Source organism: Rhinolophus hipposideros (genome assembly GCF_964194185.1).
Source record: "Rhinolophus hipposideros genome assembly, chromosome: 6".
Lineage (NCBI taxonomy): Eukaryota > Metazoa > Chordata > Mammalia > Chiroptera > Rhinolophidae > Rhinolophus > Rhinolophus hipposideros.
This window is the reverse complement of record NC_138052.1, coordinates 93,503,081-93,750,287: the sequence shown is the minus strand read 5'-3', so window position 1 is coordinate 93,750,287 and position 247,207 is coordinate 93,503,081. Positions and strand designations below refer to the sequence as shown.

The 247,207-nt window shown below is 41.5% G+C and overlaps 4 protein-coding genes across 7 annotated transcripts; 1 reads left to right on the top strand and 3 right to left on the bottom strand.

Moving 5' to 3' along the window:
- Window positions 1-22,835: 22,835 nt before the first annotated feature.
- LOC308499174 (nuclear body protein SP140-like protein) lies at window positions 22,836-70,116 on the bottom strand. Of its 3 annotated transcripts, none has more exons than XM_081052136.1 (16): window positions 69,983-70,116; window positions 50,250-50,412; window positions 48,969-49,137; window positions 46,810-46,893; window positions 45,440-45,493; window positions 42,711-42,860; window positions 40,820-40,909; window positions 39,027-39,080; window positions 32,541-32,645; window positions 30,276-30,418; window positions 29,098-29,145; window positions 25,668-25,783; window positions 24,873-24,978; window positions 24,501-24,578; window positions 24,138-24,281; window positions 22,836-23,348 (listed from the first exon to the last, which is right to left on the bottom strand). In XM_081052136.1, exons 1-16 carry the CDS (start codon window positions 70,012-70,014, stop codon window positions 23,241-23,243), a joined length of 1,644 nt encoding a protein of 547 aa, XP_080908262.1. In that variant the 5' UTR covers window positions 70,015-70,116; the 3' UTR covers window positions 22,836-23,240. The 3 variants fall into 3 exon arrangements, with proteins under 3 accessions (XP_080908262.1, XP_080908264.1, XP_080908263.1); XM_081052138.1 differs by having other exon boundaries at window positions 24,873-24,954; window positions 69,983-70,099; XM_081052137.1 differs by having other exon boundaries at window positions 25,668-25,780; window positions 69,983-70,099.
- An 8,901-nt stretch (window positions 70,117-79,017) lies between these two features.
- On the bottom strand, window positions 79,018-94,481 carry LOC308498582 (nuclear autoantigen Sp-100-like; the record flags this gene model as incomplete). Its single annotated transcript, XM_081050794.1, has 7 exons — window positions 79,018-79,581; window positions 80,263-80,313; window positions 82,928-83,008; window positions 85,132-85,215; window positions 86,307-86,456; window positions 93,030-93,198; window positions 94,320-94,481. The coding sequence occupies 7 exons, from the start codon at window positions 94,479-94,481 to the stop codon at window positions 79,517-79,519; spliced, it is 762 nt and encodes a 253-aa protein (XP_080906920.1). The 3' UTR covers window positions 79,018-79,516.
- Window positions 94,482-114,493: 20,012 nt separating this feature from the next.
- Window positions 114,494-207,787, bottom strand: SP140 (SP140 nuclear body protein). The gene is made up of 33 exons (XM_081052126.1): window positions 207,677-207,787; window positions 205,486-205,617; window positions 202,634-202,807; window positions 187,940-188,117; window positions 186,670-186,838; window positions 184,204-184,287; window positions 181,902-182,051; window positions 180,084-180,167; window positions 177,857-177,967; window positions 176,349-176,414; window positions 173,265-173,345; window positions 171,227-171,307; window positions 169,996-170,073; window positions 167,682-167,768; window positions 167,335-167,391; window positions 166,279-166,332; window positions 162,314-162,379; window positions 151,526-151,612; window positions 151,179-151,235; window positions 150,121-150,174; window positions 146,158-146,223; window positions 144,227-144,298; window positions 141,883-141,936; window positions 135,677-135,742; window positions 129,673-129,777; window positions 127,501-127,643; window positions 126,623-126,670; window positions 124,129-124,158; window positions 118,197-118,312; window positions 117,383-117,491; window positions 117,007-117,084; window positions 116,645-116,788; window positions 114,494-115,691 (listed from the first exon to the last, which is right to left on the bottom strand). The coding sequence occupies exons 3-33, from the start codon at window positions 202,663-202,665 to the stop codon at window positions 115,584-115,586; spliced, it is 2,715 nt and encodes a 904-aa protein (XP_080908252.1). The 5' UTR covers window positions 202,666-202,807; window positions 205,486-205,617; window positions 207,677-207,787; the 3' UTR covers window positions 114,494-115,583.
- A 3-nt stretch (window positions 207,788-207,790) lies between these two features.
- Window positions 207,791-246,279, top strand: SP110 (SP110 nuclear body protein). 2 transcript variants are annotated; one of them, XM_081052134.1, is made up of 22 exons: window positions 207,791-207,915; window positions 210,641-210,788; window positions 212,399-212,567; window positions 214,547-214,813; window positions 215,181-215,225; window positions 216,112-216,195; window positions 217,477-217,554; window positions 219,430-219,498; window positions 225,729-225,878; window positions 227,718-227,798; window positions 228,887-228,940; window positions 231,160-231,225; window positions 231,720-231,869; window positions 233,951-234,019; window positions 238,299-238,397; window positions 238,856-238,998; window positions 239,789-239,833; window positions 242,888-243,003; window positions 243,656-243,764; window positions 244,055-244,126; window positions 244,677-244,817; window positions 245,837-246,279. In XM_081052134.1, the coding sequence occupies exons 2-22, from the start codon at window positions 210,642-210,644 to the stop codon at window positions 245,948-245,950; spliced, it is 2,268 nt and encodes a 755-aa protein (XP_080908260.1). In that variant the 5' UTR covers window positions 207,791-207,915; window position 210,641; the 3' UTR covers window positions 245,951-246,279. The 2 variants fall into 2 exon arrangements, with proteins under 2 accessions (XP_080908260.1, XP_080908261.1); XM_081052135.1 differs by lacking the exon at window positions 215,181-215,225.
- Window positions 246,280-247,207: the final 928 nt, after the last annotated feature.

The window sequence follows — 247,207 nt, the reverse complement described above, 5'->3', positions numbered from 1 at the left end:
GGGGGTACAATGGGAGGGTGAGTCTACTCCTTGTGGGCCTCCTGGGCTCATCCTGCCTGCAGAGGCCAGGGCTCTGTGCTCCTCCAAGCTCAAGTGCACAGGGATAGCGGCCTGTGGGTTGTGGGAAGGTGTGGTGTGCTGTGGGTGAAACAGCCTGAGGCCTTGTGGCGAAGCCCAATTCTGGGGTTCAGATTTAGGGATCCTTTCTGACCATACATGTAAGCTTTATCCCCGATGAAGCTTTAGCAGGAAGAAAGCTGGTATTTTGATCCCCATCTGTCTCACCTTTGGCCTGTTAGTTTGGAACTCAAGTGGGACAAAGGGATGCACTTTTGGAGGGCCCGCTGACACCTCAAAAGGGGCCATGCACATGAGAATATGTCTCTTTCTTTGAGTTCTCATCCACTGTGCCCTGGATGGGTAAAGGGATCATCCCCCCCCCTGCAATAGCATGATGCAATTATTCCATGTGTAGCCTCGATGACACTTGGTGGCAATATTTCAGCTTTTAGGGACCAGGGTGAAGCAGAACCCCCTTCTCCCACTTAGTAGAACCTCAGTGACTGGGCTCAGGAGTGGTAGAGCTGTGGACTCCTGAGGCTTTTTACCTAGTTTGTAAGAAGCTAGAGGGATTGTTGGAGGTGAAACGTGATTATTTTTACAGGGCACGGAGTGAATCCTTGGAAAAGGGATGGGAAGAGGCATCTGGGCAGAGGAGGAAGAGGTTCGAGTGTGAGGGTTGTGAGGAGTGAGGAAGAGAAGGGGATCATTGGGAAGTCCGTCTGGGCCACTTTCAGGAGGTCTAGGGTCATCCCCGAGAAATACTGCTGAGGATGCTCACAGCCCTTGTGCTCCCCAAGGAGGAAGGAGGCTGGCCCGCGGCCCCACGGACGATCCCACCCACAGTCGCCACCATCCCCCAGAGCCCTTCAGTTGGAGTCCTGGACTTCACTTCTGGGAGGTTGGTGACCGACATCCACAACCGAACAAGCACTGGTTTCCCCGGTACCTTGGTTACTGCTGGACAGCACCACACTCCCTGCGACCCACTGAAACCACTTCATGCCTCTCTCCCATGGACACCCAGCCCCAGACACAGTGTGGATGCAAAGCAAGGAAGGAATCTGTTACTACCGTCACATTTCTCTTTTTAGCGCCCGCGTGTCCCCATTACCTCAGGCTCTGGGTAGCCCTTTCCTCCCCAGCTTGGCTCCAGCCACGCCTGCACTCCCCTCTAGTGGTCATTCGTGGTATTGCAGCCTCCTCAGAAGTGGGTATTGTTGCCTTGTGGAGAGAAACCGAAACTACAAACCCTCTCCTCTCTAGATGGCAGCAATCTTAACCCCCTTGAAAAGCAGTAATGGAAGCGCCATCATTTCCTTCTAAATAAAGGCGAACCGACTTAAGGATTGAGTTCTGAGATAATTTTGATATTTAGCAGTTCAAAATGAGCTTATGACCAGGACAGAGAAATCCGGGTTTAACATCCTTAGAGAGGTCCTGAGATGGGGGCCCCCGCCCATCTCCTCGCAGCCCCTCTGTTTCCCAGAGGGCTCGGTTTTGTCCCGGAGCCCCAAGACGACCCTGCCTCCTCCACCCTCCTGGAGACTGGACTGCTCACACCTGCCCCTCCTGGGCCGAGGGCCTGCGTTCCTGGAGCGCACAGCAGACAATCATCCTGAAGCCCCCAAGGCATGATGGTTTTACTCAATAGGGGGTAATTTAAAGCAATTAAAATTATTAAACAAGTTTCAAAAATGGATGGCATAGAATGAATTTTTAAGAGAAAATATGAGACTTCAAAGAAGTTGTGGGGTTTCATGCAGACAACTTCAGGCAAGTCCCCCCACCCCCATCTCCCTGAGGGTGGTGTTGCGCAGGGGACCCTGCTCGCTGCCCCATGTGTCCTGCGGGGCGTCCCGCGAGGTCTCTGCTCCCGCTCCCCACACAAGAACGCAGGACACGGTGAGGCCAAACAGGAACACCCACGGAGCCATAAGTATGGGAGTCATATCACTATATTCTCACCGGCAGCATCCTCCTCTCTGCAGTCCGCTCTTGCTAGTTCAGCCACCATCTTCTTGCTAGCTCCCATTTTCTGCTAGCGTAGGCACAGCCATTATATTAGTGGCCAATGGCTTACGGGTTACAGCTGACGGCCAACTAGCCACAGCTGCTGGCTATCTGATCACAGTTGATGGCCGTTTACTACCTGAGCCAGCATCTTTCTATTGTGAGGCCGAGAGCCTGGAAACTGCTTTTTGGTGCTTTGTCTCCACAGTGGGGTGGTCTTCACCTTTCTCCACCATGAGGGTTTCCAGCCTTTTGGAGATTGGAACCCGAGTGTCTTAGCTTTGCCTAGCTGTTACTGACTTACATGCTCAACTGCTTGACTGAAAAAGGTTGGCCTTTTACAGGGTTCACAATGTTTAATATTCTGGGGATCCTGGTGGAATCTCCCTGTTTTTCGTGAGTCCCCGTTATCCCCGTGAGTCCACCTCACTGGCAGATATGCCACCAATCAGTATCACATCAGACTTGTTCCATAAGGAATAAAATAAGGCTGCAGGGGTCAGCCCTGCCCCCAGGAAGGGGGTGGGATGTTTCTTGGGAGTTATCTCAACCTAGTGTCTACCCATAAGCCAAGAGGGTCAGCTGGGCACCACAAAGAGAGGGGATGAAGGAGGGAAGCAGGCAGCTGAATGAACAATGAAGCCTTTGTAGACTTCGCACTCCTAATATTTCTACAGTCCCTCCATGCATCCATTACTAACCGTGGTGACCTGGAATGGTCCCTGGATAGTCCTGGACCTCAGGACAGCCAGCTGATGCATGTTGGCAAGAAAAGGCGTGTCTCTGGAGGCTCATCCAGATCCCCTGCACTCTCCACACAGAAGCAGCCCATTAGAAAGCAGCCTTCACTTCTTTTTGCTTGTAAGTGGGTGCTTCCGTCTAGCGGAGGGCCCATGGCAGGGACCTCTGAGTTGCTGAACAGAACAGAAGCAGTGGGGATGGAAAATGCACCTTTGTGAAGACTCAATGGTTGTGAGACAGGAGGTGGGAGGTCGTAAGGAGGTTCCACCATGGGAAGAAGTTGGTTAAGTTGTCCCTGCGCAGAAGGACTCCGAGGGTTACACACACGGAAGAATGCACAGAGGACTTGGCATCCCGAGTGTATTTCTGGAGTAAACAATAATATCAATGGAGCCACTTTAAAATGGAGCTGGGGCCACCATGCCAGAGGAACTGTCTTGCGTGTCTTATGCCTCAAATCTTAGGAATGTTAAAACAGGGCAAAATACCATTTGGACTGGGACTAAGCAGTCTTGTGTTCAAAAGAACTGTTTGCAAAGACAACAAGAAAGCAGTTATTATGACTACTGGACTGAAAATTAAAAACATTAAAATTGTTTAGAATTGTCACTAGGATACATTATCTGCACCAATAGAAATGCCTATCTTCTATTGGTATACTTATTCCCCTGCACTTTCTCATATGTACCCATTGCCTTTGTCTTCTAATTGGAACATTATTTGGGCTTCTGCCTGAATGATTCCCGAGTAGCTATTCTTATTGATTTCAATACATGTTTGTTGCTTGTCATTTTTATTTTTAAGTTAACACTAGCAAGGCCAATGCACACCTGCTGACCATTGTCCAGAGGTGATGTATAGGGAGGGGTGGAGCCTGTTTTACTCACAAGTGTTCTTGCTAGGAACTGTTGTGGTTGGGGAGACAGCTAGGCTAGGGCATTCCCAGGGCACCTGTGCCCAGGGCAGAGACAGTCCCGCATAAAGGATGAGGTGGGCCTTCTTAGACCATCAGCTGTAATAGCTCTGGCCCAGGGAAAACCCAAATACCTCTAATGAGCTTACCCTCAGGGCCAAGTCCTGTGCTTTTCCTCTGCCGGGTGCACGTGTTTCTCATGTGTACAAATGCTGTGCCCATGAAACAAGCTGGCATCCTAGAGGGTCCCAGCACACTAGCACAGGAGAACCACATGGGTCTGGCCAAATCATAACGTGGCCCTGGGAACACACAGGTGTGGCACTGGAGCTTTACCAGGTTCTGCTGGATATCCTATGTCTCACCTTGGAATGAGGCTTGTCAGGAGCAGGTGGCCTCTAGGGTCTCCAGATACAATGGCTTTATACATAGGACTACAGCCATGACATTGAAGTTGAAAATTCACCCATCTTATTTGACTTTGATCCATTATCTTGGAGCATAAAGTGAATAGAGAGGAAGTTCCCTGGAAGTCAGATGACATTCCTGCAGCTACTAACCATTTGAGAATGGCCAATGGGCTGTCTAGTAGGTGACACCATCTCCACTATAGAGAAGGAAGACCTCCCTGCCCTCGCCATGCATGCCGTCTATGGAGTATGGCACTCCTTCCCATGAATAATTCTAGGGGGGATTTCAGCCTGCTGAAGGTGGAACCATATTTAGTGAGGGGCTCACATATGTCCAAGAGCCTGGGCTGTAATAACAGTGATTTCCTTGAGCTGTGTTTGCAAGAACTAGATATTGGAAATTGTGTCCTCACCCACTGGGGTACTTGGGCAAGTTGGGCCTAGGTTTACCACTTACCAACCATCAGACAATGGTACAGTGTAGGAACCAGGGGCTATCATGTATTTCCTGAATAAGCAAAAGTAAAGACAACCAGCCAGCTGCTGTACAATGCTCCAGGCTATGTGCAGTGACACAGATTTTGTGAAAACTTCCAAGAGTGGACATGTCCACAGAATGCAGATTGCATGTGCCATGGGCTCAATGACTGTTCTCAGAGACCCCGCAGGAGTGGTCATAGACACCAGACAAGTCAGAAGCTGGAGCCACGTCATTATACAACTAAGACTATGTCTCGGGTCCCGAATTTTCTTCCCCATCCAGACACAGGCACCTGTGGATGAACCCTTGGAGGTGGTCCTACCACAGATCGTGGTCCTACCTACATCCAAACAGCTCCAGCAGAATGGAGTTGAAGACCAGTGTTTCAGCACAGGAGCCACCCCCTTCCCTGCACACTCCACACCCTTGTTCCCAGCTAAGATATAGGCAAGGTTACCCCGAGAGTAATCTAGAATGCACTGTTTTGTATGACCAGTGTAGACTTATTGTCCCACACACTGTGGATTCAGGGGCAAATTTGAATGAAGATTTCAAGGAGAGAAAAATCTTAGTTTTGATGGAATGTACGAACAAGTGATTCCATGTATGATGAAAAATTTCAGACCAGCAGATCTGAGCAAAAGTGAGAGCTGAAGGTCTGACAAGTCTCTGATTAATTACATTGTTCTGCAGAACCCGTTTTTATTTGTTTTGTTTTGGGAAGGCAGAAGTTATACTCAGACTGAGTCTGTCTTTGCCAGCAATTTATTTAGCAAGGTTCACTGTGGGAATTTCACAAGCCAATAATATACAGGATAATATATCTTACTAGGCAAAATAAGGAAATAACATACACCAAACAAATGACAGATTAGTCACACTGTTGTCCCAGGGAAGGGGAAATGAAGGAATAAAGTTCAAATTTAATATGACATGTACCTTTTTATACCAGGAGGCATTCAGGAGAGTTGGCAACTAACCAAATAGCTGATTTCCAGCTGCCAGGGCAAATGTAAAAGCCCCCTGTTGCTAAGAGCACGTTGCTAATGAACAAAGACGCCAGTGTTGGTAGGCGGCCTGATCTCTTTCATGGGGCCTCTATAACATTTATCATCACTGTCTACAAGGAGTACATAGACACTAGGAGGGCAAGACAGGCGCCAATGCCCCAAGGGTCTTCGGAGAGTTTGTAGGTTAGTGAATGGTTGCCTCTCCCAAACCCAAACTGTCAAATAGTCCTCACAAACTCTCAGTATTTAAAGTCTAAGTGTCCCCTTGTCATAGCTGCTTTTCCTCAGGTTCTTATTGCTACGTCCCCAGAAGGGACTCAGCTGCTGGGCTGTTGACTGCTTATCAATGACAACAGATGTACAATGGTGACATCTTGGCATGAGTTACTTCATACTTACATCAAAGCAACTTTTTTTTTGTCTTTGTCATAAACAAGCAGATTAAAACAACCTCACTTAAGTAATAAACAAATGGATATGAAATCATATTAAACCGATACACAACATCCTCATCGTCCAGGCTGGATCTAAATCTACTAAATATGCTCCTCACTAGAATCAGAACAGAATCAGCTCATCTCTGGAGGTCATTTACATGGCTCATGGCAAATTTCACACTCTCTCTGCAGCTTGTACTTGAGTTCAGACTGATTTCAGTAAGGCCAGGCATCTGCCAGAGACTTGGGGAGTGTTTATAACAAGCTTTGGGGCTTCTCTCTGTGATTTTATGCTTTGTGGAATATCCCCCTTCTTTCCCCACAAAGCCCGGGTGCTCTGGGCTTCTTCCCCGGCGCTGCCAACCAGGAAGAAAGCAGATTTTCTACCAAAGATTGGGCCACCCCATGTAAGCCTGTGGCTGCTCTCACAGCCAGGCGATAGTAAACAGGAAACATTGCCCTCTGGCTGCCTCTGAGTTTCGATTTCCCTCCAGAGTCACCGCGCCTTGTCACTTTCCAAAAGTCTCAGGAAGCTGTTCTCTGAATATTGTCCAGAGTTTCTAGACGTTTTCTGCAGGAGGCCAGTTTGTTAGGAGCTCACTCCTGTAGATCAGAAACAGAATTCTGCATCCTCACTCGTAAGCAGCAGACTAGCTCTGGCCACTTCCAGGCCCAGCCCTGCTTCCGGAGACCCCGGTGGTTCCAGGGCCCCCAAGCCCGCTGCCCAGCTAAGGGGGAGTGATGCTATGTGCAGGGCATCAGAGTTTGCATTGTTAGGAAACATGCAAACAGAACTAAGCACACTTTGTTCTTCTGTGCTCACGGGAACACAAGCACACACCTGCTTAGAGTGGGCCTGTTTCATAAACAAAATAACAGAGCACATAGTATGTGCAGTGAAAAGACATGGGTTACTATAAAATTTCAGTTGGAGTTAATACTTAAAAACCATCTATGATGATGAGATGTATAAGTTGTTGCCGAGGAACCTAAGAATATTTGTTCTTTGTTAAAGGGGGAGATTGAGTGATGATTATCAACTTTGATTTTTGTTTCAAGGACTTATTTACACAGCCATCTCTTTGCAGGGGATTTGGGTCACAGCTTCCCCTATGCCTCCATCCTGCTGTGTCTCCCTGTGCATGTAACTAAGGAAAGAAGAGAGCCCAACTGTGTGGTGTATGCATGAGAGAGTTTGGCCTAACAGGAAACACAGGCACACAGTTTACTCCTTGGGCTCTGACTGGGGGCCTTGTGAAGACTCACAGGGAAGTCTCCCCACCCAGTGTTCTCAGAGCTGGAGAACCCCTTGTTCCCTCTTCCCAGACAGAAGGCGCTTCTCTCCAGCACAGCGGAGCAGGGTCTGTGCTGACGTCCAGAAGAGCCGCACTGGGAGGTTCAGGCTGAGGGGTCATTACCAGGAGTCCCAGGACTCAGGAGCTCCAGGCTCTCCCGCAGCTCCCAGGGACACAGGCTCACCCCGCCAGGTAAGACCAGAGCTGGGCTCTCCAGCATCACAGCAAACAGCCAGCATCTGTGTCCAGGTAAATGGGACTAGCAGAGTGACAGGCTTAGTGGCCTTCCTTGCCCTGGGCTGTCTAGCGAGGTGGGGTGGACATCCTCCCTTCTAGCATGATGACCAACTCAGCCTTTATCTCCACAGAACAGGGCAGAGGGAACACAATCAACCTGCTCCATTACGGGACCCCCAGTGGTTTCTGATTGGCCTGGGACCGCCCTATTCCCTCCATTGGACATCAGGGACCATGTCTGGGGGTCCCCTGGGTGGGTGTCATCAGTCTGTCATGTTTTGTTTCATCAGGAAAAGGCCTTCATGAGTCAGCCCCGGTTGGAATACAGGACAAGAGAGCTGCTGGCATCCATGAGCAGGTAGGGCATGTGATCGGGGTCTCAGTTGGGCAAGGACACTGTTTGTGCTCCGAGGTTGGTGACTGTGCGCTGGCTGAGCTCTGTGATTGGGTCACCTCCTGGTTGGTCTCCCGGATCAGGCAGGGCTGCTGTCTGTGCACTGGGGCCTCATGGATCCACCTGCTGGGCTCTGCAATCACCTCTGGTCGGATGAGATTTCAGGCTGTGTTCTGAGGTAAGGTGATGCCACTGGTTGAACTCTAAGACTGTCAGTTACAGGCTGGGCTCTGCAATAGCTCCTGGTTCGGTGGGATTTCAAATTATGCTCCCCAGCCTGATGATGTCTCTGCCTGGAATCCATGCTTAGGAGGGGCTACAGGGAGGGCTTCACAGTTGGACTCGGCCTCAGGCTGTGATCTGAGATCTGGTGGGGCCAGTGGTTGTTTCTTGAAGTTGGTAGGGCCACAGGCTTGGCTTCACAATCAGTTAAGTTGCTTGCTGTGCGCTGGGGTTGGACATGATTGCTGGCCAGGCTTTCTGGTTGGGAGGGGCTTCCAGTTGTATCCTGCAGTTGGGTGGGGCTAGAGACTGCTCTGAAGCTGGGCAGGGTCCTTGTCCAGGCTCCTTCACTGGGTGGGGCTACAAGCCATGTTCTATGATTGTGTGGGCTCACTGCCTAGGCTCCCTGAATGGGTGAGGCCACAGGCTATGTTAGCCAACTGGACAGGGCCGTAGGCTGGGCTCTGCTGCGTCACAGGGATATGGATCTGGCTCTGTGGATCAGCTGTACCATAGCTTGGTGCCATGCTGCCTGGGGTCTTTGGCCAAGCCTTCTAAATGGTCAGGGCTAGAGCTACACTCCGCAGTTGGGAAGGCCTGCAAATTTGCTTCTCTGCTTAGGCAGCGTAGGAGAGTGGGCTCTACGGTTGGAATGTCCTGACTGGGGAACCAAATCAGGCAAACCTGCCAACTGAGCTTTCTGGCCAGATGGCACCCTGGCTCAGTTCTGCAGAAGGGTAGAGCCACTAGCTGAGATCTCTTTGTAGGGAACACTATAAGCAAGAATGCAGTCCACCGAGCTCTGAGTGCTGGGAGGAGGGTGATGTCAGAGTGACTAGTGAGCTCTCTTTTCCCCATCTGAACTTCTGGGAGCACAAGAAGCCCCACCCACCAGGCCCCATTGTGGGGAACTGGGCTTTAATCCCTGGGGGCCTCAGCCCTCCATTAGTCTGTTGAGAACAAGGCAAAATGAGGGAACCAGGCCAAGTTTCTCTCTTTTCTGAATAAGCACAGAACACAAACCAGTGGCATTGCCACCCCTGTGAACAGGAGTCCTTGCTGGAAAAGTTCTAGGAAAGGACAATAGCAGCATGTAGGCAAGGGACCCCACCACTGGCCTCAGCGTCCCAGAGGAAAGAGAATGGTACCCTCCTGCTGCCAGTGTCTGTAAACAGCTCCCCGGATCACGCTGCTGCTGGAGCCCATGCCTATGGCCCTGCTCTTCCCCATCAGGACACAAGTAGGGACTCTGCAGGGGGAGGGTGCCTGGCAGGAAGAAGGATTCCTAATAAGGGAGGAGGGGACTGCATCTCACAAACCTCTCAGTTTCTACAGGTAGGCGGTGTCCCTGCTGATGAAATGATTTCAAACAAGTACCATAGCAGAACAGCTTTCCTTCCTCCTGGCAGATCTCACATACTTCTGAGCTTTCCTGCTAGAAGGTAAAATAATGTATCGCTGGTGAGACCCCACAGATCTGCACGATGGGCATCTAGAACTCACAGCCATTTGGAACCTGCAGAGACACATATGTGCTTCTCGCTGAGCTATCAATGAGATAGAAAAATTACAGGCAGTCAGGAAAATGGCCACGGTAGATTAAAGAATAAAGTTTAACAAAGTCAGAGGACATAACTTTATTCAAGCTGCAGGACCATCAGAGCAAAGCCTAGGTGTAGAGGGGGAGGGCCATCCGGCTTGTAACAAAGCCAAGCTAAAATGCCTGTGAAAGCCCAGGTACAGGGCAAGGGCCAATCAGTTTGTAGTCAACAATTTCAAACTGCAGAGAACATGCACAGTTGAAGAGATAAGGTAATAACCCCTTGTCAATCATAGGTGTCAATCAAGTGGTCCCACCTGGAGAGGAACAGTCCATCCCAGATGAAACCCACAGGCTCCGGCAATCTATGCCTTTATTTATTTATGTATGTATGTATTTATTTATTTATTAAATTTATTGGGGGTGACAATTGTTGGTGAAATTACAGATTTCAGGTATACAATTCTGTATTACATCATCTATAAATTCCATTGTGTGTTCACCACCCAGAGTCAGTTCTCCTTCCATCACCATATATTTGATCCCCCTTACCCTCATCTCCCACCCCCCACCCCCCACCCAATCTATGCCTTTTTGAGCCTTGCCTTTGCTCCAGGCCACTCCAAACTCTTCGGAATGTGCTTTCTCTTCTAATAATGGCCTTGAGCCACTGCTTTCTGCTCAGGCCCACTTTTTTAAAGTGTACTTTTTCTTCTAATAAACTGTTCTTTCACTACTTTACCTTGGTATCTTGTTCAATTCTTTGCTCGAGATGCCCAGAACCTGGATGACACGTCAAGGTGGGCCCACTACTCTCCGGTAACATTTCAGCCAGGAGCAGCCACCACTTCTCTGCCGCCTGGCTCCGCCCTCCCCTCCCCCCAGCTTGGTATTACTACAACCGCCAAGGAGAGGGGCCACAAGAGTTAGCTCACACTTCCACAAGCCTTTCTCTTCTGCCTGTTCTCTTACGCTTTTACAATAAACTGGTTCTACTTAAACCTGGCATCCCTGGATCCCCGTTTCCATTCTTTGGTAATGGTGGGATCACGTTCCCGGAAAAATACATCAGGATCCTAATTCATTTTGGTGAGCCAGCCAGGAGAGTAGCTGCCCAGACAGCAGGATCCTAATTCAGTAAGGGACAGCATGGAGTGGAGATTTCAGAAGAAGAAAGCTTTGCCTGCAGTGAAGTTCAGGAGGAGGGATCTGTGTGTCAGACAAGAAAAATTGTCTCTATAAACCCAGAGATTCTAACACAGAAAGACTAGCAACAAAACAAGATCATGATTTTATAGGAATCTGAAACATTTTGTTACCTTGCAGATAAAACAAGATCCTGAAATAAAATGTTAAATCCATTTGCCTACACACAGTGACTAAAATGACTCATGGAAAGATGGTATATAGAGAATTTAATAAGATGGAATCAACTTCTAAGAAAGGACTGTATCCTGTTTTCGTGGCTGTCAGCTCCTCATGAGTGGAAGGGCCTAGGAGGGCTTTCTGGACTGTGGATTCTGTGCCTGAGGGCCCCTGGGGCTGTGACAGTGCCTTTGGGTTGGAAAGACCATGGGCACAGGTGACCAAGAGGGTGCTGGTGAAGATGGAGCTCTTTGGCTGTGGAAGCCTGGGGAAGATGCCCCATGATTCAGCTTGGCATGTAAGGTATGGAGGTGCCATCTCTGAATGGCCAGGGAGTGTACTAATTGCTTTGTTTTATTAACATAACAGAGAGGACCCCCCCTAATCGACTGGATTATTCCCAGTCTCAATATGTGAGGCCTTTAACCAGATTTAGTTTCACTTAGGGAAGATAAAATTTGACAGTATTTGCACCTAATTCGTGTGGTATTTGCACCTAACTCATTAACCCCAACAAAATAATAAATATGAAGATACACTGTGTTATTTACAAATACATGTGTATTCATGACAAACAACTGTGACTGAGCCCTTCGTCAACCAAGAAAAGGCCGTATAAGGACTAAAATTAAAGCTCAATACTGTGTGCTTTTGTGAAACTGAGAGGGCCTCCAAGGGCCTATCTGCCCGTGGCCCTCCCCACTCTGCTCCCCTGGAAAAGGTCCCACAGCCAAACAATGCTCCTTGTCAAAGGACCACGTGTAAATCTGCCCATCTCAGAATATCAGGTTTCAGTTCCCTGTCAGCCTGAGAATTATTCAAAGAAGCCGGTCACAACTTCCCGCAGAAACCAGGAGGCCAGCTCACCCTCCACAGCTCCTGGTAGTTCACTCTGATCCTGAGGGCAGCCTTTGCGAGCCCCTTCATGGCTGGCACTGTCCTCCTTCCATGGGTTGGGAGTATATGTGACTAATAAATTGTTGTCAATCATCTATTCAGTGACAGATGCCATTATTTGCCATCCCCCTAACTGTCAGGTAGATCTCTGGCTCTCATCAAAGAGGTGAAGAGGAAGTGATAGAAACAGGAAACTACATTTTAAAAAAAGATCAGCATTAACATATGAATCAGAAACTGAGTGACGTGCCTGTGGGTGTATTTAACCCAAGTTGCTTTCCTGGTTCGCTTTCTGAGAGAATAGACAGAGTCTGAGAGCAATCTGGGGGGAGTTCTATCCCACACAAAAATATCCTGTCCATACCATGGGCTTAGGGGGAATTCCTACCCTCTTGTGACCATCTGAGGTGACACAAATAAGTTTGGCTTGGGGATTGGCCCACCCATTGATGAGCGCTGGGTGAAAGGATTGTGGGCAATCCAAGAGCAGGAGGTGGCAGGGATGACAGCCATGACCATTTCTACTTCTCAAAACACTGTGGTCTGTGCCGCCACTCTCCTGGGTTTCCTCTCTCAGTCTCACCGACGTAGCTCTTTCTTGACCTGTCCTTCTCCTCCTCCAACATTTGGACAGAATTCCTCAGGTTTCCATCTTTGGCTATACGGTTTGCCCCAGATGACCAAATCACTCTCAAAGCTGTAGTTACATCTCTGTGTGTCTACACCTCAATGTCCACCCTCTCTCTGCATTTGTGCACGTCCCTATTCTCACCCAGCATCTCCTCCCGGGCCCTTTAAACACACCTCAAACTCATGTCCCAATTTAACGTATCCACCTGCCTCCCACCCTCACTACATGTTCTCTCATTAGTACTTCCATTTTATAAAACATAATCTTCCTACCTCAAACCTGAGAATCCATCCTGGGTCTACCCTCTTATATCCCAAATCAAATCTATCCCCAATCCTGCTGACAGTAATTTTTAAGTTTCTTTTATTAGTTCTGTTGTCCCTGTAGGATCCACTGCAAACAGGGATACTGAGACCCTAACAAATGTTTCCACCTTAATGCATAAAGAAAAAATGGCCTGTTTCTAAAAGACTGCATTATATCTCCATTAACAACATGCAAAGATCAGAAATGTCCTTTTGAAGCCAATAGTCAGAAGTAATTTGGAACATAGTTATGTTATTTCTATTATTACAGAAAGTAATAAAAGACGAAACATCACTAATTAACAATTATTTTGAATCTTGTTCTGGGCTTTTGGGCAAAAATTCTTGAGTTGGGCAAATTGAGATACTGGCCATTTCCTTTACTATTAAAAATATCCATTGATGAGACAGTGCAAGCCCCAAGGAACATCTTGCCAAGGCTCCCACTCAATGTTCTGGGGGCTCCTGAAGCACATCCCCTGTGCGGACAGAGTGCTCTAGCATAGAGGCATGGGGCCATTTTCCTTCTCCACAGTGCAGACACAGATTACCATCATCATTCTAGAAAGTGGTGACTCTCTCCCCAGGAGACGAAGGAATTAACAAATGTAACCAGTGCATAAGAGTCTTGCACCCCTAATCTTTTAACACATGCTGTGCTCTTATCTCTTTGGCTCTTTGTTTCTTAGCCCAGCTACACATTTGAATTGTCTGAGGAGAGTATATAAAATACTAATATCCTGGTCCCAACTTCAGAGATTCTGAACCTATTGGTCTGGGTTGAAACACAGGCATTGTATTTTTCTTAAGTTATAAAGAGTAATTTGTGTAACAGTATCATCTATGGACTATTACACAATTCTATGTCCAAGTGATAGGTCAGGCTGATTAAATCAGAATTTCACTGAGGGTGGGATCCAGGCAGCGCTATTTTACAAAGGCCTTCAGGAGATTCCAGGGTGCAGGCTGAGTAGGGATTTAGCCTGAGCAAGTGTGGTTATTAAGGCAGGGGTATTACAAGTCAATGTTGAATTGGCCTGTAATCTCTCTCCCAGGATAGATTATTAACAGGGGTGAGGGTACCCTTTCCGAAACAGTTGCCCTCTCCTCCCACTGACTCTTGGCCATGGGTAGTGTGACATGACCTTCTGCGTCTCCATCCACCCCAAAGGACCATAGCACACAGGATCCTGGATCCATGCAAGTGTCCCAGAGAAGAACTCCACAACATTCTGCAGCTCTACTAGGACACAGCCTCAAAGATAAAATAAATCAAAGGTCCCTGGTACTGCAATTCTTCTTCCCGAAGGTCACCTTCCATCCAAATCCCAAGATGTCAGCTGACTGATTTTCCAGAGGTAACTGACTACCACCCACTAGACTTACATTGCTTTTGCATGTTCAGTGGAATGACTGGGCTCCTTCCCTTCAGGCAGCCTCAGCTTTTAGCTCCAGCCCAGGCAAAAGGGTCATAGGCAAGTGTGATCGACTGGGCAATGACCTGAGAGGTAGCATGTCACTGCCCATGTCTTTGTATGGCCTAGAATACCTCTCACCTCCCCGTTAGTTATTCTCCCATGTCAGACAATAACATTGAAAGAATTCTTTATTTTTAAATTAAATTTATTGGGGTGAAAATTGTTAGTAAATTTACATAGATTTCAGGTGTACAATTCTGTATGACATCATCTATAAATCCCATTGTGTGTTCACCACCCAGAGTCAGTTCTCTTTCCATCACCATATATTTGATCCCCCTTACCCTCATCACCCACCCCCCACCCCCTTACCCTCTGGTAACCACTAAATTATTGTCTGTGTCTATGAGTTTTTCTTTCTCATTTGTTTGTCTTGTTCTTTTGTTGTTTTTGGTTTATACACGACATATCAGTGAAATCATAGAGTTCTCTGCTTTTTCTGTCTGACTTATTTCACTTAGTATTATACTCTCAAGATCCATCCATGTTGTCACAAATGCTCCTATATCATCTTTCCTTAACGCCGAATAGTATTCCATTGTGTATATATACCATAACTTCTTTATCCATTCATCTATCGAAGGACATTTTGGTTGTTTCCATGTCATGGCCACCGTCAACAAAGCTGCAATGAACATTGGAGTACACAAGTCTCTATAGAGAAATGCTTTCAGATTTTTTGGGTAGATACCCAGGAGAGCGATTGCTGGGTCATATGGTAATTCTATTTGTAATTTCTTAAGGAACCTCCACACTGCCTTCCATAGCAGCAGTCTGCATTCCCACCAACAGTGTATGAGGGTTCCTTTTTCTCCACAGCCTCTCCAACACTTGTTACTATTTGTCTTGTTGATGAAAGCCATTCTGACTGGGGTGAGATGATATCTCATTGTGGTTTTCATTTGCATTTCTCTGATGATTAGCGATGTTGAGCATTTTTTCATATGTCTATTTGCCATTTGTATATCCTCTTTGGAGAAATGTCTCTTCAGGTCCTCTGTCCATTTTTCAATTGGGTTGTTTGTTTTTTTGTTGTTGAGTTTCATGAGTTCCTTGTATATTTTGGATATTAGCCCCTTTCAGAGGCACTGTTTGCAAAAATCTTCTCCCATTCAGTTGGTTGCCTCGTTATTTTGTCAATAGTTTCTTTTGCTGTGCAGAAGCTTTTCAGTTTCATATAATCCCATTTGTTTATTTTAGTTTTTACTTCCATTGCCTTTGGAGTCAAATTCATAAAATGCTCTTTGAACCCAAGGTCCATAAGTTTAGTACCTATGTTTTCTTCTATGCAGTTTATTGTGTCAGGTCTTATGCTTAAGTCTTTGATCCATTTTGAATTAATTTTGGTACATGGTGACAGATAGCAGTCCAGTTTCATTCTTTTGCATGTAGCCATCCAATTCTTCCAGCACCATTTATTGAAGAGGCTGTCTTTCCTCCATTGTATGTTTTTAGCTTCTTTGTCAAAAATTATCTGTCCATATTTATGTGGTTTTATTTCTGGGTTCTCAATTCTATTCCAGTGGTCTATGTGTCTGTTTTTCCGCCAATACCAAGCTGTTTTGATTATTGTAGTCCTGTAGTACAAGCGAAAATCAGGGAGTGTGATACCTCCAGTATTGTTCTTTTTTTTAAATATTGCTTTGGCTATTCGGGGTCTTTTGTGGTTCCAAACAAATCTGATGATTTTTTTGTTCTATTTCTTTAAAAAATGCCATTGGGATTTTGATGGGGATTGCATTAAATCTGTATATGGCTTTGAGTAATATGGCCATTTTAACTATGTTGATTCTTCCAATCCATGAGCACGGAATGTCTTTCCATTTCTTTGTGTCTTCTTCAATTTCTTTCAAAAATGTTTTATAGTTTTCAGCATATAAATCCTTCACATCCTTGGTTAAGTTTATTCCTAGGTATTTTATTCTTTTGCTGCAATTGCAAAAGGAATTGTTTTTTCTATTTCTTTTTCTGAGATTTCATTGTTGGTATATAGGAAAGCAATGGACTTTTGTACGTTGATTTTGTAGCCAGCAACTTTGCTGTATTAATTGATTGTTTCTAATAGCTTTTTGGTGGAGTCTTTAGGGTTTTCTATGTATAGCATCATGTCATCTGCAAAGAGTGACAATTTAAGTTCTTCATTCCGAATTTGGATGCCTTGTATTTCTTTCTCTTGCCTGATTGCTCTGGCAAGGATTTCCAACACTATGTTGAAAAGCAGAGGTGATAGGGGACAACCTTGTCGTGTTCCTGAACGTAGAGCAAAGGGCTTCAGCTTTTCACCATTAATTATGAGATTAGCTGAGGGCTTGTCTTATATGGCCTTTATTATGTTGAGGTATTTTCCTTCTATACCAACTTTAGTAAGTGTTTTAATCATAAATGGATGTTGTATCTTATCAAATGCTTTTTCTGCATCAATTGATAGAATCATATGATTTTTGTCCTTTATTTTGTTTATGTGATGTATCACATTGATGGATTTGCTAATGTTGAATCATCCTTGTGCCCCGGGGATGAACCCCACTTGGTCGTGATGAATAATCTTTTTAATGCATTGTTGTATTCGATTTGCTAGAATTTTATTTAGGATTTTAGCATCTGTATTCATCAGAGATATTGGTCTGTAGTTTTCTTTTTTTGTATTGTCCTTACCAGGTTTTGGTATCAGGGTAATGTTGGCCTCATAAAATGAGTTAGGGAGTACTGACTCTTCTTCAATTTTTTGGAAAAGTTTGAGCAGGATTGGTATTAGATCCTCTTTGAAGGTTTGGTAGAATTCACTAGTGAAGCCATCTGGTCCAGGACTTTTGATTTTGGGAAGGTTTTTGATGACTGATTCAATTTCGTTACTGGTGATCGGCCTGTTTAGAATTTCCAGTTCTTCATGATTCAGCCTTGAAAGGCTATATGTTTCTAAGAACTTGTCCATTTCTTCTAAGTTATTGAATTTGGTGGCATATAGTCCTTCATAGTATTCTTGGATAATCCTTTGTATTTCTGTGGTGTCCGTGATAACTTCCCCTTTTTCATTTCTGATTTTGTTAAATAGTGTCTTCTCTCTTTTTATCTTAGTGAGTCTAGGCAAGGGTTTGTCAATTTTGTTTTTCTTTTCAAAGAACCAGCTCTTTGTCACATTAATTTTTTCTATTGTCTTTTTCTCTATTTCATTTAGTTCTGCTCTGATTTTTGTTATCTCCTTTCTTCTGCTGACCTTGGGTTTCGCTTGTTCTTGTTTTTCTAGTTCTTTAAGGTGTAACATGAGGTTATTTATTTGGGATTTTTCTTGTTTCTTGAGATAGGCCTCTAATGATATAAATTTCCCTCTTAAAACTGCTTTCGCGGCATCCCAAAAATTTTGGTAGGATGTATTTTCATTGTCATTTGTTTCTATGTATCTTTTGATCTCTCCTCTAATTTCTTCTTTGACCCAGTCGTTCTTTAAAAGTATGTTGTTTAATCTCCATGTATTTGTGTTTTTTCCTGCTTTCTTTTTGCAGTTGATATCCAATTTCAAAGCCTTGTGATCAGAGAATATGCTTGGTATGATTTCAATCTTCTTAAATTTGCTGAGGCTGATTTTATGTCCCAATATATGGTCTATCCTTGAGAATGTTCCATGTACACTAGAAAAGAATGTATAGTCTGATGTTTTAGGATGAAGTGCTCTATATATGTCAATTATGTCCAATTCATCTAATGTGTCATTTAGGGTTGCTATTTCGTTATTTATCTTCCGTTTGGATGATCTATCCATAGCTGTCAATGATGTATTTAAGTCCCCTAGTATAATTGTGTTTTGGTCAATTTCTCCCTTTAGTTCTGTTAGTAGTTGCTTGGTATATTTTGGTGCTCCCTGATTGGGGGCATAAATATTGATGACTGTTATGTCTTCTTGTTGTATAGTCCCCTTTACCACTATGAAATGTCCATCTTTGTCTCTTGTTATCTTTTTCACCCTGAAGTCTGTTTCATCGGAAATCATTATGGCTACACCTGATTTTCTCTGAGTACCATTTGCTTGGAGTGTCAATTTCCACCCTTTCACTTTGAGTCTATGCTTGTCCTTGTAGCTGAGATGTGTCTCTTGTAGACAGCATATGGTTGGGTTTAGTTTTTTGATCCAATCTGCTACTCTGTGTCTCTTTATTGGTGAGTTCAGTCCATTTACATTTAGGGTGATTATTGATATGTGAGGATTTCCTGTCATTCTATCTTTAGTTTTCTGGTAAGGCTATGATTCCATTGTTTCTTTGCCTTTTTGTTGTTGTCTATTATTTCTGTGTGGTGGTATTCTATGATGTTTCCCTCTGTTTCTTCTTTTATTACAGTATATATTTCAGTTCTGGATGTTTTTTGAATGGTTACCCTTAAGTTTATGTAAAAGAAAGTTTGATATTTAGAGTATTCCAGTTTCTTCAGTACGCTTCCTTTCTCTATTCCCATATTCCAGTTCAGGCCTTTACTCTCCCCCTTTTTATGTTTTGGTTGCCACAAATTGTCCCTGTTGATGGTGGTCTAATAGCCTCCTTTAGTATTTCTTGTAGTGCAGGTCGTGTATTAGAAAATTCCCTCAGCTTCTGGATGTCTGGAAAGGTCTTTATTCCTCCTTCATATCTAAAGGAGATCTTTGCTGGATATATTATTCTTGGCTCATAATTTCTCTCTTTCAATAGTTTGAATATTTGGTTCCATTCCCTCCTAGCTTGTAGAGTTTCTGCTGAAAAATCTGATGATAATCTAATGGGCTTTCCTTTGTAAGTTACCGTCTTCTTTTCCCTGGCTGCCTTGAGGATCCTTTCTTTGTCATTGATTTTAATCAGCTTCAATACAATGTGCCTTGGTGAAGGCCTGTTGGGATTGAGGTAATTAGGTGTTCTATTTGCTTCTTGAATTCGAGGATCCAGTTCTTTCCACAAGTTTGGGAAGTTCTCTTTGATGATTTGTTTGAACATATTCTCTGTTCCCTTCTCTCTTTCTTCTCCTTCTGGTATGCCCATTATTCTTATATTGCTCTTTCTGATGGAGTCAGAAAATTCTTGTAGAGTTCTTTCATTTCTTTTAAGTCTCAAGTCTTTCTTCTTCCATCTGTGTAAATTCCAGGTTCCTGTCTTCGATGTCACTGATTCTTTCCTCCATCTGGTCAACTCTCCTACCTAAGCTGGATATTTTATTGTTAATTTCTTCTATTGAGTTCTTAATCTCCAGAAATTCTATTTGGTTCTTTTTCAAAATTTCAATCTCTTTTGTAAAATTCTCATGGTGTTCTTGATTGTGTTTCTGAGTTCATTAAACTGCCTTTCTGTGTTTTCTTGCATCTCGTTCAGTTTTTTCAGAATTGCAATCTTGAATTCTCTGTCATTTAAATCACATATTTCCATATCTCTAAGTTCCTTTTCTGGAGACTTTTCACTTTCTTTCTGAGCTATCTTGTTGCCTTGGTTATTCATGGCAATCACTGATTTACTATTTCTCTTCCTAGACATCTACAGGAGTGGCTTCTGCAACAGGTTGATAGGTATGCGAAGAGCTTTTAAAGTTCCAAAGCTCTTTCTGCACCAGATTCAGAGCCTTTTGTTTCAGCAGTTCTGTTTACTCCTGCAGGGATCCACCCAGATAGGTGGGGCCAGGGGCGGGGTGAGTTGTGAGTGGTGGCCCAGAGCAATGGCGGCGACCACCACCACAGCCAGTCCTGCTTCCACAGCTCCCTCCCCTTTGCCGGAACTAGTTGAGCTGCGAATCTGTGTCTGCGGTCCACAGTTCTCAGAATGGCCAGGACTAAGAGCTACAGTCAGCAGTTGGGAGGGGCTGCAAAGTTGCTTTGCCACCTGCATAGAGTACTATTGTGGGCTCCACGATTGGTATGGCCTGCCTGAGGACCCAAATCAGGCAGATGTCCTGCCAACTGAGCTCTCAGGACAGAAGGAACCATCAGTTTGGCTCTGGAAAACGGCACAGCCACTACTTGTGATCTCTGCTTCAGAACCATTGCAAACAGGAATGTGGCCCACCAAGGTATGAGTTTCTGGTCAGGCTTTCAGAATGGCCAGGACTAGGACCTATAGTGCTGGTTGCTGTAAGCCCCACCCTTGTTTATAGTTCTAGTAGTTATCTAGTAGCCATGAATCACTTAGCTTTTCCAGAAGACGGACTGCTGAATCAAATGGATATGTAATGGGGATTACGACCCAAGCATCCTTAAATCTTTGCAGGTGGCACTAATTTCTGTTATTCTATCCTTCCCCAGGAATATGAGGTTGCTTTCAACTTACAGTTCTCACAATGAGAAATTTCAGGTTCAGGGCCTTCTGCTTGGCCTTTCCTAAGACAGTCATTGCTATTTCATAGTTTAAGGAACAACAGGTTGAAGAATCAGTTTGGCCAACTGCTATGTGTATCCTGAGTATACATTTGGGAACTTGGGAAATGACTGCTCTTTGTCTCTGTGGATAGAGTGGACTCACTGTTAGACAGACATTACCTTCCCTCCATACACTCTACTCTAACAGGGGCCATGATGGTGCTTTGGATCCTCAGATAGTAGCATATCAGATGCTGTATCAACCACACTTAAACAATTTGTCTCTTCCTTTGTCCGGCACATGGTTACTTGAATAAATGGTCATCTGTCCGTTTGGTGAAGAGCTCAGCAGTCCTACTATGTACATGGTGCTATGTAATTAGATAGGGCTGAATTCTGTTCCCTAAAGTTGGCAGGGCCACAGGTTAGGCTTCACAATCAGTTAGGCAGCCTGCTCTTCTCTGCTTTGGGGCCTGATTGTTGGCCTAACTCTCTGGTTTGGAGGGGCCTCAGCTGTATGCTTCAGTTGGGGGGAGTTAGAGATTTTCTCTTGACACCCGCTCTCATTTCTATCAGCAGGTTCAGGGTCCAAGAATTGGCTCAGGTCTGGAAACTGGGCATTGGGGAAGCTGAAATCAGACTTCTGATCACATATTTTTAATCTCTTCTGATGATACTATGCAGCAATGTCCTTGTTGGCTACCCATCTCGCTTCCTATAAGAAAACCATGTCCTCTCAGCTCTCTGCATACACCTCTATGGGCCAGGCCCCTGGCTGTCATTCTAACCTCGCTGTCCATTGCAGAAATGACTTTGTCTTGCTCTGACAGTTAAGGCTGCACCTGCTTTGGTTATTCTGGAATCCTCTCATCTCGTTTGCTACTAGGATCCAGTTCTATAAAACATTCCTACATTATTCCAAACCACAGAGCACAGCTCCTATGGAGAACCTCAAGGATGCCCGTGCCCCCTCAGCAGTGTGTTTCTTCTCACCTTGTTTAGTTAGTGTCTGTGAGGCTTCCTGAGGACACAGTCATCTGAGGATAAGTTTTCCAGCTGAAGAGAGTAGAGCCATGCCATCTTCCTGAGGCCTTTGGATCCCCTTTGTCCATAGTTTGCCCTGGCAGGTCTCTACTTCCACTTCAGCTAGTGTGTACCATGGCTTATAGCAAACATCGAAGAGCCACCCAGGAGCATATTAGAATCATCACCTTGGCCCTTGCCAGGCTAATTAAACTCTGTGGCACAGAACAGTGCTCTTGCATTGATAATTCTCCCTATCCAGTTTCATATTCCGCCTTTCACAGTCCAGGATCTACTCCCAGACACAATCTCCTGGCACCAGCTGGTACATGGTGGCCAGACCTGCAGCTCCCCTGGACGAGAAACCCTCTCTTCACCCAGCAGCTCCACCCAGGACTTGCCCATTGGGTCATGCTGAGAGAACTCTGCATAGTCTTCATTCAAGAAAGATGGAGGGGAGGGAAAGGGCTCTGCTTTCTAATAAGGGGCGGGGATACTTCTTGCAGGCCCAGGAGGTCAGGGGGACTTGGAGTCCAGAGTTCTCATGTGCATCTACCCAGAAAGCCTCATTCTGAGTTTCAAGGCTTCATTCCTCTATCAGGGCCTTGACCTTGGAATAAGAGGCCCCCTGAGCTTAGAATTCAGTCTTCTCTGAACTTCTACCTTTCTTAAAATTAGGGCCTGTGACAGGCCTACCTTATTGTCTGCCTTCCAGCTGCAGGTATGAGAGGCCCTTTGCTTTAGGTGGTCACTAATAGATTTAAGTCTGTCATTTACTACTTCCAACATATCAGTGACACTAAGAATAGCCACCCAAATCCATAGTTCTCACAGTTATTTTCGCCTTTTGTAAATGCCCATACATTTTACCAGCTAGCGCACCTCTTTCCCTCTGTCTCATCCAGTTTCCTACAGGTAGGAGTTTGGGCAATGGCACTGTTATAGCACCCTTGGGACATTAATATTCCACCTGTCACCCTTTGGCTGGACATTGATCCAACTCCAGAACACCATTCTTTGGGCTGGCTTGCTAGGACAATTACCTTAATTTGGGTTCCCAAGAAGCAGAGCCTGAGATGAAGTCTCTTAAGTAGGTGATTTATTATAATTATCACAGCAAGTGAGCGGTGAAGGAAGCAGGATAGCATGGTGGGAAAGCTAAGCAAGGATGTGATCCAGGTGGAGACTAGCTCCAGTCTGATTTCAGTGGAGAGAGAGCCCAGGAGTATGAATCACATCACTCATTGGTTCCACCCTGGGGCCTGGGGCTGTACCCCAGGTCAAGAAGTGTACCCTCCAGCTGAAGGAGGCTCATTTTGGTGCAGTGCAATACTCTGGGGATGGGTGGCACTGGCAGCCAATCCTCATAGCGGCTGCAGTGACTCCCTGGTGGTCTAGTGGTTAGGATTTGGCGCTCTCTCTCATAGCGGCTGAGGGAGGAGGAGTCCACCCCAAAAGGGGACTTTCCGTGGTACCAACAGCATCCATTACACCTTCGAACTTTTCCCATTTGTATCCTGAATAGCAAACACTTCAATGAAATTCTTCTCAAATTCTTTCTCCAGTCTAATTCCCATTAGGCCAAAGTCATTGCACTGGAAGAAAAAAAAGACAAAAATAATGACAGTCACTATTAGTATCTTAGGATGCCTTGAAATTGACAATGATCAAAATCTTGCTTTGAGCACCTAAATTACATTAACCGGGTTAAGATTAAATACTCGTGTGGCTAAGAGTAACCTTACTAAGAGCACTTAGTAAGTGTCCTAAGTGCATGATTATTTATTATTAACTACACAGAAATGGAAAAATCATTACAGTGCTTGCGGACTCTTACTCACTGGTTTGTATTGTTTACTTTAGTGATAGTTAGAAAAGTAATTTAAGGTCTTTGTAACAATCAAATAGTACAGATGTGTAAGTGCAATTGATGATCTTCCTTTCACATTGTCACTTCTATTCCCCTCTGGTGACCCCTGTTAACTAAATGGTTCATTCACACACAAAGGAATCTGGAGTTTGGGATTTCTGAGAAGTTTGAGTGAGTATAATTGGGGAGAGAGAAGAAGCACAGTATGACTTTAGGACCCAATTCTCTTCTCTCTTTGTTTGGAGCAGGGAGGATGCTATTGTTCTCCGTGGGAACCCCTAGTCTTTGAGGAGAGGAATGAGCTCTCAGCGTCCTGGGGTTCTGGTGGCAGGGACACTTTATTATTCACTGTTACTCTCCATTCTGAATTTAAAAAGCCACTCACTTCCAGAACCTTTGCTTATACAGGCTTGTGATCAGATGAGATCAACTATAAAATTTCCCAGCACCAGGACTCAATGAAAACAAAACAAAATAAAACAAAAAATGAGATGGGCGCAGGAGAGCCACTTACCTTGGTACATGCCCTGTGGTTCTCAAAGATGCGATACATGTCCATCATGAACAACCCCACTTCGTGGTATCTCCGCTCATTTAGTTTCTTCTTGATTTTGTTAAACATCTTAAGTTCCTTTATGCATTGAGGAATCTCCTTTTTCTGGTGAAAACAAATATCATTGAGAAAATTTCTCACATACTTCAATGTCTGCCTTGTATGAATTCCCCGTAAAATCCAGCAGAAATACAACAAGGTAAAGACAACAGCAGCTCATGCTCTCACTCCCATGGGCTTCAGATCACAAATCCCACAAGTGCTCATGTCAAGGTCAGATAACATCATGGCGGCCTGTAATCATGGAGTGTTATTGTTACTCACATAAATATCATGTGGAATCTTCTTAAACATGGGGCCCCCTAAACGGCAATAGATTTTCAAGAGGAGGAACTCACATCTCTGAAAAACAAGGAGGCTGTGAATGAAAAGCAGCTTGGAGAGAACAACCCACATGCATGCCCAGGCAGAGGCATGACCATAACAGACTTCTGGAAGTTTCCCCAAACAGGTATGGCTCTAGGAACCAGTCGTGTAACAGATGAGTCACTTTTTTCTGCAAACAAGTTCTAGTTTCAGTGTGGTTGAAACATGGCTCAGAAGAACAGGCTCCCCTTGGGCCCTCCGCCTCCCCCTGTGACTGACTTCTCATGTGTGAGCGGAAAAGACAAGGCCTGGGGTTTGAATATGACTCACCAACTGCTCCTCTGGTCCCATCTTTCTTGCCAGGACCTCAGATCCCATGTGACACTCCTTACTTCCCGAAGACATCTTCATCCTGCACAAAGTACAACTCCACGGGCTGTGAGAAGTGGAGTATAAGTGAACAAGGACAAGGCCCCTGGAAACAGCCACCATTCCTACTGCTGCCACTGTTGATGAGCACAGCCGAGGGACAAAGGAGACACTTCCATCGTCTCCAGGACCCCCACGTGGGATCTAAGCTGATGACTTCCCTTCCCTCATTGAGGGAAGCAGCTGGCGGGTCAGTGGGTGGAGGGTGATTTTGGAGTGAGTGATGACCTCTCCTTTCTCCATCTGAGCTGCTGGGAACACAAGAAGCCCCACCCACCAGGCCCCATTGTGGGGAACTGGGCCTTAATCCCTGGGGGCCTCAGCCCTCCATTAGCCTGTTGAGAACAAGGCAAAATGAGGGAACCAGGCCAAGTTTCTCTCTTTTCTGAATAAGCACAGAACACAAACCAGTGGCATTGCCACCCCTGTGAACAGGAGTCCTTGCTGGAAAAGTTCTAGGAAAGGACAATAGCAGCATGTAGGCAAGGGACCTACAGGCCTCAGCGTCCCAAAGGAAAGAGAATGGTACCCTCCTGCTGCCAGTGTCTGTAAACAGCTCCCCAGAACATGCTGATGGAGCCCATGCCTATGGCCCTGCTCTTCCCCATCAGGACACAGTAGGAATTCTTCACGGGGAGGGTGCCTGGCAGGAAGGACTCCTAATAAGGGAGGAGGAGGGGACTGCATCTCACAAACCTCTCAGTTGCCATAGGTGGGAGGTGACAGTTCTCATGAAAGAATCTTGCACAAGTACCGCAGCAGAACAGCTTTCCTCTTTTCTGGCAGATCTCACATACAGCTAAGTTTTTCTGCTAGAAAGTAAAACAATGTATCACCAGTGAGACCCCACAGACCAACACGATGGGCATCTAGAACTCACAGCCATTTGTGAACCTGCAGGGACACATGTGCTTCTCCCTGAGCTATGAAGGGACAGCATGGAGTGGAGATTTCAGAAGAAGAAATAGTGGTCTGCAGTGACATTCAGGAGTAGGAATCTGTGTGCCACCGCAGAAAATTGGTTCTATAAACCCAGAGGTTATAACACAGAAAGACCAGAAACAAGACAATGATTTTATATGAATCTGAATCATTTTGTTACCTTGCAGATAAAACAAGGTCCTGAACTGGAGTCAATGGAATTGTAACAGCTATATGTCAGATGGGTAGTAGATTGGGGGAGGGGGGTATCACTTTGTAAGGGGTGTATATGTCTAACTATTATATTGTTTGGTATACCTGAAACATTAAAAAATTAAAAATAAAAAAGAAAGGAACAAGAGAAACAAACAAACAAACAAAAACTCATAGACACAGAAAAAAAAATGAAAAACAAGGTCCTGAAATAAAACGTTAAACCATTTGCCTACACCATAGTGACTAAAATAACTCGTTGAAAGATGGTATATTGAGAATTTAATAAGACAAAATAAACTTCTAGGAAAGGACTGTATCCTGTTTTCATGGCTGTCGGCTCCCCATGAGCTGAAGGGCCTGGGAGGGCTTCCTGGATTGTGGATTCTGTGCCTAGAGGGGCCCTGGGGCTGTGACAGTGCCTTTGGGTTGATAAGACCATGGGCACAGATGAACACGAGGGTGCTGGTGAGGATGGAGCTCTTTGGTTCCTTCCCCATGGGAGCCTGGGGAAGATTTTGAATCAATTGGTCTGGGTTGAAGCACAGGCATTGTATTATTTTAAGTCATAAAGAGTAATTTGTGTAACAATATCATCTCTGGACTATTACACAATTCTATGTCCAAGTGATAGATCAGGCTGATTAAATCAGAATTTCACTGAGGGTGGGATCCAGGCAGCGCTATTTTACAAAGGCCTTCAGGTGATTCCAGGGTGCAGGCTGAGTAGGGATTTAGCCTGAGCAAGTGTGGTTATTAAGGCAGGGGTATTACAAGTCAATGTTGAATTGGCCTGTAATCTCTCTCCCAGAATAGATTATTAACAGGGGTGAGGGTACCCTTTCCGAAACAGTTGCCCTCTCCTCCCCACTGACTCTTGGCCATGGGTAGTGTGACATGACCTTCTGCGTCTCCATCCACCCCAAAGGACCATAGCACACAGGATCCTGGATCCATGCAAGTGTCCCAGAGAAGAACTCCACAACATTCTGCAGCTCTACTAGGACACAGCCTCAAAGATAAAATAAATCAAAGGTCCCTGGTACTGCAATTCTTCTTCCCGAAGGTCACCTTCCTCTCCCCTCCATCCAAATCCCAAGATGTCAGCTGATTGATTTTCCAGAGGTAACCGACTACCACCCATTAGACTTACATTGCTTTTGCATGTTCAGTGGAATGACTGGGCTCCTTCCCTTCAGGCAGCCTCAGCTTTTAGCTCCAGCCCAGGGCAAAAGGGTCATAGGCAAGTGTGATCGACTGGGCAATGACGTGAGAGGTAGCATGTCACTGCCCATGTCTTTGTATGGCCTAGAATACCCCTCCCCTCCCCGTTAGTTATTCTCCCATGTCAGACAATAAAATTGAAAGAATTCTTGATGTCAAGGATATTGTTTTAATTTTCTGTAATGGCCAATAGGTATTCAGTATGCACGTGACAATTATACATTGAATCAATGAACGGATGAGTACTGTTCATTTAGGTAAAGAGATTATTTGCTATCTCATAAGCAAATAATAGCATAAAATAAGTGATTGTTCTGGATGAGTTTATCAGATTATTTCACAACACAGCAGCTGTCACCAGATAGTATACATGGCCATTGTCCAGAGACTCCTGGAAACTGACATCTGGTGCTGAGAGTGAAACTGATGTTTCCAGAAGGAAGGGGGCTCCATTAGCAAGAGGGATTCTGAGAGGCACAGAGGACCCAGAGAGGTAGTACTGGGTCCTGAGATCTGTCACTTTGGGGAGCTTCTGTTCTTAATGAAGGAGACAAAATATGGAGGGATCTGCAGCTTGTTACTGACAAGTGTTGCAGCTATGGACGAGGAAGTTGCTGGCTCTTTTAGGTCATCTAGACTAACTCTTGACACCTGAGGAGAGGTAGACACACTGCTCTTTAAAGTAGTCAGTGAACAGGTCAATCAATAATTTCCCTTCAGCAAACCCAGTGGGTGAAATGTCCCAAGGACTGTAGTTCAAACCATCCAGAACATCCGACAATGTAAAGGCCTGGACCTCACATTCCCAGTGGATGATGAAATGCCCGTGGCCAGCTACGCGTGACCTATCTTAGGGACCTGTGAATGTCATGGAAGGCCACTGCTATCTGAGCTGTGAGAATGCCAGTTCTCACCTTCCTCTCCTTCTCGAGTTCTCACTCATATCCTTCATGGAAAATCCATTACCATGTCATGAATATTCACTGTGCTTAACATATTGGTTTGTTGCCTCCATAACCTTTTTTCACAAAGGGAGAAGTCACTTTCACAGATAGAAAGGAGGTCTGCACAGCCCCTGAGGTGGAGTCAAAGGGGTGACACCAAAGTAAACAATTTTCCAGGTCAGACCCTTAAATAAAATATAGCAATCTACAATCCTCACGAAGAGCAAATAATTTCCACTTGACAAATAATTCTGTGTATCTGCGTGTATGTTTTATTGAAAAAATGGAAGGGATGTAAAGACTGGAAAGAGAATTATGCTTTTAGTTGCCTGTCTTATAAAATGGTATATGGTTTCGTATGTGTCCCAAGGTAGACCGTCTACTAGACCTGGTTTATCTGATTGATGGTGAGCAAACTTTTGCTTCATCAGATTTCATTAAAGGCAGAAAACTGTGACAAAAAATATCTGACTTTGAATTGAAGATGACCCTGTGACCTAATTAAGCAATGTTTTATGTATTTTATAATTATTTTGCCTTTACAACTTTGACACCCTTACAATGTTTACATCGACAGCTAAAACTTGTCTGAGATCTATTTTGATGGCTCCTTATCGCCTCCATCTCAAATGGTTTACCTTTCAAAGAAGACCTGGCATATAACATAGTGTTCAAAGTAGCAACTCTGAAGACATATGTGGAATAAAAGGCAGGTAGAGAAGAGGAGGGTGCTTAATTATAATAACACAATTGAGAAATCATAAAAAAGATGCTGAACATATAAAACCAGTTATGTATAAGAACTTGTACAAAGTAACAATCACCTTCTTTTTCCTGCTGTGTGTTCTTGAAAGGTCAGGTAGAAATCCTTTCTGAAAGAGAAGATTCAAGTAGCTGGTTAGCCTATATTTCTGTCTAGTAAGTATGGCATTTTCAACCTCCTCGTAAATATTTCAACCTGAAAGTCCCTCTGTCAGCTCAAATCCAGGGTGTCTAAATGAGAAATTCTCTCCCTCTCCTCACCTGTACTTCTTCTACAATTCAATCAGTGATAGCTGGAGCATCATCTCTCCCTGTCTTTTGTTTTTCTTTTTTTCCCTTAAGTTGTGAGAGGTTTTCCTTTACAATATTATGACACCTCTCATCTCTTTTCCATTCACACCAGTGCCACTCAAACTTGAGTCCTTTACCAGACTTATTCAATCAACACACACTGTCTGGGTGTCAGACACTCTGGACAATCTTGACCACACAAAGATGGACAAACCCTAGAAGGGTCTAAGGAGAAAAGGGAATACATGGAAGGATAAGTATACAACAGTGTAAGAAGGACATTAATAGTGGGTTCAGGGGCCCAGGGAAGGGATGTCCAAGGCCAGGTCAGTCAGGGAATATTCAGAGAGGAGTGACATCCGAGCTGAGCATGGTACACTGAGTATAGTTTTGTTGGGGCTGAAAGACAGGGAGGTCATTCGAGGCCCCATGGCTGAGATACTGTTTTAAATACATCACACCTCGGGAGTCTTCATTGGTTCTGCATTGTCTATGTGATGAGTTTAAACTCCTTAGCTGGCATTAAATCCCTTCACAAACCACTCAGTTGGTGGATTACCCTGCATCACACACAATCTGTCTACCTCAACCGACGGAGCTACGATAGTCATGGTTTTAGTTTTCATGCCATTCTTTCTCTGGAGTGTCTTCTTCCTTTCAGTGTGTAAAGTTGTCTGCAAGCCCTTCCTCCGGCTCCCCCACCCCCCAGTCAGAATGACCTTTCCCTCCTCCAAGCTCCCACATCTATCCTGATAGAGCCCTCTTGACAACACTGAAACGTTGCCTTGTAGTGAGGTGTGAGTGTGGGGTCCCAGTCCCCAGTGATAGGGTAAACTCATGGGCCTCAGGGGGTTAGCTAGAATTCAACAAGTATTTGGTGAGCAAATAGTGACCTTATCTTAGGTGCAACAAAGAAAGTCACATCTCCCGCCCCCTGCCACTGGAATACCTCTATCAGCAATTTTAGGGGCCTCCCACCACAGCGCACATTCAGCTTCCAGTGACTTGATTTTTCGTATCCTCCTTCAACTTCAAATTCCCTGGGGGTGAACCACTTTCCATCCTCTCTCTTTATGGACTTCACCATAGTTCCTGTAGATGAATGAGGGTAAGTTAGTGCTGAAATCTTTGTCCCCAGAGCTCTCACCATACTGGATCTGGAGCCATGCAATGTGGGCTCAAGATCAATAGCCAGAGAGTTGGGCCTCCCCTTTCAGATTTAGAATCCCGAAAACCCAGAGTATAAGTCCCCTCCAAGGAGATTTCTGCTTTGTGTGCACATTTCTTTGAACTTTGGGCAACTAAAAATTGATCATTACCATCAAAATCAACCGTATAAAATTACTTCAAAATCACCTAGAAAGAAAAGTAAGTCGTTCTGAAGTAAGTCATTCTGAACAATGAGAGGATTTCAATTTGCTATTGAATTCTGCGACAGAGAGCAGGCGAGACTCTCTCGTGGCCCTGAGGCAATGTGGCGGCAGAAACTAGGGTTGAGCTGAAATCCCAGGTGGGGCCCTGCAGCTCAGAATGGCACCACGGCAACATCTGTGTCATCTATTACAACATTTTCCATGCAAGTTTAATGGCATTATTGACCAGAGATTTTTCCATCCCTGAAATCATGAGTAGCTGACCTTAAAATAATTGTGAATTATTGTTCAGTGGAAAATTTAACTTATATACCAAAGATAGTCATACACTTAATAACATTAATCATTAGGGAAATGCAAATCAAAACCACAATGAGAGACTACATCACACCCACTAGTATGGCCATAATAAAAAAGACAGACAATAATATGTGTTCATGAGGACTTGGGGGAGTTCTTAGACATTGCTGGTGGTAATATAAACTGCTGCGTTACTGTGGAAAATAGTTTGTTTTTTCCTTAATAAGTTAAACATAGAATTACCATATAATCCAGCAATTCAACCCCAGAGTATATACCCAAAAGAATTGGGGAAAAAAATAGTGCTTACAGCTCTTTTTGAATTTGTCTAGTAGGTCTTCTGGTGTGTACCAGAAGCCCCCTGCCCCCATCCCTTTAAAAAAAAATAATTGAAAAAACATATCCACACAAAAACTTTACACGAATATTCAAAACAGTATTATTCATAACAGCTGAAGAGTAAAACAACCCAAACTGATAATAAACAAACCATTGTATATCCATGTCATGGAATATTATATTATTTGACAATAAAAGGAATGAAGTACATGAATGAAACTTGAAAACATGCTGAGTGACAGAGGCACGTATTATATGAGTCAATTGATATGAAATGCCTAGAATAGGCCAATTATAGAGCAGAAAATACATTAGTGGTTGCTTACAGCTGGGTTGTGGTGTGAGGTGGGAAAGGGCATTGACTACTGTGAGACATGGTGTTTCATTTAGTGGGGGACAAAAATGTTGTAAAATTAGATTGTGATGATGGTCGTATAATCTTATGAAGATACAAAACAAACAAACAACCCAACAAAAAATTCTACACTCTAAATGGTGACTTGTAATGTATGAGTTATATCTTAATAAAGCTGTTTAAAAATAGTTATGATGCAAACATTTGTAATAATTGGTGTTTACACAACCATAATAAGAGAAATCTGATATGATCCATCATAACAGGCAATGATTGCAAAGCTTTGTAATTTAAAAATCACAAAATATTTTACATTTATTATGTAAATTAACTCTCAAAGTCACACCATGTGGGCAGGTTTTAAATTATTGTTCCTTTTTCAGACTCAGAAAGATCACCTTCTTTACTTGGTCACTCTTGGCATAGTTGAGGCTGGGACTCAGGATTTCTGATTCTAAATTCTGCGATCTTGTCACTACACCAAGCACCCTGCCCTGGTGATCGTCCTCCAGAGGGGACATAGGACATGGATGTGGAGGCTGAGGGCCTCTTCCCTTTTTATTTCTGATTCAAGTAAAATATACAATATTTTCACCCATAGACTGAAGTTCTTGCACTTCTCTGTTTTCTTGGGCTTCCTCATAGACACCTCCATGTGGGGGTGAGCACTTGACATGTACCGTTTCTTAAAGTATGAAAATATCATCTTAGGAATCCCTTCCTCCTTCTCTCAAGCCAAACTTGGGCCCCACTTCCTTGAACGATGTGTAATTCACATGGGGAATTCCATTATTTTTTGGGAGCCTACATATAGGAATTGTAAATTAAAGTAGACTATGAAACCTACCTTGTTTGAATTTGTTTTTGTGCAACATCCCCTTCATTTCACCACAGGTCACAGGAAGTATTTCCCAGTGAAAATTCACACTTCCATCTGTGTGCTTTTTGAACCCTGAAAGAGAAGATTTCTTCATTCTGTCTCATTTTGCAATTGCCCATTACCCCTTCTCCCATGTTGAAGCCGTTCCTATAAAGACGTAGGTGTACTTAGGAAACTTTATTCCACAAATCTCTAGAGTTTCCAAGTCTTTCTTTTGGTGGCATTTTTGGTACATAACTATAGAATGTCCACTTTGATTTTTGTTTCAAATCTCACACGAAACAGAACGCTTTAGCAGAAACACCAGGCGTTGATAAAACTCTCTTAACTCCCAATGTAGTCAGCCCACTGGTTCTTGTATGACAATGAAACATACAGCTGCTGTCAGTTCTGCAGGGGGCTCTCCAGCTACACTATTTCACTGCAGTTAGGTAACAGGAGACAAAGTCAGAGACTGGAGATGCCTCTTCCTATGTGAGTTGACTGAGTGAGCAGAGAAAGGGTAATGATGGTATCCTGATGGAGATGGCGTCTGCCTGCGGTTTGTGTCCTCTGTGTTGCCTCATTTCTCCCTCACATCAGTTTTCTCCATAGCTGCAAGAGGAGCACAGGGAGTGCTAGAACAACCTGCGAATTGCATGGCTGGCTGGGCCATGGCAATGTGACCATGGTGGGCCCTTCTTCAGAAGCTACACCCAAGACACTGACTGTCTAACTCTGTGTCTTCATCTCCTCCTGTCCAATACTCCTCTATTATGGCTCTGTGGTCACTGAAGACAACCGTCCCCAGAAAGGGATGAGCTCCTTCCTGCATCCTCATCAGGACAAAAGCAGCGGATGATAAATGGTGTTATATAGACCGATTCTGAAAGTTCTGGGTTCTGTTCTGACCATCGTTGGTAATGATGTCTCGTTCTTCCCCAACCAGTGTGGAGGGCACAGCCTTGGAGTGCTGAGGGGATTCAGATTTAATTTAGGTTATACTTTATGGAAATTCCTTTGCCTGCTTGCACCTGACCCTTCTGGATGAAAATTCTGAGTGAGAATAGGAGATAACTGGGAAAGAAAGATGAAGTTACAGTCTGTGGAATGGTACACACAGATTTTGTGGGAAGAGCAAAAATCCAGGTAACTGAGGAGGAAGCACCTAGAAGGTATGGGAGATGGAGGAGCATTAATGATATCTGTCTTTCAGAAGTGCCCTGAATTCTTCTTTCTGAAGAAAAACACCCTGGTACAACTCTTCTACCACAAAGCTGCTACGTCTGCCATTTTGTATCAGATACAAGGAAGTGGGGGCTGGTGCCCGCATCTGCACATCCCATGCAGAATACATCAGGACACTGACCCCACATTGATTCTCAGTTATTTGGTGAAGGCTTGTGGGAGGACAAATGCCATCTGGTTGGTTGGTGTCACGGACAGAGAGGACAGATTGGATGGACTGCCCTCAGGCAGTGTGTCTGCCTGCTTCATCAAGGACTAGACACAGTGAACAGAATGGAAAACTCTAAGGCTTATAACTGGCCAGGAGCCCACATTGAAGGCACTGTCCATCTTCCCCCAGCTGATGTATGTCTCCTTAGAGACCTTAACAATTGTAAATGCTTCCCTTTTATGGGCACCACATTCATTTGCCTCTGATGCCAACATGGTGACTTACATTTAGATCGTGATCACTGGAGACCTAAAAGAATTATGGTTTATGAAATTTGTTAAATGTGGCAGGAAACAAATTAAATGGATTTGGTCCCAGCCCCCACTGGTCAGATTAATCAGAGTGGCTGGTGAATTGGTGTTCTAATGGGAAATTGCCAGAGTCTGCTATATAAGGTGAATGTGTTGGGAGGTGATTTTATGTGGCATTTCCACATGCCTCACACTATCTTTTCAAAGATGTTAGGACAACAAAGTGCCTTGGAAACAGCTAGAAGGGTTAATGCTGTTTCCTGTCCAGTATAGAGAACATTTCCCTCCTGAAATATTCCATGATATTAAAGTCTCCCTCTTCTCCCCAGAGGAGATTTCTTAAGTTCCAGAGGGATGGTCATTTCTATGTCTTGATAAAGATTTGGATTGTACAAGGAGAATACTTTAATCACAACTATTAATATTTGTGCATCTCATTACAAATTTTATCTCAAAAGACAAAGAAAATTACGGTAAAAAATGTTGAAGTCTAGTTAACAACATGTATGCTGACATGTTTGGGGGGACGTCCACTGACGTCGGCAACTATGAAATGTTTCAAATTTGAAGATGGTTAGCATATGGAAAGAGAAATGGATAAATGGATAGAAATGTGATAAAGCTAGAACAGTACATGTTAATTGTGAATCAATGTTTATTTACTGTAAAATTTCCCATTTTCTGTACCTTTAAAATATTCATAATTCAATAATGCGGAGAAGAAATTTTGGTGACAAAGAAAAGCTTATTAACAAAAATGTCAGTTACAATAAAAAGAAAATATTCATCAGTCACACAATAGATTCTAGAAGACAATGAAGTGATCACATTATTATACTGAGAAGAAATAAACATTCACCTAGAATTTTTCATTTAAAAATTCTATCAAAATAAAGGCAAATTTGCACATATAACACTTGGTAGGTTTGCCACTTAGATACCCTCACTAAAAGAACCAGGTGTGAGTTCAGGTAGACAATAAGTGAAACCAAAGGAAAAAAGTGATCAGATCATAAAATGATGCAAAACTCATTTCAGTAAACATTGACTGCAAAATGATAATAGCTTCAAAATTTATAATTACACGAAAATAAATAAAATGTTAAACAGCAATGGCTTAATGATAGAGATGGGATGTTCAATTTGAAGGAATTCATACTAAAATCCTTGTCATTTTTTGAAATTAAGGCATGGTTAAAGAGATTACAGAAATTTTATCTCCAATTTCCAAACCAGCAGAGAAAAAAGGTAGAATATAGAATTCTATCTCAATTGATCAGAAAGCAGGAAAGAGATACAAAAACCCACAAGAGATACAAGAACGGTTAGCAATAAAATGGAATATAAAGGTCCACATATATTGGGAATCGTGATAAAAGTAACCACTAAAATTTAACTATTAAAAGATTAGGATTATCAGAGAAGATTACAAAAAGCTAAGTGTCATTACAAGAGACATAAGACAAAGCTGCACAGGAAGGCTTAATGAAAAAGGAGTAAAAAACATAAAACAGAAAAGATAGTGTAACAATATTAGCAACACGCAAAAGAGATTTGAAAGCAAAAAGGATTAATAAGGATAAAGAGGAACACTCTGTAACTATAAAAGAAGAAATACTCTAAGTTATAACAGTCATGAACAGCCTCCAACTATTTAAAATAAAACAACAGTAAAAGGAGGGATTGGCAAATACAAAATCATGTGGCAGAATTTAACACATCTCTATACAAACCTGATGAAACAAATACAACCTAATTTGCTATGGACCAGTAGATTTAAACAAGGTTGTGCTTGAAAAAGAGGGTGTATATGGAAGAAGCCAGAGTCCAACAAATAGTTGAAATGTACATTATTTTAAAGTGACATAAAACATTTACAAATACTGATCATAGATTAGGTTCCAAAGGGACTTTCATCAAATTTTAAAGTATTAATGAAGTCAAGGCTTTATATTGTGTTCCAAACATAATTTTTCATTCTTAATTTACTAACAGAATATCTGGATTCAGGGAAATGTCACAGTGCAGACAAAATATTATAGTTCATAATTTCCCTTAGAGCTGGCAAGACCACCAGTTTAAGATTTGAAGAGTGAGATGAAAGCAGAATATTATGGGAAGAAGGTCACTCTAGGAAAGCATCACACAAAAGGGATAGACCTCTGGAGGAAGATATCTTTTGCTTTTCACCATTTCTCCTTTGGGTGGCGTAGAACATGGACACGTGACTGAAGCTCAGTAGGCACCTTGGACAACGACATGATCTTGAAAATGGCTAAACTGAAAGATAGAAGAAGCTTCAAAATGCACAGGGCCTAACATAGCCAAAACTATTTGGAAAAGGAGAAACAAAATTGTAGGTCTTACTACCTGAGTTCCAGACTTATTGTAAAGCTAGAGTAATCAAGATGACATACTATTGACATAAGATGGACATATAGATAAGTAGAACAACAAAAGAAGTCCAGAAATACACCCAAACTCACATGGCCAACTGACATTCAAAAAAAAAAAAAATGTCAAAGCAATTAATTCAGTATAGAAACGACAGTCTTCAATACATGATGCGGGAACAATTAGATATCCATACGCCAAAAGAAACAAACCTTACCTAATGTCATATGCAAAAATTAAACTGGATTATGGATCTACATGTAAGAGCTAAACCATAAAACTTCATGAAGAAAACATAGGATCTTGAATCAGTCTAAGATTTCTTAAACAGAAACCCAAAATCACAGATTATAAAAGAAAAAAACGGTTAGACTTCATTAACATTGAAAAATTTTGCTCACCAACAAATTGAACCAAGAAAATGAAAAGGTAAGCCACAGACTATAAGACAACCAACAAAGGACTTGAATCCAGAGTATATAAATAACTCTTTTACCTAAAGAAATGAAGAGATAATCCAAACAGATAAGGGCAAAAGATGATAATACACTTCACCGAATGAGATCTGTTGATGGCAAGTAAATACATGAAAAGATGCTCAGCACTGTTAGTCATAGGGAAATGCAATTAAAACTACAAGAAAAAAACATTACACATCCACTAAGAATGACTAAAATAAAAAAATAAACTAACGATACCAAGTACTGGTGAGTATGTGAAGCAACGGAAATTTCATATGTTGCTAGTGGGCATGTCAAATGGTGTAACCACTTTGAAAAACACGTTGGAAGATTCACAAAGTGTTGAATGTGCACTTATGTTCATATCGCCCAGTAGTACGACTTGTAGTATTTATCCGAGAAAAACTAAAACATATGTCCACCCAAACATTTGTATGAACATGCTCCTAGTAGCTTTTTTTGTAATAACGCCAAACTGGAAATAGCTCAATGTCTATCAATAGAGCTATTGCTAATAGATAAGCAATTTCCTGTATATTCAGACAAGGTAATACGTCTCAGTAATAAAAATGGAGTAACTACTGATACACACAACGATATGGATGTGTCTCAAAAGCATTATGCTAAGTGAAAGGGAACAGACATAAATTAACTACATATTGTATGAACTCATTCATATGAAATTCCAGAAAGAAAAACTATAGTGACAAAAACAGATCAGCTGTTGTCAAGAGCCAGAGAATGCAAAGAGCGACACAAGTGGACTTTTGGGGATGACGTTCTATGTCATGATCATGATGGTATTTACATGACTATAAACATTTGATCAAACATATCCAATTAAAATTTTAAGGTGATGAATTATATTGTATATAAATTGTATCTCAGCAAAGCTGACAAGAAAAGTAAAAGCATGCATGATCTATATAATGAAAACCATAGAACTTTGTTTGAACACTTTTTGTTTGAACACCTTTGAACACCTTTTTGAAGAACAAAAAAGGTGACTCGAACGAATGCACTTTCCAAAAACATGTTCCTTATTTCCTTCTGAGTCCTCCTCACCCATCAGGCTTTTAGGCTCCATAATTATACGGACATCCGTTCAGGATGATTTACGGATTCTCTGAGACAATACAGGTTTTCTCCCCCAGGCTCTTCACCTCCTTCTGAGTCCTCCTAACAATCTTTAGCATCCACATTTCTACAAACAAACTGCTCAAGGCAATGTAGGCTTTTTCTATCATTCTACTTACAATTCTTCAAGGCTCTATGCACTGCCCAAAGCCACTGCCACATGTTTAGGAATGTGTTAGAGCCATAACCCACTTTCAAGAACCAAAGTCTGTAGTAGTCCTATATTGCTGCCATAACAATTTACTACAAATAGTGGCTTAAAATAACACAAATTTGTTATCTTACAATGAATGTCAGTTAGAATTCTGACATAGCCCTCGTTGGCTAAAATCAAGTTTTTAGTAGACTTTCATTCCTTTCTGGAGGGTATGAGACAATCTGTTTCCTTGATTTTCTTATTTCTTAAGGTCACCCACATTCCCTAGTCCCTTCTTACTTCTTCAAAGCCAGCAGTATTGCATCTCTGACCATTCTTCCATAGTCACTTCTCCCTCTCTCTACAGAAGGTTCTCCACATTAAGGTCTATAGGAGTATATTGGGCCCATCCAGGTAATCCAGGACAATCTCCCCCATCTCAAGGTCCCCTGTTTAATTATATCAGTAAAGTCTTTTTCCCACATAAGAGAACAGATTATAGATTCCAGGGATTAGGACATGGACATCATTGGGGGGGCATCATTCTATGTACCACAACATTATAAATAATAATGATGAAACTCCGGCATGAGAAAACTCATTTCTAACATCAAAAGCAGGTAAAATCATTCTTACTTCTTTTCCTCTTGGCTTTTCCCAAAGTAGAATTGTTTCCAAGATTCATAGTATCTAGAAAATAATAGGTGGTGGTGACAAAACAGAAATGAATAAATAAAAGTTACAAATCTTGGGATGGCTTGAGTTTAATAAAGATGTTTGATTTATTGCTTCTGAAAACCTACTAAATTGAGAAGTAGGAGCTCAGGATGGGCCCTGAGTCTTCTTTATTTCTCAATAGCACTTTGAAAAATACTCTTAAATACCTCTGTACTTCAGTTCAGTCAGGGATAGGAATAGGTATTGTATCCTGTTTAGGTCTTAAGATTTTTGTGAGACGTCAGAGACCCCTCTGCTGTGTCCTCAATGATTGTGTGGAGCAGCGGAACTAATTTATCCTTTTATTTGTGTAAAAAATAAACTTGTACTGCACTTGAACCATTGAACTTTCATACCAATTAGCCCAGCCCACCTACTTCAAAATGTTTAATGTATATCATCTAAAATTCCAATAAATTAATTTTCTTATCTTCAGGAAAAAACAACAATATTTGAATCAAACTTTTGTAACAAAGAAAGATATTTGTTACATCAAAAGTTTAAACTGCTTTTAACTCTTTTCTAATTGCCTGTCCCCTAAATAGATTTGTTTTCAGTGTCCACAGCATATGGAAGTAAAGGAAAACACAACCAGTAACCTATAACTAAAAGAGTTAAATTTTATGACTCCTCACATTGTAGAAGAATTTGGAACATAAAGACAAGATGATGATTATTTCTGTCTCTTCCCATCTAAAGGAAAGAGATCACTACCAAATGGAGCAAAGACCCACAATCCTTTAGCCCATACACAAAAATCAAAGAAGTTTTGAAAACCAACACATTTTCTTGGTTTGCAGCTAACTAATTTGGCAGTGAACCTGCACTTGAGCTTCCATGAGTCCCTGTAAAATCTTTATTTATCACACTTGTGAATTTCCACAATTTGCCGCAGAAACATTAATACTGTATATTTAAGATTGGGATTCTTCCCCAGACCCTGTTGGGTGTTTGTAACATATAGGATGTAAACCACAGTGTCTTTCTAAAACAATAAAACATTATTATTTTACATCTGGCTTCAGAGGTTTTGAATAAAGGATTATGGATGTTTGCTAAGGGTCCAGGCTGTTCATTCTGCCTCTTCTGGTAATTTTCCATGTGTAATGTGTAAAAGATTACATGTTTTCAAAAGATTACAAAAGTTTTCATGAAGGAATTTCTCCTATGTGGAATGGGGGTAACTACGGCATCTGGCCTACCTTTTAGATTGTTGTAAATGTAAAAGGATATTTTTCTTTTTTCAAAGATATTTTCAAATATCATGATATAGGCCAATATGTTGGAGGTCACGTGTCAAAAGTTATAAATTAAATTTGATGGTAATAACTAGAAGTTTTTCCTTCTTTCAATAGATTGCAGGACAAGAGTTTTTGAGTTTTGAACAAGTTTGTGACAAAACTAACAATTGGTGACTATCTCACTTTCTCTGCTCTCTACAAACTAGGTGGTGAGTAGGGATGGACATTAGTCTATAATCCAATACTTCCAGCGATAAAATGGCTGAGAACATGTAGTAAGACGGCACTGCCATTCAACCAGGGCCATCTTGTAAAGCCTGAATTCATAATGATTTCTTTCTTTGCAGTTTTCAAAATGGCCACATGAGATCAATGCCGACAATAGGCTCCCAGGTGTGGTGCGTGCTCAGAGAAACAGGAGCTCTGAACTCAGACTCCTGATGTCCTGGACCCAGTGATGGCTGTCCTTACCCTTCTCATCAGGACCACTTCTCAGGTTAGAGCTCCCAGCTCCTGGGTTCTCCGTCACACCAGACTGTAAAGAGTCTTCATGTCTTCTCTCTGCAGAAGAAGCAAATGTCCCTTGAAGGTCACAATGTATGACAAAGGAATCAACAGAGAAAATACTAGGGAAGCTGTGAAAACCAAGGGCAAGGCTGTCATTTCCTCAGACCTCCATGATCTGCCTTTTGTATTCATGTGTCTTCTAGGTCAATAATTTATTCTTCACTGTCCCCAGAGTCTGGGGCTGAGATATTTTACCCATGGTAAAGGGAGAAAACAATTATTTGTTCTCAATAGTCTGACATATTCTATGACAACTAACATGTCAGATGAGCTTGTGATGATAACAATGTTTGAGGACCATTTCCCTCTTTTTTTCTACTGAAACCAGTTCTGGTGCCCAAGGTCATAATGCTGGACTCCCTTCTGGCTCTCCATTTTAATCTCCACGTAAATTAAACTCACTGCATGAGGCGCTGGCCCCCTCCCCTTCCTATCTCTAACCAAGGCCACCTGGGCTGCCTCCATGGGCCCTGATGACATGTCCCACACATTTGCCTGGTACCATGATTCCCATTATACGTTCTTTCTGTCAACCTTCCCTATTATGTAAGACGCCTTGTTATAGTCAGTCTTTGCTTGGGCTTGCCATTCAATTTTTGGGTTAAAAAACATGTCTTTTCCTTCTTTATACCTACCAGATATACAGAACAAAAATTGACTTGCTTTCTGTGGTTTGGTAGCTCTGTTCCTGGACTAAATTGTAATGAATGAAGATTTTTTATTTGCCTTCTTAAAAATGAGTGGGCACCTCTCACTGCCATTAACAAACCCTTTTCCCTGTAATCCCTCTGCAAGAGATAGCTTACCCCCACCCCATCCTTTCCAGCTGCTCAGCTCTGCCCTTCCCTTTATGCCTCTCTTAACTCTGGGGTTTTTGCTTTTATTTGTGTGAGGAGAGGTCTATTTTTATCTGAGAGGGTTCCAGGGCCATTTTAATCATTGTGGACACCTTACCTTTTCAGTGGCATTAGGTACAGCCCTTTGTGCCTTTTTCCAGGCTGCCGTCTCCTCAAATCGGACAATGATTTGTATGCTCTCTCTTTACCTGGTCCATTCTTTCCAATTTTTTGTTCATTGCTCTTTATTCATTTTCTATATAGCTTTCATTGTGCCTCCACCCATTTTTGTTTGTTTGTTTATTGGTATTCATTTCCCTCTGTATCTCATTCTCTCTTCATACTCACTTTCTCTACACTTTTTATTACTGTTTCCAGGGCCCAGCAGGGTCTAGAGAGCAGCAAAGGAGGTGTCTAAGACACAAAAGGTGCTGAGAGTGAGGGTCTCCTTAACTGTGCTCTAGGGTCTCCCTTGCCTCACCCTAGACCTGGCCCTGCTGTCCTCTATGTAATATTTCAGTTTATCTATTCTGTTATGTTTCCCACTCTCTCCTATTCTATCCCTGTTTCTTAATTATTATTGTGATCTGGAAATGCCTCTTCTATATAATTTTTTCCCTTTATACAGAGGGTGCCAAAAAAGTGTATACACATTTTAAGAAAGAAAAAAACTGTATTAATATATGCCTATAACAAAAGATGAATACAAGTCACGTTTGACTTCTGCAATTACAAAAGGTGCTCAAAGTGGTTACCATTAGCATCCAGACACTTCTGATTACGGCGAACTATTGCTTGAGCAACGTTGACCAAAGTGTCCACATGTATACATTTTATTGGCACCCTCGGTATTTTCTTCATGTCACCAATGATCTTCCCCTGTAATTTTGTTCACCACTTCGAGTCCCTGTAATTGCCAGTTCCCCTGCACACTATAAAACCCAGTCACTCAGCCTTACCTGCTGGCTCAGACTCTTGGACACGTTGTTCACCCGCTTGTTGGCTTTCTAGTGCATTATTGTTGTCACTGGTTGTATCTTTTCTCGTTGCATTGAACTGCTCTGTTTCATAGAGGTGCTCTGAGAGTGTGTTTTCAGGTGGGGTTGTATCTAAAACACATTTTGATTTATAAATATTTAATTTGACCCCTGTATCACTCAGGATCCAACAGTAAAATATAAACCTCTCCAAGCTATTACAGTAGAGGGAATTGAATCGAAGGGGTTGGTTACACAGATGTGAAGAACTGAGAAGTCAAAATAGAAGAATAGTCAACAGAAAGCCATGGGAGGGATAATGCGTAAGCCCAAAAAGGCCAGGGTCGCTGGATGGGTAGAAGCTGGACCATGTCTGACCTGCTTTGTGAAAAGTAGAGTCATGGAGGAGATGCAGCTGCTGCCAGAATTGCTGTCTGAGGAAACGGTGGGAAAAAACCCAGGTTCTCCCTTGCTCCCACTCCTTATTCTCTTGCTAGTGTTGCCCATGTTTGGAACCCAGCAGGAAGCCAGCAAGCAAGAGAACTGGCAAGCAAGTCTGAAGGGGCCAGTGGTCAGAGAGAGAAGGCAAAGCAGAGCAGAAAACGATAAGGAATGAATCCCTATGAAAACCACCCAGGACCAGCATAGCCTCTCTCCCATGCTGAAACCCTCTGCTCATTATGATTCCACCGACCCATCCCACTCATTCCCACCAACCTCAATAGTGTATGAATGGATAAATATTTTTTCAGTGCATTTTGATTTTTTCATTTAGTGCTATTTTTTTAAACTATAGCAGTTTATGGAAAGTATGATTTAAAAATAATTCTCACAGTATTACTATAGAACATGGGCCCTGGTGCATGCCTTGTGCCACATTCACAGTTCCTTGGGGCCTCCTCTTGGGGCGGTGGGCATGAGACACAGCCCTTCTCTCGTCTGTGCATGTCGCTGGGTCAGACTCTTGGACACACTTACCAGTGGGTTGGTGTGCAGCATTTGGGTTATAATGTCCTTGCTTCCTCCTTCCCTCATGTCACACACACACACACACACACACACACACACACACACACACACACACGAAATTCTTCTCTTACGCTCATTACTAGTCACAATTCCTTCCACTAACACTTTCCTGTTCCCACAAGCTGCCCTGGTACGTGCACAGCTAAAAATTTGGATTGATTCATGTTGTATATTTTACATTCTGAAATTTTAACTTTCTGAATAAATGTGATTTATAAAAGTATAACTATGCTTTCAAAAATCACTCTGAAAGTTATTTCTTTTGTAAAAATGTATTACTAATTTAGAACATCCCTTCTAAATAACACATGAATCTACATAATGGGGACCTTCCATAGTGTGGGAAGTTCCCTGAGACTCTTCCGTGACACTCATTTCCAAACGAGAGTCATGGAATAAAGACATGAAGTTTATTGTAGTGTGCTCTAAGGATGGGGATCCGGGGTCCTCACTATCTTCCTGGGATTGAGGCTCGTATCGCTTTTCTCACTGCTCCATGGCTGGGGAATAATTGAATCCACAAAGGACATATGTGAGCAGAGAATATCCCCAGTTTACTGCAGTGGTTAACGGCTTAGACTGTGGCACCAGATACAAATAATAATGATTATTAAATACATCAATATTAATAAATGCATGAAACACTGAGGAAGTACCAGGCATGAGAGTGAAGCTTGACGCGACACAACTTGTTTAAAATCCATCCCCCTCTGAGCTGGGTACTATTATCACATCCATTTTACAGATGATGAAACTGAGGGTCAAAGAGGGGCAGTCACGTCCCCAAGGTCACAGGGCAGAATCTGAAGCCAGGCGGTTGGTCACCAGTCCTCCTGCTCTGACATCGCAGAACAGTAGAGTCCAATTCCTAGTCTCAGTGTGTAAATTTACACAAATATCCAACTCTCTAAGCTGATTCTTTGTCATCAGAATAATGTGGATGATGTACCATCATTTTAAGGCATTTGAGAAGATTAAATATTATATTGCCTGTGTGACTATAAGCGATATTGTGACTGATAAGAAAATTAAATCATTATATCTAATGCCTTAAATTTGTAATATTTTAATTAATTTAATAACATTATTGAGGGTTATAGATTAAGGGAAAATCAAGGGTATAAGCAGTGGCTATTGGTTGTTAAAGTGCCAGTGCTTTTTCAGAGGCCTGTCTGGTGTTTGGCAGGCAGCTCCTGGCCTGCTGCCCCAGGGTTGATGGGAGAGGGTTTGCTCGGGAGACACACGGTGTGCAAGGTCCTCTGTGAGGGACCCACCAGGTGAGGGACCCTGGCCCCGGAGGAACACAAGCCACTCCCGCCCCCACCACTCTCACTGCAGCGCTGCCCACCCACTGCTGGATGTGACCTCAAAGCACAGAGGCCTTGGCTGGATTCCAGCAGGATGGAGATAGAAAACTGTGAAGGCTGGAGCACGGACAAAATCATCCTGGCCCAGAGCCATGAGGAACTGGCTGCAAGTGTGTTTAAAGACTATGGGCAGAGCGGACCTCCCAGGCAACCAAGAGAATGAAGACCTAAATCCTTGGAGAAATCGAGGATGCGAGGATGGACAATCCTGGGCAATCAGTACTATAAAGAAGCAACACCTTCCCATCCCCACTCTCACGCCCCAAAATGGGACAAGAACAGCAAAGGATCAAAGAACAGTCAGCAGGAACAGACCATTTTCATGCCAGGTGTTTGTGTACATCCAGGAGAGGGAGTTTTCAACAGTTCCTAGGGAACAGAAATTAGAAGTTTTTTTCAGAAATTGAAGTATGTGCCGTGCCATTCTCCCCTCATCCCTTTTTAATTTTTATAAAGTAGAACTTAAAACCCCCTCCAGGTATCAATGTAGAGCTCATCTGGACCTGGAAGAACCCACACGACTCTTGCCATCACCTGCACCCTGAGAGGACATCAGCCAGGCCATCTCACTGTGTGTCCTCCAAAAGCTACCCAGATAACTGGCAATGGCTTTTCTTGTCGCCCACGGCCATAGCAAACTTGCCTTTGTCCCCAGAGCTGCCGCTGATAAGGTAAGTGGCCTTACCTTACTTCCTAGGAAGTCCTGGTGCCCCTCTCCCCACCGCTTCACACCACACCCTCCCTCTGCATCTCTTCACTCTCTCTCGCTGGCCTTTCCCTGAGGTTCAGTGTCTGATTCTCCTCCACTTCTTCCAGCTCCTGGTATTCCTTTTGTATTTCTCTTTCTCTGCATATGTTTCCCTAATTTGGTCTCATGTTTCTGTCTTTTGCATGAGATTACCTGGGTGTGTCCAGGGTTAAGAACTCAGGCTCTGGGTTCAGAATGCCTGGGTCTATCCCTGCTCATTTGCTCCACACACCTGGTCTTACTGATTTCAGTTTCCTTATCTGCAAAATGGGCTCATAAGTAATACTAACCTCTAATGGCAGCTGTGAGCACTAAAACCACAACTGCCAGAGTAAATGTTCAATAAGTGAGCACTTCATAACACTTGTTTTTATTGTGTTTTTTTCCACCCCTTTTCCTTGTCTTTCATTTCCCTTTCTTCCTTTTCGCAAAGTACCCACATACTCTTCTCCACATCTCTACAACTTCCTGTCATCTTTCTCTAGATGACTGCCTTTCTCCTTAAATATTCCTGCTCTTGCACATCATCCCCCACATTTAAATCAGTTTCTTCTTCTATGATCATCAAGGGTTCCTCTTTGAGTTGACCTTGGGTCCATAGTTCTTAGCCCTTCACAGTTTCGTGCTGATCTTCTCCTAAGGGCCCTTGTAAATCACAATTGCTTCCAGGTCATTATTCTCTTTAAATCTGGTTTCCTGACTGACACCCTGGGTTTCTGTTTTGTTGAATTGGTCATTGGGTCAACAGTGGCTTGTCATAGCCACTCCTGCAGGATCAGCCTCTGGTCACAGGCTCATACAAACACCCCTCCCTGCCTTCTACATGCTCCTCAGTGTTTCTTCCCTGATCTCCAATCTCCACTCAGGACACCACCCCAATTCCCTTTCTCCTTTCCTCTCATCAGATGAGAATCGGTTTTTATCTGGTCGCCATCACCTTGTTCAAGCTTTAGCTGGATATTATGGCTGTCCACACTCTCAACTCTGTCACTTGCTTGGTGAAAAATTTTCTCTTTGATCACTGAATAGAGGGAGAGAGAAAACAATTAAAGGTCTTCATTAGAGACCACAGACATCTTAAATTTACACATTTAGGAATTTTCAGCCCTTGGGTCGCTCGGGGCTTTTGGGTCCCAATCCTCATGGTAAAGATCCCTCCTCATCCCTGGGACAGAAAGGAGAACTCCCAACAAGGGAGCATTTACGTTTCCCACACAGAGGGGAGTGTCTCAAGTGTCAGGATGAAGGAGTCATGGACATATCGTGAGCCTGTTACTCGTGTAAATTCATGTAAAATTCAGATGTCTGGAAAAGCACAAAATAAATACTGCAAGTGAAATGTGTTTCCTCACCTGTTCAAACTGTAAGGAAGAAACAGAGGGGTTTCCTTGGTAGAAGGATTAGGATCCTAGAGAGAGTTCGCGTGTATAAAAGAGGAAGCCCAACAGCTTTACAGATGGGGCTGGACAAGAGGGGGGGTGGACTTAGTTGGCTCACGGAGGGTGAGCGCTTCCCAAAGGGACATCAGAGGACAAACCAGAGGAACTAGACAGGCCTCCCGGAGGCCCAGATCCCAGGAACAAAGGAAGGACACTCTCTGAAGCTGAAAGCAGGAGAGCACATTGCGGTGTTGAGGGACGTCCAGAGATGCCTGGACCAGGGACCCAGGAGGCTGCCAGAGAGGGCAGGCAGGGCACCAGCCCAGGGCCCCTGCATAATGGTGACCCAGCAAATGTAGAGAGAAAGGAAGTAAACCAAGGAGCCTGGGGATGGGTATCTTTGGAGAGTCCAGGGAGATGGAGACTTGACTGGCTGTGGGTTCACGTTGCTCAGAGCTGATGGCAGATGCATCTTCTGGGGCAGTAAACCTGCAGGATCTCTTTAATGTCCAGTAAATGAACTTGGAAAGCCTTAGCTTTAGATGCCAGACCTTCCAAAATCCACTTCAAATTTATCCCTTTTGAATCAACTCCCAAGGTCTGCTTCTCAGTCTCTGATTGATAAAAAGCTAATTGTCCTTGTTTTGCAGACACACTGGACCCTTTCACATTCTATGCCTTTCCCCTTAGCATCAGCCCTTCTCAGTTCACATAACCATTTGTGTGTGTGTGTAAAATGTCCATCTTTTTTGGAGATCCTGGTTGATATTAAATTGCTGAAATAAAAAGTATTCTAAACAAGTAAAAACAAATTATTGAGAGACATATTCTTTACCAAGTACCAATTAAAAAGTACAAAACCATGCCTTCTCAGGACAAAGGTGGAGAATTAAACCGATAGTTTTGTACAGTATCATCAATCATCTCTGGCAGAGCAACTGGTTTTGTAATATTGGATTATTTATCATCCAGTTGTAGAGAGTGATTTAATAAAGTCATTTCTCCTTCTTTAAGAGCAAATTTGACCTGGGGTTAACTTTCTTGCCCATTACTCTGGAAACCAGATAAAGGAGGCCTCTCTGTGGTGTTTCTAGGGCAACACTGGCTTTAGGGTGAAAAGTGACCTGCGACTGTAGGTAGACAACTTGCGTGTGGCCTGGGAGGGACTGTGTGTGAACTATCAGCCACTTTCGGTCTTCCTTCAGTGTGGGGACGCTTGTAACTTGGCTGTCCCTCGTGAGGCTCCTGGAACTTATGACTACAGAGTTGTTACATGAGACTTTGACTCCCATGGGCATGGTGCTGCTGAGCCAGGGTGGATCCTGCACCCACAGCTAAGCTGTCACTCAAGGACGGTGGCAGTCAACTTGGTGGGCTGCTGTGTGGATCACTGCAAGGGGGCCCACGGAGGAGGAGCAACTGATGCTGCCTTACTGGGAGGCTGCATGTCCTGTCATTTGTCCTTCTAAGTAAATGTGATGCCACTGTGGGTCTGGTTGTCCTGTGAGTCTAAATGCCTAGTTAAGCAGACCTCTGGGTGGGTGTTGTGCCAATAGCCATCGTATCATAAGCTTCAAGAGGTCTCAGGATATGTGTGTTCTCTTAACTGCTGTATCCCCACTGCTATCCCCATGTGAGGTATATGGTAGGAGCTCAATATGTACCTGTTGAAAAAGTTGACCCTAGACATTAAAAGGTAGATAATAAACCTAATTACCATTTCTGAAGCTTTCATAGACATTGTTTAAACCAGGATAGGTCCTCCTGATGACATTGCTGAACAATACTTCCAGAACTGGCAGGTCAAATGTCTTCTCCAGTTCACAGAGAACATTGTATACCACTCTCTGTGCGGGGACCTGGTTTCTAGAAGAATCTTCACAATCCTTAAAAAACATTGAAAGAAGAAAATATAAACACAGATTTCCAAATTACAGAAGAGCTCTAGAAAGGGATTTTACTGATAACGTATTAAAATTTTCCTACATTGGTATCTTGTCAAGTAATGTTTAAAATGTCTATGGATTTGTATGGCTACTAAGTGAAATAAGTAAATCTTTCCTCCTTAAAAATGCTCATTTGTGAATCTGATCTCCTCACCCTCGTTTACATTAGATGGAAGAGAGAACAATTCTGAAAAGTAATAATGGGTTCAATTTAAGTAATGTGTAGCCCTTTCAGAGCCTGGCAAAATATGTTAGAAATAAGCTTAGCAGGTAGGTGATGAGCAGCGATTCTACTGACTGGACAAACCTTGCCCTTCCTCAGGACTAACTTGGTCTGGAAGAGCTCAGGGAAACCAGATGATGACTTTCTTCTTACTGTGAGCTTTGCCACAGAGAAAGCATCTTCCTATGGAAAGAGAAGTCTTGCATCTCTATTTCTGCACCTGTTTTTTGCTAAAATTAACCTAAATCCCAAGATTCTAGAAATACCAAAAGTTAAGGAAAAAAAGAAAAGGAAACTGAAAATTGTTGGAGAAGAAGAGCAAGCATCTACTTCCAAATTTGTCTTAACAAAACATTAATTCTCTGTGGGTTTTAATGTTCGCAGATCTAAGTATTTAAATAGCTGTCCATTCAAATGAAGTGCTGTGTCAATTATTATTTCTCTAAATCAATTCAATTTATTCATCCATTCATTAAAATAACTTTTAATTCTTAGTTTATGCTACATTAGATGCATTTCTACAAGGCATTATACATTTATGGAGCACACCCACTTAAGATCCATCCTATCTCCAGTGCGATTTGCCCCAACTCCAGTGCGCACCATGGAGCACCGTTCCTTCAATTAGGAACAGGACTGTCTCCAGTGATGCCTGCTCCTTCTCTCCCTTTTTACCTTATAGAAACACTTATAACAATACCTGAGAAGGTCCCCAACATAGGAGACAACTCAGTCGGCTAGATGTAACCCTACTTTGATTGCAGAATATGTAAGCATAACTAAATTCGGGGCTGGTTTATCAGATTGTGACATATTAAACCTCACTTACTTCATATGTTTTATTGGAGATAAATCCATAGTCACGGAGAAGTTCAAGGAAAGGAAATGTTGTTTTTATTGCATCTGAAATCTCCACCTTACATTTTTTGAAGTGCTCAAGTACAGTCTTACAGATAAACCTCTCTTCTATATTCTGGTCTTCTTCAAATATCCTAGGGAGAAAAGGTACCATGATAAAATAGTCATCAAGATTTTGAGATGCATATGGCGGCTGTAACACTGTAGATGTGATAGACTTGAAGAACCAACATATATAAAATAAGTGGTCCTGAGCAAATAGAATGAATGGAATTGAAGCAATAAAGAAAAAATAATAGAAGGAAGCATGGAGCATAAGAAAGACAGACATAAGATTGAAAATGTCTTATGAGATGTGATATATATACTATATCATATACGATATATGTATGATACACACACACAATGGAATATTATTTAGCAATAAAAAAGAATGAAATCTTGCTATTGAGAAAACATGGATGGACCTAGAGGTTCGTGAAATCAGTCAGACAGAGAAAGACAAATACCATACGATCTTACTTAATGTGGAATAAAAAATAAATAAATAAATGAATGAACAAAACAGAAACAGACCTGTAGATACAGAAAACAAGCCAATGGTTGTTAAAGAAGAAGGGATGTTGAAGTAGAAGAAGGGAGGTGAGAATTTAAAAAAAAGAAAATTTGTGTTTAAATTTGGAAAAAAGTGAGCTGGAGTAAACAGGTCATCCACAGAGGAATAAGATACAATGGAATAACAATAGAATCTAACCTTAAAAATTCATCTTCATTAAAAACTAAGAGAAAATAAATCTCAGAAGGAAAAATACAAGGTGTCCTCTGACCTACAGCAGTTGAGAAAAATACCATTCTGAATTATAAAACTAGTTCATAAATGATAAGATGTGGTTTAATAATGATGTGGTAGGTATAAATTGAAATTTCACAAGAATATCAGTCATTGCTCCTGGGACTTCTGCTTTATGTCAATATAAATCTGTCTGTGGTATTGTATTATGTAGTGAATCTTTTTAGGCATCTGAATTTCAGAAATGGCTTCTGTTTCCTGTCATAGTAATTGTTAACTAGAGTCTATAACGATGGTTCTTAGTTGATCATTCTGTTTCTCTGACAATGTTTTAATACACATCATATATTTCTAAATGTTATGAAAATGTATAAGCTTTCTTATTTCAAACCAGAAGAGAATCATTGGCACTTCCCAGTACCCAGTATGCATCAGGGAATAAGAATGTCACATTATTGTGTCAAATTCTGTAAAAAACAACAACAACAAAAAACCAAATTTCTGATTAAAGATAAGAGGCTGAAGATAGGCATTTGTTTTCTCTCTTATTAAAGACTCCATTAAAATGATAATCTAGAAATTAAGTTCACAACGACCAAGAGAATGGTAGAGAGGCAATGAGTAAATGAGAGATTTCAACTAAAATCTATAGGACAAAAAAATTGGTCAGAGGAGTTTACAATGGCAATTAATTGCCATTGTAGGTGAAGGTTGCTCCCAGCCGTTAGGTCAGGAAAGCAATCAGTGTGCCCTGGGGAATCTTGAAGACGCAGTGAAGATTGAGGGACACATGGTGCTGAAAACTGACTTGTTATTTGAAAAATAAAGAACAGGACCTCGGACCCTCCATCTCTTGTCTTGCATCCTGACTACCTGCCGCCAGGCAGCCTTTCAGTGGCAAATATTGCTGTCCTTTTGTCACCAGGTGTTAATGTTGCCTGTTACTGGATTTCATAAAAGGGAAATACATCATCTGTGCTTCTGTATCTGACTTCTCTTGCTCATCATCCATGTTGTCAGAGATTGAAAAATCTTCACGTCCAGTTTTTGACTCTTTGCATATGCAAAAATGATAAAAATATACAGGCTCTGTATTTAGCAAGAAAGATATGTCTAATGTTGTGTCCAAAAAATAGAGAACACAATTTTTTTTAATATCCTTGAAATGCATATGAATATGGATCATCATAATCTTGGTCACAATACAAGTATCAAAATGTTATAAACAATAGAAGCTTAACAGGCTACATGTAAAAAGAAAACACTCAGATTTTTATTAAATGAAACAGAAAGCACTCTGTTGGGTAAAAGATGAAATGGAACTTGCAGTTAGAGGCTAGTTTGAAAAAGAAGAAGAAAAAGGGAAATAATAGAATGAGATTGAGTAAAGATGGTTGAATATTAGAAAACCTGTTTATATAATTTATTACAGCAATAAACAAAAGCAGAAAAAAGTATACAATTATATTGGTGAAGAATTTTAAAAGGAAATTTGAAAACACCTAGCAGCTATTTTTAGAAAAAAATACATGAAATGGAAGCTATCACAATATAAAATTTCAAAAAAAATAGCAAATACTATAGTAATCATTGAAATGATGAGGTCATTAAAAAAACAAACAGTGATGCCTACCATATACATTTTAGCTAATGCAATAGGATAAGAAAATGAAGTCATTGGTATAAATATAAAATAAGATACAGCATTATGTGGTCGATGATTATGTACAGAGAAACCCTACAGACATAACTAAAATCCCTAAGAACTAGAAAAAGTATTTGCTAAGAAGCATGAGTAAAAAAAAAAAAAAAAAAAAAAAAAAACAAGTACATAAAACACATTTTATTTGCAGCAACATATATTGAAAAGAAATAAAATAATACTTCAAATACAATAGTAAATACACATATACATATTTATAAACAACTGAAAGGTATAAACCTATATGAAGGAAACTATAATGTCTTATTGAAGACAATTAAACAAAATCTAAATAAATGGAGATGTAGAAGGTGCCCCCAATTAGGAAAACATAGCAGTTTAAAAATGTCAATCCTTCTGAAATTATTGTCAAAGTATGGTGCACTTTCAATTAGTAATCCCATTGAAACTGGATAAAGTAATTTAAATATTTGTATGCCAGAACAAACATCTGAGTCAAGCAAAGTATAAAAAGAAAGTACATAGAGGAAGATTTAATAGATTTAAATGTTTAAAATGCACTTAAAATATTAAAAGACATTGTAGAAAAATATCGTCAGCACATATGACTAAGGGTAAATATATCTGATATACAAAGACTCCAGCCTACTGATATAATCCCAAAGAAAACAGATCTGAACAGGCACTTAGAGAAAGGAAAATTAAAATGTCCAATAACCATGTGAATACATCCAAAGTAAAACATCAATGAGAAACCGTTGCTCACCCATTAGATTGGCAAACACAACTTCATAAGGAACACTGCAGCACAGCAGAAGATTCAGAGAAACAGACATTCATTGCTGGTTTGAGTGTGAATTGCGGTAGCCTTTACAGAAAAGATCTGGCCGTGTCTACTAAATTTTAAGATGCACTATATATTGGCCTAGCAGCCAGCCCCACTTTTGGAACCTATCCTATGGAAATAAAAACATTGATAAGCATCTTACAGAAACTAGAGCTCCGGAAGTTTCACAGCGTCCCTATTTCCCCCAGGGGAAAACTAAGTCTTTACAGTGTTAAAGGGTCCGAAAAAAATCCAATCCTACTCTTGTCTTCCCTAGCTCACTTCTCATTGGTCAAACCGCCTCTTTGCTGTTTCTTGACCGCACCAGGCACACTTCAGCCCTAGAAACTTGGTGCTGGCTGTCTCTTCTGTGTAGTGTGTTCTTTGTCCAGATATCCATGTGGTGAACTAACACCCTCATCGCCTTAAGGTCCTTCTTCCATGTCACCTTCTCAATGAGACCTACTTTGACCAACCTATGAAAGCTACAGCCCCCCACTCTGTTCATGTACTCCCTACCTCCTAATCTAGTACTATGACTTTTTACCATGTCCTTATTACTCCCTAACATACTAAATTAATTACTTATATATTTTATTTAGTATTTATTATCTTATAATTGTCACTGTCCTTCCCCAGATATATATGCAATTAGGACAGAGATTTTGTCTATTAATTTTTCTTGAGTACCTGATATACACAAGGTGCCAATAAATACTTGTTGATTAGATACTCATCAGTACAAAAGCATTTATTGAAGCATTGTCTTAAGTAGTGAAAAAAAAACCAATAATAATAACTTAATATGACCCCCAAACTTAAAAGCAACCTGATTTTCCATTTGGATGAATAGTTGAATAAATTATGATAAATCCACATTATTGGAACACTACATATCGTGTTTCCCAGAAAATAAGACCTTGCCGGACAATCAGCTCTAATGCATCTTTTGGAGCAAAAATTAGTATAAGACCCGGTATTATATTATATTATATTATATTATACTAAATACCTGGTCTTATATTATATTAAAATAAGACCCGGTATTACATTATATTATATTATATTATATAATATTGTATTGTCTTATCTTTTATCTTATCTTGTCTTATATTATATTATATTATATTATATTATATTATATTACCCGGTCTTACATTATATTAAAATAAGACCAGGTCTTATATTAATTTTTGCTCCAAAATATGCATTAGAGCTGATTGTACGGCTAGGTCTTATTTTTGGGGAAACACAGTAGCTATTTATTTTTAGTAACTTGGTGAAAGATTATAGTTTTATAGATGAATAAAAACATTAAGTTTAGATTAACATATTATGACTCTATTTTTATATAAGTCAAAGTAATAAAAATCTTATGTGTAATATTTGGAAGAAATGTTGGGAAAGGCATGTAATGCTACATCCAATGCTGTTAACATTGCCTTAGTGAAGAGTGTAAGATTCTACCCTGGTCCCATCAGATCCTTCTTTCACCATTTTTTGATGAGATCAGAGGAAATAGAAATAATAGTGCCAACAGAACAAGACTTTAGAGTAAGTATATTTAATACCACATAGCTTATGAATTAATATTGTTTTCATAAAACAATAAACTAGGAAACTTAGAAATTTAAAAGTTAGCTTCTCAAATTTAAAAATAAAGATAGGCAAAGATTAAAATTTTTAGAAATAAATTAAACCAATGGAATGGAAGACTTATGCTGAAAACTATAAAAATATTGCACATAAAAATTAAAGATCTAAATTAATAGACATTCTTTTTTTTTTAGATTGGAAGACTCAATAATTTTAAGATAATTCTCCCTAAATGGATCAATACATTTAATGCAATTCCTATCATTTCCCCAGTGTCCATTTTGCAGAAATTGAGAAACTAATACTAACGTTTATGTGCAAATGCAAAGGACCCAGAAAAGCCAAAACAATCAGGGAAAAGAAAAACAAAGTTGGAGGACTTATACTTCCTGATTTCAACACTTATGAAGTTACAGTAATCTGAAACTAATATTATATTGTATGTTAGCTATATTTTAATAAAAAAGAAAAAATAACACATAGTACTGGCATAAAAATACATATATGGATGAATGGAAAAGAATTGAGAGTGCAGAAATAAACCCTTATATTTTTGGTTAATTAAAATTCAACAAAAGTGCCAAGGCAATTCAATGAGGAAAATTAATTTTTTCAATAAATGGTGCTAGGACAATTGGATATCCACATGTACAAAAATTAATTTATACCTTTATCTCATACCACACAAAATATCAACTCAAAAATGTATTGTAGACTTAAATGTGAGGCTAGGCCAGCTTCATGGGCATGCACTCTATGTGGTCACACAAGGCCCTGTGCTTGGTTTAATGCTCTGCTTTCACAGTTTTGAAATTCTTCATGATTTATTTTTTTTTTTTTTTTTTTTTTTTTATTTTTTTTTTTTTTATTATTATTATTTTTTTTATTTTTTTTTTATTAATTAATTTATTTATTAGTTTCAGGTGTACAAAACAAGGTAATACTTAGACGTTCATCATTTATATCCCTCATACTGTGAACCCCCCTCCCCCCATCCACTATCCCTCCGACCTCACACTGAACCATCACATTATATATATAAAATTATAGTTGGCATTCATTAATGTTTAGCTTCTGATGTACAATGCCATGATCAGGTATCCACAGTATCCCTGAGGTGGTCTCCCAAATAGGACGCATGTCCATCGGATACCCAACAAAATCTTTACAACATTATAGAATACCTTCCCCAAATTAATTTTCAAAAGAAAAACCCTGAGGCCATCTTGTGGTTACCAGCTGCTTCCAAATCCCTTCACCTTTCCCCTTATCCCCAACCCCCTCCCACACACCCATCTAACCACTCTCGGTTTTTTCTCTGCGTCCCCAAAACTGACTCTGATTAGTTCATTCACATAGTCTTTTCTTTAGATTCCATATATAAGTGAGATCATATGGTACTTGTCTTTCTCTTTCTGACTTATTTCACTTAACATAATGTTCTCTAGATCCATCCATGTTGCTGCAAATGATAAGATTTCTTTCTTCTTTATGGCTGCGTAATACTCCATTGTATAAATGTACCACAGCTTCTTAATCCAGTCATCTACCGATGGACATTTTGGTTGTTTCCATATCTTGGCTATTGTGTAAAGTGCTGCAATAAACATAGGAGTGCATACAGATTTTTGAATTGGAGTTTTGGATTTCTCCGGGTAGATGCCTAGGAGTGGAATTACTGGATCATAGGGTAGTTCCATTTTCAGATTCCTGAGATACCTCCATACTGTTTTCCATAGTGGCTGCACTAATCTGCAGTCCCACCAACAGTGCACTAGCGTTCCCTTTTCTCCACATCCGCGCCAGCATTTGTTGTTTGTTGATTTATTGATAATAGCCATTTTGACTGGAGTGAGGTGGTATCTCATTGTGGTTTTTATTTGCATTTCTCTGATGGTTAGTGAGGTTGAGCATTTCTTCATATGTCTTCTTGCCTTCTGTATGTCCTTCTTAGAGAAATGTCTCCCCAAGTCCTCTGCCCATTTTTTAATTGGGTTGTTTGTTTTTTTGGAGTTGAGTTGAGTAAGTTTTTTATAGATTTGTGATATTAATCCCTTATCAGATATATCATTGGCAAATATCTTTTCCCATACAGTAGGATCCCTTTTTGTTTTATTGATGGTTTCCTTTGCTGTGAAAAAACTTTTTAGTTTGATGTAATCCCACATGTTTATTTTTTCTCTTACTTCGCTCGCGCGAGGGGATATATCAGTGAAAATCTTACTCCGGGTAATGTCCATGAAGTTTCTTCCTATATTTTCTTCTAGATATTTTATGGTTTCAGATCTTACATTTAAGTCTTTAAGCCATTTTGAATTTGTTTTTGTATATGGTGTAAGGAGGTGGTCCAGCTTCATTTTCTTGCATGTGTCTGTCCAGGTTTCCCAGCACCACTTATTGAACAGACTATCTTTACCCCATCGTACATTCTTGCTTCCATTGTCGTAGATTAGATGGGCATATAGGCATGGATTTATGTCTGGACTCTCTATTCTGTTCCATTGATCTATGTATCTATTTTTATGCCAGTACCATGTTGTTTTGATTACTGTAGCCTTGTAGTATAGTTTGAAATCAGGTATCGTTATACCTCCCACTTTGTTCTTATTTCTCAAGATTGCTGAGGCTATCCGGGGTCTTTTATGGTCCCATATAAATTTTAGGATTATATGTTCTATTTCTGTGAAAAACGTCGTTGGTAGTTTGATAGGAATTGCGTTGAATATGTATATTGCCTTAGGCAGTATGGACATTTTAATTATATTAATTCTTCCTATCCATGAACATGGAATGTGTTTCCATCTATTTATGTCTTCTTTCATTTCTTTCTTCAGTGTTGTATAATTTTCTGAGTACAGATCCTTTACATCTTTGGTTAGATTTATTCCCAGATATTTTATAGTCTTTGGAGCAATTGTAAATGGAATTGTTTTTTTAATTTCTCCTTCTGCTATTTTATCATTGGTATATACAAATGCAACTGATTTCCGAATATTAATTTTATATCCTGCTACTTTACTAAATTCATCTATCAGTTCTAATAGTTTCTTGGTGGAGTCTTTAGGGTTCTCTATATATAGTATCATATCATCTGCATATAATGATAATTTTACTTCCTCCTTACCAATTTGGATGCCTTTTATTTCTTTCTCTTGTCTGATTGCTGTGGCTAGAACTTCCAGCACTATGTTGAATAGAAGTGGAGAAAGTGGGCAACCTTGTCTTGTTCCTGATCTTAGGGGGAATGGTTTTAGCTTTTCCCCATTGAGTATGATGTTAGCTGTGGGTTTGTCATATATGGCCTTTATTATGTTAAGATATGATCCCTCTATTCCCACTTTCTTAAGGGTTTTTATCATAAAAGGTTGCTGTATTTTATCAAATGCTTTTTCTGCATCTATTGATATGATCATGTGATTTTTATTTTTCATTTTGTTAATGTGGTGTATCACATTAATTGATTTGCGGATGTTGAACCACCCCTGCATACCAGGGATGAATCCCACTTGATCATGGTGTATGATCTTTTTAATGTATTGCTGAATTCTGTTTGCTAATAATTTGTTGAGAATTTTTGCATCTATGTTCATTAGAGATATCGGCCTGTAGTTTTCTTTCTTTGTGGTGTCTTTGTCTGCTTTTGGGATCAGGGTGATAGTGGCTTCGTAAAAAGTGTTTGGGAGTCTTCCTTCCTTCTGGATTTTTTGGAAGAGCTTGAGGAGAATAGGTGATAATTCTTTTTTGAACGTTTTGAAAAATTCACCTGTAAAGCCATCTGGTCCAGGGCTTTTGTTTGTTGGGAGATTATTGATTACTGATTCAATTTCCCTGGTGGTAATCAGACTGTTCAGGCTTTCTGTTTCTTCTTGAGTTAGCTTTGGAAGGTTGTGCGCCTCTAGAAAATTGTCCATTTCTTCAAGGTTGTCAAATTTGTTGGCATATAGTTGCTCATAGTAATTTCTTACAATTTTTTGTATTTCTGTGGTGTCTGTTGTCACTTCTCCTCTTTCATTTCTGATTTTATTAATTTGGGTCCTCTCTCTCCTTTTTTTAATGAGTCTGGCTAAAGGTTTGTCAATTTTGTTTATCTTCTCTAAGAACCAACTCTTGGATTCATTGATCTTTTGTATTGTTTTTCTGGTTTCTATTTCATTTATTTCTGCTCTGATCCTTATTATCTCCTTCCTTGTGCTCCCTTTGGGTTTATTTTGCTGTTCTTTTTCCAGATCCCTTAAGTGTGAAGATAAACTGTCAATTAGTGATGTTTCTTGTTTCTTTAGGTAGGCCTGCAGTGCTATGAACTTCCCTCTTAGGACTGCTTTCGCAGCATCCCATAGATTTTGGGTCGTCGTGTTCTCATTCTCATTTGTCTCAAGATATCTTTTGATTTCTTCTTTGATCTGCTGCTTGACCCATTCATTATTTAGCAACATGTTATTCAGCCTCCATGAATTGGTGTATCTTCCTGGTTTTTTTCCCCTGTAGTTCATTTCTAATTTCATAGCACTGTGGTCAGAGAAGACAATTGGTATGATTTCAATTTTCTTAAATTTATCGAGGCTTGTCTTGTGTCCTAACATATGATCTATTTTAGAAAATGTTCCATGAGCACTTGAGAAGAACGTGTATTCTGCAGCATTGGGGTGAAATGCTCTGAAAATATCAATTAAGTCCAACTGCTCCAAAGTATCATTTAAGGCTGTTGTTTCCATATTGATTTTCTGTCTGGAGGACCTGTCCCTTGTTGTCAGAGGTGTGTTGAAGTCCCCTACTATGATAGTGTTGCTGTTGATCTCTGTCTTTATGTCCATCAGTACCTGTTTTATATATTTAGGTGCTCCTATGTTAGGTGCATAGATGTTTACTAGGGTTATGTCCTCTTGTCGGATTGATCCCTTTATTATTATATAGTGCCCATCTTTGTCTTTTAATATTTTTTTCATTTTAAAGTCTATTTTGTCAGATATAAGTATTGCAACTCCAGCTTTTTTTTTGCTTCCATTTGCATGAAATATGTTACTCCAACCCTTCACTTTCAGCCTGTGTGTGTCTTTTGATCTGAAATGAGTCTCTTGTATACAGCATATACAAGGGTCTTGTTTCCTTATCCACTCAGCCACCCTATGTCTCTTGATTGGAGCATTTAATCCATTTACATTTAAAGTGATTACTGATAGGTACATAGTTATTGCCATTTTTAGATTTGTAGTAAATTGTTTTCATCTTTCTTCTATTTACAGAAGTCCTTTTAGTATTTCTTGCAATGCTGGCTTGGTTGTCATAAATTCTTTCAGTTTGTTCTTTTCTGGGAAGCTCTTTATCTCTCCATCAACTTTAAATGATAGCCTTGCTGGATAAAGCAATCTAGGTTGTAGGCCTTTGTGTTCCATCACTTTGAGTATCTCCTGCCACTCCCTCCTTGCCTTCAATGTTTCTGTAGAAAAGTCATTTGATAGTCTTATGGGAGTTCCCTTGTATGTAACCTTCTGCCTTTCTCTTGCTGCTTTCAAGATTCTCTCTTTGTCTTTAAGCTTTGCCATTTTAACTATAATGTGTCTTGGTGTGGGCCTGTTTGGGTTTATCCTGGTTGGAACTCTCTGCACTTCCTGGGCTTGTATGTTGGTTTCCTTCATCAGGTTAGGGAAGTTTTCTGACATTATTACCTCAAATATGTTCTCAATCCCTTGCTTCTTCTCTTCGCCTTCTGGTATTCCTATGATGCGCATGTTGTTGCGCTTGATGTTATCCCAGAGGTCTCTTAACCCATCTTCATTGTTTTTTATTCTTTTTTCTTTCTGTTGTTCAGTTTGAGTGATCTCTGCTAACTTGTCTTCTAAGTCGCTGATTCGATCCTCTGCTTCATCTAACCTGCTGGTCATTCCTTCAAGTGAGTTCTTAATTTCGGTAATTGTGTTTTTTAGTTCTAGCTGGTTGTTCGTTAAGATTTCTACATCCTTTTTTAGCTCTAACTGGTTGTTCTTTATGATTTCTATATCCTTCTTTATGTCTTCTCTAAGCTCCTTAAACATTCTTATCACCAGTGTTCTGAACTCTGTCTCTGACATGTTGGTTACCTCTGCTTCATTTGGTTCCAGTTGTGGAGGTTTCTTCTGTTCTTTTATTTGGGACATGTTTCTTTGTCTCCCCATTCTGACTGACTCTCTGTGTTTGCTTTGATGTATTAGGAAGATCCCCTAGAGCTCTTAGTTCTTGCTGGGTTATCTTATGTAGTATGTGTCTTTTATATTTGACTTGGACTACTTCGTTCTTCTCTGCATGTGCTCCACAGGAGGCTCGTGTGTTTAGTATATCGTCCTGTTCAAGAAGAACTTTGATTGCTTTTTGCTTGTGAGTAGGTGGGCTTAACTCCTAGGCCGTCTAGTTGTGAAACTTGGCTCTGCTCACCACAGGGTGTTCTGCTGGGTGAGGGTTGGCCACTTAAATGAGGTTTGGCCTCTATGGGCTCTTGTGCCTTCAGAGAATTCCCTCTGGGTGTGTGACTTGTAGGTCAAACTCGGTAGTACTCTGGTTTGGTCCAGAGTTGGCTTCTGGAAAATGTTGAATCTTGTGCCTCTTAAGCTGGGCCCTGGTAGGGCAGTTTCAGCACAAATCAAGTTACCAAGTACAACAACAACAACAACAAAGAAAACAAATCAAGTACATTCACAAATAAAATACAACCGACAATCCCCCCTCAACATAGGCAAAGATATCAAAGCAATAATGACAGAACAAAGCAAATCACTACAAGCAGAAAAAAAAAAAAAAAAAAAAAAAAAAAAAAAAAAAGGAAGTACCAAGCAAAGCAAAACAGAAAGCAGAACCAGTCTTAGCTTAAGCCCACCAGGTAATCTCCAGGTTGTCCTCCGCTGTGCCAAAGAGTTCCCTGCCTATTGCGCAGGCAGCGCTGGTCACCTGGTGCCCAGAGTGAATTTGGGAGGGTAGATTTAAATGCGAGGGGCTGAGGGGTCTGGATGACAGTTTTCAGAGAGACCATGCAGTTTCTGTCCTTTCCTGCACAAATGCACGCTGAGAGTAGCTCCACCAGCCCTGTGGTCAGTATTCCTGAGTCTTAGGGCCCTCCTTCCATGGGTGACTTGTAGGTCAAACCCGGTAGTACTCTGGTTTGGTCCAGAGTTGGCTTCTGGATATGTTGAATCTTGTGCCTCTTAATCTGGGCCCTGGTAGGGCAGTTTCAGCACAAATAAAGTTACCAAGTACAACAACAACAACAACAACAAGGAAAACAAATCAAGTACATTCGCATGTAAAATACAACCGACAATCCCCACTCAACATAGGCAAAGATATCAAAGAAATAAAGACAGAACAAAGCAAATCACAACAAGCAAGGAAAAGAAAAAAAAAGAAGAGAAAGAAAGAAAAAAAAGAAAAAGAAAAGAAAGGAAAAAAGAGAAGAACAAAGCAAAACAACACAAAACAAAACAAAAACAAAAGCAAAAAAACAAAAAAGCAAAACAAAACAAACAAACAAACAAACAAAAAAAAAATCACCAAGCAAAGCAAAACAGAAAGCAGCACCAGTCTTGGCTTAAGCCCACCAGGTAATCTCCGGGTTGTCCTCCGCTGTGCCAAAGAGTTCCCTGCCTAGTGCACAGGCAGCGCTAGTCACCTGGTGCCCAGAGTGAATTTGGGAGTGTAGATTTAAATGCGAGGGGCTGAGGGATCTGGATGACAGTTTTCAGAGAGACCATGCAGTTTCTGTTCTTTCCTGCACAAATGCACACTGAGAGTAGCTCCACCAGCCCTGTGCCCAGTACTCCTGAGTCTTAGGGCCCTCCTTCCGTGGGTGACTTGTAGGTCAAACCCGGTAGTACTCTGGTTTGGTCCAGAGTTGGCTTCTGGATATGTTGAATCTTGTGCCTCTTAAGCTGGGCCCTGGTAGGGCAGTTTCAGCACAAATAAAGTTAGCAAGTACAACAACAACAACAACAACAAAGAAAACAAATCAAGTACATTCACAAATAAAATACAACCGACAATCCCCACTCTACATAGGCAAAGATATCAAAGAAATAAAGACAGAACAAAGCAAATCACAACAAGCAGAAAAAAGAAAAAAAAAAGAAGAGAAAGAAAGAAAAAAAAATAAAATAAAATAAAAAAATAAAAAATAAAAAATAAAAAAAAATAAAAAAATAAATAAAAATAAAGACCACCAAGCAAAGCAAAACAGAAAGCAGCACCAGTCTTGGCTTAAGCCCACCAGGTGATCTCCAGGTTGTCCTCCGCTGTGCCAAAGAGTTCCCTGCCTAGTGCGCAGGCATCGCTAGTCACCTGGTGCCCAGAGTGAATTTGGGAGTGTAGATTTAAATGCGAGGGGCTGAGGGGTCTGGATGACAGTTTTCAGAGAGACCATGCAGTTTCTGTCCTTTCCTGCACAAATGCACGCTGAGAGTAGCTCCAACAGCCCTGTGCCCAGTACTCCTGAGTCTTAGGGCCCTCCTTCCAAGGATGAGTGGGAGGGGGCGGGCGGGAGATCTCTAAGCTGCTGAAAGCCGGGAGCTGCGACTGCCGCTTACTGCTGAACTCAGGGATTGCTTCCGCGGTTGCCCTTGCCCCGCCGCAGGCCAGCCAGAAAGGGTGGGGCCTGGGGATGGAGGGGTCTCCTCCCTCCCAGGCCAGCCACTCACACTCCTCCCGCAGGCCTGAAAAGGTGGTGGCTGGGGGTGTGGGAGTCTCCTCTCTCCTCGTCCAGCGAAAATCCCCTCCTCCCAGCCTCTTCCGATGGTCAGAGCCGGCTGCCAATCTTCCCAGCGCCTGAGCGCAGACGCCCCTCTGTAATCTGACACTGTTTCTCAGTTAGGGGTAGTTTGAGTCTCTGGAAGGGCGGGGGGAGGATTCGAAAAGCGCGGTGAGGGGCCCAGGTGTGGCGTCTCAGTTCTTTGTCTGCCCTAGGGCCCAGGAGCTGCCCGCCCCGGCGGGAGCGATCAACTGTGGGACGCAGGGAAAGAGCTCACCTCCTGGACCCTACGCTCTCCGCCACACCCTGGGCTCCCGTGGGACTCTAGAGCCCCGGGTGCTGCCCTCCACTTTTTCTGTGAGCACGCTCCTCCCCCCCCCGCTCGCCCACCTAGTGCACCTCAAAGCAAACCTTCCACGAGCCTCCGTCCGACCTGGGAGCCGCGAAGCAACGCTGCACGGCCTGTGCTCCGCTTCCAGGAGTCTGCGTTCCGTAGTCCCGGCGCCGCCGGCCTCGGCTCCGCGTGGGTGGGGGTGGGGGGGCGCGCTTCCACTTCGCTGTCCCGCCTCCTCCCCTGCTTGTAATCCGCGCACACCTTCAGGCAAATTCCTCCACGAGTCTCCCCGCTGTTCTGCGTGTTCTATATCTCCCTGTGTCTTTAGAGCTGCAGTTTACCGCCAGCCGCCGCCGCCGGCTTGATTCCACCGCGCGACCGCGCGTTTCCTCTCCGCTCCCTTCTTTCTTCCCCTGCTCGCCCAATTTGCGCAGCTTCAAGTAATCCTTACACGAGTCTCTTAGGAGTCTCTTAGCTGTTCTGCGTGATGAGCGAAGAGTTGTTTGATGGGTTATATGTCCCGTTTGTAATAAAATCCGGAGGAGAACTCAGAAAATGTGCCCCGCTGCCGCCATTCCTATGACCTCTTCATGATTTATGAACAAGGTTTCCCAACACTTTCATTTTTTACTGAATCCCACAAATTATGTAGCTGTTCCCGTGTAAAGTGAAAATGATAACAATTTTTGAAGACTATGTAGGAAAAAGTCTTTGTGACTTTGGGTTAGACAAAAAGGAGCTATAACACCAAAAGCATAATCTAAATTTTAAATTAAAAAATTTTAATTAAAAAAAAATCGGTAACTTAGAATTTAAAATATTTAATCATTTGTGCTTCAAAAGACTCCTTAAGAAAATGAAAAGACTAGTCACAGAGCAGAGAATGAGAATCTGGACTTGGTCAAGGTCAAATCTGGGCTGGGATCAAGGAAGACAGAAGAGTTTGTGATGGTCATGCAGGGCTGCAGGAAAGGGGACCCAACATACAGTCACTTTCCCCATCAAGATACTTGGTAAAGTTTTCCAGGCCAAGAAGCTAGAGAAAGCATGTCAAAATCTTTGGAAAGCTCAGAATTATCTGCAGGCTTACCATTCAGAAATGGCAATGATAACTATGATGAGGTCTATAGAACATAAAGGGAGAGAGTTGAAAACACTGAAGAGGGTCATAATCTAACTACAAAATGTAATCACTTTGTCCCCTGGGAACACATGTCAATTCTGGACATAGCTAAAGGCTGATAATCTGGGCTTGGTCCAGGCAGAGAGTTATGGCTGAAGGACAAAGAAACTTAACAGAAGTTTTGATGCATCTGAAGTTGGACTATAAAATTAGAGACTTCAAAGAATTAAAATTTCAGTTGGTTTTTCTCCTCAAGAACTTTTCTCAGTTCTAACACTGCATGAAGCAAATGGGTGAAAATATGACAAAAATGTGAAAAGTAGAGAATACTACTTGAATGCAGTCTCTCAGTTGAAGCCCTAGATGTCCTCATCTGGGATCAGGACAAACCACAGGTATATTACATCTTATCAGAAAACACAAACTCAAAAATCCAAGATGGTGGAGTAGATAAATTCTGTGCCTGTCTCCTTCCATGAATACATTAACATTGCAACTAAATTATAAAACAATCTACCTGGAGAACCATCTGAAGTCTAGTTGAACAGAAGTTTTATAACTAAGGATAGAAAGAAAAAGCCCTATCGAGATTGGTAAAAGTGGCAGAGATGCGGCATGGGCCAGCCCCAAACCTCCATGTGGCTGTTGAGAACTGGGTGGGTTATCTCAGTAGGTTTTCCCCATAAAAGCAAGGGACTCCAGCCCCACACCAAGCTCCCTAGCCTTGAGTACTGGTGCCAGGAAGAGGAGTCCTCACAACATTTGGCTATGAAAACATGGGGATTCCTCCTGTTCCAGTGGTATAGAAGACTCTTGGAAACCAGATGTCGTCTTAAAGGACCTAAACACAGCCTCGCTCGCTCATAGACACGCACCCTGGGCTACAGTGGAGGGACAGTAACTTGGGGTGTATCGAAGACATACAAGGAGAAACTGAGTTGTGTGGGTGCAGGGTGAGGATTGGCAGGAAAGGTGCAATTTTCCCTGTGTGGGGTCCTCTACCTGTGCAGCCAGCAGGCAGGCACCATCTTTCCTGTGTTCAGCCCTCTCCCACATGGACAAATCTGAACCTGAATTCCTCTGGTGAGCTTCCTAGGGACCCAACCCTACCCAACTTCCCCAGTGCCAGAAGCACTTTCTCGGCAAGCAGCCAGCTCCACCCGCATTGCACACTTTCTTGGAAAACTATTGGGGTCTGCGGCCTCAGGCAGGTGGCAACTGGCCTTGATGTGCTCTGAGACTTTTGCTGAGTAGCTCTAGGCTGAGCACTGGAAGCAAACCAGAATCTACATTAACCTGGTGACTACAATGCTTCCCACTCTAGTGACTCCCTGAGACCCCGCCTCAGCCAATGTGCATACTACATGAGGCTTTATTAGCAACTGAACTTTAAAGGAGCTGGCAGGTGGCAGCAGGCCTCAGGATATCCTGAATTTTTGCAGAGCTACCCCAGGCCCGGTACTGGTGGCAGATATCCTCAGTTTGCAGTGTGACCTCTCCCACGTGCCTCCAAGTTTAACACAGACAGTGAACAATCACGGATCACTTTGTAGCTCCTACCAAGTAGCCCCCAGCCAGTCACAGGCAGTGGGTGACCTGCACCTGCACTGGAGCCCCTCCCAAGAGGCCCCAGAACCAACATACTTGGAGTTTGGCTTCATACCATAGCAGAGCACCACGCATTAACCCCACAAGTGGCGCACAAAGGGTGGTCTTAACAGGCACCAGAGTTCATTGGGGTAAATTCCACTCAGTGAGGCAAGACCCCTGCATAGCAGCCTCTAAGCTGTGGGTGTGGTCAAACCCAACAGCCAGTCAGCCTGGGGGTCAATCCCACACACTGATGTGACAATAGCAATCAAGGCTCAACTATAAGGAGGACACACACAACCCACACAAGGACACTCTTGGAGCACCCAGCTCAGGTGACTAGGGAGAGTGTGCCAGGGTCCCACAGGGTACCTACTACATAAGGCACCCAGCCAAGACTGGGAGATGTAGTAGATCTACCTAATGCATAGAAACAAACACAGAGAGACAGCCAAAATAAGAACACAAAGAAATGCATCCCAAGTGAAACCAGAGAAAATTCCAGAAAAAGGACTAAATGAAATGGAGGCAAGCAACGTACCAGATACAGAATTCAAAACAATGCTTGTAAGGATGCTCAAGACACTTAGTGAGAGCTTCAACAAAGAGATAGAAAACATAAAAAGGAATGTAGAAATCATAAAAAAGAACAAGTCAGAAGTGAAGACTACAATAACTGAAATGAAGAATGCACTAGACGGAATCACCAGCAGAGTAGATGAAGCAGAGGACCGAATCACCGACTGGGAAGACAAGTAGCAGAAAACACCCAGTTAAAACAGCAAAAAGCAAAAAGAATTTTCAAAGGTGAGGATACTTTAAGAGACCTCTGGGACAATATCAAGCATAACAACATTTTCATGATAGGTGTATCAAGGAGGAGAGAGCAAGGGATTGAGAGCCTATTTGAAGAAATAATGACTGAAAACTTTTGTAATCTGGCAAAAGAAATAGACATACAAACCAGGAAGTGCAGAGAGTACCAAACAAGATAAACCCAAAGAGGCCCACACCACGACGTATTATAATTAAAATGGCAAAGGTTAAAGACAAAGAGAGACTCCTAAAAGCAGCAAGAGAAAGGCAACAAGTAACTTATAGGGGAGCTCCCATTAGATTGTCATGCTGATTTCTCAACAGAAACTTTGCAGGCCAGAAGGGATTGGCACAAAATATTCAAAGCAATGAAAAGACCTATAATCAAGAAGAGTGCTCTATCCAGCAAGGCTATTTTTTAAAATCGAAGACAGATAAAGAGCTGCCCAGACAAGAAAAAGCTAAAGGAGTTCATCACCTCCAAATCAGTATTACAAGGAATGTTAGAGGGACTTCTTTCAGATGAAAAAAATATACATATAAAAATTAAGAATAATAAAATGCAATGACTACATATCTATCAACAATTACTTTCAATGTAAATGAATTAAATACTTCAATCAAAAGACATAAGAGGGATAAATGGATAAGGAACAAAATCCTTACATATATTGCCTACAAGACACTCATTCAGATTGAAAAACACACACATATTGAAAGTAAAGGGATGGAAAGTAAAGACATTTTATGAAAATGGAAACAAGCAAACAAACAAAATAAGGGGTAGCAATACTTATACCAGACAAAATAGACTTTAAAACAAAGGCTACAACAAGAGACAAAAAAGACCCAGTAATCCCACTTCTGGATATTTATCCAAAGAAACCCAAAATGCTACTTTGAGGGGATGTGTACATCCACATGTTCATTGCAGCATTGTTACAATACAATGACCAAGATGTGGAGGCAGCCTGGGTGTCTGTCGATGGAAGAATGGATAAAGAGGAGGTGGTACATATATACAATGGAATATTGCTTGCCAATGGAAGAGAATGGATTCTTTCCATCTGTGGCAGCATGGATGGACCTGGAAGGTATTGTGCTGAGTGGAGTATATTAAACAGAGAAAGACAGATGCAATGTGATTTTGCTTATATATGGAATCTAAAGAACAAATTAAACAAACAAAACAGAAACAAACTCAAAGATACAGAGAACACTTTGATGGTTGCCAGATGGGAGGGGGATAGGGACAGGATTAGCCTTTTCCTTGTCAGAGGTATAACCCAGAGAAGAAAATCAAAATAAAAATGAAAATACTCAGCCTGCACTAGTCTTTAGTGTCCTTTCTATTCTTTTTACTCCTTTGATCAAGATTATACTAAGTGAAATAAGTCAGACAGAGAAAGACAAATACCATATGACCTCACTTACATGTGGAGTCTAAAAAACAAAATAAACAAACAAACAAAACAGAAACAGACCCATAGATACAGGGAGCAGCCTGGTGGTTGCTAAATGGGAGGTGATTGCGGGGCTGGGTGGGAAGGGTGGAGGGATTGGGAAGTGCAGTTTTGGGTTGTAGAAGACTTACTGGGATGTGAGGTACATATGGGAAGTATAGTCAATAATATTCTAATGGCTATGTACAGTGTCTGATAGGTAATAGGCATATTGGGGTTATCACTTTGTGAGCTGTGTAAATGTCTAACTACTATGTTCTTTCGTACACCTGAAACTAATAATTTAAAAAAAATGTTTAAAAAAGAGATAGGTCGAGGAAGAACCCCGAACCAAACCCAGAAATGGGACTTGGCCCGGAGTTGACACATCCCCAGGTCACGTACGAGACCACAGCTCTCAGTGTGTGCAAACAAGTCATATGTTTATCCTGAATTTTATATTTTCTAAAGCACCTTCTTTGAAACAGCCTGAGTGAAGGTGCAGGAGGCCAGAAGGAAATCAGACGGTTCAGAGATCACGAGAAAATAACAATCACTGCCTCAAAGCGTCAGAAAGGACAGCTGAGACCAGATGGGCCTGCCAGCTGAGCAGCCGTTGTGAAACAAGAGTCCTGTGAGTGTAGAAAGCTAAATTCATGCCAGTAGCTGTCCTGCAGCAGTTTAAAAACCCGGTTACTCATTACAGATTCCTGCATTTCATTACATTGTGTGTGACGGTTCTTATCTAGGTTAAGGTATCTAATAACAGCCTCTAAAGCAGCAACATGGCCAGAGGGAAACTTAAAGGAGGTAGACTGACCTGGTGCTGAGTTCGCTGCCCCCACTGGCCATGGTTCTGTCCCAGGAACTGACTGGATTCTGACCCCTCCTCTCCCTCTTGATTGCAGGGAGGCTGGAGTCCTGAGCAGGAAGCTTGTGAACTGACTCTCCCTGAGAAGGCTCCACCCAATCAAGGAAAAGAGAAGTGAAAGTAACATTCCCTGAGCTGTCAGACATGTCTCCTTCCTCCTGCAGCCCCTGGTGGTTCTCAGCCATCATGAGATGTGGCAGCAGGAATGGAGGACAAGGAGTGACAGTCAGAGCCTGGAGGCCAGAGGAGGAGCAGGGCCAGCTCCCAGGAGCCCCCTTGTTTGTGCAAAGACTCTAATATCATCTGTGTGAATCCTGCTGTCCTCAGCTGCTCCCACCTTCTAAGAGGTACAGCATTTACAGAGTTTGCTCCCCATGTTCCGACCCAGGGCTGGAGAAGCGGACATACTCTAGAGCCATGGTTTCCACATTTGTTCCCCTGAATCCGACTTCCTCTGGCTGTGAATAAGGTTCTTGCCCAATTACGTTTAAGATGCAGGGGAAGGTTCTACCCTCTCTCTACTTCTTTCTTTTCCCAAAAGGAGCAAACATCATTCTGGTTGGAAGAGATACCAGGACACAGATGAGGACACCTTGACCAGTGGGCAGGATGTCGGTGTGTACAAGGTGTAGCACACGTGGGGATCTCTCTGTCGCTGCACCCTCCTTCCCTTAATTGGGAAGGAGAAGGACTAGTAAGCTGAGTATCTGAAGGGCACACCTGTCCTCTGCTCCGATCCTCCATCATGCAAGGGGCCCAGTCAGGGTCTGACACATATGACAGCAGCCATTTCTAATGTCACCTCTCTCTCTCCTCTGTCCCTGAGCAGCAGGCAGACCAGGCCACCACCATGCTGGGTGTTGGTATTAATGGGACACTTTTCCCTGGGTCTGCTTACAGTCACCAAGTACACTACCTGAATTAGAGGCTGATAGCAGCTGCTGGGTGGCAAACCCACAGGGGCCAGCTCTCTGGGTGGGCACTCCCACACTGGGGCTGCCCTGTCTAAGGAAGATGGTCCTGTGGGGTCAGAGAAAGCTGGGCAGGCACCCCACTCTGCGAGAGCAGCCATGCTCTCCGTGGAATCAGGAGGCCTCTGCAGAGAAAGCGAAGTTTCCTTAATACAGAAATGCATGCCAGACACATACGGGTAGGAACCAGACAGGACCATCTTCAGAAGCAGGTTGAATCCTAACAACCCTGCTGCATGATTTGAAGGAAATAAGGGAGCCCCTTGGGCATTTTCATGACTGCAAGGAGCACTGACACCAGGGACCACGTCTGCTGTCTGGGAGGCAGCCCAGGCTACTGGGCCTGGAAACCTGGGAAGCAGGAGAGGCAGCGAGTGAGGAGGGACATGTGGTGGAGGACACACCAAGGAGACCAGCATCCTAAGCTTCACCAGGAGCAGCCTGGTTCAGACCTCAGTAGTGGGGCAGAGTCTCCAACCTGGAAGACCCTGCGGGGACAGAGGTTTGTCCCTGAGATGAGGCAGTAGAGTCCCAGACCTGAGCATTTAATGACAGCAGCAACACTGGCCACTGGGCCAGAGGATGGAAACCCTCAGCACCTCTGTGGATGCAGAAATGTAAAGGGAGAGGGCACCTGGGACCTCAGTGGGAAACTCAAGGTCCTCACCAATGTCCCTTTCTAGGAGCTAGCCCATTAATCACCACTTGGTCCCCCTGCTTCCTCCCTTCTTTCTGGGAAGGCTGTCAGATTGGGGGTACAATGGGAGGGTGAGTCTGCTCCTTGTGGGCCTCCTGGGCTCAGCCTGCCTGCAGCCTCTGTGCTCCTCCAAGCTCAAGTGCACAGGGACAGCGGCCTGTGGGTTGTGGGAAGGTGAGGTGTGCAGTGGGTGGAACAGCCTGGGCCTTGTGGTGAAGCCCAATTCTGGGGTTCAGATTTAGGGATCCTTTCTGACCATACATGTAAGCTTTATCCCCGATGAAGCTTTAGCAGGAAGAAAGCTGGTATTTTGATCCCCATCTGTCTCACCTTTTTACTTGTCAGTTTAGAAGTCAGGTCAGAAGACTTGGGGAGGGTTTATACTCAGAGTTTGGGCTTCCTGGTTGTGACTTTCTCCTTCCTGGGATTTCCCTTCCTGCTTTCCAGAATACCTGGCTGCCCTGGCTTCTTGCCTGTCTCTGCTGACCAGGAAGAAAGCAGATTTTCTACCAAAGATTGTGCAATCCCATGCAAGTCTATGGCTGCTGTCACAGCCAGACTATAGTAAACAGGAAATATTTCACTCTGGCTCCCTCTGAGTTTCGATTTCCCTCGAGCTTCGCCCTGCCTTTGTTCACTTTCCAGAAGTCTCAGGCAGCTGTTCTCTGAATATTGTCCAGTTTCTAGATGTTTTCTGCAGGAGGCCAGTTTGTTAGGAGCTCATTCCTGTAGATCAGAAGCAGAATTCTTCATCCTCACTCGTAAGCAGCAGACTAGCTCTGGCCACTTCCGGGCCCAGCCCTGATTCTGGAGACCCCAGTGGTTCCAGGGCCCCAAAACCCCCTGCCCAGCTAAGGGGGAGTGATGCTATGTGCAGGGCATCAGAGGCACACCTTTGTTAGGAGACGCATACAGAACTATGTACACTTTTTGCTTCTGTGCTCACGGGAGCACAAACACACACCTGCTTAGAGTGTGCCTGTTTCATAAACAAAATAACAGAGCACATAGTATGTGTAGTGAAAAGACATGGGTTACTATAAAATTTCAGTTGAAATTAATGCTTAACAACTATCTATAATGATTAGACATATAAGTTGTTGCCAAAAAAAAAAAAAAATCTAAGAATTTCTTTTTTCTTTGCTAAAGGAGGTGATTGAGTTATGGTTGTGGAATTTTTTTTTGTTTGTTTCAGGAACTTATTCACACACCCGTCTCTTGTCAAGGAATTTGGGCCACAACCTTCCCTCTGCCTCCTTTCTGCTCTAAATCGCTGTGCATGTAACTAAGAAGAAAGTGCACCTAAATGTGTACAACCGAGAATTCAGGTCATGTTTCAACGTATTGAGTCCTCTGGGCTTCAGGAATATGAATGTTCGTTTCTCTCCCAAAATTTAGGTTTTCATTCATTTTTGCTTTAAGTAGACTTTCTGTCCCTTTCCTTTTCTTTCTCCTTCTAGTATTCCCATAATGTGTGTATGTATTCCTTGATGGTGTCACCTAAGTTCTTTAGGTATTCCTCATTCTTTTAAAATTGTCCTTTGCCACTCTGAGGAATGATTTCAAATAACCTATTTTCTAGTTCACTTTTTTTTTCCTGCTTGATTCAGTCTGTTGTTGAAGCTCTCCATTGAATTCTTCAGTTCATTCATTCTATTCTTCAGCTCTAGGATTTCTGTTTGTCTGTCTTTTTGACAGTTTTCTTGTTTTCTTTTTTGAACTTCTGATTTTGTTTATAAGAGGGACCCACTTGCTTGGCTCTGCAATCGCCTTTGTTCTGGTTATGCCACCAGGCTGACGCCACCAGTTGGGCTCTGTGATTGATTCGTCAATATTATAGGGTGGTCCTGCAATAGCTCCTGTGTGGGTAGTTTCAGGCTATACTCCCCAGTCTGATGTTGCCATTGGTTAGACTCCATGTTTAGGAGGGGCCACAGGTTGGATTTTGCTGTCACATGGAGCCCTATACTGTGTTGTTATAAGGTGAGGCAGAAAACTGTGCCCTGAATTTGGCAGGGTCACAGGTTGGCTTCATAATCAGTTCGACCACTGTCTGTGTTCTGCTGTTCAGCAGTTTTTGCCCACACTCTGGTTTGAAGGGGTCTCCAGCTGTATCTTGTGTTTGGGGGTGAGCAGAGACTGCTCTGTTGTTTAGCAGGGTTGTTCTCCAGGTTCCCCGATTGCATGGAGTTCAATGATCTCCGATTGGGTGAGCTCACTGGCTAGGCTCCTAAGTAGGTGAGGGCACATCTATTTTGGCAATTGGACAGGGCCATAGGTAGGGCTCTGCTGTTGTGCAGGGCTGGAGATGAGGCTCTGTTGCTCATCAGTACCATAGGCTTGTCCCTGCAGCTGCCCAGTTCCCTGGCCAGACTTTCTGGATGGCAAAGGAAGGCCAGGAGCTACACTCACCAGTTGGCTGGGGCTGCAAAGTTGCTTTACCACCTGGGTGGGGTGGCACAATGGGCTCCATGCTGGTTTGGCCTGACAGGGGACCCAAATCAGGCTAAACTGCCAACCAAACTCTCTAGCCACATGGGACTTCTGGCTCTGCTCTGATTATACATTTGGGGACTTGGGAACTGATTGCTGGGAGGCTCCATGGATGGAATGGACTCAGTGTTAGATGGATATACCTTCCCTCCATATACTCTACTCTAACAGGAGCCACAAAGGTGCTTTGGGTCCCCAGGCATTAGCAGTAACTCAGATGCTATATCAAAAACCCTTAAAAGATCGGTGTATTTTCTATTGTCTGGCATACAGTTATTTGGATAAGGGGCCATAGGTCCTTTTGGTTAAAAACTCAGAGACTCACCACTACGTACATTTGGAAGATTTCTTGTGAGACCTATGCTCATTTCCATCATCAGGTTCTAGGTTCAAAAATTTGCTCAAGTCTGGAAACTAGGCACAGGATCTTGACTTTTTATTGGGATAGCTGACCTTAGCCATCTGATCATAGAGTTTTTTTGATTTTTTTAAATCTTTTTTAAAAAAAATTATTGGGGTGACAATTGTTAGTAAAATTACATAGATTTCAGGTGTACAATTCTGTATGACATCATCTATAAATCCCATTGTGTGTTCACCACCCAGAGTCAGTTCTCCTTCCATCACCATATATTTGATCCCCCTTACCCTCATCTCCCACCCCCCAACCCCCTGTGGTATATAAACCAAAAACAACAAAAGAACAAGACAAACAAATGAGAAACAAAGACTCATAGAGACAGACAATAGTTTAGTGATCATAGAGTTTTAATTTCTTTTCATGATATATATGAAGTAATATTCTTGTTGGCCGCTCAAGTATCTTGCCTTAAAAAAAAAAAAAAAAAAAAGCACATCCTATTAGCTATATCTATAGATACCTATGGCCCAGCTCTTCACTCTACCCCAGGTGTCATTCTCACCTTGCTGCTTACAACAGAAATTATTTCATTCAGCTCCGAAAGTTAAATTCTTCTACATGTTTCTATTATTCTGAAATCTAAACATTTTATTTGCTACTGAGGAATCCAATTCCGTAAAACATTCCCACATTACTACAGTCCCTAAAGAGAATCTCAAGGATGCTGGTGCCCCCTCAGCAGTGTGTCCCTTGTCACCTTGATCCATTAGTGTCTCTGAGGCCTCCTGGGGACACAGACACTAGATGGGTGTGTTTGCGAGTTGTAGAGAGTAGAGCCATGCCGTCTTCCCTAGGCTTTCAGAGGTACTTTTTTATAGTCTTCCCTAGCAAGTCTAGTATCTCTACTTTTATCTCGTGTGTACCATGCCTTATAGCAAGCCTCGAAGGCCCACCCAGGAGCATAATAGAATCATCACCTTGGTCCTTGACAGGCTAATTAAACTCCGTGGCACAGGAGAGTGTGCCTATATCAACATTTTTTTCTTTTCAGTGTCGTATTCCCCTTTATTCATCCAGGATCCACTCCCAAATACAATCTTGCGTCACTTTCTGGGACATGGTGGCCAGCCCTACAGTTCCACAGGAATAGCAACCTTCTCCCCCAGCAGCCCCACCCAGGACTTGCCCCTTGAGTCATGCGGAGAAGACTGCATAGTCTTCATTCAAGCAAGATGCGGAGGAGGGCAGCGGTCTGTCTTCTAATTAGGGCAAAGGCACTCTTTTGCAGGCCAGTGGGTTCAGGGGGACCTGGAGTTCAGAGTTCTCGGCTGCATCTTCCTAGAAAGCCCCATTCGGAGTTTCAGGGCTTCATGCTTTCTTTATCAGGGCCTTGAATTTGGTGCAAGAGGCCTCCTGAGCTTAGAATTCAGTCTTCTCTGAAGTTCTGCCATTCTTGAAATTAGGGTCTGTGCCAGGCCTTTCTTACTATCTGCCTTCCAGCTGCAGGTATGAGAGTCCCTTTGCTTTAGGTCATGACTGATAGATTTAAACCTCTCATTTACTTTTCTCAGCACATTAGTGGAGCTCAGAAATAGCTACCAAAATCCACAGTTCTTACAGTTACTACCTCTCCCTTTGTAAATGGCAGAGAATTTTACCAGCTGGTACACTTCTTCCTTTATATCTCATCCAGTTTCCTACAGGTGAAATTTTATCAATGGCACTGCCACGGCACCACAGGTACTATCCATATTCCACCAGTCACCATCTGGCTGGACAGTGATCCAATTCCAGAACCCCATCCTTAGAGCTGGTTTACTAGGACCATTATGTTAAGTTGGATTTCCTAGAAGCAGAGCTTGAGATGAAGTCTCTTTAGTAAGTGATTTATTGTAAAAGTTCAATTAGGAGAAGTGGGGTGAAGGAAGCAGGGTAGCAGCACAGTGGGAAAGCTAAGCAAGAATATGATGGTCACATCTAGAGACTAGCTCCAGCCTGATGCTAGTGGGAAGCCTGGGAACTTGAGTCACTCCATACATTGGTTCCACTGAAGGGGAGGCGGCCAGCCCCCAGGCCAATGAGGTGTAAGATCCAGGGGAAGCTGGCTTCATTTGGCTGAAGTCAAAACTTTGGGGAGGAGTGGCCTCAGCAGCCAACCCTCACGGCGCCTGGGGGAGGAGAAGTTTGCCTTAAAAGGGGCGTTTTCAGGATACCAACAGCATCCACTACACCAATGACCTGTTCTTTTTTGTTTCCTGAAGAACAAACACTTTCTTCAAATTCTCCAGTTCAGCCTGTGTTAAGCCAAAGTCATTCATTGTATTGGGGGAAAAAAAGACGAAAATAATGACATCCATTATCAGTGTTTAAACACATTGCAATTGTGTCTAAAACCCCTAATTACAGTAACCAGGTTAAGCTTAAAACTCATGCATCTAAGACTAACTTCTGCTTTTTAAGTGCACAATTATTTCTTCAAAACTAGACAGAAATGGGAAATCATTACTACTCATGAGGACTCTTACTGATTTGGGTTGTTTGTTTTAGGGAGAGTTAGAAAAGTAATCTATGTTCTTGGTAACAGTTCAAATAGTACAGATGTGTAAGTACAATCGGTGATCTTGCTTTCACGTTGTCACTTCTATTCCCTTCTGGTGACCCCTGTTAACTATATGGTTCATTCACACACAAAGGAATCTGGAGTTTGGGTTGGGGATTTCTGAGTAGTTTGAGTGAGTGCATTTGGGGAGGGATGAGAAGGATAATCTGACTTTAGGACACAAGTCTCTTTTCCTTAGGTTTGGAACAGGCAGGACATGACTGTTTTCAATAGGCATCTGTCACCTTTTCTGAGGAGATGACCTCTCAGGGACCTGGGGTTCTGGTTCCAGAGACACCATCTGACTCACTGTTACTCTCCATGAAGAGCTTAAATCCTGAGTTTAGAAAGTCATTCACTTCGACAACCCTGGCTTGTACAGACTGGTCATAGGATGAGGAAAACTCTAAAACTTCCCAGCACCAGGGAATGAAGGCAGAGGGACTCAAAGGAAAGAAACAGAAACGGAAGCAGGCAGAGCCACTTGCCTTGTAAGATGCCCTGTAGTACTGAAAGATGAGGCACATGTCTGGCACAAACCCCACCACCTGGGAGTAACTCCACTCATTTAGCCTCGTCTTGATTTTGTCCAACCACATGGGTTCCCTGCCTTACACATTTCTGTCTCCAATGCTATGATTCCATGATTTCTCTTGTTTCCTGTGTTGCTTTCTCTCCTTTCATCATTGATGCTCTTAATAACTGTTTCTCTTTATTTCTCTGTTGATCCCTTTTGGCTCTATCCTTCTAGGTATTTCCTATGTGATAAAGTTGGCTCCATTCTTATCCTTTTTTTCTTTGTGACTTTTAATTTTCCTTCTTCATTGGTGTATATACAGCAATGCATAGACATATACTAGAGTGTGTATATACACATATGTAGATGTAATTAAATAAGTTTTCTTCCATTTAGAATGGATACATTCCTTGTGAAGATGCCAGGTTCTGTGTCCCTGCTCTTTTGACATTGATCATTGACACAGCTCTTATGTTTCTCCCTTTTATATATGACAGTTATCATTAGTGAGACTCCTGGGTAACTAGTCCCTGTTGTTCCTTCAGTATTTTGGACCCTTATAATTTGTTCATCTATTTTCTCATCCCAGAATGGGAACAGCAAGAGTTTACTTCTTAAGTCTTAAGGATATATATATTTTTTAATTTTTTTTATTTTTTTTTATTTTATTTTTACATCCCTCACACCGTGAACCCCCCACCCCCCATCCACCACCACCCCGACCTCACACCGAGCCATCACATTATACACATAAAATTATAGTTGGCTTTCGTTAATGTCCAGCCTCTGGTGTACAATGCCATGACCAGGCATTAAGGATATTTTTAATGACAAAATAAGATCTTATTTGCAAAAGCACTTTGAAATAAAACACTGTAATCCAATTGCATTGTAGAGAACATCTATCAAAATCTACAAGTATATGAAGATTTAAGAGGGGTTGACCAGAAACTTTATATCTATCTATAATTACATACCAGGACCGTCACTCTCTTTTTAAGCTTTTACTGTTAAAGATGACATTAATGTGAACAATATAAATCTAAGATCATACTGTTAATGAATATTTAAAAAGATACTATCATTTTGCTACTATCATTCTACAATAGTGTCTTTTTAAAACAATAAAACATTACTGGGGACATCACTTCATATGTTATATAAATGTCTAACCACTATGCTGTACATCTGAAACTAATATAATGTTGAATGTCAACCGTAATTAAAAATTTTTTTAAAACTGTTCTGTTTGGGCCTTTCCCCATATGTAGAATGGAGGGAACAACAGCATCTGGTCTACCTTTTAGGTTGTTGTAAATGTAAAAGAATTTCTTTTTTTTTTTTTTCGCAGAGATATTTTCAAATATCATTATACAGTCCAATATCGTGTTGGGGATCATCTGTCAAAAGTTATAAATTAAATTTGATAGTAGCAACCAGATGTTTTTCATTCTGTCAATAATTAGAGAGTATGACCAGAGTTACTGAGTTTTGAACAAGTTTGTGACAAAACTGAACAATAACTGACTATCACACTTTCTCTTCTCTCTACAAAATAGGTGGTGAGTAGGGATGGACATTACTCTATAATCCAATACTTTCAGTGATAAAATGGTTGAGAACATGTAGCAAGATGGCACTGCCATTCAACTAGGGCCATCTTGTTAAGACTGAATTCATAATGATTTCTTTGTTTGCAGTTTTCAAAATGGCCACATAAGATCAATGTCGACAGTAGACTCCCAGGTGTGGTGTGTGCTCAGAGAAACAGGAGCTCTGAACTGAGACTCCTGATGTCCTGGACCCAGTGATGGCCGTCCTTACCCTTCTCATCAGGACCACTTCTCAGCTCTGGGCTGGGTGGGGCACCTCGTCTGTACTGGACCCTGAAGAGTCTTCACGTCTTCTCTCTGCAGAAGAAGCGAATATCCCTTGAAGGTCTCATTGTCTGACACAGGAACCAACATAGGAAAAACTTGGGATGCTATGAAAATCCAGGGCAAGACTGTCCCTCCCACAGACCTCCATGGTCTGCCTTTTTTAGTCACATGACCTGTAGGTCAGTATTTTATATCTCATTGTCCCCTGAGCCTGAGGTTAAGACATTTCACCCCTCGTGGGCATCTCTGCTTTGTTTTGGCTCTCCCATTTTCTTACACTGCCTTAAGGCTCTTTCCTCTTTTACTTGTGTGTTTTTGGATTTGTTGTTGTTTATATAACTGTATTTGTATTTATTTGTAGCTCTGCTGCTTTCCTAGTACAGTCTTGCAAGTCTGGTGTTGAAAAAGGCAGATCTCCCACCTGACTGTTTCCCAGAATGACCACTTAAAACAGAGTCAGACCCTTCACCCCCCATCTAAAACTTCTTGGAATGTTTACTTGAGAAAAAGAAAAATTCTATTGTGTTTGAGTTCTTGACTTCTTTGGGTTTATCTGTTACAGTTGTTAGCCTAACTAATAAAAAGTTAAAATATAAACCATATTAATTAAAGCAAATTTATATTTTACTTTAAAAATATAGCAAAGAATTAGAATGAACCTTTTGTAGCACTGTTCATTCATAACCATGAAGAGTTTTTATTTGCTCTTACCTCTTTTCTGTGATCTTTTTCTGGGTGAAGATTTTCTGAAATCCATGGGTTCTGTAAAGTAAGAGGGAGAAAACAGTTATTTGTTTGCATAAGTTTTACAATTTCTTCTTTTTTAAACTACGACATGCTTTTTATTTCCTTTGAGACACTAATACAAATGTGTAACCCTTTGATTCATATACTTATATTCTTGTGAATTTTTTCTTTTTCTTTTTTTCAGTTATAGTTGACATTAAATATTATAGTAGCTTCAGGTGTATCGCATAGTGGTTAGACATTTATATAACTTAGGAAGTGATCCTCCCGGTAAGTCTAGTACACAGCTGAACTGAACCTATTTCTGGTGCCCAGGATCACAATGTTGGGCTCCTTTCTGGCTCTCCCTTGTACTCTCCATATGATTTTGTAAATGACTCTTAAACTTTACTTGTTCCAGTTTTCTCATCTATAAAGCTGAAATCATCTGGTTAATCTGTCTCCCTGTTCAGCTTTTTAATGAAAACAAAATAAAGTTTTATTCACAAAAGCCCTGCAAAAAAAATCACAATGTAAGATAGTGCTTTAACTATAATTTGGGTTTAAGAGTAGCTGAGCTAAAGCCATGTTTTTCCCATCAGTAATTAAATAGCAGCACAAATTATTCTATGATGACTTTCTAAGTTGGGAATTAGTGACAATATTATCAGGAGTGGAATACTGTGCTTACTATGCTCTATAGACAGTAAAGCATGTTTGTGGAACTAAGTACATTATTTCATCTTTTTAGCATTAATAGATATGATAGTGTATGTAGTAAAAAAGACTGTTACTTTACTAGCTGTTATTGCTACATTTTTTATATATCAATTGATTGGACTTATCCAGTTAAACAATTTATAATGCCTTCTTGCCTCTTTCTATTTTCCAGTAGGTTTAAAGAAGTTAAATGTTAGAAATGGTGTCCTGAAAGTAATCAAATCAAGGCATGTGGAAAATGTCAGGATAAGATTCATCGGGAACACAGAGCTCTGGATTTAGACTCTGGATATTTGTGGTCCAGGAACGCAATCTTAATATTCTTACCTGGTTCAGTCTGGGGTCCTGAGTGGGTGACTTCATGGGTGTCTCCTCTCTCACTTGATCCTAACGAGTCAAGGTCATTGACCTCTGCACAAGGAATAGGATGCTCTAGGTGTCTCAGTGTGTGACCCAGGAACCGATTCAGCAGGAAATTCCCAAATAAAACATGGGAGAATCCTGAAACGCCATGCAAAGCATGGCCTGCACCCAGGCCACCTGGTCTGCCCTTCTCAGTCACCAGCCTTGCAGGTTAGTGATGCTCCATTTCCTGTCCCCAGAGGAGACACAATTCACTGGCAGGGGCACCTCTGCTGTATTTGAACCTGACCTTCCTACACTTGTCTCTCTTCTGCCTCTTACCCCTTCTGTTGTCATTTCACACTTCCTTCGTCTGCTGTTTCTCATGCCAAGAGGCCTTGGAAATCTTGTGTTGAAGCCTTCTTAACCCCCAGGTGTACCTTGAACTGTTTGCAAGGCTGAGAAACAATCTTCTCTTCTGTCTGTTCTATAGACCTATTTTGGAACTACATTTAGAGTAGTTTGCCTACACTAAGGCACAAGTTAGAGTGCACACTCTCTAAAAACTGAAGCATTTTACATTTTACTTTCAGAGATCTAGTGGAGCATTTAGAATGAATGTATTATTTAAAATATTGGTCTTTTGTAACATCAAGGTCAGGTAAAAATCTTATTTGTTCTTAAGTCTTTTCCTAGTGTGCTTCCCTAAATAGTTTGTTTTTAAATCCTCTGAGAAAGTAGGAAGGGAAAACAAATTACCAATTTGTGCACTAAAGAGCGACAGATCTTATGGCAACTCACGCAGCACATCGGATTGAGAAAACAACAGTTTGATGACCTTTTCGAGCTCTAATTTTACAAAGGAAATAATGCAGAACCCAGGACGCTAGTCTTCTCTTTCCCTCTGTCTCCATGAGACTTTGTAGAGACCTTGAAACATTTATGTGATTGTGTTTTCTCATTGAGAAACAAGGGTAACAATGTCCATCCTGTTTGCCCCCCAGTGTTGTTGTAAAGGAAAAAATAAGATACTGTTTATAGAGGTCTTTTGAAAAACAACCATGTATGTCATGACTTCCTGAAGGACTCTGTCAAAAACAATACTTTGGGTTTCAGAATATTTTATCTGAAGTCTTTATTTCTGCTAAGATCTGATAACTGAATGAGTTGTCTCTTGATATGATTCAAGATTGTGATCAGATGACAATAGGACCTTCCAATAAAGAAATATTTAGCTTTTTGTTTTATAGAAATAACTGTAAAAATCCAACATTTTATAGGTATAGCAAGGAGCTACTTTTAAAACAAACTAAACACTTTGCAGCCTATTTCTACTATATAATCAATACAGGGTACATATACTGATTAACAGGACTCACTGATTGAAAGGCTTCATCTCCTATATTGTATAATGAGTTCTTATCTCCCTGCATTTCCCAAAAAGATCCAGGGACAGAAATTCAGAGAATGTGATTCCAGGATAAACTGTATCCATGGTACAGAAGGGGCTCAGAACAAGATGTTTCAGGAAACAGTAGCTCATAATTCAGGTTCCTGTATCCCAAGCCTTTTCCTCCCATCTCCTTACCAGGCCTCCTTAGTTCCCAGGGGAAAGCTCCTGGGGATGTGTCTCCATCACTGAATTCAACGAAGTCATCAATGGTGATCTCTGCACAGAAACACAAAACTATTAGGTTCTCAGGGTGGCAACCAAGAGCCCACAGACAGGAAATTCCATAACAAAAGTATCAGGAAGACCTAGAAGCTGTTAACTAGGTCACCCAGGTCTGTGCCTGAATGTGTGTGACCTGCGGTTGCTCCAGATCCTACACAAAACGTGAGGAAATTCATGCACAGAGGGCAGCTTTGCACTCCTCGCCCTCCTTCAGCTTCTCTGTCATTCGGTTACGGGAATTTGATTTATTTTCTCAACATTATGTGTCTGACATTCATCTTGTTAATTTTGTATATTTATTTTCACTGCTGTATAGTATTCCATTATAGAAACTATCCATTAAAAATAAAACCATTGGAAGATTATATCAAACTATTTTCCAAAAAATACATGTAATCTCAGTGATTTAGTTGAGAGCTTGGCAAATTCAAGTAACTAACTGGAGTTTGGTTGGTGGGAATGTGGCATGAGGGAATGAAAGGAAAAGAAAGGGGAAATATGCAGCTGTGTGGTAGGCATCTTTTAATACTCCATGCCATGCAGTATTGAGTAATTGCTGAGGGCCACAAAAAGGTATTGGCTTTTAAACAGGAAAGCAATATGACCTGCTTGGAATTTTTGAAAGATTCATTGAGCTGAAGTGTAGAGAATGGATCTGAGCGTAGCAAGATAAAAGGAAGGAGACCGTTCCTCTATTGAAGTGAGAAGTGATAGGGATCTTGATTAGAGTGAGTATGCTTAGTATGGAGAAAAATGGACAGGTTAGAGATATTTTAATGTTGGAACTGAGAGAGGGGCTCCTAAAATCATGATTGTTTCCATTTGCTAAGTTTTGGGACTGTTTGTTACTCAGCAGTAGATAACAGATATAGCCTCCAAATACAGATGTCCATCAGATCTTCCAACAAAGATCTTCAGACACTTGAAGGAATGAGCCTATATGACAGGTCTGGGCTGGAGATGTCTGTTCAGAAATCACTAGATTATAGACGGTAACTGAAATTATGGAGAGAATGAGAGCCTGGAAAGAGGCCTATTTTTATCTGAGAGGGTTCTGGGGCCATTTTGATCACCGTGAATACCTTATCCTTCTCTATGTATTATGAACAGCCCCTTGTGTCTTCTTTACTGAGACTGTCTCCTCAAATGAGACAGTGTCTTGATTTGTCTGCTCTCTACCAATTCTTCATCGTCCTTTGCTCATTATCTACATAGTTCTCTTTGTGTCTCCCCCCATTTTTGTATTCATTGGTATTCATTTTCCTCTGTGTCTTTCTCTATTCACACTATTTTCCTCTAAATTTTTTAAATCACTGTCCCTCAGGCCCCAGCAGGTCTAGGGTGAGGCAAAGGAGGTCTCTAGACACAAGAAGGTGCCAAGAGGGAGAGCCTCCTTATTTGTGCCCTAGGGTCTCCCATGCCTCACTCTAGACCTGGCCCTGTTGTCTCCTACTGGATTTTTCAGTTTATCCTATCTCTGTTACATTTCCTACGTTCTTCCATTCTATCCCTGTTTCTTAATCATCAGTGTGACCTCTGTATGCCTCTTCCGTATTAATTTTGTCTTTCCATAAATTTCCCTCATCTCAAGCATTCAGATCATCCCCAAAGCTCTTCCCCTGTGCCTTTGTTCACCACGCCAAGTCCCTCCACCTGCCCCTTCGTTTCTGAAGGTCCTTCTCCGGGGCTTGCTTACTTCCAAAGCTGACCAGCAGCATCATGCATGACTTCCATGTTTCTGACTTCTAAACCCCAGTGGCAACTTACTTCTTTTTGCCAACAGCACGATATGGCACTGTTCAAATTCCATGACAATTTATCTGAAATCTATCTCACTCTTATACTTTATTTGGTGTTCCCCAATCTACCTATTCCATGATCTTTCTCTTTGCATTCTCTCCCCAGGGACATCCCTCCATGAAAAGATGAGCTCTCTTTCACTCCATTCCATCTCATACCTGTTGAAAGCAGTCAGAGGTTGTGCACAAGGTTATGTGTTTTGGGTGGTGTTAAGGTGGGTGGGGGAGATGGTTAGTATGGGAGAACAAAGGAAAGCTTTTGCTCCCATAGAAAAGCAAAGATATAGTTAGAAAATTGGCAAAACAGGTAATAATTACTTTCTTCATCACAAGGCAATTGGCTGGGTGTCTCTGATCTTGCACCTCGATTATTCACTTGGATGGACACTTGTTCGCAGGAGTCTGAAGATAAAAAAGACAAAAGCTGAGATTCAACAGAGCCTCGCTCTGCCCTGTTACCATTTTGTTCACCTCACCCAGCTACTCTTTTCCTCTCATGCTCCTGCTTATAGCCTGTCTGCATATAGGGTGTGATTATTATATTTTTGAATGCTGCTGCCAAGTGCCATCCGACCGAAAAGCAGGGATCTTCAATATAGGAAGCAGCAACTCGAACCTTAGAAACAGTTTGTGACAAGTTTCAACTTGTTTGGTGCAGTCAGTTGGGTATGAGCTATGGTTGAGAGGTATGTTTTAAAGTATTCCATCAATCATGGATCACGAACAATGCATTAACAAGAAATGGGCAGATGGTTTCATCCTGTATCATGACAACACTCCATGTTACGCATTGCTTCTGTCAAATTAAACATTATGGTGTGTCCTCATCCACCTTATTCACTGGATTTGGCACCATGAGACTTCTGGCTCTTCCCCAAAGTCAAAATGACCACGAAAGATAAATGTTTTGAATCAATTCAGGACATCGAGGCAGCCACACGGCACAACTAAAGACACTCACGAAAGAGGACTTCCAGAACTGCTTCAGAAAGTGGCAAGAACGATGGGATAAGTGTGTTCAAAGTGAAGGGGAGTATTTTGTGGAGGATTAATGGCAATGTGTCTTCTACTGTAATAAATTTTTTATTTAAACATTCACCGTATTGTTTGATCACACCTTGTATATTGCCACCTCCAGCCAGTGAAAGTGTTCTTCATTGATTCCACAACAATCTGTTGCTCACTTCTTTTGACTTTTGCTTCTGTCTTTCTTCCTTGTGAGGCTCTGTGGCTCTTCACCCTTCATCTTTTAATTCTTTTTTTCTTTCTTCTCTCTCTCTCTCTCTCTCTCTCTCTCTCTGTCTCTCTCTCTCTCTCTGTCTTCAGGTCTCTCCTATCAATATATCAGGCTCCACTCCTGCAAGCTGTGTATCTGTGTGAGTTCCCCTTCTTTGTTAATAGGTAGCCTCTTAATTAATTTTCACTTCATTCTCTACCACCAGCAAGTACCCCTTGGTCCCTGCACACTATAAAACCCAGTCACTCAGCCTTACCTGCTGGCTCAGACTCTTGGGCACGTTGTTCACCTGCTTGTTGGCTTTCTAGTGCATGACTGTTGTCACTGGTTGTATCTTTTCTCCTTGCATTTATCTGCTCTGTTTCATAGAGGTGCTCTGAGAGTCTGTTTTCAGGTGGGGTTGTGCCTAAACCATGTTTTGATTCATAGATATTTCATTTGACCTGTGAATCAATTAGGGTCCAACAATAAAACATAAACCTCCCATAGCTTTTAAAGCAGAGGGAATTTAATCCATGGCATTGGTTACACAGTTGATCGACGTGCTGAGAAGCCCAAGTAGAAGAATGTGGCAACTTGAAGAATAGTCAACAGGAAGCTATGGGAGGGACACAGGTAGGTAGGAGCTGGACAAGGGCTGCCCTGTTTGGTGGGAGGTGGTGTCATGGGTGAGACGCAGCTGCTGCCAGAATTGCAGGCTGAGGCAGTGGTGGGGAAATGCCCAGCTTCTCCCTTGCTCCTAATGTCTTGCTAGCAATGCCTCCCATGTTTGGAATCCAGCAGGAAGCCAGCAAGCAAGAGAGCTGGCAAACAAGTTTGCAGGGGCCAGTGGTCAGAGAGAGAAGGCAAAGCAGAGCAGGAAATGATAGGGAATGAATCCCTGTGCAAACCACCCAGGACCAGCATACCCCCTTCCCTATGGCAACCCCCTCTGCTCATTATGATTCCAACAACCCATCCCACTCATTCCCACCAACCTCGATAGTGTATGAATGGATAAATGTTTTTTTCAGTACATTTAGATTTTTTTATTTAGTGATATTTTTCTAAGCATAGCAATTTATGTAAAGTATGATTTAAAAATTAATTCCCCCAATTTTAATATAGAATGTGGGCCCTGGTGCATGTTTTGTGTCACATTCAGTTTCCTGCAGCCTCCTCTTGGGGCGGTGGACAGCAGACACAGCCCTGTCCTCCCTGTGCATGTCAGTCAGCTGTCCCTGCTGGGTCAGACTCTTGGACACAGTTTGGTGGATTGCTGTACATCATTTGGATTATAATGCAATTTATAATCCTCCTTTCATGCTCCACACATATACACATGCACACGCACACACACACGCACACACACTCACACAAACACACACTGAATCCTTCTCCTCTGCTCGTGACCAGTCATAATTCCTTCCACTCACCCTCCCCTTCCTGTTCCCACCAGCTGCACTGGTACATGAAGCACTAAGAATTTGGGTTGATGCATGTTGGAATTTTTGTATTTGTAAATGTTATTTTTTTAATAAATATGACTTGTTAAAAGAATAGCAATATGACAGAATTGTACACCTGAAACCTATGTAACTTTACTAACAACTTTACTAACTTTACTAACTTTACTAACAACTGTCACTCCAATTAAGTTTAATTAATAAAAAAAGACACACTCACACACACACACACACACACACACAAAAGAATAACAGTTCTCTCTAGATGGTGAACACACAATGTGATTTATAGATGAGGCACCTGAACTCTATGTAACTTTACTAAAAATTGTCACCCCAATAAACTTTAATTTGAAAAAAAGAATAACAGTTGTTTCAAAAACTACTCTGTAAGTTTTTCTTTATAAAAATAGGTTAGTAATTTAGAACATCTTTTCTTAAATAACACATCCTACTGAAGCTAGATAATGAGGGCTCTCCATGGTTTGGCAAATTCCCTGAGATTCTTCCATGTTACTCATTTCAAAAGAATGTCATGTAATAAAGACATGACATTTATTATAGACTATAATTTATTATTATAGAAATAAGGGTGGGGAATCTATGGCCTTCAATTTACTTTCCTGGGCCTGAGATTTGTATTGCTTTTATCACTGTTTTTCCAGAAAAATACCAAAGTGTACCGTGATGGTTGAGGTCAGATTCTGGTTCAAGATACAAATAAGGATGATAACTAAATAGAGCAATAATAACAAATGCACGGAACACTGATGAAGTGCCAGGCATGATTCTGAGTACTCTGCATGACACAACTTGTTTAAAATCCATCCCCCTCTGAGCTGGGTACTATTATCACATCCATTTTATAGATGATGAAAAGGAGGGACAAAGAGGGGCGGTCACGTCCCCAAGGTCACAGGGCAGAATCTGACGTCAGGCAGTTGGTCACCTGTCCTCCTGCTCTGACACCAGCTCACAGCACAGTTCAGTCCCTCGTCTCAGTGGGTGAACTTACACAAATAGCCAAGTCTCTGAAGTGATTCTTTGTCCTCTGAAAAACGTAGATGATAGACCATCATTTTAAGGTATTTGAGAAGATTAAATGAAATGATATTGTGACTGATCAGAAAATTAAATCGTTATAACTAATGCTTAAATTTATAATATAATTTAATAACATTATTAAGGGTGTAATGGATTAAGGGAGAACAAGAGTCATAAACAGTTTTTCTGTTGTTTAACTACCAACATGTTTTTCTAGAGGCCAGCCTGGTGTTTGGTAGGCAGCTCCTGGCCTGTTGCCCCGGGATTGATGGGAGAGGGTTTGCTCGAGAGGCACCTGGAGTCCAAGGTCCTCGGGGAGTGTACATTGACCCTTAGGAACATGCTCATCGCCCCCTCCCCCCACTCTCTCCACAATGCTGGCCACCCTGGGTGTGACTTCAAAGCACCAAGGTCCAGGACAAATTCAAGCAAGACAGAGGCAGAAAACTGTGAAGCCATGTGCATGGACAAAGGGACAGAGTCATCAGAAATTGACAGCAAGTTTAAGAGTATGGAAGGAGCAACCCTCTCGGGAAGCCCAGAGTACAGACTGTTATCTAGGAAAAGTTAGAGATACAAAGACTGACAATTTGGGGCAATCATTACTGAGAAAAAGCAACTCTCACTCCACGGCACATTCTAGAATGGGACAAGAACTGCAAAGATCACAGAAGAGTCAACAGGAACAGCCTATGTAAGATGAGCGGCCAGCTCCTGATGAAGTCAGGTTTTCACCAGTTCCTAGGTTTTCTCATTATAATGAAGAATTTGAAGACCCTCTTCAGGTATCAATAACGCATTAATCTGAACCTAAAGGATCCCGCACAACTCTTGCCATCAGCTGCACCCTTAACCTCAGCCAGGCCACCTCACTGTGTGTCCTCCAAGAGCCACCCAGATAACTGGCAATGGCTTTTCTTGTCCCCCACGGCCATAGCAAACCTGCCTTTATCCCCAGAGCTGCCAATGATAAGGTAAGTGGCCTTACCTTACTTTACTTCCTACAGAGTCCTGGTGCCTCGCTCCCCACCCCTTCACACCACACCCTCCCTCTGCATCTGTTCACTCTCTCTCGCTGGCCTTTCCCTGAGCGTGAGTGGCTGATTCTCCTCCACTTCTTCCAGCTCCTGGTGTTCTCCTTTCTGTATCTCTCTCTCTCTCTGCATGTTTCCCTCTTTTGGTCTCATGTTTCTGTCTTTTTCATGAGATTATCTGGGTGTGTCCAGGGTTAAAAACACAGGCTCTGGGTTCAGAATGCCTGGGTCCATCCCTGCTCATTTGCCCCACACACCTGGTATCTCTGATTTCAGTTTCCTTATCTGCAGAATGGGCTCATGAGTAATACTAACCTCTAATGGCAGCAGTGAGCTCTAAAACCACAACCGCCACAGTAAACGTTCAATAAGCGAGTGCAAATAATATGGTTGTTCTCATTTGTTTTTTGGGGTTTTTTTTGTTTTGTTTTTTACCCCTTTCCCTTCTTTCACTTCCCCTCTTTCTTTCTCTCTCTCAAAGTACCCACATCCTCTTCTCCACATCTCTACAACTTCCTGTCTTCTTTCTTTAGATGACTGCCTGTCTCCTTAAATATTCCTGCTCTTGAACATCATCTCCCACATTTTAATCAGTTCTTTCTTCTGCTGTCATTAAGGTTCTCCTCTTTCACATTGACCTTGAACCCATAGCTCTTAGCCTGTCACAGTTTCATACTGATCTTCTAGTGGCATCTTGCTAAATCACAATTACTTCCAGGTCATCGTTCTCTTTAAATCTAGTTTCCTGACACCCTGGGTTTCTGTTTTGTTGAATTGGTCATTGGGTCAACAGTGGCTTGTCATAGCCACTCCTGCAGGATCGGCCTCTGGTCACAGGCTCATACAAACACCGCTCCCTGCCTTCTCTATGCTCCTCAATCTCCACTCAGGACAGGACCCCACCTCCCTTTTTCCTTTCCTCTTACCAGAAGATTCGGTTTTTATCTGGTCGCAGTCACCCTGTTGAAAGCTTAGTGGCTTATTAGAGCTGTCCTCCCTTTGTTCTCCATTACTTGCTTGGTGACAAATTCTCTCTAGGAAAACTGAAGAGAGTGAGAGAGAAGAAGACAATTAGAAATCTCCATCAGAGATGAGGGACAACATCTCAAATCTTACACATTTAGGGATTTTCAGCCCTTGGGTCACTCAGGGTTCAGTGAGTTCCAATCCTCATAATAAAGATCTCCCCTCATCCCTGGGACAGAAAGGAGAACCCCCACAAGGGAGCCTTTATGTCTCCCACACAGAAGGAAGCCACTCAAATGTCAGGATAAAGGAGTCGTGGAAATATCGTGAGCTTGTTACTCATGTAAAAAAAATTCAGATGGCTGGGAAAGTACATATCAAAATAAATACTGGAAGTGAAATGGGTTTTCTGATCTGTTCAAACTGTAAGGAAGAAACAGAGGGATTTCCTTGGTAAAAGGACAACCGTGTTTTCCCGAAAATAATACCTAAGCCGGACGATGAGCTCTACTGTGTCCTTTGGAGCAAAAATTAATATAAAACCCGGTCTCGTTTTACTATAACATAAGACAGGGTCTATAATATAATATACAATAACATAACATAATATAATATAATTAATATAATTAATATAATATATAATTAATATAATATATAATAAATATAATATAATATAATACTGGGTCTTATATTAATTTTTGCTCCAAAAGACGCATTAGAACTGATTGTCCAGCTAGGTCTTATTTTTGGGGAAACAGGGTAGGATCCTAGGGAGTCCGCATGTATAAAAGATCAAGTCCAACAGCTTTATAGATGGGGCTGGACAAGAGGAGGGTTGACCTAATTGGTAATGGAGGGTGAGCGCTTCCCAAAGGGACATCAGAGGACAAACCAGAGGAACTAGACAGACCTTTCAGGGGTCCAGATCCCAGGAACAAAGGAAGGACACTGTCTGATGCCTCGAAAGCAAGAGAGCACATTATGGCACTGGGAGACATCCAGAGACGTCTGGACCAGGGACCCAGGGAGGCTGCCAGAGAGGGCAGGCAGGCCATTAGCCCAGGGCCCCTGCATAATGGTGACCCAGAAAATGTAAGGAGAAAGGAAATAATCCAAAAAGCAGATACCAAGGGGTTGGAATCTGGGGGTGAGCCCAGGGTGGAGGAGTCAAGGAATGTGGTGGGCCCACATTGCCCAGGGCTGATAACAGTGGTACCTCCTGAGGCAATAAACCTGTACTTATAAACTTATAAACCTGTAGGATCTCTTTAATGTCCAGTAAATGAACTTGGAAAGCCTTATCTTTGGACGCCAGACCTTCCAAAATCTACTTGAAATGTATCCCTTTTGAATCAACTCCCAAGGTCTGCTTCTCAGTCTCTGATTGAGAAAAAGCTAATTGTCCTTGTTTTGCAGACACACTGGACCCTTTCACACTCTATGCCTTTCCCCTTAGCATCAGCCCTTCTCAGTTCACATAATCATTTTTCTTGAGAGTTCTCCATATTTATTTGGAGGACTTAGTTGACATTAAACTGTGCTGGAATAAAAAGCATCCTAAACAAGTCAAAACAAAAATGATTATTGGAGGGACATCTTCTTTATTGAGTACCAATTAAAAAGTATAAAATCATGAGTCTCAGGAAAAAGTGGTGAACCAAACCTGTAGCTTTGTACAATATCAAAAATAATCTCGGGCAGAGCAATTGGTTTTTCTGATTATTTGAATATTTGTTATCACCCCTTGTGGGTAAAGAGCTAATGCAACCACTTCACCTTTTTTAAGGGCAAATTTGACCTGGGGTTAACTTTCTTGCCCATTACTCTGGAAACCAGATGAAGGCGGCCTCTCCATGGTGTTTCTAGGCCAACACTGGCTTTAGGGTGAAAAATGACCTGTGACTGTAGGTAGATAACTTGCGTGTGGCCTGGGAGGGACTGTGTGTTCACTATCAGCCACTTTTGGTCTTCCTTCAGTGTGGGGACGCTTGTAACTTGGTTGTCCCTCGTGGGGCTCCTGGAACTTATGACTACAGAGTTGTTACATGAGACTTTGCCTCCCAAGGGCATGGTGCTGCTGAGCCAGGGTGGATCCTGCACCCACAGCTAAGCTGTCCCTCAAGGACGGTGGCAGTCAACTTGGTGGGCTGCTGTGTGGATCGCTGCAAGGGGGCCCACGGAGGAGGAGCAACTGATGCTGCCTTACTGGGAGGCTGTGTGTCCTGTCATTTGTCCTTCTAAGTAAATGTGATGCCACTGTGGGTCTGGTTGTCCTGTGAGTCTAAAGCCTAGTTATGCAGACCTCTGGGTGGGTGTTGTGCCAATTGCGATCGTATCATAAGCTTCGAGAGGGCTCAGGATATGTGTGTTTTCTTAACTGTTGTATCCCCACTGCTATCCCCATGTGAGGTATATGGTAGGAGCTCAATATGTATTTGTTGAAAATCTTGTCTCTGGATATATCAAAAGGTAGGTAACAAACTTAATTACCATTTTGGAAGCCTTTAAAAACGTGACTTAAGTTAGGGTATTCCTGCATGTTGACCTCACTGAACAATACTTCCAGAAGTGGCAGGTCAAATGTCTTCTCCAGTTCACAGAGAATATTGTAAACCACTCTCTGTACGGGGACCAGGTTTCTATAAGACTCTTGACAATCCTTAAAAAACACTGAATGAAGAAAATGTAAACACAGACTTTCAAGATACACAAGAGACCTAGAAAGTGATTCTCTTAATGTATTACAATTTTCCTACATTGGTAACTTTTTATGTAATGTTTAGAATTTTTATGTATTTGTGTGGCTACTAAGTGAAATAAGTAAATTTTTCATCTATAAAAGTACCAATTTGTGAACCTGATATCTTCATCCTCATTTACATTAGACGCAAGAAGGAGCAATTTTGAAGAATAAAGGTGAGTTAAAAGTTAAATGATGTTGTGGCCCTTGAAGAACCTGGCCAAATATTTTACGAATAAACTTAGCAAGTGAAGAGCTGCTATTCTATTGACTAGACAACGCTTGTCCCTTCCTCAAGGATGCTTTGGCCTGGAAGAGCTCAAGGAAACCAGGTGACAATTCTCCCTTTTTGTGAATGTGGCCATTGAGAAAGCATATTCATAAGGGAAAAAAACAAAGAATGACATCTCTGTATCTCCATCTAAGTCTTTTGATAAAATTAATCTAAATTCCAAGACACCAGAGATATTAAAAGAAAAGAAAAAGAAAAGGAAACTGAAAACTGTTGGAGAAATAATAACAAACATCTACTTACAAATTTGTCCTAACAAGACATTAATTCTCTGTGGGTTTTAATGTTCTCAGACCTAAGTGTTTAAATTGCTGTTCATTGAAATGAAATGTGTCAATTATTATTTCATTAAATCAATTCATTACATTTATTCATCCATTCATTAAAAACTACTTTTAATTCCTAGTTTATACTATATTGTACGCATTCCTATAAGGCATTATACATCTATGGAGCACACCCACTTCAGATCCAGCCTATCTCCAGTGCAATTCACCTCAACTCCACGGGGCGCCATTGAAGGAGCACCACTCCTTCAATTAGGAGCAGGACTGTCTCCAGTGATGCCTGCTTCTACTCTCCCTTTTTACCTTATAGGAACACTTACAACAATACCTGAGAAGGTCCCCACTCATAGGTCCCCACTCTTCAGTCGGCTAGTTGTGCCATGACTTTTGATTCCAGGATATCAAAGTGTAACTTTGTTTGGGGCCCGTTTACCAAATTATGACACAATAACTTCACTTACTTCATACATTTTATTGGTGATGAGTTCATGGTCATGAAGAATATCAAGGAAAGGAAATGTCTTTTTTATTGCACTTGAAATCTCAATCTTATGTCTTTTGAAGTACCTGAATACAGTCTCATAGAAAAGCCTGTCGTCTATATTCTGGTCTTCTGTAGACATCCCTAGGGAGGAAAGATATTATGTGAAAATGGTCATCAAGATTCTGAGTTGCTTGTGGAGACTGTAAGATTCTACAGATAAAAGATAGGCTGTGAAGAACCAACATACACAAAATAAGTGGTCCTGAGTAGACTACAATAAATGAGGCTGAAGCAATAAACCAAGAAAATGTAATTGAAGAAAGCATGGAGGATCAGAAAGACTTAAACACAGGACTGAAGAGTTCATTCCAGTCTGTCCTTATCAAAGCTATTATAAAGGTATCTTACCATATTTGAAACATTTTTTGAATAAAAAAATTTAAATTCATACAAAATCAAAATAAACAGAGGAATGAAAACCAATGGAATAAAAAAAAATGTAACCTTGAAAATACTTCTTAATTAACAACTAAGAGAAAATAAATCTCAGAAAGATAGAAAACGAGGTGCCTCCTCTCTGACAAAGCTATTAAGGGAGATACCATATTATATTGTAAAATTACTTCATAAATGATAAGATGTGGTTTTAATAACAGTGTAATAAGGTATAAACTGAGATTTTCACAATACCAATTATTTCTCTTGGAACTTCTTTGTGTTACTATAAATGTCTGTGGTATTGTTGTATATAATCTTTTTAGCATCTGAATTTCAGAAATGGGTGCTGTTTCCTGTGAAAGTAATTGTAAACTTGAGTCTGTAATTCTAGTTCTTAGTTCGTCATTTTATTATTCTGATAATAATGTTTTGATCAACATTTTGTATTCCTAAAAGTTACGAAGATGTGTAAGCTTTCTTTTGTGTCCTACCAGAGAAGAATTTCCAGTACTCAACATGTACCAATATTCTTAGAGAGATTTGAGGATACATATTGTGCCAGGATGAAAATAATAAAAGGCAACAAGAGAAAAAGATAGCAGTTAGATATTTTTAAAATTAAGTTTTGGAAATTAATTAAAATGGTTGTTAAATAAAGTTGAGGAAATTTCCCAGAAAATTAAGTAAACATATCAAATGGGAAAACAAAAAGTAAATTTGAGAAAGAAAAAGCATTCACTTAGGTGGTATAATAGCCACCAAACTGGACTCAAGAAATCTGTGTAAGGAAAAGGCACAGGAGAATATGCCAAGAGAATTATTTAAGGTGATACCACAAGTAGAAGAACATGAACTTTTTGAAAGGGCACAATTAGGTACTTAGAAAAATGAATTTTAAATGGATCAAGGCAAGGCAAATCATTTTGAAATGACAACATCTAAAAAACAAAGAGAAGATTTTAAAAGCTTCCAGAAAGAATTAAAAAATTGGTAACTGAAGATGGCAGAGTAGGTAAATGCTATGCTCACCTCCTCTCACGACCACATCAATTACAATTAAACTACAAAACAACCATCATTGAGAATCGCCTGAAGTCTAGCTGAACAGAAGCCCTACAACAACAGACATACAGAAAAAGCCATCTCTAGACTAGTAGGAGAGGCAAAGATGCAGAATGGGCTGGTCCCACATCCACATGTGACCATTAAAAATTAGGAGGGATATCTTGGCTGTGGAGATCCTCCCTGGAGGAGCAAGGGGTCCCAGCCCCACACCAGACTCCCCAGCACAGGGTTTTAGTGCTGGGGGGAAAATTCTCCATAACTTCTGGCTGTGAAAAACAGTGGAGATTGTGGCTAAGTGAGCGACATATACTTACTCTTTGATATACTCACTTGCTCTGAGCTCCAGTGCTTGGCAGCAGCTTGAAAGTTGCCAGGGACTTATGGGGAGGAACTGAGTTGTCTAGCTTCAGGGTAAAGGATCAAGAGGTAGCTTTCTCCCAGAAGGAAGAGCTGGTAGAAACCATTGTTTCTTTGTTGAGGTCCCCCACCTCCATGCATGTAGACAAAAGCAGATGCCACGTCTGAGTCTCCATCAACCTGGCTATCACCTTTTGTCTGCCCTGCCCTAGTAATTCCTTGAGACCCCACCCTACCCAATTTGGGGGCATACTCAAGCGGGTTCCAGTGTCTTTTCCCTACGACCTGTCTTAGCTTATGCTACATACTTTCATAAAATCTCTCAATGGTTCACAAAACCCAAAGAAGCAGCATCTGACTTTGGCATGTCCCATACCTCTGCATGAGCAGCCCTAAGTCCAGCACTAGCGACATCTGTCCTTGGTTCACAGATTGGCCTCTTGAAGCACCTCCACGCTCAGTGTGGGCAGCAGCCCTCTGTAGATTGCTTATGGCTCATACTAGATAGTCCTGGGCAGGGCACAGGCTGCAGCTATCTTGGCCTGCAGCATGTTCCCTCCCAGGAGGCCCCAGGGCTGGCACACCTGGTGACCAGCTTTGGACCAAGCTGGAGCATCACCTGGCTACCTCCAAAAATGACACATCCAAAAGGCAGAATGGAAAGACACCAGAGCCATGCTAAAGTGAGCTCTGCTCTGTAGGGTCATCCAGTGAACCAGAGTTCCTCCACTATAGTCAACGCCGGTCCTCCCAACCAATCAGCCTGAGGATTAACCCCTCCCATTGATGAGCAAACAGCAACCAAATTTCAACTGCAATAGTAGGGCACACAAAACCTACACAAAGGGCATACCTGGAGCACCCAGCTCTGATGACAGGGAGACTGCACCACTGGGTCCCACAGGATACCTGCTACCTAAGGCCACTCTACTAAGACCAGGAGGCATAATAGCCCTACCTTATACATAGAAACAAACCAAAATGAGGAGACAAAGAAACGTGTCTCAAATGAAAGAACAAAACAAATTTCCAGAAAAAGAACTAAACAAAATGGAGACAAGCAACCTACCAAATGCAGAGTTCAAAACACTGGTTATAAGGATGCTCAATGATCTCAGGAAGAACTTAAACAAAGAAGTAGAAAATATTAAAAAAGAGATAGAAAACATAAAAAAGAACCATTAAGAAATAAAGAAAACAATAACTGAAATAAAGAATATATTAGAGGGAATCAACAGTTGATTAGATGAAGCAGAGGATTGAATCAGCAATTTAGGAGATAAGGTAGCAGAAAACACCCAATCAGAACAGAAAAAAAAAAAAAGAATGCAAAAAATGAGGATAGTTTAAGGGGCCTCCGAGATAACATCAAGCTTACCAAATTCATATCATAGGAGTACCAGAAGGAGAAGACAGGGAACAAGAGATTGAGAATATATCTGAAGAAATAATGACAGAAAACTTCCATAACCTAGTGAAGAAAATAGACATAGAAACCTAGGAAATGCAGATAGTCCTAAACAAAATGAATCCAAACAGGCCCACCCCAAGATACATCATAATTAAAATGGCAACGGTTAAAGACAAAAAGAGAATCCTAAAAACTGCAAGAGAAAAGCAGTTACCTACAGGGAGCTCTCATAACTCTATCAACTGATTTCTTAACAGAAACACTGCAGGCCAAAAGGAAGGGACAGGAAATATTCAAAGTGATGAAAAACAAGGGCCTACAACCAAGACTACTCTACCCAGCAAGCCTATCATTTAAAATTGAAGGAGAGATAAAGAGTTTCCCAGACAAGAAAAATCTAAAGGAATTCATTACCATCAAACCAGTATTACAAGAAATGTTAAAAGGACTTCTTTAAGCAGAAGAAAGGAGAAAACAAACAAACAAAGACCAAAAACATGTATAATAAAATGGCAATAACTATGTACCTATCAATAATCACTTTAAATGTAAATGGATTAAGTGCTCCAGTAAAAGACATAGGGTAGCTGAGTGGATAAGAAAAAAAGACCCATGCATATGCTGTCTACAAGAGACCCACCTCAGGTTGAGAGACACACACAGACTGAAAGCAAAGGGATGGAAAAAGACATTTCATCCAAATGCAAATGAGAAAAAGGCTGGGGTAGCAATACTTAGACAAAATAGACTGTAAAATGAAGACTATAATAAGAGACAAAGAAGGACATTACATAATAAAGGGATCAATCCAACAAAAGGACATAACCCTAGTAAACATCTATGCACCCAACATAGGAGCACCTAAATATATAAAACAAATATTGACAGACATACAGGCAGAGATCAACAGTACCACAATCACAGTAGGGGACTTCAACATTCCATTGACACCAATGGACAGATCCTCAAGACAGAAAATCAGTACAGAAACAGTGGCCTTAAATAACACATTAGACCACATGGATTTAATTGATATTTTTAGACCATTTCACCCCAAAGCAGTAGAATATACATTCTTTTCAAGTGCACATGGAACATTTTCCAAGATAGACCACATGTTAGGCCACAAAACAAGTCTCAATAAATTTAAGAAAATTGAAATCATATTAAGCGTCTTCTCTGACTACAGTGGTATGAAACTAGAAATCAATTACAAGAAAAAAATTTAAAAAACACACAAACACATGGAAACTAAATGACATGCTACTAAATAATGAAAGGGTCAGCAATGAAATCAGGAAGATATCAAAAGATGCCTTGAGACAAACAAAAATGAAAACTCAATGACCCAAAATCTATGGGACACAGCAAAAGCAATCCTAAGAGGGAAATAAATCTATAGCAATGTAGTCCTACCTAAAGAAACAAGAAATATCTCAAATCAACAGTCTGTTTTTTATACCTAAGGATCTGGAAAAAAGAACAGCAAACAGAGCCCAAAGTGAGTACAAGGAAGGAAATATTAAAGATCAGTGCAGAAATAACAAAATAGAGACTTTAAAAAACAATACAAAAAAAAAATCAGTGAAACCAAGAGCAGGGTTTTTGAACAGACAAAAAAAAATTGACAAACTTTTAATCAGATTCATCAAGAAAAAAAGAGGGCCGGACTGGTGGCTCAGGTGGTAGGAGCGCCAAGCTCCTAACCCTGAGGTCACTGGTTTGATTCCCTCATGGGTCAGTGAGTGTGCCCTCTACAGCTAAGACTGTGAACAACAGCTCTCCCTGGAGCTGGGCTGCCGTGAGCAGCCGGAGGTTGGCGTGTCCTGCTGCGGGCTGCTGTGTGCTGCTGTGTGCCGCTGTTAGCTGCCCGGCAACCATTGTGAGCTGCCCGGCAACCATTGTGAGCTGCCCAGCATCCATTATGAGCTGCCGTGAGCTGCCATGAGCTGCTGTGGGCTACCGTGTGCTGCCATGAGTGGTCGGCAGCCAGCATGAGTGACCAGCAGCCATTGTGAGTGGCCTGCAGCCGGGGAGAGCTGCCATGAATTGCTGTGAGCAGCTGACCAATGACTGGTGACCAACTGTCTCAGCACCCACCCCCCACCCCCACAAGGCTCATAAAACCAGCATAGGCCAGGGAGCTATGACCTATACAACTAGACTGAGAAACAATAGAGTGGGGGAGGGAGGCAGAAGAAAAGGGAGGGGAGAAGAAAAAAAGAGAGGACCCAAATAAATAAAATCAGAAATGAAAGAGAAGAAGTGACAACCAACACTACAGAAAAAAAAAAGTTAAGAAAATACTATGAGCAACTATACACCAACAAATTGGACAATCTGGAAAAAATTGATACATTTCTAGAAGCATACAATCTTCCAAGGATTAATCCAGAAGAAACAGAAAATCCAAACAGACTGATTACTACCAACGAAATTAAATGAGTAATCAACAAGCTCCCAACAAACAGAAGTCCTGGACCAGATGGCTTCACAGGTGAATTTTACCAAACATTCAAATAAGAATTAACACCTATTCTCCTCAAACTATTCCAAAAACTCCATGAGGAGGGAAGGCTCCCAAGCTCATGTCATAAGGCTACCATTACCCTGATTTCCAAACCAAACAAAGACATTCCAAAAAAAACCAAAAACCAAAAAACAAAAACTATAGGCCAATATCCCTAATGAACATAGATGCAAAAATCCTCAACAAAATATTAGCCAACAGAATTCAGCAATAAATTTTTAAAAATCATACATTATGATCAAGTGGAATTCATTTCTGGTATGCAGGGTTGGTTCAATATCCGCAAATCAATTAACCTGATACACCACGTAAACAAAATGAAAAATGAAAATCATATGGTCATATCAATAGATGCAGAAAAAGCATTTGACAGAATCCAGCATCCATTTATGATTAAAAAAAAAACAACTCTCAGCAAAGTTGGAATAGAGGGAACACATCTCAACATAATAAAGGCCATGTATGATAAACCCACAGCTAATATCATACTCAATGAGGAAAAGCTAAAAGCATTCCCTTTAAGATCAGTAAGAAGACAAGGATACCCACTTTCACCACTTTTATTCAACATGGTACTGAAAGTTTTAGCCACAGCAATCAGACAAGAAAAAGAAATAAAAAGCTTCCAAATTGGTAAGGAGGAAGTAAAATTGTCATTATTTGCAGATAACATGATACTATATATAGAAAGCCCCATAGATTCCACCAAAAAACTATTAGAACTGATAAATGAATTTAATTAGGTAGCAGGATACAAAATTAATATTCAAAAATTGGTTGCATGTTTATACACCAATAACAAACTATCAGAAAGAGAACTTAAGAAAACAATCCCATTTACAATTGCATCAAAAAAATAAAATACTTAGGAATAAATTTAACCAAAGAAGTACAAGACCTATACTCATAAATTTGTAAGATACTGAAGAGAGAAATTAAAGAAGATACAAATAAATGGAAACATATACCACGCTTATAGTTAGAATTAATATAGTTAAAATATTAATTCATACTAACTAAAGCAATCTATAGATTCAACCCAATCCCTATCAAAATACCAATGGCATTTTTCACAGAACTAGAGTAAATTATCCTAAAAATTATATGGAACCATAAAAGACCACAAACAGCCACGACAATCCTGAGAAATAAGAATAAAACTGGAGGTATCCTGCTATCTGATATCAAATTATACTTCAAGGCTATAGTAATTAAAACAGCATGATATTGTCATAAAAACAGACATATACATCAATGGAAAAAAACAGAGCCCAGAAAAAAATCCATGCCTATATGGTCATTTGATCTATGACAAAAGAAGCAAGAATTTACATTGGGGTAAAGACAGTCTGTTTAATAAATGGTGCTGGGAAAACTGGACAGATACATTCTGTAATGATGAGTGGGGAAGAGAAAGGGGAGGGACACAAGAGAGTGGGGTTAATCAATTTATTTATTTAGCAATATCTAATCAATTTATTTAGCAATATGTAATAGCAAAAGACAAAGGCAATAAATAGAATGTGCTAATGACAGAAAGCACGGGTGGTTAAGACTAAACTATATACATTGAAAACAATGTCATGTCAAAGGAGTATACATACATATAAGTTTAAGAGACCTCAACATATGTTTACTATTGATCAAAAATCGCTTGGTTAAATACACAAACAACATTATAAGGCATATTCAAAAGCAGTAATAAGCTTTATAGGATAGTAACTGTTACAGTGGATGCCAAAAGCTCACCAAACTAGGGGAGAACAGCACTGAAAAAGTCATAAATCAAAACCTTGCCAGGTCTGTAGCTGAGAGAAACTCAGGCGTCTCCCTCACTGGCTGCTTGTTAGTTCCCAGAAATGCTGCTGCTGTGGGCGTTGTTGTTGCCGTTGTTGTTGTTGCTGAGGCTAGAAGTCAAGGCGTCTTCTGATGGTAGAAGCTGCAAGCTGCATATAAGTTTTTAAAGATGCTAACAATCTGAAGAATGTTGCTGCTGTTGCCGTTGTTGTTGCAGTTGTTGTTGCTGGAACTTAGGGCACCTTCTGATGCTGGAAGCTGCAAGTTTCATACAAGCTTCTTAAATGTTAACAGTTTTCAAGAAAGCTATCTGTGGGGAACAACACTGAAAAGGTCGGGAACCAGCCAGACCTCACCAGGTCTGCAGGTGGAAGTGAGGACATCTCCGGGTGTGGTAAGCTGCATATTGCTGGAAGTTTCCAGAATGTCAAAATGATGAAGAATCACCAATGACAAATAACCAAATGACAAAAATTACACTGCCAACTGAGGTGTGTCTCATATATCCTTTCAAAAATATACCTTGGAGCCAAGTTCTTTGTTCTTGTCTCCCACTCTGGGAATGGCCAGTTTGGGGAGGGTCCAGCAGTTACTGTGATAAAAATATTGTTTATCTGGCTGAAGGGCTAGTTCATCCGGACAAGTAACATCTACTGTTCCTGCTTGGGACCATCAGCCCAAGGTCTTCCAGAGCCTGGCAACGTGCCTGTCGTGTCATCCTGATGTAACTTAGCTATTTTTTCACTTCATCTGTTGATGCAGGCAAAACAGATAGAACAAAGAGGGAATTCTCTCAACCCCTGGTCAAGAATTTCTTTAACCCTAAGCTAACCATCACCTCACAGCACAGACAGAAAAGCAACCTCATCTCATGTCTCCTCTGCTTGGAAGAATGAGACCAAAGGGGGTCAGAAAAGCAGCCTCATCCATATGTCCCCTGCTCGGGAGAATGAGACCCAGAAAGCAACATCATCTCATATCTCCCCTGCTCAGGAGAATGAGACCAAAGAGGGAATTTACTCAACCCCTAATCACAGCAAAGAAATCACCTCACATGAAGGAACAGATAAAAGCTAATAGACAAAAGCTCACATCAACCAATGAAGGTAAATTTTCCTCAGCATCTACAATACACATGCAAAAATGAAACTGGACGAACTTCTCATGCCATGTACAAGAATAAACTCAAAATGAATTAAAGACTTAAATGAAAGACCATAAATCTCCTATAAGAAAATATAACAAGTAAACTCACAGACATTACCCTTAATATTTTTATTGATATATCTCCTTGGACATGAGAAACAAAAGAAAAAAATTAATAAACGGGACTACATCAAACTAAAACGTTTTTTCACAGCAAAGGAAACCATCGACAAAACAAAAGACATCCTACTGAATGGGAGAAGAAATTTGCCAATGATACATCTGATAAAAGGATAATATCCAAAATTTATTAAAGAAAAAACACAAAAAAAACAAAAAAAGTCATACAACTCAACACCAGAAATAAACAATCCAATTAAAAAATGGGCAGAGGACATGAATAGACATTTCTCCAAAGAGGACATACAAATGGCCAACAGACATATGAAAAGATGCTCAACGTCACTAATAGTTAGAGAAATGCAAGTAAAAACCACAACGAGATACCACCTCACTACTGTCAGAATGGCTATCATCAATAAATTAACAAACAAGTAATGGCGCGGATGTGGAGAAAAGGGAACCCTCGTGCACTATTGGTGGGATTGCAAATTAGTACAGCCACTATGGAAAACAGTATGGAGTTTCCTCAGAAAAAAAATAATAAATAAAATAAAAGTACCTTATGACCCAGGAATTCCACTTCTGGATATTTATCCAAAGAAATCCAAACCATTAATTAAAAAATATCTATGTACCCATATGTTTACTGCAGCATTATTCACAATAGCCAAGATATGGAAACAACCAAAATGTCCCTCAATAGATGGTTGGATAAAGAAATTGTGGTACATTTACACAATGGAGTATTACTCTGCCATAAAAAAGAATGAAATCTTACCATTTGCAACAACATGGATGGACCTAGAGGATATTCTGCTAAGTGAAATAAGTCAGACTGAGAAAGACAAATACCATATGATCTCACTTATAGGTGGAAGTGAAGAAGAGAATAAACAAGCAAACAAAACAGAAATAGACTCACAGATAAAGAAAAAATACTGATGGTTGCTAGATGGGAGGATGGCTGGGGCATGCGTGAGACGTGAAAGGTTTAGGAAGTACAAATTGGTCATCATAAAATAGTCATGGGGATGTGAAATATATTGTGGGGAATATAATCGATAATGTTGTAAAAACTATGTAAGGTGTCTGATGGATACTGGACTTATGGGAGACCACTTCATAGATTATATAAATGCCTAACCACTGTGCTGTACACCTGAAACTGATATGAAATAATATTGAATGTCAACTATAAATATACATGTATATATATGTGTGTGTGTGTGTGTATATATGTATATATTCACAGATCTAAAGTACAGCATAGGGAAATAGTCAGTTGTATTGAAATAGCTATGTACGATATCAGACGGGTAGTAGACTTGGTGGGGTTATCACTTTGTCTAATCATTATGCTTTGTAGACCTGAAACAAATAAAATAAAATTAAATAATAATTGAAAAAAACACCAAGAAGACAAATTATGTATTTAGGAAAATAAGTTATATGTGGAAATACACAGAAAAAGATATTGAGTGTATGCCCATAACACTCAACAGGACCAGGATTGGAAGCCGCAGAGGGGTGGGTGATGAATGGGACTTTTGTCTTCCATGTCATTTGAAATTTTATGACCAAGAGTGTATAATATATTTCTTACATATTAAAAAATCAAAAAGTTAAATACATTAAGTAATGTTATTTCAGAACCCATTACTAGAGAAAAAGATAAGATTTCTAGCCTTTTCCTTGTAGAAGCCTGTCCATAAGTCAGGTTTGAGACCACACCAACCAGTGTTTGAAAATGACTCACGTGGTTTCCCTCAATTTTATATTTTTTAAACCACTTTCTTTGAAATGACCTAGAGAAGGCCTGAAGGAAATGCAAGGGTTCAAAGGTTATGAGAAAATCACAAATCACTCTGCTTTCTCCGTCTGACTTATTTCGCTTAGCATTATAACCTCAAGATCCATCCATGTTGTTACAAATGTTCCTATATCATCTTTTCTTACCGCCGAATAGTATTCCATTGTGTATATATACCACAACTTTTTTATCCATTCATGTATTGAAGGACATTTTGGTTGTTTCCATGTCCTGGCCACTGTAAACAAAGCTGCAATGAACATTGGAGCACACGTGTCTTTATGTATAAATGATTTCAAATTTTTTGGGTAGATACCCAGGAGAGGGATTGCTGGGTCATATGGTAATTCTATTTGTAATTTTTTGAGGAACCTGCACACTGCCTTCCATAGCGGTTGAGGGTAAGGGGGGTAGGAGGTGGGAGATGAGGGTAAAGGGGATCAAATATATGGTGATAGAAGGAGAACTGACTCTGGGTGGTGAACACACAATGTGATTTATAAATGATGTCATACAGAATTGTACACCCGAAATCTATGTAACTTTACTAACAATTGTCACCCCAAAACACTTTAATTGGAAAAAAAATGAAAATAACAAATCACTCCCTCAAAGCATCAGAAAGGACCTGACAGCTCGGCAGCAGCGGTTGCAAAACAAGAGCCATGTCGGGGTGGCTGCGGAAAGCTTCTCTTACACGAGCAGCTGTCCTGCTACAGTTTCAAAATCCAATTTTCTCATTACATTTTCCTAAATTTCATTACACTGCATGTGATTATTCTTGTAAAGCAGGCCTAAGGTTAAGGTTTACACGAGTGTCTAATGACAGCCCCTAAAACAGACACATGGTCAGAGAGAAAGGAAGGGACAGAGAAACTGACCTGGTGCTGAGGTCCCTGTCCCCACTGGCCAGCTTCCTGCCCTGGGTCCTGCCTGCGTTTCCTCTGCCTGGTTGCCCAGCCCTGAGCCTGAAGTCTGTGAACCCACTCCCCCAGAGAGGGCTCCACCCAAATGGGGAAAAGAAAAGTGAAAGTAACTTTCTGTGGGCTGTCAGACATGTCTCCCTCCTCCCGCAGCCCCTGGTGGTTCTCAGCCATCATGAGATGTGGCAGCAGGAATGGAGGACAAGGAGTGACAGTCAGAGCCTGGAGGCCAGGGGAGGAGGACCCCAGAGGAGGAGCAGGGCCAGCTCCCAGGAGCCCCCTTGTTTGTGCAAAGACTCTAATATCATCTGTGTGAATCCTGCTGTCCTCAGCTGCTCCCACCTTCTAAGAGGTACAGCGTTTACAGAGTTTGCTCCCCATGTTCCGACCCAGGGCTGGAGAAGCGGACATACTCTAGAGCCATGGTTTCCACATTTGTTCCCCTGAATCCGATTTCCTCTGGCTGTGAATAAGGTTCTTGCCCGATTACATTTAAGATGCAGGGGAAGGTTCTACCCTCTCTCTACTTCTTTCTTTCCCCAAAAGGAGCAAACGTCATTCTGGTTGGAAGAGATACCAGGACACAGATGAGGACACCTTGACCAGTGGGCAGGGTGTTGGTGTGTACCAGGTGTTGGATCTCTCCCCACGCCACCCCCCAACTCACACTTCACCCCCACCCCCACACACTCTTTCTTCCTAACTTGAGAGGTAGTAAAACTAGAAAGCTGAGCTCTACTGGGCAGGGCTGTCCTCTGTTCCCGGCCTCTGTGAAACATGTTGCCCAGACAAAGCCTGGCAGAGCCCATCCCTGTCTTTTCTAATGTCACCTCTCTCTCTCCTCTGTCCCTGAGCAGCAGGCAGACCAGGCCACCACCATGCTGGGTGTTAGTATTAATGTGACACTTTTCCCTGGGTCTGCTTACAGTCACTAAGTACACTACCTGAATTAGGGGCTGATAGCAGCTGCTGGGTGGCAAACCCACAGGGGCCAGCTCTCTGGGTGGGCACTCCCACACTGGGGCTGCCCTGTCCAAGGAAGGAGATGTTCCTGTGGGGTCAGAGAAAGCTGGGCAGGCACCCCACTCTGCGAGAGCAGCCATGCTCTCCGTGGAATCAGGAGGCCTCTGCAGAGAAAGCAAAGTTTCCTTGATTCAGAAATGAATGTCAGACACACGCGGCTAGGAACCAGACAGGACCATTTTCAGAAGCAGGTTGAATCCTCACAACCCTGCTGCATGATTTGAAGGAAATAAGGGAGCCCCTTGGGCATTTCCATGACTGCAAGGAGCACTGACACCAGAGACCACGTCTGCTGTCCGGGAGGCGGCCCGGGCTACTGGGCCTGGAAACCTGGGAAGCATGAGAGGCAGCGAGTGAGGAGGGACATGTGGTGGAGGACACACCAAGGGGACCGGTGTCCTAAGCTTCACCAGGAGCAGCCTGGTTCAGACCTCAGTAGTGGGGCAGAGTCTCCAACCTGAGAGACCCTGCGGGGACAGAGGTTTGTCCCTGAGATGAGGCAGTAGAGTCCCAGACCTGAGCATTTAATGACAGTAGCAACACTGGCCACTGGGCCAGAGGATGGAAACCCTCAGCACCTCTGTGGATGCAGAAATGGAGAGGGAGCGGGCACCTGGGACCTCAGTGGGAAACTCAAGGTCCTCACCAATGTCCCTTTCTAGGAAGAGGGCCATCCATCAGCAGGACTCCTGCCCTCCGTTCTCTCTGGGGAGACTCTAGGATTGGCAGTTATGCGAAAGGTGAGTCTGCTCCTTATGGGCCTCCTGGGCTCAGCCTGCCTGCAGAGGCCAGGGCTCTGTGCTCCCCCAAGCTCAAGTGCACAGGGACAGAGGCCTGTGGGGTGTGGGGAGGTGTGGTGGGTAAACAGCCTGAGGCCTTGTGGCGAAGCCCAATTCTGGGGTTCAGATTTAGGGATCCTTTCTGACCATACATGTAAGCCTTATCCCTGATCACAGCTTTATCAGGAAATAAAGCTGGTATTTTGAACCCCATCTGTCTTACATCTGCCTGTCTGTCAGTTTGGAACTCAGGTTGGAAGACTAGGAGAGGGTTTCTATACATAATTTGGGGGCCTGCTCTATGACTTTCTTTTTTCTGGGATTTCTCCCTTGCTCTCCAGAAAAGTCTAGTTGCCCTGGCTTCTCGTCTGTCTCTGCTGACCAGAAAGAAAATGGACTTTCTACCAAAGTTTGGGCCACCCCAAAGCCTGTGTCTGCTCTCATAGCCAGGTGATAACAAGAAACATCATGCTTGCTGCTTCTGAGTTTCAATTTCCCTCCAAAGTCCCCTGCCTTTGTTTCCTTTCCAGAAGTCAGGCAGCTGATCTCTGAATATTGTCCTCACAGGGATGGCTCCCCACCCAGTGCACTCAGAGCTGGAGAACCCCTTGTCCCCTCTTCCCAGACAGAAGGCGCTTCTCTCCAGCACAGCAGAGCAGGGTGTGTGCTGACGTCCAGAAGAGCCGCACTGGGAGGTTCAGGCTGAGGGGTCATTACCGGGAGTCCCAGGACTCAGGAGCTCCAGGCTCTCCCGCAGCTCCCAGGGACACAGGTGCACTCCCGCCAGGTAAGACCAGAACTGGGCTCTCCAGCATCACAGCAAACAGCCAGCATCTGTGTCCAGGTAAATGGGACTAGCAGAGTGACAGGCTTAGTGGCCTTCCTTGCCCTGGGCTGTCTAGCGAGGTGGGGTAGACATCCTCCCTTCTAGCATGATGACCAACTCAGCCTTTATCTCCACAGAACAGGGCAGAGGGAACACAATCAACCTGCTCCATTAAGGAAACCCCAAGACTCTGAAGCCCCTCTGACTGGCCTGAGACAGCCCTATTCCCCTTACTAGACAGCAGGGCCCACCTCTGGGGGTCCCCTGGGTGGGTTCATCTGCCAGTCATGTTTTCCCTGGCCATCTAGCCGCCTTCCCCCTTCCCTAATAGCACCCCGTTCTTTCAGTGGATGACTTCTCGCCTTTCTGTGCAGGAGTGGAGGGAGTGTTGATCAATACGCTGGCCCTTGAGCAAGCCAGGCCCACAGGACTTCTTTGGGGAGTGGGACTGTGAGTGACCTTCATTAAGAAGTTAAATACCATAGTTGGAAAACATTCGTTTGCAGCAGTCCTTAACAAGAAGGCTGGGTTCCTCCTGGCTCTCAATTCCTGCTGATTCTGGGCTGCTGCCGGCTCAGTGCCCAGCCTTCCTGCCCTTTCTGTGAGCCACGGTGCATCTCCTCCATGAAGTCCCTTGTTGTCTAACCTAGACAAAGGTGGTGTCGCTGGCAAAGAGCCCTAACTGATACAAGGATGTTTGCGTGTACATTTTCTCAGTACTTTCAGGGTCGAGCACTTTCTAAGTGCATAAAAAATATTAACTCATTAATCCTCACAATGATCCATTTTACAGAGGACACTAGTGCATGGGGAGGGTAAGTAACTTCCCCAAGGACACACAGCAGGCACATGAAGGAGCTGGATCTCCACCCACACCGGCCAACTGCAGAGCCTGTGCTCCTATACATTAGGTTTTGCTGCCTCGTAGTACAAATTAGTATCGTTTACAACATCAAGAAAAATCAATAAAGCCAACTGCAGTCACGTTTGATGAAAAATAAAAGCTATGCTACAAATGATATAGCACTATCTTTATATTGACAGGTAACAGTGCCCATCACGTACTATTAAGTGGATAACATTGATGAGGGACACATTTCATTAATAACATGGTAAACAACAACCCCCGCCCCCAGCCCTCAACACACACGTTACAAAACCTAGAATAACTGTCATCAAATTGTCAACCATGGTTATTCTTTTTACCGGTGAGGCAGGCCAAGCAGTGTGCTTCTTAGTGGTAGGATGTGCAAAATACAATAATTTGCAGCTCGGAGGGGATATCCTGATATGCTCCAGAACATTGAAGCCCTAATAACTTACCTACATGGCATGTCTCGGAATCTTTGTAGGGTTTACCTCTCACCATTAGCAGTGCTTATGACATGACAATCAGGACACTCAACACTTGCTGCTCATCAAGTCCAACTAATCATTGTGACAGTTAATTTCACTGGTAACTGTAACTCTACCATCACCGTGACAGTTAATTTCATGTGTTATCTTAACCGGGCCATGGGGTGCACAGACTAAACATTATTTTGGGGTGTGTCTTTGAGGATGTTTCTGGATGAGATTAGTATTTGAATTGGTGGACTCAGCAAAGCAGATGGCACTCCTCAAAGTGGTTAGGCACCATCCAATTCGTAAGAGTCTGAATAGAACAAAAAGTGGAGGAAGGGAAATGCATTATCTTCCTGCCAGCCTAATTGAGCTGGGACATAGGTGTCCTCCAGCTCTTGGGCTGCTCTTGGGCCTTCAGACGTGGACTAGAGTCATACCTCAACTTTACTGTGTCTCCTGCTTGCAGAGGGCATATTTGGGATTTCTCAGCCTCCATAATCACACAAGCTAATGACACATAATAAATTCATATATATATTTGTATATGAATATGAACTGCTTCTCATCCTATTTTCCACTTCCTACTGGATATTTTCAAAGTACATTTTCCATGTTAATAGTTACATAGCACACACCGTAGGTGTCATGCAGGGGACCCTGCTCGCTGCGCCATTTGTCATGTGGGGCATCCGGCGGGGTCTCAGCTCCCGCTCCCCTCATAAGAACACAGTACATGGTGAGGCCAAAAAGGAACACCCACGGAGCCATAGGTAGGGGAGTCATACTACTATATTCTCGCTGGCGGCTGGGCTGGAGACACAGGAAGCAGGATCTACATAATCTGCCTAACAGCAGTCTGCACTTGCCAGCCACCATTTCTTGCTAGCCCCCCATCCTTTCTGCTAGCGTAGCCACAGCCATTATATTAGTGGCCAATGGCTTACGGGTTACAGCTGACGGCCAACTAGCCACAGCTGCTGGCTATCTGATCACAGTTGATGGCCATTTACTACCCAAGCCAGCACCTTTCTATGTGAGGCCGAGAGCCTGGAAACTGTTTTTTAGGGCTTTGTCCTCACATTCCACCCCTACAGGGTCTTGCCTCACATCTACTCGACAAGTGTCTTCCGCGAGGGTCCCTGTGTGAGGAGGCTGGAGGTAAATGCAATATCCTGGACACAGCCAGGCTCTCTGAGCACAGCCAGGGTTTCTCAGGGCACCACCAGTACTTCTGGGCACAGCCAGACTTTCTGGGCTTCTTAGGGTACCACCAGTCTCCCTGGGCACAGCCAGGTTTTCTCAGGGCACCACCCCAGTACTCCTTGTCACAGCCAGACTTCCTGGGCTTCTTAGGGTACCACCTGTCTCCCCGGGCACAGCCAGGGCCTCTCAGGACACTGCCACTCTCTCTGGACACAGCCAGACTTCCTGGACTCAGCCAGGGCTCTCAGGGCACTGCCACTCTCTCTCTGGGCCTCTCGGGGTACTGTGCTAGAACAACAGCAGCTCACATCAAGGTACTTACATATTATCAATGGCGGCCAGTCAAGACACAAAAGCAAACATCCGCCAGTCCCACTACATGGTGGTATGTTCCCAAACAGTCAAGCGTCCATTACATCAGGGATAGAAGGCAATTCCTCATAGTCCATAGTCATTCGCCAGGGCTGTCCTGGGGGTGAGGGATGACCTTGACCTCACCCTCATCTCCCACGGAGGACTCAGCTAGCGTTTGTTTCCTCCTGGGACTAAAAGTCCTGCATCCGGGCTGCCTCAGCAAGCAGTTCCCAGCCTACAGGGCAGCAACAACCTCCGCTTTCTCCGGACTCTGCTGGTTGGGGAACCTTCCACGTCTTTCCACCCCTCCATGGGAATCGAGCTCTCCGGCAGCTGCTCCTCCTGGTCTTCCTCAGACTGAGTGTTCATATGCACAAACTGCTCCACTGCCCTTCGGAAAGCTTTAGCCAGCTCCGTATCCTGCCGACTACGCCATGTGTCACGCAGGGGACCCTGCTTGCTGCGCCGTTTGTCATGAGGGGCGGCCGGCGGGGTCTCAGCTCCCGCTCCCCTCATAAGAACACAGGACATGGTGAGGCCAAAAAGGAACACCCACGGAGCCATAGATAGGGAAGTCATACTACTATATTCTCGCTGGTGGCTGGGCTGGAGACACAGGAAGCAGGATCTACATAATTTGCAACCTGCCGTCCTAACAGCAGTCCGCGCTTGCCAGCCACCATCTTCTTGCTAGCCCCCCATCCTTTCTGCTAGCATAGCCACAGCCGTTATATTAGTGGCCAATGGCTTACAGGTTACAGCTGACGGCCAACTAGCCACAGCTGCTGGCTATCTGATCACAGTTGATGGCCATTTACTACCCAAGCCAGCACCTTTCTATGTGAGGCCGAGAGCCTGGAAACTGTTTTTTGGGGCTTTGTCCCCACAGTTGGCCATGCTAATCTGCTCTAATAAAGGTACCATGCCTAGCACCACAGCTTCCATTGGGATCACTATTGGTTAAGGTTCTGAAAGGCATCGGGTAATCATGAACCACCCAGCTTTTGCAGAGGCTAGCCTGCTGAATCAAATAGAGATGTAATGGGGAAAACAACTGCTGCATCTTGAAAGTCTTTGCAGGTGGCACTTATCTGCCATTCTTTGGGAATATGATATTGCTTTTGATTTCCTATTTTCACCATGGGAAACTTTAGTTTCAGGGCTTTCCACTGGGCTTTCCTTAAGACAGTCATAGTTAATCCATAGAGTACTCGTGTATCATAGGTTAAAGAACCAGCTCAGCCCACTGCTGTGAGTGTCCTGTTTATATCTTCAGGACCTGGGGAAATGACTATTGGTTGGCTCTGTGGATTGAATGTACCCACTGAGAGGTGGACATTACCAGACCTTCGTATACTCTGCTCTACCAGGGACCAGGATGGTGCTTTGGATTCTCGGAGTAGCATCAAATCAGATGCTGTCTTCAACCACCTTTAAAAGATCTGTGTTTTTCTTTCTTTGAAATATGATTACTTAAATTAATGGCCACTGGTCCTTTTGGTGAAGAGCTCAGGAAATCTCTACATGTATACTTGCAGAGTCCTGTCTTACGAGAACTGCCCTCACTTCCATCAGCAGGTTCAGAGTCCAAGAATTGGCTCAGGTCTGGAAACTGCGCATTGGGGAAGCTGAAATCAGACCTCTGATCACGTATTTCTAATCTCTTCTGATGATATTATGCAGCAATATCTTTGTTGGCTGCCCGTCTCGCTTCCTAAAAGAAAACCATGTCCTCTCAGCTCTCTGCATACACCTTTATAGGCCAGGCCCCTGGCTGTCATTCTAACCTCGCTGTCCATTGCAGAAATGACTTCATCTTGCTCTGACAGTTAAGGCTGCACCTGCTTTGGTTATTCTGGAATCCTTTCATCTCCTTTGCTACTAGGATCCAGTTCTATAAAACATTCCTACATTATTCCAAACCACAGAGCACAGCTCCTATGGAGAACCTCAAGGATGCCCGTGCCCCCTCAGCAGTGTGTTTCTTCTCACCTTGTTTAGTTAGTGTCTGTGAGGCTTCCTGAGGACACAGTCATCTGAGGATGGGTTTTCCAGCTGAAGAGAGTAGAGCCATGCCATCTTCCTGAGGCCTTTGGATCCCCTTTGTCCATAGTTTGCCCTGGCAGGTCTCTACTTCCACTTCAGCTAGTGTGTACCATGGCTTATAGCAAATATCGAAGAGCCACCCAGGAGCACATTAAAATCATCACCTTGGCCCTTGCCAGGCTAATTAAACTCTGTGGCACAGAACAGTGCTCTTGCATTGATAATTCTCCCTATCCAGTTTCATATTCCACCTTTCACAGTCCAGGATCTACTCCCAGACACAATCTCCTGGCACCAGCTGGTACATGGTGGCCAGTCCTGCAGCTCCCCTGGACGAGAAACCCTCTCTTCACCCAGCAGTGCCACCCAGGACTTGGCCATTGGGTCATGCTGAGAGGGCTCTGCGTAGTCTTCATTTAAGAAAGATGGAGGGGAGGGAAAGGGCTCTGCTTTCTAATAAGGGGCGGGGATACTTCTTGCAAGCCCAGGAGGTCAGGGGGACCTGGAGTTCAGAATTCTCATGTGCATCTACCCAGAAAGCCCCATTCTGAGTTTCAAGGCTTCATTCCTCCTTTATCAGGGCCTTGACTTTGGAATAAGAGGCCCCCTGAGCTTAGAATTCAGTCTTCTCTTTGCTTTAGGTGGTGAATAATAGATTTAAGCCTGTCATTTACTACTTCCAACATATCAGTGACACTAAGAATAGCCACCCAAATCCATAGTTCTCACAGTTATTTTCACCTTTTGTAAATGCCCATACATTTTACCAGCTAGCCCACCTCTTTCCCTCTGTCTCATCCAGTTTCCTACAGGTAGGAGTTTGGGCAATGGCACTGTTATAGCACCCTTGGGACATTAAATATTCCACCTGTCACCCTTTGGCTAGACATTGATCCAACTCCAGAACACCATTCTTTGGGCTGGCTTGCTAGGACAATTATCTTAATTTGGGTTCCCAAGAAGCAGAGCCTGAGATGAAGTCTCTTAAGTAGGTGATTTATTATAATTATCACAGCAAGTGAGCGGTGAAGGAAGCAGGATAGCATGGTGGGAAAGCTAAGCAAGGATGTGGTCCAGGTGGAGACTAGCTCCAGTCTGATCCCAGTGGAGAGAGAGCCCAGGAGTGTCACGTCCAAAGCAACATGAGCAGTGAGAGAACGAGAAGGGGATGCGAAGAGTGAAGAAAGAAACAGAAATCAAGAAAGTTTTGAAACAGGGGCCAAGGGCCTCACAGTCTTAAAGGACTGGGATCCCCGAATCGGGCCACCTTGTGGCTTTTATTGATACACATACAAGGAAGTAGCATTGTTTTTTCTAGGGTCTGTGAGTCCCATACACCGTACCAGAAAACTGGTTCAAATCGATCACTCTTGCCTGTCAAAAGTCCCATTATGTATAAATAATTATTGTTTGTACCTCCCCAGGGGACAAAACCTTTATGTTAAAAACTAATGAGATGGAAAACTGATGTTATCACATCTAGAAGCACTTCCCAAGCAGGTTGTGGGAAGGAATACAGCCACAGAGGCAGAAGTTCTCCTTAGACGGGGGAAGGTGAGGGTCTATGCCCACCTCTATCAACCCCATGAATTCTCCTAGTGGTCCACATGTGCCTGTCTTAGGTCGTTCCTTTCTTAAGGAATCTTACCCGTCATTGGCTAGCCAACCATCCTTTGGGGCCAAACAAGGATGGCATAAAGGTGAAGCAATGTCCCTGAAAGGAATAGTCTCACAGACTCTTCTTTCTTCTTAGGGGTAGGCTCAAGGGGACAGACGGGCAGGCAGCTGCATGACAACAAGGAGTATGAATCACATCATGCATTGGTTCCATGCTGGGGCCTGGGGCTGTACCCCAGGTCAAGAAGTGTACCCTCCAGGTGAAGGAGGTTCATTTTGGTGCAGTGCAATACTCTGGGGATGGGTGGCACTGGCAGCCAATCCTCATAGCGGCTGCAGTGACTCCCTGGTGGTCTAGTGGTTAGGATTTGGCGCTCTCTCTCTCATAGCGGCTGAGGGAGGAGAAGTCCACCCCAAAAGGGGATTTTCCATGGTACCAACAGCATCCATTACACCTGCGAACTTTTCCCATTTGTATCCTGAATAGCAAACACTTCGATGAAATTCTTCTCAAATTCTTTCTCCAGTCTAATTCCCATTAGGCCAAAGTCATTGTACTGAAAAAAAAAATGACGAAAGTAATGACATTCATTATCATTTAGATACATTGAAATCATGAATGATTACCTTAAACACCTGAGTTACATTAACCAGCTTAACATTAAAAACTCATGCAGCTAAGAGTAACTGCAGTTTTCTAGGTGCACAGTTACTTCTTAACTAGACAGAAATGGGAAATCATTACTACACGTGGGGATTCTTACTCACTGGTTTGAGGTTGTTTATTTTAGGGAGAGTTAGAAAAGTAATCTATGTTCTTGGTAACAGTTTAAATAGTACAGATGTGTAAGTATAATCGGTGATCTTCCTTTCACGTTGTCACTTCTATTCCCCTCTGGTGACCCCTGTTAACTAAATGGTTCATTCACACGCAAAGGAATCTGGAGTTTGGGATTTCTGAGAAGTTTGAGTGAGTATAATTGGGGATAGAGAAGAAGCACAGTATGACTTTAGGACCCAATACTCTTCTCCTTAGGTTTGGAGCAGACGGGATACAACTGTTCTCAGTGGGTGTCTGTTGCCTTTTCTGAGGGGATGACCTCTCAGGGACCTGGGGGGGGGTCTGGTTGCAGAGACACCCTTTTGCCTCATTCTTACTCTTCACGTTGAGCTTAAATCTTGAGTTTAAAGAGTCACTCACTTCATTAAAATGTCTGAGAAAACAGAATAATATTTATTTTACTCTCAAAAGTAACTTAGCATAAATTATGCTAAAACAGATGCATTGGGAATGATTCTTACTATATGATTGACAAAATAGGTGTGATGCCTTTGATTCCAAATAAACATTAAGTTGATTAAAATGAAATAAAAAGTCACTCACTTCTATAAACTTTGCTTGTACAGACTCATATAGGATGAGGGAAACTAAAATTTCCCAGCATCAGGAAATGAGGGCGGAGGGACTCAGTGACAAGAAAGTGAAATGGAAGCAGGGAGAGCCACTTGCCTTGTAAGATGCCTTGTGGTTCTGAAAGATGAGGCGCATGTCCTGCACAAACCCTTCCACCTGGGAGTAACTCCGCTCCTTTAGCCTCCTGGCGATTTTGTCCAACCACATGGGTTCCTTTATGTTTTTAGAAGACTCTTTATCCTGGTGAGAACAAAAAAATGTATCAATGGGAGAATTACTGGCATAATTCAATGTCTGCCTCCTGTGGATTCCCATAAAATCTAGCAGAAATACAAGGGAAAGATAAAAGCTGCTCATCCACTTTCCCGTAGGTTTCAGATCACAAATCCTACAGTGCCCATCTCAAGATCATGTAACATCATGGCGGTCTGTCATCATGGTGTGTTGTCATTACTTACATAATAATAATATGGAATCTTCGCAAAAAATGAGCTTTCTGAATGGCTATAGATTTTCAAGAGGAGGAATTCACATTTCTGCAAAACAAGGAGAGCGTGAATAAAAAGCAGCTTAGAGAGAACAGCCATATGCATGCCCAGGCAGAGGCATGAGCACACCAGTCGTCCAGAAGTTTCCCCAAAGAGGTTTGGCTCTAGGAAACAGTCATGTAATAACTGAGTCATTTTTTTCTGCAAACAAGTTCTGGTGAGACTTCAGAGTGGTTGAAACATGGCTCAGAAGAGCAGGCTCCCTTTGGGGCCTCTGCCTCCCCTTTTGACTGACTTCTCACGTGTGAGCAGAAAGGACAAGGCCTGGGGTTTGAATCTGACTCACCAATTGCTCTTCAGGTCCCATCTGTCTCTCCAGGACCTCAGATTCCCTGTGACACTCCTGATTTCCTGAAGACGCCTCCATCCTGCAGAAGGTGCAACTCCACGGGCTCCTGGAAGGTTGGATATAAGTGAGCAAGTGCAAGGCCCCTGGAAACAGCCACTATTCCTCTGGCTGCCACTGTCCTCCTTTCAGAAATGGCCAATAGGTATAGCCAGGAGAAGAAGAGGACACTTCCCAGAGTCTCCAAGACCCCCACGTGGGATCGAGCTGATGACCCATCCCCCACTGAGGGTAGCAGCTGAGAGTAGGTGGTTGGAGAGTGGTGTCAGGTGAGTAGAGGGTTCTTCTTTCCCCATCTGAGTTTCTGGGAGCACAAAGAGCCCTGTCCAGCCAGGCCTGAGTGTTTGAAACTAGGCCTTAACTCCTGGGGCTCTGGGGCCTTAGTCACCAGTTGAGATTTGGCAAAATGAGGGAACCAGGTCATGTTTCTGTCTTTTTTGAATAAGAACAGAACACAAACCAGTGGCATTGCCACCCCTGTGAACAGGAGTCCTTGCTGGAAAAGTTCTGGGAAAGGACAGTAGCAGCATGTAGGCAAAGGATGCAGCCACCGGCCTCAGACTCCCAGAGGAGAGAAAATGGTACCCTCCTGCTGCCAATGTCTGCAAACAGCTCCCCGGATCACGCTGCTGGAGCCCATACCTATGGTCCTGCTCTTTCCGCATCAGGATACAAGTAGGAATTCTGCAGGGGGAGGGTGCCTGGCAGGAAGAAGCATTCCTAATAAGGGAGGAGGGGACTGCATCTCACAAACCTCTCAGTTTCCACAAGTGGGAGGTGACAGTGCTCATGAAAAGATCTCGAACATGTGTCACAGCAGAAGAGCGTTCCTCCATCCAGGCAGATCTCACATACGTCTGAATTTCCAGCCTAGAAGGTAAAACAATGTCCATATCCCCAGTGAGAACCTGAAGACCAGCACTATGGGAATCTAGAACTCACAGCCTTTTGCAAACCTGCCTGGACACTTACATGCTTCTCCCTGAGCTATTAAGGGACAGCATGGAATAGAAATTTCCGAAAAAGAAATTGTGGTCTGCAGTAAAGTTCAGGAGGAGGGAATCTGTGTGTCAGACCAGAAAAGTTTTCCCTATAAAACCAGAGATTCTAACATGAAAAACTAGCAACAAAACAAGAGGATGACTTCATAGGAATCTGAATAAATTTATTGTCTTACAGATAAAACAAAGTCCTGAAATAGTGTGAAATGCATTGGCCTACACCACAGTGACTAAAATGACTCATGGGAAGTGTGGTATATTGAGAATTAAATAAGAATGAATAAACTTGTTAATATGAGAAGTAATAAAAGATGAGAAAACACTAATTAACAATTATTTTAAATATTTTTCTGGGCTTTTGGGTGAAAATACTCGTGTTGGATGAATTGGGATTCTGGTCATTTCTTCAGTTTTTAAAAATTGCCATATATGAGGAAGTGCTAGCCCCAAACAATGTCTTGCCAAGAGCTCTTATTCAGTGTTCTGGGGGCTCCTGAAACATACTCCCTGTGGGGACAGAGTGCTCTATCGTGGAGGCATGGGGCCATTTTCCTTCTCCTCACTGCAGGGACTCATAGATTATCATCATCATTCTTCAAAAGTGATGACTCCTCTTCCAGAGCAAGGAAATATCAAATGTAACCAATGTTTAAGAATCTCACATATATAATCTTTTTAACAGACTTCTCTCTCTGGTTATTTGCCCAGATGCACATTGGAATCATCCAAGGAAAGTGTATAAAACACTAATGCCCTGGTCTCAACACCAGGATTCAGAATCAATTGGTCTAGGTGGGGCACAAGCACTGGTATTCTTCTCTAAGTCATAAAATGGGTAATTGTGTGTATCAGAATCATCTGGGGACTTTTAAACAATGCTAATGTCCAGGTCATAGCACATATTGATGAAATCAGAATTTCCTCAATATAAACAAAATAGAATCTAAAAAACAATTAAAAAGACTGAAAACAAGAGGTGGTTCTTTCAGAAGATAAAAAAAAATTGATAAATTTTTAACCAGACTTATCAAGATAAAAAGAGAGAGGCCCTAAATAAATAAAATCAGAATGAAAGAGAAGTGACAACTTACACCGCAGGAATACAAAGGATTATAAGAAAGCATTACAATTATATGTCAACAAATTAGACAATCGGGAAGAAATGGACAAATTCTTAGAATCATATAATCTTCTAAGACTGTATAAATAAGAAATAAAAAATCTAAACAGACCAATTGCTACTAATGAAATTGAATCAATAATCAAAAAACTCCCAACAAACAAAAGTCCAGAAACTGATGGCTTCACAGGTGAATTTTACCAAATGTTCAAATAAGAATTAATACCTATCCATCTCAAACTATTCCAAAAAATTCAAGAGAAGGGAAGGTTCCCAAGCTCATTTCACAAGGCCACCATTACTCTGAATCAAAAACCAGACAAAGACATTACCAAACAGGAAAATTATAGGCCAATATCCCTAATGAACATAGGTGTAAAAATCCACAACAAAATATTAGCAAACCAAATTTGTCAATGCATTAAAAAGATCATATATCATGATCAAGTGGGATTTATTCTTGGGATGCAAGATTGGTTCAATATCCACAAATCAATTGACATGATACACCATGTAAATAAAATGAAGGATAAAAAACATATGATTATATCAATAGAAGCAAAAAAAAGAATTTGAGAAAATCTAGCATCCATTTATGATAAAAACTCTCAGCAAAGAGGGAATAGAGGGAACATACCTCAACACAATAAAGGTCACATATAACAAACCCACAGCTAACATCATACTCAATGGAGGAAAGTTGAAAGCATTTTTCTTAACATCAGGAACAAGACAAGGATGTCCACTTTCACCAGTTTTATTCAACATAATACTGGAAGTCCTAGCCAAAGCAATTAGACAAGAAAAAGAAATAAAGGCATCCAAATTGGAAAGGAGAAAGTAAAATTGTCATTATTTGCAGATGACATGATACTATAGATAAAGAACCTCAAAGACTCCACACACACAAAAAAAAAAACTATTAGAACTGATAAATGAATTTGGTAAAGTAGCAGGATACAAAATTAATATTTAGAAATCAGGAGCACTTTTATACACCAATAACAAACTATCAGAAGGAGAAATTAAGAAAACAATCTCATTTACAATTGCATCAAAAACAAAAACAAACAAATAAAAACTAGGAATAAATTTAACCAAGGTGGAAGGACCTGTACTCCGAAAGTTATAATACATTGAAGAAAGAAATTGAAGAAGACACAAATAAATGGAAGCGTATACTGTGCTCATGGACAGGAAGAATTAACATTGTTAAAATGTCCATACTGCCCAAAGCAATCTATAGATTCAATGCAATCCCTATCAAAATACCAATGGCAACTAGAACAAATAATCCTAAAATGTATATGGAACCACAAAAGACCCCAAATAGCCACAGCAATCTTGAGAAAAAAGAACAAAGTTGGAGGAACCATGCTGCCTAATAGCAAACCATACTACAAGACTATAGTAATCAAAACCACATGGTACTGGCATAAAAACAGACACATAGATCAATGGAACAGAATAGAGAGCCCAGAAACAAACCCACACCTATTTGGTCAATAAATTAATGACAAAGGAGGCCAGAATATACAATGGGGTAAAGATAGTTTATTCAACAAATGTTGGGAAAAGTGGACAGATACATACAAAAATAAATAAATAAACAAACAAACAAATAAATAAATGAAACCAAACCACCTTCTTACACCATATACAAGAATAAAATCAAAACAGATTAAAGATTTAAATGTAAGATCCAAAATCATGAAACTCCTTACATAGACAGTAAACTCTGATATTGCTCTTAGAAACACTTTTTCTAATATATCTCCTTGGGCAAGGGAAACAAAAGAAAAATAAATGAGGCTATATCAAACTAAAAATTAAAAAAAAATCAACTAAAAATTTTTGCACAGCAAAGGAAACCATCAACAAAACAAAAAGACAACCTAATAAATGGGAGAAGATATTCACCAATGATACATCCAATAAGGAGTTAATACCCAAAATTTGTTTTTAAAAAACTCATACAACTCAAAACCCAAAAAACTAACAATCCAATTACAAAATGGGCAGAGGACCTGAATAGACATTTCTTCAAAGAGGACATACAGATGGCCAACAGACTAATGAAAAGATGCTCAATATCAGTAATCATAAGAGTAATGCAAATTAAAACCACAACAAAATATCACTTCACACCTGTCAGAATGGCCATCATCAAGAAATCAACAAACAACAAATGTTGGTGAGATTACGGAGAAAAGGGAACTCTTATGCACTGTTGGTGGGATTGCAAATTGGTGCAGTCACTATGAAAAACAGTGTGGAGGGTCCTCAAAAAATGAAAAATAGAACTACCATATGACCTAGCAATTCCACTTCTGGATATACCCACTTCTGTGTATATCCACAAAAAATCCAAAACAGTAACTTGAAAAGATATATGCACCCCTATGTTCATTGCAGCATTATTTACAATAGCCAAGATATGGAAGCAACCTAAATGTCCATCGACAGATGATTGGATAAAGAAGTGGTACATATATATACAATGGAATAGTACTCAACCATAAAAACGAATGAAATCTTACCATTTGTAACCACCTATATGAACCTGGAAAGGATTATACTCAATGAAATAAGTCAGACAGAGAAAGATAAATACCATGCGATCTCACTTATATGTGGAATCTAAGCAACAAACGAAACAGACTAACAGATAAGGAGAACATTTTGATGGTTAATGAATAGGAGGGGATTGGGGGGGTGAAAAAGATGAAGAGATTAATAAGTACAAAGTGGTAGTTATGAAATAGTCAAGGGGATGTAAAGTACAGCATAGGGAATACAGTCAATAATATTGTAGTAACTATGCATAGTGCCACGTGGGTACTAGACTAATCGAGGGCAAATCACTTTGTAAATTATATAAATGTCTAACCACCATGCTGTACACCTGAAACTAACATAAAATAATATTGAACGTTAAGAAGGAAAAGAATTTTCTCTGGGGTGGGATCCAGGCAGTGCTATTTTTCAAACGTCTTCAGATGATTCCAGGGTGCAGCCAAAGTTGAGATTTAACCTGAGCAGAGTCTGCTTATTAAGGCAGAAGTATTATAAGTCAACGTTGAATTGGCCTGTAATATCTATCCCAGGAAAAATATTAATCGGGGTAAGGGTACTCGTGCTGGAACAGCTGCCCTCTCCTCCTTTGGCTGTGAGCTGTGAGACCTGGCCTTCTGTGTTTACATCCATCCCAAACAAGCCACACAAACAATGGACTCCAGGCTCTTTAGATGATTGAAGACTCCCTTAGTTGGCCGAGGGTCAGAATCAGTGTGGATAAGATCTAAATCTTGTTAGATTGCTTTGGAGGTACAGTGGATGTAAAAACTATTTGACTATCCCTCCTCTGCTGGATGTCATGTATGAATATGATATACTGCATGATAGTCTATGAGTGCTGCCCCCTGGAGTTGTGCAAAGGTGACTGCTTAAAATGTCTATCTTGTTGCTAGATCCAGCCTTCAAACAATATTTTCATTTTTTTCTCTAGTATTTATTTGGTCTTGTGAGTGGTGTTGGGAGAGGAGGTCAGTGTGTATGAAGTGTGTTTGGACATTATGCCAAATATAAGAAAATGTGAAGGAATAATTCAGAATACAAAAGCTTTATGGGATTGTAAATATGAATTATAAAACTGTCTAGTATGCAATTACGTGTAAATAAACGTCGTGCCTTAATTACAGTTTCTCTGTGGTCTCTGGCTTCTCAGATACCATTTTTATATATTTTACAGTAGAGTATTTTAGAAAGTATTTTACATAATTCATATCAAATTAAAATGTTAAATTTTTTTTTAAAAAAGTCTATCTTGTTGCAATGAATGGAATCAAAGTATGATTTAGCTTACAGAGTGCAGTCATCTATAATTTTGGCAGTCCTTAAAGCAGGCAGCCATTTGGTATCAGTCTGAGTAAAAATGCCTGTGATTTGCTAAGTGATGATGATTTCAGTCCTAACCAGCTCAGCGCCCTAATGGCCCCTTTGAGATTGGATGCAGGGCCTCTGTAAAGGACCCACTTACCCTGAGTACATTTCTCTGTAGGAGTGATGGCAGCCGACATCTTGAACTCACCAGCTTAGCATGACCTGTTCCTTCCAGCTGATGAATGAAACCATCTTAGCTTTGTCTGCACCTTGGAGTGGATGTTTGGACTTTCCTTTTCCTTCTCTGCTGCCTCATTTAAAATGAGACTATCCTCTCAGGTTTGCTCCTTACTCCTAATCCACAGGGCAGCCCTGCCCATTACCACCTCAAGTCCTAGCTCTAGAGACCTCAGGGGTCTAGAGCTCTGGTTCCCACACTAATGAGGAAATGGGAAGGGTTCCACTGAACCAATGGAAAGAATGCTTTCATGCCAAAACCCAACCCCAGAACCATCTACCTGGTATGGGTGATGCGTGTGCCATTCCCTGTTCATCACACGCAGCGACATGCTCCAACTGAGTGTGAGCGTGCTTCAGGGAAATGAGATGACACAGATACAGATCATGTACCAAGGGGAAAGGCCAGCATTATTTTGGGGTGTCAGGTGCAAGTTAATACTTACACAAGGGTCAGAAGACTCCAGTATTCGCCGCTGAGAAGAGAAAAAGACTGAGTAACAATATTGAATGTGATGTTTGCATCTATCATTCATTTAAACAGCCATCTTTTGAGGAAGTCAAACCACAGTATACCCCCTATTTCATGGACCTATATACCTAGGAGAAAAGTGCCAAAGTACCACTGTTTGGCCCAATGTAGTTACATTCCCTGGCTCTCAGACCCAAGGTGGGCTTTTGTGAAGCTATGGAAGGAGTCTGGCCCTGGTTACCACAGATGGAGTTGGAGAAACAATGCTGGTTCTCCTATCAAGGGGCCCTCGGGCATTATTCTTTATATTAGGAAGTGTCATCCCACCGGAGGAGCTGCAATGAGAGTATCAAGCTGAGGATTCATCACCACCAGCCCCCATCGAGCCCAGAATCCAGGAATCCATACAAGTGTCCCAGAGAAGAACTCCACCACCTTCTGCAGCTCTTCTAAGGCATAGCCTTAAAGACAAAATGTGCTCAAGGATCCCATCACTGCAGCAATTCTTCCAGAAGTTCACTCTTCTCTCCATTTGAATCCCAAGAGGTCAGCTAGATGACTTCTCAGAGGTAACTGACTACCACCCACTGGATTTACATTGCTTATGCATATTCAGTAGAATGACTTGGTGACTTTTCCTTCTGGAAATAAACAGCCTCAGCTTTTATCTCCAGCCCAGGCTGAGAGGGCATAGATAAGTGTGATCCATTGGACAATGACCTGAGAGGTGGCCACGTCACTGCCTACCTCTTTGTATAGCTGAGAATTCCCCGAGCCATAAACATTAGTTATTCTTCTATATTAGACAATGAAGTTGAAACAATTCTTGAGGTGAAGGATATTGTTTCAATCTTCTTTAGTGGCCATTGGGCATTTAGAATGCACTTGATAATTATATATTGAACAAGTGAGTAAATGAGTATTCTTTCACTTAGGAAAAGACATTACTTGTTATCTCTTAGACAAATGTTAGCACACAATAAATGATTGTTCTGAAGGAGTATATTATTTTATAACACAGCAGCTGTCACCAGAAGATATTTTAGTGCCCCTTATCAGGAGCCAGGAATCTGTCATGTGGTGCTGAGAGTCAAATTGAAGTTTCCAGAAGTCAAGGGGCGCCATCAGCAAGAAAGGTTCTGAGACACAGAAGACCCCCAGAGGTAGTAATGGGTCTTGGGTTCTGACACTTTGGGCAGATTCTGTTCTTGATCAAGGAGACCCAAAATACAGAGGCAACTGTAGCTTAGAAAAATGTTGGATTCACAAATGAGGTTCGATCCTGGTGATCGAACTTTTGCCAGATCACTTGGGTAGTCTAACTGAGTAACTCTTGAACCTGGGGAATGGTACCAATGCTGATGTTTAACATATTCACTAAATAGGTCTAATGAAAGTTTCTCTTTAGAAAATTCAGTGGATGAAATGTTCCAAGTACTAATAGTTCAAACCAGCCAGAACATCAGACAACGTAAATGCCTGGATCTCACATTCCTAATGGAAGATAAAGTCCCCGTGGCCAGCTATGTGTGAACTATCTAAAGAGTCTGGGAATGTCTTGAATGACCACTGCTACCTGAACTACGTAAGAATAGCATTTCTCACCTTCCTCTCCTTCTCAAGTTCTCACACATACCTAATCTTGGGAAAGCCATCACCTTGTCCTGAATCTACACTGCATTTTATGTATTTGTTTGTTGGCTCCATAGCTTTCTTCCATAGAGGGAGAAATCACTTTCACTGATAGAAATGAGAACTAAACAGCCCCTCTGCTGGAGCTGAAAGGATGGCATCAAAGTAAATGATTTTCCAGGTCAGGCCCTCCTATATATCAATGTTCCAAAAGCTTTCTCCCCAACAGCACCACCCTCATGAAGGGCAAAAGAATTCTGTGTGTCTCTGTGTATGTTTTATTGGGAAGTAGAAGAAGATGTAAAGGATTAAAAAGGAAATATGCTTTTTGTTGCATATCTCATAAAATAGTATATGGTTTCATATGTGTCCCAATATAGACTGTCTACTAGAACAGGGTCATCTGGATAATGGTGAGCAAACATTTGGACCATCAGATTTCAATACAATTAGAAAATAATAACCTTGATGAAAAAATTCTGGGTTTGCGTTGAAGATGATCCTGTGACCCTATTGTGGAATGTCTATGTATTCCATAATCATGTTTGCCTTTATAACTTTGACATCTTTACAACATCTGCATCACAATAGCTAAACTTCATCTGTGAGATGTATTATGGTGGCTCCTTATTATCTCCATCTCAAATGGTTTACTAGTCAAAGACGGCTTTGCATACAACATAATGTTCAAAGTAGCAACTCTGAAGGCACACGCCAAAAAAGAAAAAGGAGGATGCTTAATTGCAATTATTCAATTGAGAAACCATAAAATAACACCCTGTATATGGAAAATCAGTTATGTGATGAGAATTTGCAGAAAGTTATATAACAATTACCTTTTTTCTCTTATCGTATATTCTTCGAGGATTACGTAGAAATCCTTTCTGAAAAATAAAAAGACCCAAATACATGTTTAGCCTGTTTCTGTTTTGTAAGGGTGTCAGACGCTCTGGACAGTCTTGGGCACACAAAGGTGGACAAATCCTGGAGGAAGAGGGGTCTAGAGAGAAAAAGAGAAAGCATGGAAGAAGTATAAAACAATGTGCAAACAGCCTTAATAGTGGGTTCAGGGGGCCCAAGTAAGGGATGTCCAAGGCCAGGTCAGTCAGGAAATATACAGAGAGGGGTGACATCTGAGCTGAGCGTTGTACATTGAGTATAAGTTTGTTGGGCTGAAAGACATGTCACTTCACACACACCTCAGGAGACCTCACTGGTTCTGCATTATCGATGTTACGAGTTTAAATTTCTTAGCCTTGCATTAAATCCCTCTACAAATCACCCCAATTAATAGATTATGCCATATCACACACAATTTGTCTACCTCAACCCACGGAGCTACGTTAGTCTGGTTTTGCTTTTCATGCCAGTCTTTCTCTGGAGTGTCTTCTTCCCACTTGTTAGACTGTAGACTGTCTTCTTTCTTTCAGTGCGTAAAGTTGTCTGCAAGCCCTCCCTCGCTCTCCTCCACCCCCCAGTCAATGACCTTTCCCTCCTCCAAGCTCCCACATCTATCCTGACAGAGCCCCTTGACAACACTGAAACGCTGCCTTGTAGTGAGGTGTGAGTGTGGGGTCCCAGTCCCCATTGAGAGGTAAACTCAGGGGCTTCAGGGCTTTAGCTAGAATTCAACAAGTATTTGGTGAGCAAATAGTGACCTTATCTTAGGTGCAACAAAGAAAGTCACATCTCCCGCCCCCTGCCACTGGAATACCTCTATCAGCCATTTTAGGGGCCTCCCACCACAGCGCACACTCAGCTTCCAGTACTTTGCTCTTGCACGGCCTCCTTCGACTTCAAATTCCCTGGGGGTGAACCAATTTCCATCCTCACTCTGTATACACTTCTTGTGGACACCTGTAAGATGGGGTAAGTTGATCCTGATACCTCTTTCCTCAGAACTCGGACAGCGGCCTCCCACCATACTGGACCTGGAGCACACTGGATCTCCCAGAACACTGGATGTGGGATCAAGAGGAATAGCAGCAGAGTCCAGCCTCCCCTTTCAGACTTAGAATCCCCAAACCCAACCTGTAAGTCCCCTCCAAGGAGATTTCTGCTTTGTGTGCACACTTTTTCTATCTTTGTGCAACAAAAAAGTGATTATTACCATCAAATTCAACCTTATAAGCATATTGCAGAATCATCTTCAAAGGATAAGCAAATGATTCTGAAGGATGAGAGAATTTCAGTTTGCTGAGAAAAGAGAACAGTCCAGACTCTTTGATGGCCCTGGGGCAATGTGGAGGCAGAGCTTCAGTCGAACTGAGATCCCAGGTGGGGGCCCTGCAGCTCAGAATGGCACCATGGCAACATCTGTGCCATCTATTACAACATTAATCTAGTTTAATGACATTATTTGTCTTCTTTCTTTTCATGTTGGACAGGTAATGTGCCAATGTCATAAGGAGGTGGGAGGGAATCACATCTCACACAAGAGCGTGAACACCCAATCATCATATTTCTGAACTACAAAAGGATCATTAATGACATTATTGAGCAGAGATTTTCGCATTCTTGAATTCATGAAAAGCCAATATTAAAAATAATCGTGAAACGTTATTCAGTGGAAAGTTTAAGTTATGTATAAAAGATAATCACATGCTAGATATTATTATTAGTCATTAGAAATGCAACTCAAAACCACAATGAGATTATCACTTCATACCCATTAGAATGGCCACAATTAAAAACATCAGACAATAAATGTTGGCAAGGAGAGAGAAACTGGAGCCCTCATACATTGCTGGTGGGAATATAAAATAGTGCAGCCACTGTGGAAAATATTTTGATGTTTCTTAATAAGCTAAACATAAAATTACCACATATACGAACAATTTCACTCCTGGGTATATACCCAAAAGAACTGAAAACACGTGTTCACACAAAAACTTGTACACAAATGTCCAAAACAGCATTACTCATAATCCCAAAGAGTAGAAATAACCCAAACTGATGAATGGATAAATAAATATGGTATATCCATACCATGGAGTATTATATTATTTGACAATAAAAAGAAATGAGGTACTAATACATGCTCTTACAAGGCTGAACCTTGAAAACCTCATACTAAGTGAAAGAACCAATCACAAAAGGGCGCATATGATTTCATTTATATATAATACCTAGAATAGGCCAATTTTCAGAGCAGAAAATAGATTAGTGATTGCTTAGGGATGGGTGGTGGAGTGAGGTGTGAATGGGCATTGGCTGCTAATAGGCATGGGGTTTCCTTTATTGGGGAACAAAAATGTTCTAAAATTAGACTGTGGATTCTAAAATTCACAATCCTGTGAATATAAAAACTCAACATTTAATTGTAGACTCTAAGTGGTGAATTGTATGATATGTGAATTATATCACAGTAAAGGAATTTAAATTTTATGCATCAATTAAGTAAATTAATTCCTTACAGCTACACCATGAAGAAAATTTTTATTATCTCTTTTTCAGATGGTAAATCTCAGGCTCAAAAAGGTTCCCTTCTCACACAGATGAATTAGTCATTCTTGGCATAGCTGAGGCTGGGACTGAGGTTTTCTGATTCTAAATTCTGTGATCTTGTCACTGCACCAAGTACCCTGCCTGGTGATTACCCAGAAAAGAGAAAGGATATGAAGATGGAAGCTAAGGGCCTCTCCCCTTTTATTTTTGATTCACTTCTCTTTGGTTCTTTGGGCATTTCCACGGACACTTCCATATGGTAGTGAGCATCTAATGTATATGATTTCTTAATGTGTGAAAATATCATCTTAGGGATTCCTTCCTCCTTTTCTCAAGCCAAAATACAGCCCCAATTCCTTGAATTATGTGTAATTCACATGGGTAATTCCACTTCTTCTTGTAATTCCTGAAGCATTGCCAATTAGACCATGAAACTCACCTTGTTTCAATTTCTTCTTATATAACATCCCCTTGACCTCACCACAGGTCACAGGAAGTATTTGAGAGCGAAAATTCACATTCACTTCTCCGTGCTTTCTTGACCCTGAAAGAGAAGATTTCTTCATTCTGTCTTATTTTGCAATTGCACATGTACCCCACTTCTTATGTTGAGGTTGTTCCTTATAAGGATATGGGGTACTTAAGAAACTTTATTCTACAAATCTCTAGAGTCAAATTCTTCCAAGTGGTAGTTTTTACACATACCTACAGTGTCTACCTCTACCCTCAAATTTCACACAAAACAGAATGCTTTGGCAGAAAAGTCAGTCTTCAATAAAACTTTCTTAACTCCCAATCCAGTCAGCCCCACTGATTCTTACAAGACAATGAAATATACAGCTGCCATCATGTTCTGAAGGGAGCTCGCCACCTATCCTATTTTGCTGCAGTTGCGTGGCTGCAGCAAAGTTGGCTGGAGACAAAGTTAGAGACTAAACTTGTATCTCCCTATTTGAGCTCTGACTGAGTGAGCAGAGAGAGGGTAATGATGGGGTAACCTAACAGAGATGGTATCTGCCTGCTCTCTGTGTTCTCTGCTTTGCTTTATTTCTCCCTCACATCAGCTTTCTCCATCAAATCAGCTGTAAAAGGATCTCAGAAAGCTAGAAAGTCTGCAAATTGCATGGAGGAAGGGCAGCTGGAGATCTTATTCCACAGACGGAGAAGTGAAGGATCTTCAAATGAACTAACTCTACGAGGATGTGTAGCTGAGGCTGTCCTTCCAGTAGGCATTTTAGAGCCCTGATGGGAAGAGTGGAGCTGTCCGTCGGGCTGTCAGTTTGGGATAGGTAGGTAGCCTTTTAGAACTGGTGTGGAGTGAGAAGCATGTTTGGCCTAACTCACTCTCTTGCATTACAGATGAGAAAACTGAGGCAAAAGTGGTCAAGTAATTGACCCAAGCCCACACATTCTAAAGAGAGAAAGTACAGACTTCTGACCACCACGCTGGACCACTTGTGGTATGCAAACTGTGACTCTACGTGTAGTAAGAGAAGAGTCAACTAGATAATTTTTGGCTTATATATACGTTTTATATGGCATCAGACTATGTCCAGTTTGAAAGATACCAGTTCAGTGGTGACTGCATCACTGCAATGGCCCCTGGATCCCTGGGGTCTGCTTTAGATCTGTCACCACGTTACTGGTTTGTGGAATTATCTTCTTTCTATCCCTGACACATTTTGAAAATAGACCAAATTGTATATATTTCTGAATAGGTAGTAAAGCTACACAAAACAATTAGGTATATGGGTCTATTACTAAAAACACAGACTAGGGCACGGGAAATTAGTTGTTTAATTATTGAAAGTATATCCCCCACCCCTTTTTTTTCATTGCCTCTGACTGGACTGTCTTTTTTGGGGCTCTGTCACTATGAGTTAAGTGGATTCTAGATCTACCTCTCTTTTTCCCTGAAAAAATAGAAAAATATAATTACAGTCACAGACATGCAATTACATTGCACATATTAGTGCTTTTCAAAATTTCCATTTACATGTAACTTCCCCAAAGCCTGTCTAATGCATAAAGAAAAACATATAATCCCTATTCTTTAAACTACCAAGAATTAAATGGCTAATCTTGGGCTCATCTTCTATTTTATTTTTCATAACCCCCCATTAGTAAAACAAACAAATAATTGGAATCAGCTTTTCACTTATACCTAAAGCAGCCATATATTAAGTGCTCAATAGATGCCAATTGTATAATACATCTATTAATTTCCTTAGTCTTTCCAATAAATATATGAGATTAAGATGATGATTACTCTCGTTACAGAAACCAAAATATTCAGAAAAAAAATTGAGACAAAAACTACAAAATTAAGTGAAGCTATTTCAGGGAGTATTTTTGGTGGAGAGAGAGAAAAATAGAAGTTCTATACATTAAGGGAAACCCTCTATTGGGCTTATAGGTGAGGCGCAAATGATGCACGTCACCTTGAATAAACTTATTTGTAAATTTGTGCAGAAAGTGATGTAAAAGTGAAGTAAATGTGACCAAGGGCTTTGTCCACCTTGGTTCGGAAAAAATATTATAATCTAAGGCAGAGTAATGGGTAGAATTGAGTCCTCCAAAACCTTAGTTTCAAATAGTAACTAAGGATTGACTTGGTAGATATGGCAATAGAAAATGTGCCTCTATTTGTAAGTTAATTGGCTGTGAATGTGCACCTCAATGTCTGCTGTCATTCAGATGTGTTTTGTGTAACAAATTCACTTCCTTCTTTCTGTGTTCAATGCCCACTGTCCAATGACCACCATCAGGTGATGCTGGGTGAGGTGATGGAGAGTGCAAGAAGAAATATTTTCTGGACTATTCAGTCCTAAGTGCAGTAAACGCTAAGCATATTATGAACCTATTAGACCAGCAAAGTAAAAAGGACAGTTCCTTCAATCAAACCTCAAATGGACCTATTACTTGGTTAAAAAAAAAAAAATCCCACTTTCTGGTGTTTGTTGTTGTTGTTTCCACTTTCTGGTCTTCAGGCTAACACTTACTGAGGGGATTTTTTGTCTCTTCAAGATCAAAATAGCCTCATGGGAAAAATATTAATAATTAGACCTGGTAACAAGATCAAACACGTTACAGCCTTGAAAGTTGTCGCATTATTATTATTTAACCAAGATAATAATAGCAGCTCAAACAAGAGGTCTACAGAGATTGATAAACTTGAGTAAGAAAGTAGAAGACTTGGATATTAACAGCCATGGGCGAAGAACGAGTATTAAATAGGTGGAAATGTAGTTCTCGGAGAGGCAGATTAATGTGTTTGCTGCCTTTCACTTCCTCTCTCTGAAAGGTGGAGTCACAAGGCAATGGAAGGTCATCCACCCAGAGGCTTTCCTCGCCTCGTCTTTCACCCAAGGTATCCAAGTGATGAGGGACCCTGGAATGCCAGGACATGTCTGGCTTTCTCTCATTTCTCCCTCTGCCTCTGAAAGTCCATGCTCACAGCCCAAGAAGAAGAGACCCAGACAGCTTGTTCTAGCCTCTCTTATATCCTGGTCAGGCTTGACACTAAATTTTAATCACAACTTTGGACAATCCAGCAAATAGAGTTCTTTCTTGCTCTCTGTCTCTCTCTGGTTACACCTTTCCTGAGACTAGTGGATACGTTGAATTAACTTTCACCAAACCTGTTAGACCTAATATTTTTAGGGAGAAAAAGAAAATACATTAAAGTCCACTCTAGCCTATGAAGCTTTTGGGATAAGAACACTTGGAGTTTAAAACCAGTTCATTCATAATATAGCATTATTGTGTTTTACTCTCAAAATATATTGATGAAGCAAGGCAGGATTTAATTATTTTTGTGTGCCCAGTTGTAATACCCATTTAATAACACTGAAACCCTTTCACAAGCCTAATAAATACTGTGGCAGTCAATAACACTGAAGGCTATTTTTAAAATCTTGTTACACTTGGTATTCATTAACCTCTAGAAGTATTACAGAATTTTAAATTCCTTCCTGTTTTTTCAAAATTTTAACAGAAGTCTCAACAGTTGGGAACCAGTCATTAAGTCCCATAAAAGAGTGACCCAGTCTGTTCAGGACTAAGGGGCACAGGATTTTCAGTGGCAAAACTGGAAAAATCCCAGGGAAATCAGGTTCAACTGGTCAGCCAACATCCTAAGAAAATGCACCAAATCACCTATGAGGCGACCATACAAAGTATTGGTGGCACTGGTGATGTTGGCTCTACGTCTTCAGTGGCATCCAGAGTAGAAGAAAGATTTCTTGATTTCTTTCAAAAGAAATCAAGCTGTGGTTCCTGAGCCTGCCTCCCGCCTCACTGCGGAGCTGATGAAAGTATCTCATGAAGGAAAGAGCTAGTGATTGTGCATCATCCATCTCCAATGTCACCTCACAGCTGTGCCCATCAGGTAAGATACTTCTGTACTCTTATCTCTCCTCTCCCTTCCACCCCCGCCCCCCCCCACCCCATCCTGGATGGGCCCAAACCAGCAGCCCTTGAGTCGGGCTGTGACTCAAGGAGAATGGGAAAGAAACCTGACCTTTCCACCTTCTAACTGAAGGTGGCCCAGATCAAGCCTTGCTGAGGCTAAAAGAGGGGAGGTGCTTTGAATCAAAGAAAATATTGAAGTTTTAATAATAGTAGTTAAAAGGACTCTCACCTACTGGACAAGGGAATAGAAAAGCTACCATACTTACCCAGGAAGGAAAAACTCATCTAGAGGGTAGATTTAAAAGGGCAGTGAAAGAATAAACTTGCTCTCTCCTTAAAATTACCAAGTCCAGCCGTTTTAATGAACCAATGATGGAAGGCAAAGGAATTTCCATGAAAAGTGGATAAAACTCAGAGGAGAAAATTTTAGGTCTTGGGCACATATCAACTATAATCTGAATAAAAACAATTGACAATCCTGGCTCCACACAGGTTGGCTTTCTCGATTTCACAGCTCTCAAAATGACAGGTAAATGACTAGTAAAAAAAATTAAGTAGTCTTGTGTTTCTCAAAACCTTAGCAAAATTTGTATTGACCCACAGGGCAAAGTAGAAATAATACACACTTTACGTATCCCTAATCTTGGTTTTTCAGATGCATTTTCAACTTCCTTTCAGTCAAGACCAAATACCAGCAGCTTGACAGCTGTCTAGGGATAGGCAGGGAAAATAGAGTTGGGAAAACAGCAACTGATGTGTGAGACCAAAACCAAGTGAGAGAACACTGGATTCAATTCTGAACACCTTCACTATACACTCAGACAAGAAAGTAAGGTAATGATAAGGGACCCCAAGCAGGTATCCGGAGCATTCTCTACTTTCAGGAGGGACAACTTTTAAGTTACATGCAATATTTCACTGGACTTTGGAGAGAATTTATCTACTGACACACAGGCCTAAACGAAATTGTTATAAATGATTAAATCTAAATATTGGATATTTTGAAAATAACCATTCTTAAAATCGATGCAACCACTTTTTTCCTTAAAAAATATTGTACAAATTCACTCACAGGGCAGCCACATAAATTGACATTCTTGTCAATTCTTATAAGATATGCAGATTGGTGAAAATTAGTAATTTTTAATTGGACTCAAAATCTTATGTATATCTACTGATTCAAAATTGTCAGTGATATGGAAAATGAGGTCTTACCCTCATTGTCTCAGAGAAAAGATTTCTTTAAACTTCTACAAAATCAACAAAATCTCAGGGGTCTGATTAGAAGTGATTCAAATACATTACTGGAAATTTAGAAAATAAAATTGTATGAAACATCAACATCTAGAAATAGCCACAATTAACTTGTTGAAAAATATCCTCCTAGGAGTTTCCCTTTGCATATGTTACTATTTCAATAACACAAAAGTTGAAAATGTTTACTATTTTGAATATACACAATACAATTTAAAAAAACAAATAAAAATATAAACATCACCAGTGACTAAATATAACTGTTACATATATTTTTAAAGATGAGCTGCCATTGAAGTTTCTATACATCTATATCCATGTCTCTATATGTAGAAAGATTAATATGCATAAATAAGGACTTATAGATACATAGAACATATTTCCACAAATATATGTTTATACATGTTTTATTACCACATGTGGGCATGCACACACACACGTACAGTCTGCTTTCTTCATTTAGCCTTCTTTGGAACATCTTTCCAAATGAATAAACATTTCTCGGCCCAGGAAAGAAGCCACATACTGAGGCTGGCAGCGCTTCTCTATTAGTCCTGCGTCACTAAGTTCTGCACAATTACATGTATGAGAAACAAACCATTTTGTTGAAGCCACTGCATTTTCCAGCTCCTTTGTTACGGGGCCTTAGCCTCTATCCTAGCTGGCCTAGTAGCTGGGAAACTATCAATCCCCTCAGGAGACTATAGGCCCCAGGGACACAAAAGCGGTGCTATGACAAACTCAACAGGTGTCACTACCTCACTTTCCCTGCTTACCTCTTCGATGCATGTTTCGCGGCCACTTCCTTTTATTTCTTGACCAGGAATGCCATTTCTTTATTTCTTCAAAAAAAGGAAAAAGAGTAAAGTTAATCATTCAGACCTGTGAATATATACTCAAAACTCGTAGGTCAGTGGTATTCGAGTATTTTTTGAAAACTTCGGTAAAAATAATGGGGTAAATTTTGTAACTACCAGTGAGGTTAATTATAGAGTTATTTTTTACTGTGCGTAGACTTAGGAGAAAATAAGAGATGACCTGCATTTGAAATCTTTTTTTAAAAAATTAGAAAATAAACTCCACCTGGTGCTTCAGGCTGAATGATAACTGTGGTTATATATCAATATGTTGCCTTTTCAACCGTTTTCTGTATTTTCAAATGTGCACTGAGGAGACCTACTCCTGGCTGAGTAACGTCATGGATAACATACTGTGCTAGAACTGGGAGACACTCATTTTCATGGGGACAGTTTTCATGAAACAATCTCTGTACTCCTGTAGTTGTAACACAAATCCTCTCAGTTGTGTTGAATCTAGTGCCTGGCATTCCAGGAGTACTTAAAGAACCACAGTGGGTTTCTGTGCTGTGCTACTGCTTCTGAGGAAATGATATGAAACCATGTGAATGTGAGAGGACACCTGGCATTGAGTAAACAGAGCTCATATCTTGTTATCATTATTGTGAGATCATAACAGTCAGCTATTCGATTATTACCGCTGGGAGCGAAGCCCCAATTCATGGGCCAAGGCCTGGAACTCTCCCACCTGAGATTCCCATTTTCTCTGGTGGGTCAACCCAGCTCTGGGACTTAGAGCAAGAAGATGGCAGAAAGCCTGGTTCTACCAATGGAAATGGGACAGTCAACATGCGGGGACTTTGGCCAATGGCACCAAACCATTGATCATCCAAGAGAGGAGAAGGACTAAACAGTGTTAGGTGGACCAATTACCCTTCACAGTGTGAAGCAAACCTCAGCCTCCAGGGTCCTCAATTCAACAAGATTGTCCTGGTGACCTGGGCCAGGTGCCCTGACACCTGGCTAAGCTAACAGCCGATGTCCACTGGACTGCTGTGCCTGCTTGGCACTAGGGCCACCTTTGCAGAACCAAAAGCAGATGTGGTCAGTCTCCTGCTTAGCAGGAGCCAGAGACTAGTGTCCAGAACATGGCCTACATGCTTCATCTGCCACGTAGAAAACTACAGACTGGCAGAGTAAAGGCACCTGTCTCTCAGGACACAATTGTGGAAATAAACTGTGCTGCTCATTCACTGGTCCGGGCCCCTCCTGAGAATGCCCAGCGCCTGGTCTCTGCTGATAGAGGCTGACACCATCATTCTCCTGCAGGGGCTCTGGCTGAGCTCCAGGCTCGTGACTCCTGCTAGAAGCAGAAGCATTACTCCCATGGCCAGGGAGCCCCATCACAAGGGGCTTTGCCTGACTGCTCCTGCCACACTGATCAGCCTCAAGCCTCTCTTGGTCCACACTTCAGTTTAGACCAACTGACTCCGCCCACACCATTGTGACTTGAGACACTCACTGGTGTCATAAGCACGGGTGGCAAAACCATGTGCACTCTGAGCATGTTGTGCCCTTTATCAAAAGCCACTCCCAATGCACTGGTTGTCTGACTCAGGGACCCTCACCTCCTGCTGTCCACACACCTCTGTGAGGCTCTTTGCTAACTGAGGCAGCTGTGCCCAGAAAGGGATCAGGTCCCTCCTGCATCCTGAACAGGACAAACGAGGCGAGGGAATAAACAGTGTTATGCAGACCAGCTCAGAAAATTCAGGATTCTGTCCTGCCCATCCCTGGAAATGATGCCTCCCTCTTCCTGAGCCAGTGTGGAGGGCACAAGCTCAGAATGCCAAGGGGATTCAGATTTAAGTCTGGTTACATTTTATGACATTGCCTTTGCCTGCTTATAGCTGGTCCTCCTGGATGAAAGGTCTCAGTGACAATAAAAGATGATTGGTAAGAAAGATGAAGTTACAGCCACTGGAATGGCACACACAGAATTTGGGGCAGTAAAGGAAGAGCAAACATCCAGGCATCTGAGGAAGGGACACCGTACACCCTATGACATACAATGGATGGAGGAGCATTAACAATATCCGTCTTTCAGAAGTGTCCTGAATTCTTCTTCCAGAAGGAAAAGGCCCTGGAACAGCTCTCCCACCATGGGAGTCTGCCATTCCTCAGCACACACGAGAAAATGGGCTGACCCCAGCTTCTGTCCATCCCAGGCAAACCCCTCTGGACATCAAGGACTGGACACAATGAATGGATCTAGGAACTATGACGCTTACAGCTGGCAAAGACCCATATTGGAGGCACTGTCCACCTTTACCCTGGCCGATGGATGTCCTGTTAGGGGACTCTAATAACTATAAACGCTTCTCTCCCAGAGTCACCACATGTGCCCTTCGGATTGTACTCCTGAGGTAAAAGCCAGGCTTTCACTTGTGTCTTCATGCAAACATAGTACACACACGTTAGGAGTGTCATAGAAATCTAATGCATATGGTTTGTGAAGTTTGTTAAATGCTGCAGGAAATAAGTCAAATGGATGTGGTCCCAGCCCCCACTGGTCAGAATAATTGGAATAGCTGACGGAGTGGCGTCCTCATGGCTAAATTGCCATAATGTGCTGTGTGAGGTGAATTTGTTGGGAGGCAATTCTCCATGGCATTGCACATGTCTCAGAATATCATTTTAAGGATGTTTGATTAGTGAATCGTCTTGGAAACCAGAGATAATAAAGCCCTCTAGGTCAGAGGAAAATAAACTGTTTCCTGATTTCCCTCTTTAGAAATATTCCAAAAAAGAAAGTCTCCTTCCTTCCCTCAGAGGAGATTTGCTCAAGTTCCAGGTAGTAAGATAAAGTTTCCCCCAGGGGTAAGGTTTGAGCTTGCTAACAGCCCCCTTCTAAGCCTGGGGGTTTCTGACAGATTAGAAACAGTTTCTGAAGCATTGTAGTCCTCAGCTTGGCATGGCCTGTGTGTGCCCATCAGCCCTACATGGGTTTGGGGGACAAAAGGACTGAAGCACCCATCCCATATCCCAGCCATTTCATTTCTAGGATTTATACAACAGATATGAAGGCATGGAGCCACAGAAAGACTTCTGAAAGAATGTTCATTGCAGCTTTTAAGGCCAATATGAAACCAACAACTGGAAATACTGGTGTTGTCCGTCAATAGGAGAATATATACACAGAGTTTGGTATATTCATATAATATGCACAACTTTGCAATAACTAAACAAACTTCTGATACATGCAACAATGTGGATAAAACTGCAAAACATTATGCTGACTGAAAGAAACTTTACACTAAAATCATTTTAAAATAAGCCAAATTAAGTTATAAAGAGGAAAATGTAGCTAGTAATTGCCTTTGATGAGTGAGGGGTGAGGATATCCCAGAAAGGTCATAAAGGTACTTTCCAGGGTGATGATCATGTTCTGTATCTTGATAGTATTTGGATTATACAGGACAATGTATTCATTAGAAGTCATCAAATGATACACTTAATATTTGTATATTTCATTCACTATATAGTCACAGGAGGTGGAGTACAGCATAGGAGATAGAGTCAATGGAATTGTAACAGCTCTATACCATGTCAGAGGGGTAGTAGATGGGAGAGGGCAGTTATCCCTGTGTGAGGGGTGCAAATGTCTTAACTATTACATTGTTTTGTACCCCTGAAACTAATAAAATAAATAAATAAAAGTAAAAACTAGATTTGTTTGGGTAAAAAAAGAAATTGTATATTTCATTGTAAGTTTTCTTTCAAAAGAAAACATTTCACAGTTTAGTTAGCAAATGTTAAAAATTTATAATGTCTTATGCATGATATACTGATTTAAAGTAAGGGAAAAGTAACAGTATGAATAGATTTATTTGGATATATAATTAATTCTATTTTTTTTGTCCCTCAAAACCTCAGGATGTGATATAATTAATTCTAAATGTGTTAATACATGCCTAGAAAATATCTGGAAAACTATGCATCAAAATTTACAAAGATCATATATATCATAATAAAAAGCAACATAAAGATGTAAGAATTTTTTTAAAATATAAATTGCTATTTTAGAAGATGTAATCTAAACATAAATGTGAATAATTTGGGGGACGTAATCAATAATGTTGTAAAGATTTTGTAGGATATCTGATGGACACAGGTCCCATTTGGGAGACCACCTCAGGGAAGATGTAGATGCCTGATCACTGTACTGTACACCTGACGCTGAACAATAATGAATGCCAAAAAAAAATAAATAAATAAACATAAATGTAAAATTTTCCTTTTTTTTTTGGTTTCATGAAAGCTACTCATTGTTTATTGGTGTTGTACTCAGAAATACGACACCAGTCTCACTGGGATAAATCAACTTGTCCACAGGCTTTGTTTTTTTTCTGGAGGCTGTAGGGGATGATTTATTTCTTTACCTTTTGCAGTTTCTGAAGGCTGGCCACATTTTTGGCTCATTGTCTCTTGCTGCATTTCCAAAGCCAGCCTCATTGCACCTCTCTGATCATGATTTCATGGGTACATATCCCTCTCTCCACAGCAAGAAAGGTTTTCTGATATTAAGGATGCATATAATTTGATAGGGGCCACCCAGATAATCCAGTATAATTTCCTCATCTCAAGATCCTTAATCACATTCTCAAAGTCTCTTTCACCACGTAAAGAAACAGATTACACATTTCAGGGATTAGACATGGACATTTCTGTTTCTGTTGGTATAACCTTCCCAAGCGTGTAGATCTCCTATGTATGTCATGGAGAATTGCTTTATTAAAATTAAAATTTATTAAAATTCTCCACAGGTCTTTCCTATGTAAGTATATATCTACGTTTAACTTCGACTGAGATGGCTAGGGAATCTATGAGCCCCACACTTAATCACTTCAAAGCAACCTTTATGTGAACATGCTGATCTTTCACGACTTCTTAGGCAGCAGCAATAAGTCATTAGGCCAGATTCTCGGTCAGTCTACAGAGTACACTGTAAATCTCCTAATTTTATCATCCTTTGTAACCTGGATAGGATGAGAATTTTCCAAATCATCAAGTCTTGATTTCTTTTGTTTAGCAATTCTTCCCTCAATTTATGTTGCCTCACATTTTACTACGGGCTATAAATAATACCATCTTTACCTTCATCACTTTGTTTAGAAATCTTAGCTGTATGCCCAGAAAATTCTGCTTTCCACATATCTACAGGATAGAATTTTCCTAAACTTTCTCCCACTATTTAAGAAGGACACCCTTTCCTCTAGTTTCCAAAAACATGTTCCTTATTTCCTTCTCGAACCTAACCAGTCACACTTTTACCTCCCTATTTGTACTGACAGCTGGTCAGGATGATTTACATATTCTCTGAGTCATTATAGGTTTTCTCTCCCATGCTTTTCACCTCCTTCTGCGTGCTCACTAGCAGACTTTAACATCCACATTTCTACTAACAAACTTGCTCAAAGCCATGAAGACATTTGCTATCGTTCTACTTAAAATTCTTCCCATTGCCCAATTTCCCTTGGCCCATTGCCCAGTTCCTAAGCCACTTCCACATTTTTAAGAATGTTATAGCCAAACCCCACTTCCAATATCCAAAAGCTATATTACTCTTCTATTGATGCCAGAACAGAACACAAATTTAGTTGCTTAAAACAATGCAAACTTATTATCTTGTGGTTATGTCAGTTAGAAGTCTGACAAGGGTCTCTCTGGGCTAAAAGGAAGGTTTCAGTAGGCCTTCATTCCTTTTTGGAGGCTGTGAAGAAGAATCTACTTCCTAAACTTTTTCAGCTTCTACAAGTCACCCGTATTCTTTGTTCCTTTCTTCTATCTTCAAAGCCAGACATATTACAACTCTCTGTGAGTATAGTCACTCTTGCCTCTCCCTACAGCATGAACAGCTCTCCAATTTCTAAGGCCCATTTGATTATATTGGTTGCACCCAGATATCGAGGATAATCTCTCCTTTCAAGGTCCCCACCTTAATTATGCCAGTAAAATCCCTTTTGCTAAGGAAGATAACACCTTACAGGTTCCAGAGTTTAGGATACGGATATCTTTGAGGGATAATAATATTATTCTCACTTATTATTATAAATAATAACAAAACTGGCATTTAAAAACTCATTTTTAACATCAAAAGCAAGGAAAATCTTATGCACTCTTACGTCTTTTCCTTTTGAGCTTTCCCAAAGTAGAGCTGTTTCCAAGAGCCACGGTATCTAGAAAATAACAGGGGTGGTGAGAAAACAGAAATTAATAAATAAAAGTTACAAATTCTAGGATGCGTCATACAACAGAAGGCTTGAGTTAATAAAGATGTTTGAATTATCTTCTTTCTTCTTTCTAAAGAAACTAAAAATCCACTGAATTGAGAATTAGAGGAGAACAGAATAGACCCTGGGTCTACCTTTTTTCACTCAATGGGACTTTAAAAAACACTCTTAAGTACTTTCCTACTTCAGTTTACTCATGGATAGGAACAGGTATCCGATCCTGTTGAGGTCTTAAGATTTTTGTGAGGACTGAATGAGATCATATGCGCAAAAGTTTGTAGGAAATCACCACATAACTTAGTGACACGCTGGAGGACATCCATAAAAACATATGGGTTAGGTTAAGAATGGTTGATCTGCAATGAACATTGGAGCATATATATCTTTACGGATAAATGTTTTCAGATTTTTGGGGTAGATACCCTGGAGAGGGACTGCTGGGTCTTATGGTAATTCTATTCGTAATTTTTTGAGGAACCTCCACACTGCCTTCCATAGCAGCAGTCTGCATTCCCACCAACAGTATATGAGGGTTCCTTTTTCTCCACAGCCTCTCCAACACTTGTTACTATTTGTCTTGTTGATGACAGCCATTCTGACTAGAGTGAGGTGATATTTCATTGTGATTTTTATTTGCATTTCTCTGATGATTAGTGATGTTGAGCATTTTTTCATATGTCTATTTGCCATGTGTATGTCCTCTTTGGAGAAACGTCTTTTCAGGTCCTCTGCCCATTTTTCAATTAGGTTATTTGTTTTTTTGTTGTTGAGTTTCATGAGTTCCTTGTATATTTTGGATATTAGCCCCTTATCGGAGGCGTTGTTTGCAAAAATCTTCTCCCATTCAGATGGTTGTCTCTTTATTTTGTTGATGGTTTCTTTTGCTGTGCAGAAGCTTTTTAGTTTGATATAATCAATAGACATACGAAAAACACTCAACATCACTAATCATCAGAGAAGTGCAAATAAAAATCACAATGAGATATCACCTCACCCCAGTCAGAATAGCTATCATCAACCAGACCAATAATAGCAAGTGTTGGAAATGCTGTGGAGAAAAAGGAACCCTCATATACTGTTGGTGGGAATGCAGACTGGTGCAGCCGCTATGGAAGGCAGTGTGGAGGTTCCTCAAAAAATTACAAATAGAATTACCATATGACCCAGCAGTCCCTCTCCTGGGTATCTACCCAAAAAATCTGGAAACATTTATCCATAAAGATATATATGCTCCAATGTTCATTGCAGTTTTATTTACGGTGGCCAAGACATGGAAACACCCAAAGTGTCCTTTGATAGATGCTTGGATAAAGAAGTTGTGGTATATACACACAATGGAATACTATTCTGTCATAAGAAAAGATGAAATAGTACCATTTGTGACAACATGGATGGATCTTGAGATTATTATGCTGAGCAAAATAAGTCAGACAGTAAAAGTTGAGAAGTATGTGATTTCACTGATATGTAGTATATAAAACTGAAAACAAAAAAAAGAAGGCAAACAAATGAAGAAACAAAAACTCATAGACACAGACGATAGTTTAGTGGTTACCAGAGGGTAAGGGGGTGGGGAGTGGTAGATGAGAGTAAAGGGGATCAAATATATGGTGATGGAAAGAGAATTGACTCTGGGTGGTGAACAAACAATGTGATATATAGATGATCTAATACAGAATTGTACACCTGAAATCTATGTAACTTTACTAACAATGTCACCCTAATACACTTTTAAAAAAAAGAATAGCTGATCTGATGTCTTCTTTACTCCTGAAAATTAAGTGACAGGATCAGTTGTCTTTGAGGTCTTTCTAAGGTTGTGACAAAATGACACTTATCTATTAGCAGAAGTATACCTCGTTTCCATGGGTTCCATAGAATATTTGAGAGCATTGGAAACAAATATATAAGTACAAGGCTTTATTATCAATATACTAATGTGGCCAACTAGATATTGCCATCTTTTAAGAGTGTGTTTCTCCTACATCATCTATATGTAATCGACAGGGTCGATCCTATTAACATGAATTTATAATGATCTCTTGCCCCCATGCTGCTCCCAAAAGGGTCAGGTGGAGTAAATGCAGAGAACAGGATAGTGAGATGGACTGGATCACCTGCCACCACTGTACCAGGCGTCTGTGGTACCTGTAGAAACCACCCCCATCCCCTGACTCTCGCACAGTTTTACCGATTGTGTCACATGCTCGGCTAATTTTAGCCCTTGTTTCCATACCTCCTACTACATCTTGGGAAAGGCACACAATACAGGAACACTTCTCATTTCCACATGTTGATAGCTCTGTATCTGTATGAAAAATGGATGTGAAATAAATTATTTGATGTATCTTTACAACCCAAAGATCCTCAGAACATGCAGACACTGCACAAAGTAGACTGCTTCCCCTCGAGATCATCAGAGTAAGACTTTCCCTGGATGCCTGGGTTGTAACATACATCGTCACACTCTCCTTTGTGCTTTCATTCTTTATTCTTCTAATTAGGCTTTTTTATTTACCTTATCGTATGCCTAATCTCAGCAGGATCCTGCAGATTCATTTCATCTTCTTTCTATTTGAAACTCATTGGTCAGCAGCTTTCCCGTTCTCTAGGGAGAAGCTCGGAAAATATAGAGCTGGGCAAAAAGCAGCTGACATGAGAGGTCAAAAGCAAATGAAAAAACACTACATTCAATCTTAACACCTTCATGCTACACTCAGACAAGAAAGCAAGTTAATGGCAAGGAATCTCAGGTTTCTAGAATGCTCTGGACAACTTTAAAATTACAGGCAATATTTCATTGTATTTTGGAAAGAGGTGGTTTAGAATTGATCTACTGACCCATCAACCTAAATGAAAATGTTACAATGACTAGACCCCAATAGTCGGTATTTGGTATTTTGAAAATAACTGTTCTTAAAATAGATGCAACCCATTTTTTTTCTTTAACAAAATTATAAATACTTACCAACAGGCCAGCCATGTGAATTGGTAAGAATATAAGATATGTAAGTTGGTGAAAATTAATAATTTTTCATTGGACACTTTAAAATCTCTCTTTTTTTAAATTTATTGGGGTGACAATTGTTAGTAAAATTACATAGATTTCAGGTGTACAATTCTGTATTACATCATCTATAAAGCCCATTGTGTGTTCACCACCCAGAGTCAGTTCTCCTTCTACCACCATATATTTGATCCCCCTTACCCTCATCTCCCACCCCCGACCTCTCTTACCCTCTGGTAACCACTAAACCATTGTCTGTGGACACTAAAATCTTATTACATAGATCTTCTGATTCAGAATTGGAAATCATGTGAGAAATCAGGTCTTGCCCTCATTTTCTAGAAGAAAAGAGTTCCTTAAACCTCCTAAACAAGATTTCAGGGATCTGATTAGAAGTAATACATATACATTACTGAAAAATCAGAAAAAAAAATTGTATAATGACATCACCATCTGGAAATTAATCTGTTCAAAAATAAACTCTTGAACTTTTTCTTGGCATATGCTACTATTTAAATAATACTTTTTCATTACAACAGTAGACCATGTTTACTATTTTAAATATAGATATACATTTAAAAAACACAGAAATTTAAACACCATCTATGTTTCAGTGAGAAATATAACAACTGCATATCTTTTTATGGATGAACTACCATTGATTTTTCTATATATCTACATCTACGTGTCTCTCTATATACAGATTGATAAATTTGTATAAATAAGCAATTAAACATGTGTAAAATCATATTTGCACAAATACATGTAAATAGATTATTTTACTGCATGTGCACTCACACACAAAACACACACACACAGACACACATAGTCTGCTTTCTTCATTTAGCCTTCTTTGGAACATCTTTCCAAATGAATAAACATTTCTCAACACAGGAAAGAAGCCACATACTGAGGCTGACAGCGCTTCTCGATTAGTCCTGGGTCACTTAGCTCTGGACAATTACATGTATGAGAAATAAACCATTTTGTTGAAGCCACTGCATTTCCCAGCTCCTTTGTTACGGGGCCTTAGCCTCTATCCTAGCTGACCTAGTAGCTGGGAAACTATCAATGCCCTCAGGCGACTAGAGGACACAAGGACACAAAAGCGGTGCTATGACAAACTCAACAGGTGTGACTACTTCACTTTGCCTGCTTACCACTTTGATGTACGTTTCTCAGCCACTTCCTTTTATATCTTGTCCAAGAATGCCCTCTTTTTCTTTCTTAAAAAAAAAAAAAAAAGCCAAAAAAAAATTAAATTAATCATTCAGATCTGTGACTATATTCTCAAAGCTTATAGGTCAGTCATGTTCAAGTATTTTTTTCAAACTTTGGTCCACAAGAATAGGGGAAAATCTCTAATTACCAGTGTAGCAGTATAAGGTTAATTATAGAGTTATTTTTTACTGTGTGTAAACTTAGGAGAAAATAAGAGATGAGCTGCATTTGAAATCTTTTTTTAAAAAATGATAAAATAAACTCCAGCTGGTGCTCCACGCTGAATGATAACGGTGGTTATATATCAATATGTTGCCTTTTCAAGCATTTTCTGTATTTTCAAATGTGCACCAAGGAGACGCACTCCTGGCTGAGTAACGTCATGGATAACATACTGTGCTAAAACCGGGAGACACTCATTTTCATGGGGACAGTTTTCATGAAACAATCTCTGTACTCCTGCAGTTGTAACACAAATCCTCTCAGTTGTGTTGAATCTAGTGCCTGACATTCCAGGAGTACTTAAAGAACCACAGTGGGTTTCTGTGCTGTGCTACTGCTTCTGTAGAAATTATCTGAAAACGTGAACGTGAGAGGACCATTGGCACTGAGTAAACAGAGATCATATCTTGTTATCATTATTGTGAGATCATAACAGCTAGCTATTCGATTATTACCGCTGGGAGCGAAGCCCCAATTCATGAACCGAGGCCTGGGACTCTCCCACCTGAGATTCCCATTTTGAGGTGGGTCAACCCAGCTCTGGGATTTAGAGCACAAAGGACATGAAAGCCTGGCTCTCCCAATGGAAATGGGATACTCAACATGAGGGGACTTCGGCCAATGGCACCCAACCATTGGTCATCCAAGAGAGGAGAGGGACTAAACGGTGTTAGGTGGACCAATTACCCTTCACAGTGTGAAGCAAACCTCAGCCTCCAGGGTCCTCAATTCAACAAGATTGTCCTGGTGACCTGGGCCAGGTGCCCTGACATCTGGCTAAGCTAACGGCCGATGTCCACTGGGCTGCTGTGGCTGCTTGGCATGAGGACCACCTTTGCAGAACCAAAAGCAGATGTGGTCAGTCTAGTGACTGACAAGAGTCAGAGACTGGTCTCCTGTATGTGGCCTAGATGCTTCGTCTGCCACGTAGAAACCTACAGACTGACAGAGTAAAGGCACCTGTCTCTCAGGACACAATTGTGGAAATAAACTGTGCAGCTCATTCACTGGTCCGGGCCCCTCCTGAGAATGCCCAGCGCCTGGTCTCTGCTGACGGAGGCTGACACCATCATTCTCCTGCAGGGGCTCTGGCTGAGCTCCAGGCTCGTGACTCCTGCTAGAAGCAGAAGCATTACTCCCAAGGCCAGGGAGCCCCATCACAAGGGGCTTTGCCTGACTGCTCCTGCCACACTGATCAGCCTCAAGCCTCTCTTGGTCCATACTTCAGTTTAGACCAACTGAATCCGCCCACACCATTGTGACTCGAGACACTCACTGGTGTCATAAGCACGGCTGGCAGGACCACGTGCACTCTGAGCATTGTGTGCTCTTTAACAAAAGCCACTCCCAATGCACTGGTTGTCTGACTCAGAGACCCTCACCTCCTGCTGTCCACACACCTCTGTGAGGCTCTTTGCTCACTGAGGCAGCTGTGCCCAGAAAGGGATCAGGTCCCTCCTGCATCCTGATCAGGACAAACAAAGCAAGGGAATAAACAGTGTTATGCAGACCAGCTCAGAAAATTCAGGATTCTATCCTGCCCATCCCTGGAAATGATGCCTCCCTCTTCCTGAACCAGTGTGGAGGGCACAAGCTCGGAAAGCCAAGAGGATTCAGATTTAAGTCTGGTTACATTTTATGATATTGCCTTTGCCTGCTTATAGCTGGTCCTCCTGGATGAAAGGTCTCAGTGACAATAAAAGATGATTGGTAAGAAAGATGAAGTACGGCCACTGGAATGGCAAACACAGAATTTGGGGCAGTAAAGGAAGAGCAAACATCCAGGCATCTGAGGAAGGGACACCGTACACCCTAGGACATACGATGGATGGAGAAGCATTAAACATATCTGTCTTTCAGAACTGTCCTGAATCCTTCTTCCAGAAGGAAAATGACCTGGTACAGCTCTGCCATTCCTCAGCAGACACGAGAAAATAGGCTGACCCCAGCTTCTGTCCATCCCAGGCAAAACCCCTCTGGACATCAAGCACTGGACACAACGAATGGATCTAGGAACTATGACGCTTACAGCTGGCAAAGACCCATATTGGAGGTACTGGCTAATGGGCATCCCGTTAGGGGACTTCAACAACTATAAACGCTTCTCTCCCAGAGTCACCACATGTGCCCTTCGGATTGTACTCCTGAGGTGAAAGCCAGGCTTTCACTTGTGTCCTCATGTAAACATAGTGCACAGATGTTAGGAGTGTCATAGAAATCTAAAGCATATGGTTTGTGAAGATTGTTAACTGTTGCAGGAAATAAGTCAAATGGATGTGGTCCCAGCCCCCACTGGTCAGAATAATTGGAATAGCTGACGGAGTGGTGTCCTCATGGGGAAATAGCCATAATGTGCTGTGTGAGGTGAATTTGTTGGGAGGCAATTCTCCATGGCATTGCACATGTCTCAGAATATCATTTCAAGGATGTTTGACTAGTGAATGGTCTTGGAAACTAGAGATAATAAAGCCCTCTAGGTCAGAGGGCACATTTGTTTCCTGACGAACATAAAACAGAGAATATATTCCTCTTTAGAAATATTCCAGAAAAGAAAATCTTCCTTCCCTCAGAGATTTGCTAAAGTTCCAGGTAGTAAGATAATGTCTCCCCCAGGGGTAAGGTTTGAGCTTGCTAACAGCCCCCTTCTAAGCCTGGGGGTTTCTGACAGATTAGAAACAGTTTCTGAAGCATTGTAGTCCTCAGCTTGGCATGGCCTGTGTGTAACCCATCACCCCCACATGGGTTTGGGAGACAAAAGGACTGAAGTACCCATCCCATGTCCCAGCCATCTCATGTCTAGGATTTATACAATAGATATGAAGGCATGGAGCCAAAGAAAGACTTCTGCAAGAATGTCCATTGCAGCTTTTAAGGCCAATATGAAGCCAACAACTGGAAATACTGATGTTGTCCATCAATAGGAGAATATATACACAGTGTTTGGTGTATTCACGTAATATGCACTACTTTGCAATAAAATAATCAAACTGTTACATGCAACCAGATGGCTAAATCTCCAAACATTATGCTGACTGAAAGAAACTTTACAATAAAATAGTTTTAACACAGGCCATATTAAGTTATCATGAAAAAACAAAAATAGTAATTGCCTCGGTGAGTGAGAGTAAGGATATCCCAGAAAGGTCATAAGGGTCCTTTCCAGGGTGATTGTCACGTTCAGTGTCTAGATAGTATTTGGATTACAGGACAATGCATTCATCAGAAGTCATCAAATGATACACTTAATATTTGTATATTTCATTGTAAATTTTCTCTCAAAAGGAAACATTTCACAGTTCAGTTGGCAAATATTAAACATTTATAATGTCTTATGCATGATATACTGATTTAAAGTAAGGGAAATGTAACAGTATGAATAGATTTATTTAGAAAATACAGCCAGAAACAGCTCTCCCATTTCTAAGGCCCATTTGATTATACTGACTGCACCCAGATATCAAGGATAATCACCCCTTTCAAGGTCCCCACCTTAATTACGTCTGTAAAGTCCCTTTAGTTATGCAAGATAACACCTTACAGGTTCCAGAGATTAGGATATGGACATTTTCCAGGGATCATCATATCATTATAGTTTATTATTGTAAGTAAGAATAATAAAACTCTGGTATTAAAAATTCATTTTAACATCAAAAGAAAAGTAAAATCATATGCATTCTTACTTCTTTTCCTCTTGGGTTTTCCCAAAGTAGCGTTGTTCCCAAGATCCACAGTATCTAGAAAATAATACGTGGGGGTGAGAAACTAGAAATAAATCAATAAAAGTTACAAATCCTAGGATGATTCACAGTCCAGAGGCTTGAGTGTATAAAAATGTTTGGATTATCTTTTTTTCTTCCTCCTAAAGGAACAAAAATCTACTAAGTTGAGACGTAGGAGTTGAGGACGGCCCTACGACTTCCTTTATCTTTCAGTGGGACTTTGAAAATGACTCTTAAATACCTACATACTTCTGATTACTCATGCATAGTTACAGGTGGCCTACCCTGCTCAGGTCTTAAGATATTTTTGTAAGGATTAAATAAGATCTCATGTGCAAAGTCTGTAAGAAAACACTATATAAATTAGATGGACACCCAACAAAACTAAGTGCTGGGTTAAGAGTACCTGATCTGGCCTTTTGAACCCCTTGGCCCTTTGGCCCTCTGGGCCTTTTGTGCCCCTTCTTTTGCCCAGCCCGCTCCAAACTCTTTGGAGTGTACTTTCTCTTCTAATAATGACCCTTCAGCCACTGCATTCTGCTCAGGCTCACTTCTACCTCTTTGAAGCATACTTTTTTTTTCTAATAAACTACTCTTTCAAACTTAAAAAAGAAAAGTGTACCTAATCTGAAGTCTCCCCTACTGACAATTAAGTGGCAGGATCACTTGTGCTTTGAGGGCTTTCTAAGGTTGTGACAAAAATGACACTATTATCTACTACCAGAAGTACACTTCGACTAGGGATGGAAATCACTGTATAAATACAAGGCTTATTACCAATATTCTAATACAGTAACCAGATACTGCCATTGTAAGAGGGTATTTCTCCTACATCATTCATGTATAACCAACAGGGTGGATCCATTAACACGACTTCATAATGACCTCTTGCCCCCCTCCTGTTCCCAAAAGGGTCACAAAACGGATAGTGAGAAGGACTGGACCACCTGCCACCTCACTACCTGGGGTCTGTGGTCCCTGTGGATCCACCCCCATCGCCGACTCTTCCACCTACTTACCTGTTGTGTCACATGATGGGCTACATTCAGGCCTTGCTTCTGAACCTCCCGGCACATCTTTTGAGAAGCACATAACATAAAAACACATCTCATTACCACATGCTGGTAACTCTGCTCCTCGACCACAATTATGGTTTATGAAGACCTATCAGTTCTGTCAATGATTCCCTTTTCTATAACTTTGTTGCTCCCCATATTCTACTTCTTCCTCTGAAATCTTTTGATCTTCCGTAGAGCTGGCCCTTCCTTTAAGTCTTTAAGTCTTTAAGTCTCCCTCTTTCCTCTCTATCTTTTTCTCCTTATCAGAACTCTGTTTCCATTTTTATTATTTTTTAAGTCTTAGTTACCTTGTCCATCAAAGGATAGTAGGCTGGAGTTAAGCACTTCTGAATCTCCTTCTGTGTTCGATTGGGGAGCTTCTAGTTCAACAGACACTAAAGAGAAACAAGAAATTTACTGTCCCTGGATCCTGAGACAATAATCAGGGAAAATTTCCTGGTGTTCCTGTGTGGCACATATATACTCTGAACTACGATGAGCTGCTCCTCAGAAAAACAGACCTGCTCCAAATAATCACATCTGAGAACCTCAGAGCCATGCTTTTCACTTGCTTTCTACCTCATTCTGTTTCCTCTACTTTTTTTTTCCTCTTGTAGCCCTAAAAATGCAATAAAAAGATATGACTTTTCCAGGAACAAACTACCTGTTCTTTAAAAACTGTGAAAAGGAACTACCAGAACCACTTTTAAACTCATCTCCATTGCCAATGATTACTGATATCACTAACTGCATTTAGAGCCTGCTAATCAGTAGCAGACTTACACATTTGAAAACAGCCAATCAGCAACAGCCACACTCCAGAAAGCCTGTGCCTGTGGCTAAATGGAGCCCATTCATAAGCACTCCTGTATCTGAACAGCTGCAGTCCCTGAACCACGTGCTTTTCAAAACTCTATATAAAATCAAGCTTCCATTTTTAAAGAAATTGTGTCCAAGAAGCATGGTGCCTCCTCCCACCATACGCCTTGCTAAGTAAGCAATAAATTCCTGTTTTGGCTTCAGATATTGCGTGATGGGCTATTCCTTCAAAATGGAGTTCCCACCAACATCATCTTGAAGATTCTTACTTAGGAAGGTCCTGCGAGACTCCTGGACCAAACGTATAAATTCCCGGCCTCTCGTGCCCAACTCAGATTGTCTTCCTCATCCATTCATTGTCAAGTGAATCTGATGTGTTTCGTGAGCTCTCTGTCCTGATATTATCTTATTATTTAAATATGTTTGTGTTCAGTTAGATACAAAGTAGTCAGACACTTGGTTTGGAGGTGCAGCATTTAGCAAATATTCTGTTAATGTGCTCATTCTTCCATGACTACATTTACACTCACTCCCTTTTATCTATTTTTAGAAAGCATAGTCTCATGTGTGTTTATTTTCACTGTTTTTTCTGTGCTTCCTGAAAGTAAGAAGAAAGTGATGCAAAGCAAATGGATGGAGGCATAGACCTGGTAAGTCCCCTATCCACACCAGCCCCGAAGACGAATTAATGGGTGTGTGTCCATTAGACAGGAACCAGTTTGTACAAAGATATCTGTTCACACTTTGTCTTGAATACCTGACCAAAACCTTCATGAAGGCACTTCATAGTTTGCCAATTTGTGAAAGAAAATCATTTTGTTTAGCACGTAATCTGAGTCAACTATTACCAGGTAATTGATCACATGTCCACATTTCAGTCTCTGCTTAGTGGGTGAGCTCTGTACTCCGTTCACATGCAGGAGACCATTCTCACTTATGGCGGAGTATTGTGGCCCCTTTACTGTTTGTCACGGGCTTGTCTTTGCCAAAGCTGCACTCTCCCACTGGCAGAACTCTACTTCCTCTTTGTACTCTCAGTCTGATTTTAACCCTTGCAGTTAATAAATGACAAAATCTCATGAAAGATGACTTTGGGTTTCAATGGGGAACTTCTAACTTCTAACAAATACTACCTTTTATAGTATTTCTGTTTAAAAAGAGTGGAAATCCCCAAAGTTACCATTTGCCAACCAGCTGTTACTTTCCGACCATTATCTAACACTTTCTTTCTTTAAAGAAAAAAATAAACCTGTACATTTAATAGATAGGGATCTATTCTATAAATGAAACTACCAGATTAAATGGACTAAAGAAGGACTGACTTCAGAATTCCTCAAAAATTCTTTACACATGATAAATTTACGATTGATCTATATGTAAGTATATCTACTCTAGGCATGATTCAAGATCTAGGCCCACAGCATATTGCAAAAATATATTTAGTTTACTTAAATAAACCAAGTGAGGAAATATATACTTCACCTTGAGTGAGTGGCAATAAACAAAATAGGCATATCTCATTTCTTTGTAGTGCCTAGCCCAATTACTATATTCTTTTCTAAAACCAAATCTTTTCCTTAATATATTTATGCTCAGCTTTGTTTGATGCCCCAGTTGATAATGATAGCTTGTATTATTTGCTCGGGGAAATCAATACTCATATGGACAGTTATTTTGTAGAGATTTACTTAAGCCTCATTATTGTAGGCAGAGTTCTAAAAGGACCCTCCAAGATTTCCTTCCCTCAACACAGGGACTATGAATGTCATGATATATTACCCCATTTGTAGGTTATGTTATAATGCAGAAATGATGCTAAGAAAAAAATAGATTATCAAGGCAAAAGATACCAATGCTGGTAAAGACGTAAAGAAAAGAGAACCGTTGAGCCCTCTAGGTAGGACTGTAAATTGGTAGAGTCACTGTAGCATCCTCAAAAAAGCATCCTCAAAAAAGCATCCTCAAAAAATTAAAACTAGAACTACCATATGATGCAGCAATTCTGTTTCTGGGTACATATCCAAAGGAAGAAAATAACTTTGTCAAGGAGATACTTGCGCCTCCAAGTTCACTGCAACATTCTTTACAATAGCCAAAACATGTGAAACAACCTATGTGTCTTTAAGAAACAACCCATGTGTCTTTATCTAGATGACTAGATAATGAAAATGAGATACATATTTGTCCATATATACACAATATAATGTTATTCAGCTGTAAAAAGGAAGGAAATCCTGCCACTGATGAACATTGAGGGCATATGAAAAGTGAAATAAATCACACAGAGAATGAGAAATACAGCGTGAAGTCAATTAAATGTGGAGTCTTAAACAAAGAACAAAAAAGACAACAACAAAGGAATAGAAAAAAAGCTCAGATTTATAGTTACCAGAAGTGGGAGATAAGGGGTCAGGAAATTGGCTATAGGTGGTCAAAAGGTACATACTTCCAGTTTAAAGATATGTAAATACTGGGAATGTAATGTACAATATGGTGACTATAGTTAATACTACTGTATGGTATATTTGAAAATTGCTAAGAGAGTATATTCTAAATGTCATTACAGGAATAAAAATTTATTTTTTTGTGTATGGCTATAAGAGACAATGTTAACTGAACTTATTGTGGTAAATTCACAATATGTGTAAGTCAAGTTATTATGCTCTATCCCTTAATCTGATACAGTGCTGTGTGTCAGTTATATCTCAATAAAACTGAAAGAAAAAAAGGAAAGGATTTTGTGAGCATCAAAAAATACAATAAAGAAAAGAAAATTATCCTGGTTGGCTTATGCTAATTACATAAGCCCTTTAAAAGCAGAATTTTTTCCTCCAGGCGGTATCAAAAGAAAATACCATCAGAAGCTAAACATTAATGAATGCCAACTATAATTTTATATATATAATGTGATGGTTCAGTGTGAGGTCGGAGGGAGGGGGGTTCACAGTATGAGGGATATAAATGATGAACGTCTAAGTATTACCTTGTTTTGTACACCTGAAACTAATAAATAAATAATAAAAAAAAAAAAAAAAAAAAATATCTCCATCAATTGGTTCATCCAGAAAAAAAAAAAAAAAAAAAAAAAAGAAAATACCACCCCGAATAGCCAAAGCAATCTTAAGAAAAAAGAACAATACTGGAGGTATTGCACTCCCTGACTTTAGATTATACGACAGGGCTACAATAATCAAAACAGCATGGTATTGGCAGAAAAACAGACACACAGACCAATGGAATAGAATTGAGAACCCAGAAATAAAACCACATAAATATAGACAGATAATTTTTGACAAAGAAGCTATAAACATACAATGGAGGAAAGACAGCTTCTTCAATAAATGGTGCTGGGAGAATTGGATAGCCACGTGCAAAAGAATGAAACTGGACTGTTATCTGTCACCATGTACCAAAATTAATTCAAAATGGATCAAAGACTTAGCATTAGACCTGCCACAATAAACTGCATAGAAGAAAACATAGGTACTAAACTTATGGACCTTGGGTTCAAAGAGCATTTTATGAATTTGACTCCAAAGGCAATGGAAGTAAAAGCTAAAATAAACAAATGGGACTATATGAAACTTAAAAGCTTCTGCAGAGCAAAAGAAACCATCGACAAAATAAAGAGGCAACCGACTGAATGGGAGAAGATTTTGCAAACAGTGCCTCCGATAAGGGGCTATATCCAAAATATACAAGGAACTCATGAAGCTCAAAAACAAAAAAACAAACAACCCAATTGAAAAATGGGCAGAGGACCTGAAGAGACATTTCTCCAAAGAGGACATACAAATGGCAAATAGACATATGAAAAATTGCTCAACATCACTAATCATCAGAGAAATGCAAATAAAAATCACAATGAGATATCACCTCACCCCAGTCAGAATGGCTTTCATCAACAAGACAAATAGTAACAAGTGTTGGAGAGGCTGTGGAGAAAAAGGAACCCTCATACACTGTTGGTGGGAATGCAGACTGGTGCAGCTGCTATGGAAGGCAGTGTGGAGGTTCCTCAAAAAATTACGAATAGAATTACCATATGATCTAGCAATCCCTCTCCTGGGTATCTACCAAAAAAATTTGAAAACATTTATACATAAAGACACGTGTGCTCCAATGTTCATTGCAGCTTTGTTTACAGTGGCCAAGACATGGAAACAACCAAAATGTCCTTCGATAGATGAATGGATAAAGAAGTTGTGGTATATATACACAATGGAATACTATTCGGCAGTAAGAAAAGATGATATAGGAGCATTTGTGACAACATGAATGGATCTTGAGAGTATAATTCTAAGCGAAATAAGTCAGACAGAAAAAGCAGAGAACCCTATGATTTCACTGATATGTGGTATATAAACCAAAAACAACAAAAGAACAAGACAAACAAATGAGAAGTAAAAACTCCTAGACACAGACAATAGTTTAGTGGTTACCAGAGGGTAAGGGGGGTGGGGGTGGGAGATGAGGGTAAGGGGGATCAAATATATGGTAATGGAAGGAGAACTGACTCTGGGTGGTAAACACACAATGGGATTTATAGATGATGTCATACAGAATTGTACACCTGAAATCTATGTAATTTCATTAACAATTGTCACCCCAATACATTAAAAAAAAAAGAAAAAGAAAACACCAGATTCAAAGAAGATTGAGAAGGACTGAGAAAAACTACAGGCTATCACTGGATTGAAGACGTAGGGGCCGTATGTCAAAGAACGTGAGTAGCCTCTATCAGCTAAGAATGACCCCTGGCCAACTATCGGCAGCAAAGCTGGGATCTCAGTCTTACAACCACACGGGTCTGGATTCTGTCGACAACTTGGATAAATCCATTTAAGAGTGCCTGGTGGACATCTTGATTTCAGCCTTGTGAGACCCTAAGTAGAGAACTATGTTGAACCCATCCAGATTTGCAACCTGCGGAACTGTGAGATAATACATTAGTCTAGTGCTAAGCCACTAAGGTGGTGGTGATTTGCTATGTAGTAATGAAAAACTATCACAGACATCTTTTTCTCAAAGTCTTAAATAAGACCTAAGGGGTATAAAGTTCATTTGTGCATCCTTTCTGATCCAACATATGGATCACCTTTTCTTATACTCTGATAGGTCTAGATAATTTTTGATCTAGTCACTGAGCTGGTCAAAAAGAAAAAAAAAAAGAAAAAAGAAAACAGTCTACTCATATAAAACTTCTAGGGAAAAACTCCAAGTTTGTAAAACAAGTCAATTTTTTCAGCTACGCTCCATTAGCTGAAGAAAAAACATTATGTAAAGAAATGTTACAAAGTATCCAAAATACCCAGGCCAATTACTAAAAGACAAATAAGAAGATGTCTAGAATTAACTGGGTATTGAAGACCATGGGTGTCAAACTTTTCTGTAAAAGTCTCCCTATATTTGACTACACCAAATATCTTAGAGCCACGGAACATAAAAATCATGGAACATAGAAATTGAAAAGACCTTCATGGTCTCAAAACACCCCTTCAACAGCCATCTGCACTGGATCCCCCAAATTATCATAATCCTTTTATTTTATATGTACATAAGAAAATAAAGCATGCTCTAGGGCAGAGGTGTCCAAACTACAGCCCACGGGCCAACTGCGGCCCGCAATCCATTTTTAATTGGCCCGCAGCAAATTCCAAAAATATATTTAGTTTACTTAAATAAACCAGGTGAGGCAATAGGTACTTCACCTCGAGTGAGTGGCCCGGGTGTTCGTGTATTTTACTGCATATGGCCCTTGGTGAAAAACGTTGAAAAAAATTTGGACACCCCTGCTCTAGGAGTATTAGTTCAATACATGGCAGACATCAAAAGCCCATTTCTAGTAGTCACAGCTTATCCTGGTTTCCTCGAAGCAGGAATGGCCATTAGTTCAAGCTTTTTCAGATTTTGAACTTGGATCATCTTTACATATGATAGATTGCATACTGTATAATTGTATTGCTAATTGAAAGCATTCAAATTATCTGCCATTCAATTAACTATCTGTGAAATATCATTACTTTCTCTTTCTTCTATCATCCTGTACAGGCAAAAGACTCTTTTTTTTTTTAATTAGATTTATTGGGGTGACAATTGTTAGTAAATTTACATAGAGTACAATTCTGTATTATATCATCTATAAATCCCATTGTGTGTTCACCACCCAGAGTCAGTTCTCCTTCCATCACCATGTATTTGATCCCTCTTATCCTCATCACCCACCCCCCACCCCCTTACCCTCTGGTAACCACTAAATTACTGTCTGTGTCTATGAGTTTTTGTTTCTCATTTGTTTGTCTTGTTCTTTTGTTGTTTTTGGTGCAGAGGACCTGAAGAGACATTTCTCCAAAGAGGCTATACAAATGGCAAATAGACATATGAAAAAATGTTCAACATCGCTAATCATCAGAGAAATGCAAATGAAAACCACAATGAGATATCACCTCTCTCCAGTCAGAATGGCTTTCATCAACAAGACAAATAGTAACAAGTGTTGGAGAGGCTGTGGAGAAAAAGGAACCCTCATACACTGTTGGTGGGAATGCAGACTGGTGCAGCTGCTATGGAAGGCAGTGTGGAGGTTCCTCAAGAAATTACGAATAGAATTACCATACGACCCAGCAATCGCTCTCCTGGGTATCTACCCAAAAAATCTGAAAGCATTTCTCTATAGAGACACGTGTACTCCAATGTTCATTGCAGCTTTGTTTACGGTGGCCAAGACATTGAAACAACCAAAATGTCCTTCGATAGATGAATGGATAAAGAAGTTGTGGTACATATACACAATGGAATACTATTCGACGTTAAGAAAAGATGATATAGGAGCATTTGTGACAACATGGATGGATCTTGAGAGTATAATGCTAAGTGAAATAAGTCAGACAGAAAAAGCACAGAACCCTATGATTTCACTGATATGTGGCAAAAGACTCTTCTTCCAGCAACTCTGTAATTCTCACACAGTGAAGGAAAATCCTAGAATTTTGTTTCCATTGTCCACTTGCAGAAAAGTTATTTTGTATACTATCATACTGAATCCTGACTTAATATTGTTTGGTGATATGTATTATCTCTGAAATAAAAATAAAGTAAAACAAAAAAACAAATAAAATAAAATAAAAATACCAGGTTGGTTATGCAATGACTGTTCTAGACGCCCTTGTAGGGTCCACTCTCTTACAGAAAGCAAAACCATCTCAACTAACTGAACCTGGGGCCTTCTCTAGGATGTATCACATTGCTAAAACAGAAAGCCAACATGCTTTGAGTAGGTCCCAATTTCTGAATGGTATAGAAACAAATAGGTTCTAAATCTCTTCAGGTACTTCTATAAAATGTGGATATGAAACAAATTATTTGATGTATTTTTACAACCCAAAGATCCTCAGAACATGCAGACACTGCACAAAGTAGACTGCTTCCCCTCACGATCATCAGAGTAAGACTTTCCTGGATGTCACATACATTGTCACATTCCCCTTTGCACTTTCATTCTTTATTCTTATTAATTTAGCTTTTTTAATTTACTGATTCAATGTTTGAAATGTCTGGCTTCTCCATACTGTACTCTTTACAACTAATAACAAATTTCTTAGGCTATCTTCATACAGAATGATCACCACATGAGCTTTTTAATTCAGTTCTTCCAAAATATTTCTAGTGTAGCCAGTTTGAAGAATTTGTGAATATGCCATCCTAAGATAACTCCAGGGAAAAAAATAATGGCTTTACTTGCAATTATGCTTCCAAATTAATTTTAATCAAGGATAAATAGACTTAATAAATATTAGTCTGATATCTACTGATAAGCATTCAGGACAAGGGTGCTACAAACTTCCTATATAAAGACTCCACCTGATCATAAGAATCAGCTTAAACCCAACTGTATTCCATCTCTGAGAGTTGTTCACAAAGTGGGAAACAAATCAAATCCCCAAAGAGACTCAAACTTCTGAAGCCATGAGTTATTCCTATAATAAAATATTCAAAACCTTTGAGCAAAGAAAATAATGATGATGATATAAAGTAGGTTATGCCAGCTTAACTGATAAATTTATTTTCAGTAGACAATACATAAACGAAAGATTATGATCCTGTGCTGAACAGGGAAATACAAATATTCCTAGGAAATAGCAATACAGAGCTAGAGATAACATACTAACAGTTCCAATAAAGTTAATGGAAGTTTTGTGCAGATCTTTCGTTCTTTTCCCTGTGTGGTATTCTGTCTACTACAACCAACAGAAGAGGCTGAGGCAGAGTAATGGGTAGAATTGAGTCCTCCAAAACCTTAGTTTCAAACAGTAACTAAGAATTGACTTGGTAGATGTGGCAGCAGAGAACATGCCTCAATTTGTAAGTTAATTGGCTATAAATGTGTACCTCAATGTCTGCTGTCATTCAGATGTGTTTTATTTTCTAGGACAGGAAGACAAACTCATTTCCTTCCTTCAGTGTTCAATGACCACCATCCAATGACCACCATTTGGTGATGCTGGGTGGGGTTAAAAGGATCCCATGCAGAAATATTTTCCACACTACTCATCCTAAGTGCTGCAAAAAATTTACCAATTCCTGACATTTTAATGAACCAATGATGTAAGGTAAAGGGATTTCCATGAAAAGCAGGTAAAACTCAGAGGAAAATTGTAGGCCCTGAATATATACAAGCTATGATATAAATGCAAACATTTTGCAACACTGGCTCCAAAGAGATTTGTTTTCTAGATTTCATATTTCTCAAATTGACTGGCAAACTTGACTAGTAAAAAATTAAGGAGGATCTCTGTTTCTCAAAACCTTAGCAAACATTGTATTGACCCGCGAGGCAAAATGGAAGTGGCACAAATTTTATCATATGCCTAATCTTGGCAGGATCCTGAAGTCATTTTCACCTTCCTTCTACTTGAAACCCATAGGCCAGCAGCTTTGCTGCTCTCTAGGGATAAGCATGGAAAATACAGAGCTGGGCACAACAGCAGCTGACATGAGAGGCCAAAAGCTAGTGAAAGAACACGACATTCAATCTGAACACCTTCACGCTACACTCAGACAAGAAAGCAAGTTAATGGCAAAGAATCTCAGGTTTCTAGAATATTCTGGACAACTTTAAAATTCCATGCAATATTTCATTGTATTTTGGAAAGAGGCAGTTTAGAATTAATCTACTGACACAAAGACCTAAATAAAAATGTTATAATGACTAGACCCCTATATTTAGTATTTTGAAAATAACTGTTCTTAAAATGGATATAACCACTTTTTTTTTCTTTAAACAAAAATATACACATTGACCACCAGGCCAGCCATGTAAATTGTTGAGAATATAAGATATGTAGGTTGATGAAAATTAATAATTTTTCGTTGGACATTAAATCTTATTACACAGATTTTCTGATTCAAAATGAGTAGTCTTGCCCTCATTGTCTAAAAGAAAGGAGTTCCTTAAACAACTCCTAAACTAAACAAGATTTCAGAGATCTGATTAGAAGTAATACATATACATTACTGAAAAATTAGAAAATAAAAGTTGTACGATGATATCACCAGCTGGAAATTAATTTGTTCAAAAATATACTCTTGGACTTTTTTGTGGCATATGTTACTATTTAAATAATATTTTTTCATTACAATAGTTGAAAATGTTTCCTATTTTAAATATACACACACGTTTAAAAAACACAAAAACAAAAACATCATCTATATTTCAATGACTAAATAACCACTGCATAACATTTTATGGATGAACTGCCATTGATTCTTCTATATATCTATATCTGTGTCTCTATATATAGATTGGTAAATATGTATAAATAAGCATTTAAACATACATAAACGTATTTTCACAAATATATATGTACATACATATTTTTTACCACATGAGCATGTGCACACACACGGATACACAAACACACACAGACACACACACAGACACACATAGTCTGCTTTCTTCATTTAGCCTTCTTTGGAACATCTTTCCAAATGAATAAACATTTCTCAACACAGGAAAGAAGCCACATACTGAGGCTGACAGCGCTTCTCGATTAGTCCTGGGTCACTTAGCTCTGGACAATTACATGTATGAGAAATAAACCATTTTGTTGAAGCCACTGCATTTCCCAGCTCCTTTGTTACGGGGCCTTAGCCTCTATCCTAGCTGACCTAGTAGCTGGGAAACTATCAATGCCCTCAGGCGACTAGAGGACACAAGGACACAAAAGCGGTGCTATGACAAACTCAACAGGTGTGACTACTTCACTTTGCCTGCTTACCACTTTGATGTACGTTTCTCAGCCACTTCCTTTTATATCTTGTCCAAGAATGCCCTCTTTTTCTTTCTTAAAAAAAAAAAAAAAAAAAGCCAAAAAAAAATTAAATTAATCATTCAGATCTGTGACTATATTCTCAAAGCTTATAGGTCAGTCATGTTCAAGTATTTTTTTCAAACTTTGGTCCACAAGAATAGGGGAAAATCTCTAATTACCAGTGTAGCAGTATAAGGTTAATTATAGAGTTATTTTTTACTGTGTGTAAACTTAGGAGAAAATAAGAGATGAGCTGCATTTGAAATCTTTTTTTAAAAAATGATAAAATAAACTCCAGCTGGTGCTCCACGCTGAATGATAACGGTGGTTATATATCAATATGTTGCCTTTTCAAGCGTTTTCTGTATTTTCAAATGTGCACCAAGGAGACGCACTCCTGGCTGAGTAACGTCATGGATAACATACTGTGCTAAAACCGGGAGACACTCATTTTCATGGGGACAGTTTTCATGAAACAATCTCTGTACTCCTGCAGTTGTAACACAAATCCTCTCAGTTGTGTTGAATCTAGTGCCTGACATTCCAGGAGTACTTAAAGAACCACAGTGGGTTTCTGTGCTGTGCTACTGCTTCTGTAGAAATTATCTGAAAACGTGAACGTGAGAGGACCATTGGCACTGAGTAAACAGAGATCATATCTTGTTATCATTATTGTGAGATCATAACAGCTAGCTATTCGATTATTACCGCTGGGAGCGAAGCCCCAATTCATGAACCGAGGCCTGGGACTCTCCCACCTGAGATTCCCATTTTGAGGTGGGTCAACCCAGCTCTGGGATTTAGAGCACAAAGGACATGAAAGCCTGGCTCTCCCAATGGAAATGGATACTCAACATGAGGGGACTTCGGCCAATGGCACCCAACCATTGGTCATCCAAGAGAGGAGAGGGACTAAACGGTGTTAGGTGGACCAATTACCCTTCACAGTGTGAAGCAAACCTCAGCCTCCAGGGTCCTCAATTCAACAAGATTGTCCTGGTGACCTGGGCCAGGTGCCCTGACATCTGGCTAAGCTAACGGCCGATGTCCACTGGGCTGCTGTGGCTGTTTGGCATGAGGACCACCTTTGCAGAACCAAAAGCAGATGTGGTCAGTCTAGTGACTGACAAGAGTCAGAGACTGGTCTCCTGTATGTGGCCTAGATGCTTCGTCTGCCACGTAGAAACCTACAGACTGACAGAGTAAAGGCACCTGTCTCTCAGGACACAATTGTGGAAATAAACTGTGCAGCTCATTCACTGGTCCGGGCCCCTCCTGAGAATGCCCAGCGCCTGGTCTCTGCTGACGGAGGCTGACACCATCATTCTCCTGCAGGGGCTCTGGCTGAGCTCCAGGCTCGTGACTCCTGCTAGAAGCAGAAGCATTACTCCCAAGGCCAGGGAGCCCCATCACAAGGGGCTTTGCCTGACTGCTCCTGCCACACTGATCAGCCTCAAGCCTCTCTTGGTCCACACTTCAGTTTAGACCAACTGAATCCGCCCACACCATTGTGACTCGAGACACTCACTGGTGTCATAAGCACGGCTGGCAGGACCATGTGCACTCTGAGCATTGTGTGCTCTTTAACAAAAGCCACTCCCAATGCACTGGTTGTCTGACTCAGAGACCCTCACCTCCTGCTGTCCACACACCTCTGTGAGGCTCTTTGCTCACTGAGGCAGCTGTGCCCAGAAAGGGATCAGGTCCCTCCTGCATCCTGATCAGGACAAACAAAGCAAGGGAATAAACAGTGTTATGCAGACCAGCTCAGAAAATTCAGGATTCTATCCTGCCCATCCCTGGAAATGATGCCTCCCTCTTCCTGAACCAGTGTGGAGGGCACAAGCTCGGAAAGCCAAGAGGATTCAGATTTAAGTCTGGTTACATTTTATGATATTGCCTTTGCCTGCTTATAGCTGGTCCTCCTGGATGAAAGGTCTCAGTGACAATAAAAGATGATTGGTAAGAAAGATGAAGTACGGCCACTGGAATGGCAAACACAGAATTTGGGGCAGTAAAGGAAGAGCAAACATCCAGGCATCTGAGGAAGGGACACCGTACACCCTAGGACATACGATGGATGGAGAAGCATTAAACATATCTGTCTTTCAGAACTGTCCTGAATCCTTCTTCCAGAAGGAAAATGACCTGGTACAGCTCTGCCATTCCTCAGCAGACACGAGAAAATAGGCTGACCCCAGCTTCTGTCCATCCCAGGCAAAACCCCTCTGGACATCAAGCACTGGACACAACGAATGGATCTAGGAACTATGACGCTTACAGCTGGCAAAGACCCATATTGGAGGTACTGGCTAATGGGCATCCCGTTAGGGGACTTCAACAACTATAAACGCTTCTCTCCCAGAGTCACCACATGTGCCCTTCGGATTGTACTCCTGAGGTGAAAGCCAGGCTTTCACTTGTGTCCTCATGTAAACATAGTGCACAGATGTTAGGAGTGTCATAGAAATCTAAAGCATATGGTTTGTGAAGATTGTTAACTGTTGCAGGAAATAAGTCAAATGGATGTGGTCCCAGCCCCCACTGGTCAGAATAATTGGAATAGCTGACGGAGTGGTGTCCTCATGGGGAAATAGCCATAATGTGCTGTGTGAGGTGAATTTGTTGGGAGGCAATTCTCCATGGCATTGCACATGTCTCAGAATATCATTTCAAGGATGTTTGACTAGTGAATGGTCTTGGAAACTAGAGATAATAAAGCCCTCTAGGTCAGAGGGCACATTTGTTTCCTGACGAACATAAAACAGAGAATATATTCCTCTTTAGAAATATTCCAGAAAAGAAAATCTTCCTTCCCTCAGAGATTTGCTAAAGTTCCAGGTAGTAAGATAATGTCTCCCCCAGGGGTAAGGTTTGAGCTTGCTAACAGCCCCCTTCTAAGCCTGGGGGTTTCTGACAGATTAGAAACAGTTTCTGAAGCATTGTAGTCCTCAGCTTGGCATGGCCTGTGTGTAACCCATCACCTCCACATGGGTTTGGGAGACAAAAGGACTGAAGTACCCATCCCATGTCCCAGCCATCTCATGTCTAGGATTTATACAATAGATATGAAGGCATGGAGCCACAGAAAGACTTCTGCAAGAATGTCCATTGCAGCTTTTAAGGCCAATATGAAGCCAACAACTGGAAATACTGATGTTGTCCATCAATAGGAGAATATATACACAGTGTTTGGTGTATTCACGTAATATGCACTACTTTGCAATAAAATAATCAAACTGTTACATGCAACCAGATGGCTAAATCTCCAAACATTATGCTGACTGAAAGAAACTTTACAATAAAATAGTTTTAACACAGGCCATATTAAGTTATCATGAAAAAACAAAAATAGTAATTGCCTCGGTGAGTGAGAGTAAGGATATCCCAGAAAGGTCATAAGGGTCCTTTCCAGGGTGATTGTCACGTTCAGTGTCTAGATAGTATTTGGATTACAGGACAATGCATTCATCAGAAGTCATCAAATGATACACTTAATATTTGTATATTTCATTGTAAATTTTCTCTCAAAAGGAAACATTTCACAGTTCAGTTGGCAAATATTAAACATTTATAATGTCTTATGCATGATATACTGATTTAAAGTAAGGGAAATGTAACAGTATGAATAGATTTATTTAGAAAATACAGCCAGAAACAGCTCTCCCATTTCTAAGGCCCATTTGATTATACTGACTGCACCCAGATATCAAGGATAATCACCCCTTTCAAGGTCCCCACCTTAATTACGTCTGTAAAGTCCCTTTAGTTATGCAAGATAACACCTTACAGGTTCCAGAGATTAGGATATGGACATTTTCCAGGGATCATCATATCATTATAGTTTATTATTGTAAGTAAGAATAATAAAACTCTGGTATTAAAAATTCATTTTAACATCAAAAGAAAAGTAAAATCATATGCATTCTTACTTCTTTTCCTCTTGGGTTTTCCCAAAGTAGCGTTGTTCCCAAGATCCACAGTATCTAGAAAATAATACGTGGGGGTGAGAAACTAGAAATAAATCAATAAAAGTTACAAATCCTAGGATGATTCACAGTCCAGAGGCTTGAGTGTATAAAAATGTTTGGATTATCTTTTTTTCTTCCTCCTAAAGGAACAAAAATCTACTAAGTTGAGACGTAGGAGTTGAGGACGGCCCTACGACTTCCTTTATCTTTCAGTGGGACTTTGAAAATGACTCTTAAATACCTACATACTTCTGATTACTCATGCATAGTTACAGGTGGCCTACCCTGCTCAGGTCTTAAGATATTTTTGTAAGGATTAAATAAGATCTCATGTGCAAAGTCTGTAAGAAAACACTATATAAATTAGATGGACACCCAACAAAACTAAGTGCTGGGTTAAGAGTACCTGATCTGGCCTTTTGAACCCCTTGGCCCTTTGGCCCTCTGGGCCTTTTGTGCCCCTTCTTTTGCCCAGCCCGCTCCAAACTCTTTGGAGTGTACTTTCTCTTCTAATAATGACCCTTCAGCCACTGCATTCTGCTCAGGCTCACTTCTACCTCTTTGAAGCATACTTTTTTTTCTAATAAACTACTCTTTCAAACTTAAAAAAGAAAAGTGTACCTAATCTGAAGTCTCCCCTACTGACAATTAAGTGGCAGGATCACTTGTGCTTTGAGGGCTTTCTAAGGTTGTGACAAAAATGACACTATTATCTACTACCAGAAGTACACTTCGACTAGGGATGGAAATCACTGTATAAATACAAGGCTTATTACCAATATTCTAATACAGTAACCAGATACTGCCATTGTAAGAGGGTATTTCTCCTACATCATTCATATACAACCAACAGGGTGGATCCATTAAAACGACTTCATAATGACCCCTTGCCCCCCTCCTGCTCCCAAAAGGTTCACAAAACGGATAGTGGGAAGGACTGGACCACCTGCCACCTCACTACCTGGGGTCTGTGGTCCCTGTGGACCACCCCCATCCCCGACTCTTCCACCTACTTACCTGTTGTGTCACATGATGGGCTACATTCAGGCCTTGCTTCTGAACCTCCCGGCACATCTTTTGAGAAGCACATAACATAAAAACACATCTCATTACCACATGCTGGTAGCTCTGCTCCTCGACCAAAATTACGGTTTATGAAGACCTATCAGTTCCCTCAATGATTCCCTTTTCTGTAACTTTGTTGATCCCCATATTTCACTTCTCCCTCTGAAATCTTTTGATCTTCCGTAGACCTGACCCTTCCTTTAAGTCTTTAAGTCTTTAAGTCTCCCTCTTTCCTCTCTATCTTTTTCTCCTTATCAGAACTCTGTTTCCATTTTTATTATTTTTTAAGTCTTAGTTACCTTGTCCATCAAAGGATAGTAGGCTTGAGTTAAGAACTTCTGAATCTCCTTCTGTGTTCGATTGGGGAGCTTCTAGTTCAACAGACACTAAAGAGAAACAAGAAATTTACTGTCCCTGGATCCTGAGACAATAATCAGGGAAAATTTCCTGGTGTTCCTGTGTGGCACATATATACTCTGAACTACGATGAGCTGCTCCTCAGAAAAACAGACCTGCTCCAAATAATCACATCTGAGAACCTCCAGAGCCATGCTTTTCACTTGCTTTCTACCTCATTCTGTTTCCTCTACTTTTTTTTTCCTCTTGTAGCCCTAAAAATGCAATAAAAAGATATGACTTTTCCAGGAACAAACTACCTGTTCTTTAAAAACTGTGAAAAGGAACTACCAGAACCACTTTTAAACTTATCTCCATTGCCAATGATTACTGATATCACTAACTGCATTTAGAGCCTGCTATTCAGTGGCAGACTTACACTTCTGAAATCAGCCAATCAGCAACAGCCACACTCCAGAAAGCCTGTGCCTGTGGCTAAATGGAGCCCATTCATAAGCACTCCTGTATCTGAACATCTGCAGTCCCTGAACCACGTGCTTTTCAAAACTCTATATAAAATCAAGCTTCCATTTTTAAAGAAATTGTGTCCAAGAAGCATGGTGCCTCCTCCCACCATACGCCTTGCTAAGTAAGCAATAAATTCCTGTTTTGGCTTCAGATATTGCGTGATGGGCTATTCCTTCAAAATGGAGTTCCCACCAACATCATCTTGAAGACTCTTACTTAGGAAGGTCCTGCGAGACTCCTGGACCAAACGTGTAAATTCCCGGCCTCTCGTGCCCAACTCAGATTGTCTTCCTCATCCATTCATTGTCAAGTGAATCTGATGTGTTTCGTGAGCTCTCTGTCCTGAAATTATCTTATTATTTAAATTTGTTTGTGTGCAGTTAGATACAAAGCAGTCAGACACTTGGTTTGGAGGTGCAGCATTTAGCAAATATTCTGTTAATGTGCTCATTCTTCCATGACTACATTTACTCTCACTCCCTTTTATCTATTTGTAGAAAGCATAGTCTCATGTGTGTTTATTTTCACTGTTTTTTCTGTGCTTTCTGAATGTAAGAAGAAAGTGATGCAAAGCAAATGGATGGAGGCATAGACCTGGTAAGTCCCCTATCCACACCAGCCCCGAAGACGAATTAATAGGTGTGTGTCCATTAGACAGGAGCCAGTTTGTACAAAGATATCTGTTCACACTTTGTCTTGAATACCTGACCAAAACCTTCATGAAGGCATTTCATAGTTTGTCAATTTGTGAAAGAAAATCATTTTGTTTAGCACGTAATCTGAGTCAACTATTACCATGTAATTGATCACATGTCCACATTTCAGTCTCTACTTGGTGGGTGAACCCCATACTTCGTTCACATGCAGGAGACCATTCACACTTATGGCGGAGTATTGTGGCCCCTTTGCGGTTCGTCACGGGCTTGTCTTTGCCAAAGCTGCACTCTCCCACTGGCAGAACTCTACTTCCTCTTTGTACTCTCAGTATGATTTTAACCCTTGCACTTATCTTAACAAATGACAAAACCTCATGAAAGATGACTTTAGGCTCAAGGGGGGAACTTCTGACACATCCAAAGTATGTAATACATTTGATAGTATTTCTATTTAAAAAATGGTTGAAATGCCCCAAAGTTATCATTTGCCAACCAGTAACTATTACTTTCAGACCATTATCTAACACTTTCTTTCTTTAAAGAAAAAAAGTAATAACACCTGTATATTTAATAGGTAGGGAATCTATTCTGCAAATGAAAGTATCAGATTAAATGTACTAAACAAGGACTAACTTCAGAATGTCTGGAATATTCTGTAACACATGATCAATTTATACCTAATGTGAACATTAGCATACCTATACCATGCCTGATTCAAAATCTGAAGGCATTAAACAAAGTAAGCAGGAAGCCGACCCTGAGACACCCAGGAAGAACAAGGCAGGTCACGTGTCTCCCAGTGGAAATGTCCTGCCTTCTGACCTCCTGGTTTTGTGTTCACCTGAGTTGGGCTATAACATGGCTCCTGCAACTATCATGAGAACATGAGAACAGTCGACCCATCTCGCTCCTTTCCTTACACCTAATTCTCTCTTTGTTTTTGATCCTTTTCTCTCAGCTCTACACATTTTTCTCTTTCTGGGTATAAGAAGGGAAGCAGCATAGCAGGGGAGAAGAAAAGGGGAGGTTTTCCTCCCTGTAAATAAAAAAACAAAGATTCGGTTCATTAAACGGGAATTGAAATCACAATTACCTTCTCCAACACATAGTCGTTGGTGAGGCACCTCCTCTAGTTCTTCGGTCATTTGGGGACCTTCAGGATCACAGGACACTGGAGAGAATCAAGCAAATGAGCTGCACCAGGCTGTCCAGAGCACAGGTGAGCTGCCCGTTGGGAAATGGGACATCTGCTCCAAGGACCTCACCTCAGATCCAACCAGGTCCTTCCTGGTCTGTCTGCTTCCATCTCATTCACCTCACCCTCCTGCTCTCTGCTTCTCAGTTACCTAAAGACCTGCCTCCTAACATTTCTGCTTCTGCACCAGGACAATCTTTGTGCACCTTTGATTTTGTAGGCTCCGCTCCCTCTGACTTCTATCTCTTTACTTTTCTGTCTTTTTTTCCCCTCATTGGTGACCTTGATCTCTTCTTTTCTGCTTATTCTCTCTAGCTCTGTTCTCCCAGGTCTCTCCAATCCCTACACCAGGATCCAGTTGTTCTCTCACTGTGTCTCTGGATTTCTTCACCTCCCCACTGACATTCTTTATTTATAGAGTAGAAGTGTCTCTGCAACAAGCCCTCTTCTCATCCCCCCTGGGAGCCGGCAGGTCTCCCTTTGGACTCTGATCATGTTACCACTTTGACCCCTACTAGCCTCACACAGCCACCACCTGCAGTGAGATACTCGGGATATGGGGGTCTGCTCATTCTGCTACTTTGATCTCAGGGAAAAACAAATATTATTTTTCTGTGCTTCAATTTCCTTATCTCTAAGGAGGGATAACAACAGTTTCCCTGGCTAGGTCCTAAAATTTTGTGAGGAAATCTCACTTACCAAAGTACTTTGAAAGAAAAAGGTGCTATGTAATCCCAGAACCTGAGGAACATGTGGCAAAAACTATAATTTGGGCTTGAGAGTAATTGATCTTTCTTCTGACAAGTAGATCTCAGAACCATGTTCCTTTTGAAGCCTAACCAAAGTTATGCCATCATAGTGTTATTATTAAGCCTAGGTAAATACTTAGCTTTTATTCTTTATAAAAAATAAAGTGCAGGCAGTACTTAAAAATCACAATATTGAGTCTTTAGTATAAATAGGCACAAAGAATATAGAAGGAAAATAAAGCCGTCTTCCTGTGATGTTTACTCTCTACAATATAAAGAGGGAAACCATCAATTCTAACAATAAGGGTCCCGCTGTTCAGTTCTGGATTCCACCTCCCGACACCTTTCCGCCCGGGGCTGGCAATCTCCCACTTCCTTACCTGACCCACGTCTTGGTGGGGAGCTCAAGGATTCCTGGAGTTCCTCTTCATCATAGTGCTCCAAACAGGCATTGCCATCCTCTGCAGAAAGAACGGAAAGCCATCAGGGTCTCACTATACAAGCATGGGGAAATCTTGCCAAGAAAACTCCTAGTGAAGACATGGGAAGCTCAGGCACATCCTCGGTGAAACTGTCCCTGTCCTGTTCCATCCTGGTCTGCCCTTTGCATTCACCTGGCCTGCAGGTTGACTCACTCCTGTCACTGCCACCAGAGGCTGAGAACCATCCACCATCTTCCTCCTTCCCTATATACCTAATCTTCTCTCTACTTCTTTCCCGCCCCATCACCTCTGCACTTTACTTCTGTCTCTGCCCTTGCTTCCTGCTGCCACTGTCTCCAGATGCTTCTCTTTGTTTTGATGTGTTGCTGTGTCCTCTGCTCCTGCCTCTTTGAATCTTGAGTTCCTTATGTTGCTCTTTTTCACCCTTCCCCATCTCCCTTATCTCCTTACCCCCTTTCTCATTCTAGGTGTCAGGAAAGGCATCCTTGAAATAGTGTAATACAACCTGATCAGGAAACAGGATAAGGAGCAGAGTAGGCCAAGGCAACACCACCAAACACAAGAAAAAGTTGGTCAAAGGCCCACTTGTAAAAGAGAGATCAGAGCATTCCAATCCCTGAAAATATTTATACTCTCATTAGAGATGAGGCAGAAGAAATGGCTGGGGTGCCATGGTGAATGGAAGGCAAAGAAAGCCACAGGAAGGATAGCTGATTTAATCCCAAGAAGGCAATAAAAGTCCCCAGGTATATGTGGGAAAAGAATATGATATGATTTACATATTGTAAATAACAATTGTGCTAAAGTGCAGAAACTCAGTAGGAAGGGAGCAACAGAAAAGGGGACATCTATGTTCCCTCTACTAAGAGGACCAACCCTGGAGAAGGAAGAGTTCCTAGTTTCACCAAAGAAATGCTGGTTCCCATTTTGGAAGCATCAGTTCCTGAAAGAGATCCAAATGGAGAAGGCCCTGGCATAAATGCCACCAGATCATAGATCGATGACCTTGGGACTCACGCTGTTACCTGAGAGTGGCTGAGGCAGCCAGAGAGAGAAGTACTACTGAGTATATTATGGGCCCCACTTCTACCTGGGGGGACCTGAAGCTCAAAACTCAATAATGAGCTACACCCCTTTTGCTGGGAGATGCTCCTGTCTCATGACTCACACTTCAGCGTTACAGGATCCCAACTTCTTACCTCTCTTCCTTATGCAACAGTGCTCACTCCTTATTGATTTTGAAATTACCTTGGTACCTCTTCTCCGCATAATTTCCTTTCACATTATGATTTTTTGGTATTTATTTGCCTCTATATACAAATTCTCTAATTTTTTTCTCTGTACCTCATTTCTTTCTACTTCGTCTCTCAATTTCTCCTTTTCTATCTCTATTTCTCCAACTCTTAACCTTCTGGATGCCTGTAAATTTTTCATTATTTTATGTATTGTCATCATCCTCACAGATCCTTTCTCCCAAATTGACAAAAATTCTTCCATTTCACACGGACCACACTGCCACAGAGGCTTTGCTAATCACCTGTATCCTAACAGGCTCCCACAGAAACTTTCTAAATTACAAGCCTATCAATCATTCATAAAACTTATTTCCATGTTCCTGATACTTCTGGAGGTAGGCTGAAAATGTTATCCTTGCCTTATTTGCCATAACCTGCTGATAGCTGGATGTTTGCATGCATTTAATAAAATCACCCAGGCACTCCAAGGTGTCTCAGCCTTCCTTTGGCATATTCTGTCTCCCTCCATTCTCCATTGAAGGATCCCCTCTCCTCCCAGGAACTCAGCTCACCTGTATCCTTTGTCTCTCTCACAGTTCGTAAAAAACAAAGCAATCCCATCTGTATGTATGTGAATATGAGGAAGAGAATGGTAGGATGGGAGGAGAGGGAGATTTTTTATCATGCTGACCAGAAAACAAACATTTATTGATGTCATTGGGAATTTAAATCATAAGTACCTTCTCTTTCGGCTGATAGTAGGCTGAGCACCTTCTCCAGTCCTCCTTGAGTCATTTGTGGAGCTTCAGAATCACAGATCACTGCAGAGAAACAAGAAAATGATGGACCATGGAGGGTGATCAGAAAGAGACCTCAGCGTGTTCATGCCAACCATGGTAGAAAGTAATATGTCTACCCCAAGCACTGCTCCTGAGAGCCACGCCACCTGGTTCTGCTATTTTTTTGCCATCTTATTTCCCCTCCGTTTCCTTCTCTTTGCATTCACACATTTCTGTTTCTTCACTGTACATTGCTTCCATTGTTAGGCTTCTCTCCCTGTTTTGTTTTCAGGTCTTGCTTTTGTTTTTTCAGTGATAATCTATAATTTCTCCAATTACCCTTTCTAGAGCTTTTATTCTAGAACTCTCCTAGCCCAAGTGGTTGGGTCATTCCTACTCTCTCTCAGTGGTTTCTCTTCTATCCCAATCAATGTTTTGTTTTTTTCCTTAAATTATACTCTTGGATCCTGGTTCACTCCTGGGAACCTGCAGGACTCTTTGACTTCCTACTTCTAGTCTGACCACAGGACCCTGCCCTGACCATGGGCTGGCTTTGCTCAACTGTCACCCTCAGTGACACATCCAGGACACTTGTGCCATTCTTCCATTTAGACTTTGCCCTTGAAAACTGAGCTGAATGTCTTTCTGTGCGTTATTTTCTCATCCATAAAACAGACGTTACACCAGTTTTTGTGTCTGTGTCTTAGGTTTTGGGAAGGTAAAAGTTCTTGCACAATCCAACAATTTGATGGAGACTGTCAGAAACCTTGCACTCCTTGTCTTCCACACCTTGTCCTTTCTCATTTTCACATTTCCCACGTGCCTCTGCTTCTTTTGTTTCTATCTTTGTATCTTCCATTTGGAATCCCTTGGTACCTGTCTTTGTTCTGATTTGTTTCTTTCCTTATCTCTGTCCCAACTTCCCAATTTTCCCTTTTGCTTCCTGATGCTATGCTTTATGTCTTCTTTATTCCTACTGATTTCTTAAACTATAGGTCAGAAAAGGCATCTCTGGAATAGTACACACTTTGCACATGAATTCACCTGATTAATGAGCAGAATGGAGAGCAGAGTGGGCTAAGAAAACTGTTTCAGGAACAGAGCTAAGCACATGCAGAGGTTCAGATGAGAAAGAATAATCAGAAAATTTAAATTCTTGCGAAGTTTTATACCAAGATTTTTTGTTTTTTATATATATGTATGTGTGTGTGTATGTGTGTGTGTTTATACATATATATATATATATATATATATATATATATATATTTTTTTTTTTTTTTTTTTTAAGGTGGGCACAGTTCACAGTGGCCCATGTGGGGATCAAATCAGCAACCTTGGTGCTACCAGCACCACGCTCTAACCAACTGAGCTGACCAGCTGCCCTGATATACCAAGTTTTGAAGTGATTGCGGGAGAGGCAGATGTGAGACCGGACCCATGGGAAGGAAAATGGATTTAATCCTTAGGACAACAAGAAGTTATTGATCAAGGTAGAAAAGTACCATCAGGTTAAATTTTCAAAGAGTCATCTAGTTGAGCTGGAGAAAATGGATGTGATTGGAGCATGACTGGGTGAAGATATAAGACTAAAGGTCATTGCTCTAGTTCCAGTGAGAAGAGAGATCTGACTAGAGTTTTTGTGTTTGGTGTGGAAAGAAACGGACAAGTGGGACATGTTAAATGTATAGTTGACTAAACTCAATGATTGATTGGTGTGTAAGTTGAGGGAGGGGGACGAGACACTGATAACCCCTAGGTTCATGCTTGAAAAATGGAGATGGGGGACATCAGAAAGAAAGGAGATATGGTGTTAAGAAAGATGGTACGTGCAACTGTAGAAGCATCTTGTATTGAGGTTCCTAGAAAAAAAATCCAAATGAAGATGTCTTTCAGATCCCTGCAGAAATGTATTCTGGCCCTTTGAAGAATGAGCTAAGACAAGTCTGGGCCAGACATTGGAATTTGGGGACTATTAAGTTATCATGGGAATAGACAAAAATGGCTGGGGGGAGGCCCATTGCCTCTGAGCATCTTACAGGTGCCACTTTCATAACTGAGGACACCATAATCTGAAAACTCATGGCTAAAAAGTTCCATTCCTAGCATCAGAAGTTGTTTCTATGCAGTGACTCATACTCACTTCCTGCAATGTCCCAAACCATCTCTTGATCCCTTGTACACAGGGCTCCCTTTCTACTCACTTTTCACTCATTCTCCTCTATCTTTTTCTGTTTGTGTAACAGTGCCTCTCCCCCACTCCTTCTATTTCTTAGCACTTTCCCCTCTGAGTTTCTCTCTTAATATTATGTTCTCTACCTTTTTATTCTGCACCATGATTATTGAGCTTTTCTCCTTTCTCTTGTGGTGATCTCTCTAGGTCTTCCTGTTTCTAATTTTTAAACCTAAAAGTTAAATCAAAAAATTTAAATTTCAGCCTTTCTGTATATTTTGTTCATCTCACATATTTCTTCTCCCATGTCATCAAAGTTCTCTTCTTTTGCCATTGATGAACAGAGAGGTATCCTTCCCCTCGCCAGATCCATTTAAAAAGTCTTTCTCAAGCATCTCCTATTTTGCAATTACACTCATTATGCCCATGGTCCTGGCACAAGCTGGGGAAAGTAGCTGAAAAATTGTGTCCTCTACTGATAACACATCTCACCTGGTATTATTTGGATTCCAATTTTATTTAAGTAAAATTCGCAGCACTCCAGTCTGCCTTCATTTAATGACTCCATCTACATTTTTTCATTCTCCCTCTCTTTGTCTGTGTCCTATACCCAGCGAAATTCCAACCATTCTCAACTCTTCTGTGTCTCTAGAAGAAAGCAACCAGAAGCTGGTCATAGTCTGTCTATGTGTGTGACTGTGGATGGATGGATGGATGGATGGATGGATGGATGGATGGATGGATGGATGGATGGATGGATGAATGGATGGACGGACGAACAAACAGGAAAAGAGATGAAAGAATAGGCATTTCTCTATTTTTTTTTACAGGAAAGTAAAGTTTAGTTAGATAATAGGTATTTAAATCCTAATTACCTTCTGCATCATAAGGTAGTAACACGGGCATTTCCACTGATTTTCTTCCTTCATCCATTTGTAGAGCTACAAGTTTCATGGACAGTGAAGACAGAAACATAATCAAATCATGATGAACAATTGAGAGTGACCTGGACTCTACCTAGATGTGGTCGTGCTCAGGGTGCATCAGAGCTCCGATGTTCAGAGTGGGAATAAAAGCATGTCTGCATCAAACGGGCTTTTCTCTGCACTATGAGCACCTTATCAGGCCCCCTTCCCCTTTCTCCTTCTCTCTTCTCTTCTTCTCCCTCTAACCCTGTTTCAGCACACTGCCGCGTCTGTACCATGAGGCTATCTATGGATCTCCTTGACTAGGACTTTCTATCCTTAACTCCTACCATCTCTGCATTTATCCTTCCTCTGTGGTGTTCTTTACCTTTTTGCTCCATTATCTCCCTGTTTATTCTTTTACCTCGCTTCCTCTTAACTATATTTTATTATTCCCCTGTAATCTCTGGGGAGTGAGTTTAAAATTATCTCTCTCTTCCCAAACCCCAAACTGGTAGTATTTAAATTCCATATATATTTATTTAGATAAACTTGGGCCCACTTACGCAACTCCATTTGGTGCCCCCAATCTACATTTTCATTATTTGATGTTCTCAAATTCTGTACCCAGGAGCCCCTCATTAAGGCACTCAGCCCTCTTTTGCCCCTTGCCTCCCACATACCTAGAGAAAGCAAGCAAGAGGCAAAGAGCGCAATTTGTGTTGGGGGGAAGGAATAAGTGTCCCTTGCATATAGACAGAGAAATAGATTTAAGGAGGTAATTTGTCATTTAAATGCTAAATACCATCTCCATCATCTGGTAGCAGTTTGGGTATTTCTTTGGAATCACCTCTGTTAGTCCTTTCAAGAGCTTGGTGATCACAGGAAACTGAAGAGAAACGCAGAAATGACCAACCAGACATGGGGACCATGGAGCAGACCTCAGGCTGCTCATGCTGAATCCTGATGTTCAGCGCTCAGGAGCCCTTCTCCTCAGGAAAAACGTACAGGTGCTCCAAGGACTTCACCTAATCCCCTATAGTTTTGCTCTACCTCTTTTTCTTCCTGTTTGCCCTCAGTCACCTCCTTTCTCCTGCTCATTTTTCTTTCACTGTAGCTTCTATGCCATGAAGGATTATTCATCTCCTTGACTCTCTGGCTTCCCTCTCTGTCTTTCCCTTCTTCATTTCTCTTCACTGCTCTTTATCACTTTTCCTACTTGAGTCTCTCTTTTCTGCTCCATCTAGATCTCTTGCATTCATTACGGCAAGTCCCAATCTTTACTATTAATGAGTGTGAAAGACACCCCTTTCTCAGGCATATTTTTACTAGGATATGTACTTAAGAAAATGAGTTTACAGGAAACACTGGATGTTTTGACTGTGAAGTATGTTCAGGGTTTAACGCATCAGGACACACCAGTTCTGAATTGTCACCTGACACCCTGCAGCCCAAGGCTGATAAACCCCTTTCCTCACCTGGCTCACAACTTGGTGGGGAGCTCAGTGCTTCCGGAGGCTCATCTCCATCGCAAGGTTCGCCACAAGCCATGCTGTCCTCTTTAAAAAGTAATGGAATCCCACGGACATCTCAATTTATGACAAAAAATAAAATATCAGCGCAAGAAAATTATAAGAAACCAAGAAAGCCTGAGAAATTGGAATGTCCCACTCTGCAAACAACCTGACTAAAAGTTAACTTCGCTTCATTGGCTTTCTCTACAGGCTGAGAACATTCAACCATCATGGGGAAATTTTCCTTTTCCTATACCTGGTTTTCTTTCTATGTCATCCCTTTCCATTTGATTCCGTACATTGTTATCAATCTCTACCGCTGTTGCTTTCTGCTGGTGTCTCTTAGAGCGTCCCTTTCTCTTGGTTCGGTTCTCTCTTCTCCTCTGTTCCTACAACTTTTTCTCTTGCTTTCTGTGATACTGCTCTTTCTCTCCTATTCTTTGTCTCTCAGTTGTGCTTTCTGCACCTCATAAAAATAGGCCTCACTGAGATAGTAAATTTTAAACAGAATTTAAGCAGAGTGGAGATAGCATTGGAGGGTAGTAGAACACAAAGACTGTTCTGAATAAGGCATATGAGAGGGCTCAGATAGAAAAGAGAAATTTAACAATTCAAATTATTGGGGAAGAAAGTTTATTCTATCGTGAATAGTGTAAGAGGCAGATGGTGAAGTTAGGGAAATAGCAAGGTAGCTCATTGTCGATGACCGTGGAGGCCACTGAAAGAAACTTTTATGTAGTCCTAGTCTATTAATAAGGTAAGGAGGAAAAGAATATAATCTAATTTTCATTTGCAAATGTCCCATCTATTTGAAGTACCAAAAACTCATTTGATGGGAGCAAGATTAGAGGGAGGAGATGAGCAGATGGTTGCTGCTCTGTGAACCGTGACAGAGATTTTGATTAGAGATTTGGCCTAGGGCATGTGACAGAAAGACGGGGAAGTTATTCTAAAAGAAAAATGGCTATGTTAAGTGAGAAACAGGGATGTATTTGAGGGCAAGAGGAGGCATGGATGACTTCCAGGTTTCCAACTTGGAAAACCATTAAACAATAGTGATCTCTCACAGTGAGAAGAGTGCTGAGGGGGGATTACATCTAGCTTGAGCCATGAAGATGCTGCTTTCAGAACTGGAAGTGCCAAGTTTAAAGTTCCTGAAAAAATGCAAGTGTAGATCTCTATCAGAACCTTGGTCCTGCGGTCCATGGGTAAATGGACTCTGAGATAATTTGGGTGGAGATTTGTTCTTGGGTCTCATTAGAATATTGCGGGAGAGGTCTGTTGCCATCTGTGCATTTTTCAAGTGCCACTTTAATGATTAGGGTCAGTTTAATCTGAAAACTCAAGCTGATGTTGTCAACTCTTGTGCCCAAAGATGCTTATACCCAGTTACCTTACCTCAGACTTACTGTGTCCCAATCTGTTCCTCTTTCCCCTTTATCCTCTTTTACTCTCAACCTATTTCCATCCATTCTTCAACTCTTTCTGTAGATAATTGACTTTGTACCTTTCCCTGACTTTCCCCATTTCTTCGTATTTAATTTCCTCTCCATGTTTTTCTCTCAATTTTTATCTCTGATCCTTACAAGATTTTTCAGCTTATCTCTTCCCTGTGGTGTCATACACTTGCTCTCTTTCCATCTGTTTCTCCCACCTAACTTTGACCTTCTGTCTGCCAATATTATTTTAACTTTTGTCTCTCTATGATCACATCCTCCAGTTCCCCTGTCTCATTATCTCCAAAACTCTCCTCTTGGACTTTGACTCCAGGTCCAGGGACCTCCAACTGGCCAGCTTCAAAATGAAGGTCTCCCACACAATTCTGACTTGTCACATTATTTCCAACTTCCTCTTGTTACGTAAAATTGAAAATGATCCCCGTCCTAACTTGGAATGGTAGGAATTTATGTTCCCTTTAACAAACTATCCATTCATGTAATTTGTCATATATTAATTCCTGTCTACCTTTTCAAATTTCTCTTTGTATATTTTTCATCAATGGATACTCTGTCTACTTAGGAGCTCAGATTCCTTTTCTCATGGTCTCTCTCACAACTGTGGGCAGCTAAGGGCAGACAGGAGAAGTGGGGCTAGCAGAGGCCTAGGGTAAGAGACAAAATGCAGTCTTTCTTTCCATTAAGACAAGAAAACAAAGATTTAATACAGAATCTAGAAGTTAAATGATAGTTACCTTGTCCATCATGTAGCAATAAGCTGGGTCGAACTTCAAACCCTCTTACATTATTCACTTGGGGAGGTGAGTGTTCATGGCCCACTAAAGAGAGTAACCAAAAATGACAGAACTCAGTGACCAGAGAGGACACTTCTGAGTGCTCGAGCTGCACTCTGATATTCAAGCATCAAAGACATTACCCTGAGGCCCAACAGTCCTGTTCCCCTTTTGTCCTGAGTTTAACATATCATAAATGAAAAACACTGTGCGACCATCAGCACAGTGAAGATTTGGAACAGTTTCACCATGACTGGAAGTCCCCTTGTGCTTTCTGTTCCGGTCAGTTTCCACCCACTAGAAGCAACCACTGTTTTGATTTCTATCACCACTAATGAGGCCTTCCTTCCTGGTACTATACTCATGTGTACTCATGCGCATACAAATGGGATCCCACAGCATGTACTCTTATGACTGGCTTCTTCTGCTCAACATAAAGTTTTTGGGATTTATCCAGGTTATTACATACACCCATAATTCATTCCTTTTTATTCCTGATTCGTATTCCACTCTATAAATATATCACAGTTTATTTACTCCCCTGTTGATGGGCATTTTCTTTGGTTCCAGATTTTAGCTAACAGGAATACGGCTACTCTAAACCTTCATGTACAAATCTTTGTATGTGCATACAACTTCATTTCTGAGCAGATACCTAGGAGTAGAATGCTGAGTCATAGTTTAGATTAAGTTTATAAGAGACAGCCAAACAGTTTTCTAAAGTGGTTGCATCATTTTACATTTCTACCAAAAATATACATAGGAGTCTAATTGTGCCACATTCTCATCAACTTTAGACGTTGTCTTTTTAATTTTAGCAATTCTAGTGCATGAATGGTAATCTGTTGTGGTTTTAAATTTGCATTTCTTTAATGATTAATGACATTGTACATGTTGTTATATTCTTATTGGTCATTTTATATCTTCTGCAGTGAAGTGTCTGTTCAACTCTTTTGTCCATTTTTGGGTTTTTTTGTTTGTTTTTTAATTTCCTGATTTTATTTATTTTTTGGGTGATTATTTTATTTTTTTTATTAGTTTCAGGTGTACAAAACAATGTAATTGTTTTGTCCGTTTTAGAATTGGTGGTGGGTCTTTCTTTTGTTTTTGTTTTTGTTTTATTTTTTATTTTATTTTAGTTTCAGGTGTGCTTTTTATTATTTGTTTATAGGAGTTCTTTATATATTCTGGGTACAATGTTTTGTCAGATATGTGTATTGCAAATATTTTATCCCAGTCTATGACTTGCCTTTTTTTCCTTAATGCTATCTTTGGAAAAGCAGAAGTTTTTAATTTTGATGCAGTCCAATATGGCAAGTTTTTCTCCTATGACCCATGCTTTTTGTGTCCTACATAACAAATTATTGCTTACCTAAGTTACAAAGATACTCTCCTGTGTTTTCTTCTAGAAGTTTTATAATTTTTGCCTTGACTTTTAGATGTGTGATCCACCTTGAATTATTTTTTGTGGATGGTGTGAAGGAGCAAGGGTTAATTTTTCCATATTTGTTCTGTCTCTGATTCAGTTTTTTACAGCTCATTCTACTTCTCTCCATTTTTCACATTTCTGCTTCTACTCAGGTCCTCACTGCTGCCTCTGCCCTAGGAACTGTTTGTGTATCCTTGATGCTGAAGGCATCTCTCTTTTGAAGAATGTTGTCACTTTTTGTTTTTGCCTCTCTCTTTCCTAGTGAGGCTTCCAGCGCTTTCCCCTTTGCCTCTATGTGTGACAGTCACTCAGAGTCATCCAAGAAACGTTGGACTGTCAGTCAACCATACCTTCTTGTTGAGATTCTTGGGCACATTCATTTGTCAGTTCCTGGGTTTGCACTATATTGTTTGGGCCATGAGATGATTCTTCTTTCCTTGTAGTCATCTGCTGTCCATCACTGAGATGCTCTGGGATTCTAGCTCTAGGTAGGGCGTCACCTGGATCACATTAGAAAAGTTGAAGAATGTGTTTTCCCTTCCCTTCATGATGAACCTATTTTTCTCTTTGCTAGTAACTATTACTATTACTTCCACTGCCCTTCTCCTTCCCCCTACCTTTAGTGGTAGAAAAACCTCTAAATATATTTTTTATATACTTTGTATGTTTTAATCTACACTTTATACTTTTAGCAATTTGTCTTTATTCAAAAGAATGAGTATGATTATTAAAATACATCCAAATGGTATATAAATGTATAATACATTTAAAACATATAATACCTGAGGTGTACATCCAAATTAAAGGATACAAATTAATAGAACACTACAAGGCTGATTACATTCTTATGGTTTTTCTTACATTGACTATTTCCAAGTAAAAAAAAAAAATCAACATTTAACAAATAAATAAATTTATTGTGGACCATTTGGCCTAAGGATGGGCTTGAAGGCTGTTTCACTCACTGCTACTCTAGTCTGGAAAATAATTTTTTCTTTAGTGGGTGTCTGAGGAGAAAAATCTCAAAATGTAGAGCATTGAGTAAATGTCTAGTTGGTGGAGTCAGATGCACATTATAATAATAGTAGTAAGCACGTAGCAATTAGTATAAGTGCTTCATATAAACTATGTTCCTTAATTCTCATAACAACCTTATTTTAGATATAGATATAGACACCAATTTCTAGTGAGAAAGTTGGACAGAAATTAAGTAATTTTCCCAAGTAAGCAAGTAGTAAAACCAAGATTTGAAGCCTGGCAGTGGGGCCTCAGAATCTTTGCTCTCCGCTGATATGGAGGAGAACATTGGAGGTCGAGATAAGCCAATTCCTAATTGTGGGAACTGCACACATCACTAACTATCCTCCCTCACACCTCAGTTTTTTTCTCCTGAAAAATGGGGATAACAAAACCCTTATGATAAGGTTGTTATAAGAATTAAGTGAGATGCTACTTGTAACAATATGTCTGGGTTATAGAAACTTTGCCAGAGCTCACAGTTTTCAGTATTAATGTCTTATATGTGATAATTTAATGAATAATTATTAGTAATAATATGAATGAAAGGATGATTAAAAAGTTAGAATCACCATTTGTGACAACATGGATGGATCTTGAGATTATAATGCTAAACGAAATAAGTCAGACAGAAAAAGCAGAGAACAATACGATTTCACTGATATGTGGCATATAAACCAAAACAAAAGAACAAGACAAATGAGAAGCAGAAACTCATAGACACAGACAATAGTTTAGTGGTTACCAGAGGGTAAGAGAAAAAGGGGATGGGAGATGAGGGTAAGGGGGATCAAATATATGGTGATGGAAGGAGAACTGACTCTGGGTGGTGAACACACAGTGGGATTTATAGATGATGTAATACAGAATTGTACACCTGAAATCTATGTAATTTTACTAACAATTGTCACCCCAATAAACTTTAATTTAAAAAAAAAAATAAATAAATAAATAAGAAAAGTTAGAATCAGTGGTTATTGGTTACAATAGTACATAGTTCATATGTGAGAATTAAATGAATTGATCCATGTAAAGTATCGACCATATGCCTAGTGCTGCATGAAAGTTAGGTGTTACTATCATCATTATTGAAGTTATTAAGGCCCTCTGTTTTTTTCTCCCTTTTATTCCTTTTCTTTGTCCTCTCTTTTCTACACAGTACCACTCCTTCCACATTCTCTTCTATACACAACTACTACTCGTTGTCTCCCTCTTTACTTTTATTATGAGTAACATTTACAACAATTCCTTCTTTCGACACACCAAGGGCTTCCCTCTGTGGACTTGTTATATAAGATCCAATCCTTACTCTTTCTCAGATCCACTGAATTCCTAACTCAAAATTACCAGAGTCAATTCTTCCCCTTAACTCTGTCTCATGGTCACAGTGAGGTCTTCTCTCTTGGGTTCATGTTCCATCTTCTTCTTTGTTATATCTGTCTGGCAATATGCTTGGATTCTACATTGGGCTGGTGAATTGGGAACCCATACAACACACCACTGCTCTGGCTTCCCCATCTCCTTCTGTATCCCTTCCTCAGGGTACACTCTCCACTCAGCAGCTCAGCCCCCTGACCTCTCATTTCCTTTGCTCTTGGTAGATGAAAAAATGAGTTTCTCTCAAGTTATAATTACCTTGTTCACAGCTTAACTGGAAGTTGAGTATCTCTCTTGTGTCTTCATCATCAATAAGTTGGCAATTGAAGTTTTCACGAATCACTGAGAAGAGGAAGGAAAGGGCATTTGGAGACTTCAGCAGTGACCAGGAGCTGCACCTTACCATTACACACCTAGGAACATTCTGGACTCTGGTAATTCAGAGGGAAACTTCTAGCCCTCAGGGAATCCTGGGCTTCAGGGGTTCTCATGTGACTTGTGACTTAATGTTGCTCCTGGAATTCTACACCTGTTCCACATAGAGATATACCTCTCAAGATTTAAAAAGGATGGACAGTGGGTAAGGTGTAAATCATGTTTAACCCCCTTCATAATGATCAAAAAACAGTGGAAGCCAATTTAACATAAATAATATATGGGGAATTTGTTTTGTAAATTATATGCAACTAGGAATAGGAAAGGAGCAGAGAAATTTCTTCAGAAGAAAAGCAATGCCTATAGAGAAACTGACCTATATTGAAAGAAAGGAAGAGAGAGAGAGAGAGAGAGAGAGAGAGAGAGAGAGAGAGAGAGAGAGAGAGAGGCAACATCTTTTAAGGATGAGAATTTAAAAGAAAGGAAGGGAAAAAAGAATGAAAGAAGGAAGGAAGGAAAGAAGAAAAGGAGTAAGGGAAGAAGGGAGGAAGGAAAAAAAAAGGAGGAAAGAAGGAAGGGAGGAAGGAATTAAGAAAAAGGAAGTAGCACAACCCCAGAGTGGACTGGGTGGGAGGGATTACATGAAAGACACTTCCTATAAAGCACAAACAGGAATTGAGTATTTTTCAAAAGATGCAAACAGAAAGTGAGTATGTTCTGAAGGCACATACAGGAAGTGCATATACCATAGCTCTACCAGTGACTCAGGAAGTGGTAACAAGAAGTTCAAGAAACCAGCCCTGGGCACTTTACTTCAGAGCTGCACTTCAAGGTGACTCATCAAAGAGATGGAAAAGCAAGACTCCCAAGACATGAGGGGGAAAAAAATCAAGAAATACAAAAAGATGCCAGGCAGAAGGACAGATGATAGAGTACACGTCCTGCATATAGCAAATCCCACTGAGTAGTCACGGCAATAGAGAGGGTGTGAAGGTAGAAGGACCTATCAAAACAACAGATGCATTTGCCATACCCAAGACATGCTGACTTCATGTCCAGACATGTCTAGAGGAGGACATGGTAGGTAAATGCTGTGTGAATCAGTGGCCTAGAGAACATAAGGGGGGGACCCAAGCAAAAGCATTTCAAAATGGGGGCATCTTCTCCACTCCTACTACCAGCTTGGCTTTGGGCTACTGACCAGCAGCTCCCATGGACAGCAGGGTTAGGAGGCACCAGTAGCAACTTCCACTGGGGACAGGTGGGCAGCTGTGCTGAGACAGGCAGTGGGCAGTGCAGGCCCTCACACGCCCACAGCAGCAGTGAGCCTGAGAAGTACAGTACCCCAGCACAGGGAGCTCCAGAAACTAACACGTGTGATGTGGGTGCTAGACCCTGTAGGGGTATTTCCACAGTCCATGGAGAGAATTAGAGCCCCTAAGATGTAGGTAACAAAAGTAACTGCCATTCTCTTCATGTCCACGGCCTGGGGACACCCTGGTTACAAATATAATGCTGACTTGAAATTTGTGACAAGGTATTTTATTTCCTTTATTCCTTTCTCTGACTTGGATATATCATAGTGCGAAAATGACATAGCTCTTATTATAATTAAAATGTGGCTTTCACAAATCAACACATCCCATCTTTACACTGACTTACTTTTGCTCTGCTTAAAAATCCTTTATTGCTTCTTTATTTCCCAAATAATAAACTTCAAATTCCTTGACACAGAGTGTTAGACCCTCAAAAAAAATATATCTCTTCCAACTTCTCTCTTCAGAATTATTTTCCAAGCACTCCCTCCCATGCTCTATTTATTAGCCACAGAATACTTTAAGTCCACAGTTTCTTTCACACTTTGTAGCTTTCACAGGCTGCCCCTCCTTATTGTATGGCATGTGCTTATCTTCTCTTCTGACTTCTCCACTCTTTGTTTGGAGAAGTAAGTTGGCCCAGGATTGTACTTCATGACGAATTTTCTAATACAAAAAAAATCTTTTCATTTTTGAGCATGTCTGCGATTATCGGAGAGGGCTTCCTCCTTTCCTACAAGTGAACATAATTCATGTCTCCCCCCAGAAAACTAGACTCTCAAATTGTATGTTGCTTAGCACAGAATTCAGGTCTTAGCTGAGGAATCATTTGTGGGATTACTTGGTTAACATCTGTCATTCCCACCATGTGTCAGCACCATGAGGACATAGGTCATTTGTGTTTATTTCAACACTGTATTATCATGCGCCTGCCACACAGTAATCACTCAATAAAAATTTTTTCAAATGTTAATGAAGAGTGAGTGAATGAAATGGACTTGAATCTGCAAATGTCACTGAAAGCTATAATTACCATTTTGGAAGTTTCTGCAAATCTCTAGTAAATCAGGATAGGCCTTCAGGTTAACCTTGCTGAACAACGCATCCAGAACTGTCTTGTCAAATGTCTTCTCCAATTCACTGAGAACATCATACGCCACTCTCTCCACTGGAACCAGATTTCTACAAGCTTCTTGAAAATGCTTAAAAATATCGAATAGACAATTTTTTAGATATGCAACTATGGGTTATAGAAGACTCAGATTGTAAACAGGGTATTTGTTTGTTCTCTTGTAAAATGTTAGAATGTTACATATATTTAGATGACTTAAGTATTCTCCACCAGAAAAATAGACTATCATTTTGTGAACTTGACTCTCTGACGTTGATGTATACTTGACAGAGTAATTCTGAAGAATAAAAGTGGGTTCAGGGTGGGTGATGAGGGTAAAGGGGATCAAATATATGGTGATGGAAGGAGAACTGACTCTGGGTGGTGATCACACAATGGGATTTATAGACGATGTAATACAGAATTGTACACCTGAAATCTATGTAAATTTACTAACAATTGTCACCTCAATAAAATTAATTAAAAAAAAAAAGTGGGTTCAAAGTTGAATGTGGAAGCGTTAAGAGCCTAGCCTGGATGCTTCAGGAGTGGCCCTGATTGGTAATGAGCGGCCATTTTGGTGACTGGACAGTAACCACTGCCTGCCCCCAGGACTGACTTGGCCTGAAGGCTCCAAGAAACCAGAAAATCACTCTACTGTGCTGTGAATCTGACAAAACTACAAAGAAAATTCACAAAGAGAAATAGAAGTCTTGTCTTCAGTATCCCCAGGAAGTCCCACGGCTAATGGTTACCTGCATTCTAGGGCTCCAGAAATTTCTAAAGAACATGGAACAATTTGGAAAGGGAGCAGCAAGTATCTGCTTTTTAAATTTATCCACAGCTTTCCTGTCAGTTTCAATAAACTCAGGTTCAGGTGTGTAAAATAAGAGAGCTTTGTAATGAAACATTGCCCAGCTCACTTACTTAGATTAATTATAGTTATCGGTGATGTTCTGCATGTATGGAGAATGCCTGTTTCCAGTCCTGCCGCATCTCCATCCCCATGCCCCTCCACCAACATGTACAACATTTACTGTTTTCTGTGATGCTGCTTCTCCTGTCACCTCCTTACTTATGAGATGGTGAAGGTCCTCATTCATAGGCGGACCTTTAACCTGTTCACTGCATCCTGAAGTTTGCAATCCTATAGTGAGCAGCTGTTTATCATGAGGAAATTCTCCTCACTTACTTCATACATCTGCTCAGGGATATAGCCACGGTCACGGAAACACATCAGGAGAGGAAATGGCTTCGTTATTGCACTTGCAATCTCCACCTTATTTTCTCTGAAAAGGCTGAAAATGAACTCATAGAAAAGCTGCTCCTCTGGGCTCTGGTCCTCTGGGTTCTCATCTCCTGTGCACATCCTGAGATAAAAAAGACACAACGTAAAACAGACATTGAGTTTCCAAGAGGCTTGTGGTGGCTGGAAGATTTCAGAGATGAAAGATAGTCAATGGAGAGTCAACATGCGTAAAATAGTGTTCTTGTGGGGATACCAGAATAAATGGAACTTACTTACTTAGAGAATAATCAAGGGTGCAATAGAAGAAAACAGTGAATTGAAGAAAGACTTGTACAGAGAAGTGAAACTGTTCATCCTATGTTAATCAAAACTACTGTAAAAAGAGTTTCATGTGAACCTCTTCCTGACCCTGGAGACATAGTGGAGATCAGGAGGGAGCTGTAAGGATACAAACAGGATTGTTCAAAAGGCAGTACACACCAGGATCTACTCCCTAACTTCTCCCTGACCCCGCCACACAGAATGCCTGCATCCAGAAAGGAGAGTAGAGGTTTCTTCTTACGAAAAATGGAAATGACTCAGAAAATTAACCTTTACCTTCACACATTTGGGATTCTCCAAGCAAAGGCCACAGGTTTGCAAGCCAAACTCATTAATTGGAGTTCCAAGCTAGCTTTTTGATGCCTCACCCTTAACAAACAACAGGCCACAAGCTTTGGTGGAAACCTATCACGTGAAGGAGTAGAACCAAGATGAGCAAAGAAAAAACATGACCCCAGCATAAATAGAAATATTACAAGAAACAGGAGACTTTTTCTCAAAAACCAAATATTGTCATACAGGTAGGAGAAGATATTTGCCCAGGCAGTCACGAGGAAAAGACCAAAAAATAAGATAGCAGGCTTGGAAACTAAACTTATTGCTGAAAAAAATTTTAAGTTAACTAAAATAGTTGTAAAATAAAAGGGAAGGAATTTCCCCCCCAGAACATAGCTGGGGGGAAAAGAAAAACACTAAAGGAACAATGAAAAATAAAATAGAAACCCTAAATGTCTTAAAATAGTTGTGCAAGTCTATAGATTCAAAGATAGAATGAAATGATTCAAAATGTACAACCTGTTTAAGTATTCATGTGTAAAGGAAAAATAGTTGTGCAAAGGCTCAGAAAATACTTTGCTCATGTACACTCTGAGTTGGCCACACAGTTCTCAGTGTCCAGTGTTCTTTGCTTCTGAGCAAAGATAAGATTGCATCTTCCTGCCTTCTTGGATTGAGGGGTATCACACTAGCAGAATAATTCAAAGCCAGCATCTAGTTATCCATGCTCACTCTTCCTTTGCTACAGTGGGTGTCATGTCAGATGGCAGCTACCGATCAGCCAGAGACAGTGTCCAGTGTGAGAGTTCCCAGAAGCAGAGGCTGGTGACCCACTGAGATTTTGGAATTCTTTATTGCAATAGAATAATCCATCTCATTCTTATTGACACACTCTCTGGGACAAATTAGTTGATGCTATACTAGAATAAGAGAATCAAGAAATCAATACCAATAGAGTCCTGGTACAAAAGAAATGGCAGACAACTAAATTCAGTTAAAATACTGATGTCTAAAAGATTGTAAATTTTATTTGAGAACAAAAAAAATCACATCTCAAAAAATTATTTTAGAACAATAACTCTCAAAGAATGGTCCAGGGACCAGTGAACAAAAAAGGGGTTCTATAACAAATCTGACAAAATCAATGACCAAAAGCAACCTCACAGGGTAATCTGACATAGATTCCTAACTGGGCAGGTCATACATCCCAGGCACATAACTTCTTTACTAAAAGGTTTATCTTTGCCTTAAGCAAGCCCTGCACATTGTTCTTGTGTGTGTAGGTTAACACACCTTTGAAATGCCAGAGTAATCCTCCTTTTCAGACCCCTCAGAGGCATAACCACCCTTAAGGGAGGACGTGATCTTGTTGCCTGTACACCATTCTTACTGTGAATGTTAAACGTTAACTTAACTATCTTGTATCCACCAATGTAAAACAAGTATCTCTCTCCATTTTACTTTTCATCCAAGCCTAGACATTTCCCCACATTGCTTTCTCCACCTCCTTAATCCACCACCAATAAGAATCTTCCTTATGTTCCCTCTTTGGATTACAAATGCATAAAAAGAACTGCAAAACTGCCACTCTCCAGAGCAGTTTTTTAATCTGTTTAGAGCTTGCTTCCATGTCATCAGCTTGGCTCAAATAAACTCTAATAGACGCTTGTAAACTTTTTCTATAGGTTTGGATGTTTCTACATTGATAGTCCTCTGGGATTCTACAAGTCCCTTCCAGGTGTCACCAACAACAAAACTGTTATCATAATAATACAAAGATGTTATTTACCCTTTTCTCTCTCATCCTCTGACAAAGGTGTAGTCAAATTTTCCAGAGACTACATAGTCTGTGGTATCAGAACAGATTGAACGCAGAAGAAGATAGGAGAATCCATCTGCCTTCCACTGAACCAGCCGTTAAAGAGATTTGCAAAAGTGTAAAGCATTGCTAATCATCTTATTAATTTATTTTATTTTGGAAAACAGTTATTTTTCATAAAATATGTCATTTATGTTCAGCTAATGAGTTCATTATTGTTGTTTTTAAACAAATAAATATTTTGGAGTGTTCAGAGTTTTAATTTCTAATGTGGTAAATACAATAGATATCACCCACACGAACAAAAGCTAGTTCTTTGGGGTTCTCAATGATATGTATTTATATAAAAGGGTCCTGAAACAAACAAACAAAAAAAAGTCCTGTTTTAGAAAGAGAGGATATATACTAGATATAGTAGTAAAATTATACTAGTTTTAATGTAAAACATCAAATTGTATTAAAACTTTTAAATTGAATGCAGGCAAGTTTCACAAACTGAGTTAAATGACTTATTTCAAAGACAGGAAACTCAAATAACATAGTTTCACATTTGATGCTATCAATTCGACAAATATACATTAGAGAATTAGTTAGAAAACTCTAAGGGTAACAAACAGAGTCAAAATAAGATTATAAACCTTATAAAAGAATAAAAGTAAATACAATCTGCTTTCCTTAAACAGAGAAAACAAAGAGGCATAAGTGCAAAAAATTCATAAGAAATAGGATATATGTCATTTAAAGCAGATTAAATTATCATCTCAAATTATAAATGACCAAAATAGAATCTAACTACAAATGACACAACCAAAACAAAGTGACATTTACAATGCTAAAGGTGAAAAGATGGACAAGTTACATAAGATAAATATAAACAAGATAGAAAGCCAAATTTACAAAATCTGTATTTTAAAAGTAAAATTTAAGACTATTAATAGATAAATCTTTCATGGTCATTAGAAACCATTTAACTTCCAATCTTTAACCCCTAAAGTATATTTTTTAGAAATGATATATGGCGTGTAAGTTTTACAAATTAGCAAAATATATTCCTTAATAACCCTTGATCTTAAACACACAAGAACATGCCCAGTATTTGGCCCTAAATTAATCTAAATAATAGTAAGGAGAAATCAAACAGGTTACATGTTCTGGCTATAAGATAATATTACAATAAGATCAAATTTTCATAGAAAAAAAGTTTCTTTTAAGAAAATTCTAAACTAATGGAGATTTTTAAAGTTTACTAGACTTTTGGTTTTAGCGCTGACACGCAAAGACCTTGGACATCATCACTCACATCCTTACAAAAACAAAAAAGCTGAACAAACTGAAAATCAATGACTTTTCATGTACCTAGCAGAGAATTGAGGTCACAGGGCAAACTGCTACACCAAAATCTGGATTGATAGGCAAATTTAAAGAATCACAGATAAAATCACCTACCTGAAGCAGAAGCCACTAGAGCCATAGGCCAGTAGGCATAGTAAAATGGTAAATTTCATGCGTTGCTGGAGGTTAAGTATTGACTGCATGAGAGCGAGAAATTCCTGGGACCAAGGCTTAGGATAGCCTCTAACATTTTGTGGATTTCTCCTCTAGGAACCCCACCAGGTACTCTTGGTAAAGAGCCAGATAAATCTCATTGTGCTTCTGGCAAGGGAGGAGGAAAAAAAAAAAAAAAACCCTTGGAAACAACCAGATTATTCTCCATAACAAAGGCCTACTCTCCAGAGAAAAGTACTTTATCTAAAACTTACCTGATCTAGGAAAAGGAGAATTACCAAAATACAGACCCTCCTACCCTTTCAGTCTCATCCAGATGAGGTGGGGGAAGGGAAAATAGCTATGAAACAATTCTAAGAGGCACAGTCCAAGAACACAGTTCCACTAAAAAACTGAGATTTAATCATAAGATTATATAATTCTTTCCCTCCAACAACTCACTACTATATCAAAAAGGTCCAGTAAATAACTGTGCATTACAGTTGAAAATGCTGCAAGGCTCTATTTAAGAAAGAGTTCTTAAGGAAATCCAAAGAAAATACAGGAAACAAACAAAAATAGCGGAATCTGAAGCCTCTGCCACTGACAGAATATACGTTCAACATGGCCCAGCTCCTAGCCAGATTAACATAAAATATCCTCACATTATTCACTTACTTGTCTCAGTTCCTGTTACCTGATACATCAAATGTGGCTTTCAAAAAAAAATTACAAGGCATGCCAACAGACAAGGAAAAACACAATCTGCAGACACAATGCTATCATCAAAACCAGACTCACATATGGCAGGTTTTCTACTTATTAGACAAGGATTTAAAATAACTGTGACTAATTAATATGTTAAGGGCTCTATGGAAAAAGCAGACAACATGCAATGACAAAGCAAGGAAAAAGACAGAAACTCAAAGAAATAATAAAATATAAAAGTGTAGAAGTCAGAAACACTACAACAGAGATAAAGAATGCCTTTGATGTGCTTATCAGTAGGTTAGACACAGATAAGGAAAGAATAAGTGAGTTGAAAGTACGTCAATAGAAACTCCATAAATTAAAATGCAAAGAGAAAAAAAATATGAGGACAAAGAAAAACACAACAGAACACACTAAGAATGCTGGAACAATCTGAAAAGTGTAATAAATGTGCAAGTGGAATACCAGGAGAAGAAAGAGAAAAAGAGAACAGAGGAAATAGCTGAAGTAGTAATTGCCAAAATCTTTTCAAAATTACTAACAGACAACAAACCATAGATTCAGGATCCTCACTAAACACCAAACTGTATAAATACTAAATAACCTATACATAGTAATGTAATATTCAAACTTCAAAAAAGCATAGACAAAGGAAAAATATTGAAAGAAGCCAGTGGGAGGAGGAGAAAAATATCTTACCTATGGAAGAACAAGGATAAAAATTAAATCAGATTTCTCATCAGAAACCATGCAGGTAAAGAAATTGAAGAAAACTATTTAAAGTAATGGGGCGGGGGGGAACCACCACAATCTACACTTTTATATTCTTTGAAGTTAACCTTCTAAGAGAAAGAGAAATAAATATTTTCTGAAACAAACAAAAACAGAAGTAATTCAAGATTTCCAGTCAAGATGGTGGAGTACATAAACTGTGCTCACCTCCTATCCGGACCATATCAATTACAACTAAACTACAGAACAACCATCATTGAGAATCACCTGAAGTCTAGCTGAACTGAAGCCCTACCACTATGGACATACAGAAGAAGCCACGTCAAGACTAGTAGGAGGAGCAGAGCCACAGAATGGGTTGGTCCCACACCTACATGTGACCATTAAAAATTGTGAGGGATATCTTGGCTGCAAAGGTCCCCGCAAAGGAAGGAAGAGTCCCAGCCCCACACCAGGCTTCCCAGCCCAGGGTTCCAGTGCTAGGGAGAGAAATCCCCATAACTTCTGGCTGTGAAAACCAGTGGAGTTTGTGGCTAAGTGGGCCAAAGGGTGGCTGCAGTCCTAGGCACTCCTCTTAAAGGTTCCATGCAAGGACTTATTCACTGAAGGAGTCACTTACTTTGAGCTCCGGTGCTAGGGCAGAAGCTTGAAAGATGCCAGGGACATATGGGTGAGGAACTGAGTTGTCTAACTTCAGGGTGAGGGCTGGAGGGGCAGCTTTCTCCCAGAGGGAGGAGCTGGTGTAAGCCATTGTTTCTTTGTTGAGCCCTCCCCCTGCCTGTATGCAGACACAAGCAGATGTCATAGGTAGGTCTCCATCAAACTGGCTATCACCTTTCATCTTGCCCCCCGCCCCCACAGCTAGTGATTCCATGAGACCTCACCTACCCAACTCTCAGGCATACCCAAGCCACTTCCAGGGGCTTTTCCATACAAACACCTATCTTAGCTCATGCTACGAACTTTCATAAAATTTCTCAAAGGTTCACAAAACCCAAACAAGCAATATCTGGCTCTGGTATGTCCTATACCTCTGGCTGAGCAGCCCTACGGCCAGCACGAGCAATAGCCAGCCTCAATTTGCAGATTGGCCTTGAGGTACCTCCAAGCCCAGTGCAGGCAGTGGCCATCTTCAGATTGCATTCTGGCTCATAACAAGTGACCCCACACAGGGCACAGGCTGCAGCTTACTTGGCCTCTCAGGAGGCCCCAGGGCTGGTATGCCTGGTGGCCAGCTTCAGACCAAACTGAAGCATCACCCAGCTGCCTCCGAGGATGACACACCCACCGGGCAGACTGTACAGGCACCAGAGCCCCACTAAGGTGAACCCTGCACTATAAGGTCAGCCCTTGCACCACAGCTCCTCCACTGTAGTCACAGTCAGTTCTCACAACCAATTAGCCTGAGGGTCAATCCTCCCCTTGACATGCAAACAGAAACCAAGGGTCAACTACAACAAGATGGCACACACAACCCACACAAGGGAAACACCTGGAGAACCCAGCTCTGGTGACCAGGGAGACTGCTCAACTGGGTCCCACAGGACCCCTACTACATTAGGCCACTCTACTAAGACTGGGGTGCATAACAGCCCTAGATAGAAACAAACACAAGGAAGCAGTCAAAATAGGGAGAAAAAGAAGCATGTCCCTAATAAAAGAACAGAACAAAGCCCCAGAAAAAGAACTAAACAAAATGGAGACAAGCAATCTACCAGACACAGAGTTCCAAAGACTGGTTATAAGTATGCTCAGCGATCTCAGTGAGAACATTAACAAAGAAATAGGAAACATAAAAATGGAAATAGAAAACATTAAAAAAAAACAGTCAGAAATAAAGAATACAATAACTGAAATGAAGAATACATTAGAGGGAATCAACAGTAGATTAGATAAAGCAGAGAATCAAATCAGTGATTCAGAAAATAAGATAGCAGAAAACACCCAATCAGAATAGCAAAAAGAAAAAAAATCCAAAAAAAAAAAAATTAGGAGAGTTTAAGGGGCCTCTGGAACATCAAACATACCAACATTTGCATCATCAGGGTACCAGAAGAAGAGAGAGAACAAGTAATTAAAAACCTATTTGAAGAAATAATGACTGAAAAGTTCCCTAACCTGGTGAAACAAATAGATATACAAACCCAGGAAGAGCAAAGAGTCCCAAACAAAATGAACTCAAACAGGCCCACACCAAGACACATCATAATTAAAATGACAAAGGTTAAGACAAAGAGAGAATCTGAAAAGCAGCAAAAGAAAAGCAGTTAGTTGCCTACAACGGAGCTCCCATAAGACTAACAGTTGATTTCTCAACAGAAACTTTGCAGGCCAAAAAGGAATTGGCAGGAAATATTCAAAGTGATGAAAAGTAAGGACCTACAACCAAGATTACTCTACCCAGCAAAGCTATCGTTTAGAGTGGAAGGACAGATAAAGTGCTTCCCAGACAAGAAAAAGCTAAAGGAGTTCATCACCACCAAACCAGCATTACAGGTAATCTTAGATGTCCTTCTTTAAGATGAAAAGGAAAAAAAAACAGATAAAAAATACGAAAAATAAAATGGCAATAATTACTAGCAACAATTACCTTCAATGTAAATGGATTAAATGCTCAAATCAAAAGAATGGGTGGCTGATGGATAAGAAAACAAGACTCTTACATATGCTGCCTACAAGAGACTGACTCTAGATCAAAAAACACACAGAGACCGAAAGTAAAGACATGGGGGAAAAATATTTCATGAAAATGGAAACAAATAAAACAAGCTGAAGTAGGAATACTTATACCAGACAAAATTGACTTTTAAAGAAAGGCTATAACAAAAGACAAAGAAGGACCCAGTAATCCCACTTCTGGGTATTTATCCAAAGAAACCCCAAATGTTACTTTGAGGGATGAATGCATCCATATGTCCATTGCAGCATTGTTTATGATGGCCAAGATATGGAGGTAGCCTGGGTGTCTGTCAATGGATGAATGGATATAAAGAGGAGGTGGTACATACGTACAATGGAATATTGCTCAGCCATGGAAGGGAATGGGTTCTCACCATCTGTGGCAACATGGATGGACCTGAAGGGTATTGTGCTGAGTGGAGTATATCAGACACAGACAGACAGATACAATGTGATTTCACTTATATGTGGAATCTAAAGAACAAAATAAACAAACAAATCAGAAACAAACTCATAGATACAGAAAATATTTTTATGGTTGCCAAATGGGAGGAGTTTGGGGGTGAGTGAAAAAGGGGAAGGGATTAAGAAGTACAAATTGGGGGGCATACAGTGGGTCAGTTGGTTAGAGCGCAAGCTCTGGGCAATGGGGCTGCCAGTTTGATTCCCACATGGGCCAGCGAGCTGAGCCCTCTGCAACTAGAATGAAGTCAATGAGCTGCTGCTCAGCTCTCGGTTGGCCAGGTGGCTCAGTTGGTTGGAGCGTGGACTCTCAACCACAAAGTTGCCTGTTTGACTCATTGAGTCCCACAAGGGATAGTGGGCTGCGCCTCCTGCAACTAAGATTGAACATGGCCCTTGAGTTGAGCTGCCCCTGAGCTCCCAGATGGCTCAGTTGATTGGAGCATGTCCTCTCAACCACAAGGTTGCTGGTTGGACTCCCGCAAGGGATGGTGGGCTGCACCCCCTGCAACTAACAGAGGCAACTGGACCTGGAGCTGAGCTGCGCCCTCCACAACTAAGATTGAAAGGACAACAACTTGACTTGAGAAAGTCCTGGAAGTACATACTGTTACCCTTCACCCCCCCTCCAAAAAACAAAAAAGAAGTACAAATTTTTTGTTACACAGTAGTCATGGGGATATACAGACGAGCATGCGGAATATAGTCAATAATATTATAATAACTATGTATGGTGTCAAATGAGTACTAGATTTATTGGGGTGATAGGAGGGGAATTGGGGGGCAGGGTATAAAAGGTGAAGGGATTAAGAAGTACAAATTGGTAGTTACAAAATGGTCATGGGGATGTAAAGCATAGAGAATATAGTCAATGATATGGTAATAACTATGCATAGTGCCAGGTGGATACTAAACTAGTCAAAGGGATCACTTCTTAAATTATATAAATGTCTAACCACTCTGCTGCATACCTGAAATTAATGTAAAATAATATTGAATGTCAAAAGAAAGAAAGAAGGAAGGAAGGAAGGAAGGAAGGAAGGAAGGAAGGAAGGAAGGAAGGAAGGAAGGAAGGAAGGAAGAAAATTCTCTGAGGATATACTCTGAAAGAAATGCTTTAAAAAGTTCTATATGCAAAAGGAAAATGATACGGGTTAGAAGCTCAGATCTACATAAAGAAAGGAAAAACTTCAGAGAAGGAATTAAACGTAGGCTCAATAATCTTTTCCTGTTCTAAATTGATCTAAAGATGGTTGTTTGTTCATTGTAATAATAGAAACTACATGGGATTTCACCGCCTCACTGGCATGAGCCGATTCCTCATAATAAATCCACATCTACATATGTATATATGTGTAGATATACATCATTATATATGTAATTCCCCATCCTACTGGTTCTGTTTCTCTGGAGAACTCTGACTAATACAGACCTTTAAAAGGGTGGTTTAAGTTAAATGAGGTTAGATTGGTGGGGCCTAATCTGTAACAATGCTATCTTTAAAGAAGAGGGAGAGACACCTGAGAGGCACACACACAAAGGCAAGGGCATATGAAAACAAAACAAGAAGACTGGCCATCTGCAAGCCAATGAGAGATGCCTCAGAAGGAACTAAACATGCCAACCCCTTCATTTTGAATTTCTGGACTTCAGATCTATGAGGAAATAAATTTCTGTTGTTTAAGCCAAAAAAAAAAAATAATAATAATAGTAACTATGTGGTTGTAGCATTTGGTTAAGTGAAATGACTTAACAGTGTTTTAAAAAAACGAGAGGATGGCCAAGACATGGAAACAACCAAAATGTCCTTCAATAGATGAATGGATAAAGAAGTTGTGGTATATATACACAATGGATTACTATTCGGCGTTAAGGAAAGATGATATAGGAACATTTGTGACCACATGGATGGATCTTGAGAGTATAATGCTAAGTGAAATAAGTCAGACAGAAAAAGCAGAGAACCCTATGATTTCACTGATATGTGGTATATAAACCAAAAACAACAAAAGAACAAGACAAACAAATGAGAAAGAAAAACTCATAGACACAGACAATAGTTTAGTGGTTACCAGAGGGTAAGGGGGTGGGGGGAGGGTGATGAGGGTAAGGGGGATCAAATATATGGTGATGGAAGGAGAACTGACTCTGGGTGGTGAACACACAATGGGATTTATAGATGATGTAATACAGAATTGTACACCTGAAATCTATGTAAATTTACTAACAACTGTCACCCCAATAAACTTAATAAAAAAAAAAAAAAAACGAGAGGAATTTTTTACTTTCTGTTGTAAGATGAAAGCACTGAGCATGAAGCAGTACACCATAATTTAAAATGGATATGACTAGTAATAAGTAGTTATTGCAAACTCTGGGGAAACCAACAAAAATGTTTTAAATGAAGTATAATTGATATATTGAGAGATGAGAAAGTGGAATCATAGAGTGCTCAATTAAAACAAAAAAAAAAAGAAAACAGAAAAAAAGAAGGAAAAATAGAAAAAAGATAAATACAATGAATAGAAAACACTTATAAAATTGTAGATATTAATCCAACTACATGAATAATCACTTTAAATGTGCATTAACATTAATTAATGCATTAATTACATTAATTAAAAGAGAGCTGACAGTAAAAAAAAAATTAACACCCAACTCTATGCTGTCTACAAGCAAGCCACTTTAAATATAAAAACACAGATAGCTTGGGCCGGCTGGGTGGCTCAGGCAGTTGGAGCTCCGTGCTCCTAACTCTGAAGGCTGCCGGTTCGATTCCCAAGTGGGCCAGTGGGCTCTCAACCACAAGGTTGCCAGTTCAACTACTCGAGTCCCACAAGGGTTGATGAGCTCCGCCCCCTGCAACTAAGATTGAACATGGCACCTTGAGCTGAGCTGCCGCTGAGCTCCCGGATGGCTCAGTTGGTTGGAGTGTGTCCTCTCAACCACAAGGTTGCCTGTTCGACTCCCGCAAGGAATGGTGGGCTGCACCCTCTGCAACTAAGACTGAAAGGACAGCAACTTGAAACTGAACAGCACCCTCCACAACTAAGATTGAAAGGACAACAACTTGACTTGGAAAAAAGTCCTGGAAGTACACACTGTTCCCCAATAAAGTCCTGTTCCCCTTCCCCAATAAAATCTTTAAAAAAAAAAACAACACAGATAGGTTAAAGTGAATGGATGAAGAAAGAGATACCATGCCAACATTAACTGAAGGGAAGCTGTAGAAGCTATATTAATTTCAGATAAAGCAGACTTCAGAACAAAAAAATTGCCAGGGATAAAAGGGCATTATATAATGATAAAGGGATGAATTTCTCCAAGAAGACATGGCAATCCTTAATGTGCACGAAACCAACAAAGTAACATCAAAGTACATGAAAGAAAAATTGATAAAACTAAAAGGAGAAATAGACAAATCCACTACTGTTGTTGAAGACTTTGAAGAGAGTAAAGACAGGGAATACATAGAGTGCAGTCATTTTAACAAAGCTGTTAAAATTGTTAACATTATGAAGGCTGATGCATAAGAAAACACTTCATTCTTGTTCTAACTAGCCTAGGAACTTAAACTTTTTTTTAACTTTCCAGTCTTATGTCAAGATATGAGTGTACATCTGAACTTCCAGATAACCCTCTGATTACCCTCTGAAGGACTCAGTATCCAGACCACTTGAATACTCCCTAAAGTACTCCTATATACATCCATCTGACATCCATTATCCAGACCACTGGACATGACCAGACCTCCAGGTGCCCATCTTCTGGACCACTTGGCATCCATCATCCAGACTGCCTGACATCTGACTGATAACTGTCCTGGACCAACCCTAGGGTAAGAATGAAGGGATGATAATTCTCAAGAATGTCCTTTTTACTATAAGGATTTTTCTCTTTTTCTGGAACACTTCTGTGTTTTTACCTGTGTTCACAGATTGCAAACTCCAAAACCCTTAAATAAATCTGTATTATTTATTTCTAGTCATTGCCTCCAGACTCTTTTTGAGTTTGTTCAACATCTTCAGTACTCCTCTTTTAGTAATTGATAGATCAAGCAGCCATAAAATCAGTAAGAATATAGTTGACCTGAACAGCACCATCAATCAGTGTGATCTAATTGACATTTATAGAATATTCCATTCAACAACAACAAATACATATACCCCTCGAGCTCACATGGAATATTTAACAACCTATATCACATTCTGTCCTGTAATACAGACCCTATAAAATCCAAAATGATAGAAATCATAAAAAAGTATTTTTAGACAACAATGGAATTAAAGTAGAAATGACAGAAAGACAGCTAGAAAGTCCCAAAACACTTGGAGATTAAACAGCACACTCCTAGAATCAAAGAAGTCTCAAGAGAAATTTAAAAATATTTTGAACTAAATGAAAATGAAAACACAGCTTATCAAAATTTATTGGATACAGCAAAAGCAGTGCTTAGATGAAAATGTGTAGCGCTAAAATGCATACACAATGCAACATACAGATGTGTGATAGAATTGCATATTTGAAACCTATATAATTTTATTAATCAATGTCACTACAATAAATCTATTGAAAAATTCATATATTAGGAAAGAAGAAAGGTCTAAATCAGTAACCTAAGCTACCACCTGAGGAAACTAAAAGCAAAAGAGAGAAATATAAACCTAACACAAGCAGGAGAGAAGAAACCATAAAAAATAGAGTAGAACTCAATGAAATTAAAAACAGGAAAACATTAGAGAAAAGTCAATGAAACCATACTTGATTTCTTGAAAAAAGAAGGCAATAAAATTGCCAAAATGCTAGCCAGGGAAACAAAGGGAAAAGAGAGAAGAGAGAAATTACTAATATCAGAAACAAAAAATGGTTCATCACTATTCATCCCAGGGACATTAAAAGAATAAGTAAGAAACAATACTATGGACAACTCTATGCCTAAAAATTTGATAAAAGATGAAATGGACAAATTCTTTAAAAGGCACAAACTACCAAAATACACTAAAGGAAATATAGATCATCTGAATAGGGCTGTATCTATTAAAGGAATTGAATCAATAATTAATAGCCTTCTCCCCAGAAAGGCCCAGGTGGTATCACCAGTGAATTCTACCACACCATTTAAACTACCATCTCTTCCAGAAAATGGCAGCAGAGGCAACAGCCCCCAACTCATTCTATGAGGTCAGCATTATCCCCCCACTCTCACATTTCAGTGCCCTTCTTTTTCTTCCTGAGGCCAAAGGCTGACTGGATTTCAAGCTCCACTCAGTCACCTTTCCATGGAGGAGTGGTGGTCAGGACATGCTTTCTGCCACCAGGAGGGATAATGATGAGTGCTGAGGACCCAGCAAGCTTAAGTGCTGCTGGTGGCAATGCCACTGCCTTCCTGGGGCATGGCCAGTACCAGAAATAGCCCCAGCTCAGAGTGCAGGGTTAGAAGAGTTTCCATACAATTATGTATTGCTTTAATTTTTACCAACATGAATGTATTACTGTATTTATCTTGCATTTTTAAATGACAATTTGCACCCTTCTTTAATCAGATGTATATTACATCCCAGAATTTATTTTAAAAAAAAGCAATGCTCACTCCTCATCTGATTGCATTTGTCCTTGGGCCCTGTCTATTTTCACTTCTTTCTGTCAAGGTCAGAGGCACTGAGTTGACTCTCCAGCTCAAGGCCACACAGATGGGCTCTGAACAGAACTGGCTCTCAAACTACCTGGAAACTGGAAAAAGTTGAATAATAGCCAGGCATTTGACATGGATATTAGTTTTTCTAAAAAGACCTTTTGTGAACAGAGTTGTCTTTGGGCTGGGGAAAGAGGGAGTGCTAGGGAAATGGGAGGTCTCACAGGGCATGAGGGATCATTCCACCCTGCAGCAAGGCCCCAGAGGTGCGAGGGACTTTCAATAGCACCAGCCCAGCTGCAATGGCAGTTGCGAAAAAAGAAAGTGGCAGGATCATGGTGGCTTTAAATTTCCCCCAGCTTCTCCACTGCAAAGTTAAAAACTTGATTTGCTCATTATGTGTTTACATGTAATCTCATTCTATTGTATACGTGTGGAATGAGGCTGGGTAAACAGAAACAGCAAAAGTAGATGTCAGCCTTATCAGAGATGAAGGGCAAGAGAGGAGACCAGGACTAACCTGTAGTTCAGATTGCTGCCTCCACCTGCCATCTTCTACTGCTGGCCCCACTGGGCCATGGAGTTGGCCTAGATCACACTTGGTTTGACTTCCTCTGCTTCTCTGCCTTCCCAGAGCTCTGACAAGAACATCTACCCATCGATAGACAAATTCTCTCAGGTGCGGCACCAAAGGCTAGAAAAGGAAAAGTGAAATTGCAGAGCAGTGTGATGTGGATGCAATGACACACTGATTGTCCCTTGGCCCAACCTCCAAGGCGGTTCTTAGCCCCTGGGAGGAGGAGCATGGCCAGATCTGGTCAGAAGATGGCGGGCCCCTTGTTCATGCAAAAAAAGGAGGACAGAAAAGTCTAATTAACTCAAAGGAATCAAAATGTTTTCAGGCAAGGTGGCACAATTACATTGGGAGGAAGTGAACTTTATGTTTGCAAGGGGACTTCCCCTTGCTGAGGTGGCGTAAAGAGAAAAAGGGAAAGCCAAGCACTTCAGATCTTCTCTCAGGCCCGTGGGCTGGCTGGGCACAGTACTGAGCCTGGACTGGATGAGGTAGGCCCAGTGTTTGGACACATGGCCAGGGAGAGCCCAAATGCTTAGCACTGTAAACTGGGGAAGGTGATCGTCAAATTTCTGGAAAGCAGCCAGAGTTAAGAAAGAACTCTCCCAACTTCTGCAACCGGGGGAAGTGCCAAATTTGGGCACAGAAGTCTACGTGCAATTCCAAATTTTTTTGACTATGTAGGCACTGTACAAATGCAACCAGAGTTATTAGGAAAAAACTGAGCTTTAACTAGTGGCTGAAACCTCGAGGAGAGCAACAGGCTTCTCATTGGATAAGAAAAGGTTTAGACCTGATGACCTTGGCCTTAAAGGACATGGTGGTGCTAGCTAACCAGTGCATTCCATTTATGTTTGTACAGAATTTTTTCACTTACACCTCGCCCTCATTCTGTAAAGGGTTTGAAGCAACTTATATAGACACTATCTGCAACAAGTTGAAAGATAAAGAAATAGGACCAAAGTGTAAATAAAATAAATAAATAAAACTGGAGAACTAGAAATCCAGGCAGGACAATGGGTCAAAGACAGAGGCAGATGGGAGTCAGGGTATCTGTAACACCCAGGGCCTCAGTCACAGCAGTGAGACAAATGAGTGGGAAGCCAGAAACATAGCAGAATTTTTCCAAAGTATGTTCCATTGAATTCCACTTCTTTGGGCTCATTATAGATGTGCTAGAAAATTTGCATAAATGTGTTTGCAAAGTTCAGAGGGTAAGAGATTTCTACGTCTCTGCCCACTTTTGCTCTTTCTTTCCCCCAAAGAAGTAGATACCAGTCTGGCAGGGACAGATTCCAGGACAGTGGGCAGGGCCTGTGTGCTTACCAGGTGTTGCACATGTGGGGACTACCTGCCTCTCTCTACCTCTCTCTCTCTTTCTCCCGCCTCTCACCCTTCCTCCCTCCCTTTCTACCTCCTGACTTTGTTGGGGCAGAGGTGCTGGTAAGCTGAGCCTCTGTTAGTCACCATTGTCCTCCACTCTTGACCTTCATGGGACACAGTGGCCCAGACAAGGCCTGACACAGACTGCCCAACCCACTTTGGTGTGGCTCTTTCTCCTCCTTCTCTGCCCTACACAGCAGGCCAACACTGAGCTGGGCACTGACATACATGTGCCTGTTTTTTTGCTTATAAGCACAAGGTCTTTGGTTCCTCAGCTGACTGGTGGTAAGACTGAAGGGGTATCCATTCAACCTGATGAGAAAGCCCTACTTTGCAATATCATGCATCAGCCGAGATAACACTGAGCTGGAATTTTAGGTTCTATTTCCCACTATCATGTTTTTCTCAACATTCACGACAGAATCAGTCTCTCTTGAATAAAGAATGGCTGGACCAAGACCATCTATGACCATCAGACGATCCCTGGTTCCTAACGCAAGTGTACAGTTGTCTTCTTCTTCTTCCATGTGGTCTATGGGGTAAGAAGATTCTGGCCTGTGTCCTTCCTCTGTTCTCCCACCCAGCTTTAGGTCAAGTAGGCAATACTCTCTGAAGGCAAATTGATGCTTTTTTTTTCACCTTAAAGATTTCTCTCCATTTTGCTAAGTGCACGAAATCTAATACTACATTGGCTAGTGAATTGTACAGTCCTGATCACAATTCAGTTCTACTGTGTTTCCCCCAAAATAAGACCGGGTCTTCTATTAATTTTTGCTCCATTAGGACTTATTTTCAGAGGATGTCTTATTTTTTCATGTACAACAATCTACATTTATTCAAATACAGTCATGTCCTCTTCTTCTGGAACATCGTCATACTTAATGCGTTTGTCTGGCTGATGGACTTAACTGGGGCTTATTTTCGGAGTAGGTCTTATTTTCTGGGAAACACGGTATAAGCTAATTTGCTATTTTTACCCTGCTTGCCAAAGTCTCGCAAAGTCCCATCTTAGAACACTAATGGATGTTCACTACTTTTATGTCCAATTAAGTCAGATAACCAACCCCAGACTGATTACAACTCCATCTCTGGTGCCAATTTTTTAATCAGTTGGGGTTTGGGGGTATAAGTAACCAAATTGACTAACTCAGCCAGAAATCAATTCCTTGGAAGTACATTTGATAGCTCACAGAATTTATGGAAAGGCTGGAGAACTGGGATGAGACAATAGGCAGTCTGGGCAGTGAGATTCACCCACCCAGGTCATCCCACTGATCCCAGGTACATGAGATGTGGCTGTAGATGTAGTAAATGTATTTTTCTCATTCTGATTAGAAAGGAAGATCTGAAACAGTTTTTGTTCTCACATGATAGATACTGCTTTTCAGTTTTGTCTTGGGGTAACAATAACTCACCTGCCCTTTGTCACAATATAGTTCAAAGAGATCTGGATCGTCTGGACATCCCATACATCACCACAATGATTGATTCCATTGGTGACGTCACGGTCATTGGACAGGATGAACAAGAGGTGGCCAGCATGCCTGCTAAAGAGGAATAAATGACTGACCTGCGGTAACTGGAATGAATCCAAAAAGCATTTTGATGAGCAAAGGAAACCACACATCCAAAAGCACATAGCGTATGTACCCATTGACGTAAAACTTGAATACAGGCAAAACGAACCTGCCATAATAGAAAGCAGATCCATACTTGTCTGACGTGGGGGCTGCAGAGGAGACTACCTACAAAGGGCACAAGGGAACTTTCAGGGGTGATGGCATGGTCTCTATCTTAATTGTGGTTCTGTTTGTATTTGTTAAAACTCATCAGAATGTACACATTAGATGAATGCATGTTATATTCCATAACATTGAGCTGAAAAAGAATGACCCATAATTTAGTGAACTCTCATTACATACTATGTCTCTTGGGTGTGAAATCCCAGGTGAATTTTTCCCATCATCACTGTATTCTCAAGTTTGTGCTCTCTAAAGAGAAGTATCTTTTATCCTTATTCACATCTTTTTCTAGTTTAATGATTTTTTTCAAGCTGACATTATGTTCCCGCTCCTGCTTTCTTTCCTCCTCCACCCTTCCCGTCCCCATTTTGCTGGTATATCTCTGGGCAGGTCTAAAGAAGGAGGTTCTTGCATGCAGGCTTCTAGGATGTTCATGAAGGGGATTTCCAGGTTAAGTGAAGGGCTTCAGGTAAATGAAGAGATCTGGAACGTCTGGACATCCGCAAGTGTGACCGTTGCGTAAAACAGTCTTAATCCCTCTTACAGTGCCCTGCGTTTTACAGAGCTGTGTGTTATGGAGTGGCGAAGCTCCCCTGCATGCTCTCTCTCCTCAGAGTCAGCATCACATTTTTTGCTGTACCTCCCTTCATTACTGTTGACCTGCTGTAGCTCCACACCTCTGTCATCCCCCACTGTAGTGACCTGCTTACCAGGGCAGGCCTGTTACTCTGGTACATGCTTGGGCGTGATATCCTGTGCTAGAGCCTACATAGAAACCATGGAAGGCGTCTTCCACCCTAGAATTGTGTTTCCCAACTCTTTTCTGAGGGCTTTATGGTCGGTTGTCCTTGTAGGGGAAACCCATGGGTCAAATACATTTGAGAATTATTGATTTAAATAGAGTTAAACAGACTTGTATATTTTAGAATTTCTCACAGCCCCTACATGCCAATGTACTCATACATTAGGAATCTTTAAAAGGGCTGTATATCAGGGGACATTCCCCACCTCCCCTGGAGTGGCAGTTCTAGAATCTTCTGGCCCTGGCTTAGCCTTAGACCTGACTTCCACATTCTCCCGGCTCCCAGCTGCCTGCCTGGCTACTAGCCACTTTCCTGCCTGGAAGTCTGCCTACCTTTAGCTAATGTCAGTTTATATTCAGGTTCCCTATATTTAAATTTTCTTGGGTAATAAATTTATTCTAACAAATTAGAGACATTGCTGAGTCACCTCACCTCCCCTTTAATATCTTTTTCTTTTTTTCTTTTTTTTAAAGGAGGGCGCAGCTCACAGTGGTCCATACAGGAATCGAACCAACAACCCTGTTGTTACTACTAACGTGTTTTCCGAAAAATAAGACCTAACTGCAACATAAGCCCTAGTATGATTTTTAATAAGACATCCCCTGAAAATAAGCCCTAATGCGTTTTTTGGAGCAAAACTTAATATAAGACCGGGTCTTATTTCAGGGAAACAAGGTAGGGCTTATTTTCAGGGGATGTCTTAAAAATCATGCTAGGGCTTATTTTCCCCTTAGGTTTTATTTTCTGGGAAACACGGTAGCACCACATTCTAATCGGCCACCCCTTGTTTGTTTTTCAGTTTGATAGTTTATAGTAAATTTATTCAGTTGTATAACTATCACCATCATCACAATCCAGTTTTAGAACATTTTCATCACCCCCAAAAAGTACAGTAGGAGGACAAAAAGGATAGAAGTGGGTAGGGAAGCCGACACATGGTGGCTTCTCAGCTCTCGGTGGACCCTGGAACTGGACCCCGATGCCTCCTCCCCTCTGCACACCCCTCGGGGGCTGGTCCCTATGGGCATCAACCCTCTCCCCCTACTCAGGTCCCCAGGTACCCTAAGAATCTCACGAGTTTCCAGGGGTGGAGCAAGGCTGCAAGCTCTGCTTCCAGAGGCTCAAAATACTTTCACTTTTCTTTCCTCTGAAGCCCAGCCCTTGCTTGGTGTGGCAAAGCACAGACTTCCTGTTTTGGCCACCGGTAACTCCCTGCCGGTCTCCCTGTCTTCCAGGAGTGTCCCCTGGCTGGCCTTGGACCTGCGAAGGGGAAGGAGCAGGGAGCAAGCTCAGCATCCAGGTGGGTCTTCAATTTGACTGCTTTGTTCATTTTTGGTGATTGAGCTTTTATGATTAATTTCCTGGCAGCAGCTGCAGGGTGAAAATCGACTTAAACTGTGAGGCCCCCCTCTTTGTTAAATGGTGTTTTCCAAAGAGGTAGAGAGGGTGTGTGGGATTTAATAGGAGACTACTGAACAGGGGGCCAGGCTTAGAGGGAATACGCACACACAGCTCAACGCTTTTCCCTCCCAGAATTCTAGCTTCTTGTGGACAGCATGAGATTGCTCTCTATCCTCCTCACGCATGCCCTGTGACCCTACACTCTGCCCCAAATGGGCAACTTATTCATAATCCACTGTGCAAGTGACTAGAGGTAGTTGGGAAGCTAGTGGAAAAGAGAAAATAAGGAGAGTACATTTAGTTTACTCTATAGTGTATCACAAACGTTTTGTATTTTTTTCTTTAAGCATATCGTAATTATTTCCTTGAAATAAATTCCTAGTAATGGAATTTGGGACTCAAGGGAACACATATTTTAGGGCACTTGATACTGATCACTAAGTTAGACTCCAGAACATTGGACCCGTTGACATTTTCACCAGGAGCGTCTGTGATTATTGCTATTATTTTCTATCATGGCCAGTTTGATAGGCAAACATGTTATTAAGTTGTCTTCATTTGCGCTGTTCTGACTACTAGTGAGTTACCATGTTTTTTATTGTATTTATTGCACATTTGACGTAATTGCTTGTTTATGTCTTTTGCTTTTTATTCTCTGTGAATGTTTGTCTTTTGCTTATTCTTTTTTTTTTTAATTTATTGGGGTGACAATTGTTAGTGAAATTACATAGATTTCAGGTGAACAATTCTGTATGACATCATCTATAAATCCCATTGTGCGTTCACCACTCTGAGTCAGTTCTCCTTCCATCACCATATATTTGATCCCCCTTACCCTCATCTCCCACCCCCCACTCCACTTACCCTCTGGTAACCACTAAACTATTGTCTGTGTCTATGAGTTTTTGTTTCTCATTTGTTTGTCTTATTCTTTTGTTGTTTTTGGTTTATTCATTTTTAAGACTCTTTTACATAATAAAAATCTGAACACTCGTCTATGAGGTGTGAGAAATGAGGCTTTGGTCAGATGACCTCTGCTTTCCCACCCAATACCTTGGGCAAGTTAAACTCTCTGTGCTTTATCCTTGGACATCATAACAGACAAAGAATGAGGAACATCTATCGGGGGAATCAGTATATAAATATCCGACCACTATGCTGTGCACCTGAAACTAATTTAATTTGAATGTCAATGGGAATTGAAAAATGTTTTGGAACCTACAAAAAAAATATTTTTAAATTTAAAAAACAGAATGAGGAACATCGTGGTGTCCTGTTCTGAATACTGCTGTGTAATTAATCATCCTAAGAATAACCCCAGGGCCCCTTCCTCTTCTTAGCATGTGTACATTCTGACTTTCTCTGGCTATCTGCTCTTTGCAATATCCTCCCCCAGGCATATCATGGGTGGTAGACTTCTTTCCCACCTGTTCTCTATCTTCCAGGGTTTCTTTAAGATTATAGACCCCTCTATGGCATTTTTTTCTTGTTTTCCAGTATTGTTGTGAATTATTCTTTTTTTAAACACCTGTATTTTTTCTGTCAAACATAAAGGATTCAAGAATAAGGAGAGAGAAAGACAGAAGTGCTCAATCTGCCAATGGGATTAAATCCCTGAAAATAGTCATTACTTACAGGTCAATTTTCTCTTTGACACAAAATGAAGGTAGAAAAATGGGATCCATATTTGTTTTGGTTTTGAATTTTTTGTTAATGCCTCCCTTTTCTTGACAATTTGTCAAGAATGTCATCTATAAATTTCCTGCCTATTAAATTTATTAATATTCTCCTGACCTATAAATGGTGAATTTTATAAATGTTGGATGAGCATGGGAAAAGGCACATGTCTGTTCTGAAATATGAAATTGATACATAAATCTGTTAAGTCAGCTATCCTAATCATGTCTTTTATATTCTTTGTGTTTTTATTTCTGTTTCACCTATTTGTGTGTTAAAGATTGTAGATGGTTTATTAAAGTTTCTAAATATTATCAGGTTTCTCTCTTTCTACCTGTTTGGGGGTGGTCCCTTTTACATGAGCATTTTTGGGGGGGAGGGGAGATGGCCTGAAGCTGCAGTCCAGACAATCTCAACTCAGCTCAGTGTAGCCTCAGACCATAGTTCACTGACTGTGATCCACGAACCAGAAAGTCCTGAATTGTTCACCTTACCGCTTTCAAGTTGCACAATTTAGGGTGAGTTATTAAACCTCTCTATGTCTCAGTGTCCTTAACTGTAAAAACGGGGGCAATCATAGTAACAATCTTGCAAGGGTTTTGTGAAGAGCAAATAAGTTACTGCATATGAAACCCTCAGAACGAAAGCTGGCACCCAGGAAGCACTTGATAAATACTAGCTATTTTTAATATCTGCCTGATGTTTACCAGAAGCCCCTTTGAGATTTCAGCGCCATATTGTCAGTCACTTTCAGCCTCCATTGTTGCTGGGCATTGTCATTGCTTCCTATACCCGTGAGTGTTTGGGGCAGACGTTGCTTTGCAGACTACTCAGGGATGCCTCGGGGACCAGAATGCCTGTCGTTAGACGCCCATTGAATACAGAAAGCGGCTTCCCAAGCTCCTCCAAGTCTTTGCTTCTCTTCTCTTCTTATGCCCCGTCCACAGGATGTTCAGTGTGACACGGGCCTTGGAAGAGGCTCTTCTCCAGCACTTCATGTACCAGAAGCTGGAGATCTCCTATGCCATATACAAGCCATTTCCCTTCTTCGAAGGCCTCCGCGACAAATCCTTCATCACCGAGAGTATGTACAGGGTGAGTCATGTTGACCACTTTCCCACGGCAGCCCAGCCTTCACCAAGAATGCCGGATTTTTGAGGTCTCAAACTGCAAACCCCCGAGGGCTTCTAGATTTTGGAAGGCCCAGCCCCAAATGTTTATTATCAGGGAAACAGGGTGTCATAGGGTGACCTCAAACCGGGTGACTTAAAACAACAATAAAATGTATTCTGTCACTGTTCTGGAGGCCAGCAGTCCAAAATTAAGGTGTTGGCAGGACAGATTTCTTGTAGAGATTCTGAGGGAGAATTTGTTCCTTGATTTTCTCCTATCTTCTGGTGGTACCAGCAATCTTTGGTATTCTTGTCTTATAGAAACATCCTTTCAATCACTGTTTCCATCTCTAGGTCGCTTTATCCTTTTTGTGTCTTCTCCCTTTCTCTCTCTTCTAAGGACATTTATTATAATTTAAGGCCCACCCTAATCCAGGACAATCTCATTTCAAGATCCTTAACTTAATTATATCACCAAAGACCTTTTTTTCCAAAAAAGATCACATTCACAGGATTCAAGTGGACATATCTTTCGTGGGGCGGGGACACGCTTTAATCCACTAATGGCACCATTCTAATTCCAAAGAGCTTGTCACCCAGAGTTCATTTTGATGTGAGGCAAGACGGGAAATGGGAGATATGACTATGTGGACAAAAATGGCACTCTTCGCATAATCTGGGGTTTTAAAGCATTTCCTGAGCCAAGGGAAGTGTTTAGCAGCGGCAGAAACATCTCCCCATAGTCTCGGCTCGTTTAGCTCTAAGTCTTCTCCAATCAAAGCTGAGATTTACTCCTCAAAGAGGCCTCTTTGACCTACTCATCTAATTAAGACACCCTCATTATTTTCCCTCATAGAAATCTATGCCTTCCCTTAATAAAACTTACCTCAATGATAATTGGGCATTTATTTAATTGTTGCTTATTATTTAATGCCCATCTTCTCTCCCTGACAGTGTCCGTCCCCTAGTAAGGGTAGCACCGTGTTGATCTTCTTCATTGCTTTGTACCCAAGGACTAGCTTCGTAGGTATTCAATAAGCATTTGCAATCAATTCTTTCCTGCCATGTTTCTCCTTTTAGACATCCTCTCATCAAGGAGAGCTCTCTGGATGATTTCCCCATGGCTGGAACCCATTCAGGCCACCTGAAGTCCAAGACAGAGAGAACAGAGGCTAACAAGCAATCAACAGAATTGCCACTAGTGACCAACCACTAGGTCTATTGCTGAAGTGTCCTGCCCAGAGCCTTGGAAAATTAATTACACCATAGCAGCCTTTGACTCCACTTTCCTTCTTTAAAATTTCTCTCTGCGCTCAAATGTACCTAAATTAAGGTTCACAAAACAGACATATTTTAAAGAAGGCTAAATTATTTATTCCTATGGCTAACTATCAAAATATAAGGGAAGTTCCAAAAGTAAACACATGGATCTGTGACTTCTCTACATTACAGAAGTTGACTATACATGTTGTGTTAAATTTCTTCTTAGAAGAGCAAAGTAGCTTTCTTATGACTTAGAAAATTACAGATGTCTAATAAACCTCCACTCCATTTTATAATCATGTGTAACAATACTTCACTCCCTTTCTTAAGGAATCTCTGGAAGCCTGTAGCAACCTGGTCCCTGTATCCAGAGTAGTGTACAACATTCTCACCAAACTGGAGAAGACGTTTAATCTGTCATTTCTGGAGCTGTTGTTCAGCCAAATTAACCTGCGTGAATACCCCAATCTGATGAAGATTTTCAAGAGCTTCAGAAGTGGTATGAGGCTTCCCCAATACCTTTCGGGCTATAGATGCATGGGAGCAGTTGCTTGCTGAAAGTGGGGATTGGTTTTCAGCCCTGTGGAATATGTATTTTAATTGCCCACTTTCTCTTTGGGAAGGTATGGGCCATGCTCTCTCACAGACATGGCAGGAAGAGTCGCCTCTGGCCCTGGGTGTCTGAAGATGATTTTCTAGAGGACATAAATGTTTCTGTCTGACCTATTCCATCAATTTGGGGGAAATTGTACAGTTTAGCATACTGGACAGTCTTAGGGAATGCATAATGTGACAGAAATTCAAAGTTACAGAGACCCTCTCTGATAGAAGGGCAAGGAGAGCCAGGGAGGCCAGAGAGGAAGAGAAGTGGGTAGGGATGGATAATAATAAGTATCTTATTTATTTATTTATTTATCTACTTCTTTATTTTTTTATTTTAGTGCTTGGTATGCACCAGACATTATCTCAGGCACTTTATATGATTATCTCATGTCACATTGAAAACAATCTTGTGAAATCATTATTATCCCCATGAGACACATAAGGAAATTAAAGATCGGAATAACCTTCACAAAGTTAGTTGTCTGTTGAGAGCAGAGCCAGAGGTCCTTCTTGGATCACCTAATACCAGGGCCTGAAATTTTAATCACTATTTGAAGCAAGGGTAGCTAGAAGGCAGAGTAGGAAGCTGGAGCACAGGCAGCTGACAAGGAAGGAAGGTGAATTGTGGACACAGACGGAAAGAGAGGGTATGAGAAAGAAGTGGAGCCTGAAGCACCCTGAAAAGGAGAAAGAACTGAATAAATAAAGGAGTAGGAAAAAGAGCAATGATAGAGCTGGGAGGAAAGAAGTAAGAGGAGCAGATGGTAAAACCATTTTAGGTGTAAGGAAAAACACTTTGGCCAAAACATATAGTTCACTTACCTGAGAACGATGGGAAAGACCAACAGATCACACTGAATTATGACATTTTATTAGTGGAGTCACCACTGTTGACAGCTCGTCATCTCCTCTCTGACACTTTACCATCAAGAGGCTCCTCCCCAAAGGGAGAGATTATTCCTTTAGCTAAAAGGAAAGCAAAAGAGCAAAGCCATCCTCTAGGCAGACATAGCCACACGTAGGCCTGTGTTCCTGGTAGCATCGGGGCAGAGCTGGGAGAAATTGTGTTCCCAAAGGCCGTGCTAAGCAAGCCTGACAGCCGGAGGGAACACACACTATGTGTCCCCTGACCTGGCTGAGCTCAAGCATCTTTTCTGATCTGCAACTCTGTGGGTTTGGGGGGGGGGGACCCTCTCCAGAATCCAACCTTACTTTCCTTTTTCTGTTCACTGGTTGAGACAACTTTACTTCTGAAATAAATGATGAAGAAGAATCATAAAAGAAACCCAACATTAGCTATGCAGGGGAACAGCACGGGAAAAGACAAGGGCCTGGAAGATTGGGATGGGAAGGAAGCTCGGTGTGGCCAGATCATAGGCTGCGAGTGAAGAGGCACAGAAGCTGAGTCTGCAGCGTTTGGTTATTTTGGACCTTAAGCCAAAATATAAAGGTCCTAATAAGCTATGCAAAGAAATTTATATTTCGTCTTATTGTCACAGGGAGGTGTGACATGTTTATGTATTAAAACAGGGACATCTGGTACAATGATAGCATTGTACACAATTGTCTAAATTCTGAAACCAAAATTAAAGGAAACCAAAGAAAATTAAATCCCTCAATACAAAGTGAAATTCAACTTTATGTGTGAAACTACTTTGGTATTAGATCAGACGTTTAGATACAGTTATTACAGCACAAAATGCCCAAATCAACTTCATAAATTAGAAAGAGGCTACAAATGGACAGCGACGATTATGATGCACTGGCTCTATGCACCGTGCCCCCGACCTATTGGAAGTCAGGTGTAAAGAAATGCCTTCCCAAAATAGTTCTGAGTTTCTAGGGTGCTCACGTGTGCTTCTTCCCCCATCCCAGTTGTCAGTTCCTACGGAGGATGGAATAGAAACACGCCGATCCTCTTTGAAGTCCCAGCCAACCCAGCGGAAAGAAGCTCCTGCCAGACCCTGCTGCCACTGCCCCCACCCCAGCGCCCCCCACTGAGGGACCCGACCCCTGCACCCAGAGTCAGTGAGCTCAGAGCATCCCCACAGCACAAAACTAGGGTGCTGGCTGAGCCATCCAGGCCTGCTGGCCCTGCCAAGGCTTTTTCCAGCTTCATCCAGGAAGGAAGGACCATTCCAGGTGAGAAAGAGATCTTGTCCAACACTTGGGCATCCCCAGCCTAAAATGCCTGTGGCTGTGTCTAGAAGCCCAGGGTCCCAGCTTTGTGTTGATCTGCCCCTTCCATGCATGCACCTCTCATACACAGCCTTTTCCAAGAAGGATTCCGGATACTGCCAGGGGTCTGGGTGAAGCTGGAGCCTAGAACACCTGCTTCCACCCTGGAACAACCCCACCCTCTGCCTTTGGACCTCGGTGCTCCTTCTGCCCTGGTCATTTTTACCATTCACTCTCCTCCCCCACCCCCCAGCACTCTATCCCTGTAACCTGTAATGATTTTTCTTCTTCTCGTCAATGACCAACTTAACATCCCACATAAATGATGAAGAAAACTCACAACAGATGTCCAGCACTCCCCTTACCACGGTGCAAGGTAATGTCCTTGGGGCTGGCTCAGGTTAGCTCAAGGTGGCTGTGAAGGGAGAACACACACCTGCCAACCAGGGGGCTTGTGGCAGGACCCCTGAGAGAAAGAACTGGGTATGACAAAGAAAAACAAACGGGACCAATGCACCCACTGGGCATAGGACTGGTTGGCAGGGACACCACCACAGCCAGTGTAATGCCCCGTCCAGCCAACACTCAGAACACGCTGTTCTGACTGACGAGTAACTTTTGCCACACAGACCTGCCGCCTTCACTCAATTGCTTGCCTTCTGATTACAGGACCTTTCAGTTTTAACCATATTCATTTTCATACGGTTTGAATTGTAAGAGCAATGTTATTGAAATGATTAGAAAAGATGATAAAATGTTTAACGGCCTGCTGGATTTGATTTAGTTTCTAAGACTATGTTACTTATCTATTGCAAACCATCATTATAAAGGCATTAGGGTCTATGAAATATAACTGGGTATATTATTGAGTGCTGCCAAAATCGTATCATGAATTCTGAGCTCTTCAGTTACTAGAATAAAGGGTTCTATGTGGTTCAAATAATGTTTCCCCCACACCTCTAATATATGCCATCTAAATAAGATTAACATAATCACAAAGGCAATATCAATGTAAGAGTCCATCTTCTACATTTTGAAAAGAAAAATGTAAATGCACTTATCTACTGCAAACCATCATTAAATTAGTAAGTAGCCAATTGAAAGGAAATGATGGTTCATTCTCCCACTCTATTCCACCTTCCCCTTGATGTTCTGTTGGCCCCGTCATTTTTACCATCTAGAATAGATTGTTCTTGTTCCTTCTACTCTGGGCCTTGATTGCTGGTCCTGGGTTCTGAAATTCTTTTTCTTCCTCTGCTCAGTGTCCAGTGACAACCTGACCTCCCAAACAAAAGGTAAAGAAGATGTTCAGGATGTGCCCCGTGCTTCCTCAGCCCATGGCCCAGGTAATCTTGATCTGGATGACTTAAGCTCCACCTTAGTTTTCATGTCTACAAAGAGAAGCCATTTGAATCTTCTAGGAGCAGGGTTCTCCTCGCTGTTCCCGACCACCATCATGGCCGAGCTTCTGGCTGCTCACCCAGCCCTTGGGAGCTTGGACAGGCGGGAGACCCGAGCTCCTGGATGGAGACAAAGTCCCTAGGGAGGGTGGGGTAGACTGGGAGGGGGTACCAATGACGAGAGACAGGAGCCCCACTGCTACCCACTGGACCTGGACTCAAACACCATTAAGGGGTCTACAAAGGGAGAACATTCACCTGCCAGAAAGGATTGTGGTGGGAACCCGGGATGAAGCACAAAGGACAGCCAGGGCAGGACTGCTTGACTCAGCCACTCTCTGAGGCCACTTCAATACGGTAAAGCTCAAAACGGCTCCATCAAAATGCAAAGCAAGCAAAATCACCCTCTGACCCTAACACTGAGTTAGTGCCCTGGGACACGTATGGATGGTCTCCTTCCCAGCCCCCATCCTAACTGTGGGGACTTTCACTTTCAACCTTCAAATTTTCTATATGTTTGCACTGTTTTTAATTGATATTATTAAAAATTTATTGAAGTGCAACAAATTGCTAAAACATCTAGCAACTGCTTGCCACCTGCCTCAGTTACCTGTTCCTAAGTTAGCCAGAATTTTAGACGATGTCACAGTATTGTGTAAACAAGGTGACAGCCTTTCCTGAGATGGGCTATTATTTGTTACAGATTCTAACAAAAACTAAGAACTTTGTATTTATTTGTTAACAAGTGCAGCAAGTACAGGCTGGCTCCTGCTGGTATACAGAAGTATATAAGGCACTGAGCCTCCTTCACTATTTTTCAAGGTGAAATAATCACAGATAGAGCAGGTTCAAAATATCTCTTTACAGACATCTAAGCAGTAACATGTATTTTTCCTATGGCAGACATTCCCCTTGACTGTGGCCACCCGAGTGAGAGCTGCTGAGAGCCCCTGTACTTTTCTTCCATTGAGTAAGGGGAGCCCATCTAAATGGGCCAAACTGAGCCCTCCTCGGCAGGGCAATTGTTCCCTAGTTCTGGGATAGTCACAAAGATCACATTAACCACAAGTTGATCGAATCGAGGCAGAGCCAGGGAACCGTGAAGACTGGCAGGTCCCCAGCCCCAAGCCACAATATTCTCCACCTTCCTGTTCTCCCACTGGTCTCCTCAGCACACCCTCTTCAGCCCATGCTGACCTCTGAAATGACTTCCGTTTCCTTTGTCAGTGGTAAGAAATGATGCTCCTGAACCAAATGACCCAGAAGAGCCCCAGGAGGCATCCAGCACACTTGCCAACAAGAAAGGTAAAGATGGCCTTTCTTCTGTAGATGTCAGGAGGGGGAACTGGAGCTGTGTTCTGCTTTTCTGATCGTAGTTGGTCATGAGCATCTGCTGTGGGATGGTAGTCGTGATGCTCAGTACAATTTGTTTCTGCAATTCCCATTCACTGCATCTTCCTTTAAGGTCTTAATGAAGACGAAAGAGAAACCAGAAGGCCGTTAGGGCCATTGAAATATGCACCCATTGGAACTGCCTGTTCTGAAATCACCAAGCTCTCCTATATCCACAACTTCTTAGGGGATTAGTCGCACCTCCTTCTTTAACTGAAAGTTGGTTTCCCAAGAGGACACTGCTTTCTCTTAAGACATGTCTTCCTAGTCTCTGCTATCACTCGCTTCACGTTGGAAGGCAGGTTGGATGTCCACCCTTGTGACGCTCTGCCCCCAGCCAGCCCCTCGTTCCCCCATCCTCTTTTTGGAGGCTTAACCATTCAAATGAAACATTCCCTCATTCATCACTATCATCTATACATTTCCCACCACTCCCCAGCAGACCTCAAAGGCTGACTTAGCGTTGGTTTTTTTTGTCATTTCAAGGCCTACCATTACCCTGGACATCTTCAAGGTACATGTGGATAACAGGCCCATCCAAAACACTGACCTCTTCAATCCTGCATCTGCTCATTTCCAATGACGTTTTCCTCCACCAATTCTGGGCCTTCCATACCCAAAGGCAATCTACACGCCCTTTCTTCATTCAAACTGGCTCAACTTCACAATCATTAATTTAAGAATTCCTTTTTCTGACAGCAAATCCTTGACATTTGCTCCTTCTACAGCTATTGTTCAACCGCAGATGTGTCCTCCTCAGCCCCATCTTTAAAAATTAATTCAAAAATATCCTGCCCTTATTTCTTCCTTACAAGATGTTTTCTCAGTAGCTGTCCTTCAACCTCATTTGAATGACCAGTGCACTGGCCTTTCCCTTTTTCAATCCATCATCTGCTTTTCTTCACGTTCCTTCATACCAGCTTAGAGTCCAAGATTCTTTGTTTCAGTAACATTGCTGATACTCAACCTGCCTTGACTCTCTGTCTCTTCCAGGACTCTCTGGCAGGCCTTGTAGGTACCTGTTATTGTTGTCTGCATACTGCATCTGAAAGTAGACACTGCTAGGGAGAAGCACATGGCAGGGCAGAGGGCACCCACTGTGTCTTCACAATTCCAGTGCACATGATCCCTCCACACTGTGTGGCAATTCCACTTCCCCTGTGATGTTGCTTTCAAACCTTGAGCTCTTTTTTTCAGACCTCTGACCTTCCCACTGCCTCCATTTTACTCAAAAGATTACTTTGCCTCCCACTTCATGGAAAGGAATCAGATGGAAATCTTCTCAGTTTGGGCTACAAACCCCACATACCCTAACTGTGTCTGTTGCTGCCCCTCTGGTTACCTCCTCTTTAAGGCAGTCCTTCTACCTCACCCGACAGTATCTATGATTCCTTCTCTCTCCTGAGAATTCAGCCTTTTTTTTCATAAGGATCTGTATACAGCCAATGCCCAAGCCTATCCCAGTTCCAAAAGGACCTTTCTCCTGATCCTCACCTCACTTCAACTACCTCCATAGCCCCTGTCCTTTTCACAACCAAGCTTCTAGAATGAATTACCTAATCTCATTGTCTCCTTTTCTTCACATATCTCCTTCCTCTGCCACTTTAGAATTTCTTCTCACATTCCCCGCCCTCCCCATGACTTCCTGTAGCAGCATTACCTAAGGTCACCAATGACCTGGCCACTGTGGTTTGACAACCAAAAGTAACAGCTAATAATTATTGACATACTAGGTTGGCAGATCTATCTGTGTAGCTATAAAAGATGATCTGTATTCTTTCTTTTTAGGAAAGAAAAGAAAAAGAATTGTGCAGTCATCTCCTAGAAAGAGACAACAGAACAAAAGCCTTCCACGAGGTAGGATGAAAGTATTAAAGAAGGCTGGAGGCTGGGGGCATCTCATGTTTGCAGGTCAAAGTGTGGAAAGTTGAATTTTATTCTAAATGCAAGGGGGAGCCATTGAAGAGATCAAATCAGTGAAGTGACACTATCCAATTTTAAACTTGACAAGACCAATTTTGGTGCTGTGCAAAGAACTGGAAATAAAATAGAATGGAAACAAGGCAATCATTTGGAGGGCAGATGCCATGAGAGTTGATAATAGCCTAGATTCAGATCTGGCAGTGGAAATGGAGAGAAGAGGGCCAATTCAAAATCAGTTTGGAGGTCAAGTTGACAGGACTTAATGTCATGAAAGTTGAGGATAAGACAGAGAGAGAGAGAGAGAGAGAGAGAGAGAGAGAGAGAGAGAGAGAGAGAATCAACTCTGGCTCTTCAATGTCTGGCTTGAATGGCTGGGTGAATGGTGGTGCCCATTGCTGAGAGAGGATGCAAATGTATTTGGGGGGAAAATTTTTTTTTAATTTATTGGGGTGACATTTGTTAGTAAAATTACATAGATTTCAGGTGTACAATTCTGTATTACATCATCTATAAATCCCATTGTGTATCCACCACCCAGAGTCAGTTCTCCTTTCATCACCATACATTTGATCCCCCTTACCCTCATCTCCTACCCCCCACCCCCTTACCCTCTGGTAACCACTAAACTATTGTCTGTGTCTATGAGTTTTTCTTTCTCATTTGTTTGTCTTGTTCTTTTGTTGTTTTTGGTTTATATACCACATATCAGTGAAATCATAGGGTTCTCTGCTTTTTCTGTCTGACTTATTTCACTTAGCATTATACTTTCAAGAGCCATCCATGTTGTCACAAATGTTCCTATATCATCCTTTCTTACCGCCAAATAGTATTCCATTGTGTATATATACCACAACTTTTTTATCCATTCATCTATGGAAGGACATTTTGGTTGCTTCCATGTCTTGGGAAAATTTTATAATTCAATTATTGACTTGTCCATTTCAAGATTGTGCTAACCATCTATGCAGTTGTGCCAGGTATGTGCTTTGCCAAGAACTGTGAAGGGACGAGGTGTTATCCAACTGCTTGCATAGGCATGTTTTCTATATATCTATGACTACGGTAGACACACAGTTACCTGGGTCAGGGAAAAGAATTCTTGATTGACACTCACAACCAACTCAACAGCCAGAGTAACACTGCAACTTCTGTTCCTCACGTGCAGACCCATAGGCAACAGGAAGAAAGCTGATAAAATCTTTCTATATGAGTGGCAGATTATATTCCATAGATATGGAAGGGAGAGTGATGGGTTTTCTGTTTATACAGAGGACAAGGACAGCCATCTTCCTCTCCTCCTGAAAGGATTTTTAAAAATTGCTACTTTGAGATAGGATTGAAAAAATCTCAGGTCCTCACCCTAATCTTTTGTAATTTAATTTTATGTGTCTTTCCAAAAGCTATAGCAATCCCAGGTGTCTTGTCTTTTACTTAGAGATGTCTTCAAGTTCCATACTTCATCCCTTTTGACATGTAATTACCTAAGGAAAGAGCGCTCCAGTATTCCTGAAACTTTGGGTCTTAACCGAGGAACCTAGTTCTGGCTATAACCATTTGGCCATGTAAGGAGATGAGTTTTATTATTCTTTTGGATCAGAGCCATTAACTAGATAAATAACTATAGATCAAATTCTCGTGGTATGTGAAAAGTAAAAGGTTTCTAGGGAAGTGATAGTAAACGTTCCCTGTACACATTTCTGTATCTCAGGAGACTAGGGCTTCTTACAGAGGCACTGAGAATGCAGGGAAGTTTAATTCCCCCACAATATGCCAATCTGGCATTTAATTAAAAACTCTGGCCCAAAGACACAAACATAAGAGACGTCAGCAAAATGAAGTTATCCAGATCCATGGGAGAAAGAAAGAGAACTCAGGAAGTAGCCCTGCCCTCGGAAATCCCAATAGGAGAGGAATCTGGCCAAGCAGACTGAGGGGAAGAGACCAGTGAGGAGGGAAGACCAGCAGGAGAGAACACATCAGCAAATCAAGAGGGAATGGTTGAGGGATTAAGAAACACAAACAGTCACAAAATAGTCATGGGATGTAAAGTATAAGTTACAAAATAGTCATGGGATGTAAAGTATAGGAAATATAATCAATAATATGGTAATAACTATGAGTATCTAAAAGGTGCCAGGTGATACTACTCAGTGGGACCACTTCCTAAATGATATAAATGTCTAACTACTATACTCTCTGCTTCAAAATAATATAAAATAATATTGAATGTCAACTATAATGAAGAATTTAAAAAGGGTGGAAGAGATCAATAATCTTGTGATAGCACGGTACAGTGTCAGATGGTTGTGGGACTTATCACTTCTTTAGCACAGGGAATGTAATTAATAATGTGGTAATAACTGTATGGGGCTAGGTGGGTACTGTTGAGTAACTATGATGTACACCTGAAATTAATATAATATTGTATGTTAGCTATATTTTAATAAAAATCTTTTTAAAAATACAAAAGCAAAAAAAAAAAAAGGGAATGGTTGACTACACTGAGGGAGTCAGATAAATTCAAAGAAGAGGACCTTGGGTTTGGCCACACGGGAAGACTTCAGAGCAGTTTGTGTGGTAATGGAGGCAGAAGCCAGCTGCAATGGGTTGAATAATGAACAGGAGGTGATAACAGGTATAGACAACTATAGACATAAGGGGGGCACGGAGCAACAGGTGGCAGCCTCAGCCAATGGCCTAACAGCTCCTTTTCCCTGATAATTTATCCTTAGCATGATTCCAGTGTCGAAAATCATGGTGTTGGTGTCCTTTTAAGGTATTTCATAGAAGTAATTTAGTTCTGTACCTTTTCCCCAAAGGTAATTGGTCTTCCTGGGCAGGGAGGAAGGGCAAGCTGCTCTCTCCCTCCCTACCTCTCACCCTGTTGTGTGGGGCCCTCTTGGTTTAGTGTAAACTACTCAGGTTATTCCACTCAACATTCCCTGAGCCTTGTCAACCACTCTCACAACTCCAATCACCACCTCTGTTCTGACCACTCCCAAATCTACATCTCCAACTCACATCTGTCTTCAAGAAACATAACAGCCAACTGCTTACTGGTCATCACTGTTTGCAAGTCTCCCATAGACACTCCAAGCTAAATACGTCTGAGATTGGATTCATCTTCACCTAAAACGTAGTCTTTTAGCTATCACTCAGACCTTTATTCAAAAAATATGCAGTGAGCACTAATTTTGTATGTATCCATTCTGAGAGCCGATGGTGGAGTTTTTTTATAGGAGAGAAAGCAAAAAATGAAGCAAAAAAAGGAAAGAAGGGGGAAGAAAACTCCTGGAGCTTACATGCTGGTTGGGGGAGAGAAAGAATATAAGCTAGAAAGTACGTAAACAAGATAACTTTAGATAGTAATGACAGGATGAAAGAAAATGAAGGATAGGATTATAATAGTGATTTGCAGCCTGGGGTGGAGGTCACTTTAGATTGGACAATCCAGGCAGAGGGACTCACGTGTGAAGGAGCTGAGGCTGAGAGGAAAGGCCAGTGTTGCAGGGTGATGATGAAGAAAGAAGAATGGTGGAGGTGAGAAGGTAGAGGGAAGCCTGATCATAGAGGCCCCGTAGACCCTCTGAGGAATTGAACAGGAAATGAGTTACCCAGTTGCCAAGCCAAAAACTAAGTGATCCTCGCCTAGCTGATGATCTTCCTTAGTGCTTTGACAAGTTCTGTCAATTCTATCTCCTCTTTCCTACACTAAAATCTGATGATTTTATTCCCATGCTTAAAACTTGTTCATGGCCTCCTATTGCTCTTAGCATAACACTCATAGTTCTTAATGTGATAGTCAAAGCTCTCTCCACTCTCTCTTCCCTTCCCCTCCAACTCCATCTCTTTCTACTCAGAACTCCAACTCTGAACTTTCTTTCCTCTCATTTCATTTCTCTCCTTTTTGATCGTCGACCCACGCTGCTCTCTTTGAATGCTACATTTTTATCCTACACTACTTGCCATAAATATTTAGCTATCTCCTTTTCATCACTGGTGTTGACTTCAATGTCTACTCGAGGTGGCATCCTCTGACCCTTAAATTAGCTAAAGTGGTCCCACTGTGTGTTCCTATAGCACCCAGCACTGGCCCTTTGGAAAGATTCCACATACTCTGTTGTAATTACTTATGTAATGTGTCTCTTGTAGGCTAGATGGTAATCTCCAAGCACAAATGAGGCATTCATTATTTCTTGAATAAAAAATGAAAAGAAAGAAACCATATTTCTGTATTCCATAATTTGGAGAATGATCTGACAAGGGCTGCTTGATGAATTTATTATTAGTTATGCAGAGGAGTCACAGATACCACGAGCGGCACAGGGTGCTGATATAAACTAAGGGTTGATGGAGGGAACGCTCGCAGCAGAGAAGAACCTGCATAATCCTCCGGATTTTTGTTATCCCAAGTTTAGGACAGGCATAGATGGTCTGCATACCCCATGGCCAGCATCTGAGCCTCGCACTCCTGCTTACTCTACATGTTTATAGGACAGGGGACAGAAACATTTATGTGACTATGCAACGGTGCATGCTCCCTGGTCACAGCAGTGACCTCGTTAGAAAGGAGTTCCCGGGGTCCTGGGGTTGGTGTCAGCCTGTTCTGCTTGGGCCCCTCTGACCTGCTGAGACTTTCCTCTGCTAACCTACCAAAAGGAATGGAAGATGCCAGGCCCTTCAAGATTTGTCTTTCTTCCTTTTGTAGTTAAATGAAAAAATTTTACAGGGAGAGTTCTAAGAGTCACATTATTTTACATTTGATTAATCACCTTTATTAAAAATAGGAAAAACACCTTTAAAAAGATACAAAATTTAGAGAAAAAAAGAACACAGACTTAGTCACGCTGAAAATATACATACCATGTTTCCCCAACAATAAGACCTAGCTGGACAATCAACTCTAATGTGTCCTTTGGAGCAAAAATTAATATAAAATCCAGTCTTGTTTTACTATAATACAAGACCCGGCCTTATATAACATCATATAATATAAGACCAGATCTTATATTAATTTTTGCTTCAAAAGACGCATTAGAGCTGATTGTCCGCCTAGGTCTTATCTTTGGGGAAACAGGGTACCACACTCTTGTGTGCAAACAGCAACAAAAAAATTATATTCTTTATTTTTTGTAACAGTCCTCATTTCTCTGAAACCCTCCTTTTGTGATAGGGGAAAAACATTAAACTTGCCAATTAAAGGCAAATTTTAGGCTCTTTTAGGTTGCCTCAGTTTTTTTGGACAAGTATTCAGAAACTGCCATGACTGAACTCCCTGGGGGTCCTGGTATCTCCTCTCTAACTTTTAGCCACTCTTGCTTCTTCCAGAGGTGGCGCTTGGATGGATAAATAAATAAATAGTAAGCCCATTTGTCCACCTGCTGGAGGGGCTGTGGCATGTGTGTCCTCCCAGGCCTCCACAGAGATATTCTTTCTCCACTGGACCATGGTCTTCCTACTGGGTCAGCTTCTATAGTCCACAGCCATTGAAAATTGTGATCTCTTCTTTCAACAATGAAGCACACGCCACCTACACCTTCCACCCTCACCCTTACCCAACCTCTACACCTACACTGCAAATCCTCTCAGTCTCAGCTTCATCCTCCATTATAGGGTTCCTTCCTCTCAATTCTTTGATACCTTGCACTTTCCCCACTCAAAGCATCTAGGAGCCCCTGGATCTCTCTGGTTCCACACATGGGCCCTGGGGACCCTAGAGAGGTACGTTAGAAGGCCCCTCCTCTGCTGAAGCAAACCACATGGCTATTTTTACTTGAAGGTGGCCACCTCCTGGTAGCAGGCATTACTCAGACAGGAACCAGGAAATAAGCCCCACTGCTCTGGAATACCCCCAAATTTATCTGGCTGATTTCAACTGGTTTTATAAAGAGTGAGGCCAGATATTGAGTTTGGAGGGAAAAAAAAGGTGCACATAAATTTTATATATAGATATCTATAAATATGCATATATTATATGTATTATATATTATATATGGATAGATATATGATAATATATAGATTTAGACATATGAAAATGAGGCACGGGAGTACAAAGATTTCACAATGTGGAGACTGGGGGCATGAGAAGGGAGGTCACTAATAGGTCCTAATAGGTCCACTGTGGACCCCAGTGAAAACCATTCACAAATCACTCTTTGGCCCAGGAACCACCTCACCTGCACACGGAACCCAAGAGAAGCTCCAAGTGGTGAATCAGGCAAGTCAAATGAAGAATGACTCAACCAGGGTCTTAAAGGTTGTGACAAGGGCCCAAAAGGCAAAGACTGAATGTGCCCAAACGTCTGGACCTGAGGGTAAGGCTGGTGACAGAATCTGCCATTTGAAGGCTTAGTGTGGGAGGGTCTCTCACGCAGCAGGCACAGGGGCAGGTGGATATGGGAAGTAAGTAGGAGAAGGCGGGGAGCAATGCAGGGAAAGACAGAGCAGTGTGACAGAGTGACAGAGAGGAAACAAATACCTGTTATATCTGAAGAGTTTTTGCTGAAGAAACAGCTGTGTTCACAGAGTATAGTTGATCTGAGCTGGAGCCTAGGGCAGCAGCTCTCAAACTTTTTGCTCTCAAGACTCCATTACACTCTTAAAAATTATGAAGGACCCCCAAGGAGCTTTTGTTTATGTTCTTTATGTCTCCGTACATGTACCTTATCAGAAATGAAAACTGATCATTTTAAAAATATTTATATACCAGGGGTGCCAAAAAAACATATACAAGTGGACACTTTAGTCACCATTGCTCATGCAGTAGTTCACCGTAATCAGAAGTATCTGGACGCTGATGGTAACCACTTTGAGCACCTCTGGTAACTGCAGAAGTCAAACGTGACTTGTATTCACTTTTTGTTATCGGTATATATTATTACAATTTTAATAGTTTTTTCCTTTCTTAAAATGTGTATACATTTTTTGGCACCCTCTGTATTTAAAAGTAGCAATAATAAACGAATTACCTGTTAATGTAAATAGTATATCTTTATGAAAATTATATTTTCCAAACAAAATTCATGAGAAGAATAGCATCATTTTATATATTTACAAATCTCTTTGTTGTCCAGCTTATTCCAAGACAGCTGGACTCTTATATCTGCTTCTACATTCAATCAGTTGCAATACATTGCTTTGGTTAAGGTACAGGAAGAAAATCCAGCCTCACACAGATCTATAGTTGAAAAGGTTGGAGTATTTTAACAATCTTTTAAGATAGCTGTGGATATTTTTCTTCCATACTATGCCAAAACTTAACAAGGGATAGTTTGTTAAAGGTTAGTTGTAATGTAGAATCTGAAGCCATATCAGTGAACTTTTCATACTCTGTTGCAATAAAATACGTAATGTTATCTTGTGTTTTGAATGGGTCTTCTCATGCAAGATTTGTAAATATCTTTTGAAAAATATTGGTCACTGACTTAAACAGGGAGTTGTATCTCAAACAGTCACACAAGCATTTTTCTTGAGAGAATCGTGGAACATCAAGATGCAGTGACAGTTTTATATGTACTTTCTAGTTTTTCACAAAGACTATTAAAAAGACGAATACTCAGGGATAGAATTTTAATAAAATTAATATGTTTTACTGGTTGACCAGGAAGATTCTAAAATAACTCTTGATTTTTTTAATTTTTTTTTTTTAATGGTAAGTGATGATGAAGAATATGACTACTCTAAGGTTTGGGGACACTGCTTTGATTTGTACTAAGTCACCAGAAGTTTTTACCTGCCATGGCTCTTGCTCCATCTGTACAAAGATGTACATAGTGAAAAAAGCAAATGTCTTATTATGAAAACAGTTTTGACCTCAAAGATCTCCTGAAAGGGTTTCCAGGATCTCCCAGGGGTTCACGACCTCACGTTGAGACTCTGGTCCTGGGGTTCAGATGACTGCTCTCCCAGTGGACATCTCCATTAATAGAGGAACCAGTGCTGACCAGCCTTGCTCCACTGTCCCCTGAGTGGGATTCAGACCCAGTGGTACATGCATTCTCAGGAGGGCATCATGGAGGCTCCAGCAAAACCTGGAACCTCCAGCCTTCAGCTCCAGAGTGTGCCAGTTCCTTTCTGAATCTCTGGGAGATTCCCCATGAAACTTTGCAGGGGGTATTTACTGAGATCTGAAAGAAATGCCTTGTTTTTCCCAGAGATCAGTGATGACACTTCAAAAATGAATGAAGGAAAGGAACCTCGAGAGCCACCCAGCACACTGCTAAAAATCATGCAAGGTACGGATAGGGATTCCAAGTCTCAGAGTGTGGTTGCCAGGAGCCCAGGTTCAGAACTGTTAGTCTAAGCCAGAGTTTCTCAAGCCTTTTCTTTTTTTCTTTTTATTATCACTGTGCTAGGGAGCCCATGTAGATGATTTTTCCTAATCAAGAACAACCCCCCATGATAGTTTAATATCACAAATATATATTGATTTATGGACTGTACATATTTATTTGTGCCTTATACATAAAAAGTAAGATTTTCCTCCTAAGAACCAATTTTTGGGCAATATGACCACGGCTGAGAATTTGTGCTCTAAGCATGTTCTTGATCCTTTGAAGTGCGTAAGCCATGGATCAAGTTTTTTTCGAGGGTCCCACTCTCCATGTTTTTCACACGATCTTTCTGGGAAAATTGGGAAAAGGACGTATGTAATGTAATGGTACGACTGAGTGCCAACACATGATGTTATTGTGGGCATGCACAGATAAAACGGTGCATGTTAATTTACTCGCAACACTGCAGTGATACCCAGTGCCACCACTATCCTTGGGGAGAGGGGGCGGTGGTGCCGAGAAGGGTGGGAATCTGAACCTTCTTCTGTTTGTGGGTGATTTGGTCTTTGGGTCACAAATCTACAGAACTCCCACATGACAGATGTGACTCTCCAACAATAACTAATTATTGTCAGAAAGAATGTGTTAAATTTGAGCACCTTAAAACAAATAATCATTTCTACTGTTTCTCCTACCCTGCATGGACTTCTGTGGTAATGCTTCAGATTTTCTCATGGACAAATTCTATTTATTTTCATAACCACCTTTGGAGAAGTTTGAGTGGTTTATTCAATTTTACAGATGAGGACATTGAGACACGTAAGAGATTAATGGGTTTTAGAAGACTCTGTGGATAAAGGTTGGCTGGCACAGGACTAACGTCTGGGTCCCTAGAATTAGCTTCAAGAGCCATGATTCTCCATCAGAAAGAAAAGGACTACAATAATACTGTCAAAGATTGGTCAGCTCAATATTGTCTGAAAAGAGTGCTGTCAATAAACATAAAGCTTGCTTCTTTAAAAATTACTTTCTTTCGTATTACTTTCTAGATCACCTGGCTAATGAAAGTAAACTGTCTTTAGGGAAATCTCCTGGAGAAAAGCGTAAGTGTAAAGAACCTTCATGTTCTCTGTTAGGGTAGATTTAATGTTACTCTTATTGGTTGCTATGCCCCTCAGGCTAAAAAAGACCTCCAAACCAGAAAAACAAACAACAACAACAAACAACAACAAAAAATGTGCTATTTAAAACAGTTATTTAACTTCACTGCAACAGAAAAAATCTTCTATACTTTGCAACAGCCATTAGGATTTTTTTTTTGCTGTATGTGACAGCAAACCATGCCCCCCCCAAAAATAGTACTAAAACAAGAGAGCTTATTTCTGTCTCTCATATGGAGGTAGGAGGTCAGGGTCTGGCTTCATATACCATAAAATCCCAGGCTCATTCTTGCCTGTTACGTCACCATTCTCAGCACATGGTATCCCCTTCCTGGGTATCCAGCCAGTAACCCTACATTCCAGCCAAAGTGAGAAATGCAAGGTCAAGAAGGGGCACACCTCCTCCATTGAAGAACACTCCTTGCAGTTTGCATTTAGTCATTCTGTTATCATTTCATTGCCAGGTCTAAGTACATAGCTGTACTTGACTCAAAGGAGGCTGGGAAATGTAGTTTTATTCTAGAAGGACAAGTACCCAGCTCGACATCATCAGGGGCTTAACTACTAAGAAAAAGAGACCAGAGAAAAACAAACAACCAGCATTACCCACCCTGCACACTGTGTGGTGGGCACTGATAGTGCTCTCCACTATTTCCAATTCTCCTCCCCTTCCCGGCTACTCAGAAAGCTACATTTCCCAGCCCCTTGCAAAAGATAAGGCCGTGATATTAGTTCTGGCCAATGAATTCGTGGGATAGGCTTTACTTCTGAGTCAAAACACATAAGATCTACTACACAGCTCTCCACATTCTCTTCCCCTGACTGTGGAAGTCTGTGGAAGAGGGAGGTGCCAAAGGGCAAGGCAGCGTGGATCTCATCACCACCACACAGAGGACAGCTGCCCTGGAGACGCCAAGTCCTGCAGGAGAGTCTGTGTGGCGGAGAAATACACTGTTCCATTAAGCCACCAAGATTTGGTCTTGTTTGTGTGGCAGCATAGCCTCTCCTGTCCTGACTGATACAATGTTCCTAATAAATTCTGTAAATAGTATGGAAAAGTATTAATCGGGAAGTTAAGTCTATTTAATCTGCTTCCTCTACCTTACTTATATACCTTACAAATGTGCATTTATCATATATTATATAGATATATATATACTCATACTATATAGTCTATTCTATAAACAATTTTTCATTGTGGATTTAACACGCATATCTATTTTCCTTTTTTTTAGTCACAAAGCACATTGTATGATTAACAATTTGTTCAAATCATCACCTGTTGGTGGACCATTAGGCTATTTCCAATTTTTACATGAAAATAGAAATCATGTTCATGTGTGTTTGTATCTTTGCACATTTGTTCAACAGTTTCCTCAGAATTAATTTCTAAATGTGAGATTACTTGGTTAGAGTCTTCATATCTTAAATTTCATATGTGTCACCGAATTATTTTGCAGAAAATGTAATTGTTTACATTGTTTTTAACAATACTTGAGTGAGTGCTCATTAACTATATGCTCATCGACCTCAATGTGATAAAACTTTTTAAAGAGTTGTGTACCCCAATACTTTTTTATTATTAGTGGTTTAAAGATGATTTTTAAATAAATTTGTTACTTGTATTTTCTTTTTAAAAATTTTCAATGTATGTTCTTTGCCCATTTTTCTAGTGTAGTATTTGTCTTTTGCATTATTTATTAAGGATATTTATCCTCTATATTTTACTATATTGCAATTTTTCCTATTTTTTGTTTTAACATTGTGGGGTTGTTTTTTGAAGTGTGGACATTTAAAAATTTTTAAACAGACAAATCTATCTATCTTTTACCTTTATAATTTCTGGCCTTGAGTTTTGGCTAAGAAATCTTTTATATCTATGCATTATAATAATAATTCTATATATTTCCTTCAAGCTTGAAAGACCTGGTTATAAATTTGAAAAAATGGCACAATTGAAACTTTAATAATTTAGTATGTTTTGTTACTTCTTTCTTTAATCTTTCTCATTTCCAAATAAAATTTTCACATAGATCTCATAGTTTTCTGCTTCACTAAAGTGATGGGAAGACAGAATATAAATTGGTTTATAAAGTATTGACATCTCAAGCTTATAGATCAATATTTGTAGCCATAACAGATTATTTTATTTCCTGTTTTAGAAAACACAAGAAAAAAATATAGTGGGTCAAGTTCAAAAAGAAAACAGAAAAAAAAGCTCCCGAGAGGTAAGCAAGAAGTCATCATTCCCTTGCTGTTTAACAGCGTCCTCACTTAAATGACAAACATGGCCTCCTTTCCAGCCACATGGCCAACTGAGTATCACAGGGGCATGGCTAGTCCCATCGCTGTCTCCTAGGCCATCCCGTCAAAGGACTCCTCCTCACAAAAGAAGGAGAACCCAGACACCCTGTTGATTCCAGTGAGCAAAAGAGGCACGGAGCTTACATTCTCACTGATATACACGTAATTAACAGACAAAAAGAGGAGTTGAAGGGAGAAAGAACTAGAAGGTGTACTGTGACTCTGGGAGAAAAAGAAACATACACAAAGAAAGAAAAGGAGTAATTATAGCGAAATAGGAAGATAAAAGTGAGGTACAGGGATATAGGATTTCTGATAGAGTGGGGGTGGGGGGATGAGAAGGGAAGTCACTAGTAGGCGAAAGAAGCTTCGCTGTGGACCCCAGTGAAAACCATTCACAAATCACTCTTTGGCCCAGGAACCACCTCACCTGCGCACGGAACCCAAGAGAAGCTCCAAGAGGTGAATCAGGCAAGTCAAATGAAGAACGACTCAACCAGGATCCCAAAGATCGTGACAAGGGCCCAAAAGGCAAAGACTGAATGTGCCCAAACGTCTGGACCTGAGGGTAAGGCTGGTGACAGAATCTGCCATTTGAAGGCAGATTGGGAGGGTCTCTCACACGGCAGGCACAGGGGCAGGTGGATATGGGAAGTCAGGAGAAGAAGGCAGGATCAGGGCAGACCAGAGGAACATGAGGCCAGAGCAAGGACAATGACTAGTGGAAGAAGCAAGTGTGTCCTCAGGGCCCAGTTCACCTCAGCTGTGCCGTGTGGACTCACCTGACCACTTCCCAGTGCCCTCTGTTTACATTTCCATTAGTAGAGTTGCCACTGCTCCACTGAGTCTGGGGACTCCTCTCCGATTCAAGCTGACCCAGTGGGGATAGTGTAACCCTTCCCCAAAGTGGACACATTCTTAGTAGTAATTCTTACTGATTAATTTCTAGAAGTGAAGTGAATTGGTCAACAAGTCTGCATATTTAAAATTACCTCATACTGATGATGATCAAAGTGTTGCCAGTTTCAACTCTGATTAACATATGAACGCCCTTTTCCCTACACCTTCGTCCAACACTAGAAATAATAAGACTTTTCTGTGTTTGACAAATTAAGAGCACAGAATGACATTCCACCAATGTTTTCTTTTGAATTTCTTTGCACTGTGCATGTGGTTAAACATGCTGTGATAGGTGGTATTACTGCTCCCCATATTCCAGAAGGTTCTATGGACTGGGGATTCAGGGATGGCCATGTGACTTGACATGGCAAAGGAAATGTGGACAGAAGTGAGAGGGTCACTTCCAAACCAAAGCTTTAAGATCTCTTATGTTGTCTTCCTCTCTGCCACGGGACCAGTGATGTTCTAGACAGAGGCTGCTCTGTCTTCAGCATCCATGAGGGTCAGTGACATGGCACCTCATCTAACTTGTGATCAACATGTAGCATGAGGAAGAAGTAAACCTATGCTGTTCTAAACCAGCGCTTAGCAAACTTTTTCTAAGAAGGGCCAGATAATAAATAGTTCAGGCTTTGCTGGCCGTATGATCTTTATTGCAACTACGCAATCCTGTCTTCATAGCATGAAAGCTGCTAGAGACACATATATAGACATGAACTTGGCTGTGTTCCAATAAAACTTTATTTACAAATACAGGGATTGGGCTGATTTGGCCTTCAGGCCGTAGTTTGCTGACACCTACAATACACCACTGGGATTTGAGAGGATCATTAATTACCACAGCGTCAGCTAACCTATTTTTAACTAAAATACCTGTTTTTTTAAATAAGTGTTTCGATAGAATTTTTTTCTTTTGAGGGTTACCTGTTCATATTTGTCCGTCTTTGTATAAGACTATTCTTTTTTTGTTTAACCACTTAGGGAAATTAACCCTTTGTTATCTTATTGCAATTTTTCTGATTTTGTTTTAATCTTTTAACTCACTGAAGGAAATTTTTGGTTGTGGAGACTGTTGTTGTTCATTTGAGTTTGACAAATGAATTTATCTTTTCCAGGATGGTGTGTGCCAAAGTTTCACAAGCTCAGCACATTGGCATTTGGGGCTAGATAATTCTTTGTCCTGGAGGCTATGACGTGCGTCCTGGGATGTTTAGCAATATCCCCAGCTTCTACCAGCCAGACAGAAAACAGATTTTACAACATTGCAAAATATCCCCTGAGGGCAGGGAAAGTTGCCTAACATTGAGAACCTGTAATTATGCCCTGTAGTTTTGCCTTAAAAAGCCCTTTCTATGTAATATTTATAAGGCTACATATATTTTATTTAGCTTTAGTATTTGCATTAAATGTCCATATATACACTATACACTATTTTGTATATTATATATATGTTACATATTATATGTATATATTTACATATATATATAATAGTTTTGCAAATTTGTCTTCTGTGATATTTTTAGTCTGCCTATATATCAATATGAGCTTGTTATTTTTCCTTGGTCAATGCTGATTTTCCTTTCATAAGGAGTCATATCTTTCTTTCTCTAAACTGGTAGAAAGACAGGAAAAATTAAAATAGTTGACATACAAAGCATGTAAATCTATATTTCCAGTTATAACATTTTTCATTTTTTAGAGAACCAAAAGAAAAAGGATGTATAGAAAATGACGTTTCTCATTTTTTAGAGAACCAAAAGAAAAAGGATGTCAGTTCAAGTTCAACAAGAACTTGTCAGAAAACTATTCCCCAAAAGAGTAAGTAAGCGAGAAGCAGAGATTGGCCCTTCGGCTCCCAGGGCCTGGGCCTGCTGTTTAAAGCTCCAGTTCCCCTCTCCACCTTCACCTCCCATCCCACTGTCCTGTCCTCCTCCTCCTAGGTCTGCTCTGCCTGTGTCTTCTCCATTCTAACAAGGGACCACATGTGACACAGTCCAGGGGAATGACAGCACATACCCAATCTTCACACTTCTGCACTGGGAAGCGTTCTTCAATAAAGAACTATATAAAGACCCAAAAATGATCAAAAGAGAATGACCGAACCCATGAATCAAGTTCTAATATAAATTGCTACTTCCTTCATTCTAGGAATTGGTGAACGGTCTTATCTGAGCAAAACCTGGCAGTGTTCCTATTTCTGGGTGGGACGAGCTTTCAATTCCTGTGTTCATCACGGGTGCAGGTCTGGTCTCTGTGGGTCAGGCCCTGGGCTTGCTTCTGCCCCTCTGAACTCTTGGGCCTCTAGGGGCCAGTGACCTTCCTTCTTCCTCCTTTTCCTGCATTCATTTTTCTTCTGCTTTTATAACTTTCTTCCTCAGTATTCTCTGTTGTCAGTCTCCCTTCCCTCTTTATGCACAAGCCACATTGGCCTTTTTTTCCCCTTTCACTCATGATTAAAGTATAACGGGTCCAACTCAAGGTGGGTTCTACAGACTGGTGCCATCTACAAGCCTGTTTGTTGCAGGTCTGCAAAAATACAGAGCTTGTAAATCAACTGTGACACCGAACACACTGTTTTCATAGCAAGATCTCCTCAGTGGAAAAAGCAATGCCTTGATTTCTGTCCTGGTCAAGCCCCTGTCTCATCACAGGTCACATGTTGAGTAGCACTGGTGTAATGTGCTTATGTAAAAATGCATGTACCATAAGTGTACATCTTGAAGAATTGACACAAAGGAAGAGCCCACATGCACCCAGCACCAAGGTCAAGAAACAGAACCAACCCACACCCATAAACCAGTCCCTACCCACACCCCAAGGCTCGCCACCAGCCTGATTTCACTTTGACACTCAATGCTTCACCCACCTTCCCGCTCAGGGCCTCCTCGGTGCACACACACTCCCTCCCCAAAGCTATCCCTTCATCCTCATCCCTCCCATTGCTGTACATCCTCAGGCCTCACCTTGAAGAAAGCATTCTCTGCCCCACAGGCAGGGGTATGTCTCCCTGACATGCCTCCATGGAGCCCAGCATTTTATCTCTGGGGCACTTGCCACAACTGTGATTAACTGTCTGTACACTGTGTTCACTGTGTGAAAATCAAATGAAGTCAGTAAGTGGGTCAGACTTGCTCATCGCTCTGTCTACTATGTGCCTCGCACACTTGATGCTTAAGTAGTTGTCAGGTCAATACCTTATTCGTTCTTCTTCATCAAGAATGAGTACCAACGTCAGGGCGTCCATTTACCCATATGATGCACTAGTGCGAACTAGGAAAAGGTCCCCCTTCTTCAATACACTGTGCCTACATCTCGCAGAGCTAATTCCTGAAACCGGGGCCTTTGCTGCCCTCTGCTGGGAGATTGGTATAGGAAGTGTACAAATGGATTATGCCTCTAATGCAAATCAGAGCCCCCTTAAAGGTGGAATCCTTGCTCAGTGCACAACCCACACAAATGTATGCAAAGGGCCTTATAACAATATAAGTGTGAACATCACTTTACTAGTGGCGAAGCACTCTGCTCTACATGTTACCACTTAAACCTCAAATAAGTATTATTCAGCTTATTTTACAGTCAATTAGAACATAAAAGACTTGCATGAGCTAAAATCAACCTAGGTGTTGAAATTTCAAGTCCTCTGTTCTTTACACTGAAAAAAAAAAAAGAATACCCCTGGTCTTTTGAGGAAACACTACTGTGGGCAAGAATCCAAGCAAACGCTGCCAGGTGTCCGTCAGCATCAGCTTCTCCTGCCTCCTTAGCATTCCCCACCCCACCCAGCCCCTAACCCCTCTACCCCCGCACGCTGTGACTTCTGATTTAACACCAGGTGTCTCTGCGCTATTATTGATTCCATGATATGGAGTCTTGCTGAGGCATTTCTGGTGGTGTGGAAAGAGCACTAAACTAGGGAACAGCATGTCTGGATTCCAATGCCAGCTCCACCTCATGGAATGTGATCATCGGGAATTCTCTCTCCACATCTGAGCCTGAGTCCCCAAGCTGTGCAATGGGGACCATCACTGCCTTCCCTTGCTGACAGGTTCTTGTGAAAATAAACAGTACAATGTGTGTGCTGATTTACCATTTCCTTACTATTGCTTTTCCTCTACTCACGCCTCTCCACACCACCACCCTTCATGCACAGATCAGAGCTCTTTCCCCCCTGGCTATGTCTTTCCATACATAATTTTCACCTTGTGCCCTTTTCCTATGTTTTGTAAGAATTCCCGATAGATCTCTAATTCACTTTTTTCCCATTCTCTTCTTCCTTGTCAGTGGTAGGCTTTTCTTATCATTTCCTCTACCTGGCTTGCCATTTCTGTGAACTCTTCTTAGTTATTTCATGGCTCACTTTTCACAGCACGCTCCTCCTTGGTGGTTGATCTAATTGATGCTGGAGAGCTCCAGGCTGGCCTCCCCTCAGGGTTCATCCTTAAAGACCAGTTGGCTGAGATAAGTGGGGAAGGCTGAGGCAAACGCAAGATTTGGGGGAACAGATCAGAAAGTTGTCTCCCTCCCTTAGGGACAGGGCAGTCGCTTCAGAAGTACACAAGGTCCCACATGACCGGTGGGGGGGAGGGGAACACCTGCACCAGGTGATGGAGGGCTCGCTGCTTGTGCCCATGGCTCTGCACACTGGCTTGCTGAGCAGAGCTCCCAGAGGCACCCAGTGCTCCCGAATCTGCTTGCAAGCACATCTGGGATATCTGTATTCGTTGGACCCATACTTACTGTAGGAATTAGGAAAGACAGTTCCCTGAGAGAAAACTACAGAAGGTCCCATTGTCATGCTACCCACCTTGGGGTTTGCAATAGTGGTCCAGAGTTCCCTGTCACACAGGCAAATTCCCCACTCAACTTGGATAAAAGTAACACCCACTTATGAAACCTTGCTAAGACACTGCAAAGCCAGGAATACAAACCCGTTTAGCCTGGCTCTCAAGGCCGCGCTCTCCCGCTAGGCCAGAGTTAGTGCGCAAGATGTAGAGATCAGTGATAGAGGCGGCCACTTCCTGCAAGCGTACTAGCTGGCAGTTAGAACGAAGTTCTTCCCACTCCTTCATTCCTACCTAGCCTCGCATAGCCCCTGTGCCTCCAAGGCTGGGCGTCCTCGGAGCTCTGTTGGGGGGAACCAGCCCCTCACGTCTCAGGGATCTCTCCTTTCTCATCGGACTCTGTCTGGTTCATATCTTTGCAAAGTAACTCACGGTTTCTTCACTGCTCTGGTCTTTTTCCAGCAATGCTCTTGCTTTGTCATAGATTTTCCTTTGGCTCTTTCAGTAAGTGTGTGACACAAGGGAGAAAGGTGGACTAGTTGTCGTAGCTTCTTCCAGATGTAACATCCTGTATAACTCAACATAAGCTATGGACAGTCCTTTCCCCTGGCCCCCAAGAAACAGGTCTTGCAGTCTGTTGTCTTTAATGAATTTACTCCCAGTGAGGCTGGGGAGACCGGGGAGCAGAAATTGATGCTATTTATTTTAAGCCCTTTTACAACTGCTTCTTCTGAATCAGAAACCCAGATTCCCTAGTTGTGTTTGAGTTATCAAATCTTTCCATGTGTAATTTAGTCCTAGAGTTCTCCAGTGTTTCTTTTACTCATAGAGGAAGAAGCAGGGGAAGCAATAAAATGAAAAGGGACAGTAAACGGTAAAGCATAACACTATCCCCTCAGGGCTAACTGCCTCACTGACCCGTGAGGGTTGAATCAGGTAACAAGTTCACAGACAAGACCTTTCCTCCAGCTACACAAATACAAAGAAATGTCTTGTGTAGGCAACTTCCATCAGCACAGCGGGATAAGCAGAATGCTCATGGGATGAAAGAATGTTAGGTGATTGCCAATTAGCTGGTGAATTAAAACACATTCATTGAAGAAGCCCAATATGTTTTACCAAAATATTTTGTTTGAGGTAGTGGTGGTGGTGGTGGTTTTGTTTATTAGAGACCACTCTGTATACTATCTAATATCCCACTCAAAATAAAAGATTGCTGCATATCATTATTATTATTAGAATTCAGGGAAAGGGGAATTCATGAGGGAGATAGAATGAAGACTGAGTAATGCTAAACTGTTTTCTCCTACTTTCAGGAGAAAACGAAGCTGAAACTGTGGATTTCCTCTCTCCTGAACTTCCTGTGACCTGTGGTGAGGCAAAGGGAATTTTATATAAGGAGAAAATGGGAAAAGGTGAGTTTCTTAATATTCTGCTCTTTGGAACCCCTAAGTGAAGGAATCACTAGAAGAGAGGAACGTACCCATGTGTGTGATTGTTGAGCAAATGGACCCTGTGAGCTAGGTTGCAGAGAAAGAAGTGCTTGTTAAGAAGGGATTTCCAAACATGTCATACGTCTGGTGGCCAGGCCACTCCATTCCCACATGGAAGGCATCCATAGACCCTGTGACACCGATCACCATGTCCTTGCCACATATAAGTGTCACATAAAGTGCAAATTCTCTCTCACTCCCTCACCACTCAGATTTTGGGGCTCCCTACAATCTGAGAAAGGAGGACTCCGGACTCCCTGCTCCTGCTCCCACCGCACGGGGAGCCTCTCTGGATGCAGAAAAATGGAACACCACAATCAGAGGGTTAGAGGTTCGGGTGAATTCAGTGGGTCCTAGCATGGACTGCCTTTGTCTTACAGGATCCTCAGAGAAGTGCATTCAGAATGAGGAGGGAGTTTGGCTCACACCAAAAGAATTTGAAATTCAAGGAAAAGGCACAAATTCAAAGCACTGGAAGCGGCATCTGGTTTGCGGAGGACAGAGCCTAGAAAAGCTAACGAAGGTATTATAATGACATGGAGCAGATAGGTGGTGGGTTTAATTCCTTGAAGGATGAGTGGAATGGCAATAACAGAGGTGTGAAGAAATTCCCGTTAGGATTCCACAGTGTGATTGAGAAAGAGCCAAATGTTCATAGAAAAAAAATGTCGGTGAATAAAGTTAAAAACGCAGGTAGGTGCTGATGCAGGGGAACTTTAAGAGCAAGCAAAGGGTTCTGAAGTCAGGAGAGATTTCAGAAGCTTAGCCTGGTAGTTATGGGTAGGGTGAGATGGCAAGAAATGAGATGAAGGCATAGACCTCTGCGATAGCCTCCCTGTGTCCTCCACCCAATAAACGCCTCCTCAAGACCCCTCGGTCAAGGGTTTCCAGGCCACGCTGTCCATGGTCAGTCTCTCTGCACTTCCCAGCACACTATTCCATCCTATGAGCAGCAAACAAGGATACTGGTGGTCCCAGAACTCAACACAGATCCTCTTAATACTCAAAAATTATCACTGGGATCACATCATAAGGATTTTATCGAGAGAAAGAAATGGAAAATAAAAGGAGAGGGTGGAAAGGGACTGAGAAAGAACTGACAGGTCTTGGGGTTTGAGTAACAGGGGGAAAAATGATTTTACCAAGTCCAGGAGAACTGATTGGAGAAGGGAGCTCATTTTTCTTTTGAACACCTTGGGTTTGAGACCCAGTAGGCTGTCCAGGTACAAATATTCACTAGGAAGTGAACTTCAATATTTACAAAGGAGACGCTTCCTGAATAACCTAACTCATTGACCTCTGCTCTCTTTCAGAAAGGACTTTTGCTCTGTCCTCCAAGAATAAATCTCAAGAGAGAGGTAAATAGCAGTTGAATTTCTACCACATTCTCAGGCGCCATGTTGCAGACTTTTCATGTCCAAAAGCTTACCTTCAAGTCTTCGAGTTTCCCAGCCCTGAGTTACCTTCACATTTAGACATTGCATCATCATGACGACAGCTTTAGCATACTGGTACATGTACATGCCGCCATTATTTTCATAGTTAACTTGATGGTGTGCATGTGTTGTAGACAAAGATCTGGATGTTTGGATGACTAGGTGTCAGAAATTGAGTGCTCCAATTTGAAAAGTAATATGGTATTGAAATAGACAAGAACGGAAAGGGCAAGATGATCTTCCCTGCTTGAACACAAAGTCATCTTCAGTTCCCCATGCTCAGTATCAGGAGCACCAGAATGGAATAATGTGTTTGAACTGAGCTTCGTCTCTGCAGAGCCTCCCTCCAGGTGGAAATGGCAGTTATCTGCTGGCTGTACCAAGCTAGTCCCCAGCCTTCTTTACTTGCTTAGATACCTCCTCCAGACACAAGTCCTGTTCATGATCTTCCCAGGAGATGTGAACCTCCAACATAGGCAATGGTACCTGGCCCATCTTGCCCTTGACCCTTGGCCATATCCATTCAAGTTTGTAAGACAATGGTCCTCCAATGCCATTTCTTGTAGAAACCCTCATTTCCATGCTGATTTGAAATTCTTGACATGTACAGGGAGGCTCCTTGTAACAGCAAAAAAATTAGGGAAGAATAAAAATGTTCATCAGTATTATAAAGTCTCCTGAGACAGCTACAGGATGGTATTTTCTTTTTAATGCATTGATTCATAGGTTTACATTCGTCCAATGGAAAATTATCCAAGGGTTTTGAGGTCAGGAGAGCGTCTGGAAGTTTAAACTGATAGTAACATATATGAAAGGAGTCCAGTTTTGTGTATGTGAATATGCAGGTATACGACTAAAAAAATATCTGAAAGAATTGGCTATTCTGGGATGGGATGACAGGGGACATTTGCCTTCCACATTCCACATTTATGTACATGTGGTATTTTTATAATGATCATCTATTACTTTTGTAACCAGGAAAAAAAACAATAAAGATATTTAAAATCCAGATCATTATTTAATGGCCCCAATATTATAGTTTCTTCTTACTCATAATGCCACATGTCAGCACATGATAGCCAGGGACACACTTGACCCAAACTTTCAGCCCCACCTATCAGGAACCACCTTGAGGTAATGGGAATGAAGCTTCATTCTGACTGTGAATGGACTATTGCAGGCCTTCCCCTCAGCCACATCATCCACTGTCACTGCTGCCCTGTAGTACACCCAGTCTCCACCAGTGTGCCACTCGGAACATGTTCACCATCGAGACACCTGATGCTGATACTGAAAACATGCATGTTCTGGCTGCCCTGTGAGGCGCAGTTTTCATGACCCACGGCTAAATGGGTAGCTGGTGCAGAACCCCAGGCTCAGGGCCTCTGAGAGGCTGCATCTCCAAGGGCCCAGTGTGCGGGCAGCAGTTGCTGCTGTACGGCGGTATAGCTTATATTTTACGGGGCTGAGGAGGACAGTTAGGGGCAGGGTGAGGATTCTCTTGCTTGGACAGCACCTATCTGGTTTGAACTCTTTATGGGGCCAAGGGAAGGAGCACATGTGCTTGCTTTCCAACTTGCTCAGATGTAGATAGAGGAGAAAAGGAGAAGGTGAAAGCTGTCCGCAGTCAACGTAAAAACAAGAGTCAAACTCCTTATTAAGGAAAGTGGAGTTGTATGTCCTTTCTCGATTGTTTCTTTGTAATATCATGTGTGTTGGAAAGTGTTTCACTCCAGAGCATGGGGGTGGCGGTGGCTGGGGTTGAGTGCAGGGTTCTGGACCCAACCACGGTCTCACCTGGGAGGAGCCGAGGAGTAAGCTGGGCTACCTGGGGAACTGGCATCTGCACCCTAGACCAGGGCAGGCCAAGGGTCCAGTCAGAGGGCAAGAATGGCCGTAGAGTGCCAACCCCAAGGCCAAAGAAAGGCAGACTGGCAAGTTCAGGATGGGAAAGCCAGGAAGATCCACTGACCTTAGTGGGGAATGGGGGAAGCCTCTTTACGAAGTCCTGGGGCCCGGTAAATGGAGAGAGCTTGCTGGGAAGCCTCCCCAGTTATGACAGACGTGAACACCATCTCCAAATCAAAGGGAATTTTTACTCTGGCTGCATGGCTAGTGTTCAGAATGGAGAAAACATTTTCGTTCTTTGTGCCCTCACCCAGGCCCTCGTGCTTGTGTTATGGACAGTTGAGGGCAGTGGTGGGATTTTTCTTCTTAAACAGGACAGATTCCCAGACCCACTGAACATTTGTTCCCACTGCAGATGGTCTATTTCACCCCCCAGCATCCGGGGGGAGGGGGTATGATCGTGCTGCTGACGTATGAGTGCAGAGAAAACAGTGTCTTGTGTGTATGGAGCCCCACGCTGTCATCTGTTTGTCAGCCACAACCTCAGGGGCTATTCTCTGAGTCACCTACACCTTGCCTGCGATGGCACCTAGTGGGTGGGCACAGCTCTGACCCCAGGTGCGGGCAGCCTGGGTGCCCATTTGGCTCAGGTACTGTAAGTTGCTTCGATTTTTCAGAAAAAAGACATTTTGTCTTTCCAGGCTTGTAAACCGAGGGAGTTGCCTACAGCTGGGTTTGCTCACGTTTCACGTACAAATCAGCCGGGATCCTGCTAAGATGCAGATTTGGCTTCAGTCGGCCTGGCCTGCGTGTCTAAGCAGCTCCCTGACGAGGCTGGTGCCAGCGGTCCTCAGACACTCTGTGTAGAATGGGCTTCCATGACCTGCTAGTCCCTTCTGCCTCTGAGAACCTGTGGTTTGAGTGGCACTGTGACAATTCTTGCCACCTGCTCTTCCAGGAGTGAAAGGCCAGGCTGGCCCTCCATCAGCACTCTGTGTGAGCGCCACATCAGTGCGGTTGAAAGCACCCACTCGCGCACAGACAGGGACAGTGTGTCCCAGAGCCCCTCAGTTAGTGTTCCGTGGGTCTCACTGGTCCCAGTGGTGCCTGCATTGTCTCCCCTTCCAGTGGGAAAACGCGGATGAATGTGAGGTGTGCTGTAAAGGGGGATCCCTGCTCTGCTGCGACACTTGTCCGAGAGCCTTTCATGAGGACTGTCACATCCCGCCTGCGGAGGCTGACAGGTTAGTGAGACTCAGCTTGCCACGTGCACACCTCTGCCTTTGGTGGTTCAGCTGCGGATGGCAGAGCAGGACCTGTGAGCATGGTTGGGGCAGGTGTGACCCAGAGCAGTCTCCGTTCCGTCTGGTGTCAGTGACAGCCCTGTGTCTGTGAGTCTGCGGCTGGGCCACCATGCTGCCTCCTCCCAGATAGATGTCCTTCCCTAGGTTAACAGCACAGACTCCTGTCCAATAGGGATGGGGCTGGGAAGTGCCAGTTGTCTGTGTTCTGTGCTAATTCAGAAAGGTCAGGAAATCTTGCCTGATTCCCTCGTTTTGCTACATTTTCAATGGGCTGATGGAGGCCTGTGGTCCTCAGAGGTTAAAGCCCAGTTTCCCACAATCAGGCCTGGTAGGCGGGGCTTCTTGTGCTCCCAGCAGCTCAGATGGGGAAAGGACAGCTCACCACTCACACTGACACCACCTTCCACCAACTGACCCCCAGCTGCTACCCTCAGTGCAGGGAGGGGTGGTCATCAGCTCCCCATGTGGGGGTCTTGGAGACTCTGGGAAGTGTCCCCTTTGTCCTTCAGCTGTGCCCATCTACAGTGGCAGCCATAGGAATGTGGCTGTTTCCAGGGGCCTTGCCCTTGCTCACTGATACCCGACCTCTCAGGAGTCCATGGAGTTGCACCTTCTGCAGGATGGAGGCGTCTCCAGGAAGTCAGGACTGTCACAGGGGATCTGAGGTCCTGGAGAGACAGATGTGCCCTGAGCAGCAATTGGTGAGTCAGGTGGGAACCGCAGGCCTTGTCTTTTCCGTTCACACATGAGAAGTCAGTCACACAGCAGGGGAAGGGCACCCAAAGGAGCTCTTGATGTCTCGCTTCGGAGAATGGTGGTTCAGTGCCCAAACATGGAATCCAGACAGAATTCAATCCAGCTCATGGCCCTTTGACAAACACGGTCGGAGGGTCCGTGTGTCTGGCGGCTCCTGTGCATGCATCTGGGCACAGGCCCAGCTGCTCTGTCACCAAGCTGCACTCCACTTTAAAGTCCTCTTGACGCTTTACAGAAATGTGAATTCCTCCTCTTGAAGGCCTACTGTCATCCACAGAGCTCCTTCTTTGCGGAGACCCCACTTAATGTAAGTCACATTTAATGACTCTCATCTTCCGGGTATCTCTTATGTAAAACTCATTCTACACACTTGGAGCATGAGTCCTGCAGGCTCTACTGTCAGCAGAGACCTGAAAGTAAGCTGCAGACTCGGGAGGGGGACCAACTCCATCCCCCGTGGTAGCTTCACCTCCCTGGGTCCTACTTTCACCTTCTCTTAGGTGGGAATCTCTTTCTTAAGGATAACTTAGGATTTAAGAACTTGGACTCAGAAGCCCAACTGTGGGTTCAAGTCCCAGCTCTTCCACTTTTTAGCTGTGATATCTTGGGTAGATTACTTAACCTCTCCATCCTTCAGTTTCCTGATCTGTAAAATGGGGGTAATTCTAGTACCTACCTCATAGGGTTGTTGTGGAGGTCACATGTTAATATGGTGCTTAGAACAAAGCCTGGCATGTAGGTGTCAGATGGTGTTATCATTATTAGCCTGGAAATAAAGACTTGTAATGTATTAAAGTTCGATCCATTCAGTCATGATGGCCATGCTAACCTCACGCCTTTGGTGGCTTTGTACCTAGATTCGAGATTATGCTGCGCCCTTTAAGGAAGCCATGTGGTTGGACTTGGTGAAGGAAAGGCTGACTGAGAAAGTCTATACCGTGGCGTGGTTCGTACGGGACATGCGCCTGATTTTTCGCAACCATAAAACATTTTACAAGGTAAAGGGCATGTCCTGCTTCCTTCTCGCGTCCTTTCTACTTTCCCCTAATTTCTGGGATAGCAGAACTTTGCAAGAATTGTGCCCAGACTCTTCCCGGAGAGGGCTCAAAAAGACAAGGATTACAAAAGAAAGCCCTCCGCATTCCAGGGGTGGATGTCAAAAAGAGCAGCAAGTAGGACAGGGAAGCTTCCTTGTAAACGATGCCTGAAAAAAATCCGTCCCCAGTCCTATACTGGCAGGCTGCTTCCACTGAAAAGAGTCGATTTTGTCTAGCCTCCTTGTTCAAACTGAGAGGAAGGGCAGTGTATGGTTCCATTGTTTTTCATGCCTCAGAAATACAGAAATCAGTGAGTGAATGAAACAAAGCGATGTAAATGAAACTTCCAGGTTGCTCATGCTTGGACTTTATTACACCTGCATGTCCCAATGGACTCAAACATCACCCAGAATAGCCTTCAGGTCATGTTGGTTCTGCCCTTCCTTAGTAGAGAACTAGTTCAGCTCTCTCGCAACGAAAGACATTCTTAGCTTTAGTTTCTTGAGTTTATCCTGATTTTTACTCTCCTTTATACAGACATTTCTTAAGCGGTAGCTAAGGAAGACTGTCATGTCTACCCAGCCTCCCTTCCTACCTCAGTGCCACCAGCAATAAATTGTGTCTACGTGTGGAGCTGGCCACAGGCCTGGCTGGATGTTGGAGAACAGAAGGGTCATCCTTCCTTCAATGAGTGGGCTTTCAAGAAATGCTTTTCCTCTGTCTATTTTGCACCAAGCTCAGGCTTTGCCGTGATCAAAATCAGCTCTTCAGTGCAGACCACCTGTCAGGTCCAAGGTAACCAGGTGGAATCTCATTCATTTCGGTGTAGGAGCAGCCCTTTACCACCCATTCTGCCTGACTGCTAGGGAAGCATAGCACCCAGAAAAGGGAGGGCGGGACTCCTAAGAAATACAAGTGATTTAATGGTCCTAGTTCTCTGTCCTTAGACATCTGTGTGTTTGCTCCTTTTTATCTTTCAGGCTTCTGACCTTGCTCAGGTTGGACTGGATTTAGAGGCAACATTTGAAAAGGATCTCAAAGAGTTGCTCAGTTTTCATGACGCCCGTGAGAAGAGTTCCCAGGCTCCTCTTTGACCCTGTCCTGGAAGGACTGAGGCGCCCCAACTTCAGGGCCCAGATGATGGGACCCTGGTCGTCCTTGGAGTGCCAGTGAGCCTGGGATGGGATCGGCTGTCCTCTTGACAAATCCAGAAACTTCACAGCGTCATCATCCCCTGCACTCCCTTTTATTATTCCTTTTTACAGCTGAAAGTTTTCCCTCACACTTTAAAAAAAAAATCGAATACTTCCTTGATTCCATTAAACATGCTTCATAGTTCATATTCTCCTTGTTTCTCATAAATCGTTTTACAGTAGATTTGTTTGACTCTGGATCCAAACAAGTTCCACACATGGCATTGGCTAATCTGTCTCTTAAGTCCCTTTTAATCTATAAATTTGCCCCCTTTTATCCTTGCCATCTAGTCATTGAAGAACGTGGGGCCCTTGTTCTATAAAATTTTTCATATTCTGGACTTTCCTGCATCCCTTTAGTGGCATGTTTCTCTCCATTCCCCACCCCGTGGCATTTTTTTGTAAACTAGATATTTTGTAAACTAGATCTAGAAGCTTGCTTAGATTTGGGGTAGGGGAGAAGGGTGTTGGTTTGGTTTTTTGTGAGTGGGACTATGGATTCCTTTGTGATGTTAAGATCAGCCCCTTCAAGTGTTACCAGCCTGATCCATTTCTTATATACATCATCCTTTCACCTAATGATTTTAGCCGCCATTGATGTTCATTGACTAAAGCCATTATTTCATTAGGGGTTGCAAAATAATGATAGTCTAATTCTATCATTCCTTCTATATTTATTAGTTAAATTCTTCTGAGAAGAGCTTCCTTTCAATACTACTGGGTTACTTTGAAATATCGTTTCTACAGGAAAGGCAGGATAAATGCTACATTCTTCATTTAACGTGTTGAAAATAATGAGTTGTTTCCCTAATAACATCTAAAAGTTACCAGGGAGGTTTCATTTTCTTCTTTAAAGCATCTTGAACACATAGATTTACACGTAAATATATTTAATGTTCTCCAAAACATTGCAGCTAATATTTTTATTGCTGCTCAAATTGTCCATCTTCAATGAGTGAGAGTCTCTTCAAGTTAGCTCCTGAGTTGTTTTGGAATAACCCTAGCCCTCTTTGATGGTGCATTAGCTATATAGTGCTGTGTAACAAATGACCCCAAAGTCTAGTGGCTTAAACCATTTTGTTGCTGACTATTCTGCATTCAGGAGTTCAGGCAGTGCTCAGTGATGTTGTCTTACATTTGCCATGGTTTTGACTCAGC

Bases quoted from the DNA above. Each gene is read 5' to 3' on its own strand.
- LOC308499174 (XM_081052136.1), bottom strand. From the start codon at position 70,014: ATGGCCAGTGGGGGCAGCGAACTCAGCACCAG. The intron at 50,413-69,982 runs GTCAGTCTACCT...TTTTCTCCCTAG, and splicing joins GGCAGCGAACTCAGCACCAG to GATATTTGAAGAAGACCAGA. The intron at 30,419-32,540 runs GTAGGTTTCATA...ATTCATCTACAG, and splicing joins CAAAAACAAATTCAAACAAG to GAACTATGGTGAAGTCCATA.
- SP140 (XM_081052126.1), bottom strand. From the start codon at position 202,665: ATGGCAGGTGGAGGCAGCAATCTGAACTACAG. The intron at 186,839-187,939 runs GTAAGTGAGGAG...GATATTTTTAAG, and splicing joins TCCCTGAGCAGATGTATGAA to CATTTTCAAGAAGCTTGTAG. The intron at 115,692-116,644 runs GCAAGTGGCTCT...TTTTTTTTTCAG, and splicing joins ACCACAAGGCATCTTACAAG to TACAATGACTTTGGCCTAAT.
- SP110 (XM_081052134.1), top strand. From the start codon at position 210,642: ATGTTCAGTGTGACACGGGCCTTGGAAGAGGCTCTTCTCCAGCACTTC. The intron at 219,499-225,728 runs GTAGGATGAAAG...TCTTTGGCCCAG, and splicing joins GAACAAAAGCCTTCCACGAG to GAACCACCTCACCTGCACAC. The intron at 238,398-238,855 runs GTGAGTTTCTTA...TTTGTCTTACAG, and splicing joins TAAGGAGAAAATGGGAAAAG to GATCCTCAGAGAAGTGCATT.